This window comes from Pholis gunnellus (genome assembly GCF_910591455.1).
Source record: "Pholis gunnellus genome assembly, chromosome: 3".
NCBI lineage: Eukaryota > Metazoa > Chordata > Actinopteri > Perciformes > Pholidae > Pholis > Pholis gunnellus.
The window spans coordinates 12,299,691-12,554,633 of NC_136529.1; the positions used below are offsets into that span (position 1 = coordinate 12,299,691).

General features: G+C 42.1%; 9 protein-coding genes across 11 annotated transcripts; 8 read left to right on the forward strand and 1 right to left on the reverse strand.

The window, feature by feature from the left end:
• Positions 1-5,626: 5,626 nt before the first annotated feature.
• foxj3 (forkhead box J3) lies at positions 5,627-43,228 on the forward strand (the record flags this gene model as incomplete). The annotated part of the gene is made up of 11 exons (XM_079157056.1): positions 5,627-5,947; positions 27,077-27,151; positions 30,693-30,776; positions 32,349-32,450; positions 36,592-36,720; positions 38,215-38,389; positions 40,192-40,659; positions 41,266-41,367; positions 41,910-42,101; positions 42,849-42,947; positions 43,055-43,228. 11 exons carry the CDS (start codon positions 5,627-5,629, stop codon positions 43,165-43,167), a joined length of 1,860 nt encoding a protein of 619 aa, XP_079013182.1. The 3' UTR covers positions 43,168-43,228.
• Positions 43,229-62,260: 19,032 nt separating this feature from the next.
• prdm2b (PR domain containing 2, with ZNF domain b) lies at positions 62,261-71,313 on the forward strand. The gene is made up of 6 exons (XM_079186630.1): positions 62,261-62,284; positions 62,623-62,775; positions 63,332-63,458; positions 65,704-65,808; positions 65,987-70,560; positions 71,011-71,313. The coding sequence occupies exons 1-6, from the start codon at positions 62,276-62,278 to the stop codon at positions 71,026-71,028; spliced, it is 4,986 nt and encodes a 1,661-aa protein (XP_079042756.1). The 5' UTR covers positions 62,261-62,275; the 3' UTR covers positions 71,029-71,313.
• A 45,952-nt stretch (positions 71,314-117,265) lies between these two features.
• LOC306715898 (kazrin-like) lies at positions 117,266-174,293 on the forward strand. Of its 3 annotated transcripts, none has more exons than XM_079186377.1 (8): positions 117,266-117,499; positions 150,824-150,931; positions 166,144-166,335; positions 168,711-168,847; positions 169,681-169,851; positions 171,382-171,562; positions 171,733-171,866; positions 172,671-174,293. In XM_079186377.1, the coding sequence occupies exons 1-8, from the start codon at positions 117,307-117,309 to the stop codon at positions 172,839-172,841; spliced, it is 1,287 nt and encodes a 428-aa protein (XP_079042503.1). In that variant the 5' UTR covers positions 117,266-117,306; the 3' UTR covers positions 172,842-174,293. The 3 variants fall into 3 exon arrangements, with proteins under 3 accessions (XP_079042503.1, XP_079042504.1, XP_079042505.1); XM_079186378.1 differs by having other exon boundaries at positions 171,733-171,894; positions 172,671-172,838; XM_079186379.1 differs by lacking the exons at positions 117,266-117,499; positions 150,824-150,931 and adding an exon at positions 153,571-153,721.
• Positions 174,294-174,572: 279 nt separating this feature from the next.
• On the forward strand, positions 174,573-180,155 carry LOC306715826 (kazrin-A-like; the record flags this gene model as incomplete). Its single annotated transcript, XM_079186306.1, has 8 exons — positions 174,573-174,589; positions 175,158-175,338; positions 175,424-175,542; positions 176,121-176,352; positions 176,585-176,686; positions 177,247-177,413; positions 177,622-177,718; positions 178,677-180,155. 8 exons carry the CDS (start codon positions 174,573-174,575, stop codon positions 178,839-178,841), a joined length of 1,080 nt encoding a protein of 359 aa, XP_079042432.1. The 3' UTR covers positions 178,842-180,155.
• A 1,016-nt stretch (positions 180,156-181,171) lies between these two features.
• tmem51b (transmembrane protein 51b) lies at positions 181,172-188,631 on the forward strand. The gene is made up of 3 exons (XM_079186381.1): positions 181,172-181,408; positions 186,044-186,461; positions 187,363-188,631. Exons 2-3 carry the CDS (start codon positions 186,058-186,060, stop codon positions 187,814-187,816), a joined length of 858 nt encoding a protein of 285 aa, XP_079042507.1. The 5' UTR covers positions 181,172-181,408; positions 186,044-186,057; the 3' UTR covers positions 187,817-188,631.
• Positions 188,632-195,829: 7,198 nt separating this feature from the next.
• On the forward strand, positions 195,830-225,811 carry skib (v-ski avian sarcoma viral oncogene homolog b). The gene is made up of 7 exons (XM_079156758.1): positions 195,830-197,005; positions 221,583-221,696; positions 221,942-222,045; positions 222,159-222,403; positions 222,971-223,245; positions 223,342-223,572; positions 223,709-225,811. Exons 1-7 carry the CDS (start codon positions 196,112-196,114, stop codon positions 223,928-223,930), a joined length of 2,085 nt encoding a protein of 694 aa, XP_079012884.1. The 5' UTR covers positions 195,830-196,111; the 3' UTR covers positions 223,931-225,811.
• A 2,492-nt stretch (positions 225,812-228,303) lies between these two features.
• plch2b (phospholipase C, eta 2b) lies at positions 228,304-237,874 on the forward strand (the record flags this gene model as incomplete). Its single annotated transcript, XM_079183934.1, is given in 21 exon segments — positions 228,304-228,324; positions 228,328-228,655; positions 229,677-229,823; positions 230,342-230,585; positions 230,763-230,898; positions 232,265-232,435; positions 233,347-233,440; positions 233,565-233,768; positions 233,875-233,995; positions 234,098-234,269; positions 234,392-234,508; positions 234,642-234,725; positions 234,803-234,894; positions 234,980-235,068; positions 235,191-235,376; positions 235,462-235,569; positions 235,649-235,773; positions 235,864-235,948; positions 236,033-236,179; positions 236,643-236,722; positions 236,813-237,874. Coding segments are annotated over 21 exon segments (3,813 nt in total).
• Positions 237,875-238,584: 710 nt separating this feature from the next.
• Positions 238,585-243,489, reverse strand: grik6 (glutamate receptor, ionotropic, kainate 6; the record flags this gene model as incomplete). The annotated part of the gene is made up of 10 exons (XM_079186307.1): positions 238,585-238,689; positions 239,067-239,311; positions 239,399-239,618; positions 239,693-239,910; positions 240,027-240,124; positions 240,297-240,520; positions 240,740-240,919; positions 241,018-241,049; positions 243,052-243,137; positions 243,308-243,489. The coding sequence occupies 10 exons, from the start codon at positions 243,487-243,489 to the stop codon at positions 238,585-238,587; spliced, it is 1,590 nt and encodes a 529-aa protein (XP_079042433.1).
• Positions 243,490-245,465: 1,976 nt separating this feature from the next.
• brpf3a (bromodomain and PHD finger containing, 3a) lies at positions 245,466-254,401 on the forward strand. The gene is made up of 13 exons (XM_079156974.1): positions 245,466-245,761; positions 246,652-248,181; positions 248,431-248,587; positions 248,953-249,084; positions 249,419-249,547; positions 249,655-249,967; positions 250,056-250,388; positions 250,750-251,289; positions 251,375-251,435; positions 252,002-252,090; positions 252,244-252,341; positions 252,451-252,605; positions 252,700-254,401. Exons 2-13 carry the CDS (start codon positions 246,671-246,673, stop codon positions 252,881-252,883), a joined length of 3,702 nt encoding a protein of 1,233 aa, XP_079013100.1. The 5' UTR covers positions 245,466-245,761; positions 246,652-246,670; the 3' UTR covers positions 252,884-254,401.
• The last annotated feature ends 542 nt before the right edge of the window (positions 254,402-254,943 follow it).

Genomic DNA, 254,943 nt, shown 5'->3' on the forward strand with positions numbered 1-254,943 from the left:
GAACGAATGTGTGTTCGGTTAGCTGTACAGTACAGACACAGTACAAACACAGTACAAATGAGTTTCGTCAGGTTTATTGACCTTACATTATCAAACAATGGCTGATGGATGAAAACACAAAGGGTGCTTGCCGTCTGTTTTGGTTCGGCTTCTGATCCTTGACTAACTGTCCTGTGGGGGGATTTGTTCTGTCTTTAAATACTGCTCCCTACTGTGAATGCACTGCAACCAGTTTTCTTTTTTTTTTATTTCTTTTTTTTTTTACTGTAATTCAAATAGTTAAACCAGTCTTGTTGACCTTTTTAGTTTTACATACTTCCCTTTAGTGTGCCTCCTACTTCTGCTTCCGTCAGTAGTTTCCTCTGTTTGCAGAATGTTGTGAACCAGAGGAACAATGTTACTTTCATTCATTAGAGTGAAGATTGCATTTGACAAGACTGCAGTGATCTTATTATAGTGTATCGTTTATTTTTTGTGTAGTTTATTTTGAATCTTGAAACTAGTGGTTTGAAATTGTTGCTTGTGGGTTTCTGATATTTCTAGTGATTTTAGCTCTTTGATGTACAAAGTTTTAACAACGGCGTCACATTGATTTTGATGTCCTGGATCTCAGAACTTCACAATGTGCACGACAACACCATTTTGATAAAAGCTAAATTGTTGGATTGGGGATGGATTACCTACTTTAACAGGTGTCGGTTCATTTCAATGTGATTTTCATACCAGACCGTATGTACCACTGTGTTCTTTGTAAAAGCATCAGTAGTATGATGAAGTGTAACGTTGGATCATTCTGTTGGCCGCTGTGGTATCTTTGAGACGTCGGTAAATGCTGTGACATGTTCCTACAAATAAACATAAAAACCTTTACTTGGACACAGAAAGCACAAATACATCAGCGCTCAGTGAACACTTGAGCAGGAGGAAGCGGACAATATATGTTATATGGAAACATAAAATCCATTTAAATGTTAATTAGTGAAATCACTGCATCTTACATGTGTTGCAATACATATTAACCATGTTGTATTTACCATAAAGCATCAGATGACACGTTGGGTGCTTATCTTTGATTGAATTATTGAAACTATTACCTTAAATCAACCAGATCTTCAGACTGATCCTAGAAGGGGGAAAAGGCTTCAGAGCCCCATCGCTGCCTTTTGCCATAGTTTGATTGAGGAAGACTAATATATCATCAATATATAATAATTTAGTGCTGCACCTGCGTGTAGTGACACTGCTGACTGTGTTTGACTGTTGCTGGACAATAATATGATAATTAAAGTGTGAAACAGTATGATCACCATCAGGTCGAGGTTGCTCTTGCAAGTAGAACTGGTAACATCCCAACTGTGAATGATATGCGATCCTTGAATATAACGTAGCATTTACATGGAAGTGGACGCAGCTGGAAGTAGTGTTGCTGTTATTTCTAAGAAAGCGCCTCACAACTTACGAAATCCAACATTCCATGTGGGTGCTACACTCTGGTCTATTCATTTTAATATTTATCAAGTGGAATAACATGGTAAAAGTTGATTAAAGTTCGACATATTTAATCACGTTTTAAGTTTATAAATATTTGCAAAAACCTAAGAATTTGTAAAGAATGTATCGCACTCAAGTGATTAACTACCCACATTAATGAACACATCTATAGTCAGTAAATTGTCATTGTATGAAACGTTGGAGATCGCTAAGTGCCATTCATTGTAGCAATATCACACTTGAAATATTAATTTCATCCTGGGCCGTGCGTCGTTAGAGGTACTAAAACTTTTAAGTGGTGGCTAAGTACAGACATGAATTTTGCAATAGTGGAGATGGGGAAGAGCACAGATTTTTATGACGCAGTTGCTGACTTGCCAACTCAGTAGGTAGTTGCCTAACATGAAGTCGACGTAATCTGCTGTGTTGTGTAAAGTAATCCCTGGTTGTTGTACTCGGCTTGTTGCCTCTTTGGATTTTCTTGAGTAAAATAGGGCCAGGCACATGCCGACAGTTTGATTGAGACACCAAACACAATCACAGATTCGCTGTCAGTGCTCTGTTGATAATTCCTGTCAAGAATTCAGTAAATTAAGATGTTTTTAGAAACTCTTTTCAATTTCTCATTCAGAACTGAATCCGCTATTAATCCTGGGAGGATCAAGAAACTTTGAGTGCTGAAAAGAGAACGCGTTTTACCATCCATTCCTCCCTCTGAGCCCTCAAATACTCTTCTAAAAGCAAATTGGAGTTTCTTTTTACTGTTTTTTGGTGGTGACAGTGACGGAACCCCATTTTCTTTAAGCCAGATCAAAGTGGCTCCGTGTGTGTGTGGTATCGCAGTCTGTTCCCTTGGGCTCGTAATCACAGCGCCTGAACTCTCAGACCTCTTCGCTGCAGACTCCGTTGCCACTTCCTGCTCTCTGCCAGGCCTGATGCCAGCATGGCCGTGGTCCTCCTCACACCCTCCCCTGTACTGCTTCATCTCCCCTGGCTTTTCTTCTCATCTTGCTCGCCTCCTCAGCGCTCCTCTGCTGACTCCCAGACCCGCCGATGAACATCCTCAGACAGTCATCCCTGACGTGGCGGCAGGCTGGGGCTTGTCCCCGCTCTGACTGTCCCACTGCCTCGCAGGGTAATGAAGGCAGCAGGGGGAGGGGGGGGGGCCCGACTCACTGCCCGCCTGTGACACGCTTCATCATTCCTGCCACGGCCCAAGGTTCTCTAATTAAGACACCGACTTGGCCCTGCAGATTATGGAGCAGCTGGATCATTAGCGTAGAGGGTCAAATGGCATACGTCTCTGTGTAGCAGGCGCTGCGCCTTTCATCAACTCCCGTCTCCGGCAGCTCACCTCTGGTGGCCCCCCCAGAAGGCTCTGCCTGCTTCCTCTTCTTCCATTCCCCCATTCATACTGAGCGCTTGGTGTCAATGGAAACATTTACATCAAGACCACAAAGACGTACCTTAATACAGGTCCTCACACTGAGCTGCATCAGGAACACCTATCTAGATCTAGTCAGATGAGTGAGGATTTAAATCGGTGGTAATTAGAAGGTTACGTCTTCAAATGTCTAGCGCTGTCCGACCACTGGACTGAGAAAAGCCACAAATCTCCTCTTTAATTAAGCTGGAACCGGATATTTTTGGGTATTTTTTAAGTATCAAAGGGGTTGTCAATTAATTTTTTCTTGACCATGTAATTGTATCAATTATTTAAAGCTGTTGGGCTCGACAAAATGTTATTATAATATATTTGTGGCTGCTGTATTCTGTTATAAACCTGTACATAATGTCTTGTTGCAACTAATTGCAGTATAGGTTGAGTGATTGTAATGGGAAAGGTCTCCTATAATATGCATAGAATATGTCAAACTGGAATGATTATTAAAGTGTAGTGGGTGCAGATATTACAATGGATAATATGTAGATATTCAAAGTCGAATTAGTTTTATATTTCAATAGGGCGCCACTCGAAGAGGAAAATGACTGTCAGCAGCAGCTTATGAGTCACTTTTATTTCAGTTACAGGGTGGAGATATTTGGTGCATCATTTGTTTGTCTTTTCGCTGATGAGGAACTGATCTCCAGCATTAGGCTGACTCACCTGTCAGGAGTCAGTCAGCACGTCTGCACGTCTGCTCATCTGTCAGTCTGCTCATGACTGCAGAGGCTGGGAGAGTTACCGCAAAGTGTTGCTGTTTTCATCCAGGCCTCACACCTGTGAGCAGACAGGCTTCAACTGTCAATGAAAGAGGGGAAAAAAAAGCACAATTAAAAACCGTCTGTCTCCCAAGCAAATGAGTAAAGTGAAACTCAAAACACTTTGATTAGCAAAAGTTTTCTTTCTTCTCGTTTAGTTAGAATAGTAGTGGGCAGCTTGATTTCAGTCAGTTAGAATAGATTATAAAGGGGACAAGTTGACACACCCGCCATTAGCCAAAATATGACTAATAATTGGCTAATATGCTGCTTTTATTTGACTAATATGCTGCTTTTATTTGACTAATATGCTGCTTTTATTTCATGCTATCGCCCTCCTCAAAGCTCGAAGGTTCAGCTAGAAGTAGCACGTTGGGCCATAGTTTGGTGAAATATATATATATATATATATATATATATATACATATAAATATCAAAATATAGTAAAAGAAATGCTCATCATAGAGATGGACAATATAGGAGTATGCTCTAGTTTGAGCAGCTTATTCAGACCATGCATTTATTTTCCAATAAAACGTGACATGAATTCAAGCTGACGACGGCTGCTTTTCTACATCATCCACCAATTTAGATTCTCAAAGGATAATTTAAAGGCGGCTCTCCAATACAAAACACATTTTAGATTTACATGTTTTGAAATATATTACTTAAAGCCTTTTTGAAAAATATATATTTAAAATAAATTATAATCATAAAAAGAACACAATTTGGAGTCGATGTCTTTTGGATAAATTGTATTTAAATTATTTTTAAGATTCATCTGAAAGTGGTTGAATCACATTTTGAAGAAAATAAATAATAACTGGGTATGATACCTTCTTACAAAGTGAACACAAATACTACTTTTGAAAGATACGGTGTTTGACCTATTGAGTGCCGTCAGGACTATTTATTCCCAGCCTGAGTGCACACTCAAAACTCTCTCAAACACACACACACACACTTATGTGAGCATGCTCAGTCGAGAGAAAAAAATCCCACAACTTGGTGAGGATTTCTCCTTGTCCCGCACATTCTCTCTCTTTTTCCCCCCTCAGCTAGATTGCAGTGTCATCCCGCTCAGGATGTTCTCCCCCCACATATCCCCGTGTTCACCTACGTTTGTAACTTTAGGCCTTTCTACTCTGCCTCTCTATTTTAAGACGGGGAGGGCAGTGTGCCGAGAGGGACGGACAGACAGACAGGCTATTGCAGGCTGCACTCTGCACAGCACGGCCGACACGCACAGGGCCGAGGACGTTTTTTTTTCGAGACGACACTGGCTGGCTTGTTTTACGGCAGGGGGCTCTGTCTGGGGGAGGCAAGGGAGGCAGGGGAGGAGGCTGGCAGGCTGGCAGGCGGGGAAGAAAGGAGAGGGGGTTTACTACCCTCAAGAGAGTCGGAATTCCTCCTGAGCCATTCCCCCATTTGGCTGGCAGTTGTGAAAACAATTGCCTGGCATTTACTTTCTCTCTCTCCCTCTCTCTCTGTGTGCAGATGGAGTCCCAGCTATGAGTCAGCTTTGAGAGCAGCAAGTGGTGGAGAAAGTGGTGGGCTTGTGATCTGCTGCACAGCTAATATAAGCATACTTTACAGAGACACTTGGTTTTTGATGTTGGCCAAACGGTTCAGAGTTGCTTCCTCGCTTGCATTTGTTTTCGCTCTCTGCAGCGTTGCTAATATACATATCTTTCATATCCCATGTACTCCTAGTAATAATAGAATAGCTGACTTATAAAGGCATGTCTTTTTTCCCCTGTTTCTCCAGAGTTGACCTTTAGAAGACGCCATGCTGATGTCTTGAGCTGAGGAAGACTTCATCCTCAACCTGTCTCTGTTTGTTATTCCACACCTGGTCCCCCCTGCATCAGTCAGCGGACAGCATCCACCTCTACATTTTCCCCACCCCCCTCCGGCCCAGCCTGCCGTCAGCATGACGTCGGAGCTGGAGAGCAGCCTGACCTCCATGGATTGGCTTCCTCAGCTGACCATGCAGGCGGCCATCCGCAAGGCGGACGCTCAGAGTGCCCACGGGCCAGGCATGGGCAAGAAGAGCGCCCTGCTGGACCCTAACACCACGCTGGACCAGGAGGAGGTGCAGCAGCACAAGGACGGCAAGCCGCCATACAGCTACGCCAGCCTCATCACGTTTGCCATCAACAGCTCGCCAAAGAAGAAGATGACACTGAGCGAGATCTACCAGTGGATCTGTGATAACTTTCCCTACTACAGGGAGGCGGGCAGCGGCTGGAAGGTGAGAAAAAGAGGCATCTGTTCTTTACTTTGAGCCGATACAGCAGATGTTAAAGTGAGTTGCCATCATGGTGATGATAGAGTTGCATTCTGGTTATAGTGGCGCTTCTGACTTGAACAAACTGTGTGTCAAACCAAATATGACGCATAATTGTAGAGCTTTTGTTTAGTTTTTACCGTTCCAATGAGTTGATTTCCTCGTGGATATGTTTCTTTGACTTAACAGTTTGGTAGTAAAGTGTGGACAGCCTGGAGAAAAGTTGAGATTGATATTCCTTGACGTACATCTTTGTTTTGTGGTCGCCGGGCATCTTAAACAAAGTGAGATGCCGTTGGTAATCACCGTTGTCACTTCTGAGAAAGCTTGGAGAGAAACTACGAGCGCGCCAAATCACACTAAGTGCCTCACTCCTCCAGATGAAGAATGGTGCAGCCCTGAGAGAAGCATATGAAGTGTAAAACCCTGGATTAATATTCAGAGAAGTGGCCCCTATCTGTGCGAACACAGACTAAATAGCCCATTCATGGGTGGTATTATTCATTGCAGATGCCTTGATAGGAGAAGGCCATTATGCAGAAGAGAGAGCCAGTGCTGTGTCATCATCTCAAGGAGCCCATGATATACCGAGATGAAGCTATGCTGATTGCCTTTTAAAGGGCCCAGATGGAAATTGATATTAGAATGAGTTTTCCAATCAGTCGACGTTTATTGGAAATAGAATCTTAGGCTCTGCTTTATTGCAGTCAGACAAGATGTATGAAGCCCATTTCCTGGGGCGACAAGATCTGGCGTGTGTACAGGCTGCATGGAGGTGTGTTTGTGTGTGTGTGTGTGTGTGTGGGGGGGGGGGGGGGTAGGTGAGGGAGATGAGAAAGCATGTGTTATTATAAATGGATGGATTTTAGTTTTTGTGGCAAGGCCTTTTGAAAGGAAATGAATTGTTTCACTTTGCATCCTTTGTTTCCTCTTTTACCTTCATCATCCCTTATTTAGTGGGCAGCAACGTAGCAGCGTGTTTGCTGTCAGTCGGCCTGGATTCCTGCTTTGAGTATCAGACATTTATACTCTGCTCTTTATTTTGTATACCGCCCACCTTCTTTAGCGTTAAGTTTAACCGTTCACTGTACAGTAACGCTTTTCTCTAGACATCGGCACAAGGTTCCAGCAGTGTTTACCGCTGTTAAGATTGTTAACAGATCCGGTTGCAGAGCATATAATACTCATTGTCTGTATCTGTTAAAGTAAGCAGCTCTGAGTTAATCATAATTTATGTGGGTTGAAGTGGACTTGGTGAAGTCTTGGTGGACATCCACAGACTTTGTTACTCTGAAATAGGAAGGTGTAACTGACCAGCCCATCTAAAGTAACTGTAGGTAAGACACAACATTTATTTGACACTTCTTATATATTTTAGATTGGGTGATCCTCAATGGGAATCAAATGGGTGCTGCTGGCAGGGTTGGAGATGTTCTCACCCAGTTCCAGTCCCCCTGTAGTTGGAGCAGGAAGGACTACGTGGCATTAATTCATCAACGCTTGACTAATATGCGTAGCTCTTCATATGCCTTTGGTTATTTTGTTGTTAAGTGTAGCTTTATCACAAAATCAGCTGCTGATTTCATGATTCACATGCTCAGAAAACACTGAGGGATATTAGACATGCATTTGAAACCTTGTTTTGAATGCCTACAAATAATAAAATGGCATTCAAGATTTGGAAATGTCATGCAATCCTAATTGATAACAGGTTTATAAAATAAAAGAGCTGTTTCTCAAATGCAGCAGCTCAACTGTTATTTTCTCATTTTATTTTATCTTTGTATCCATGTGTCTGTCTAGAACGTACTTGGCAGCTACCCAGCGCATGGGTTCAATCCCCGTGGGGATTAACTGACCAGGGCACATTTTTTTAAATTGGAAGTAAGCATGCAGTTTCAAGCAGTGTTGGATCATGGGAAATGTTCACTTTTAAAGCTACAGTTGGTAACTTCAATAAAAAATAGCTATTTTATTATATTTGCTCAGAATTTCACTATATCCGGACAATCGGTGAAAACATCAGGTTCCTCTGCTCCCAATGGCCATAGCAAGATTCCATCGCCATTCTATGTCGGAGCCGAGGATTCTCCAGTGCGGCGTGAATCACTGCTCGTGAATCGAGATTGTGTTGCTGCGTTTGCCTGTTTCTAGTCTCGCATGTTTTCAGAAAGAATTGACAGTTTGTAATATATGACAAAAAGGTATTTTCATTAAAAATTCACAACATAACTTCATAAATCAAAACATATTTTTATGTAGGGATTTAAGTTTTAGCTTACATCATTCGTAAAGGTTGCCATAGTAATATTAGAGTAGTACAGATAAGAAAAATGTGAAAAATGCACATAATTACTGTACAGGGTTATTTGCATTAAATTACTTTAGTATAGGAAAATCCATTCTGTATAGCTGCTGCTCTCTAGTGAGTCCTGAAAACATGTACAACCCTTGAACATGAAATCCTTGGCAGAAGGATTGTTTAGATTCCGTGAAACGAGGTGGACCGATTGATTTTGATTTGATGGGATTTCTTCTTTACATTGTGGTCTTTTTTTTTTTTAACCACAGAAATTAAACTAACATAATTCTATACAGTGACGACGGTAAGCATTTCTTTTCAGCGTTGTGTGTGTAATAGAGATCTGACGTAACTGGAACAACACCGCGGGTGTAAGAGCGAGTTATAGAATTAGTCAGCGTTGGGTGAGATTGACGCTCTTCAGGTACTTTCTAGTTTAGGGGAGGCTTGCGTAGATCAACACATTTTGACCGTAATGTGGGCTGCAACTGTAGAAATAGCCCCCATTTTAAAAGTGACAGAAACCACATCACTCTAACCAGGATGCTGTACAACACAGGAAACGATGCAAAGGCGGTTTGAAGATGTGCTCGTACGCTAGAGCCTGCGTCACAACTCTCTCTCAGTTCTTGTTAACGGGGTGTTTTCCCTGCCATGGTTTTATTCTCAGAATGTAAATAACTGAAATAATGCGTATAGAGTGTTTATAAAATCGTTTCAATGCATAAGACATTTGAATGAAATCCAATATGCTGTTTCCGTGCCCGGGGCATTTGAGCAAGCTCCAGTAGCCTTCGGTTTATTCCTAATGTTTTTTGTGCTCGGGAGTATTTTCACAACCCATCACACAAATGATATTTTCATCTGAGCATGTGCAAAAGCCAAAAGTAAAGTTCTCTCCCAAACATCAGGAGGTCACTAGGAGCTTGTACAATCAAAGAAGCGTCTAGCATGCAAAACCGAATTGAAATAGTTTCATTCTGTAATAGGCACACAGCAGTAACGTTTCCCTGCACTGTAACCATTTCTATGCTGTGAGTCTACCTATAGTGTGACGGAGTATATGCATGTTTGTGTGTGTGTAATTAGTTGGCAGCGAGCATGCCTGGGTGGGGTGAATGTAGGTCGGATGTAGTCATCGCTCCTCCGTTCCCCCGGAGATGTCAGTCGCAGGAATTTGGGACTCCACGCACGCATGCGTCTGCTTTGTATGATAATGCGAGCTGTGCCGGCGAGATGAGACCGGGGCTAATCCGCGCACCGGCAGCTCATTTAATAATCTCAATAGAACCCCCATTAGCCTGCGCTTTTAAGAAATATCAATAAGTGCTGTCAATAAAAAAAGGGATAATTCATCAAGGTCAGAGAATGTGAGCGCTGCCTTCGAGAGTGCAGAATATGCGTTCGGCATCTATGAGCGAGCAATTAGAGGTTGCTTTTCTTACCGCTCTCTGCAGCTCTCTGAGGTACTTTTGATTCATGCTGTGCAGGTCGGTCCAAGCAGTCTTCAGTACGGTTCTGCTGATATACTGTAGCTTCTGTGTCCCTCTGTTCCTCCTTCAGGATACTTGTCTACAGTCAGTGCACTGTTTCTATGTGTTCCTGATTATAATTCATATCTGTGGCCCAGTCTTTTCTATTTCAAAGCCATAACAGGAAATGTTCTGAGATTAAAAGGAGAGTAGTCTTCTCCCACTTTAAGGTCAGAAGACCAGGTCTTTTTTTCACCACAAAGATGAGACTTTTAATACTTTGAAAACATTTAACTTTGAGTGAGTTTCAGCATTTAAGATACCGTAAGAACGGTTTGAATTTGGTTTAATATTTAAAACTGTGGCTTCTCTTTATGATTAGTAATTAAATGGATAGAATAAGAGCTGAATTTAGTCTTCAAGTCTGTTGTCAAAACTTCTCATATCTGCTCCATCTCTTCACGGATGCTGTCTTGCGTGTCATTAATGGTGAATCAGCGTTCTCTCACTTTCGATCCAACTGTTTGTGGGGCAATAGCCGTAAAAATGATTTGCAGACGCGTGGCTTCAAGACACTTGAAAAAGATGCAGGGGAGGGGATATTCCCCTCGTCAACCTCTGTGTGCATGCGTCATGACCGCAGTGGTTAAGAGTTTATTGAAGTTAGTGCAAGTGTTGCTTTGCCAATTAGTACTTGCACATTTTGATTTAGATGCTAAAGTCTCTGATGCCAAACTGAACCAATGCCGAGCAATGACCGGAGTCTGTATTCTTTGTTGACAACATTACATTACAAGATGTTTTAGTTCAGTCTGGTGAGATTCTTTAACCCATCGTAAGATAACAGCTTGAATATCAAAGTACTTCTCCTTAAGTCTGGCAATTTACAATGAGAGTTTTAATCAAGATGATAAGTTATGTGTGATTTATTAAATAACTCTTAAGATCATGCAGTCACTGTTAAGGTGTTACAAGAAATACATTTGAGCAGATATTTTACTACAAGTTATTTTTCATATGTTTTAACTTATTGGCTTTATTGGTATCTGCAAATACATTCACTGTATTGAAATAATCAGAGCTCTCTGGTGTTTCTGCACTAATGTCTTCACACTGGAAGGGCTAATTCAAGCTAACAGACCTCCCTAAATGTTCTGATCTGTACGCAGTCCTTCTCCAGCTCCACCTCACAAAGTATGAGACACTGCTCACCTCTGTCAAAGGAGGAGGGACGGTGTGTGCAATTTCTTTTCTGGTATATTTTCTTAAAAAAAAAAAGAAAAAAAAAGTGGTCAGGAACAGTATTGAGTAGAGACTCCACATATACTCTCAAACGTTGACCTCCATGCTGATCTCAAACCTTCTCCCGGCTGCTTCCAGGCTCACTGCAGGCACTGTGTAAATTCCCCTCTGCATTTCTTCCAGGTGAAGAATGCCAAAGAAAATCTGGAGCAATTCTCAACCAGTTTAAAAATGCCTGAAATGTTTGCTCTTGAACTTTAACTGTTGGGGAGATTGTTGCTACTGGCATGATTTTCTTTTCTTTTTGCTCTTCCACACCTGTGTACAGGAAAGGAAATTAGCTTGAAGAGAATGTGGGCTATACTGTTGATTGCCTAACAAACATTGAGTCTCCCGTTGCAGCTTCACTGAGGCCCGTAGCTCTCACATGATCTTGTTAACAGGGAAATATAGCTTTGGTCTGTAAATGGTCCAGTGTGCGGGGATGGGGGCGCAGAGCTGCCTTCTGCAGGGGCCCTGGACCTCGCTTTGATCTCATTATAAAATGCAAATACACAGTACCCTAAACAGATCAAAGGTTCAACTTCCCATTGGATCTGAGGCTTAATAATAGCGGCCTGGAGCAGTTTTCTATTTTTTAAGAAGCGATTTGGGTAGCTACTGCTCCTCCAGGACATTATTTACTCTGGAGATAATGTTCCTGCTTCAGACTAGTGACTAGCCACAGCTCAGAAAATCCCTGCCCCTGTTGCTTATTTAAATAAGATTGGTCAGGTATGAGAATGTGTGCTTCCTGCCCCTATCTCCCACCTCAAGCTTGGGTTTGCAGGGCCTGAAATCTGAAAGTGTAAAATTGCTTCGGTGCTTGACTCCCTGATACCTTCATCTGCTTTTCTTAGCTTGTATCATCATTACACCGTAAAGCAAGCATTTGAATTTTAAGCACTTTGCTGATACTGAATTTTTCAGTAGCACTGATGCACATTTAGAGCTGCTCTGTAACTCACACACACCAAAGCCAAGTCCAAAATTATCCCTTTTTTTCCCCCAGTAAGTTCACAAATGTCTCCTCTACAGTCCCGTGTCATATACACCTTTTAGCTGGGTGAGATGCAGAGTCCATAGAGCATTCATGTGATACAGCAGCATTTTTTAACTGTACAGACGGTATTAGCGGCAGCGTACTGGCCCGGCACCGACTCTGTCAGGTAGTGGGAGCGGTAGTGATTCACTCGGCAGCCTGTTTGATCCTGCTGTGAGGCGGGTTCCCGTGTCAGGAAGCTCCAGCCTGGCCGCCCGCCCACCAGCCTCACCTTGCACCCGCCTACCGGCGCCCCACCGCTCACGCTCTGGCCCTTAGAGTGGGCGGGGAGAGCAGGCTGGCAGGCCTTGGCACGGATACGTTTTGGCACGGAGCTGCTGTCCCCACACTCCGCCGAGTGAAGTGCTGACTGCAGTGCAGAACATAAAAGGCCCGAGGCTTCTATTGCTTCCTCTCGTGGCCTGCAGGCCTTGTGTAGAGAAGTCGGCTTCACTTGAAACTGTAGCTGTCTTTTTTTTTTTTGACAGTCTACGGCTATGGCCATATAAGCTGTTTTTGGGTTAACGAGTGTGTGCTATATATGTCTAAGAATATATGGTATAGCTTCTGTTATCCTTTTTAAACACTCATTAACCCAAAACGGCTTGTAAACGCTGTTGACCGTGGTTATCAATCGATTCAGTGAACTTCCTCCTCTGTGACGTCTGTTGAAGTCGATTCCTGATCTACAGGTACAGATGCATAGAGTTCTGGATGTGAGAACTATAGAGTAGACGGGGAGGGTCAGGATCTGTATTTCTGTGTGTTTTCCAGAGCTGTCCGTTTATGTGGCGACTGAGATCATCACCTCCAGGAGGCCGAGCCCTTTCTTTGTCACAGATATGTAGCCTGAAGCGCAGCTGGGCGGGAAAGTCAACCCCGGTGTCACAGTCAAAGTTGTGAACTGCAAGGAATTTGAGGCTCTTAGAGTCTACGGAGGGTAAGATGAAGGGCGACGGGGAGCTGCTCAGAAACTCTTTAGTCATCGGTCCGTGGCCAGAAAGATTTAGACTAAAATAGAGCTTTGCTTTCCCTGTATTTTAACCCAGCGAGTGGCCTTTTGCCCTCCATCATTTTTCTACTTGGCTTGCTGTCGCCTTTGCGTAATGCAGCGCATGTACAGTCGCAGCTTAATATTGCTGAGAATGTGTGTGAATACTGCCACCCTCTCTAAAGAAGTCAGGAAAGTTTTCATCCTTTAAAACAATCCTTTCCGTGCAGACTGTTTGTTCGGAGGAAGAATAAAAGCCTGAACGGTCATTTTTCTGTATTCACATGCAGAAAAAGTTAGATTTTTAGATGACATTTCTGTTTTACATATTTCTTCCTCAACTGATGATATCATTGTAAAATCAAAGCTGTTTTTGTCTTTGAATTTAATATTAAACTGTACGTTTACTACGTAAACATGTTCATAGTTGTAAGTTGGCTAGTTTCCTCTAGGTGCAGTACACACAAGCGAAGTTGAGCAAGCACAGTCTTCCATAAATCTTAACTGCCTCCTCTATTTGTCTTAAGATAATGAAGACTTTGTTTCTTTGACATCTGTCCATTTTATAACGGAGACAATGCCCCCTCTGTTCTCTAAAACAAGAAAACAATGCGCTCACTGAACTCTTATCTTGTGGAAATATTCAACGCTACATTGTCTATCACTTTCCTGTACCTGGACACAAAGCCATGTGTGATATTTTAGGGGCAAATGTATCTCAATATCAGCTACTGTTCTCTGTAAATATGAATATTAACTCGCACTAACTGTACGCAGCCTCCAGTAGCATTAGTTCAGTGATTGGTTAGGCTAAAATCCAATCCTCCCCTCCAGGAAACCGCTAATAATCCGATATCGGACTGAAGAATGGAGTTGCACCGTAATGTTTGCACGATTCTGAATATCGGGCTACCTTTTTGTTGACATTGGGATCACAGATGGTGCCTTTTAACATGGCCTCTTGTGTGCGCACTGATTTCTGCCTTAACAAAGAGGCCGAGGAAAGCGAGGGAACGCTGATGAATTCTGCGTGCTATAAATAGATCACAGTCCTTGGAATCTGCCCTGTTAAATGAATCTAAGGTGGGTTAGACTGGCTACTGCTGCCGGCTCCGTCCATATATCAAGTTCATTCTAGAAAAGTAAACAACGTGTGATTAAATTTTAATAAATATCTTTTTTTCTCCTCTTTTTTTTTTAACTTCTCCGGGTCTTTTCAAAATGTAATTAATAATATTCATAATTAAGGTAGCCGGCTCTCCCTAAAGAACGGTTGCCTCCTGTGATGCATGCAGCTCATTTATCTGCCAGTGCTGCAGCGCGCACGCAGCGTTTCCTTTTTGGAAATGAAAGGAAACGAGGCTGCGGCACTAATTAGCGGAGTCTAGAGGAAGGATCTTTGAAAAAAAGTATATGGCAACCTGAGAGCGCTGATTGGGTCAAAGGTCTGTAGCTTGACTGAGGTAAACCCTCCACTGAACATCCACTCAGTCATGCTGCCTTACATCCACACTGCAGGTCACTCACATCTGATAGGACCGTTAGCCCTGATGATCGCCATGTTGATAACATCTGCATGGCGAGTAATCATCTTGGAAATACGTCTTGCCGGTGTTGTTTTAATCCAGCTTCTCTCTTCTCTGGCAATTACTTAACCTGCGTCACCTTCTGCGTCAGCTAATGGCTTCACTCTGCTCCTCGCTGCTTTATTTTTTTTATGCCTCCGCGCCGGCTACAGCCAAGGCCAGAGGCATTATGCTTTAGTGTTGTCCGTCCTTCTATCCATCGCTCTGGTCCATTCTCATGAACGAGCTCTCTCACAAAGGCCTGCAGGGAATTGCTTAAAACTGACTCAAGGTTGAACTGAGAATATTTTGGTGGTCAACGGTTGAGGTCAGTGTGACCTCACCTCCGTCCCGTCCTTATGAACGCGATAGCTCAGAAGCCCTTGAGGGAATTTCTTCAATTTTGGCTCAAATAATCCACTTGCGCTCCAAGTTGAACTGACCTCCCACACATTTTTGGCCACAACTCAAGAATTCTTATGCAAATTCTGACAATTTCACACAAATGCCCATAGTGATAAAACGATGAAGTGGTAACATTTCGGACAGACATGGATGTAAACTGCAGCATGACTGGTTTGCAGATGCGATAATTCGAGTTTGGAACAAAAGGCGAGCAGCCATGTGGCTCTACACGACTGCCATTAAACGCTGCTTATTGATAAAGATGTCACCATGGTAGAGGATATGTTTTTTTTTTTTTGGTCCTCTGCCTTGTCAGTGAAGCAGGCTGTCTCTTATCCCAGCAAGATATTTGATCATGCTGCTGGTGCGTCCTCAGTGGGGGTCAGCAGTCTGTGAGAGAGAGAGAGAGAGAGAGAGAGAGGGGGGGGGACAGTGACACAGCTGTGGCAGCCGAGTGGAACCGGTGATGGATGACATGCCAGAGCGGGCTGCGCTGCCTTCCCAGGCGCCTGTGTTGACAGGTTCGGCTCTAGCATCTCACATTCAGCATCAGTAGGGCTAATCGCGGGTCATGCCGGGCACAGATGTGATGCGTGAATTCGCTCCTGTAATTGCTCATTTGTCAACGTCACATTCTCAAAAGAGCAGATTTCTGCTGCCACGTTATTGAATAAAACTTGCTGTAATGGACAAATGTTAAAAAAATGAATCCGATGAAATGAAATCGCAATTCAGGGGCAGTGTAAGCGTTTTTCTCAGGAGTTGGTGGAAACCAAAACTGAGCTTAAAGAAAATGTTGTACTTCATTGGGTGGTCACAAACACGACTCCACGTGAAAGCTAATGTTACCTAGCATCTGCTGGATGTGTACGCAGGTGACTGATTAACATATCAACCTCAAAGGTGGTAATATGTCTGGCTCCCGTGTTTCTTTTAGGGCAGTATTTTAGCAAAACAATCGTCTGAAACAGATTATGTAGCAAAGAGACACTTGCAAACAGCATTTCTACGAATAAATATGATGATTTAGTGTAAATGCATTCATTCATTTTCTTTTTGCTTCTGGTATCCAATGGTGAAAGCTAAACGCTGTAGCACTGAATGTATTGGCTCCTTTCTTGTAGCATGTAAATAGTTTTGTGTGTGTTTTGTGCGTGTGTGCTTATAATCCAAGCCCTGGCTGTAAGCCCTTCAGCCTGTGCTCCACGAGCCTCAAGGCCACAGCCTCTCCCCACCAGTTAATTGCATCTGAATTAGTCCATTAATGTGGCCGTGTAGAGGGATGAAGGGGTGCACCGAGGTGTCTGGCCTCTTTTGACCACTGCAATGTATTATTAATGGGTCAGCAAGTCTGGCAGCTCTGCATTAACTTGTCTAATGGACTGTAGGTCTGGTCCGTGATTTCCTTTCAGAAGGACGTCGAATGTGAGACATATTACGGGGGGGAAAAAAAAGCTTCTCTTGTTCAGAGTTTGTTAGTGAGAGCGGAGCAGTGGTTCAAAAATGTGACGTCGCTTCTTGCCGTTTGCTCCCTGCTGACAGGTTAGCGTGGGAATCCGAAGTCCCACTGAGTCATCACCCTGTGTCTGTCATGCACGTGTACTGTGATGTACTGTGCTAATGAAAAGCTAAGCATTGGATCAGATTAATACGGATGGTGGTAAATGCAACGGCTTTACTTTCCCCTTCTGCTTGTGTAGTAGCCGAGTGTTTTGAAGGGCACGAGGATGACTGTAGGAAGTGTCGGAGTGAGTGACAGACAAAGAAAACAGAGCTGATCTTCACTTTTCCAACGTTTTTCAAGTCGTATTGGAAATACACTCGACTGTACGCGGCCCAAGGAGATTTTAGTCATGAGTGGTGAACAACATTTCCCTCCGTACACTATTCAAATGTCATATTTGATTCTAAAGCTGGAGTTTCTTTAAGTATATCAACTTCAATAGAATTTCTTTCTTTCTTTTTTGCACAGAAATAACAGGGGTATGTAGCCATGGTCACTATTTGTTTCTCAACAGTCAGCACTGAGCAGTCACAAGAATATGACCATGCAGAGATAGAAGGTTAAGGAATGCATGTGACTGTTTTATTTACCTGCAGTCTGGTGGTAACGTGCATATTGAGCAGCAGCATTAAGCTCTATAATGTTTGTGTCGACATGCAGGAGAAATAAAAGGTCAGAACGTCTCGGTGTTTCCTCTATATATCGTGTGTTTTCAGTCGGACTGTTTTTCATTTTGTCTTCCAAAACATCACATTTTACATTTTTGGTACGAGGATGTAAAGTGTGCTCCATATGCCACTTAAAGCCTACGGTGAAAAGAGTATACGTTGAAGCAGCACACAAAAAGCTTTCTTTGCCGTTACTTAATTTGTCTAACTCCTAAGTGGACAGTTGGCACCACCCCGTCACCATTAGTAGCTGCAGTCGCTTCTTCATTGTTAGTGGGCGCTGTAGTCAGCAGGCTGCTCCGAGCCATTGTCGGAGGATAGCATCAGAGGCTCTTCTTCTGGCTGATAATTAAGTGGCGTACTGACAAACGGCTTTCATCAGATCCCTCATGTGGAACTGAGAGCACGCGAAGGCTTTCAGGGAGGATAAACCGGAGGACGTCACTTTGCCTCCAATCTTTCGTGGCCTTGTGCTGCCTCTGCAGTGGAGGAGGGAGGGAGAGAAGAAGAACCAGACTCAATTTAACAGCGCTGTGCAAGACGCTTCTCTTTGCTGATATTGTCAGTCTGTGCCGAACCAGTTTCCCAGTTAGTCTCGAGTGACCAAGCACACAGTACGTGCTACATCTTTTTCCCCCCCCATTTGAGTATCTGTCAATTACTTTTGTTTCCTCAAGGCTGATGTGATGACCTTAGCTGCTAAGTGCATGAGAAGAGATAGGCTGACGGAGTTTGATCCAGAGCGCGCAATTGTGACTATAACCCCCTTAAAACATAAAATGTCCCATCACTACAACCTCTCTTTTAGATTGTATCAACATTTATTGCGTGTGCGTTTGCCAAACTGTAGCAGAAATCAGTTGTCTTGTTACCTAGAATTGTGCATTTCAAATTGCTGATTCTTGGTCAAAGATGGTTCGTTAGCCAACGTCAGTTCATCGGCAACTGAAGTGAGGGCTGAGCAGCTGCTAACAGGATCACTGAGATGAAATTCTTCTCAGCAGTTACTCGAAGTAAAGAACTACAAAGCAGTTACCATTAAATCTAATTCCACATGTGAATGTATTAATTATTGTCGTGGAAAAGGTTTACTTTACGATTTGCAATATTGTAGCTGTTGTTGCAGTAATTTGATCTGGTTTTCTAGATACAGATACATTTTTAAAGTTAATTTCAAGCAAAATACTGGTGAAATATTTATCAGTGGCACAGTTAACATTGGTGAAACAATACTTTCTTGATCGCCCTATTGTTCATCCATATGATGAAGTGGATGCTTCACACTTTTATTTCGTTCTCCTGACTTTGATATTATTCCTGCCGTGTCTCAACCTTCTTGTTCCAGCCTGAGCTACTGTGTTGTATCTACTGGTTTACTGTTATCTGTCACTCGACCCCGCCAACTACCATAGAGGGTCCGTGCCCATCGTCACTGCTCCTCATTTCGTCTTGGTTCATCACCAATGACAATCCTGTCAAAGGTCAGGCGTTCTGAAATAATCCACTTAATAGAATAATGCTGCACTTCTGCACCGTGCAGTAGTGTAGAAACGAGCGGTCTGACTGAGTGCGGTCTGGCTCTGAGCGAGAGGGTGGGACGCAGAGGCAGAGGCAGAGGCAGAGATATCGGCGAAAGAGAGAGAGAGACAAAGACAGATCGCTCTCTGAAGGACTGTGATCAAATAGGCCTCGTATGAGTGGCTCGGGGCTTTTGTTGTAGTGTGACCTGCCATTCAGTGTTGCATTAAGTGAATCCCCCCCCCCCTCCCCCCCAACACACACACACAGCTTTTAAAATGTGCAGTGACCGCCTCCCAATTTATAACGGGAATGCTCGAATTTCATACGTAGCATTCAAGCCGGGGCTGTAACCTCGAGTGCACGTAGAAAATAATGCAGAAGTGTTTTTATTTTTTATTCCTTGAATTGCTACAGGTCCAGTCCAAGGCTGGTCTTACAGCAACAAAGAAGGCAGGGAATGTGGGTGCCTGTGTGAATTCAGAACATTTATATTGGAGTCTCTAACCTCACGCTTCTGTTGAAAAGGCGAACTTCCTTGGTGTAGCGTTTGTAAACTTCTTTTATGCCGCTGGAGAACCGTGAGGTTTTGTTTTGGCTCAGTCTATTGTCTGAGCTCTATAGGATGCAGTATCCCTGAATTACCCTCCGAAAAATCACCTGGCAGATGGAGTTGGATTGCTTTGCTTTCTTGGTATCAGACCTGCAGTTTGAATGAATGCCGCCGGCCTCTGGAAAGCCGTACACCTGTGGAGGCTGATGCAAACCACTGTCCTCAGTTATCCTCTCAATGGGCTTCCCTGCTGTGGCAGGCGAACTTTGACAGCTCTGTGTTTTTTTTAAATTTATTTTTCATTAATTATAGCTTTTTAAAACTCCTTAATAATAAGGCAGGCATGTCAGTATTGTAAATGATCTGAAAGGTTTGTTTGTGATGTCGGTGTTCGGGCTTCTCCTGATAACATCTTCTGTTTGAGTCCACACAACATGTAATAGCTTATCAAGCTAATTTCTTTCTTGCATGTATTGGCCTCTGCTAGTGAAAAATGGGTTTAATTTAGCCAAATGCTCACAGTTTGGGGGGGGGGGGGGGGGATTTCCCCATAGTGTCATCTCCTTCTGCAGAAGTGGCTGTTGAGTTCTAATTAATATAATAGCTCAAAGTGCTACACCAGATGACCTGCGTCTAGATAGCCAAAGTTAGCGATCGTTTAGATTGGTGTTGATTTCTCATTTTCTTCAGTCTTTATGGACGTAGACACGGAATAACAGGTTATTATATTTATGACAGATCTCACCTTGGCATGTATTTTTCCGCGGCAGGCAAGCAAACTGTTTATGTTTTATTAAAACTACATACAAGTCAGTAAAGATCAGAGACTACGGGCTTTAAAACCTAGCATGCCAACATATGACTACTAGATGCCGAGGGAGGCAGATCAAATGCCTTTGAAGATGGTTGAAAATCGTTATAGTTGACTTCATTTGTATTTGAGTGTTGGTTTTGGGTCTCTTGGTAGCTTTGCTAGATGAGAGAGAGCTTTGCAGTGTGTATTGGCAGACTTTTTCAGTCAGACAGTATGGTGTGTGTGTGTGTGTGTGGTGGTGGTGGGGGGGGGGGGGGGGGTCACTGTCGTCAATAAAGCTAAACATGTCTTTAACAGGTGCAATATGTAATTACTTTGTCATTGAAACCCAGGAAAACCCACTTTGTTTACCCCTCTTCTTCATGATTTCCATGTACATGTTTTGAACGCGTGCTGTTAAACAGGAAGTGGACGTGATATAAGTATTCATAAAGTGAAGCTTTCAGCATCCTGGCACTCCTTTGTCATCACACAGCAGGTTTTCATCCCGTCAGCCAGAAGAGCCTCGTTCTAATGGCCTCAGGGTCAGCGCTCTCCTCACAGCTAACAGGATTAAATCATCTGGTGATTGCACCTGGATGAACTTACCTTTCTCTACCTGTGTGAATGTGTGTCCGATAAAACATGTTTTTTTTTTTTTTTAAAGCTGTGCCTTGCGGAGCGAATGCTGTGTATCCCACATGCCTTCCCACACCCACTACAAATAGACAGCGAAGGTGCTACATTCCGTGGCCTCGGAGCAGATCCCCGAGGCTGAGGAGTATGTTCTGTGTTGGTGGGCATGTCACAGGGTCCATACGAAATAACAAAGGCCTAAAAATACAGTAATATACGTGTGTGTGTGTGTGTGTGTGTGTGTGTGTGTGTGTGTGTGTGTTACTGATTCACTTCTCGTTTCTTTTATCGTGGGTTGGCTTGCTGCACTTTCTTAACGCGCCTCACTGTCACCTTTTCCTTTTGGTTTTTCAGTCCGTCTCCTGGTCGGGCTTGTTAGAAATATTAACTGTTAGTGAAATTGTTCACAGACAGGAAGAGTCCTAAAACCTGGAAATGAGTAAGCATTCTTCAACTTCCGGTTCCCTTGTCTTGAAGTCGATGGTTTTTTGAATGGGTTTTTGGTTAGATTCCTGAAATACGGTCTGTGGTTATCACAAGCTCAAGAGTTATTGACCCCACACTTTCAAAGCTTTTACGCGTCTTTTAAAAAGGCGGTCACTTACAAATGGCTAAATGAGACTACAAAACTGTGGTGGAGTTTGTATACAGCTTGTATACGTCAGCTTTTGACGATTGTATTTACCCTTCAAAAATCATAAAAGTAGCGTTCATTTGTGAAGATTATCTTGCTGAACAAAACGTGTAAGTATCAAACAATTGTGTTTGCCACGGAGCTTATTTTTCTGCAAAAATCCTGTTGGCTTTTTGTCGAGGGAACCAGTCCGATGCAAACTTCCGAGGTTGGCCTACAAGAACTCCTCATCCCTGCAGCGCTCTACTGCAGATATGTGGAGGACACGCTGTGGTTGTCAGTACTGAAGTCGGAATAGTGATACTTTTAGTATTTCCAAAATCCGTCGCTGCAGATTGAACACTTAAACATTATGTTTACACAAAAATCATTTAAAAGTGTGCAATTCTGTCGAGGTAAAACAATAAGACTATATGATTTATTATTTCCATTATTGTATTAGAGATATTGAAACATGTTTATTTTATAGGGCTGCAAAAATGACTTTCATTATTAATTAATCTACCAATTATTTTCTTGAGTTTGTCTTTTTTTATTTAAAAAAATATAATTTCCAAACGTATTCAGAGTACACACACACACACACACACACACACACACACACACACACACACACACACACACACACACACACACACACACACACACACACACACACACACACACAGAGAGACAGACGAGGCTATTAACAAATCCCCACATCTGAGAAGCTGAAACCAAAGAATGTTTGGAGAAAAATAACTTCATTTAATAATCTCTTCGTAAAAATCTAATGTTATTTAAAGAAGAAATGCTGCATTCTTCTAGCATGCAGCAGGAAAGGCTTTGTCATGCTGGACAGGCTTCCTCCCTCGCATGAAATCATTTTCACACATTGATGAAATTTCACTGCTCCCTCTTCTTAGAGATAGATAGATACCTGTGCTCTGTGTTCACACACGACCGGCTCTTAGCTCTTTGTGTTGGTCCATCTTTCTTTCCATTTGTTTGGCTGTTGCTTCTCGTTCATTCACTCGCTCAACTCACCCACTCAAAGACTCGTACTTTCTCTCCATCTCACCATTCATCCATCCAACAGATCTTATTTCTGTATTTTTTTCCAAACGGATCTGAATCATCTATCTCGACAGTGGCTCAGTTCTTACACCCCTCCATCATTCAGACCTGCTGACAGGTCAATTAGAGGTTGGCTTCTTCTGATTCTTCATTCTTCACTGCTCTACAGACATACAGCATATTAGATGTGGCAACACAGGCCTGTACAATATTCTTTTACCTGAATGCTTTTGTCACTCTAAAAGCCTCACGGTGCACCGTGTCTTCTATTTCATTGTAAATGTGAGAAGACTGTGATTGGGTACACAGTGTCACCTAAACTAACTCAACTCTTGCATTTTTGAAACTGCATCCTTTTTCTCCCCAGACCTGCTCTTTATTGGAAAATTAAAATTGAACTCTTTGACTATTTGCCTGGATGAGCAGCTCCTGCAGCGGAGGTCATTGTAATGTTGAACTGCTGGTTCCTGACAGCCTTTAACACGGCCTGTTTTCCCACACACTGCAGTGCGGAGGGAGAACACTTTGATCACAAAGACGTGATCCAGCAGCATCTAAGTTCCCCTCCAGTTTAATCTTAACACTTTAAGAGCACCTCTAGGTCATCTCAGCCTCTCACTCAGGAATGTTTCAAGTAAACTCACAACTGCATTTGTGCAGTTGTGGGAAATATAAGAGTGGGCTTGGTGTGTGTTGGTTGCTTAGAGCCCCCACGCACTTTTTTCAATTTTTCCTTGTTTTATTTTTTTAGCCTTGTCTAGGGGGCATAAAGTTGCAAGAAGATGGTGTGAATGTGGGAAGGCCAGGAACCTACGGGGGCATTGATTTATTCCCGTTGGACCACAGTGTGACTCTTCCTCTCCCTGGGATGCTGGTGTTCGTCCCTATGTCATAACCGGTATGTGTGCGTACATGTGTCTGTCCCAGCATGCCGAGTTCAGTCCCTTGGGTCCCTGACCGTGTGCACGGGGTCCCTACCTCCTCCTCCTCCTCCCCAGCTGTGAGGAGCAGGGCTCTGACATGGCCTGTCCCTTTAGCTCACTCTGAACGTTTGACACGCCGAGCGCAGAGGTCAGCTTGACCTACTTTCCCCTGGCGGTCCTTCTGCTGAGCTGCAGCGCTCCTCAGCAGGGGGGGGGCGGCAACGAGGGCGGAGCTGCTTACGCCTTCACTGCTGTCCTGGTGTGTTAAATCACCGCCATTTGTTAGGAGACACGTACCAGTGTGTGTGTGTGTGTGTGTGTGTGTGTGTGTGTGTGTGTGTGTTTTTAGGTGTGTGGGAGGCATCCCACACACACAGGTTTGTGCTGAGGTTGGATATGAAGTGCTCTGTGGGGGTTGCAGGTAGATGCTGGGCAGCACTTGGGCAGGACCCCTGCTGTGAGCTTTGTCTGACTCACTTTATGTATCGCTGTTCACACCTTCTGACCTCCTCCACCTACTTCCTGTCCTTCTGTACTGTGGATCCACTTCTACCCGAATACACAACCTATAGCCTACCATTTAAAACCAAACACTTTGTACTCACACGGACTCAGACGGTAAATCTAAGGCGCTACTGCTCAAACGCTGACATATTGTTTACAAGTGCAGCGGTAATTGGCCTTAATTTTTCATCAGCCTATCGTTTGTTGTCTTGCTCTCCCCTTTCCCTCCTACTCAGCAAATTCACCGCGATCTATCAAACGAAGCGACTGTCGCTGTCATCGTGTTTTCTTTCCTTTTCTTTCCCCCCGCTGCCGTTGTAATATTTCAAAGTCCCTTTTGTCTTCTGGTTCGTCTCTTCACCTAAAAATGACCCACAGCCTGTTAGCTTCACTCCTCAAATGTGTCTATAGCAGTGGAAAGAGTTTGTCTGACACAATATGGGATGTCGCGGGCGCCTTTCAGGAGAAGAAGAGAGCGGGCAGGCAGAGTTCATTAAAAAGTAAACTTCTAATGTAGCGTGTGGCCTCGGCTGCTTGACTGTATCAATGATTTAGGCCCAGCAGAAGGACCTTAATGGATAGAGCCACCTCTCTGTACAAGTTCAGCTGCTTCTGTCCGCCTTGCACCAAGTGGCATACACACTCAGAGGCTGGGGAAGGGGTACTTAAGTGTGTATGACATTACAGCTTGCATCACACACCCTCCCGCTCAGACACCCCCTTGTTGGACATGTCTCAGGGGGTTTTAAAGGAGCATGGTAGCTGGTTAAATTGAGAGCCTCATATCTGTTTGTAACCATCCACTATACATGATCGCATTCTGCATTCACATTGTTTTATTCATCCGAACCAAAGTGAAACTGTGACGAGGCAAGGGGACAGAGAGTGGCTTAAAGGACGAGGCCCGTTTAATGCAGCCTATGTGAAGTAGTCGGGCTGGGCCTAGTGATGAGGAGGAGCGTCTGTGAGCCTCAGGGTGGGCGAGATCTGTTGTCCCGTTTTGTGTGTCAATCACAATCACTACTCCTCCAGATTAATTTACCAGTCTGTGTTTTATGTGAGTTTTTAGGTCTGATTTTTCTGCATCAAAGCACTGCACGTTAAGGTGGCTATCTTGTGGCTGGATTACATTCAGTCCACATAGAGTTCTGATCGCAGTGCAAGCCTGAGTGCTTCCATATCTAGTTTTGAAGATCCGATAGCAGTGTGACCAAAATAATATTTTGGTTTTGAGACGTCTACACCAATGTATTCTGGTGTGTAACAGAGGCTGCAATGGTCGATAACGTTTTGTGTGCGTGTGTAATTCCTAAAATAAATTCAACCGGAGCTAAAACTATTTTTCGATTAATTGATTAGTCAATCGACAGAAAATTAATTGATTGACAACCAGTTAATCATTGCAGTTTCAAAGCAAATATGAAAATGTATGTAAATATTTGCTCCTTTTTCTGTGTTTTTTGTCTTTGGGTTCAGATTACGCGAGACGTTTAGAAATGTCGCTTTAGGCTCTCAGAGCCTGTGATGGGCTTTTCTTACTCTTCTTTTTTGTCGTAGAGTAGACTAAACGATTTATCATTGTTAATTAAAAAAAATAAGTGACAGATTTATTGATCATGAGAGTAATCGCTAATGAGATGAACCACACGCGTTTATAATGTAATCTTCTGTTTTGTGTCAATTGTATTTTGAGTCCTGATAATCTCTTGTGTAGGCGTACGATGCCTGCTTCTCACATGACTTATAAGCATCTATGTCTCTTATTACCCCGTCTATTGTATGTTGTGCTGTTGTCTTTGAATTTGTATGGTTTTAAATTTCCACTTTTCAGGGATATGGGCGATGCTCCACCCGAAATCTTTTGAGTATCAAACACTCAGCCCTGCAGTCTTAGAAGTTGGCTGTTCAAATGTAGTACGACAGGAGCGACGGTTATCTTGAATTTATGTCACTTATATTGGATTACAATAGTATAGTGAGATTAAAATAAATTGTCAAAATGTCCAGCAGCATTACCCACTCTTCTGCAGTCCATTCTCATGCTCACATGGGAAGCACAGAAAAATAAGCCCTTCTGGCACAGGACCAGAACTGTTTAGACTCTGGAGCCAGTTTGCCCCTCTGTAGCTTCTGTTGGAGAGCAGTCTGACACTGGCATTTCAGGGTGATTTAACCAGAGAGATTGACAGCATTACAACGAGGCCGTCATTATCATCCCTCCTGTGGTATAATTGCCTATAATACTGTTGACTAAGCAGCTCCCATCTTTTGCACTTGGGGCTCTCTCTCTCTCTCTCTCTCTCTCTCTCTCTCTCTCTCTCTCTCTCTCTCTCTCTCTCTCTCTCTCTCTCTCTCTCTCTCTCTCTCTCTCTCTCTCTCTCTCTCTCTCTCTCTCTCTCTCTCTCTCTCTCTCTCTCTCTCTCTCTCTCTCTCTCTCTCTCTCTCTCTCTCTCCCCACTCATCTTCTGCATCCGTTAAACTCGTCAGAGAATCCTACAGCTTTTTAGTGTGGCCATCTGTCAGTACCACTCCATAAAGTGGAGTGGAGAACCGTGTGCATTAGAAGCCCTGGGCTGACCTGCCTCCAGCTGGTTCTGAGGGGCCTTGGTGGAGCTGGTTAACCCAGGACTGGAGCATCGTTCTCCAGCCCTCGTGGCTACTTCAGCCCACCTCGCCTCACCAATCAGGCAGCTGGATGAAACCTCCCTCTTCACTGCTGTTGAGTAGCTTGTAACACTGTAATGAGTTAACTTTCAGAATGATCTACATAATTTATTTCCCCCCCACAGGAGCTTTGCTGAAGCATTAATTAATATCAGGCCCTGGTATCAGCAACCATCCCAGTGTGGGATTCCTTCTGGCTCCTATTTTTGGCACCCGAGGAATTTGATATGTTGTGCAACCAGAATGCAGTTTGTTGGACATACATGAAAGATATTGCCTCCTGGTGGCTTTGTACACAGATTGAGCCCGTGTTTATATATACATGTGTGTGTGTATGTGGAGTGAAATCTGGACACAGTTGCAGGCCAGATCTCACGCCACTGAAACAAGCTGACCTCGATGACAGGAGCTGTGACTAAACCTACATGATACATGCCAACAAGTTGTATGCCCTTGTTGCTGTTGGCAGTGATGTTCTCCACACTCAAGTACTGCAGACTTGTTTGTGTAATTGTTTTTGTTTTTTTGTTACGTGTTCACTCACCTTTCCACCTTTCTCTCTCTGTCTGATTTCTCCTACAGAACTCAATACGGCACAATCTGTCATTGAACAAGTGTTTTCTCAAAGTGCCTCGCTCCAAAGATGACCCTGGAAAGGTGAGACTTTGAAATACAAGAGGAATGTATGCAACTATGAAAAAAAAAAAATACAAATAGATGAATATGTCTGGTTTACTGTCTGAATTCACCGTTACATTTCTGTGCTATGTATCGTGCTTTGTTACCTTTGAATGGCTGCCAGGTCTCTGACAGTCTGGAAATTCATGGCATGCTCGTAATCTCTTATGAACCTCCCACCCCCACAGAATTGCGATTCAAATGTAAGGAGAGACCAGTTTGTTGGACCAGCACAGACAGCAGATGTGGGTGATGGAGGGGGAAAAAAAGTGAAAGACTGGTGGAGATTCGGCCGTAGCAGGGCAGAAGTCAGGGGTCTCATTTTTTAAACAGTGCGAGGAATCCATGCCAAGTTGTATGTGCGCACTACGCATGGGATGATGTCATGATCATCCCTGCCAAAATAATTAATATTATCCTGATAATCTTCAAAATATGCTTAGAACTGTTAAAATGGCACTAAAACATACAATATTTTATTACATCACATATGGGACACATGTTTCTTTAGTGAACATTGTTTTAAGTGAAAAACAATCAATCTTGAATATGTTAACCATGAATCATAAGGTCCCCCTGCATAGAAAATATTAACATTGTGTGAATCTGTTCTTTTACATGATTCCTGTATTTTTCATATTTTTTTAATCAGGCTCTATTTCTCACTTCTCTACCTTGATAGCGAGCTTTCCCGAGTCACTCGTCAGGGTATATTCACTATTATCCCGATAATGGAATTTCACCACGATCAACTAAATGTGTTTATATCGCAATAAAATCCAATGTCGTCCCATCCCAAGTATGCACAAAAGACGAAAAACGGTGTTGAGCAAAAAAAATCACAGACTTATCAAACCGTGCGTACACACGCCTGCAGGAAATGTTACCTTTATACATCTCAGTCCACCTGGAAATGTTTTAACTAGCCTCGTGTCCCACCCTCTACACGCCCACATTCAACCAGTTACACTCCCATCACGTTTGTTTCTATAGATTTCATAACTCAGGCCCTGTTTTGTGCGTAATGAATGAGATCTCAGCCGGAACCTATTCAGGACAAACATCTGACTTCATTTTGCTCTCTACTCAGCCTCCATTTCTCTACTCTGTCAGAGGATGTTTAGTCCAACATGTTCATTTGACATTGGATTCTCAGTAGTACCACCTACAGCTGCTTTTATCAGCCCGATTGACTTCACAATCTGCTCCGATAGGTAGTGTCCCCTGGTCCGCTGAGTAGTTCATGAAGAAGGAGCCTATGGGCCTTTATTTAGTCTGACGCATGCATAGGTCTAACCATATGTAGCCTATCCCAGATTTCATCCCAGCACTGTCGGAGCATACGCTACATATGCTTAGGGAACCGCACAAATAATCACACACAAACAACCACACACACCCCGACACATGCATGAAGAGCTACGCCTAGCTGTGTAGAGGATGGGGACTGAATGCTAATTTCATGTTTTGCTGTAATCCTCTGATATTGACACTCCTGGGAGCTGCTCCACTAAATACAAAATAATCTATTGCTGTATGGATCCCATTCCGAATGCATGGCCAACATGCTCGCATCCTTAATGTTTAATTTGGAATTTTCCTCACTCCCTTCCCCCCCGAAGACAACTTCAAAGAGGCGCTAGCCGCTCTTGATATGTTGCATCAATATTGTAATGTGGCAGGAATATGAGAACTGCTGGTTGGGTGAGATAGGAGAGTCATGTCGCTCTCTGTCTGACTCTCTCTCTCTCTCTGAGATGGTGTAAGAGATGACAGTTGGTATAGTACATACACACACCCCGTCTACCTCGGAGGTAGAAACGCAGCCTGTGAAGGCTACCGTTAATAATCCCTATTTTAATTGCTCTTATATCTCCGTCTGGAGTTGCCAGGATAACCAGTGTACTTGTTGTGTTTGTCCTTCCTATATTTACACAAAAAAAAAAGGGGAACTAGATGACAAAATGCATGTTGATGTATGAAAATGAACTGCGCCATTTACGAGTAGAGAGCAGGTAGAGTACGTCTGTTACCAGGATCTGTGGGTTTTTTTAAACGCAATCTCTCCAGCAGCCTTTGTTTTGTGGCTGCAGAGGATATTGTGGCTTCGCCCCAGACTTCACAGGCACACTTCTCTTGGCATTGCTACAGTATGTTGCAGTGTATTTGTGAATAATTGAATGACTCTTTATATGTTTGTCTTTTTTTTTTTTTCTCTCCGCCAACTCTCTTGGGGTGGGTATAGGGAAATGCAGAAACTCCCCTCCCATGCGGGAAATGTTCCCCCCTAATTAAACGAAACGTCACCAAGCGTGGCTTTGTCTTTGTGACCCCTAATTTTGAAACATCTGCATCTGTGCCCCTGCATTTAGCCCCTGCACCTCAACACAGAGGAGAGCCACATGTAGAGACATCTTTTCTCACCTTTACGTACATTCTTCAGTGAAGCTTCTTGTAAAAACATGAGCTGGGGTAATGAGGTGTCTGCTGCGTTTTACTGTAGCCTACATCACTACGAGATGTTTCTTCATCTTTGGTTGATTGTTCTGTGAATTATTCTTCCCTCTGAGGAGAATGTTAATTGACCCCAAAGCCTCTCACATATTTATACTTATAATTTGAACCCCCTGACAAATGTAGGCCAACCACGGCTTTTTCATTTTAACAATCGCAGCAGTGGTGCATGCGAGCTGTGAGAATAACAAGAGCAGGCCATTATGTAGCGGTTATTGTACAGATACTTGAGATACAGCTTGTTCTACGGCCTCTCCTGGAAATAACAATTATTCTCTCTGCTAAGGAAGTAATTTTAAAGGTCCTGATCTCACTTCCTCTGGACAATTGAGATTTTATCGAGGGTCATATGAAATATTAAAAATAAATTCTGAACTTGCAGGGCCCTCGGGTAAAAAGTCTGTACTGTGTGCGGCGTTCCTGTTGGCTTCGAGGAAGAAAACCATTGGAAAATAAATTAAATGGGGCCGAATGCAAAGATAAATAATGCAGCTTGGATGTGGGATTGCTAGCTGCAGCCCCAGAGCCAGCCCGACTGCTCTCTTCTTGATTAGCCTTGCTCAGACCTTAACAAGAAAGCAACACGGCAGGGCGAGCGCTGCCTCCACTCCTGGGCTGAGACTGCGGAGCCTTCATCCTTGGCAACAGCATTCTGATTCAGTACCTGAGGCTGAGGAAGTACAGCTTCAGGAAAGGCTTAGCATTTTCACCACCAGCAGCTGCCCTCAACAGCCTCTCATTGAGAAGCAGCCGCAGAGGAGGAAAAGCCAAGCCTTTTCTTACTAACAAAGCCCACCCACACGCTGCACAAACTCACGGCTATCAACTCACCTAAAGACTCGGGCTAATAGGACAGGCATTAGCAGAGCAGATGAGGCCTCTGATTTTTTTTTTAAATAACGGTGTACCAAAGAGAGAGAGATGTGATTAAAACGTCATAAGGATGTCATGTGAAAGAGCAATATGTAATGTTTTATCAGCTCACAGGTCTTTCTTCTGTCCGCAGGGCTCTTACTGGGCCATCGACACCAACCCAAAAGAGGACGCCTTGCCTACACGGCCAAAGAAGAGGCCGCGGTCTGGAGAGCGGGTGAGTCTCATGACAGAAACTCTGCATTATTCCCAACATAAAACCCTCTACATATGCTGTTCCTCTGCCTCCTTCTACACATGGTTCAATATTCATCTGTGCTTCTGTGTCTCTACTTCTGCCTCAGTTTTCCTTTCCTTTTGCCCTCCTTTCTCTCCCACTCTTTCTCTACCACATGCAGACACGCATGCATAAACACACACACACACACACACACACACACACACACACACACACACACACACACACACACACACACACACACACACACACACACACACACACACACACACACACACACACACACACACACACACACACACACACAGACTCAGTAGGAGTTTGTATCCAGACTTTATGTAACTGCCTCTCCATGCTGCTTCGCTAGCCTGTCATGAAGTGGGGTCCTTAATAATAAACTATGCCCGAGGCAGCCATTACATACATTACATTCTGCACTCACTTTTTTCTTTTTTCTTTTTTAACAAACATAAATTAATGCAGAGCTGTGCGCCCCGGCTACTCTGAGCGGGAGCTTTTGTCTTTAATTATGGATGAGCTTCGCCCAGCGTTACGTACAGCTGTACAGGTTTTAGTGATCTGCTCAGATTGACCTGGCCCTGGGGCATCCCGACACAGCGAGCTCTTGTCTCCTCCTTACCCACAATGTGGCTGACCAGAGGCAACGAGGAAGGGAGGATCATCCTGTTAGGCTGTCGAGGCAAACTCATGCGCGCACACACGCTAACGCACTCCATTGTCTCACACGCACAAATAAAAAAACTTATAATGCCGTTTGTGTAGTTGCCCTACGGCATCGAAATACTATCACATTCATTCAAACCAACTGCGTCACTTGTGTGAGAGTTTGTGTACGACGACTGTAAAGGAAAAGCACATTGTTTTTAATACACGGCTCTGCCAACAGTTTGAGCTAAAGCTCTCCTGATGCCGCTCTGTTGATTTGAGCATGACACAAAAGAACGCACCAAGTGAAGAGTGTGTTTTCTGGAGGACACATGCGCCGTGTTCACCCCCCCCCATCTCCCTCCCCTAGACACTGTCTGCCTACAAGGCATTCCATTAAGAGTCAGACATTGAAATTGAGAGTTTGGGAAATCTCATTTATGTTTATCATGAATTAAAAATGGTATTGTTGGCAGCCAATCCTCTTACAGTAAGCAGTTTTGTGAGACAGGCATGGCAGAGTTATCTCTCACAACAGTGCGCCTATACACCAAGACGAGTGCGCGCGTGTGTGTGTGTGTGTGTGTGTGTGTGTGTGTGTTTGGGTGGGAGGTGAGGGTTGGGTTGGGGGGGGGGGGCTGTCTCCACCGTCTCAGAAAGCACAGTTCAAATGTGACCTAAATAAAGGTGTTGCTCTGCCAAATGACAATAGATCTGGTTTGTTTTTTTGTATCGTGCAGAAGGATATTTTTCACAAACACAAATAATACAGGTATTTCCTTTGCAACCTGCAGTGGGAGCTCATGTGTTCGATAATTAGATGGTGCTGAATTTTTATTATTATTTTTTTTGTCTGCCTCCACACCCTGCCCCCAACCCCCACAGGCATCCACGCCGTACAGCCTGGAGTCGGAGTCTTTGGGGATGGAGTGTATGATCTCTGGAAGTGCCTCTCCAACACTCGCAATCAACACTGTGACTAACAAGGTACTAGAGCCAGCCATCCAGCCTCCAGCTCCAACACACACCTGGCTACACTGCTGCACCCTGACCCCACCCACTTCTCCAACCACCTACTGCAATATTCCCCACAGAGCGAGGAGCACTCTAGTGGAGGGGAGATGCACGCACACGCACACACACACACACACGCACACACACACACACACAAAAGCACACGCTCCTATGCCTAAAGCTTCTCTGCAATGCAACCCACACCAAAATACACAACTATCTGCACTGCAGCACCTTTTTTCCTCTACAACAAAACAACAACAGGCAGCGGGCTCTTGTTATCTTCAGCACGGAAATATGATGCTCACACTGATACTTAGCACTTTGCAACCCGGTAGACCTTACACAGTCCCGTGCAGACCAGCAATAGGATACACCACACGCGGCGTGGGGTTTCTGTACTCACACCTGTAGTGGAGGTTGACACCCAGAGTCGCGTTTCTCATTCTGTGAACACATTACGCCGTTACACTACAGGTGACCGCCGCCCCTGCTGCTGGTTCCTCTGGCTCTCTTTATTTTATTTTTCAATATGTGTAAAAGCTTGGAGCCACTTGTACATCACAGAGCAAAGCTGCAGGGACTGCTAGCTGTTAGCTGTGAGTGTGCCGCTCACTCTGAAATTTAAATAGGCTTTTTAACCTTAAGCTCTCATCCTCTGGGCCCAGTGGGGGCAGCTCTCAAGTGCACTTTTTAAAAAGCCTACAAGAGTCGCTTATTCATTTGCTTCAAGCATTACAAAAAAAAAAAAAAATGTGATCCGGACTGTTCATAGGAAAGAGGAGTTATTGTGTGTGTGTGTGTGTGTGTGTGATGGGGACTCAAAAGTCTGAGCATGTGTCGGTGTGTGATTTAACTTGTACATATATGTACAGTATGTTACAGAGTGTTTCAGCTTGTTTTGACGAGTATGTCAGTCACTATTAGCTTGGGGCTGTTTCTATAGGGCAGACAGATTCATGGGCCCGTGTGTGTGGAAAGATGACCCTGTTTTTCTCTCTCTCTCTGTGATTGCTACAAACAAGCACTTGCCACAGCACCAGTCTCTACCAGCGGTTACTGCATAATGAGGCCCTAATGTAGAGAGCTGACAGCTTAGTTTGGCCTCCTGCCATCAAATACCTCTAGTCAAATAACTCACATGAGCAACAAGCAGAAAACATTAAAACCACACAAGACATGACTACTGTGTGATTGCAAGAGCTGATGAAAAGAAGTTTTGATTAGTCTCTTTTTTTTTTTTTTTGGTTCACTTGATTGCGACGAAAACTGTTAAGGTGGCGAAGTGAACGGAAGACAAAGTTAAATAGCAACAGATCTGAGACCTGAACTCCTCGGAGAGAGCTTGTTTCTCACTGTCTTACACTGTAAACACACGACAGGCCACGCCTCTTTCGGTGCAGTGTGCCAAGCCACAGGAATTCCCTCTCTGGTTTTCTCTCTCTCTCTCTCTCCCTTTTCTATTCCAGTCTCTCTCCCTCATTCCCGCCTTCTCAGATAGACCAATGGGAGACGCTGGCAGGGCGAATACTGAACCAGCAGGAATCTCTTTTCTTTTTCTCTCTTCTGTCGGACATTCCTCACAAAATTGTCCCCCCCTCTCTCTCTTTTTTTTCGTGTGCCTTTCTCACATAGACTCAGACGTTTCTCATGGGGGGGGGGGAGCCGGCCCTAAACATTGGCTTGAATATGATGAAACTCTGGCACTGAAGTGTGATGATGAAGGGAAAGAGGGGATTGTTGTGAAGTGTGTTTGCTGATGAATAGTCTGGCTCCCCCCCCTCTTCTCTCTCTCTCTCTCTCTCTCTCTCCCTGTCTGTTCAATCCTGCATGCAGGGATTGTGCTGAACACTAGCTGGCATTGTTGGAGACACCTGGGCCAAACTTGCTTTGATTTCATAATCCATGTCTCATGCTCCAGATTAGGCCCCCATGTAAAAGACACCTCTGGCTTTTTACTTAATTCACTGCTAAGAATAGAACTCTGACTCGCTCGCCTGCTAGCTAACACTGTACACAGTATTTACTGTGGAGCCGCTCCTGCCTGTATGAGCACGCCTGCCTCTGTGTGTGTGTGTTTTTGTTTGTGTGTGTGTTATCCTACCGTTGTGCACATCTGTAGCTGTAGAAATGCACGTGCGTGTGTGTGTCATATGTTTGTGCATGCTTCTACACAAGTGGGCGAGATGCGACTGGGTGTTCGTCTGTGACGGAGCATGCTCGGGTGGGTGTCTTCACTCGGGGGACTCTGGGGTCTGCGTAAACCACAGAGCAGTGAGGTTTTGAAATCATCACACTTTATGGGTGAGTGGAGTAAAAATAGATTGCGGTGAGAGACTTAAGGCTAAAAGCCTGTTTTATGACTTCATTACACATAACATTTATATTTCGGTGGCACGCTGCTTTTGATTAGCATTGTAGGGCTGATATTGTAGACGTGCTTAAGCCTTTCAGTCTTAGCTGTTCATTGAGTTCCCCTTCACGCTAATGAACACTGGAGCCAAGCCCACACTGAGTGGAGGAAGGCTAGAGTTGCTTAATGAGCTTCTCTTACTACCCCCCCCCCCCCCCCCCTATTCTCCTCTCCCTCAGCCTCACCCCTCTTCCTCGTACAGCGTTGCCTGGATTCATCAGTTTTTTTTTTTTAATTGCAGTACTCTCATTCTACCGGCTCAGGAGCCAAGCTCCATATTAAAAGCTTAATATGATCGTACGCTCTCGCTCTGCATGTGTGCGTCCTGGAGTCGTACCAGCGTGTTAGTCAGTGGGCCAATCAGTCGGAGCAGAGAAGGCAGTCAAGGCTGCCTGGGTTTCCTCGCGTCCTCGTGGCCTCTGCGGTAGCTCACTGTGCCTCAGCAGAAAGACAAGAGGCTTCAGTCCACTGCTGCCGCTGAGAGGCAGGATGCTGGGCAGGGCCGGGCCAATCTGCCTGCCTGAAGGCTGCTGCCACTGCTGTCTCATTGTGCTGAGCACAGAGCCCACTCTGTTCCACTCACAGCGATGAGCAGAAGCCACCATGCTGCAGTGGGTCATGGACAGACACACACACACAAACACCGATCTTCGAATGCCAGGCCCTCTTTCACCGCAACGGTTACTGCCATTCCTTTCTCACAATATAAAACTCAACACATGGACTATTCTCTGCGGGTATCATTATATTCATTATCTGGTTCGCTCTTACTGTTGTCTTGATTGTCTGACGGAGCACTTTATTTGGGAAGGGCGGGAGGGCTGAAACCTTGTTAGACGATAATTAAGATTGTCGTCCTGAAGTGCTTCGGCTGGTTTCGCTGCTATATTGAAAGGTCAGTGTCTTCGGCTGCACTGAAATCCTTTGTTGGCTGTCCCAAACGTATTTGCGCTCGGTGAGCAGATGTGGCTGACATCGCCAGTAGTGTGACCTTTAGTGATAGGAATGCCTCAGCTGTCTCCAGACCCCTTCACACGCTCAGCTTGAACCCCTTAGTGACTGTGGTGGGTGTTCAGCAGCACCCTGTGTCTCCGACACACACACACACACACCCTCAGTGAAGGGGAAAGCAAGCACTCTGCTATTATGACATGCCATTGCATGCAGCACACACACACACACACACACACACACACACGCACGCTCATTACATTTCCATACTAAATTACATTGTTTAGCTGTCGACCAGCATTATCTCAGAGGACTGCTGACGTGCTCTACCGTCAAGCAAGATTGGTGATAACAATTAGTAACTAGTGATGTAAATCACACGTTTCATCCCGATGCGATATCCATACGACGATTCTTTGGACAACAAATCAATATCTGCTGATATCACGCCTGCCAATGTTGATTTGACACAATCAGTTACATTTATATAAACATAAATTTTTACTGTGTAAATAGGAATTGCGGCTTAAAGATGATGATGTGTATTGATGTTTTTATCGGTATACAGATCCAGATCGATGTATCGTTACAACCATTATAATAACATTAGTGTGTGTGTGTGTGTGTGTGTGTGTGTGTGTGTGTGTGTGTGTGTGTGTGTGTGTGTGTGTGTGTGTGTGTGTGTGTGTGTGTGTGTGTGTGTGTGTGTGTGTGTGTGTGTGTGTGTGTGTGTGTGTGTGTGTGTTTCAGGTGGCGTTGTACAACACAGACCAGGAAGGGAGCGATAGTCCAAGAAGCAGCCTTAACAACAGCCTGTCTGATCAGAGTCTGGCCTCCGTCAATCTCAACAGTGTGGGCAGTGTGCACAGCTACACACCGGTAAGACCATCAATCTACATGTTGCAGTGGTACAAAGACAGAACGAATAAAGTCCTGCTGTGGCAGCGTACCAGTATGCTGTTGCCCTGCTGGTCCTTAAAGGATGCTGGTAATTCTCCATGTTGCAGCTCATGAATGTCTCTGAGTTGGATATTTGTAACAAGATATGTGATGTAGCTGATTATTTGTTTAGCGCTAAGGCCAAATGATGAATTCTCATTTTATCCACATTGTTCAAGCTGTGGGAGAGCCACAGTCACTAAATGAATGAAAATGAAACACCGGCAGACTTAGCAAGTGTACTGTATCCCATATTTCATCTGAGCGGAAAGCCCCCAGGAGGCTTTCTTCAGAGGAGCCAGCCGTAGACGGCAATAGACGGAGGTTCAGGGTGGACATGCGCTAGAGTACAACATCAGGAAGGGGGTTAAGGGAAACAGAGAAAGATGTGCACGCTCCTGGAAGCCAGACAAAGGAAAGCGCTTCCTCTGATGTCCTCCCACCAGAGATGCCCCCTCTTTGGTGTGGTCCTCCTGCATCCTAGAGTGCTCCCTGCTCGAGGCGCTGAGCATCGATCGGCTCAGCCTGATGGATGCGCTCTCTCTCTCTCTCTCTCGCAGCCAAAGCAGCGAGCTCACAGTAAACACTCTGGCTTCATTTTCACCTCTTCACTCTTACCCAAGCCAGACTGCGAGCCGTGCACTTCAGCAGCGTGGCCACATCTTGGGAGAGGAAGATGTTCTGATAATAAATTGGACGTGACCTCTCTTGTAACGCCAGCCCCACAGTTGACACAGGTCAGGTCCTGCTTTGTGAAATAGCGATGGTTTTTCATCGCTGCTACGAATCTCGTAGACAAACCCGTTCGCTGGAGGGAACGCTGCTTCCCGTCTCACACCTCGGGGCAGTGCATAACATTGACTGCCCACACAAATACATGGATAAAATGGCTGCTTATTTGTACAAGGTATTGCTATTGATTTTGTTTTAAATACATTTTGCTTAGCCACCAGAGTATTGGGTTTGTGTCCATTCGAGTTGGTCTTTTAATGGTATGTGAGCCAAGGTGGTAACTAAGCTCTGACCTAGATCATTGTGATCTGTGTTATTGTTCTTTACATGCGTGTCAGACAGAAACATTATTAAAGTGGCTCCTCAGAAGTCTCTAACATCCTCACATTTGACGTGTGTTTGCTGCGTGCATTCACATAAATCACAAACTTTGCATTTAATATTCCACAGGTTTTCTGTTGTTTTTGTGGCTCCATGACCAGATGAGCTCTTTTGAATATGTATGTTATTGATATGTTTTAACATTATAGTGCACTCCTCTTAGCATCACTTGTACCTGTAGTCTGTGGTGCAGATGTAGCAAAACAGTAGCCAGTGTACTTTCACCATGAAATCTAATCACAAATGAAACATACTGTGATTAATCACACACACGTTTACTTTTGTTAATCTTTAGCGTTCTGTATCTCCTCGTCTCTCCAGGTGAGCAGTCACCCAGAGCCCGTGTCCCAGTCTATGAGCCTCCAGCAGCCCCCCCAGTCCCAGTACAACATGCCAGACAGGGACAAGCAGCTCCTGTTCTCTGAATTTGAAGATCTCAGTGCCTCCTTCCGCAGCCTTTACAAGTCTGTTTTTGAGCAGTCCTTCAGCCAACAAGGTGAGTGGCCTCACGGGAGCATCAAGTGGAAATCTAATAAAGAGCCGAAGCTTTATTTATCAATGAATGCGATGACTCTCAGTGCACATTCCTGATGTTGGTTTGTTCTTAACAGCTGGGGCTTTAGAGTCTTTAGGTACTAATTAGGTTTACTGTGAAGTAAGCAGGTATTTTTCATGGTCTTTTGCCAGAGTAATGTGGAAAAGGCCCCATCTCATATTCAAAAGCCGAGTCTGAGAGTTCACGTCTTAAATATTTCATTAGAGGATGTGAAAACGAGATGTTACTGCATTCATGTAATGGTTCATTCAGATTTGATACGCCAGCCTTCTTGCGTTATATTTTTCAAATTACATGAAAGTTGTCTGCGTCTTGTTGTCACGTTTGAGATGTTTTCTCATGGAGGCTGTGTTTCATCAGAGGAGTGAAGGAGGTCAAATCTGCTGGATTTGAGGTTCATTTGTCATAATGATGGGGAATTTGCACAATATAATACATAGTAGCGGATAGAACACAGCTTTCCAAAAGTCCCCGCAGAACAAAATGCATTTTTTTTTTTTGTTGCTTGTAATCTGATTGACTGATAAACAAAGAGCACTTGACAAGCAGGTTATGAGCAAAGTAGACCGAGCTTTCTGTGTATAACCTACTTTCACAAATCAAATGCATTTCATGCTAATGTTTTCAAAGAGTTCCTCTCCTTTAATCTATCATCTATGTTTCATTAGTTCAAAGTTGTTACCTTTTTTTTATGCCCATAAAAGTGAAATCTCTTAGTCAGACAAGCTTTAGCAATTAAAAAGCGTAAATAATCGAGCTAGAGGATTTCACACTCTGCCGCTGTAGACAGTGAGCTAATTCACTGGCTTTGATAATAGGTAATGAGCTCGCATTATTATTCTGGTGCCGCGTTAATTGCTTTCTGTATTTCCCTGGTTGGACAATGGGCTTTCTGTGCCGATAAGAGATGCACCTTTGTCACCCCTGCAGTGAGTGTTACGTGCCGATTGTGGAGGTGCAGGGCTGGAGTCAGCTCTAAAAGCACTCCAGTGAAATAGGTTTACTGTGCCAAAGCTGTGAAGGACAGGGCCTCTTAAGACCACTCCCTGCCACTCAGATGATTGCAGTTGGGTGTGCAGATGTCCACGTTCCCGTCATGTCTGTTTTAAGAGCCGTGCAGCAGCACAGTGAATCGGTCAAAGACGATCCAGAGCTGTGTAGCTGGAGACACAACTGATGCTGAGTCATCCCCGGATGCAACAAAATGGCACCTGGTCCGCCTCAAGTGGACAACTACTTCAAGGAATTCTTCACCCCCCAAAACGACCATTTTTACATCGATTATCAATATTTATTTTTTCTCGCATGCCTCCGCGGGGAATGAAGACTCTTAAGAACTGAGAAAATTCTTGATGAATTGTCTGTAATCCAAAACCCAAATATCTTCCATTTACAATCAGAAGAAACGGAGAAAAGTAGCAAATTCTCAAAATTGAGAAGTGTTGCAAACAAGTGGCTTTTTTCCAGAAAAACAATCTGCAACAATTTTGAAGGCCATTAGCTTGTTCAGTGTAAGAATTTGCTGGTTTTTTATCGATACAAAAAAGACGTTTAAAGACGGGAAAATGTGTTTATTAGACAAATCGACTTATTGAGAAATTAGAAAAATAATTGCCAATTTAATCAACTGCAGCACTATCAATAATCAAAACCGTTGATAATTGTCTGTCCATCAACATCTGTTACCGACTATCTGTTACCGCACCATTAAGAGCTTTGTGTTGGTGTGTTTTGTTTCCCAGGCCTGATGGGCATACCGTCAGATTCCTCCCAGCAGTCCCACACCTCCTGCTCCTATCAGCACTCCCCCAGTGGCACCATTAGCACTCAGAACAGCCTGTCAAACAACCAACCCAACAGCCACCCCAACAGCCACCCCGCCAACAGTGGCCAGGTGCCCCTGTCCCATCCGGCCCAAGCCCACCCTGGCCACGGCTCCCCCCACGCACAGCACCTCCCGCAGCACGGCGGCCCCCACAACCAACACGCCCAGCACAGCCAACACAGTCAGCACCCGCAACACGCTGCGCACTCCCAGCACGGGCAGCATCCATCGCAGCACCCGTCCCACAGCCAGCACCCACAGCAACACACGGCGCACCCCTCCCAACACGCGCAGCACAGCCAGCACCCACAGCAACACGGACAGCCGCATCAGAGCCTCTCCCACCAGCCCCATCCTACCCAGCAACAGATGGCCTGCAACCCAGGTAAGACCCTCTGTCTGTCATTGTCTTCGCCGTGTTGTTCTCTCCTCATCATCTTCATCACTCAGACACATGTCAGCAGAGACGACAGCTGCATATGTTTTTTTGTATCATTGTCGTTTTTAGTCGTAAAGCATTTAGAAACTGTTATGCGCTATGGAAATATAAAGGTGCTGAACAGTAAATCATCATCTGATTTATTATCTGTGCTGTTGTGAGAACAAAGCAATGCTGCATCCAGTGACTCCAGCAGCCGTTACAGAGTGGACTGGCTCCTCCTAGTGGTCACAACACAGAGCTCAACTGTTCAAGAGCCTGATCACCTGTTCTATTTGGTGCTGCCTGCTCATTCATTCGGCGATACGACTGCCTGCACAGCTACAAAAAATGTGACGACAATGAAAATGCATCATCTGGCCTTATTGCCTGAACCACAGTTTGTAACAATTACAGCAGCAATTATTGTGCAGTTGTCTGTAAATTATGTAATTAGGAGTAAATCTGTATGTGTCCCCAAGAGTGATCTTGGTGTCGAGACCAAAATTCTCTTTATCCTTCAAGTCTCTTATCTTGAAATGTTACAGATAGTGTGCTGTGTGTGTGTTGCAGGTTTACTGTCTGACTGGTACCCAAATCTGGATGCACTGAAAGAAAGCTGTCGTATTGCTAGCAGCTATAACTGGGCTGATGTCGACCTTTCACCTTTCCAAGGTGCGGTTTGGACACAAATATCAAACCAATAATAGTAATGTAATGTATTTGATTTATTTGTTCTCCAGATTAAGATTTCTCTAGATTACAGAAGAAACAAGAGATTTAAAGGCAGGAGCTGATAGCACAGTACTGCCCCAGCTTTTGATTGAGTGCTGAAGTGTTGACACTGTGGAGTTGATTACGAGTTTAATTAAACTGAGCTCTTCAATTAAATAACACTGCCTTCAAGTTTAATTACCAAAACACTGAGCTCAGCAGGTCAGTTTATCCAATTACAGTCTAGGATTGCAAGGTAGGATGTTTTTTAAATATCACCCACTGAAGGTTACTGACATAATGAATATATATTGCAACCAAAGTTTTTCCTTGTCTGTTAATTAGTTTATCATTTACTAAATTTAGATTCTTTTATCAGTCGGCTGGTGCAGTTTCATACATTTCATTGTCACAAAGGCATTTTAGTGCAGACGGATACTGTCACTAGCTCTGATGCTAACTCTGGTTGTTCTGTCTACAAATCTGTGTTTTGTGGCCCTTAGGATTGAGAGAGAGTATGAGGCAAGCGGAGTTGAACAATTGGACCCTGGAACCCACCCAGATCGCCGACCTCTGCTCGTCCATCAACCAGTTTTTTGCCCGCACCGGTGTAATCCAGCCACAAGGGGCGGTGCAGCCTACTGTTTGTCATGGCTCCATGCACCCCAACAAACCCAGCCAGCACCTCAACGCAGGTTAAACTCCCGCTCCTTAACCCTACCACCTCATTTATGCCACGGTTTGATTGAATGTGTGTAGTTTCATGTTTCTGGAAAGATGTAGGCATTGTATCTGGTTTTGTATTTTACAGTATATAGAACTTCCAAACAACTGCAAAAAAAGGTTGAAAAAAATGAATACACAAGTCCATTGTCTGATGAATTGATCTCACCTACAGTTCCCTCTCTAAGTGCAAGCGGTCTTTTTGCACACGACCTCTGCTTGCCGTTCATGCCAGCGATTCCCAACCTTTTAGGCTTTTGACCCCTTAAATTGTACCAATGTCTACTTGCAACCCCCCGTTACAGGCTGCACATGTCTACCAGTTCAACCAAATAATGATTTATTTTACTCAATCATTTTTTTAGAGGCCTGAAGAGATCAAATTATTCTGTAATTCATCAGGAAAAAAACTAAAGATAAGAGTAATGTCTGAAAAAATAAACACAATTTTGTGTAGCAGAATTTAGCTTTTTTCCCGGCTCTACAAACCCTGTGAGTTACTCACACACTCTTGTTTCTGTTTGAGGGGAGCCACAGGTAATACATACAGTGTAGCTGAAAGACAAAACATGATCCAGCCATGTAAATAATAGTATCGACCATGATGTTTCACCTGTGGGTAGCAACTGTATATCAGATGCATTACTTGAATTCAAGAGGTGCATTTCCTGGTTTAACTGAGGCTTAAAATATCGTCTTTGTTCTGATTGTCTCTTCAGGAAATCTCTACATGGACACCAGACAGAACATGTCCATGATGGGTCCTCCAGGATATCCACACATGCCCCCCATGAGCAGCACAGGACCCACGATGACAGGTGACAAGAAGACACAGAGAAAGACACGACTAACATCATTACTTGCAGCACATTATGAAAACAAGCTAAGAGCTGGGTGGATCTGACTCTGTCTGTTCTCTCTCCAGGACACCATGCACAGATGAACCAGCAGCACATGATACCTACCAGAAACTTCCAGATGCATCGCATGCCAGCTGATGACATCCAGGATGACTTTGATTGGGACTCCATTGTCTAGCCCCTAGACCTCCTTTTGCAAAGCGAAAGGGAGCGAGGAGAGGAGGTGGAAGCCAGAGGAAGCCAGGCTGAGCTGAAAGGCTGCAGGAGGAGGAGGAGGAGGAGGAGGAGGAGGAGGAGCCCACTGTGGGTGGAATGCAGAAGGACATTTGACAAGCTTTGGAGAAAGACAGACTTCAGAGTCCTGACATTTTTACAAAAGCAAAACATAACTAGAAAATGTTACTTTGAAGACAATCATATTTAGTCGGACATGTTAAAGCGATTGCTTATGTACTTGTCGAGAGACAAGTAGAACACATTCTCGTCCAAACCACATGCTCCTCAGCTCCTCAGCCAGCCCTCTGCCCGTCCCCAGCCAGCAGCCTTCCAAAGTCCGACCCCCCCCCCCCCCCCCCCCCGACCCCGACCCCGACCCCCTGCTCCGTAACTGTTATGTGATTTGAGCGACGTGTTCAGCTTGTAATTCTTCTCGTGTTGACATTGGCCTCAGCTGCCTCTTGGATGAGTTTATCTCTCTTTAAAAAAAAAAAAGAAAAAGAAAAAAGATTTTTGTTTTTATTTTTTGTTTTTAAAGAAACACAGGCCGTCTCTGTGAGTAATGTGATGGTGCTCGTTGGTCACTTTTGGGAGTAAGTGGGCCCCACTGTGGCTGGTTTGGTGGTGAAGTAAGGTTCACAATGACTTTGAACAGGGTGTTAAATGTTTAAGCAGGCTTGATATTAAACAAACCAAGAGAGAAAGTGAGAGAGAGAGAGAGATCACGGAAAGTATCGTAATCTGTTTTCATAGCCAACCAATGTGATCAGGTTCACTGCAACAGACTCGTTCTGGGAGTACAGCAACCTTTTTTTTTTCTCTTCTTAGTTCTCTGTCTCAAGCACTTCAAGCCAAGTGAATATGATGAGTGTGAGAGGAAGGTGAGCGCAGGGATGTCAAGCATTTCTTGTCTTTTTAAATTCATTCAGCCCAAAGTAACCTGAGGTGTCGGTCCTCTGTTTACGTCACGTAGGTTAATAATTGCTTCACCAATCAGAAGCTGTTAGAACGTGAAGTACTAAACAAAGTCACATCAAGCTAGTTTCAAACTAGTTGTAATGGCGTCGTACATTTTCGGTGAGTAGCCTATTGATCATTAAACAAGCCCCATCCTTTAGAGCCAGTGAAATCATTTGTAATAGAGCCTGATTAGTGTTACCGGCTGATCAGCATATCACCAATATATCTGCATGTGTCGGCTAATAAGGAACAATGAATTGTCAAATGTCAAAGATGTGTTTGAGATAAACTGTGTTTCTATTACACAGTTTGTCAAGTGGTGCTTAGCACGTATCACTGTCACAACTTTAGAGAAACAAATATTGGCCGATAGATCGTCATCTGATCTTTTTAGACTTTCAAATATTGTTATTTGCCTCAACAATCCAGTATCCGATGGGCTCTAGTTTGCAAACAGGTTTTTGTTCAAATTGATGCTCCAAGTCAGCAGGTTTTGGTGTTTTGGTGCATTAAAGGTGTAGTCTGACATGTTGGGAGTTGAGAAGATTGTATGGTAAATATGAAACTGCCTTTCTCTGTCCGAAGGTAACCCTCTACAGCTCGCAGATCAACACGTTAAACTTGTGTTAAACAGGAGTTCTGTGCTGGTTGCATTGACCTCCTGCAGACATAATGTGTTCATCAGTGAGCGTTGGAGGTGCTTTTAGGCCGACAGAGTCGGGCTAGATGTTCCAGACGTGAGAGTGGTATTGATCGTCGACGCAAGAAAGCTCAGAAGCATATCTCCCAGCATGCCAAACTCATCGCTCCTCAAACAATTTGACTTTAAATTGTATGCAAACGTGTTATAATGATTCATACTTGTGATCAAGTAAAAAGTAAAACATCAAGAGCCTGTATGCAATTTTTACAGTTCTGGTTTCAGCCTCACTGACTTGAAACATTGCTAGTAGACTAACATCATTATATTATCATGTTAAAGTGTATTAAAATAACAAAACAATAGAAGTTGAAGCTAATTAGTGTCCCAATACTTTGATTAATGATCAATAGGATATGCATCGGATGTTTTTTACAGTTTTACTGTACAAGTCTTTGATCTGTAAAATGAGTTACACCCGAATTTATGCCTTTTTCCACCTGTTGTACATCAAAGTGAGTTTTCGATGCTACACTCAGTGTTTGTCATTTCTGACTTTTAAATTACAAAAATATGATTTTTTTTTTCTTTTTTTTTAACTGCCCAATGTTTTGTTGTGATAGTTGGATAGCGTCAGATTTTGCTATTATACAATCATAACAGAATGAGAAATGTGACTCATACAGTGTGTGATTGTTTGTGTGTGTGTGTGTGTGTGTGTGTTTTGAACAAATGGAGCGTGTGTGTGTGTGTTCTGGTTTTATTGTCATTTTAGGGCTCTGATTGATTGCTGCATTCATCTCTATGCTATCTATGAGCACAAAAGCAGATGCACACAGTGATCAAAGACCAGATTTGAGACTTTTTTTGTTTGTTTCTGCAGCACAGAACAGGGAGATCAGCGGTTCTGGAAACCTGTAACGAGTGGCTCCTCAGTCAGACAGGTGCTGAACTTTAGAGACACTATGTTGGGAGAAAGAAAAGCCCTTTGCACTCTTCTGTTGATCTTAACCGTTTTTTAAGATGCAAAGCACCTCCTCGATCTCAAAAGCTGGTCGCTCACATGCTCACTCATTTCATTTATTCAATCATTTCTCCCCTCTTCAGTACTGCTAAACTGTGTATGGTGCTTTGCATCTGTGACACTTGTGTCCTTGTTTAAAGGGATAGTTCAACATTTTGGGAAATAGGCTTATTTGTTTCCATGCCAAGAGTTACTGTAGATGAGAGGATCGATGCCACTCCTGTGTGTGTGAATATGCAGCTACAGCAAGGTGGCCGTTAGCATAAAGCCTAGACATGGGGAAACGTGGCTCTATCAAAAGGTTACAAATTCTGCGTGCAAGCACCTTCTAAAGCTCACTAATCAACATGCTGTATGTTCATTTTTTTTTTTATCCGTACAAAAACCTTAGTGTTAAGGTTATGAGACTCTTTTGTGGCCAGGTGGAGTCGCTCACTTAAGATATAATATGCTAATGAATTAGCTTCATTGGTGCTGGAACAGTTTCCTCCTGTTTCCCGTCTTTGTGCTAAGCTGTTCTGGCTGTAGCTTCACATTTACCGTACAGACATGAGAGTGGTGTCGATTATCTGCCTCTGAGGTGTGTTTCACTATATGTCAAACTACCCTTTAGGATAGTTTAGCAACCATGGACTCCAGTGGTCACCGTAGTTTTGATTTCATATTTGTATGACAATCATGGACTCTTGTTTTTTTTTTTTTTTTACATTATATAAAGTCTTCGGTTATTGTTAGAAAAGGCCCGTTGAAGTCTCACATGGTTCTTTGAAACTAAAAACCCGCCCAGTTTTATACTGCAGTGCTTCTGTTAAACCGTCCACAGCTGCACTGTGCAGATGAAGTCAAGTTCTCCTCTTTCAACTGATTATACTGCCGTTCGTTTTTATATTTTCCTGCCAATCATACCTGTCCACACCCGCTTCTTTCTGCTCCGTTTTGTCTGTCTTTGTATATCAAACGTCCGCTGCATGGGGAGGATTTCCTCACCTGTGGATTTCAACTATGACTTTTAAAAGTTTTGTTCAACTGCCATAAATTCTGAATTAGTGCTCAGACCGAATTCTTAGTCAGTTAAGTGACACAAATCGTGACTCTTTTGGGTGAGCGTGGGCCAAGGGACTGCGGCTGAAGGCGGCGGTGGAAAGGCTTCAGTGGGCTTTCATTAGGACTCTTAATTGACCCACAACAGAGAGCGTCCTGTGAGTCCTTGGTTGGTGTGAAAGTGAAGTGTTTCAGTTCTTCCAGGTGAAGCTCGTGAACACACAAGCTACTATTTGAGCACAGCAGCCCATTGGGAAAACAAATAGATGTGACTAAAAGGGAAAAAGGTGAAGACAATGACTGGATCACAATCACAATTTTTTAGTATGCGTGTGTGCGCGTGTGTGTGTGTGTTTGCTTGTGTGAGTTCTTTTTCAAAAAACAATTTAAGTTTTTAAATACCGTTGGACATGTACCTGCCAGAGAGATTACTATCATTGGGGGAAAAAAAGATGAAAAGATTTACAAAAAAAAGAAAAAAAAAGCCTTGTTACGATATGGGAGAGAACTGCCAACAAGTACTGCTGATTGGGGCCTATTTTATTCAGTGCTGGTGTGTTGTTGTGCTTGTACATATATGTCTTTTCAATCATCCCTTTTTTCCTCTTGGGGGTGGGGTATAAAGGCTGGGGGTGGGTCTTATTCACAAAAGACAGGAGCAAAAAGAATAGAGTATTTTGTTATTGTCCAATCAGAGGGTGACAGTATGTATATATCTATATTGTATATATGTGATGAAAATGCGTTTGCTTTTTGTGTGACACTACCTTTTACCTGTACTATGGTTCTACATTCAGTGTTTCAGTGTTGATAATATATATTTGGTTTGTGTTTTATTTTTCTGTTTTGTTTGATTTCGTCTTTGTCATTTCTTGTATTTTATTTCTCCTATTTGTCCTTTTTGTTTATTGCACGGTTTATTACTTTTGTTGTCCGATGAGGTGACACAGCTACTCTTTGTATTCGTTTAGTGCTGTAAAATAACTCAAGTGTTATTAGAATTGTCGATACCACCGCCCACCCCGCCCCCTTCCCCAATATGCATGAATGGCACTTAAAGAAATAAAATATGGTAACTTCACTGTGGAATAATGTGCTGTTTGAGCTTTGTTCCTGAAGACTTCCATCAATATGACGTATAGCAGGATGATGTTTCAGTCTCAGCATATGTGGTGGTTGTCCAACACCAGAGCATGGAGGTGGCTTATCTTTCATTTCACTTAAATATCTGTCACCAAAACAGCGACTCCTCTGAATAACTTCTTAAAAGACTCAAATAGTAACACACAGATCAGTCATTAAGGCAAATAAAAGATCACTGCCGAGGTTATAACATAGGGGTTGTGCCCAAATGATTAGCTTTATAAACAATACTCTTAAGCAACTGCAATATGCATCTTTATGTAGTGTTTGGAAAGTCAGAGTACAATGTATATATTCTTATACTTGTTTTTATAGGCAACCTTTTTATGTGTGTTAAAGTATTCAAACAGTCGGGCCGTTCATAAGGAACAGCTGGTGTAGTCTTGTTGGAGAAGTCCATGTGATCGTATCTCACAGTACGGTTCTTATTTTACCCTCCCAGTATTTCCATATGGTGTGTCACCTCACAACATACGTCCACACTGACGCTTCACATGCTTCAGCCCCTGGGATATTCCCTCACAGTGGGGGCACCGGTCTGACTGCTATGTTGGAGTTATTGGAATTTGTTTGACTCTATTGAAAAGACTGCGACGGGACGGACATCATGTTCAAAGCTTCCTCTCTGGTACTGCTGACCCTGGTCCTATATGTACAGCTATGCTCATCAGCACCGATACGTAAGCCTTGCATTTCCTCTGAACTCTTTTGGCATGATCACAATTATTAGAAATGAAAAGGCTCTAGATCAATTTAAATCATTGCACAGCTACCTCCCTGGAATATAATGTAGGCTTCATACAATACTATAGGCTGTTAAAATATTTTTATTTTTATATATTGCACTTCAAAATCATCATCAATCATCAGGCTACATACATTTAAAATACTAATATAATAACATCTCAATGTTACATATTATTGCAGTCTGAGTAAATCTAACTTGTCAAATGAATTCTTATTCATATAGTTTCTCAGTTGTAATTATTAGATTGCTAAAATTACAGTTTATGAATATTTGTTCATTTAAATGAATGTCAGAATACACTGAATGTGCTAACTTAATTCAGAAATATGTTACAGAAGTATGTAAATATGTTGTTTAAAAAGGTAACCCATATTTGGTGTTGCATAGAAGGTAGACGATGAGTCAACAGAATCTAAGACAGAATATTTTCTAGCTGTGAGGAATAAAAAAAACACTTTCAGTTTAGAAAATGACCTCAGTCCCCCTCGTAAATCAAGTATAAAACTCCCGTGCCCGACTGCATCCAAAGATGTGATTAACAACCAAACTTCTTGAAATACTTTCATTGCCTGTTCAATGACTCACTTGCTACTGTTAGCTTGCTCCCCTGTGAGACGTTTGAACTAAATTTGGATCCCTACACACCCCGTTTGCATCAGTCATCGTTCAGAGCTATAGTGTGCTGGGGGGTTTACTTTATGGAAAACCGCTACACTTTTGCTTAACCTCAGACCTTTTCAGAATTCCAGTGTTCAAACTGCGAGGTATTAAATTGAGCTCATGTTTGGGCCATTTTAGCAAAACAAAAGTAAGCTTTAATGAGTAACTTTAGTTAATATTACTGAATATTTATAGGAATTATAAAAGAATATAAAAATGTGAGAATAGAAATATATATCAATTAACTTAATCAATGGTAAAAGATATTTATTCAAATATGTTTTAGGTAAATGAGGGTTCCTTTGTTGTGCTACTAGAACATACCAAATGGCTGTACTGTTAAACCACTGGAGAACCAGCTTTAGCTCTTTCTGAGGCTCTAACCTCTATTGCAGCTGCCAAAGTTGTTCAGGCGCCTCAACCAGGACCAGAGGAACCTGCACCAGTAACTGAAGACCACAGTCACTTGATAGAGGAAAAAGAACCAGTTCATGAGAAACTCCCTCCAGCTGTTGCAGGTGAAGCAGCTCCAGCTCCAGAGGAAGCACCTGCTAAAGAAGACATTTCGATCATTGCAAAAGAACCAGAACCAATTTCCAGTGAAGATCAGGTCTCTGATGACACTGATGATGTTGGTGAGCTTTTGGCTGGAGCTCCCCAAGAATCTCCAGAGGATGAAACTGTCTCTGAAGAAGCTGCCTTTGCAGAGTCATCTCCAGATGTAACTACAGACGACATTGTCCCGGCTGTTGCTGTTGAGAGTGTACAGCATTCTGTGGAGGATGGAGCTCCAGAATCACTGATTGTGGTTATTCCAGAGGACAATGCAGCAGAAGAAACTGCTGTTGCTGTGGAAAATGAATCCCCAGAGGATCCAGTTCCAGCAGTACCAATCCCTATCATTCCTGTGGTGGCTTCAGAAGATGAAGTTTCAGAAGAACTTATTGTCCCTGATGACAAAACTGAAGTAGAACCTGCTGCTCTTCCTAAAATGCCAGAAGAAGAGGAATCTGTTGTCCTAGTTCCTGCAGAACTTGAGACCGAAGAGGCAGGTCAATGGGAACCTGCTGCAGAGGAGTCAGCCCCAGAGGAACAAGCTGTTTTTGTTCCTGTGGAACCTGCAGAACAGGAGCCGAATAATGAGGAACAAGAGGAAACAGTCTCGATCATTTCTTCAGAAACACAAGAGGAGTCAGCCCTAGAGGAACCCGCTGTTTTTGTTCCTGTGGAACCTGCAGAACAGGAGCCGAATCATGAGGAACAAGAGGAAACAGTCTTGGTCATTTCTTCAGAAACACAAGAGGAGTCAGCCCTAGAGGAACCCGCTGTTTTTGTTCATGTAGAACCTGCTGAACAGGAGCCGAATAATGAGGAACAAGAGGAAACGGTCTCGGCCATTTCTTCAGAAACACAAGAGGAGTCAGCCCCAGAGGAACCCGCTGTTTTTGTTCCTGTAGAACAGGAGCCAAATCATGAGGAACAAGAGGAAACAGTCTTGGTCATTTCTTCAGAAACACAAGAGGAGTCAGCCCCAGAGGAACCCGCTGTTTTTGTTCCTGTGGAACCTGAAGAACAGGAGCCGAATAATGAGGAACAAGAGGAAACAGTCTCGGCCATTTCTTCAGAAACACAAGAGGAGTCAGCCCCAGAGGAACCCGCTGTTTTTGTTCCTGTAGAACAGGAGCCAAATCATGAGGAACAAGAGGAAACAGTCTTGGTCATTTCTTCAGAAACACAAGAGGAGTCAGCCCCAGAGGAACCCGCTGTTTTTGTTCCTGTGGAACCTGCAGAACAGGAGCCGAATAATGAGGAACAAGAGGAAACGGTCTCGATCATTTCTTCAGAAACACAAGAGGAGTTAGCCCCAGAGGAACCCGCTGTTTTTGTTCCTGTAGAACCTGCAGAACAGGAGCCAAATCATGAGGAACAAGAGGAAACAGTCTTGGTCATTTCTTCAGAAACACAAGAGGAGTCAGCCCTAGAGGAACCCGCTGTTTTTGTTTCTGTAGAACCTGCTGAACAGGAGCCGAATAATGAGGAACAAGAGGAAACAGTCTTGATAATTTCCTCAGAAACACAAGAGGAGTCAGCCCCAGAGGAACCCGCTGTTTTTGTTACTGTGGAACCTGCAGAACAGGAGCCGAATCATGAGGAACAAGAGGAAACAGTCTCAATCATTTCTTCAGAAACACAAGAGGAGTCAGCCCCAGAGGAACCCGCTGTTTTTGTTCCTGTGGAAGCTGGTGAACAGGAGCCAGAACAAGAGGAAACAGTCTTGATCATTTCTTCAGAAACAGAGGAGGAAGCTCCAGACGAGTATGCAAACAAAGAAGAAGCAGCTGCCCCAGTAGTCCTGGATGAAAATGCTCTTCCCAGTATGTTAGAAGAAGAGGAATCTGTTGCCCTCTTTCCTGTAGAGCCTGAAACCGAAAAGGGAGATCAAGTGGAACCTGCTGTAGAACCAACAGCATCACAAGAGTCGGCCCCAGAAGAGCCGGTTGTCGTTGTCCCTTTGGATCCAGCTGAAGAGGAGCCGAAGCTGAGAGAACAAGTTATAGAAGAATCAATCCCCAAAGTTTCCCCAGAAGCACCAGAAGATGGAGCTACAGAGGAATTTTCAGAAGAAGAAGCTGCAGGGGTGCCTGTCCCAATAGTCCCAGAAGAGGACCCTGCTACAATTGAAGAACCTCTTCCCGGTGCACCAAAAGAAGAGGATTCTGTTGTCATTGACACAGAAGAGGAAGGTCAAGTGGAACCGGCTGCAGAGGAAACAGCACAAGCCCTGGAAGAACCTGCTGTCATTGTTCTTGTGGAACCTACCAGCGAAGAACCAGCTTCAGAAGACCCAATCCTCATCATCCCCCTGGAAGATCCAGAAGAGGACAACACAGAAGAAGATGTTGTCCCATCAGATGTGCAGGAAACTGCCCTGGAAGAGGTCACAGCAGGTGACGGCGATGGAGATATACTGCTCACACCTGTCACTGAGACCCCATCTGAGAATGACACCATAGAAACAGCAATGGATCCAGGAGTGGAGGTCCCAGAAGCTGCAACCGAGGCTCATGCTGCAACAGAGATCTTAACTGAATCCCCGATTGAAGTTGTCAAAGCTCCTTCTGCCCTCGCTGTCTCTGAGGCAAAACATGTTCCTGCTCCTCTGGAAGGTGGTAATGGCATCAGCAAGAAGACAAACAGCAGACACTTTAAAGCTGCTGCTGTATTGTTGGAAGAAGAACCTGTTGGTAAGAATCCAATACTGAGCTATATGTAAAACTGTTTGAATCAATACTTCACTATGATGTAAATGTGTCTTTTTGTTAAAAAATTCCACAATGTAATTATTACCAATTTTAGTGAAATTTAACGTGTGAAAAAGTCAAACTAATCCCCCGGGGTATAACCAGTGTTGTGAGGACATGTTCATGTTTGCTTGAGAGCTCACTGTGAGAAAGTTGATTTCACTAATAGCGGCTCTGGTCTTCCAGCTCTGGTGAAAAGAGGGGCAGTGCTCGGTGCAGCATTCTTCACACTGATGTCCTTTATCATCAGCGGGTTTGTCGGGCATACTGTATACAACAAACTGCGCTGAAAGCAAGTGAGTACAACAATTGTGACAAAGTTAAATTTGTTTGAATCCATAATTAATGATTAAATGGCTTTAAATAAACTGTATATATAAACTATAAACTTAGAATTATTTCTCCTGTTTTAGGACACCGGAGGAAAGATTTAATCAACAAATGAAATAGCTGTTTGATGACTTGTGGATGAACTGAAGTACCGAGAAGAACAAGTTTTTCTGCATTGGATCTTTGCTTAAGAAACGTCCACTAAAGGATCCCTGGTTTGGATAGCCAGAAAGCCACGATAATAATGGAAACCAGTGGTGGAGGAGGTATAAATATCTTTAGTAAGATGTGAAATACTCTGAGGTCCTTTTCATATTTTACTTTATGAGAAATATGGAAGTATCATCAGAAAAAAAATAAACTTTAAGGAATAGTATTCATTTGACGGCATTTTCCTGTTGGTTGAGGTTGAACTAATATTACGTGCTGTATTTACTTTTAGGTAGATTAAAGGCATCCTGTGGAGTTTTCTTGTAAACAAACAAATGTTTTATTAATATTCGATGTGTCTCACCAAAATACATTGTGTGTTCTCTTGAGATATTTATTGATATTTTAAATTCTCCATTGTTGACATGTTTACATGCTAGCAGTGCAGTCATCTTCTTCACTGCCCTTGTTGGCCCATTTCTACTCTTCCATGTTATTACCCCCTACTGTTGAATAACCTGAATGTGGCTGGAATGTGTATCGTGTTGCCTTTGTCCTTGGGCACAAACACATTACAAACAAACCGGGGACCCAAATATAAAACATTGCTCCATAGCGCTAATAGTGGTCGAAAGCTCCCCAGGTTACCTTTTAATCAATGAAAATGCATACAGGTGTCAAATAAATGCAGTGGATTAAACATTCAACACTATCCGTAAGTATTTGCAGCATAATAGAACAGCCCAATAACCAGGTAAAAATGTTGGCATTGTACGTTTCTGCCAACCACGTCTATGTTGAATGTCGACGTTTGTGCATTTGGTCAGAGCAAGTGACGTAGTACAACGAGCGATGAGCAGAACAAATAACGTAATATATCGAGTAACCGTTGTTGAAAGTTAGGTGGTATAATAAAGAATATAACAAGGGAGAATGCCCACTAAGGGCAGCTGGGAGGGGCGGTGAATGGGTTAAACAAACACAGGACTTTCACCCAGGAGACCACTGTGTGTGTCCAAAAGAAATTATTAACCGTACGCTTGTTAAGTAACGTTGCGTAACAAAGTTAAGAAAGACTATTTCAACACAAATCACTGTCTTTTTTACCAAGTAGTTATGTTGCCTTGTTAACCATGTTGTGCATTTCTGCAAAAGTGATATTAGGCTGTTACGATACGTATTTAAGAAACCTTTTTTTGTTGTTAAGAAACGTCTACATTCAACGTGTCCCGTGGTTTGAAACGTACAATGTCAACATTATTTCTGGCGACTAAGTTGAATGGAAATACTCAAGTGAAGTACAAGTACGTATTTTCCACCTCTGATCATAAAGCTGTGTCTTGAGTTGGTGTAAACTGTTGAATGGCTGTTATGAGTAGATTATTAGCTACTTGAGATGGAGATAACATGATGTGTAAACATTTATGAATGTCTGAGTGATCATGTTTTGATCTTGAAAATTCATGAATGTTGAAAACTTTGATGCACTTGTAACTTTACATGTGGAGATTTTTTTGATTGTGTGTTATTAAGGAAAAGCTCACTAAGGATATAGTAAATATTTTCTTTCTTGGGGTTGTTCTATCAAACATTGTCCGGCCTTTAATCACAAAATGTTCTTTACATCCAGTATGCACATTTCCATTGGCATACATACAGTACAGCTGCATGAATGCATGCATGAAAAAGCACAAGATACATGCTGAGCCAAGTAGGCCTATCACTTTTCCTGTTCTGTCATGCAGCATGAGACGGAGAGCCCTCCTATCAATCACACTCTGGCATGCAGCACCAGCTATATGTCCACGGCTCAGCCTGCCTACAGTAAATATTTTTAGGATGGTGAGGGGGACATGGTGTACCAAGTGAAAGCTTTAAACTGTGTTCTGTGTCAAAACTGCACCCGCATATAGTAAACATATTGTAATCGTTGCACTTTTTTTTTTTTAAAGAGCTATGAAACAAATAGAGATTTACAAAACTTGTAATAAAAATAATGTCTGAAACTTTTATGAATTTACAGTTGTTACTACGGCCTCTACATACTGTAGAAGCTGATTTATTCAGGAGGTATGAGTGAGAACAAATTATATACAACATCACTGCAAGACAAGTCAGTCAAACAAAGCAGTCATCACACACAATTACAAATGTCAAAATATTAGCAAGTAGAACTTTATATAAGAAGTGCATTTTATATTTGCCATTCACTATATTTGTACTAATTATGATCATTGGATCTTCTGTGTATAAAAAAAGACTGACTTTGGATGCATCATTCACTGTGAAAATATGAATTTAATATTTTTGTCATGAATGCCCGATTATTTTTTAGCACCCATAAACTTAATTTATGTTTTTGTGTTTTTAATATTCATGTGAAATTTGATGTACCTGTAATAATCTGTATCCATAAACTGAGATCAAGTGTATCCACATTCATTCAGTCAGTTCTTTTACAGTAATGATTATATCTCCTAGTGGTGCTAAATAAATGAAGACTTTTTCAGTTTATTTTATTTATTTGTATGTAATAAAATGTATTAAAGGTTTATGTGAAGCTCCTATGAGCCCTGTGCCATCCGAGTCTGCCAAACCAAGTGGATATTTTCCAAAGTTAGTCTTTTTGTTCACTCCCTCTTTCTGTTATTGCTTTTACTGCAGCTTAGCGAGGAATCACAGAGAGGGATGTGCTTTCAAATGAAGTTATGGGGGACAAAACCAACAACCCTCATTTTGTGCAAAACGATATTCCAAAGTTTGTCTGAAGCTATTCTGTTGCTTAGCAGCCTGACTGGATATCTTCTTTCTATTACAAAACTCCCTCTTAGATGGATGGTTTGTTCAAAAAAGACTAACTTTGGAAGAGATCCACTTAGTCTGTCTAACTCAGACTGCTGAAGCATCATATTGGATTCAGATGAACTTTCGAGAATAACTTGGCACAAAATGAGGACTGGAGATTTACTTCCATTTGAAAAAAGCTAAATGGATGACCAGTTCATACAGGTGCCTTGACTTTTTTTGAAAGTATTGTATCCTTTAAGAGTCCGTCATGATTTGTTCAAGAACACTAGTAGTTGATGGACACCCTCATATGGGAGACCAGGAGTCATAAAAGGCAGGAGGACCTGGGGCAGCTGTCAGCCTGGTGGACATGGTAAGGTCATCAGGGTGGAGCAAGGGTAGAGGAATGTGGCACCGCTTGTGAAGTAAGGGTGAAAGCTTGTGAAAAGGTGGTCATGAATCAGCACATCTGGTTAAGAGATGCAAGCGCTGAGGTTACAGACTCTAAAGAAGCAGTTGATGTGCATGAAAGCTCCACAATATGATTTTCAAGAACAGGTACATTTTGAAATAAATACAAATGGAAACTCAAAACAGGAGATGCGATTGATATAAGAACACTGAGTACCCTCCGGTGTGTCTATTGCTACACTTTCAGAGTAAGAACTATGTGTCCTAATGTGGCATGAGGTCACGCCTTGAGAAGTTGTAACACAGATCCTTTCATACTTACGAACAGAAGGAATTGTGTTACATTTTGTTCCTGTAAGGTTTATGTAAGAAAGAACTAAAATAGATGCAGAGACACGTTGCATGATTGCTCCTGCTCGCCATGCAGAGAAGGTTTTAAGTTTGCCTCAGAAAGAGGAACACTCAGACCCGTAAACCACACATCCACTCACATTTGTGACAACTCAGCCAGCCAGCCAGTCGTAGTGCTGCTCTGACGGATACATTATTAGTGTATCCGTCCTGTTCTAACTAGCGCTCAAACCTCCTTCAACCTGACAAGGACACAACCTGTTTATGGTAGCACAGCAGCCTCTAGTGGCCACAGACATGGTGATGACAGTCATGGTTACCTAGCATGGCCTTTGAGAGACAATGTGCCAAGTGGGAACTGAAGTAACAAATTATCCAAACAGGAACTGAATCCTACTGAAGCTAATTCAGGCATCAACACCTGCAACCTGCAGAGAACAGAGGACACAAGCTGTACAGAGATGGACTTTTGTTTTGTCCATCTCATGAAAGCAATTACAATGTTTTCTAGTTGTTCCCCTATTGAGGCTATGTTGGTTAATATGATAATATATATTGTGAGCAGATTTGGAATTTGTCTCCATCAAAGATGTTCCTACTTTTATTGTTTCTTACCTGGCAGCTACAGCATCCCTTTACCATCTCTGTGGGACTTTAATGTGGCAGGTAAATGACCAAAACAGCCATTCCTGTCTGGTTGTTTTACCAATCAATAGGTCTTCATAGAAAATGTAGACTACTGTAACAAGATGTATTGATAGTGTAATATATATTTAGTTTACTGTGATAGAGGATTTAAGAGGATTTAGAGGCCTTGTTCCCATAATATTGAACCATTGCACAGTTTTTGCTGCTCTTCATGTCCATTTGAAGACTTTTGCTCCAAAATGACATATACACTGACTTGCCAGTTTATTAATTAAGTGCACCACACTAAAACAACTGCATTATACTGACACATTGTGTCCATCATGTTTATAAATGAGGTTAGGCTAAATAACAGTAACACCTCTCTGTATAGTGCAAAACAGTTCAACAGCACCACAAACTACATTCTACTAAAGGACCATGCAGTGCAATCAACACTAAAACAGTTTTATCATAAACTGAACATTATAACCTTCAAGAAGGGAAGATCTATTGCAGGACGTTTGTATTAGACTACATCTGTTTTAGCTTGGTGTACCTAATAAACTGGCTCCTGAGTGAATATAGTATTTTTTAAAATTAACCTTGAAACTTTAGCATCATTGCAACTAACGTGAAAATAACTGCATGCTGCGTGTTAACCAACTGTTGAAATTGTGAGTTATATCCTAAAATCATGTGCTTTCAAAATAGTGCGGGCCATCTTTGCTTTTTGTGTTTCAGGGACTGAATAACTGGAATCTGGACACTTCGATTAACAGACAGTTTGATGTGTTTTCATTGTCTAGTTTGTTTCTAATATGTGTAGGACTCCCTTGAAAGCAGTACTTAGTAAGATACTAGTTAAACTATCCAGGTGAAATAAGGAGTTAATTGAATTTAATTCAGTCATACCAAAACTGTGCTTATGCAGCATTTTTCAGACATTCCACTCATTTGTTTTGAACTTGTGAATAGCTCACTTAATCAGTTGGTGTTTTAGAAGAAGAGTATTATTAAATAAAGAACTCACAACGGGTGAAACATTTAATATATATTCAAATAAAAAATAAAGAACTAAGTAGCACCTTTAAGCCTGCATTTGCCTGCTTTTATTGAGTTCTCCTTAGCTATTCATGCATGCACAGATGGCACCAGCCTACAGGCCCATTATGCTCACAGACGAATCTAAGCAAGGTACTTAATTGGCATGGTTTCATGTGAGGCTGCATTGTGGACAGGACTGGAGCGACTGCCTGCAGGAGAGGACACCAGGGAGCCTCGCCGTCTACACACACACACACACACACACACACTAAAAAGACATTACTGCTCCATCGCTGTGGGAGTGTGCGGGTCTGACAGGCTGCCTCTCCCCAAATGCAACACACCACGATCCGCGTTACAGAGGAGGCTTTCGACTCAATCCTTCATCCGCCATTTTCAGCAGATTGAAAGCAGGTAGAGCACAAAAAGCACAAGTCCCCGGTCACATGAAGCAGGTAAGTGCGAGTGTGAGAAGCCTAAACCCCCCAAAAAACCACCCTCCGACAGGCAACTTTGAGGAAGGAAAAGCCACCGAGCTCCAGCCGGCATCGGGAAGAGTAAGGAGAGCCGACGGTGTGCCTACAAGGGTAACAATAAACTGCATCCTTCAGGCGCTGTACGGTTTACATACCCGGTCTTTTTTTTTTTTTCTTTGTCAACTTTTTTTGATGCATGGAGGCATACGGATTTACAAGCCGCTTTTACGCACACACCCACGTTGACATCTCTCCATTTGTTGCTTGAACTGGAGGGGATTTAAAAAAAATGTCTGATCACAATTCCAGCACCAGTGGATTATAGTGAGAGGGGAAAAAAAAAGAAATCAAATGAACCTAAATGAACTGCCCGGTAAAGAGTTCATGCATTTGATCCTTTATTTAAAGAGGATGTTGATTAGCCTGTGTAAGCTCGAGCTCCACGAAACTTTAACAATGAGGTTTATTGTCTGAGCTTTGTCAGCCTTGTTCCTGCCTTTGAGATAATACCTCATCTGTAAGAGTCGTTATGGTCAAAAGATCCGCTGTTGAGGTATGTGGAATATTGTTTTAAGTAATTATTCAGTGTGACGTGTGATCCCAAACCCCACAGCACATGGGTCAGTCAGCTTTCCAAAAAAAAAAGAAGCAAGGTACTAAAGCATAGCTGTGTAGTGGAAACATATTTGTTCTGTTAAGGCAATAAAGTTAATTGTATTGATAAGTTTATCAAGAGAAAATGTGCTTGACTTTTCTGATAATCGTTAAGTCATTTGAATCATTTTCTTAGCAACATTCAGTAGTTTAAGCTTCTCAAATGTCAGGTTTTTTCTTTTTATTCTGGTGTACATTGACTATTTCATCTATCACATAAAAGCTTGAATGAATACATTAACCTTTGCATCATTTGGCATTCGTTGTAAAGACTTTTCATCTGAAATGTCACATCTCTTGCTGTAAATTACACAACATGCATTTAGGCAGAAATGATAACTATCTGCTGATTTTAGCACATTTAGCTGTGCTCATCTTATCTTTGGGGTTTCCTGACAATTTATCTTAAAATGACCTGCAAACTAATTCACAATGAAAGTACTTAAAAGCCCTAAATAGCACATGTGTAGGCTACACTTCTTATTTGCTATATTTGTGAAAGGCAGAGGAAAGTATCTTCAATTTGCTTTCTACCTGTAAATTCAAATTGCATGTCACAACCTTCATGAAGCCAATAGGCTCAGCTTTCTCTTGTCATGAACTTTAGTGGGTCGGGACCACTCAAAAAGACAAGTCACAGTAGATTTTGTTTTAATCTGGTTCAACGTTTCAGTGTTATGCAGAAAACCTCAACACTTTCAAGGGAAAGTTGTATCAGACAGTTGGTGTGTTTCCCTCACCGAGATGCAGTCATGCAATCTATAAAATGAGTGTATTACCTATTGATGTTCAACATGTTATGCATAATTATATTTGACATTTTTGCAGGGCTTTGATGCATTTTGATAACAAAACATTTCATGTATTGCAGATCATGGCTATCGTTGGAGGGACAGTGGAAACCCTCGATGAAATTCCAGGTCATGTGTGGAAGGGTTTGCCCGACTGTTTGAGTCTTGGACCGTCCGCTATAAATCAAAGCCGCGTCGGTGAGTACAAAAGAGTGTCTATTCTGTTTAGATAACTGCAACTTTAAAGGTTCTATATACAGTATTCAGAGCATTGATATAGCAGAAAACCCCTATTTGCTATTTTAAAGATATAGTGGCTACCTGAGCAGATAATGAAGTCAATCTCCCTCTGTGTGTATTGTAATCTGAGTTTCTCTGTGCTTCATTAACATAGCGAGGCCAGCCGCTCATGTATTTTGGTGCATTTGGTGTGCCCCCCCTGGCTAGCTCATGGCCGCTGCTTTGTACTGCGCTCAGAGAGCCCCGACCCACGGTATCTATGCAGAAGCGTAGCGCCCAGCCTCCGGTTCCCTCAGGTTTACACCGTTAGTGCTTTCAGTGCTGTTGCCATTGTTTGCACTGTTAGCGCTGATAGCACCGTTAGCTTCTAGCCGCTGGCTCAGCTGTCATGTTGAGAGCCGTGTGGAGGCAATAGATATGCTCTGAATTCCATTTGGAGAACCTTTAACAATTTTTAAGACCATAGGGAGGCGAAGTGCTGCCCCTTCTGATGCCGCACCATGAGACCTTATTATGGAAAAAATATGTACGGTAGTCAGGAATGAGAGACAAATACATTTTTCATCCAGTTTGAATTGGGCTATAAATTACACATTATGATGTATGCTAATTTAAAAGATAATTTTGCACATCAAGAAAGTTGCATTTTGTGATAAACTAAATGCGTAGTTAGAAAGACTTCACACCCAAAAGTTGCATAAGTGTTGTCTCTCACTGAAGCTGTGTTCACACTAACAACGGGTCTTGGTCGTTCTTTCGCTTCCCAGCTGATAAATAAGTCGCTGGAAGAAACACATCTGGTCAGATAATGTTACATTTGTGCCTGGAAATATGTAGCTAAATTACCTAGCTAGCTGGCGAGCTTGTGTTGTTTACATTTATTGTGCGTGACGAGGTTCAACCAAAACTATATGGTACTGTGGCAAACCTACGACAAAGAGTGAATTTCATGACGTGCAAAATTATCTCTTAAATTGACATACACATCTGTAATTCATGGCACAATAAAAAAAAAACATTTGTCTCTCGCAGTTGACTACCAGACAACTTATTTTTTACGAAATAAGGTCCCATGGGGGACACCAGATGGGGGAGGGACTTAACCTCTATTAACTTGATTTCAATTTGCATTTCACTGATGTACAACTTTTGAAAAGGCCTTCCAGCAGCAAATGACAGTGAGACTAGACTGTGTTGGAAAATGAAGAACTTTTAACGCATTTGAGGATGATCAAATAATGTCAACAAAAGTGAATTTAAATGCTAGTTATGTCATTATGTCAGTACCTCTTCTTTGAAACTGGCGGATTAGGGTCTTCCACGCCTGCCATAGATGGACTTATTCTGTACATAAGGCTAAGCAAAATACAAAAATTCAGTTTTAAATAACCTCTAGTTATTGTCAGCCTCATTATGCCAATCCTGAAGATCCACTTCCTTGAGTGTAAGGTTAAGTTCAAGGTTCACCGTTGTTTAAGTGAAACAACTCTCTAAATGTATTTAAAATATTACAAATTGTATCATATTTAATGCTAAAATATATAAATCTCAAATGTGATGGGTATAAGATGTTTTACCTATTCTTATTTCCAGGTGTCTGGGCCACTCAGTTCATCCCTAAAGGCCGGCGGTTCGGCCCATTTGTTGGAGAGAAGAAAAAAAGGTCCCAGGTGACCAGTAACGTGTACATGTGGGAGGTATGTTACAGGCTGCTCTTGTGGCATTGTTCCCTAAAATACACCCCTGCACCTTTTCTCTTCTATGCATAGCTAAAACAAGTCCAACTACTTCCCACAGTGTCACAAGATTATGTCGGTAACCGACATAATCTGTTGTCACCTGTAAGAGTTGTATGATATATTAACTCAAAACATCTCAAGGCACAACTGCTGTTTTGGAGGAAATAAAAAAAAACAACCTTTGTTACATTGCTATGACAAATGCTGCTGATTATGTTTTAGTTCCCACATTTAGTGCTTCTGTCCAGTTCCTCTAGAGCTACATAATAAAACATAATTGGACGTGTGTCCTATAGGTTTACTTCCCAGCGCGGGGCTGGATGTGTGTTGACGCCACAGACCCCATGAAGGGGAACTGGCTGCGATACGTGAACTGGGCACGCTCCAGTGAAGAGCAGAATCTTTTCCCCCTGGAGATCAACAAAGCCATTTACTACAAAGTTTTAAGGGTAGGTCAAACACATTCATGCAGCCTATAGGTCATACAAACAGGGGCACGTGTGTATATGAATGTTAAAAACACCTCTCAATATAATGCTGTCCAGTTCAACACCACTGCAAACTACAACCCCAATAATAAACATACAGTGAAAGTAATACTTTTCTAACAGTTTCAATCAAAACTGATTATAATCGTAAAGGTTGGCTAGAATTTGACCCTCTTCAACCACCGGATAAAACTGACATATTCTGTAATATAAAGCATAAATGCATCGGTTTGAAATCACTACCTGTGATATATGAAGCTTAATGCCCATTAAGATTCATGCAAATCTAAAAAGTGGTTAAATGCAGTTAAGGTAACTATATTCCACAATAAAGATTCATCCAAATATGTGCACTATTGGTGAATGTACTGCAGACTATGGTGAAAACACTGTCAAATCCCCCCCCACCCCCCCTCCCCCTAAAACAAGATAAGATGCACAGTGGCCCAAATATCCCCCTTGCCTCCCAGCAAGCCGAGCTGTGATTGGTGGCCGACCTCATCTCTCATTGTTGCAGCCTATCGGGCCGGGAGAGGAGCTGCTGGTGTGGTACACTGTGGAAGACAACCCGGAGATAACAGCTGCACTGGAGGAAGAAAGAGCCAGCAGTCTGAGCAGGAAAAACTCACCCAGGGCGAAGCGAGGTGAGGCCTTACTTACATTAACCGAGATGCCATTTGTACTCTGGGTTTGATCTCTGACGTGTGTGCTGCACACACGCCGCACCAACTGAGCCACAAATGGATTTCTTCACTGCTCGGTCGAAGTTGTAACAGGGGAGCTAACGCTAGCTAGCTACAAACGAAGGAAGGCTAGTGCGAGCTAACGTTAACGGTTGCGATGTGTGCAGCTTTTCGCCACTTTCATACCCGATCTGAAAGTCGTCGCTGCGAGCAGATTTAGCTCCAAATAACGACCGATCGGCCAACTCGGTCCCGTTTAAACCCACGTTTAGCTGTTACACGAGCATGGGGGCAACTTTTCGCTGCTTTTCCTCCTCCTCTGGGTCCTGACGTTGTCGAGGATGTGACCTTCCTTGAGTTCCTAAAGCATGAAAGCCATCCATCGGCGAGCCTCTACTTGGTGATGGCCTAGCAGCTTGGCTAGTTAGCCCGCTGCCTTATCCAACTGCAGGCTAATTGGAGCGTAGGTATTGGATAACAACCTAACGTATAGCTATTACATGTCATGGAGAGTGTCTGGAACGGTCGTTCACTTGGTTTTGGGGCCACAATAACCGGTTCACCGAGTTGTCAGGCTTGGGTGTTGCATGCTAGCATGAAGCTAAACGGCTACGGTCTGAGAGCACGGAAACAGAGTACAGGATCAGATGGCGAACAGTGTGGAGTAAATTGTTATTAAAAAGATGTTATCACGATGTGATGAGAAGACTGTTAACGCAGTGAAACTCTTCGTAATGTGTCGCTGTAGTTGGTGTTATAGTCCGGTTTGATATCGGTAACATTTCGTGACTTCAGACATCCAAACACAACCTGAACATAACGCCACAGAAACGTAATTTCGTCACCCTATTTTAATAACTTTACATTTCGTATTCAACAAATTTAAAAACTGGAAAACCTACAACATATCAACTTATTGTTAAAAATGCAATCAACATGGCTGCTTTTATGTCACAATTACACGTTTTCCCAGTATGAACTTTGGACATAGTCTTTCCATCTTATGGATCTTGTGGGTAGTTAAAGCGGCACCATGAGGGAGAGGGTTAGTTAAAAAAATAAAAGTCACATTCAGAATCTGCTGTCTGATCTTGTCTGTTTTTGACACTTCTTGTTTCACCTATTCCCCGTAAATCATTGGCATGCGGGATAGGGGGCCTTGTGGAGTGTGTTGTAATGTATGATAAAGACACCCTGCAGAAGTATTGCAAGCCACCACTAGAATGCAATAGCTCTGTGAGACTGACCTTTTTCATGCAAATGCATTTAAATATACAGGCAACATGTAGAAAGTGAAATCAGTCTCTGATACGCCTGAGATGTCTGTGAAATAAGGTAGACAACAAAATGTAAGGGTCCTACGTTTTTATTTGAACTTTACAGAGGCTCTTGTGAACTTTCTTATGTGCCCTACAGGAAATAGCCTCGAGCACATCATCTCGTTATGCTGCAGTGTTGTAGTGAAGTTAGCTTACCTACCCTGCTAGCTTCATCTGTGACAGAAAAGACTTTTTAAATACTATAAAAATGATTGTGTGGTAGTGTTGCTGCGGTAGATTTAGCAGAATACCTGTGACCATGCTGGTCAGATGACTGACCTGCAGCATGTGTTTCTGTGGTATAAATAAGGCTTTGTAGTCCAGGTCAGGTGACCTTGTTGACACACTCTTTATGATGAGGAGGTCCCAGACAAGCGTCTTGCGTCAGGCAGTGGTTAGACGTTTAAATTACTGATGCATGCAAGCCCATCATTTTGAGTGTAATACAAGGCTGTTTTATGCTTTTTCCCCCTATTTTTCCAATAGATTTTCAAGTCTTATTGACATAGGTTTCATGGGTCTTATAATGATATCTTACACCTGTTGGTCTCTTTTTAAGTCGCATTAAAGTCTTGGCATCCCTCCTTCTACTAGAATTTTATTTGCAATAAATAACCAAAGCCTGCTATTTAGCCAGAAATGTATGTGATTATTTACAAATAATAATGCTCAAATGCACATTTGCCATATTCTTAACATGTTATAACAATTGTTCTTATAAAATGTCATTTTTTTTACGTGCATCTTTTGAGGAAAAGTCTGCTCATGGAATATTTATGGGGAAAAACTAGCACTGGATAAAAATGTCTGGATATACTAATATTTTTTTTGTTTGTTTTTGATCAAGTCTAACACAGATGTGTTTGTGTGTGTGTGTGTGCTTTCAGCCAGAGGAAAGCTGCTGGAGAGAGCCAGACAGGCTGGTTTGGGTGGATTCAAGAAAGCAAACGTAACCAAACCTACTGTCAAGGAGATGTGGGATGGAGAAGAAGGTAAGGTGACTTATTGTAGGCAATAATTGGCTTATTTTTTACCCACTTATTTATAAACATGTCTCAGGTACTTACTTAGCCTATTTGAAAAAAAATAATAGTTTTAACTGTTTACAGATACTCCTGAAATGGTTTGAGGAAAAAGCAATACTTGACACTCGTGCTAAATTGTTTACAGGTCTGAAGGAGGAGGACGAGGGGCCATCAACCGTAGGGCCCTCACAGGAACTCCAGGAAACCCATCCCATGAGAAGCACTGACCGTAGCGGTGTGGAGGACATGTCAACAGTGATGACTCACAGGGGAAATGGGGAGGAGGAAGAGGAAGAAGAGGAGGAGGAAGAGGATGCTGAGGATTCGAGTGAAGCACAGCAGCAAACTTCTCCGCGTTTACCTGCCTCTGATTCCATGCAAAATAAGCAGCCGGGCCCGTTGCTGACCTGCGGTGAAGAAAGCCATAAGGATCCACAGGGAAAGGCTGAGTCTTCCTCACTTGCGGGGCAAGAACCACAGGTTGATCCTGATCCTGATCCTGATCTTGACCCAGACCCCGATGGTGACCTTGAGGGCGATCCCCATGGAGAGTCGTATCCCTGTCAACACTGCGAGCGCCACTTCTCCACCAGACAGGGTCTGGAACGTCACATACACATTCATGCCATCACTAACCAGCAAACGCAGCTGTTCAAGTGCCGGTACTGCAGTAAATCCTTTGGCTCGCAGGTGGGGCGGCGGCGGCATGAGAGACGGCACGAGAGTGGGCTTAAGAAAAGGCCCGGCTCTCTGGCAGGCACTGCCACTCTAATCAGTCCTGTGATGCACACCGATGCTTCGAGTCCCGACTGCACCAGCCCGACGAGTCACTATATAGCCATAGGGTCCCAGGTTACTGGTGTACCTCTGCACAACTCTGAGATGCAGAGAAAGGAGTTGGGGCCTTATGCTGACCGTCCTTTTATATTGGATGAAAATGGGGAGTCAAAGGAACTCCATCCCTGCAAGTACTGTAATAAAGCGTTTGGCACACACACAAACATGCGCCGACACCAACGTAGAATACATGAGCGGCACTTATTACCAAAGGGGGTTCGCAGGAAAGGCATGCTGCTGCAAGAGGCATCGGTGCAAAAGAAGCAGCAGCAGCAGCCTGATGAGTCACCGAGCACCAGCCCTCCGCCCGTCTACGTGCCCAGTGCGGACACAGAAGACGAGGTAGACCGGGATGATTACGCAGTTGACATATCCAAAAACATCTCTGAGAATTTGAGCTTCTACATTGACGGCAAGATTGTGTCCACCAGTTCAGTGAGCAGCTGCGATGTGATAGAGGTGGACTCCAGATCTGCCGCTCTGTTCGGTCTGGACACGGTCATCCTCAGTCCAAATCAGATCAGTCAGGCGCTGAAGGTGGGCGGTCGAACCGGTGCGGCGAAGCAAATGTCCAACATCGGCCAGCCGGCGGCAAAAAGAAGAACATCCACGCCTCCGTTTGTTCCCAGCCTTAAAGTCGAGACGGAGTCGGCATCTCTCGCAGCCTCTTCGTCGTCTTCATCATCCTCTACGTCTTCCTCGTCTAACTTGTTAGTGGGTGGGCTGTTCCAGCAAGCTGCCGATTCATCAGCATTTCAACGAGAGAAAACGGTTTATCTCTCGCCGAAGCTCAAACAGCTCCTTCAGACACAAGACATTCAGAAATCAACCATTGCCCTGATAACAGAAAGCCATAGATTGGCCTCGCCGCTGTCAGTCACGCAGCTGCCAGGGGCCTCAGGCCGGTTTAAAAGAAGAACATCCTCTCCACCGTCATCTCCACAACTCAGTCCTGCATGTAAAGCGGAGAGCTGTAAATCCGAGGGGGTGAGCTCATTCGCCCTAAAGGTGCCAAAGCTGGAAAGCGTCAGTGCGTCACCTCCTGGGAGCCTACTGGACAAAGAAGACGGAGACAGCTTGAACCTTTCTGACAATAATATGCACGGCCAAACCTCATCTAATAGCGGTGGCAATTCCTGTAATCAGCAGCCCTTGGATCTGTCAAACTCTGTCAGCAGGTGGAGGGAGACCTCGAACAAGGTGCTCGGGGATTCGGCTCTTGATTTAAGCTTCCATCGGAAGAGCAACGCCGAGCCGGAGTTAAAGGGAGGTCCAGCCCCACAGCCACTGATAAAAAAGAGAAAGCCGAACACTAGCATGCTTGAAAAGGTGCTGATGAATGATTATTTAGGTCTACCTTTGCCAGGAGAGGAGGGCCCCTCTGCCGTAGCAAATTTGAGTTGTTTCCATTCTCGCTCTCCAAGCACTGCGACGGAGTCTGCCCACCCCTCTCCACCCTCTTTGACCCCTGTCACCATGAACCCCCCTTCTCCCGATAACTCCAGCGTGACATCCCCGACCCCACCGCCCCCTCTACTGCCTACGATACCCTCTCCGCCAGCTATGCCTAGCTCTCCTCTTTCTCAGCCGTCGGACTTCTCTGCCCAAAGACCTCTTCCTGTCCTCTCGCCAAAAATGTCTCCCAGATCAGTTGAACACAATCCTCTGTCGGACTCCGAGGACAATTTGTTTGGTGAAGAAGACGAGGAAGGGGAGCGTATCTCTGAGCCACAGGACTTCCCGAACACTCCACTTAAAGATCCCGATAACCGCTCGGCGTCACTAAGCCGTCCTGAGCCGACATCGGTCGATGTGGCCGCTATGGAAGAAGATGTTTCCCTGACTGCATCTTCCGTCGCAATGGCAAATGGCAAGCTGAACCAAAACATTGACTCGGTAACAGAGGTAACTCTTGCTGCCCTCTCACCCCAGCCAGAATCCTCATCTTCCTCATCATCTCCTCCTCCTGCATCTCATGATCCATCCCCGACACTGGTTTTACAGTCCTTCCCTCAGATTAAGATAAAAGAAGAGCCTCAGCCCTGCGTAGACGAGCTGCCCGTTATGAATCACGCCCCTCCGGATGGGGTTGACTCTTCACCTCAGCCTGCTGCTCCCGATAAACCGTCCGATAAAACCTCCGAGGCGGAGGACGTCGACTCGACATACTGCAAGACCTTTGTGTGTAATGTCTGCGAGGAGCCGTTCGACGCCATCAAAGAGCTCAGTGGACACATCGGCGAGCACGCTGCCGATTGGCCCTTCAAATGTGAATTCTGTGTGCAGCTGTTTGGCGACGCTCCAGCCCTGCTGGCTCACCGGACAGCGCTACACGGAGTGGGCAGGATTTTTGTGTGCTCCGTTTGTTCCAAGGAGTTTGCATTTCTCTGTAACCTCCAGCAGCACCAAAAGGATTTGCATCCCAACGAGACATGTTCACACACCACTGTAGAAAGTGGCAAGCTCAGGCCGCAGAACTACACGGATCCATCCAGAGCCAAAGAGGAAAGCAGTCCTTCAACACCAGCACCAGAGACGATTGATGAAGCCGCTCCACACAGTGACACCGATGTAGCAAAAGAAGAGCCCGACGTTAACGGTAATCACACAGAGGACGGGACGGAGGACCCCAATGAGGAGCTGTACACTACAATAAAGATCATGGCCTCAGAAGGAGGGAAGCCTAAAGCCCCGGATGTTCGCCTCGGCATTAACCAACACTACCCCAGTTACAAACCGCCCCCTTTTCCTTATCATAGCCGTTCCCATGCTGGCTCGGTGGCCTCGGCTACTAACTTTACCACCCACAACATACCACAAACTTTCAGCACTGCCATACGCTGCACCAAGTGTGGCAACAGCTTTGACAACATGCCCGAACTGCACAAGCACATTTTGGCCTGTGCCAGTGCCAGTGATAAGAAGCGCTACACTCCCAAGAAAAACCCCATCCCCCTAAAGCAAATAGTGAAGAGTCCCAACGGAGTCGTGTCGCCCTCGGCAGCCGCTGCAGGCCAGAGTCCTTTCCGTAGAATGGGTCAGCCAAAAAGACTTAACTTTAATCAAGACCCGAATGGTAAAACAAAAATGAGTTCCCTCAGCAAGAAGAAAAACCAGCTAGTCCAGAAGGCAATTTCACAGAAGAATAAAGCTGCCACTACTGCAAAGAAAGCTACTGTTAAAGTTGAAGAAGAGCAGGCCTCCAACGTTTGCCCCCACTGCAGTCGGGAGTTTACTTATCCTGCAAGTCTCAGTAAACACATGGCAGTCAGCTGTCCCATGAAGCCTGTTGTTAAAAGGGGCCGAAAGGGTCTAGCAGAGGTGAAAAAAGAGGTGGCAGATAAAAACACAAAGCTTAGAAAGAAAGCCTCGGACGGTGAAATATCGCAGACGGAGCCGGAGCCTAAACCCCTCGGAAAGACCAGAGCTCGCAGCTCTGGAGCAGCAGACCCTGAACCCTCCCAGGCAAACAAAGGAAAACCCGCCGCTCCGCTGGGCAGACTAAAGAGGCCTGCCTCCTTCCCAGCACCACTTTCTGCAAGCAAGAAAACCAAGAAGGGCCAAGTTCAGTCTCTACCTCCCACCCCGTCGGCCCCCGACACTCCCAGTGACACTGCACAACCACGGCCAGCCATGAGAATGCAGCGTATGGGCAAAGAGGCAGCACCCAAGAGATTAGCCGAGGCCAAATCGCCGCCGCCGCCACCACCACCACCGCCGCCGCCACCACCGCAACAGCTGAAGAAAGAGGAGCGGTTCTCCCTCCGAACGAGGGAGAGAGTAGGTGGTCCAGTCACCAGGAGCTTACAAATGGTCAGCGCCGCTCCTTCTGTTGACGTGAAAACAGAAGAAGCACCAATTCAAGAGCCAAAAGAGACTCAGGTGAGACGACGCATTGTGTTTATTGGGGCTCGACGCATTAACCGGCCGGGCAAATAATAGCTTATTGCCAGATATGTTGGTGTCACTGTACATGCCAGCTGATGGGTAGCAAGAATTTGCAGCACGTGATTGTCAAAGATATGTTTGAGGCAGTTTATGAAGTGTTGCCTTTACATAGTCTTTCCACCAAAAAAAAGATTATCGTTGTTTTAAGATAAACTCTGGGATTAAGTGGGCATAGTTTTTTCATAAAGCTCTTTAATAATAATATCAGCATTAACATCAGGCGACGGGTTAACATCCTGTTTCATCAAAGTACTGTTGGACACTTGCATTTTGAATTCAAGAACAAATGAATTTGAAGCCCAGGTGCTCATGTCCGTCTTGACTTATCGCTCCGCCTCTACACAGTTCTTTGTTGGTGAACTTTGTTTGTCTTGTGTGTTACAGGAAGTGCTGATGAAGTGAGCCATGTGGACACTGTTGAGCTCATCTGGGTATCCGGTTCTCACCTCTCAGGCAATGCTCTGGACTAATCAAGGCACTGACGGCACTGAGGTCAACCTTTTTGTGGTGGGACTATTATTAAGTCTCTCAACTGCCTTTGCTGGATTTAAGGAGGGAACTCTCTTTATCTTCCGTCTATCTTATGAACTGAACTGAGCCTCGATTTTAGCCAGCTTGCAAAAAAAAAAGAAAAAAGGAGAAAGAAACCGTAAATGACAATGAGTTAATATATACAATACGAGTCATTACTTGACCCAAAACAGTAACATTAGGGCTCCGTTATGTTGGAAAGCTGATATATTGCAAATGGCAATCATGTATCAGTGAGGTTTGGGGGAAAATAGTTTATTCTTTCGTTCTATATTTTTCCCTTTTTGGTTGTTTAGATATTTGGATGTTTCCAGAGTCTCTTAATGCATGTGCAGAATAGAGCATCAACTAGATAAAGCCAATTTCCATGTCTCTCCCAACGGGCACCTACTTCAGTTTATACATGATTTGCAAAGTATGTATGTTTTGATTTAAATTTCTGTAGTCATTATATTGTAGAATATATCTAACTGGTATATTTTTGTTTGGGAAACAAAAATGAAAATGGCAGTAGTCTACTGCAACAATTGGTCCTCAGGAACACTGTATATCTGTGTGGTAAGGATGCGTATGGTTCTAGTTGGGTGTGTGGCCTGACAGCTATTCCTTTGGATACATCTCAAGTATGTCATGTTTTTACTTGGTTTCTCATATTGTTGTTTATCCGACGTTGGCAGTTAATTCGAGTAGTAAAATGATTGAAACTATGTTGTAGTCTCCTAAAATAATGTCTTGAAAAGAATTTTTAGTAACACTCATTCAGCCCAGTGTTTCCTACAGCACTTTAAAACAAACTGCCAAAACGTCTAGCTGGATCGGTGAGTTTGGCTTAATTGAACGGTGAATAATGGAATGTATTCAGACACTTTGTAGACACTGGTCATTTGCACCAAATTGGTGCAAAGTATTCATCTAATCTCAAATACTGCTTTTACAGCCAACAGACAGCTGAATTGGTTGTTTCCGTTCAGCAATTTGACACACGAAAATGACACATGAACCACCTTTTTATATGCCGCAATGCATGATAATAACTCAAATCCTCAAATAAATTGAATGCAGCAGTGTTTTTGTCCGTTGTAAGTGGATGTGTGCAAAGATGTTTCATGTGTCCATTTTCTTTCAGGAGCCATACCATAGTAACTTAACTGAACGACTTTTCTTCTGAGGACAAAGTCATGTTTTGTTTCTGTGCGTCGATATATTTGTCAAGTTTGTACCAATGGAAAGCTTCTTATTTTGAGTAAATGTTTTCCAGTGCTCATCCCACTTTCTCACTCTTGACCATATCCAGTTGTACCAGAGGCAGTGCTTAAACGCTTGTAGCATGTTATGGGAAAGTAAATTGAACAATATGATTTGAAACTAATTTAATTTCTACGTGAAATCTTCATGTTTGCCTTTCAGCAAAATCAAGATTATGTATTTAAGGATGAACAAAGACAAAAATCCCGAATGACCTCAAGTAAAACATTGCTGTAATTGACATAATAATAAAAAAGTTTTTCAAATTGTGTTTAAGCTTATATTGTCTTTGCTAACGTGGTTTCCAATGATACAAGCTCGGCTAGACGCGAGTAAAAAACATAAGTTGAATGGATGGAAATGGTCTTCTGACATTGATCCATATAGAAACGTACATTATAGAAAGGGAGTTTTCAAGTTCCTGCTGTAATATGTAATGTATTTCTACATTACAGTTTACTGGTTATTTAAAAATCAATTACTTTCAGGAAGTAGAGGGCGAAAGAGATTAACTGCACTTTTAACTGGCTCTGACTCTTTTATGGCTATTTTATTCACCGAGACCTTTTCTCATTTTATTTCTTTGTTAATATAATAGATGTCCCTGCTGTTTCGGCTGTAATAAAGTTTTCCAAATTACATTTGCTGATTGCCTTCTCCACTCAGCCTGTCACGGATCTGTAGGATTATGAAAAAGGTATTTTAGTTTCCGTTTTATTTGAATTCGATAGATGGCAGTGCGTCACATAAATCAGGTTTTAAGTTGCTGCATCTACTCCGCAGGTCAGCAAGCTGCTACTGGAGGGCCATGGCCATCGTCGGCTTGCTAGTTGCTGCGAGATCTGTTTTCTATTTTGGGAGCAGTGCACTTGTCAGAGAGGTTGATATGTGAGTCCTACCGTACCTTAAATTCTTACCTCTGCTGTGTGGCTTCACTCTGTGTAGAGGAAAACGCGAGCACGTTGTGCAAGAGCAGTTTGTTACCCACCGATATTTGCGTTCAGAGTTTTATAAGGATATCGCATTAAAAGGGGCAGTTTTATTGAATTGAATTAAATTGAACAACTTAATAATGTAAAAATATTCTGTAGATTTGAGCCATGGCTTTTTCCCTTCTTAGCATTTATTGCTTAAGCACCATATTGTAACGCAAGTGTCTTATTACTTTATTATTAGTTTCTTATTGGCCACCGCCATAAATCACAGCAGGACTAATGTGCTGTGTTGTGCACACAATCATTAATTATCACTAATATAACATTGCCCCTTTTTTGATGCTCTAGGGCAGTAGAACGGTTCATGTTTTTTCATTAAGAAACAAAGCACAACACAACCGTTAATAATCGCATAAAAAGATGAATATACTATAAATCATTAAATATAATCAAACCTATAAAGCTCATTTGGGTCTCACAACATAAGAAATAAACTGGAAATAAACAAAATACCAGACTCTAATCCTCCGCTACAAAGTAATTACATGATTATGTAGAAAACCAGAAAATGACAATGACTCAGGACAAGTGTTTGCAGCAAAGGTATTAAAAATACAGTCCACACTTCTCAGTCGCAGTGAACTTCCTCCAACGTTCAAGGTATGTTTTAGTATAATTCATATGTTTGAAATAAATCCAAATAAAGTAACACATGAGAAAAACCTCCTGAATTGATTCATATTTATGAGATGCACCCTAGCAGCTTTAGTAATACCCCCTTTCCCTCACACATAATAATAACGTTAATATAACCATTTTGTTTCTAGAGCATCGCCCAGTATAAAGAATAGTGGTGTATTAACCTGATAGGATACCGAAGCATCGCAGAATCACTGATGGCACATTCGTCACTATGAACATCTTTCACGGTCTCATCTGGCATATGTGCATCTGCCGAGATCATTTTTGTCCAGACCCCATCCATCACGCTCACGTACATTAATGAGCTATGAAGCCCACCGGATGGACGGGCGTGGAGCAGAAACGTGCCTCTGGCTTTGGGAACAAACTCGGAGAACTGGGATGTCTTGTGACGGGATCTTCACATGAGGTTATCGTGTTGATGGATGGGGTTATGAATTAAATGCAATCTGTATGTTGGATGTGATCCACAGGCTGGATTTTTCTTTATTCAGAGGGATGGGGAGACGTGTTTATTCGCCCCAGTGCCATGATGGCATAGTTTATGGCTGGATTTGGTTTATGACTGTTCAGCTGTGTGAGCGTGGAGGAGTGGGCGCTTGGAAGACTGCTGCACCATACTCATGCTGTCAGGGTGAAATATCACTACACTCTCTCTTGATTGTTGTGTACGGTGCTTCAGCCCTATTCATAAAAATGTAATTCCATGCAGCTCTGTGCCTGGCTTGACGAAATATACTGCGATGCCCCCAGAGAGGCAGCTTTAAGGCGTAGAAGAGCACCGAGGCTGCTTCGGGGCCTCTGTGCTCAATTATCACATTCAGACGGTTCAGGACAAGCATCTGTTTGCGTAAATAGACTCAGAGTAGGGCTGGTATGCGCTAATATTGCATCACATAACTTGATATCAGTAATGTAATGTAGTGTATTGGGAATTTGTATGACAGCAAGATGTCGTTGATCAGCGAAAACCATAAACGGGATTATATAACGGGAAACTACACGTTGAGAAAATTCATCCAACTCTTAAAGAGTGACCTAACAGCAGTTTGGAGAGCAGTGTTTGTTTTCCTCTCTGTTGGAACTCTTGGAGTCGGTTTCACCTCTGCACACACCCAGCATCACTGTTAGGTGTGGTGGGGTTCATTCAGCCATGTGCTCTGTTGAACCAGTAACCACACCCAATAGTGATGTCACCAGGTCTTGAAGTGCACCTATCCTGCACGGCAGCGAGGTGAAAAGGATTGTCAGGCGGAGTTAAGTTTCTCTTTAAGCTAGATAAAGCATTAAAAACCAGTGCTAACACACCGATGTTCATATAATGTTTATCGTATTCATTTGTATGTAATTTGATTACATTGAGCTGGTATCCCACAGGATATTAAGCCTTGGTACAATATTATGATTTGTAATTCGTTATTTTCTTTATCTTTTAATCTGCGGTTGATTCAGCTTGAGTGTGAATAGCATCATTGTAGCTCTTAAAAAGCGAGCTAGTGTTTTCCTTTTCTGACAACAAATGATCTGCTTGAATAGAAATAATCTGGATCAGACTGGATCGCTGCTGGTAAACCATACTGTTATTTGTCTTCGAGAGAATGATAGCCCGCCAGTGATGGGGAGACAGAGTGGGAGGGAATGACAGCTGCTCATACATGACAATATACAGCCTCCAAAAAAAACCAAAAAACATTCTGCCGCTACTTCCTGTTCAAAGAGAATGGCATTAAAGCTGATGAAGACAGAGAGGAGATTTATTCTGCTGGGCGTTAGTCTCTGACACTTGAAAGTGAAGTTGTGTTTGTAAAATGTCTGCATTCAGGTTGACCTCAGCATTCTGCAGACTTTAGCTGTGCTACCACATGCTGTCTTTTACTGCTTCTCACTTTGTGATTTGGATTCAATCACTACTTAACCTGCTCTTCAGCAAACGCATTCATTTTGCAGTTATTCGGTTTTCACGTCTCGCTGTTTTCTTTCTCACCTGCAGAACCACCTGCTTAAGACAGCCCACCATCAGAGCCTTCCTCTGAGCTGCCACTGTGGCCCGTTGAGGGTCCTGCCATTTCCTTTCAAAACAGGAGGATGTGATGCGGGGATGTGAGTGCTGCGGTCAGGTCCCCGGTGTGCTCGCCTTGCACACCGCAGTGGTTGTGAGGGATGGCTCCATGACAATGGGCTTCCTGGCTCGGGAGGAAATCGTCTGTTTAACGCAGGTTTAGACGCTGCAGAAAGGTTAGACAGTGCAGGGGTGAACAATATGTTGGAACGTCACAGTCTTGTCTGTGGTTGAGGTCTCCCTGCCAACAGCTGCACAGTGGGTACACTATCTGTGCCTCCAAGGCCCGAGAAGGTATTTTAGGACCTTGTAATGTGTGCTCATTTAATCTCATAACTGTTAATTGTTTTACCGCTACACCGTCATGTACCTTTTAGCTGCAGTGTGTAAAGGGTATTTCCACACATGCCAGTACATCTCATATTTCCCTGCTTCACTGTGTCTGTTGCGCTACATAGCGAGGCAAGTAGGAGTTCATAAGAGTTATTTTTCAGTTGAGTATGAGCTAATTTTATTTTTACACTCAGCAGTTTTTTTACAATTCCTTTTCAAGATGAAGCCTCTGGAAACCACCAGCTGTACCAGCCCTACTTTTCACTTTTTATTCAACCCCTCCACTTTCTCATCCTCTCTTTTTTCTTTTTCCCTCAGCACTGGGGGAAGATGAAGCACTCGAGTTTGCTAGAATCTGTTTCCCAGCAGCGGCCCGAGCTTTAAGATGGATCGAGGGGATTTGCATGAGGTGGGGTGGAGAGAGTAAGAGATGTGTGAGCGAGCGAGAGAGAGATGTTACTGCTGAGGCACAGCAAATGAGGGCTGGAGAAAGGAGAGGGGAGGGGAGGAGGGAGAGGGAGGAGAGTAAAGGGGGCATAGTCACACAGATCAGAAAACAACAGTCCCGTCCTGTACCCAGAGGACAACCGCTGCTGTCTCCTCACACTCGTGACGAGGGAGGATTGACTTCTACCTGCCATAGACGCAGCGCTCACCCCGTGCCTCCCCTCCTTTTTTTGCTCTTCCCTTCAACCCAGCCTGTCTGGAGCCGCAGAGGACTGTCAGCCTGTACAGACGAAGCACAAGATCAGAGTGCTGGCAGAGCAACTGTGCCTACAGCTCTGCTACCTGCTCTCACACACGCGCAGCAAAATGCTCTCACAGGCTCACATTCAGAGAACTTTCTCTCTCGCACACACACTTACATGCTGACAAGCAGGCAGGCAGGCAGGCAGGCACACCCCCTTCCATTATCTGTGCGGCGAGCAATTCTGCTCATATTGGTGTGAGCAGCGAGGGGCTGTACTTCGCTCCTCAGCAGCAGCAACAGCAGCAGGACGAGTCCAGAGGCGAGCAGTCATCGCCAGAGATTACACACCAGCTTCTACACCTGAAGGCAAGGACACCCCCCCCCCCCCCCCCCCCCCTCTCTCCCCACGCCTTTTTCTCCCTCTTCTTTTTTCTCTTCTTACCTCTCTCCTCTTTTCTGTCTTGATGTGACGCAGTGTTGCTGACCTTCCCTCATCCCCCTCCTCTCTCTTTCTCCTCAGCTCGTGCCAGTGGGAGAGCCATGGAGGACACCCTCACCTGCAGCCATGCCACCTTCTCCCAGGTGTTTGGACGCCAGGGACAGCTCATGCAAGCCAGTGAGTAGCCACAATTAAACCTTCTGACAAATCACGAGCCAGCTGCATGTCCCGCATGTCAGCTTAACTGATCTCCACCATCTGCATTTCTTCCCGATCCCATCCTCAATCTTATTGCTATTTCAATTTAGCTGACGCTTAGAGGTTTAAGGTACAAAAGATGACAGCATCATGCCTTCAATCTTCCTGGGCTGCTGCTGTAACAGAGCATGGAGTTTATTTGGGCGAATAACTGGGTTATTTTGGGGACGGATGTCAGAGATGTGCGTGCTTATGTAAAGGGCAAAAAGAAATAATCATTTAGATTGCGGTTGATGTTTCTCTTGGCTCAGCAAGTTGCCGTTGGGCAGGTTGGATATATTAACTTGTGTAGGATGGAGCTACAAAAGCCTGTATTTTTCAGACAATATACAGGTTGAACTCGGGACTTTTGCTCAGCTGTGCTGGGGGGTCGCATTTTGACAAAAGGGGCGCTTCATGGGGATTTGAACACTGAAAGATAAATCAGAAATAGGCTGTTTTGTGGATTAGTTAGTGTTTTGTTAACAGAGCAGGTAGTTAAAAAATAAAATGTCTGCATGTCACAGCAGCCGATCTAGATATGTCTTCCTGTTAGGTGTAAAACCAATAAGACAGACTCTGGCTGAAATGCATTTATAATGTAGGTCCACAGTATTAGTGAGGTGGAGTCTGACCGGCTGAGCCCCTATATCAGATGCTCTCAGAGCTCACACTGATAGCTGAATTATTGACAACTGAATATATCAACATTTTCATGATCAAAGGAAGATTGAACACAACCTTGGAGCGCTGCAAATAATGCATACTTCGAGTGATCTCTTATTATGTAATTCACATGGTCAGAATACATATTTCCCTTGGGAGGAAGAACAAGCGGAGATTGACTTGCCTCCAGAATGAAAGTGTCTGCTGCATCCTCCCTCATCTGGCCTGGTATCTCTCCTTATGGAGTCGTGCTGTGAGAACTTAGTCAGTGCCTTTGATGCCTCCACTCGGCCATTAATGTAAAGTGATTCTTCACGTAGTGTTGTGATGGTTAATGAGGAGAGCCCAGGCCTTTAGAACTGCATCCCATACATTGACACATCAGTTTTAAATTCACGTGTTTCCGTCCAATACCACCTGGAGCGATAGAAGTGTCTGAGTGGAGTTTCACAGCGAGTGTCATTAACAACAACACAGCTAAGACAGCACTTTGTGGAGCTAATAATGGAAACACGGCAGCTGGAAAATGTATGCTCCTTAACACGTGTTTCCTAATAGCCTGTGTCGCAGGATTTCATCTGTTGGGATTTATTTCGCCTGTTTGATACGTGGAGGTGTTTGAGAGGATAAACATGAAAATCTGGTGCAGTGGATTGTTGTCTTTGCTGATGTTGTTCGCCCCCTATATTTGCACAAGCGAACCCGTTTTATGAATAATGCACTTTGTTTGAATGTATCTGTGGGCTTAATACTGTGTTGATAAGGGCATATTACTGTTAAAGGGTTACGGGCCTGATGAATATTCTGCTTCGTACAGTCGCAATACTGGAAACATCTGTACTAACTGAGGGGATTTAGAGTGGCGTTGATCTGCTGGCTGTCACTCTGGTTTGATGTTTTTATGGCGAGCAGAGAGACCCTCTCAGGATTTATGTGCAAATAATATGTACACAAACACTGGAAAAGTCAAACATATAATGCACGCCGTAAGGGCTTCAACGCATGCTGCATTTTTCACATATGATGGGCCTATGTTAAATGCCATGCATGCCTTTTTCACAGCACTGTGCAGTATGTGTGACTCGGGTCAGTTTATCTGGAGGGCACCACAGTATAAAATGGAGGTAAAACAAGAAGAGGGTGTGGCAGTGCTGAAGGTTCGTATCACATCGCATTATGGCTGACAGTGGAGACAGATAACCCTTCAAAAAGTTCATAGGAAAATAATTAGATTATGAGCAGCCGACAGAGCGACTACAACTGTAAAATACAGTTTCCACTCAGTTGCCAGTTTATAAGGGACACCTAGCTTAAACTACCATCTGATACAACAGTCCTGCAATAAATCCTGCCTTCATGACAGTTTAATGTTCAGTTTTTGTTTAAGCTGTTTTAAAGATGTGGTGTGCTGATTAATCCTCTCACGACCCCCTCAGATTTATCTAGCGATCCCCAGGTTGGGTACCACAGATGTTTACTGATGAAGTAAAACCCAGATTCTGTTACTCCTCTTGACACACGCAAAAAAACACACAACGGATTTCTGAAAATTCCGTATCTGTTTTCATTCAGCCCGTTGTCTATTTTATCATGAAAGGCCACATGAAAGTGAGATGTGATGTGTATACGCGATCTGCCTCGTGCGAATTCTGTTTGATTGGGCCACAATTACCGGGTTAGTTGTCAGAATGAATTCACAAGCAGGAGGGACAAATCAAACAGATATGCAAATCACAGTTCTAGTTAGGCTGCTGTTGGGTGTATTGATGTATGTTGAAGTATTGAGCTGAAATTGGGTTTTATGTGACTGACATCTTTTTTTTTGCAGAACAAATAGCAATCTTTGTGAGAAAGTGAAGTTATGATCAGAAGAACAAGAGCTGTTAGTACACAAACGCTGCTGCATCTTGAAAGTATAGCTGCGTTCCAGAATTGGCAGCCATTCAGAGATAAAACGTCCTCACTCGGTGCAGAGAAGTATACGTGCTTAGACTAATGCTTACATGTACAACATATATTAAGCAAAACAATAGCAAGAGTGTCCTCTTGTCCAAACAGAATCTGTTCATTTGTGCATCTTTGCCATCACTATAATCTTGCCTCCGGGCAAACGGCAAGTGAAAAAGCTGTTTCTGAGAACAACATGCATTATTCACTACATCTTGACTTTCTTTGTGTTGCCTCCTCATCGCTGGTTGAATTCACTCCTCTTTATCTCTGCTGTTAGTTTTACCAACACTTTGTCCTACATCTTGCCCTTCTCCTTGCAGCAACAACATGTTCTTAATGGTTAACAGCTACAAGGAAAAAAAGCCTCATGTGCACTATCACTGCGTTTGCACAAATCCCTGCACGTTCAGTCTCGGCTCCTTCTTGCCCCAAATGACCGTGCCCTGACAGTCACCTTTCTGCTCCACTGAACCAAAGTGATGCGAGGATCGGTGCAGTGTGAGTTTGTCCGCAGTGTAGTCCAGGAGGTCCACAGAGGCCTATAACTCTGAATATCTTCATTCTCACTCTGCTGTAGAGCCATTCTCATGTCTCTGCTCAGGGAGGTCAAGGTGCTGGCTTGTGGCCAACGTTCTCGTCCCTGTTAGACTCCCGGGCTGCCGGCCATCGAACCCAATAGGAATATAATTCAGAGAGAGAGAGAGGCTCTTTAAATGGCTTCTTTAATTGAGTCATTTTCAGTGCAGATGTGTACTGAGTCTAATCCCAGAACAGCTAACATATTTTTTGCCAGACATAAAAAACGTTACTTCTCTTGGGAAAAGCCCAATCAGATATATCAAATATAGGAATAATATCTGTGAGCAGTGCTGAATAGGCCTAATACGTAATACGTAATAATGGTTTATGCTTACTTCAATTATTGATCCTATGGCCCCTGGGTATCCCCAGCAGCACTGCAAATCACTCCATCAGAGTAGATGCAGGCCTAATTTAGATCTACTTCTCTCTTCTAATCCCCATATTGGATTTAAGAACCCAAGTCGAGCTGAGAGTGGCAGACCTCGTTCGCCTGTCAGTCAGTACATCATGACTCACAGCGACAGCCTTAGGCCAGTTAGACATATTCCATAAATCTACATAAGCTGCTGTAAATATATATATACTGTTAAAGGGAAATTATGTTTAGGTGAAGTCGATTTACAGCGGTGTGTTACATTTGATTGAGTTATAATTGCATGCATTTAGATGCATTTGCTCCTCTAGTTCTTCATGGCAGGGGACCACATGTATCTTCATTAGCAGACTTTGCCTTGGGGTGATCAATAAACCGATGGGAGTTCACTGACTGCATTAGTTCGGTGTTTTCTCTCAGAATCGACGTGCCTGCTCTTTGACTGGAGATCAACATCTTCTCCTTAAGTGATAGTCTCCTTACTGACTGTAGATGATGTATTGAGGAGATGTTGAGCTTCATTAACTGCTGAGCAGTTACTGTAGAGCATAACAAGACAGGTACTCAGCTAGAGTAGTATGATACAGCATGGGTGTTCTGGTATGAAAAATCCAACACAGTGTGAAGGGAAGACTCCAGAGAATGGACTTTGTTAATAATACATGTTTTGTATTCTCGCATTTTATAATTAGTTGCTCAATTTTGGTATTTAATCAGCCAGTAGAAATAAACAAGACACAGAGGGTCGTCCTAAGCTGCAATCAAAGCAGGGACGTTGGGATTTCATCGTGACCACAAGGCCATGGGGACGCCCCTAATTTATAGTTTTGCGCCCACACACACATCATTAAAAAACGATGATAAATGTGAAACCGGTGTGACAGGAGACGACAAGAAGCCGTTGTTCTTAAGCCGTGCCAGCAACTCTGTGAGGCTTAACACAGTGGTGCTTTGAATTCAATGCTAACATCAGCATGCTTTCAATGTCAATCCTAACATGCTGATGTTTAGCAGGTATGGTATTTACCTATCTTCACCATCGTACTCTAAAGTGTTAGCATGCTAACACTTAGCTCTCAACACCAAGTACAGCTGAGGCTGATGGGGATCACATTATTTTGGCAGGTTTTTTGTTTGTACAGAGTTTCATGTCAATCCATCCGGTAGTAGTTGAGATGTTTCAGTCTGGACCGACATTGCCATATTAGGACAAAGGTTCATTAGACATTATGAATCACATGCAATGACCATTTCCTTTTTTTCTTTAATTATAAAAATGTAGTAAAATGAATGACGCGCCCTTAAGAACGTGTAGGCTGGCAGTCATCTATATCAATGCACAGGGAATACTTGCTGTTTTCTGGTTTCAACTACTGCTTCCAAGACGAAGAGCAATGAACTCTCAGTCTCACTGTATTTATTTGTGTTATATTTCTGAATAGGGGGCAAGACACAATGCTTCACTTTCTTTTGCAAAACTCATTTTAGTTGCCGCATCCCTCCCTGTTCCACAAAAGGCAATTTGTTGCTGCAGCACACCACCAAACACAAAGTGTTTTATAGCTCCTGGATTTATTGCTGCATTGTTTCAAAGGATTGTAGTAATTTCTCACACTTTGAACTGTTGTGCCTCCCTTTTCTCCTAATCTCCCTCTCTTTCTTTCTCTATCTCTCTCTGACACACACACACACACACACACACACACACACACACACACACACACACACACTCATAGAAAAGTGAGGTTATTGCAGAATTTTAAGTCGATGCACATAAGCTGAATACTGTGCGCTCAGCGAACACATCTCCCGGTCACTCATCTCCACCACTTTAAAGCAGCTAAATTTGTCACTGCCCGATCTGCTGTGTACACTACTAAGCTGCTGGGAGAGTTTTAAAGGTATGAACAAAACAACAGCAGTTTTCCACAGGAGGGGGGGGGGGGGGGGCTAATCCTGCTCGTCCTGGCGTCTGTATGATTACGAGTGTGTATCTGTGGGGTTTGTGTAATTGTGTAAATGAAGTAAGTTTGAGTGAATGTTCAACTTTCCTACCAGCGTAAAAACACATTTTCTTCTCTCAATAAGGTCGACACTCCAGCTGCCCCGATGAAAGATGTTGTTAATGAAATCACACACCAGTGTGCCGTTAACATCCCCGCCGCGTTTTCTGCATCATTGAACCGTCCTACCTGAGTGTTTGCTGACTCCGCGTATCTGCCTCTCCGTGCCCAGTACTGCTGGCCTCGTTTTTCCCTCCGTGCCCGCCATAAACCCTTTAGTTACACTGTTCAGCCCTCTGCAGACACATGCTGAGCTGTTTCCCCAAACACCAGTGTTCATCTTCTACAATACACCACAGAACAAACAGAGAAAGACAGAGAGGGAGGAGAAGACAGAGGTTTGGGACAAGATAACAGTCAACACAAATTGAAAACTTACAAAGAACTTACATTAATAGAAAATTTAATTTCAAAGTCTAATCTGCAAAACTGAGCTGAAAAATGCTAAATCTTTGTTATACAGCTCAGTGTGACTGTAAATATTACCTTATTCCATCAGAGATCCCACTTCTCATCCTTTACTGCACTACAGCCCTGATGCAGGAAGCAGAAAGAAAGAATCTGCCGTGCTCTGTATAAATTTGCATCAATAGTTAGTGCGGGTGCTCCTGTGGTGATGAAATATAGCCTATTCTCCCGGGTGCTTCTCCTTAACATGCAGGGCACGGCGTGCACGGATGGGAGTGACGGTGCACACTGTGTGCGCGTCACCGTTACAATGAGAGATCGAGACTTTCCGTTGGATTGACTGTCTTCGTGTCACCAGAAAGTATGGAAGCATTTCTTTTTTTTAATTAAAATTAAATTAAAAATAGAAATACAGAAAAGGGTTCTTCAGGGTTATTTCTATGAATTATAGTGAAGAAAGAGAAGCACACGTTTTGCTTAAGCACATAAAGTTCAGTGATGTTTTGACAGTGTAAAAGCTAATGAGAAGAGCTACGTTCGAACCTACGCACTATAAATCCGATATGCTTGCAGAGGGAGTAGCTTGACTGTACATGCTACCAATATATAAGACAAAGGGAGGAATGTACTTAATTCCGAGAGTTTCTTAAGACGTGTTCGGAGTGTTTATGTCAGACAGGAGTTGAATTAATTCAAGTGGCTACATCACAAAGGGCGTTGAATCAACCGAAGCTCGTGATAAACGACTCTTCGTAAGAAAAGGCTCATTGTGAAACCCCCTGAAGAGACTCCATCGTTCTGTAGGAACAAGTTTATAAGAACATTGTGAAATTAGTTTTTGTACATCTGCAGATGAGTGTTTTTATGTGTGTGTGACAACCAGACAACCGCCACAGAGTTATCAGGCTCAATGCCTGCTTTGTGCTCAAGCCTGCCTTAAGGCGGGTAAAGAGTCACTAGTTTGTCATATTGCATTACATTAGCTGCTAGTTCTTGTTTGAGGATTTGTTACTGACACCAAACTCACCAGAGCCAACGCCTCACAGAGGGTCCAATGTCAAACACTTAATGCTCTTATAAATGTCTCTGGTGAATTCTACACAAGTCTGCAGCGCTGTGAGGATTCCTCTTTAAGCTTTTTGATTACCTCTCGCTTTCTTCACAGACTGATGCAAAGCATTCAGAATCACGGTGTGAATAACAGACAATTATATTATTATAAGCATCGCAGCACCTGTTGGGAACAGCATCACTGCTCCACATTCTTCACCTTTGCTCTTTTAGCCTCCGGAATACACTAGCAGGATAAAATATCCTCTACTTACCAATATAAACACACCCTTTGGTGCAAAAACTGATACCTCCCTCATTACTGGGAATTTGAAGTACAGTGAAGCCACATGACTGGCTAATTTCACTTTAGTTTTTACACATTATGCTAACAAAGCCAATCTATTCAGGCCACACTGAGGAAAGAATGCTACATATTGCCAGTGGAGTAAGGCTTTACATACTGCATTGGGGTAGAAAATAAGGTAAACATTTCATGGAAAGTGAATGTTTCAGTAATTACGCATGTCGATTAGCATCTTGATAAGTTCATTTTTTTTTTCTACATAAGATAATTAACCAGACGTCATCTGTTTCTGAATTTATTTTGCTACATTATTGCTACACTTTGTCTATTTGTGTCTGTAGATTTCTCTGAAACAGAAGTTAGCATTAGATAATGCATCATTTACATATTACAATTTTAGTCCTAATGTAATTAATCAACTAGGAACATTTCATGGTGATATCTAATAGTTAGAATATTTACCCCATTGACCTGAACAGGCTTCATAATCGTCTTCAAATCTCTTTTGTGTTTGTGGTCCAACATTGAGACACAGAAAAATGAATGGAACCTAACATAACTGACCTTTTCAGCAAAGCTTGCTCCATGGATTTTTAGCATACATTTTTCATGTTGTTATCCCCTCACATGTGGCCAGAGCTGAGATCAGAGACCTTGAACACAGACTATATGTCAGAGGCAGAGGCTCCGTTCTGGTTCACAACCGCATCCGACCAGCAATTATGTCAAGTGGTTTTTGCATCACAACTCTGACGTCATCTTGGTGCGAGCTGTCCTCTACAGACGTGTACTTGGAGAGACATGCTGGGCATCATTAAACAGCACTTATCTCTCTCCTTTCCGACACAGTTCGCAGCGTTTGATGTGAGAGGGAAGTGGAAAAAAACTCACGAAATATGGCGGCAACAGTTTTCTCACCACAGTAATGTCTAACTTGCTATAATATTGAGTTGATGTGCCTTTGAACTCGCAGAGTTGTTTACCTGCACAGAAACGTGTTAATGAATGATAATGGTAAAACCCGCAGCCTGAACTCAGATTGGCTCATCTACTATTAGAAACCTGTCCTGAAATTGAATTTTGAGCATCAAAGTGACTGATAATGATAACGGACTCTGAACCGTCACCACATATTGGAGCGAATTTGAAGTTCAGCTATTCAATCCCCAATCCGTTTCATTTGAAGTTTGTATGTTGTGTGCAACCTGCCGGTGTGCTTCGGTACAAAGATACGCTGCAGCTCTGACCCACTTTCATCCGCCCTGTAAGACAGGTACAGACACTAGCTCACAAACAGTCCTAATTGGCTGCAGCCTTGTCACCAGTGCCGCCTGTAGCCCAGGCTCTCGAAAAAGGCACTCCAGCGTGCAGCCTCTGGATTTTGAAATGTCATGTTTGAGCTCACACAGGTCTGCTCTAACAAGCTGTGTTTACCCCAACTCTGTGAGAAGACGAGAGGAACTTTATTTCCTCTCCTTATCTCAGCTGATGCAGAGATTTTGTCTCTGCTGTCTGTCAGTTGTATCTTCAAAGTTTCTCCTGAAGCTCATTTTCATGCTTTGTGGTTGCTGCTGAAAACAGCTATTAGCAATGCAGCTTAGCTTTCCTGGGTCCAGTTTGTGCTGTATATGTTTCATTGCAATGGATAAATGTAGACACTGTGACATAGTGTCGCAGCACAGCTATGACAGACCAGCACTAATTTGTTTTAGCTATCTGCTGGCGGTTCAGACTGAGGAAACGGTATCTGTTTCTCTCCAACAATAGTCTTGAAAGAACACAATGCAGATGCGAGTTTCTGTCTCTCCCTGTTGCTGTCGCCGTAACTTACGCAATATTTCTCCACCTACACCACCTATTACCCACAGCTCAATGCGATGTATTCACGCCCGTTCTTATCAAAGGGAGTTTGAGAAACATTAAAGTTACTGGCTGATGAAGGAGCAGGTGAGGCGGTGGAAGAAGACCCTGGGGTGGATTCTTTCCCCCTTTAACTTTATATACGTCTGTTAACGGATTTCACTCTTTGCTTTTATAAAAGCAAAGATGCGAACATTAATTAACCTTTAACCCAAAGAATCCATTTAAATCATTTGAGAAACTGTCTCCTGAACCCTGACCTTTTTGTAAGAGTAGACAGTCACTTCCCGTTTTTTGCCATTACACACACCATTGCACCTGATATAAAGGAGAGCTTCTCCCTATCTGTAAATTAATTACCTGTGTGTGAGTGGAGACATTTTAGTGAGAGCCTCTCCGAGTGGTTTCATTAGGTGTTGAAGAGGAGGCCTCAGGCAGATTATCAAAGGGCCATCGAAGACTTTTATGTTCAGCCGGTGGTTCAGCGCCCCTCCTGAGATTTGTTTTTCTAAAGTCTTTGACTCAAAGGAAGAAAGAGAAACCTGGATCGCTCTGCGCTGATCTCTTGTACTTCTCACTAGGTGGCACACTGATCAAAGTTATGTGAAATCAGAGGAGGGCACTTAAGGGAGGCACTCTGGCTTTCTCTCAACTGTTAAAGACCGTATTTAAATTATACATAACAGGTTTTGGGGAGAACAGAATTGACCCTTTTCTTCTGATAAATCTTGTAATTCTGTGGAGATAATTAGATTTTGATTGTTAAAAATGCAATTCGTGGAGTTGTTGTATAATTGTAAAGATAATATGAATGAAACATTGCCCACAATTAATTATTTAACACAAATTGTGTGATGTTTTGCAATCACTTTCCAATAATAATGATTAGTAATAACTTAATGACCTCACTTAGTGGAGGCAGTGGCAGATGTTTTGAAGGGTCGTAATATATTTGTCCGTCTTTGTCACTGCTTCACTTGCAGCTGTTCAGGCCACAGTCAGTGAGGCTAAAGAGAGGTACGTTTTTATTGCAGCATGCATCAAAGCTACCAGGTGGTGGCAATGTTGCTGTGGGCATAATTAAATCCCTCCTCCAGTTTCTGTCTCCAAACTGGAGAGCTGGACGACAGAGTGTGATGCAGCTCTCTCATCCCAGTGAGCCTTAAAGGGCTTCACCTCAGCTATTTGTATATTAGAGATTTTGCAAAGATGCCTTGGAAGATAATGTTACAGACTGTAGAGAGTGAAACCTTCAGGTTAATGTGGAGAGTTTGATCTGTGAGCCCGTAGCTGATATTTTCAGATATGCAAATCACAAATTGCATCATAACGATCTGAGATTCATGTGAGAAATAGTCTGTGCTCATCTTCACTATAGGGCCAAAATAATGTGGATAACGCTGTATGCATGCTTACATACATTCCCCTGTCAGGATTACCACTCCGTCTGTGAAAACAGTTGTATGATGTTGTCTCTGTGGCTCTGGAGGAGCTTTCTAAAGGTTGAGACATAAGACTTCATTACAAACTGGAGTTGAGTTTTGGAGCTTGAACCATACAAGAGACTAAAAGTTAGGATATCTCTCTGCCGCTGGTGCATGGATTATGAACATTATTTTTTTAACGTGACAAGTCCCACAACCTTATGGAAGTGCAATACGATGGCATTTTAGACACAATTATGCGTCCGTCTTTGTGTGGATCCTTCGCTGTTTCAACATAACACCATCGTCTGTTTGTTGCCAAACTGCAATCTTAAGAAGCTACATATCACACAGTGTCTGTGGTGGTTTGAAAACCTTTTGTACTTAATTTGTCAGTTGTGTTCCCTTGAGTTGTTTCAATTCACATGTTGGTCTGTCTTGGAGTTAATTAGTATGCTTTTGAATTGTAAGCTGGAAATAAATTACTGTGTGTGTTTATATGTTAACAGATTTGAGACAGAAAGGTTAATTGAATCCTTGATTTAGGCTGCAAAAACAGTTTTGGGACTTGGGTTTACCTGCTCTGTTTCTATTATAAATTTAGATTTGGTGTTTCTTGGTGACACTGCGGTGCAGAGGATCTGCAGGGAGAGCAGAAAACGTTGTGAAGATGTTTTCCACTGGACGGCCCTCAAGGTCTTAACTTTCTTACCTTTACCAGCTGAATAGCAGACAAGAAAATAAACAACCTGTTAGAGAGCAGATGAGGTTCAGTGGAAACCACTTAAAGTGATCACGGTAACAGGGATCAACTCCTTATAAGCAGGGATTGAATGTTTTTAAGCACGTAACTACTTAAAAGATGGATGACACTTGCTACTTTTATTCATGTTCCTGTTGTGAAATGAGGACTTATTATATTGATAACACCTCGTTTCAACTTCACGAATCAGCCATTGCTCTCCCACTTTGACAAATTCAAAGTGAGCGAATACTATATTGTGAAATATCACTCTATTTTTTTACTAAATCTACATCACAGGGTTTACTATTGGTGCTTTCATAAAAAGATTACACAATGAGGTTGTTTATACATAATCAACAGTAAGGTGTATATAATGACGAAGTGGCTAAAGCAAATAATAGATCAGCTAGAACAGTCTGGCAAGTTCAGCAAATGACATCACTTTACTGTAATGCAGCCTTTAAAAGCAGGAAACGACAATTATGCGATATTACGATATCTAAAGACAATATCTAGTTGGATAGATAAGATAAACATGGCATTTGATGTAGACGTGCATCTCCTCCTCAGGATGAATTGTTGTCACTTTGGTGAGTCATTCACTTTCCATCTAGTGCCATCATCAGGTCAAAATGTCATTTGTCCAGTATTTTAGTTGGTGACTATATACCTGCTGAACTAATGAAATTCCCATCAGCCTCACCTGTACTTGTACTATGTTATGTATAAATATGTTGTGTATAACGTTTGTCTTAATTATTCTATTACTGTATGAGAGACAACTGTAAAGTGTCCGAGAGACAAGTGATGAATTGACTTGGCGGTTGACTCAACCAATTTGATGATACTCTTAGTAACACAAATGCAATCAAAAGCCTATTGTACATAAATCCGTATTCTGTTTGCTTACATTACAAGCAGGGTACAACACATGCACAATAGTACACAATAGTGTGTGTGATATTCCTCTCAGCTGACTCAACTAAATTGAGTTAAGTGTCTGGATGCAGATCTGATCCAATCAGATACAGTTTAGTATCTAAACAAGCCAAAACATGCTTGTTGTGCATCGTGTCTCGAAGGATGCTCTCGCTCGCTGTGGACGGAGACGAGACGCATGGCAGTCTGCCTCAGCTCCTCCCTGCCTGATTCTCTGATTTCTCATAGCTGCAGTTCTGGTGGAACACAATGGCACAAAGACACCCAGAACCCATGTAGTTTGTTTTCCACAGAGGTCAATCTCTCTAAATCCACTGTCACAATTATGCACTCCATGTTCACATATTCCCAGCTTTGCCCATAAAGGCAGACAAAGCTCGTCACACTGAAAAAGCTTCCATCTGCTCGGCATTCGAAATTAGTGGACACTAGCCAGAGGGAAAGGATCAAATGCATTTTGTGGAAGCGTGACATTGAAGTGAAGTATGGCGCGTGTGCTTTACATAAAGATAAAAATGATTTGCGGAACATGCTGTAACATGCTTGCAATGCACAGTGGAGTAGTATTCCTTTGAGGGAAAGTGTCCAATTTCTCAGGGGAATCGCGACGCACAGACCATCAGCGGGTGAATTGGACCCTGCTGCAGATAGCGATGCAGAACAATAAGGCAAACAACACAATTACAGGCTTGTGTTGGTGCTGTCAGATACAGAGAGGGATTCAGTTCAGTTAGACAAACTTTGCTAAGCTATAATTGATCTGTCCAAATCCCCCACGTTTGAACAGACTTACAGTAAGCTGTACAGTGGCATGTTTTCAAAAGCCTCACAATAGACATTTGCTGTGGTGGTTTACCGCTGTTGGTCAATACCTACTTTTGTCCCCCAACAAGATTGTGTTGTGTATTTATCTGGCATCGGTGTGATTAAAATGTAGCCTCTCTCTCTCTCTCTCTCTCTCTCTCTCTCTTGGGATTGCTTCAGAGTCTCACAGACTCCCCCATCCTTTCATCCGACTCTCGGTCTTTTGGGCTCGAAGTATGAAGTTCTTGGAGCTTCCTCAAATTGCCTTGGCAAAGGCTGCTTGGCTTCTCTGACTCTGGCTTGTAACAGTCAGTCCCCAAAGCGAGCAGAAGCGAAAGAGTCATTTTAATATTTTTCTCATCACACTTCCTGCTGGGACAGCTGACTGAGCTCATTTAAATATATTTTACTGGATTCCACCACGTCTGCGTCAAAACTAAAAAAATAAGTCCCTTGTTTGTATTTTTTGCAATTTTGCAAATGAACAGCGTTTCTCATCATATAGAGAAACTGGACCGGGTATTATACCCGGAGGAGAGATTGCATTTTATGAGTTTTTTTTTCTTTTCTTCATATGTACATTATATTCTCCACTGTGCAGCCTGACAAAACCCCAACATGCCTCATTAGAGTTCATTGTTGAAGACTGTAATGAGCTGTCCACATCTCACAGTCACCAGCAGCACTGAGCCACCTGTGTGTGGGAGGCTGCTTCACAAAAAACACAATATCCCTCTGATTTGAATAATTGTACATTTCACTTCAAAAATATAGATGTGAAGAAATACAGAGCTCACGGGGTAATCTTGTACATGCACATCTTTTAAAAAATGCTCCAGGAAAAAGGGAAATGTGTGAAATACACAGTGACAGAGACATCTTATACAATCATGCAGCAACCTCTGTCTATTCATCCGTGAATAAACGTAACAACTTTATTTATATGTCATGCAGAAAAAAGCTTTTAACAGGATCTCATTTCTGCCTGTAGACCATAAAAAAGTATGAAAAGACATTTTTTAAACGTTTACTTATTCATATTTGCAGTGACTTACAGGCTTAATGTACATAGACTTTAATCTATATACATGTAAATATAGTGTATTATAGTTGTATTTCTCTTATGTCTGTGCTGTATTTGTGTGTACAAAAAGTAAAACAGTATTTACTACTACTATAAGAATATTTTGATGAATTTTCATATACAATTTGGAAACTTTAATAGCTGCTGGAGTCATTTTTCTTGTATTTTGTATTGCAGGCAGCTTAGTATTTGTTATATAGACAAAATGAGGGGGTAAGGACAGTTTAAAAGGTGCTGAACAAAGACAAAAATGAATACATAGAAAGTTGGCCAAAATGAAGCTGGACTCCAGAGGGATGGAAATAGCTACTTCTCAATAATCTATGATTTTCACTCAAGTTTCCTCTCCTGAAATCTTCTCTGTATTATTAAAATGTTCCAGGTCATAGACGGTCAGCTTCACCCGCCCATTTTGAATACTTCTTAGACTCACAGTTGTATCTGATCAGCGATGTGAAAACGTGGTTTGACGTCTCCTCACTTACATATTCTCAGCAGAGGATCGTGCTGCTGCCTCCTCCGGTTTGATCAAACCAGAAAAATATCAAACGTTGATCAGCTGCCTGGGGTTTCAGCTTTTGTTGCAATTTCACGAGTGAGCAGCAATCAATTACAAAAGGTTTAACAAATAGAGCATCACACGGTGTTTCTATCACGTCTCTCTCGCGCTTTATGATTTTGGCCCGGGAACTGTGGCATTGTGACTGTGATATGGCGGGTTGACGTATTCAGGGTAGGCAAAGTAACATTGCTTTTATAGAAAGCCACCTGCCTTCTCCATCATGTGTCACAGTGTGTGACAGGATGCATTCGATATAAATTGAAAGTGGAGAAGAGGGTGTGTTTGTTCTCACAGTTTGACAACGTGTCATTTTCAGCAGCAGAGTGCCCTTACCCGACGCATTTGGACATCTTTGGGGCAGAGAGGTACACCTTATAAATGTTGAATGTGAAATTAGCATCCAATCGTCGACCTCTCTCGTAAACATTTTATTTCCCCCCTCCACCTTCCTTGCGATGATTTGATGTATGAAGCGCTGCCTCCTGGGCCGGTGTGTGCTCGTAAACATGCCTCTGTTTGCATGCTACCGCAGTTCAAGAGAACTGCTGGAAGGTGTGGCCGTAAATCTTTGATCATTCCGCTGAAAGGCCGACCTTGACTGTCGTCAGTGAGTCACACGTTGCCTCAGGCGCTCTGTCACTCTCGCCTTAAATTGACCTCTTAGCCCCTTATGTGTGTTGTGTGTGTGTGAGAAAGTGATGCTTGACTTGGAGCGAGTGTCCTGACCTCCTTCAAACATGCTATACCCGCAGAGACTGATGTTGACACTAAAGTCAACGCAACGATTTTGATGTTTCATTTGGTTATTTATCACGCCAAACATTCCAAACATTTGCTAGTTTTGGTTTCCTCAAATGGGAGGAACTACTGCTTTTCTCTGTTTCATATCATCATAAATTGAATATATTTGTTTTTTTCACTGTTGGTCAGATAAAAAGAAAGAATTTGAAGACGTCATCTATCTAAACTATTAAATAGTGTATAAGTTTACACTGAGTGAAATATTCAAACCCACGACTGCAGCGTTCCATCAAATGGAAATATCCTCGATGTCTCGTAGATCATTTCTACACATCTCTCTGAAATTGAACCTGCCATTTTGCTTTCTTTGAACACACTAATACGTGTCTCACAGTTTGCCTCAATCATTGAGAGATTACCACCAGTTGAATGTGAATGCTTTGATTTAAATCTTTGTCCTTGTTTATCATCATTCAATTTTTTTGGTGGCTGGTTGTGTTTTTAACTGCATACGGTTAGACGTCTGTGTTTGACTTCATGTGATGAGTTGAGTAATTACTGTAGCAGGACGCTGATCATGATCGTGTCGATGTTATAACGTGTTATGTTATGTTATATATGTTCGCTACGATACATGTTTCCTCGTCTGCTGGGCGGCTCTCACAAAATGCTCTTCTATCACACTGCCGGCTTGTTTTGAGACAGAATTGTTTCAGTATTGATCAGACATTTTTATATTACCACCCACAGGCTGTGACCAAAGAGCTCCACATTGTGTAGATATAGCCTCTGACCGAACAAACCCAACATAATAGACTTTATTTCTGGGACTCTCTCCATAAAAAAATGGATTGAGTGTGAGTTTCTGTGTCTTGGTAATGGATTTAGTCTAATGATGCCCCTCTTGTCCAAAAGAGGGATTATTCTGAAGAGGAGAACAATGGAGGCTGCTCGACTGTGGCCGTGGATGTAGCAAGAGTCTCAGATCACACAAGTGTAATCCAGAAAATTCCACTTGAGGGAGAGGAAAGGGTCTTTGGAGCTCCTCGCCCAACATGGCGGGAGAAGAAAGTGTGGATCAACTGTCATGTGTTTTCATTACAGTTCTCCTTTCGCCTCTTTTGCAGCGGTCCAGTCTCTCAACAGCCTGAACGACCAGATTGCTCAGTTCATGGTGACCAGACCTTGTAGCCTGGCTCACGAGGACAAGACCTTCATTCCTGGAGAGAGAGACACCTTGAGGAAGTCCATGACTCTGATGAGACACCTGCTCGTGGACGCTCAGGTACAGCCTCTGCCCTCTCAAGGTCAAAGGTCACTCAGTGTCCTTCTGATTAAGATACATGGTTTTATCTTGAAAGATGATGGTACGCTCATGTCCTCTTGTGCTCTCTTATACTGAAATATACCCGATGAGACAAATGTTCCACTAAAGTGTTATCAATCTGTTAACCCTGGAAACATCAAATTTGATGTAAACTATCAACTGAAGTTTTTTTTCAATATATGTATTTTTACATTTTTTATTAAGGAAATGATCTATGTATTTCCTAAACCTGCTTAATTTTCTATTCACGTATTATAGTTTGAGTGGTTAAGAATAAATATCGTTGATAAATATCCCCATAGTTTGCTGATTGGTCCATTGAGCATACTGCTGCCAAAAGAAAAGAGAAAGAGAAGAAATCATTTAATATATATTTAAAGCTTTGTTAAGTGTTCATTTATAACAAGATATTTTTCTTGTCGTACCAAATTTCTCATCATTTCTACACAGCAAATCATCCTATTTCAACATATTTCTTATTTTTTTTTAAAGCCAAGTAAATCAATAAACATTTTTTGTAGTTCTTCTCCAGAATTTCTTTGCTGGCAGTTCACAGAAGGCTGTAAAATACAGTTCATGTTGGGAAATATGTACGGAAAACAGACTTGAACAATTGGCTTAATGATTAAAGCATGGCAAATCAAAATAATACAAAACAATATTGAAACTGAACTTTTGTTGTCCGGTCAAAACTTTCTCGGGGGTTGAGGGTTGAGGGGGGGCATCGGTATTTCTAAAATCCTGGCTACTGACCTGAATCTATCAACAACAACTAAGACTGCAGCTTTTCATGCTTGACCCATGTTTGTCCTTTTGTTCACTGTAGTTTAGTTTACAATTACCCATTATTCCTCTCACTCTGCCATACATTATTTTTCAAAACTTAACTTTCCAATGAAGAGAGAAAAAACAGAGACGTACTGTCTTGTCTCTTTTGCCCTGCCAGTCAGTGTGACCTCGGCTCGAGGTTGAAACCACATCGAGTTCATCCCTGAGCTTAAATGAAAGATTTGCCCACAACACAACCTCTGTGAAAGCTTTGACAACCTTTTTCTCTGATAATCCTCAGGATCCGTGGAAGCGAAATGCTTGTCTCTGTCCAAAAGTCCTGTTTTCTATTTTCTTTAGATTTACTTCCAGTGATTTATGCACTCTTTTAGTCCTAAAGGTCAGCTCAATGTGAAATTCAGAGCATATCTTTTTCCTCCACACCGCTATCAACATGGCGACAGCTGAGCTGGCGGTTAACAGTGCAAACAGCGGCAACAGTGCTGCCAGAGCTAACAGTGTTGACCAGAATGGGAACCAGAGGGTGGGTGCTACGCTATGACGATGTCGGGACGATGTTGTCAGCTGTAACCGCCGTATGAGCGCAGAGCAGGGGCTGTGAGCTAACCATTGGGGCACGCACAGCTGTAAACAAAGTACAAAGAAGTCCAGATTACAACACAGAGTCTCTGCTCTGGTAGACAATACTCTACTATATCTTTACAAAGCTAATAGTTATTTGCTATAATATAGAATAGAGAAAACCTTTCAGCAAAAAACTTGTTTTTAGCATTTTCTGCTTTAAAACAAAAGGCTACCAAAGTAGTAAAATCCTTCCGTCTCTCTTCTCTGCTTCAGATGAGAAGAAAATTCATCCTTATATTGTTGCTTCAATTTGTCCTTTTATCTATATTTCTACATTTTGATGGATGTCAGATGAATCTTGACATAGTGATGCATTGGGGTCATCTATTAGCACCATCATGGACGTGCATGATGGATACGGAGTCCATCCGCCATTCTCCTGGAGATATTTTCTCTGTCGCAGTGTCATTGATTAAACGGAAGGTAATTCGGCAAAAGGCCATTGCTTTCACCCCGGCCCAGTTGTATGCAAGCTGGAGTGAAGGATTGTTAGCCTGCAGTCCGTTTTTCCAGTTATTCAGGAACATAGCATTGGGAGGTGATGGATGAGTGGGAAACTCAGCCGCGGATGGAGTGCCGATTATCTCCCCAAGTAAAAAAAGTTTGCCGGTAGTTCAGTGTTAAGTGAAGTGCTCAGACACGTCAGCGTGACCGATTTCTCTTCATGTTGGCCATGTTTGTGTCAGACGGTACATCCACAACCTTTATGTGTTCTCAAGTTTTTTTTCTTGGAAGGATTGCAGAGGAGAGCTTCTGTCAGATGGGGCTTGTTGCTCTGAACTGTCACAGGACAAACCGGATCAGCAGGGGGTGCCGACATTTGACTGACAGTTGCTCGGGTGATATGTTTGTTTACTCTGAGGCTACAGCCAAGTCAGATAGAAAGAGTATGTGTCCCAAACTGGGAGTGTCTGGATTCTGACAGAAGTTCCATTGGATCAGGTGAATGCTGTTTCTCTCCTCTATAAACAGGTTTTCTTTTTCGTATCATACCTCCTCAGTTGGGGTTTAAGACTCAGGTTGGGTTATAATTAGGTGTTGCAGAGCTAACTGGTTGGGATTAGAGCAGTTCATATCAGACCTAGTTAATTAACGTTAATTCCTTAACAGCTGAATGTAAACATTTGGCTTCTGTTAAAGTCTTAAAAGTACAAAATGAAATGAGTAAATCAAAGCAAAAACAACCACCACGATCCCTCCCTAACCTCCACCACGTGGTTATTATAACGTAACAGATGTTTTTTTTGTTTTTTATGCCCAAGCCTGACCAAACCTTAACCACAGTATTGTCACATCGTTCTAGAAGGCGTAGACGAACATCGAATTTGTCGTTTAATTTGGAGAACTTGTTGTTGTTATTAACTCGTCACTCACACTTTAACTGAAACTTCAGCTTCTCTCAGCCCATCCGTCTAAACTGCCATGTCAGTGATTCATTTCAACTGCCACTTTAAGTTGTGTGAATTGTAAATTTTCAGCACCAAGCACACATAAAATAATGCCTTTTCTCATTATAGATAATATAATCCGGATTTCAATTAAACAAAACAAAAGCTGATTATACAGCTTTCAGTTTGTTATTTCTAACACTAGTCATTTGAGAACCTAAGATAAACCTAATTAGATACAATAATGTTTGAAAGGATTAATGTTCAACAACTGGGTTTGATACTGGGTTCAGATTCAACAATACAACTCTAGTCTCTTGACTTTATTCGCCTTAGAGAGCAGCAAGATTGAGCTCTCAGGCCCCCTATCATCACTCAGGCTACACCAGACAGACAAAATAATTGTTGGCAGATTTTGCATCAGATTTCTTTGTTCTCTGAGTCTCAGAGGTCAAAGTCAAGTGTGATCCCATCTCACATAGAAGAGCTCGCCTCATCCACAGGATTTTGCATTCAAGGGGAGAGTAGTGTTTCTGCTGTCAGAGGGAATATGAAATTAGACCAGCTCTCCTTCTCTTCTCCTCTTTTCTTGAGGTCTGATCTTTTCTCTGTGCAGTTCAGGCTCTGATGTCCAGTGTTTAGTGCTGCCAGCGGTGTGACTTTTACTGCTGGTCCGAGAGAACTCTCCAAAGCTTACCGTCAGTCAAGAAACCTTGAACTTTTGTTTCTGTATGTGTATCTTTTGAAAACATTTTATGACACCAAACTGTTTCGTTTTTTGGAAATCAAGTTAAATACATGATCTGATGAATTCAGCATTCACATTTCAAGTCCACGGCCACTAAAAGGCAGAAAATTAATTTAGAGGGGATTTGAATAGTTTCTCTTTGAATGCTGTCCCAGAATTGATTGCCTCATTTGTCATTTGCACAGATGAATTATTTATGTCCCTGATGCTGTGCTGGGGTGACTAATCAAATGCATTTCAGAGGGTGTTGAAGCTGTGAATTGATGCGGTGGAACGTTGCACTGCATTAGCTGCTTTGGTTTAGGAGTCAGCGGGGCTACAATGGCGGCCTGCTGATGGCGTGACAGAGAAGACATTGCTTGCAATAATTCTTCAAAAATGCTTTTTGCTCTGATCTGATCCACTCTCGCAGGGTGAGAAGACAACTCCAACTTAAAATACATGCTCAGCTGTGCAGGTCAGAAACCACAAACAGACAGGAAGAACACAACAGGAAGTCGGTCTGCACAATTCTGGACAATTGTTTTTGTTTTTTGTGAAACAAATCACAACAACAAGAGAGATTTAGGTCGTTAGTGAAACAATAAATCAGTTCAGATCTGGTCCACGATGAGCTATTAAACTATTTGACACAGAGATATGGTGAAAGAAAGATATATAGTCAGAGAAAGAGGACAAAGGCAGTCCAAGGATTGCAGCAAAAGTGTAGCCCCATCCTGCAATAGATCCATGATTTCTGTTATTTCTATTCAGACATTTTGAGTCTCAGTGCCGGCAGGAGAGGTGGGTTATCATTTATGAGATCCTCCTTATGGGCAGCTGTCTTTGTTCTCTAAGTATCTTTGGGTGTTTGAACAAGGAGAAACCAAAGCTTTCATCTCATGCCTCATTTTGAGGCAGTTTTTTTACCCTATTGTATGAAAATCCGTCCACCCCTAATCCTACATTTCAATGTTACATCCTTTGTTTTATAGTGCGAGCTGAAGTGGGCTGGACTTCAAAGAGCTGGGGCAGTTTCAGCCGGTAGACGTCTCTCACCAGTTTCCACATTTCTACCCACTCAGAAATACCGGGGGAACAAAAAAAGATTAATGAGTTCGCATGAAACTGACTGTATTGGAGCTGACTGCAGAGAAGATTTCAAAACACGTCTGTCACAGCTGATGATAAGGCAAACCTGAGTGCAGGGATACAATGACTGTGGATATATATTTCCTGATATGGAATGACAGATGAGATTGTTTTCCAAATTTCCATGAGGCAGACACGTTCATTTCTGTGTTTCCCAGACCCCGTCACATTATTGTACACACACGGTAATCTCTAATCCGATCAAACAAATGCTATTTTTGTCAATAAAGCCTCCTTTTTTCAAACTTTCACTGTGGATATTTTTCGGACGACAATATGGCCACCGTCAGATGAAATGACGCATGCCAGATTGTGAGACTTCATCATCCTTCAGCTTTTCCAGAAACCATCTGTTGATGCAGTTCAGTATGTTTAAGATGGCGTATTTGGGGTGCGCATGTTTCTATGGAAACCCTGAGCACTGTCACAAAGCTGATCCGGATCAGTACTCACATCTTTCTGCCGATCAAAGGTGTTCACCTCAATTTATGAGGGAGTTTGGGAAAGGCGTCTCTCCCTGTCAATTACCTCTTGAGTGGCGGACTCTTTGCAGCCCTTTTGTTGTGGGGTTGTTTTTGTCTGGCTGACGTGGATAAGTGTCTAGTTGGCTTTGTGTCCTCCTGTGACTTTCTCCGTCAACCACAGAAAGCTTAAAGTTCCTGGAGAGATTTTCACGGAAGATATGTGAACCCACATTCTGGTCTCTGCTGTTTTGAGTCATTCCGAGAAAAGAAAACTGATCTATTAGTCGATTATTTAGCATTCCGCCTTAGGAGAGCTTCCTTGTGGTGCTGCTGCTGGAGTCACCTCCGCAGAACTGACGCCTGAATAATTCATGAGAAAACATCCGCTTCTGTGTTCACAGCAGACATGAGTAGAGACGTTGATGTGTCGTGGAGTGACATTGGTGTGCCTTTTGTTTCCCTTATCGCAAACATTACTCCTGAACACAGTTATTTTCCGTCGTCCACCTCGTCTTGTTTACTTTAAAACCTTCCGCACAAAACCTCATCAAAGGCAGGATTTCTGCAGAGACGAAAAGAGAGTAAAATCAAAGATGGGATACAAGTTATCAAAGCCATTAAGTTCCCTGTTGACCTTAGACAAGATTTAAATGCTCCCTGTCTCCACAGCTTGTGGGGTGTTACAGGAAATATAAATGACTTTCCCTTCTATCTGATTCTCTGCCAGAAGCAATCGCTCTGAAGAGTTGGGGCAAATGGGCATCTGGCCCAGAGCTGCTTAACACACCTGTTTTTTAAGCAGCACACACTTTTTTTATTTGACCGCTACACCTTCAGATGGCCACTGATCATTTCACTGGAGCTCTTTTAGTTTTCATGTTTCCTTGAAAATGTTTGCTACTGTGAAATGCTTGCAACTTTAATTCAGCCTGAAGGTCTTTACACACCTGGGGCGTTTATTATTATCTATTTTTAATAATCGCACATCAGTATATTTTTTCGAACGATTGAGTACTTTGACACAGGACGGGAATATTACTCAGCAAAAAAGCAGCGGAATTTTTTTACAGAAACAGGACGATTTTGTTTTACCTTTCACACCGCGAATAAAGGCATCAACCAATCATGTTGTGCAGAACAAACATACAATAACGGACACTGCGTTCCTAATCACATCCGTTTTCTTTTTACTTTCAGCTGCAGCTGCCTTTACAAATGACGTAGTGTTGCATGCATTATGCATTCAATTGAGACTACGTTGTCATAACATTGCACCTTGAACTTTAACCCTCTTGCTCATATATCCGCTGTACAGAGGATTATGGGTCAGAATAGCCACAACAGCATGCTGGCTGGCATTCTGCAAAATGTGACTGGATGCAGTGGGACATCCTGGTATTTTTGGCTTACTGCATTTGACGTGCTTGTATTAGGACATACTAAATCTTTATCTGGCATACTAAATATTATTTTAGTATGGGTATTGGAATGCAGGGAGGCTCCATACTGCGACCCAAGACAAACACATCCACTCCTTACATTACATTTACAATAACAGCCCTCAACATACACTGTGTAACTGTTTACCAGAGGGAACTACAATTCACTCAGAGCATTTTGCTTGAAGGAATCTTTCGCTAAAAGGCATTTTGCTAAAACGAAAAAATAGCTTACTCTAGCTTATGCCGTGTTCACACCAAACACGGCGCGAATTATTTGTTCACTCGTCTGGGACCATTTGTGCTCATTCGCGTGAATCGCACCATTCACGGTAAACGCGCCGTAGAAGGGGCCGTGGCTTATCGCCCTGGAAGCCGTTCAACTGTCCGCCATTTATTTCCGCCATCAACCATGGAAAAAATAACCTCTATTTCTGCTTAGTACTTGTTGTGGAAGTCCCAGATATCCCGGGAAACTAAACGTCTTGTCTGGGTTCATAACATAGTCCGGAAGAGCTCCGTGTATTTTATCGAGGTGTATTCACTGTGTCTAGTGAGCCACACGTCGGCTGGTTTACTACAGCTGTATGAACACAAAACAAACTGATTTTGCTGTGATTTGATTGCAATAAACCAATAAAAGGGATGCCAGAATAACTACGCAATGATGCCGATTTGTAAAAAGTCTGAATTCATGTTTTCTTAGTTCTCTCTGCAAGACGACAAGCAAATAACTTTTAAAATACTTGTTTTCTCAATGGAGCTCGGTGCTATTCTATGCTAACATTGTAGCAGCTCCATCAACGCTCAAAATAACATCATCTCGCCTTAAATACGGCAGCGTGTGTCCCCCAGTGTGTAAAGGCCTTAATACGATACACCTTTATACAGATAGCGTGGTTTGCAGATTCAGTGATTAAGTCTCTATTCTTTGAGGTGTTTCTATTCTTAGTCTTTCAAAAAATGTAAAACATTTCAGTCAGGAACACTCTCGTTATAGATTTTAACCATTTATTGCAACAAACTTGGCGATAATGGCTCCGCTCTCTGAATGCTCCCCGGATTAGCCAGCAGCTACTGAGCTAAGACTGGGAGCACCGAGCAATAACCCCCCCCCGTACATTTTTTAAATACATTTCAACCATTTGCCAGAAGATGAACTAACAAAGAGGTGGAGGCTGGGGTGGAGGAGGCGAAGCTTCGCCAGCAGTGTGGTCTGTAACAGTGTAGATGTAGAATGAATCAGTGAGGAGGAAGCCATATTTAGATAAACCTCCTTGAAGTGAGAGTGGGCTGTGATTGGTGCGTGGCCGATTGGAAGCTATGATTCAATCGGCTGGCTGTCAGCCGGTTACAGCTGGGGCGTATAACTTCCGTCTCCTGCATGAACTTACGCTAGCTTCATAAATTCAAAAAAACATCTCCATTAATGTAGGAAGAATGTGAAAACCATTTCAATTTAGGTCATGTGATTGATTTGTTTTTAGGTCGTAATTCTCTATTTAATGGCTAATGGTCTTGTACTTGTATCGCGCTTTTCTAGTCTTCTGACCACTCAAAGCACTTTAACACTACATGTCATCATTCACCCATTCAGCACTATGACACGCCGTAGGCACAGCTACAGGAGCAATTTGTGGGTATACAGGACTGTCTCAGAAAATTAGAATATTGTGATAATCCCCATACGTGTGATTTAGTTTACTGAACCAAGCTGAGTGTTTTTCAAGGCTCAGGAAACCCTTGCAGGTGTTTCGAGTTAATTAGACGATTCAAGTGATTAGTTGAATACCCTACTAGTATACTTTTTCATGATATTCTAATATTTAGAGATAGGATATTTGAGTTTTCTTGAGCTGTAAGCCATAATCAGCAATATTAAAAGAATAAAAGGCTTGCAATATTTCAGTTGATTTGTAATGAATCCAGAATGCATGACATTTTTGTTTTTTTAATTGCATTACGCAAAATAAAGAACTTTATCACAATATTCTAATTTTCTGAGACAGTCCTGTAAGTGTCTTGCCCAAGGACACATCGTTGTGGACTTGCGGAGCCGGGGATCGAACTGCCGATCCTTTGATTGACGGACGACCCTGCTCTACCACTGAGCCACAGTTGCCTCATTAAAGGAGCTGTATTTGTCATTCTGAACATTTATATAGCAGCAAACAACTATTTGCTATGTAAAGCTATAATAGAATAATGTCAACCTGAGCAGAGAATGAAGTTGCTCTCCCTCACTGTGTGTGTGTGTGTGTGTGTGTGTGTGTGTGTGTGTGTGTGTTGAGAACCTTTCATAGTATTCTCTTCAATTTACAGTATATTTATACTGTAGAATCGTTTTATTATATTGCTTTGGTGTTAACATCTTTTTGATCATATTGTAGTTTGAACATAAACAAATCCATAGATAAAAGAAGTAGTATATTGAATAAGAAAATATGTATTTGACAACAAACTTTTTCAGTGAACATAACACACAATACCTAGAAACAATGAATGAAATCACAGCGGATTGATCATGAAGTGTTCTCCCTATGAACCTTATCATCTGAACCATACATTCATGTACTCTTGCCATACAATCTTGTAATCTGGTCACGTAATCTGGTGTAATGCAATTAAACAGAGAGGCTGGATGTAATTCCACCATGTAAATCAGGATCAGGAGGTAGACCACCAGCCCTCGGTTCTGGTGTTTAGGATTACCCCCCGTACCCATCATTACACGTGTCCAGTGGGTCTAGACGCAGGGATTGACTGTCCTGCTGCCCTGTGAAGAGTACCTCACCAGGTGGTCATTATAGAAACACACTCAGTTCTCCCTCAGATTAAGTCAAACTGCTGAAATCCGAAAAGACACGATACACATTTTGGTTTGTTCAAATTATGATTTACTGTATTTCACATTTCTTCTCGACTGCACACTTTGAGGCATTCAGGGTAGTCTGTAATTCTGAGTCCTCTTCAATAGGCCTTTCTCTCAGCAGACATTTTGACTTGTCACAGTAGGAAAAGTGGTACTAACAACTTTAATAACGACGCCGTTCTATTCAAGTGTCCCAGTGAGTGACATTGAGCCGACTTGCAGCTAAATGGAATTCAACCATCATTGAGTTCTGTGACAAAAGACCGACAGTATCTTTCAAATCCTTAAGTGGTTTCCTTTCCGCCAGAGTTTCACTCTTAACTTCTAGCTTTTAGAGATTGAAATGTTAACTTTAGACAGTTAAATAATTATATAAAAGCAGTTCGAAAGTATTTTTCAATTTCAGTTTGATATATTTCATGTTTAATGTTCTTTTGTATGGTAGAGGTTGAAGATTATGTAGAAATGTGTTTGTATTATTGTAGAATTGTCCCAGGATTATGTAGCTAACATGATAAAGCCATTTCACTGGGTGTAGATGCCATTTTTAACATAAAGATAAAAAAAGTTCTGTGATTTTGTTAAGACTTTAAAAATGAATTAACTTGGCGAAAAAATATGTTTCATCTTACTGTGACTGAAACAACTTCACTGTTTCTATGTCTGTTGTTAATGGGAACACTCACACCAACATGTGGACAAAATGTTAAGGCTGGATTATTTAAGAATTGTGTCAAAGTCTCATGATCTAAAAAGGAGTTCAGCATGGCTTTTGTGCAACTTTTGAAAATAAAAAAAATGTAGTGTTAGTATTTTGAAACAGGGTGAAGCAGATCACTTCCAACCGAACATAAGACTTCGCGGTGCATTATTAGACGAAATGATTTCAAAATACGCGGGTCACTAAAAAAAATGATCTGTTTGTTTTCGTTCTGTGACTTCACATTCTGCTCGTGTGTGTGAATATTTCATGCAAAGGAAACTTTAAACATACAAGTTCAGATTTTAGTTTTTACAACTTCTCACATCAAGTCTACAATCTCTTGCATTTTGCAACATATTTACCTTCATAAACTCAGTGCTACAACAGTCAGCAGGCAAAGCCTACACATAATCGTATGTGATTCCCTGTGCTTAGAGACCTTATATAGTAACAGCTTAAAGTATAAATACAGACTTTGATGCTTAAATCTTTTGGGATTCTCCTTGGGTCTCTCATATTTAGTTCATTTAAATATGTTTACTTTGTGCTCTGGATGCACGATACTGTACATTTATCATGCTTCACTCGGCCCTAATCCACACGGTCCCCCCTCAATTTACCATAATGCTCATACATTAATACTCCTCTGCGTTCATCTCATCACTTCCTGTGAACAAGACGACATGCTAAATGCATAAAGAGGCCACAAATATTAAAACGGAAAGCTTTGCTGAGAAAGCACAACAACGTGTAAATGCTGCAAATAGGATCAGAAATGTCAAACACAAATAATCATAATGGAAAAACCTCATTTCAGTATGTTTTTATAAGCTTATTATTACAAATGGAAGCCGGCACTGTGATTGTGTAATATACGTTCTTGTGTAATGAATCATGTTCTTAATGTGCTATTCTGTTCTTCCCCAACCGTGTTAGTATTCATGATTGCGATTTCTCGCCTCAACTCTGAATCCTCTTACGCTCTCCTTCGGTTCTTCATATATGAATTTGTTAGTGTGTGATGCCGGCTGGTTGCAGCGCTTTGCTCTGCCTGGATTCTCCACTTATTGCAGTTTGACTGCTTCACGTTTCCATCCTATCAGCCTATCAGCATGCACAATCCTGCATCACTGTTGCCAGATTACTGAATCTTAACATTTTTTTTTTTACAGTTCCCTGGAGAGAAATTGAATCTTTGTGATGTTTTTTCGGTGAGCAGATGGTATTTTAATGAACTCAGCAGAAGATATTTTAATGTGATACTTGTCCCTTTTCAACCCTGACATAAAATGCTCGGCAGGTGCCTTTGAAAGAGCTATAATTGTTATTCTTTGGAAACAAGGTGACATTTCTGTTACGTAGTGTAAATCACCACGCAGTCTAGCTTGAGGTCTAAAGTCACTTGATTTTATCATTTAAGATGAATGAAAATGTGACTTTAGGGTCTCTGTATTTTAACTCCCAGGATGCTACATAATGTTCTGTGTAAATTATCAGAAGTTTATCACGTTCATTTCTTGGATTCAGTCTTCTTTTAGTCTGGACATTTACATTTTTATACCAATATTTCTTTTCATGTTTCCAAATCCTTCCCAGGTTCTTGCAAAATGCGTCTCAGCAGGTTTGGAGTTTGTTCGGCTGAAACTAGTTCTGCTCGTTACACCGTGTTTGATCTGGAGTGTAGCTGTTTTAATAATGGACCTCCGGTGGAATAATTTGAGAGCTGTTGCTTTAAATGACTAAACTTCTACCAACCTGCTGCTTCTTTTTGATTTCTTTTTTGTAGCAGTCTAGTTTATTTTAGTTTTCGATCAAACTGTGTCAAACATTCACATTTTGGAACTATAACAGTGAAGTCAGTGGATTTTACAAGTGAATTCTCAGTTTATAGTGTGGATATTTAGGCTTTATATGAGAGGTGGATGTTAATTTGAGCATGTTATGGTGACGTAAGCATGAAACTCAAAGCACCACTGTGCCTCAGTAAAGCCTCACAGAGCTGCTAGCATTACTGTAGTCTTGTTATCAACATAATGAGGAGACACTTTGTAAACACCCTGCAGTCTGTGATGTACAAGAAGGTAACAAAAAACAGAAGCAGTTACATTTCTTTTAAAACGTTTATGGCAAAACAATGTAGACCGTAGGGAATTGTTGGAGAAAGGGATAATGTAAGGGTGAACTTTATCTTAATAGAAATAACAGTGAACAAAAAAAGCTTAACAACAACTTAGCAATTCTATGAGTATTACGCAGCTTTTGCAAACATTTTATAGGTGACATTTTACAGTGTACTTCACTTTAATATATGTTCCATCACTTTGTTTGGATTATAAGTGACATTAGAATGAGAGTTTATACATTTTAGCAGTGTAAGGGGTGGAGGACATTTTGCATGTTTATCCGAAGTTATGCAATTGAAAACAGAGGATGTACCATCTGTGCTGCTGTGTATTTAAGTGTAAGAGCCCTTCACTTTACTCTCCAGCCTCTCCGCCACATCTGTGGTTTATGTGTAGGCATGGATTTTCTCTTTAGGGAGTAGCGGGACGACCATTATGTTTTCAAAGGCTTGTGTAATGAAAGGTGGTTTTGATGTGTTGAGGAATTGCAGTCCAACGTGATTGTTGTCCTCAGTAAACATGCTGCGTTTGTTGCGGACCAACAAATACTTGTTTTCGTCATCATCCTTCCTTCTTCATCTCACTTTCATCCGATTGTGTGTTTGTCTCCATTTTATTCTCATCTCCCAGACAGAATCACGCATACAAACAGCAAGACGGCAGAGATATTTACCCAAACACATCTCAAACAAAGTCTTATTAGATGCACACACACCAAGGACAATAAACACAGGGACATGTCAACAAAGATACTGTTTGGGGACATTCACTGGAGCATATTCATTATTTCAGCATGACTGTAAAATGATACTATGTTAAGTAGTTTGCCCACATGCAAATCTTTTAGAAACAGAAAGAAACATTTCATTGTTTTGCTTTCCATGGATCTTATTATTAATACCCTGTTATAATCCCTCACAAGAGCTCAACTCCCTGAGCCAAACAAGTTTCAGACAAACTTAATATAGCATGCAGATTAATGCAATTCCCAGCTCCTGCAGGAGCCAGCCTATTAAACACATTTAAATCACATACATTTACAATTAGAATAAGTTGGAGCCATTAAATAAAAGACATAATACAAAAGTATCTCATCAGCACAGTTTGTCTCTACAAACACATTTGCTTAAGTGCTTTGCCCTTTTGCACTAAAGCAGATGTAAAGTAGTCGTACCCTCCAACTATAGACGCAGTCTAAAACAGGTTTTCAGGCAGGAAAACGAACCTCCTTTTCCTTCAATTATATTCCTGGATGAGTCAGCCATATTGCTCTAATTAAAATAATCAAAGTCCTGCTGTCAGGTTGGCACTTCTTCTTCACTGTTGTCGCTTGCGTTTAATTGCTTTTGCATGTTAATGTTTGAGCTATCTCTAGTTGTGCATATGAGTGTGAGTGTGTGTGTGTGTGTGTGTGTGTGTGTGTGTGAGAGTGTGTGTAGTGCATATATGTGCATGAAAGGCCCTTAATGCAGAACAGTATGCTAAGCTTGGAATACTGAGAGAGTTTGCACCGGTCTGGTCTTCAGTGTTCCTCTTACTGACTCCCACTGCACGCTTCAATGTCTTTCAATTTTGTCCTTCTGATAACTCGGCTCTCTCTCGCGGAGATAAAATGTTGAAATATAATAAATTACTTCACATGTTTTGGCTCCAACCTCATCTCTCTCTTACACTGTCTCTCACTCACTGTGCCCTTCCATTTATCTGCCTTATTTATCTTTCTCTCCGCTTCCCTTGTTGCTCATTTTTCAACTTGTTACAACAAGTTTCATATCTTGTAGTTTTAGCTTTAGCAAATAAAGGAATTAATTCCCAGAATACAGCGACTTGAAGTTCTTAGGAACAATTTTGAATCCTCTCGGTGCAACAGGACTGTTATTGTATCTTTAACAATGAAACAAGAATTTCGCTCTAATATGTTTATCAATTAAATTCTTTTTGTCATCCTGTGCAAAAATGTAGCACTTAAAGACGTTGCTGAGACAGTAATTGGACAGGGGTATTTTCCTGCTTTCAATAGGCATTTTTGTTAAGAAGGGGACTGACTCACTTGGGCGAAAAAAAATTGGATACAGTGTATTGGCGTGAATACAAAGTAGCTGCATGAAGACACCAAATAAAGCGGTGCTGGAGTGATTATTGTCTCTAGTGTTACTATTCATTGGAACGGTCCTCTAGAGTGGGAACACATGATAGTAAGAGGAGTCTCTCAACTAATAGGCTCTGCAGATGTGCCTTTACACACAGTGACAAGGAGATAAGCTCCTTATCAATATACACTGTACCAGCTCTCCATCAGATATGGATTAATCTGTCCTCAGTACTGCACAGCTTTTCCCTCCTAAACCTGTCTGTCAGTTATTTCCCTGCAGTGCTACGTTTAACCTGGGAGTAGTCCTATTTGGTGCAGAAAATTCCTGTTTTGGTCTCAGCTCAAATGTTTTCACTGCAGTGTAGAAGGACTGTGTTGCATCTGTTACTGTATGCCGTTCACGAGCTTTGGTCACATAAAGCCATAGTTTGACATTTGGTTAATGCACGTTGATCGACACCACGCTCTTTCTGAGCAGTTATGATCAAACAACATGTATTGTGTTATTTTATGAGCTGCGTAGTGTAGCTGGTAGTGTATTTTGTTAGTTTTGGACGGAGCCAGTCGAGCTGTTTCCCCATGTTTCCAGTCTTTTTGCTGAGCCAAGCTAACAGGCTGCTGGCTGTAGCTTCATATTTACCACACAGACATGAGAGCGGTATCAATCTCCTCAACTCTAAGCAAGAAAGAAAATAAGCTTATTTCCCAAAACGTCAAACTACTTCTTGATATGATCTTCTTTTCTTCTATTAGTTGGAGATTAATTGTTTAACCTTGAAAAAAGCATTCCCCCCCCAAAACTCTATTATTCACAGAATAAGCCTGGCAGCAGTCCTGCCCCTTCATCTCTTTATCCGAGGCTTGCCCAGTTGTCTCGGGAGGTGTAGCCTCTAACCTGCTCTCAGCAGCCTGCAATGATTAGCCAATAAATAACTAACCGTATATCATAAATCAACAGGGAGAGCTCTGTCAGGGTGATTTCCACTACAGTTGCCCTCTGAAAATCACCCTCCTGCTCTGAGAAAAGAAAGACAGAGAGATGGATGGAGGAAGGTTTGGCAATGAATGAGGTTCTCTCTGTGTTGTAGAACATGTTTTACCTTGAGAGGTATCCTCTTGTAGCATCACCCAGAGACAGCTCCTTGGCTGCATTGAACAGCTGGTCAATAGTTATGACTTGTAGTTGATATTTTTCTAGAATCAGGACGGTGATTAAGCTGCCACTACTCCAACGATTCCATGTTACATGGATTCATTCAAATGACTTTAATTATGTTGATGATCATAACACTGGCAGCTATCTTTCCCATCTCCCGCTGGAGCTATAGGCACATCTCGCATTCTCTCAACATCAACGTGTGATTGTGCCGCCTGCAGTAGAAAGCAGAGAATGATGACAGGGGTGAGGAACTCAATCAGAACGCAGCAAAGTAGCTACGTGCAAAACATGCACCTTTTGTTTCGACGCCGGCTCCGTTCGTGATCTCACCGCGATTTGCACGTCATTAGAGATGACTGCAACATTCAGCTTTGCATGTCTACATGTTGAAGACGGAAGTATGACCACTATAGAGAGGAATTGAGCAGATGGACAGCAATGGGCGATGCATTATGGGGACCACTAGGCGAAGAGGCAATGACAGAAAACAGCCAGCAGGGCGCAGAAGTGAGGCCGAGGGGAAAGGGATCTCTGTGGCGAGATGGCATTGGATAGAGTGGAGGAATGTCATTTTCTGCTGTTTTATTCTCCATCATCAGACGTATATCTCCCCTGCCTCAGGTTTTGATGTTCATCATAGCCAAACCCTCCTCCCTGCATCCTCTCTCCCTTCAATTCCCCCCCGAGTCCTGCAGACAAGCCTTTATCTTGCTCCTCATCAAGGCCTCTGGCACTGCATTTCATCCGCAACCCTGTTGACCGTTATCTCCAAGTGGAGGGGCTGTCAAACTGTTTATTATGACCAGACTATCAGAGATGGGAGAAGGACATGGCTGCAAGGCGTTGGAGTGGAACTTGGGGAAGACAGACTTGCTGAGTTTGACAACTGATAATAGGTGCTTCTCTCCAGGTCTTTTCTTAGCCTCCATAGGCCAGCGCCGAAAAAGCCAAAGTTCAAGCCGCAGAGGAGCTAATAAGCTGCTGCTTTCGACTGTTCAACAACCTGTTGATAGATGCTCAATACTAAAAATGACTACTGGAATAAAAGTCAGTTTCTTTTGACTTTAAAATTGTAAGGAAGCCCCAAATACAACTGAGCAATGACAGGACGGTTATGTTCAGCTTCTTGCTGGCAAATGTAAGACCAGTATTCACTCTCATTTTAGCTCTGTTTTGGTCTCTTCCAATTCCTGGAGGAAATATATGGCTTTCTAGCTGCTGATTGTTCCACTATGTACAGTAATGTTGTTACTCTGCTGTTTGGTGCTGGGAATGTATGGCCCGAAAAACAACACTGTTGAGAGCGATGAGAGTGAACCAAAACAGCAAGTTGTGGGCAGTGAAACCAAAATAGTGAGTTAAAAGACACTCGATAGAGCTGAGGGGACATCTTTCACGTTACATACAATCATGTGATCCACTGTTCATTTAGAAATACTGGTTATAGCTGCATTCATTTACGCGGTGTGGTGAAACCAAAGAGCACGTTCATATGGTCAAATTTTCCACGGCATGGACATTAAAACTGCTGGCTAACTAACTAGAAAGCTAACGGAGTGAGAGAGTTAGAAAGAGATAGAAAGCGACAGAGAGAGAGAGAAAAAGCCGACACACAGACAAAGAAAAAGAGTTGAGTTTCCGCTCCCTGACGTTCACTGTTTGCTCCATCAATGCCCCTCTGTCCCTGTGTGTCACCACTCGGGGCAAAAGGCTTTCTCTCCCCGTCACTTACACAGACATAAATACCCATTTATTTATTTTCCTCCAACTGTGACATTTGCATTTGATAAATCTGCATTCTGTGTGAACACTCAAAGCAGGGAACTGGAAGTGACAGAAACCCAGCTTTCTATAGTTTTTTTTCTGTTTATTCGCGGTGAAGGAATGCAAGCTTGATGCTCTTTTTTATGTTTCATCAGCACATATTCTTTAGTAAACAAAAGAAATCAACCACCATGTTTTTACAAGCGTGTCAGTGCTGCCTTTTTGCTGTGGGAAAGCGGTGCCATATTCGATTCGACTAACAGAGGCCAATTTTATCTTAAGTGTCTTGTTTGTCAAGAATGTTGGCAAAAAAAGCAGGAGGTAGTGGGACAGAAAACAGTTGTTTTAATTTGTAACTTTGATAAGGACTCAACACTTCAAACTCGTCCTCTCATCCTGTAGATGCAGTGCTTTTCTCAGTGTTGTTACTCGGTTTTACTCGCACAAAAACACACTTCCCTGCTAGTGAATGGACAGAAGTAAGATCCAAATACGGTGCCAATTTACCTGTCTACAAGTAGAGAATCGAAACACTTGTACACTTTGATGTTGGCAGAGAGTGTGCCGTCTACAGAGACAGCTTTTATTTCCAGAACAATATGTCCTGAAACCTGCTGTTTTGTTTCAGTCCCTTAGCAGACTGTACATTTTGACATAAAGATATTTAGAAATGTAAAACTGCTGCCTGTGAAAGGTTAGATTCAGAGCTTTTTAAAATATATATCTGGAATAAACACATACTGTTATCAGTGTGCTGTAATAAAGACATCCAGTGATGCTTATAGTCAGCTTAATTAAGGGGCTTCGTTCCTATTGGAATAATTTGTGTTATTCTCAGTACCAATTAATCAAAGAGGCCTTTTATTACTTGACCAAGGAATAAACCCTCAGTATTTCAATTTCAGATTTGCACTTATCACAAACGAGGAGGTTTGATTTGGAAATCAAATTCTAATTATGTATTGTGCAAGAGCAATTACCGTATTGCCACTGTTAGCTAACATTTTAGCCATATTAACTTCATAATGAAGTGAGAGTCAATGTTGTGTTTAAAGCTTTGGCTGCCATAAAAAAGGCTTCAAGGGATTTATGAATCTGTATAAACAGTATACAAAGAATCTGATGGTTTGACATACAGAAGTGGTATTGTCTCACCATATCTTGTAATTACCCTGATGAACCTTACTGTAACGCTTTACTTTAACCACTGATTTAGCATTTAATAAATGGTTTATAATACACTGTAAAGTGGTTGAAAATATAACAACATTTCAAGTGTTGATGAATGTACAGTATTTGTCAACACTTTCTTCCTAAAAATACATATTCTACATTAATTTAGTTATGTTTTACTATATTGTCATTCATTATCTGTTATGTGTGTGGCCACAGTGTGGGTTATAGTTAGACATAGGTACAATAATCAACAATCATATTTGCTAACAATGACATTATGGTGTGTTAATAACCAATATTAAATGTTTTTTTTACTGCCTGTATGCTAAATGGAGGGGGGTTGATGTGATGCTGTGGAATCAGGATAAGTGGACCTGCAGATGGCAAATACAAGGACACCAATTTCTGGTTACCGGTCTTTCATCTTGCTGCACAGTGATGACCTTGTGGCATCAGCAGCATGAGACTAAAATAGTTGTTCTGTCCTGTAACTCATGTGTCTCCGCTTCAGTCCCAAGGGAGAGCCACAATGTGAGATGTTACTGTGTATTTTGACCCTCCAGTTTATACTCACCCATGGGAGTTTCCCTTTCGTCCACCTGCAAACACCAGCCACACGTCTTGATTCCAACAATACTCTCTCTTTTTAAAAGTATCACTCCTCACCAAATGTGGTTCTCTGGATGTGAAAGCCCGAACCCTGCACTGTGTGCCGCTTTGTAGACAGAGTTGTTGACCAACACATTGCTGCGCTCTGATAGTCAAGTCGACCTCGAAACTACCCTATACTCACACACCCTGCAGACACTTTAGCTTTCTTCTTGTAAGAGCATTTGATGGACATTAGTAAGTCTCGTATAGAGTGAGGTGGATATTTTCCCCAGGCCCCTGATAAGACCGGTATAAATAGTTGAGCAGGGCGTTATATCACTTTGCTATTGGGAAAAAATGGAAAGCATTGCAGTGCGCAGAGGATTAGTCGATATTCAATTAACCCAGGCAGACAGTCATGGTGACTGTTTATCAATACCTCTTTTTAACTGCACACCCTCGGCACACTTAATTAAACTTCCCATTAATAGCATCAAACAAGTGAGCATACTAACAGCACAAACACTCGGCTATGTTTGTAAAAGTGAACCAAATCCGTTAAAGCACTGGTGGGAGCACTGGTTATTTAAGGGAGTCAGCCAAATTCCTGCACTGGTCTAAAGTCTCTGTTATGGTCAAACATGCTTTCAGCCCAGTTGAGGAGACAGAGGACTTTGTGTGCTTTGGACACATCACAATTATACATCCTCATAGTATTCATCTGGTTATTGATGTATATCTGGGACATTTCCCGACCCTTGACCCCAAAAACATTCATCGCATTCCACAGTTGAGAGTATAAAAGCCCTGACAGAGCACTAAGCAGACTGTGGTTGTGGTTTTATATGAAGGAAGACTTAGCAGTCACGTTGTTTAACAAAGCCAGTTGCGTTGTGGAGACGACCCTCCTCCCCGCTCTGCCCTACAGATAGCCCGACATTTGTCCGTTGATAATCAGCTACAAATCAGTGCCAGTGCACTAATCGGGGGCACTGATGTGACCGTCTAGAGTCTAGACGGTGATAATGATCTGCTAACATGTGATGTCAACAAACATGCCAGTTCTGATGTCTTCTAGTAACTGTAATAATTGTTGTGTTTGCGTATCATTGGTTTTGAGCAGAGATGTTGATAGACGTTCCAGAAGGTTTACATGACAGAGAGTCTGGAGACAGAAAGAGGACAGACGGAAAAGAAACAGAAACAAACACACTGAAATATCTGGACAACTGCTGGATGGATCGGCTGATCCCCTGACCTTCCATGTAACAGGAAAATGTGTCCAATACTTTGGTTTATGAACCGTAAAACTATATTAACATGTTTTGTGATGGTTAGCAAATTGCTAAACATCAAGATCTTAGCATTGTGACTGCGAGCATCTGAGCATGCTGTCAACTTTTATGTGATTTACAATGATACGAAACTGTTGGATTAGTCTGTTGACGGACTAATTCTTTGACTGACTGATCATTTCAACACTATTTGTATCATAGTGTACTCTTTGTAATTTTAGGAAACACAATGAACTAGTGAATAACTGGGCATACTGGTATTATTATCTTTGACAGTTGAGATTAAAAGTTCACCTCGGGTGTAATGAGGGAGCCGAATGTTGCTGCACAAACTCCATTCTTATGCTATTTACTTGTCTGTGTGTGTGATTGTATGACCCTGGAGACGACTGGTGGTACATATTGGTCTTGTTTTCACCATGTAGCCATGGTAATAGAGGCTTTTGAACTTGTGCACTTTTATAACGCCATTTCTCAGGGAATCAATTCCCTTTCTCGTGGACACACTATATTCTATATCCCTCTAGCAAAGACATTGTGATATAGTAAATATTCTGGAAAATCAATTGGGAAATCATTCAAAGATATATCTGAGTGCAAACACTTACTATATCACACAGCTCCTGATACAGTATTACTGCAGAGAGTACAGGAGCTGATAAGTTGAGGCAGCACACTGGTAATATTCCCCATAAGGCCACACTAATATATCTGACAGACATCTGATCTGTAACACCACCACTGTGTGGACTTCATCATCAAGCAGCTAACCAACTAGCAGTGTAACCAACAAGTTGAGTCGCACACGCTAGCAGTCTCTCTCTCTCTCTCTCTGCCATTGTGTGAATACCAATGAGCGTTGAGCCGTTATCGCCTAAGCCTCGGATGACAGCATCTGAGTGATGTATCACTCATCTGCCTCAGTTTGTTGCAGGAGACAGGATGTGTTTTCTTACTTGGGAAATGAAATGTCAAATGCAGATTCAAAGTTGTGATGGCTCAGCAATATCCGGGATTGTTTTAAGTTAAGATGAACAGCCTACCCCCGTCTCTAACCTTTTGTGTGTGATGGAATTGTTCTACTGTACAGATAAGAATTGATGGCAGTGCTGTTTGTTTGCTGGGCCCACGGATAAGCTGAAATATAATCCTTCCAACTGTTTTTTATCAAAGAAGTAAAGCTCCACTATGTTCTCGCCACGGCTCGTTTCTAATTCTACGGGCCTCTTCTCTTTGTGTGTAGCCCATCAGAGGGCTGTGCCTCTGCCTTCTGCTACGTTTGCTCTCAGAGTTGAAATGTTTTTCCCCTTGGGTGCCTTGAGCCAGCCCCCTTCCCCTTCCACCGATGTGGGGGTGAGCTTTCCCAGGACAAAGAGATGAATATATAATGGCATGAAAAAAGAGGGGGTGGGAGAGACAAAAAGACAGCGGGTGTGTTAGTGAGAGGGAGGAAGGGAGAGTGGGAGCAGGAGTGAAAAGATATAGCGGGCTTGACAAGTGCTTGTCAAAGGGTTCAACACTGCTGCCAAGCTCTGACTGCAGGGACACAGAGAGAAGAAGAAGAAGTAAAAAAGAAACAATCTGTACTTTTACCCTTTTACAGACCCGATTGCTAACTCATTACAGACTCCATAGGGTGTGTGATACACAACACGGTCTGTAGTTAGAGAGTTGTTGGAGAGCAGCTCAGTCCAACTGCGTCCCCCCCTCTCCCCTGGTCCTCCAGCACATGGTACAATCCATTTAAAAGGCTGCATGTCATCTCAGTGTGTGCTGGGTCCTCTCTGAGAGCAGCTGCTCACAGCACATTCTCCTCTGCGGGAGCACTTACTTTCCTCTCCGCCCGCTGAGCTAAATCTCCTTTTCTCTTCTGTCTTTTTTCCCTCTCCGCTCTCTTTACGTTCTCTCTTCCTCTCTTTCTCCCACGCTCACTATCTTTCTCCTTTGCCCTGCACACACACAGACACACACATGCTTTCTCTGACTGTGTGGTGCTCGGCCACACAGGCGTTATTCTTTGTGCAGTAACAGGTAGACACCATCTCTGTGCTACCCTGTGGAGAACAGAAGAGGGACCGTCGCTTGGGCTTTTTTCTTTATATGTGCAAAGTAAACTGTAGGAGAGGAAGCACAGGTGGAGGAGGAGAAGAGGAGAGGAGGAGAGGAGGACAGGGGGATAGGAGGAGGAAGCGTCACCCCCTCTAATGCTCCACTTGACATCATGCTGCTCTGTGTGGATCTGGTCCTCAGGGGAAAATTCTTAAAATGATGGAAGACAACAAACAGCTGGCACAGAGGATTGATGGGGCCATCCAGTCCGCCAGTCAGGAAGTGACCAACCTCCGCTCCGAGCTCTCCGCCACCAGCCGCAGACTGACAGAGCTGGGTGCCAGCAGCCCCCCTGCCTTGGAGAACCACCACCAGTACAACCACCACGATGACAGCCTGCACTACCGGGGTGAGTGTCACAGCATGTGCATGTATGTGTGTGTGTGTGTGTGTGAGTGTGTGTGTGTGTGAGAGTGAATGTGAACGCACTCACACCTAATCCTCTGACTCTCTGCGTGTGTGTGAGAGTGAGAACATAAACGTGTGAGAGTGTTCTGAAATCAACAGTGGGAAGTATTCGAGGAATGTTTAGCGGGGAGTATATCATCCCCTCGTTCCTCCAATGACTCATTTTTACCCAAAGTCCACAACGAGAATATGACAGTGGAAAAAGGCAGCAGATTGAAAATAAAGAGAACAAGAAGCAGACTGAGTGTTGTTATTAGACGGGAGGGGCTGGGGTTAGAGAGCGTGGGCCAGAGCCGGTCCGGGTTTGGTTTCCCAGGCAGCAGCTGGACTCCTCTGGTGCTGCACTCCCTCCAGTTCTGGCTCCTTCTCCGCTCTCTTGCCGACTCTGGCAAGGAGTTTCAAAATGAGCTTTAGGCCCAGAATCTGTATGCCAACATCTCTGACGGGGACTGCCTGCCGACAGACACCATGGCACCGTCACTTAGCTGGGAAAGAGATGTGATGAATGAGAACTGAGCTTTAAGCTGAAGTTTTCATGGGAATGTTGAAGTTTTGGCTTCATGTCATGTCAGCAGTAACCCAAAGACTGTGAATAATATTTACAGTTGTATATGTACTAGTTGTTTCCTAATGATGCTTGGTTGCAATAAAAAAAAAAATCTACAGCTATTTTATTTTTGCTCCAGCTCATGTAAGACGATGGCCTGTGTGTAATCAAACCTTTTTATGACAGATTCAGCTCAGCTTTTATATAGCTGACATCTTGGAATCATTGAGATGTATTTTGTAACGAGTGGAACAACCATGTAAGGGGAAGTCCCTGTGATCTTGTTACCCTGAACTGAACAGCAAAGGCCACTGATCAAATCAGTTTATTTTGCAACTAATTAGCCACAAGAAACTTAAATCTTACAGCAGAATATTGCAAGACATGACAGACATGTACAGAAAGTTTGGCTTGCTGAAATAGTGAAAAGACCACTGAACAAAAAGACCATATGTTGCAGGACTGCAATGGTCTCGAACACGTTTAGAAGCCCAGGAGGTTATTGAGATCATACCCTATCAGACAGCTTGCTGTCAGTGTCCATTAAATGGTTCCCTGTGTTGGGCATATGTAGTGCAGCAGCAGGTGATTCCATCTATCTGCTGCTGGCCCTAAAGGCTTCGGGCTGATCTGTGTGAAATGTTGTTTTCAGAGCGCTGATGTACTCGGCATGTGTGTCATGCGTGTCCTGCGTTTTTCTCAGACTCTTGGTTTTGCAGGAATCAATGCGTTTATGCGTCGTCAACTTCACTGATTTAACACATGATGATCATCTGTATAAGGTCTTCTGCAAATATAACACAGATTTTATGACGACGTCATCTTAGAGATACAATTTGCTATCAAGTTGCATTGTGGGAAATCTAAGACAGTAATTATGGAACCTTCACTGCTTTGGTTTTGGACATCCTTTTTTTTAATTGCGCCGTGCAAGTCCCTCAACTTTATGGAAGTGAAATACTAAGAAATTGACTTAATACCCCTTGAAGCACATGAACAGTGGGGGCAGTTAATCCGAATGTGATATAAGCTCACCAGCAGACAGTGAACAAATCACAACAACGGCTGAAAGTTATTAGAGAGAAATAAAGATGGTCACTACTGCTACTTTTTCTCTCGTGCCCACATCAACAATAAAGAAACCCCCACCAGTGTTTGGTTATTGCGTAAACTGGAGTTTCTCAAAGAAGAGATTCAAGTATTGACCAGGTTCATATGCTGCTAGTGGATATACTTTTTAATCCTCCAGGTACACACAAAGTACGCAGGCAAGGCAGCTTGCATCACAGTCACTTGTCTACACTTGTTGTTGAAAGCAAGTACATCACAAGACTTTAACTAGTTGGGTAGATTTTTTTGGCCTGTGAGACATCTGGAGGCGTCTGAACAGGTACGGTGGCAGATGCGTCAGGTTTGCCACTTCTTAGTGGGCGTTCAGAGCGAAAACAGCCATGTTGTCAAAAATACAATGGTTGTTCGGTTCGGGGTTTGCTGTATTAAGTACTACTGAGACAATATGATCCTGGAAGTCTAGTTTGAGTGACAGATACATGTTTGTGAAGGCTTATCAGATGCCCTAACACTAAACAGCTGTTTCTAACCATGAGGAGAGAGTTTATAACTCAAGTTATCATGTCACCAATCATCGAATCTTTTGTTTTGAGGGTCGCAGGGTAAGCAGTAGAAATATGATGTTCACATTACAAAGTAATCTTTTAGGAACGTGCTCTTGCATGTATTTGATTGGCCAGTATATCAGCCTTCATTGTGCTAAAGTTGAGCCATGTTCAACTTATTTGCTGGACGACCGTGCGTCAACACAATGGACTCATTCAAATGAAGAGTAGCGTTTTTCCCCCACAGGGCTGAAGTTTGTCTGAAAACTTGGCCTGAGTGTTTAGTCTTTAGGGTTGGAATAACTCAGCTGCATTGAGTTATCTGTCGTGTCCGTCCGGCTCGTTCTCTGTTCCGTTCCAGCAGTGTTAACAGGCAGCCTGACATTCCCACATTCCTGAATGTCAGTGATGTCATACTTCCTGTTCCCAGAGGCCAGGCCAGCAGTCAGGTGACTGATCAAACCAAACACAGCCACACAGACCTCCACCACACTCTTTTCCTTAAAAATAACACAGCCGAGAGGGATGAGCCTGAGAACTAGGATGTTTTTTTAAGATTTTAGATTTAAGATAATTCGTCTGAGAGATCTTTCGGGTGAGGCGGTTTTGGTGAGTGATGAGCAAGCGTCAGCGTCCAGTAGTTTAGGGACATTAAATGTTCTTTAGGTGTGTGTCCATCTCAAGGCAAGGCTGTGTGTCAGTCCATTTGTTGGCTCTGCCCTGTGCAGGATCAAAGCAACCGCACAGACAGGGTTTTTTTAATATGCATGAACTATCTTCCTATTATACAATGCCAAAATGCCAGGATGTTTGCGGTTTCCCTGTGGAGCTTCAATAACATCTCTGATAGATGTCCGATCAGACTATTAACACAGCACTTCCTGCTGTTTCCGTTGGCCTTGCAGTCTGTCCTTCTCACCCAGGCGGCAACTGCCGGGTCTGAAAAGTTAAGTCAATGCAGAAGTTACTTAAACTTGCATTCTTTCTAATGGCCATCGGGGAACCACTTCTCTGGTTGCACAAATTATCTTCTTTCGTACAGCATGATGTTCATTTCGTAAATTATGGTCACAGTTAGAGTAAACTAGAAGATAAAGCAGGGTACGGTTTGGGGCCTGGCTACCTTCTGATTGACAGATTGCGTGTCACTTCCGGTTGCAAAAAAACAAGATGGCGATGGTCAAAAGGCTGAAATCGAGGCTTCAAAAAGTCCGACCACAAACCAATGGGTGACGTCATAGTGACTACATCCTCTTCTTATATATATATGTGCTCTCGAATTAACCGTAAGGAACAAGACATTAAATCACCCGAAACTTTCAGTCGCTATGCTGTGCATCAGGATTAATTTAACTATGCTTTTTGCTTTTGTGTAATATTTCAAAGCATACCTCTGTTTATAAGAGATTGTTTGTGTATGTCTTGTCTTTGTTTTAGAGTACAGGAGAGTCAACGGGAAAGGAACGACCAGCATTCTTTTATTCAAGCCACAGACAGTGATGTATTCATTGCCAGGATGATGTCACCCCTTTATTATTGGCCAGTCCTGTTAATCCATCACGTCGATGTCAACGATTTGTTGAACGTTCTTAAACGACGCTGATGTTTCAGCACCAAGCGGCTGCATTGCTGCCATATCTAATATTCATCTGACTTGTGAGGAAAAAGATTTAGCTTGGACTCAATTTGTCTTGGGGAACGGAGGCCTTATGAAAATATTTTGTCCTCTAAAATCAATGTGAGCTCACCTTATGGGATATTATATTATTTATGCTCTTATGCTCCTGGTAGATCTGTACCCTGCAGTCGGTTGGTGAGGAAGTGCTCATGACAGACTCATGGGAATCTGCCAATACTAATCCATAAACCTTTTTTAAAACACGACCATGAGGCAGCTGTGAGTGACTCATACAGCATGAGGAGTATGGATGACACATTTTCACTTGTCCCGGTCACGGCCAAGGTAAAATAAGGGACTAATAAGGTTAAGACCAAAGCTTTACAGTGAGATGAGTTATTTCGGATGCTCCAGATTATGGAAGAAAAAGTAATTTTCAGCATTGGCAATGTTTGTTGGCTTGCAGTTTGTGCACATCCAGGACTTGTATACCTAATGAAATTATCCAGGCTGAACAAAAGATGAGCACCTGTATCTTAAAATATTTGGTGCATTGATGGAAAGTTACAGGTAGTACGAGGTCAACTCCCAAGGAGAATGTGTGCTGCCAGAACAGGAAGTGGAAGCTGAAGATTATGCTTTTTACAAACCTGATCATTCACTTTCAGATTTGGGTTAAATTGTGGATGTATTTGGCAACTATAGCTGTTTATTTGGTTCCCTGACAAAAAGTTTTGAATTTCCTACAGCTCTGATTCTTGCCTGTGACTGGCTTCTCCTCCATGGTGACAGTGATAGGGGCTCATTGTTATTCTAATATTTACAACCATTCAATGTAACACAGACAAAAAGGTTTCTTATGAACAAATTTAAACAATTAACACTGATGGCCATTATGGTATCGTCAAATAATTTAGGAGAGTCCAGTGTTTCTATGGTATCAAGTGTTGGTGGCGCTGAATATTAATTACGGTTTTTTATTGTAATCAGGACTAAGATTGACTTGGATTTTACTCTGTTTGCAAAAAAAACGTCTCTTTACACCAAAAATAATTGTTTGTTGATTGTGACAAATATATACTGTATATATACATTGTGTACCTTTTGTTCATGAAGCAAAATTCACTCCAGTGTGTCCTTTTTTATGTTGAGGTATGTTTGTAAAAACTACTTCCAGAACCAGCTGAAGTGCTATTGAGCCTGCTGGGGTAGTACTGTATTCAGGGATAGAGGAAGGTAGCTCAGCAGAGACCTTAGAAGACATAATCCAAACTACAGAGAGCTGAAAACCAGTGTTGATTAAGTATTCTCCTAAAAGACCCAGTGATTATCTTTTCTCTGAAGAGGAGAAGTTGCATTGGCTCTAATGCTCTCTGCTGAGTAATTGTGGGGAAGAATCCTCTCCCCATCTGGCCTGAGTTTGTCAGAGGCCCCGGGTCTCTCATTACTTCATCGTGCACATGAGCAGGGCCATAGGAACAGAGCGGCAAACTACAGGGGCAAAATCCCACCCACTCCAGCTCTTCTCTTTCTCTCACTGTAACGCTCACCAGGGACCACCCGCCTTCCTGTTCGCTGTCCACATGCAGAGAAAGTATGCAATGCGCTCTAACCTTCCCCCCCTGTATCCATCACCACCCGAATACCTCACCCCCTCCCCTCCTGATATTCCCTGCCTGGCCTCCCTCAGCCACGCCCTGTCTGTGGTCAATGCAGCGTGAGAGGAACTGTATCCAAACAATAGCAAGAGGGAGGCAGCCCCTCACTCCCCTAACATTTCTCCCTCTCTCATCCTCTTCCTCACTAGACTTCCTCCAGTAAAATAACTAATCATGGCATAGCGAGGACTCTTGGGGCTCCAAAACCAGAAGAAAATACCGGCACTGGGGGGGTGGAGAGGTTTTACTCGTACATTTGGTGAAGATTTTCAGACTCCAGTGATGTTTGCAAAAGGCAGTGATCTTACAGTTCCTCATTATCCTCTTGAATGATGGTAGACTAATGGCCTACAGTACTCACTTTCAAATTAGGAATTCATGACATTGTTGTTGCATTACTTTCTTGGAACCCAGCTGAGGTTAAATGTAGATCAATACAAAACATTTAATCATAATATTGAGTGTACAACTGGATTGATAAGTCACTGAAAGCTAAAAAAAATATGACAGCATGTGCAATTTAAAACAAACTGCCACGACAAAAAGAAAAAGCAAGTTGAGACCAACGCAAAAACAAAATATGACAGATACATACAGTATAAGGAGTAAACACATACTTGTAATTGGCTTGAAACTTTAAGTAATATGAGCCATATTATTTATTTACTTCATAGCTAAGGTCCTTTTTCAGTGTTTAATTTATGTTATGCTCCATATTTTTTCAATTTTAGTTGAGTGTTTCTGCACTTAATAGCTGAACAGGGGTTAGAAGTACTTACTGGCACATTGGCTGCCTTTGTTCTACAGTGCCTGGTAATGGCTTTAAATAAATAATGCCTCTGGTTATTTGTTTTGCTTTCTAATGGAATGCAAACCCAGGTAATGAACTGACAGACCTGTGCAGGTTGACAGTGGGAGCAGAAGCCCCCTGGACTTTGACTTCGGAAAGAGTTTCCACTCCTGAATGTGGCTGCAGGGAGGACAGCTGGGCGGCACGTATTCACTTTCATGTCCATACAGGGGCACAGGAAGCTGGCCTCTATTGTTCCAATCACTCTGAAATCTTTCCAAGTTTGTGGTTCATCGGGAGGGCATTGTGGCGTGCTACTGATTTCAGGTTGCAGCATTTGTGAAGGGTCAGATTTGACAGAAGACGGCTGACCCTTGTGTGTCTCAGGTCTATTAGCAGAGGTGATGGAAGTGTTGCCCTGGATGCCAGCTGGTGGTGGCATTCCTTCGGTTTGGATGGCAGATGGCCACAGGCAGTGACATCACTACACGGCCCTTGATTTGAACTGCCACCTTAGGAAGAATGAGCCTGCAAAAAAGGCAGGCGGGCAGGCAGGTAGACAGATAGTGGAGCAGAACCAGAAATGGAAGTGCTAAGAAAGATGCCAACTCTAAGACAGGGTACAACTCCAACAGACATTCCTCTGCACTTCAATGTTCCCAGCAAGCTTTATCTGAATGAAACTTCACAGAGCAAGTCAGTGAAAGCCAATTCAAGGAAAAACTGAGGAGTACTTTAACCGTGACACTAAGCATTGAATGGCTCTCCGGTGTGACATTCTGCCTCTGAGATGATATCATTCCTATCAGTAAGACTGATATGTCTACGTATGCTAATTAGCTTCATGAACTGAATTACTTTGTTGAACTGTTTCATTCCTACCAGCTCAGGACACTTTGTTTCCCAGATGATTTTTTTTATTTTTATGAAGATGCCTTTTAAATATGGATTTTTTGTGTCTAGGTCATGGCTCAGGTTAACAGCACATTATGCGAATGGCTTTTATTGGTTGGGGAGTAGAGAGAGGCATTGACTAATGAGGATATTTCTCACCGTTATCGCTCCCAGTTATAGTCCCTTTCTCCCCCATTTCCTTCATATGGGCCCCTCATCATAACTTTGCCTGCAGTAAAGTACTCTTTAAAAAGGAAATGGACTGTAGGAAATAAGAACTCCTCGTATCGTTGGTGGGTATCTTGTATTTATCACCACCATATGTCCGTGGATAATTCATGTTGTGGATTGGGTGAAGTTGTGCTTCCTGATTGTGTTTTATGGACCCACTGGATGTTTCAACTTCATCATGTGCATCTAAGATCATACCGTAGGTCCAGGATTGGGAAACGTGCAACAAGCAGCTCACTTAAGACGATCTCCCTGACTCTCTGGCTAAGGAAGGTATAGACATGGTATGATGGTGTTATGTTGAGGTCCGTTGATAGCAGGGTGTCTGACTGAAGCCTGACACAGTAGCATCTCGTGTGATGGAAGATACACTGTATGTCTCCATTAATGACACACTGGCCTCACAAGTGAACAAGATTCGCTATACGTCTGCGCTGAGACGAAGAATGAGCTCTGACAGCGTGCTTAGAATAATCCCCCCGAGTGGGATGTTTCACGGCCAGTGCCTGGGTGTTGTGGTGCCCGCTTTGCAACAGGAGGCGCAGATAATGATCAGACTTTAACTCCCGTCCCCCGCCTCCCTCACGCCTCCACTGTACACATCTAACCCTTCATTTTCACCTTAAATCATCCAAATCCCTGTCGAGTCCAAACTTCAAACAATTGCAACTCTAAGAAAGTGAGGAAGAGACAGACAGCGAGGGAGAGAAAGCCCGGTTGCCTTCACAACAGTCTCGGCTCATCCTATTAAAATGCCTCATTGCTTTAGCAGTGGAGACTTTTTATTGCTGCTGGTACATATTGTTGCCTTGGCTGCAGTTTAAATCCATTCCCAGGGGAAAATGGAGTAGACATGGAGGAAAATTAGTTTTGAGGAAGAGCAGAACACCCCCTCGTATCCAGAGGATGCAAAGCGTGACATTCCAGCAGAGCGGAGGATAAGCAGAACACTTTGCCACTTCTCCAAATCATCTGGTTCACGCAGGCCTCTCACAGAATTGATGGGTTGAAGACGCCCTGAACATCAGCACAATGCTGTGCACTTTTAAACACCCACACAATCCATACATGGCAAATAATTTGTATTGCACTCCGGTGTCATCTCCTCTCAAATCATTTAACTACACTATCGTCGTTTAAAGCGGACTTGAGGTTAAACTTCAAGTCCTCTTCAGACATCAATTTACGTTTATTGAAACCAAACAACGTATTTGCATATACTTTACAGTCTGTCCACTTTCTGTCCTAAAAATCTTCAAAACATATCTTAGAATTTGAGCTGAATTTATTAGATGATTGATTGATTAGCAACTGAAAATTAAGAAGCAACGATTTAAATGTTAAACAATAAATGCCAAGGATTCACTGTTTTGTGCTTCTCTAAATGTAAACATGCGCTGTGTATTTAGTCCTCCGTGACAGTTAAACGAAGCTCTTTGGGTTTCAGATTGTTAGTTAGACAAAACAAGCAATCTAAATATGTCAACTTGGGCTTTCGTAAATTGTGATGGGCATATTTCACAGCTTTTCCAATTTAAATGTAATTGATAGTGAAAATGATCAACTTGAGTTGATGGACAAAAGTTAATTTACAGATACTTCAAGAATCAAACATGTGGTTCGTCAAGCAAAAATGCTAAACATTCACTAGTTTGCCTCATAATTTGAGAATTTCTTCCTGTCTTTTGCTGTTTTGTATTCTTGTAAATTGAATTGGTCAAACTAAACGAGAACTTTTACGATTTCGGGCTTTAGGAAATTGTGGTTTTGCTGTGAGTAAACAATTACAGACTGCAACAAAAAAACTGACTGTATAAATCGATAAAAACATTGATTAGATGCTACCTGAGTCACAACATGTGTCTGCATGTAGAAGTTGTATCTCCACACTGCTCCTCCCTGCAGCGACAGATGGCTCTCACTGCAACACACCTCACTGTTCACTTTCTGCTGGCGTTCCACCGAGCGCCGCTGCTCAGGTTGTTCCCTATCACTCTAAAATGAATCAATTCAGTGTTTGAATTTATCATTAGGGAGAACATGGATTTCACAATTGAGATTACATACTCCTGATGTAAATAACCAAATTCATGTGTAGCAAGCAATCTGTTGTTTTTCGTTGCATGTTTTGCTTGTTTTTCTGAGTTTATGTCTTTATTGTTTTTAAAAAACGAAATGCTTTTATTTTGAAAGCAGCTCTGAGAGAAAGACGGTTGGAGAGAGAGTAACGGACAGAGAGTAACGGACAGAGAGAAAGACGGTTGGAGAGAGAGTAACGGACAGAGAGTAACGGACGGAGAGAAAGACGGTGGGAGAGAGAGTAACGGACGGAGAGAAAGACGGTTAGAGAGTAACGGACGGAGAGAAAGACGGTGGGAGAGAGAGTAACGGACAGAGAGTAACGGACGGAGAGAAAGACGGTAGGAGAGAGAGTAACGGACAGAGAATAACGGACGGAGAGAAAGACGGTAGGAGAGAGAGTAACGGACGGAGAGAAAGACGGTGGGAGAGAGTAACGGACGGAGAGAAAGAGGGTGGGACAGAGAGTAACGGACGGAGAGAAAGACGGTTGGAAATGGATATTAACGGTACGGGATGAGTACCCCCCCGAAGAGGCACAAGCTCTTAAGTTGGTTGTTTGTAGTTGTTTGTTGTTTGTTTGATTAATCAATAAATTACACAATCATCAGTTAAGTGTCAAACCATCATTCGGAGGGATACGCTACACCTGACAAAGCACGCCATTAAAGTTGGAAAGAACGTGACTAAACTTTATCTCATGCTGTCTCTCTGGATTATAGCTACTTGTTGGGAACCATTATCGACCAAAACCAGACACACAATCCAAAAATGATTCACTCTTCTTTGTTGTTTACATTTGTTGTATCTGTAGAAATGTCTCGTTCGTTTATATTTTTATATTTTTTAGGGAAAAGAAAATCAGTTATTACAAAATAGCATAACATTACATTTTACTGTTTTTGTTGACGCATCATCATCGACTCTCCAGGCCCCCTGAAATGTTGACATGAAGCATGTAAGTGGGCTCCATCCCTGAATTATTTTTGGTCTGCAGCCTGAAGGCATTAGTGTTGAAAGCATGCCTGTCTGTTTTCTCCTGCTGAGGAGGTTCTATACAAATATTTATCAGGTCGCCAATTACTGTACCCCGTGTGTTTAGGCATACACACACAAACACGCTGTGGCTCTGTTGAAAAGGTTGTGTATATGTATTCCAGTAAATTTGTTTATTTTTTTGCAATAAGTGACTCAAATTTCCCTCAAAGCAAATGTGCTCCACCTAGCAGGCGACAGGACGGTGTTTCTCAAAGCTTATTTTTGAATTGTTAGAAGCGTGTTTGTGCATTCCTGTTTTAGAGGAGACAATTCAAAGAGGCATCTTTATCACCAAGCCTCTTAAAGTTGCTCACAGTTGGCGGGCAGTCCGATCAATGGCCAGAGAGATTGCTTTCTTTTTCTTAAAAGCGTCTATTTTCAACCTCATTTCAACACCTAAAAGGATCTGATTACGTACCACATATTAATCCCCACTGATTAATTCCACTCATTGTTCCCTTTTTGGAATTAGGATAGATCTGCATCCGCAATAAATAAAAATACACACACCAAAAGCTAATAGAAGTTTGTATAATTCCAAATTGACACTACATATATGCCCACTCAATGAAATTGCCATGGTCCATTTGATCCTGAATTATGCAAATTGCAAGGAAAATAACAATGAAACAATCAGCAGTTTCTATTCTATTCAGCATTTCTTTCTAGCTTTACAGTATCTGCTTCCCATTATGACTAATAGGGTAAACCAAGAATACAGGGAGCTGCGTTAATATTCCCAGCAGGCTGCTGCTGAGTTAGACTCATCATTTGTATCAACATTATTTCAGTTTTCATGCATAGTAATAAGACAAATTAAACTGTATGGCTCCTCGCTGCAGTGATTCACGTTATTGATTGAATGGCATGCCACTTTCTCATATGATTCTCACATTTGATCATTATTTTCTTCTTGCTATCACTTTTTTGTTCTATATCAGGCTGAGTAGCTATTTTTCACCACACACATCCTCATTTCTTCAGACTTTAAATCATGTGTGTGAGTCAACACTTCAGAACTGTGTCCCTGATACAACTTTTGTTAACTGTCCATTATTGATTATTTTTGTCTTCCGTATCTTGGTTTGGCAGTGTTTTTTCTTTTCTCTTAAATGTAAAAAAACCCAACTGTGTCCTGGTTAAAACTGATTTGTAGATGCTGTTACTCATGTTTGGACACACCCAACATTTGTACCTTCAAAAGATGGTGTTAGTGTTGGATGATGCAGCAGAGACTGAGATTCTTGACTTGTAGTTTGAGCTCTGAATTTGCTGGATCTTACACTACCTATAAGGCAACTTGATTGCTTGCGTTGTAGTCTGACTCGCTGGATGTAGACTGTATATGTCTGCCATTGGCCGTGTATTTCACGTTGCATTCTCCTCCCCATCTATTTTGCAAGGGACACAGCCAAGAGGATTATGTTTGGTTCAAAGAAATACAAACAAGCTAGAGCGTTTTTTTAGCCAGTGCAAAAATGATAATGTGGAGCCGGACCTTTCTTTAATGCTGACACAGCGCTGTGGAGATAGGTCTGGCTATGTGACACCACTTGCCTGGTAAATAAGCGGTGCCACAGACCCCAGAGACGTGTCAAGTTTTTGTAAATAGCATTAACTTAGTTTGAATGTAATTATTTTTGTTTGGCCGTATGGACCACTAAAGCACAGAAAATAATTAAATGATAAGGCACTTTAGGCGACTCTGCTTTTACACCTCATGTCTTGTTGAGGGGCTCTGTATCAAATCTAGTTTTAATGTACTGTAGTTAAATAATACAGCACTGCAATAGAACCCGATCTTCAACAAGGTCATACAGAGAGGTGTTTCAACATAATGGACATTTTGGAGGTTGTAGTTTGTATTGAGTTATCCTGAGAAATGTTATTCACCTTTTGTCTCCAATTATTGATATAGATAGGGTGGACAAAATACTAGAAACAACCACCAAGAGTGGCCCACAGCTCATTCTTGCCTTTTGCCTTGTTCGTAATGCAGGGCTTTCATAAAAAAAGTGCTGAGCTAACCCTAGTGATGTCACCAAGGTTGTTTTCTCAGTCTTCACAAAGAGCCCAGGGCCAAAAACAGAGACTTTGTACAACTGTTTTAGTGCTACTTGTGACTATGCAGACCTGTACGACTAGTGTATTTCCCATTTAACAACCCCTTTAGCCGCTATCGTCCCTTTTTTCCTCCTCTGTCGTCTGGTGTTACCCCTGCAGCCACTCTCTGGTATTGGCCCTCTCATTGTTAGGACGACAGCTCAGGCGACTGGACGAAAGTGATGGAATCTTCCGTCCTGGCCTCCGAACAATGAGTTCCATTCAACATGGCCGCCATTACTTGAAGTGGTGTGGGTTTTTGGAGGGGGGTTTCATATTCAGGGGTTTCCCACAGACTCCCTAAATTAACCACGGCAAGAAACTCAGCTACTCTTTCTGTCCAGGAATGTGCTCCCAAACCCCCAAGTATGCCTCTGTTCCATCCCTGCAGCAAAACCCCCTCATTTCCAAATTGTGTGCACCAGTGAGGCTAATGAGAACAAAACTGAAGCCGTTTATTTCATGGTAGTATTAAATATTTGGACCATCACAATTATCTGCTGAGGACGGATAGTAGCCGGCCGCCTGCCATACCTGTGTGGTTTACTGAGTCGAGTTTACCTGTGGGTCTCGTCTCAGGGAGGCACTCATGCAGTGATACATTTTTTTACGGCTATTGTGTGTCAGCTGAGACAGGCTCTATTACTTTCCCTTTATGAGGTTAATGTGTGCCACAGGGCTGCAGAGCGTCTGCTGCAGTGCTTTGTCAAGGAACTGGTCTGAACGAAAAGAGCTGCGTGTGTGTAATTTACTATCCACGGTGAGGTCCTCAAGCAAAAACTAGAAAAGAAGAGGTGAGGAGAGGCAAGGGGATAAATATTGGAGGTTATGAGAAAAGAGAGGAGAGGAGGAGTTTCAGACTTAGCTCCATTAATAGACTCTGTGTGCTGCTGAATTGACTTTGAGGTCAGTCCATAAAGCACACTGCCTGAGCACTGTACTAACAGTGGCATCATTATGGTGTTATTATGGAGGAGGGGGAGGACTGGCAGAAAGGGGAGGCTGATAGAGCTTTGGAATAATTTACAGGTGTGTTAAACACGACTGCTGTTTTAGAAAGAGAGAAAAGAGACGAGGTGGTGTCTCGCTGTTTGCCAATTAGCTTCAAAGGGTACTGTTTAAGTCTGTTCTGTCTTTCTCACATGTTCATTTTCTGCATGCATTCGTTCTCTCTGCTGTCACGTGAGGCCCAATCCAAGTGTAAATGGATCTGTGTGAAAGAGAAACCACCAGACAAAAGAGCTGTCACTGGCTCAAACCTCATGGTTACAATATGGCATATTAGCAGAGCAAGATAAGTGAAATAAGTTAGAATTAGATTCAATTAAAATATGCAGCATAAACACAAAAAGTAAAGCGCACCATCTCGAGCAGTAGGACCAATGGGGCCCTCTGCAGGCTCTCTGTTTACTGAATGGACTGACTGGTTGCTCCATCTGGACTCAATTAGAGGTCCTGGTATTCTCTGTTAAGCTCAAGTGACCATTGATATCTGTTAATAGATGCAACTTTTCTTTATTAGTCGTGTTTCGACCTTTCAACAAGTTAACACAGGCCCGGTAGGGGTTTAAATGATTTCTACTCACACTGTGCAGCCTTTATGAATAAATTAAAAGGTATATGAGTACCTGGAGCAGGAGAGCTGGAGAGTAATGGCTGGTTTCACTTCAAAGGCCTGTAGCACTAATGCTAATTATGAAATGGAAATAATCACAAGGGTGCAAAAGTGAAAGAGTTTTTAAGTCCTTTTTCCCTTTGCTTTTCCCACCACAGTCATGGGGAATTCCAGCCATCTCAGTGCTGAGTCACAATGTGCTCCGAAATTACAGCTAATTTCTGAGAGGTTTACGGTTACATGGTCTGTAGCGTGTTTTGCAAGAGGGAATGTGGGAATTTGAATCGTTCCAGATATGTCATCCATCTCACACGGATAAACTGTTTGGACAGTCTAAGCAACACCATACACACACACACACACACACACACACACACACACACACACACATACACACACACACACTCTCTCTCTGCCTGTGACAACAGTTCAGCCCTTTGTAGCCCAACATCTGAGTGTTTTGTTTTATTGTTTTGTGTGACAACAGAAAGGGGAAATGTTGAGGGGCGAGCCTTTTGTCAGTGTCATTTATGGATGTCTCTGCATTGTTTCCATTAGGCGCTGTAGGGTTTTTCCAGATTTCCAGTCCATGAACGCGCTCCTCTTTAATCTTTCTTCATCACAAATGTCATTGTGCTTAATATAACTTAAGTTGTAATATGTGTCTAGACTGATTCATTCACAGACACAGATGCTATTCTCTGTAGGTTAGATATTGGAGAATATTCTTCGCTGCTTCCTGTATTTCCATCTGTTACAGAGAGACAGAAAAAGAAAGAGACAAAAAGAGAGAGGAAGGCACACAGAGGACATCTAATACAAATAGAAAAAGAGATGATATGGAAACAGACAAGATGATATGAAAGGGTAAAACTCTGAGCCTTTCAACAGACCAATGAGCTGCGATGTGAAGAGCAGCAAAGCACTGTGAGAGAAAGGTGATGAGTGTGTGGTAATACACCTCCAGACCTTAATTGGTTTGAATGAGCAGACTGGAGAGGCTCTTCCATCAGGCTGTGGATGAGCAGACTGTCAGGTGACAAGTCGTGGAGGAGAGGACTAATTGGTTCTCTCCTCCAGACACGACTCCTGTCTTTCCTCATGTAGCTGACAGAAACCTCGGCTACGTGGTTGATCGAGTGGGTTTGCTGCAAACCCAAAGCCTCATTGTTTAGATTTCTTACCTGCTTGTTTATGAAATGTGCTTAAATTCATGAACCAGGCTTAACAGAGCTCTATGTATACTCAAATGTCACTTCTTTTTTTATTTGAACCCATGTCTATATTGACTAGAAAAGGCAACGTTTTCTGATGAACATTAATGCCTGGTCGCTGCGGAAAATGTACAATTCACACATCACACAGTCCAATTGTATAAACTAAAACAGGGTGTCAGCTGAGGTGTGAGCTCTGAAAGCAGTTTGAGTAAATTGAACATGAACGCTGGAAGAAGTGGGCTGAGGAATTTGTTGTTGTTGTTGTTCAAAGGTGAAGGCACTGAAAGGAGTTGAAATGTCAGATCAAAAGAATTGAAAGTCACTGAAATGCCTGTAAAGAATTGTCTTTTTAAAAGGTTTCCAGAAAGAAATGACCAGAATAATAATATTAAAGATGTAAATACGACAACATGATTATAATGGTAAATGCAAAGTGGGCCTGTGCTGTAAACACACAGACATGGAGTATCTCTTACAGTGTTTACAGTATTTAGCACACATTCTGTTGATGTATCTGATTTCTGCACTTGTACACTGCTGGTTAAGTACTCTCAGGGGAGACAGCATATTGACGTCATTTGATTTCTCCGACAGGGGTGTGAGATACTGAAGTGGCTGTTAAAAATGCAGACTGTGACTGCAAGAGTGTCTCATTTCCATGTTCAAACGTGCTCTTGGTATTAGAGGAAGTGGAGTCATTGTTGCTGCAGTACTTTATGTTCCAAGTGGATCCTTTAATACTGCTGATATCAAAGGATTACACCAAGATTGTTTCGGGCCTTACATATGTCTCTGTGTCACTACCTCGTATTAGCTTTCTAATACAGTCTTCTTCAGCTGTCTGATTACACAGCTGGAGGATGACGGTGTCGGCTTAGGAATAACTATAAACCAGCAGTGAATCAGTGTCTTTGGCCTTTACTAGACTGTCCCATCTGCCATACTGGGAGTGATGGTGGAGCGGGATCTTTGGGGTTGGTTAAACCAGCAGGGGGTGGGCAAGTCCATCGCAGGGTGGTACAGGGTAAGCTTTACCATAGTTCATTAGGAGGGTTGGGTGGGGGATGGAAATGATGGGAGGTTGATCCCCATGGTAATCTGTGTCCCAATCGCACATCTGGGCTCCTCAGAGCAGTAAACTGATGCTGCATCAACAGCGTTTGGACTGAAAGAGAAAATGCAAAAGAGGAAGGACAGATATGGACTTTTCCTTCGTGTTAAGGGCTGACAAGATGCTGCGGCCCAGCTGTATACCATGGGAACTGCATGGACCTGAGACAAATGGAGGTACAGCAGCAGCGATGGATTACTTTTCATAGCAGGGTCAGAAATGCAGCGAGGCGCTACATGCATTAGCTGCTATTCAGTGCAGCTGCAGTGCAGTAACTTTTGATTCATGAGATTGTGTGTCTTCAGCCTTGTCATGAGGTATGGATATGAACATACCATTCTAGCATTGAACCTTGTGATCAGCAATATGTGGACGTTGCATACTGAAGCCAAGGCACAATGACAGTGTGTGTGTGTGTGTGTGTGTGTGTGTGTGTGTGTGTGTGTGTGTGTGTGTGTGTGCGTGCTGTGAATGCCCATGATTGGGTGATACGTTTCAAATTAATTAAGTTTGTGTCACAGGGGGGCACGGGCACATCATGAAACAGGAAGTGGATGAGTGTGAATCATTATGCGGCGCTGCTCGCTGTACTGATACAGCAGTCCGACACAATAAACGAGGAGTCTTCTGAGGCTTTCCTTTTTTTCTACATCTTATTTCTGTGGCTCCAACAGCTCCTTAAAAATGCAATCCAGCAATTAGCTAAACCTACACCATCAATTATTTTGATTCTGTGAGCTCTACTTCCCTGTGATAATGAGCTTACTAAATCTGTTTAAATGTTATTTATTTTTGTGTATGATGGCTCTGCCATTTCCTGACATTCTCAAGCACTAAATTAGCCTGTTTAGCTCGAGTCCTGCTGATCAACAGCAGCCAGCTGCTCTGACATTTCTAGGATCAGGTATGAAGACGAAGAATGGTTCATTTAAGGAAGGCCAGCCACCCACTACCTTCCTTATTTCAGAGCACTTAGGTGATGGAGAGACTCACTTGAGAAGCTTAAGCAGAGTTAGTTTTAAATTTTTTTAATGACTTCTTCATATATTCTGTAGATGTGGTTGTACAGTATATGTATGTATAATGTATTTTGACCTTATTCTATCTATACCGTTTACAGGACTTGCCTAATCTGAGAGGCGTTCCACTGAAAGATGATACAATACATTTATTTTTACTTAACATTTTTGTGTGCTGCTATCTGTACAAAACTCTACCAATAAGTACTATTTCATTTTCTCATTCTATCTTCAACTTTGAGTATGGTTGGTATCTGTATTAATAGCTTCAGAAAATCATATAGAAATTTGTTTAGCTGAGATGGTAATTCTCCTGGATCCTGATCTTGTCTAGGGATCAATGTAGTCGGTATATTAAGGCCTAAACATTAATCCCACACATTAAATGTATGGCATGCACTCTGTGAAATAGTACCTCTGCTCTTTTTTGCTAAAGGTTACGTATTTGTGAGGTCTTTGCTTCAGAGAAGATGGCCCACCTCCCTCTGCTGCTAACCATTCCCTATATGTATTCTATAAAATATTCTGTACAATAACATAACACTGTTATGTTACCTTGTTATGAAACCATTCCTTGAAAAAAGGAGAGGAGAGGAAAGCAAAATTAATATTTCAAAACAACTGATGCAGAGGATGTTGCAAAAATACAATAGTAGTTCAGCGAGCATTTAACAGAAAGTGGCATACCATAAGAAAATGTTTTTAAAAAATGTGTTCTTTGCCATCCCTGTTAAAGTTAAAAGAGTTAAGGTTTGATCTTGGTGGGCAAGTTTTGAGAGCTCAGACTGCAGTTTAATGAGAGTTGTGTGTGGTGACCTCGAGCTTTCTGAACAGGACTTATGCATGAAGACTTTTGACTTTTAATACCGCACATCAATTGTATGCTTTATAATTCAGAGGCTCTCCTTCCTCTGACGCGCTCAAACATTTTCTTCAGCGAGAGCGGATTAAAGCTTAAGCCAAAGGTTGCTGCCACAACTGTTACTTAGCAACCCTGGTATGACGGCATGCCAAGGAGCAACAGTGGACGTTGAGGCCTCTCAAGCTGCTTGTTTTATAGCTGCCAGTAGATTTCAGTCAATCTAAGAGAAGGAACTATGGTATTTTGTTTGGTTCTTGGATATTGTTTTCATCACAGTGTGACCTGTTAAATGAGCACTAAATCAGCATCTGATTAAATTCACTCTGATTTGAATTTGACATAAAAGCTTCAATCATCCATAGTTTGAGGTTATTCATGCTAGAGCGGATACTATTCACCACATTTTTATAATTGATTACTTGCTTAAGTTGTTTAATCAAGTAAAAACGCCAAACATACTCGAATATGTCATTTTCTCACATTTTCTGTCACTGTACATCAAGTCAGTGTGTTAGTTCAGACAAAACAAGACGTTTTCACATTGACTTGTTTGACGATACCACTATAGCACAGACCTATCGATGCAAGAAAACACGTACTGTGTCTTGTTTATTGGTAAAGGTCTTCCAAAGTGTCATTTTGTCTTTATCTCTCACAAAGGCGATTTAAAGTCTTATTAAAGTGGTTCAGCAGATCAGTTAAAGGTTCCAACAGTAGATTCCCTGGAATTTGCTCTCAGATATGCTGCTCCTTCCGCCTGGACTAATTTGCAGTCAGGGCCGTAGCTATCATAGAGGGCACCAAGGACATGTCCTCGGTATGGTCTCTGGCTATAGCAGCGGCTTTGTTGACCTGAGGACAAGGTTACATTACACCATTACACATACATTTGTTTCAGGCAGATTTTCAGAGCTAATATTCTTAAATGTTATGATCTTTAATGTAAACAATATGTTAAAATAGAGGGAATATGTATTTTTGCAAAAACTGAATTGCATCCTGCAGGGTTTCAGGTTTTAGATCACTGTGAAGAGAGCTGAGACTTAGAGACAATTGAAAAAAAGGAAGATGTTTTTGGTGGCCTTCAGTGTTCATCAAATGCAACAGATTTTGCAGCTTGATATTTTGTCTTTAGGTAGTTTCAGTCAACTCATTTGGAAAATGATTTACTTTACATATTTTAGTGATGATGGTTTTCGGACTTGTTTATTTTTCATTTTTTTCTTTGATATTTCTTGTTATGTGTGTGTGTGTGTGTGTGTGTGTGTGTGTGTGAATGTGAGTTTTATGGTGGTTTTGAGCAATTTAAATTCTAAACTTGGCTTACTTGTAAAACTTTCTCAATGTCTGAGCGTAAATAAAGGGTTTTGAATTGAATTGAATCTGGGAATACTTGTGAAACTGGGAATCAGAACAAATATGATTATTATTATTGGCTCCAAAAAAACTCCAAAATACATCCCACATTGTAACAAAATCTGAAATATCATGAAACAGAAGTATATTTGACTAGTGGTGAGACCGGAGCAGCACTGACCCATAAAATTACATTTGATATTTTTCAGTACGATATAAGTTACATTTTCTTTAGGCAGTTCAAACACATTTGCCTGTTTGTGAATATTAAAGTAATCTTCTGCTCCACACAACAGTCAGCCTACTTTTCCCCAGACAAATTTCACACAGTAACTTTCATGCATAATTGATCTCCGGTGTTGAAATAGAAGCTTTTCTCAGCTGTTCAAAGTGAAAAAGTGGTTATTGTTTGAGGTTAGCCAGATGCTCAGAAATGTCTTGGGAGGTCTGCCTACAGAAAGATGGTACAAATAGGAAACAAAATGGTGCCTCAAGACTCTGAGCTGACTGTTCGTTAATTAACCAGACAACACTTTGGAGGAAAACGGAACGATGAAGGTCTCCAGTCACTCCAACTCTGTCCCTCGAGAGTGCACTGCCTCAGGTAGACACAGGAACTGAAAACTCACTGTTTCAATGTTTCAGATTTGATGATGATGCCATGCTGATACTCCGCAGTGGTCTCACTGAGGAATTGCTGGTGTCATAAGGATTTGTAATGAATGTAGATGAAGTTTTGAAAGTTTCTCATATTCCTTCTGCTCTTACTGTTTGACTATGTTTAAGGGACTCCATGGCTCTCAGGCTGGTGCCCTGCAGGGCGCTGACTGTATGCATCTCAGAGCCTCTCTGCTCTTATTACTGCAGTTACTCTCCTGGGAAGTGGCCCCAGCAGATCGAAAGAATAATGTTCAGTGCAGTCGCATTAAAGACGTAGGGAGCAAGAGTGACGGACAGAAAGCAAAAGAGAAAGAAACGAAGAGAGAGAGAGAGAGAGAGAGAGAGAGAAAGAGAGAGAAAGAGAGGGGACGTCTATTACTGCAGGAGTTACAGTACTGGGGCAGGAGAGGCATCTTAATAATCATAAGGAAAAAAATCCTAAGAGAGAAAGAACTAGATGAGTTGAGGGATTTGGGGATTTTAAAACTTCGAGGAGAGGTTGATTGATGAAGGAGGATGTGGGAAGAGGGGGCAGTGAGAGAGAGGACATTTGCAGTGTTGGCGACAACATAGGAAAAGGCAGGGCGAATAAAAAGTGTACCCACTGACATACGGAGAAAAAGTGCCTGCGTCGCTCTCAGCAGTTTCAACTCCTATAGCTAATGAGATGCATTAATCACTCAGTGGACCACGAAGCCAGTGGGCTATTGTCTGCACTTGTGATCTACAGTACCACACAAAAGGTCAGCTTCCTGAACAGGTGGAGAAGCTTTTTGGACTGTTGCCTACATACCCTGCTTCCTATCAGTAATTATCATTACCGCCTATAGCAAGAGTGCAGGGAAACAAACAGAGTGAGGAAGAAAGAGCTCTGTAAACTAGCATGACTCAACATCCAACATCACAGACCACAATGACTCTCACACACCATATTCTCTAAAGCTTATAAATGTTGAATTATTAAATGTTGAAGGGATTAAACCCTCCAAAAATGGATTAATCTGGTTTTTTGAACAGACATTTTCAACATCAGCTTGCATCAGACCGTTGTCCTGACAGCTGCCGGGGAAGTTGCGCCGTCTTCTACTGAGAAATAGTTTCATCAGACAACAGTACTTTCAACTTGGACGTAGAAGTTTCAGATTAGTTTACTTCAGTTTTCTTCCATTTCTATCACTCATGAATGATACTGGGTCTGTAAAGTCCTTTCTTCCTTGCGTTCTACTGCTATCGGTGAAAGTTAGCTTCATGTTTCAGGCTGGCCTTTCTCCTTGATGATATTTCTAGTTCCAAAGGGTATTTGGCTAAATTATGTGAGCTAACATGAAACTGGTGCTCCCTTCCTTGTAGATGCCATTTAATGTTATTCATTCATTAAATGCTAAATACTTTACAACAGTTTTCCTTAAAGTTAAACCTATTTGGATCTGAAACATGGTTGCATTGTGCTGGAATATAACAGACTTTGTAGCATTCAATTGCAGTAAATAACAGAAATAGTTTTTGACAACAGATTTAAGGGCCTTGTGCACACCCACAGGTGTATTCACTTCTAAATAGACTTTTGTTCAGGTTGAAGGTAGACTGAAGAATGATAAAGTTCTAAGTTATTCGCCCTTATAGAGTCAGAAAGATGTCAATCAAACACTGTTTGTACATGCTCTCACAGTAAACTGTAGGTTTACGATGGGTGTGCAGGACATTCACGATCACATAAAAAAGAAACAATGCATCATATAGATACAGTAAGTTACCATCTTTTATATAGCTACTTAAAGTGAAAAATTACATCGCGACACTACTGCAATTATTTCTTCATATCTGTATCAACATTGTAAGAACGAACCCTGCAACATTCGTTCACAAAGGAACCCTTTCAACCATGAATTACACACACACACACACACACACACACACACACACACACACACACACACACACCTAATACAACATACATGTACTGTACGGTATTACAACCATACTGATGCCTATTATAGCTATTATATCAAGGAACACTTCTAACAAGCCAGCCATGCAGAGACCTTCTGCACAGGCTACAATCATGTCTCACAACCAGCAGAACAGGCGACTTGACTTCACAGGTGTGACACCGTTTTCTTTGACCTGCCTCAGTCTGCCATATCACAGTTTCTTAGCGCCCAGAGTATACAGCGGCACAGAGCGTTACCATTCCACTTGTAATGTATTATTATCTAAATATATTGAATTGCTCTGAAATGAAGTGGGAGATTATTTCTTTCAACAAACAAACCCTGCGACCCTGAATAGAGGTCACTATTAAAAACGACCAAATGTTTGTACTGGAGCTGCAGGTACGAGAATCTGCAGTAATTGGACGAGATTTGAAGTGCACTTATCGCCAAGTGTTTGGTGTATGAAGTGCATGAAGTTAGTAAAACTCAGCTGAGATGCTAATTAGCACTTGCACTGTCATCCCACTAATTACAGTCTCACATAGGCCGAGGCATTGACAGAGAGGAGAGGATGATTGGATATTAAATGCGGATGCTCTGCTTCACAGGAACTCGTCTCTGTGCTGCTCTCTGATGCGGTAGGAGAGGAGTAAGTGGTCAACTCCCTGCTGGAGATTGTGCCCGCACTGAGACATTAGTCATTCTGAGCGGTGCCTACTGCAGAGCGAAAAGCTGATTCAGGTTCTTACAGAACTGTAAGGTATTGCAAGACGAAGGCAATGACCTTAAAGACTTTAGCATCTATTGTAACACTGGCTGTGAGTAGTCATGGCGTGGATGGCTTACTGGGTCATTTTTCATTTGCTGAATTGTTTCACCATTACTGTTAAAGTCGCCACCACAATGGGTAATTCATCACCTCACCAGGGGGATGTAATTCTGTGGGATGTATTTCTTCCTCCAAGGATAACAGAGTGACTTAACTATTTGTATTTCGCAAACTCATACGTCCCTTCAACTATCAAATCTTAGTATGTAATTCACGTGCTGTAATATGAATAGTGACGGTGGGATGGGCTGCACCGGATGTAAAGGATTTCCTTAATAATCTAAAGCCTCCTCCTTTGCGGACCAGGTCCAATTCACTGCAGTGCTAAACTGACTGCTAACAGAGAGTATTGAACAAGCTTCCAAAGCCACCATGACACACTAAACGCAAGTAATGGATTTTTATTTTTTGTATTTATTATCATGGATAAACAGTTTGTTCTCATAATCTACCTTTTAAGTGTGAGACAGAGCCTGTAGGGGGTGCTGTGAGGTGGGTCAGTTAGTCACTGTTGTCGGGTCACCTTCCCTCTTCTTTCGCCAAAGTATGTTACTCAGATATGTGAAGCAGGGGTTTAACCTTTCATTCCAAACACCCAAGAGTGAATAGTTTGCACGAGGTGGTGGCCAGTATGAAGCAGCACAAAGCGGCTATCTAGACTGCGCCACAATAATGTTCATCCGAATGTAAATAATCACTAGAGGTGCGCCAATCTGACTTTTTCAATCCTGATACCTATACCTGGGCTTCGGGTACCGAGTACCACTCTGATACCAGTGTTTAATTAATACGCTGTATGCCTCACTGTGTGGAAGTCACTGGAATCATTCTTTTCTGCGTGAGGAAACATTACATCGATCTCTCTGATACTTTCATTCATGCCTGAGAGGTTTTACGTACAAAAGGATAAGAGATTTACATAACTTCAGAATTCATTAAGGGACAGTTCCTCTCTGCGGTAAAATGATAGCCGCCATAACGTTTGTCTCCCGTCATGGCCAGAATCTCATTGAACAGTCTTTGTGGAGGTCAACTAGGTCAGCATTCAATTTACTGGTCAGTTAGTTACTGTGGCAACTATATGTGGACAGCTGTGGCTCGCTCAGCTGCTTGAAGAAGCTCAGACTCTCTCTCTCAGTAGGAAATATTTGACATCTCTCTGCACAATTTCAGATTTTAACTTATGGTGTGAGAGACCTGTTAAACTAAATTGCAGCCTGAACCTACTGGTTGAACTCTCATCAGTGTGAGCAAAAAAAACGCTATGAACATTCATGTATTCCTGTGGCAGTCAACTTAACATAACGATAACATGTTGTTGACCGCAGGGGTTGTGCAGGTTGTCTTCACTGCCACTTGAGAAAGCCCTTGGGTGTTGGAGATGTGTGAGTGTATTGGACGAGAGTGCTTAGTTTTTTGTTCATTTTTGTAGTTTTCTTGTGCTATATATTTATTAACATGGCTTTTTGTAATTAGGGATAATCTACCGTGAAATAAAGCCGGAGACAGGTTTCCCCTCAGGGAAAATCAAGTATAATGATCTGAATCAGAAATTCATGTATTCATTACCCCTGCTGGTACAAGCTGGGGAGTTTTTATACCAAATAAATAATTTATTTTATTTCATTCATTACATTTAAAAGGGGTTTACTTAAAAATTAAAAAATATAAATGTAATATTTAAAAGGGAAGCTTGTGTCACAAAGATTACAGACCTGTTGTAAATGTTATCATTATTAATGCATTTTCTTCACGGCCCTCAGACTCACAGAATCATTGTGTGCCTGACAGTTTGAGCATCATGACACAGCAAGAGAACACATTTTGACTAATAGCTCGAGACTTTGTTGTCAGGTCCAAGGTAGCAGAAGAGCACTTGTAGCTGTTTTTCATATCACGCTTGGTGCCAGGAGCACAGCATGGCTTTTTAGTACTCTCTGTTTTTCTCCGGCAATTAGCAACTGTAACAGACAGAAGTGTCAAGAAGCAGGCAAGCGCTATTTATAACAACAGCAAGATATGTCACACCACAATAGCATCTTTGAAAATCAATGACACATGTTGCCATCCGATTTAACTGCTATTTTTGCTCCTGCAGAGATCTAGTCACTAGGTTTGAGTTAAGCTTCGCTCTATTGAGTTGTTCTACATTACATATGATATTCTGTTTGAAGATGGTATGTGAGCTAATAAAGCTGACCGTGCGGTTTCCTGTGTGAGTGATTCTCATCTTTCCATCAGTAGCTAGGAAGGCCTGGTGGAAATGATAGTTATATTATTCACCACTGACTTCTCTGTGTTGTATTATTCTGGCTTGATGAGTAGAGAAGGTTTCCCCTAGAGAAGAATCTCTGCTCATTGAACTGCTGTTCCTCTTTCCTCTCAAACCTCACAAACAAACTATTAATTCACCTTTTGGTTGTGAAGACAGGAGTGGAAAAATATGCTTTAAAAAAGTATAGCTAAGTCTTCTCAACCATTTGCACCCAAGACTTCCCCTCCAGCTGTCTTTTAAAGGCAGATGATGTCCGGTCCGCCCTCTGTCCCAGTCCTGCTGTCCAGAGAGAAAAAGGATCCCTCTTGGATCCTGCAGAGGCAGCTGGGACAGGCGTGGCGGGGCTGGCATGTGTGAAAAGAGCGTTAATCAATTCCCAGGCCCATAAGAGGATGGAGGTCAGCAAAACGTCTCACATTTTCCAAATGTCCCTGTGTACTCGGACAATATTAAAGAGCCGAGGCCAAGCGCCCGCTGCTGCCATCATCGCAGCATTTACTCACAGCAGGAAAGGCCTTGGCACAAGAAGCTGGAGGAATTTTTTGTTTTGTGGATTCCTTCCAGGCAGTTTTTTCTGCTTAATCTTCACTTTAAATCCGCCCTCATCTAGCTTTTCCTGGGTTATGGCAGGACAGATGACGCCCTGCAATGACCAGCTGTGACCCACAGTATCAACCACATGAGCCATAAAGTCTGTCTGTGTGTGTGTGTGTGTGTGTGTGTGTGTGTGTGTGTGTGTGTGTGTGTGTGTGTGTGTGTGTGTGTGTGTGTGTGCACAAGCCCACAACTACACTCTTGTGTACAACATGCATATATGAGCAACTTTAGGTATACATCGTGACATTTTAGAGATGGTATAGAAAGAACTTCATCTTCTCCATTAGATTATTTACTTAACTTTCCAAGACTATACCATTTGAAAAAAGGCTTAATATAAGAGCTCTATTATAAAAACGTCTTGTATTCACTCTGTGCCTGAGGACTAAGGCAAATTTAGCTGCATGGGGGAAAACCCCAACGTTAACCTTTAGTTATGAATTAGTTCTCCACCGCTGTGGCAGAGGACAGGCCCATGTCAGTCCAACTGAACCCAGAGCTCATTATGGCACTCTTGAAGGAGGCTGTGTTGGATTAGCTGGTGTACGAATGACTGCAGCTAATCCTCAGGGGTTACAGAAACATCTATTACCTCGGCCATATTCCACATTTTTCACTGGTTGAGCCACAATGCTAATGATTACAAATGCTTGATGTGCTGTCCTACATCTGTCCTATGTGCACATCTGTAAGGTAGCCAGCATGTTTTTTAATATATAGTTGTACACCGATTGTTTATCCTTAAACTTTTGTGCCTTACTATTCCAGTTTGGCAGGTCAGTCCCACTGTGATTATTCAGCAGCCAGCATAGATCATCATACCAGTCATATGGGATGATACATAACTACATCATCCCATGGTGACTCCAAGGATACGCATCGTGACTCAACCTTGTTTTCCTGATGGTATTGTTATGAATAATCAACTGAGGTACTTTCTGCTCTCTTGAGTCCTTCAGCTGTTTTGGTTTCAGCGTAACAACATAGTTTAGTTTAATCACAGGACTGAGCGCTGCAATGCTGATATTGTTTTGAGCAGATGTGGCATGTAGTACTGAACTAGTGATTCAGAGGAAAGTGGTTCAAAAGTTCCCCTGTGTACTTATAATGGATATAGAAATGTATCTTTCAGTTGACATGCTGTCATTTTCTTCTGACATTTAATTAGCGACTTAATTGCATTGACCTATTAGGACTACTTTATTTTGTGTTTATTTGACAAGGAAGTCCCATTGAGATCAAAAATCTATTTCTACAAGAGACACCTGGCCAAGAAAGCCGCTGTACAAACTCACAACACATTAAAATACAACAAGATAGACAAAACAATGTGATTGATAACAGCCTCTATCATCTTCATTTTATGTTTTAATCAATGTATATTGTGATATTTTCTAGGGAGGGGGCACAGTGATTTTTCTTTTGGCTGAGGGTAGTCTGAGGTTTTGGGAGAGCAGATGAGGGTCTTTTATCCTTTTTTCTCATCCTACAATCATGCTTTGTATCAGCCATCCTTTGCAATATGGTTAATAGTTACATACATTCTTAAAAGTTGCATAAATACAAAACACCAGAAAGACAACTTTCACTTGCGCCGTGGTTCATAAAGGTGCTCTTTGCCATGTGCAGTTCTGTCTCTATATCAGGGATTTGTTAATGTGTTCATGAGAAGTCCCATTAAGATATTAAGAGGAGGGTGTTCCAGTTTTTCAAAGTCAAGAGGAAGGTTAAAAAGGAACATTAATTTCCCTGCAGAGCTTTTTTACAAAATGAAACATGGATTGTATCAGCCAAATGGATACATGTAAAAAAGTGCAGCCCCTATAGGATAGAATAAACAGATGGGGATATGTGTTTTATTATAATCCAGTGAATTGGATAAATGACAAATCACTACTTGACTTTACTTTGACTGACTTTGTCACATTGTTTCAAAAATTGCCATAAAACTGTTCTACTCTGTGATTTGCAACATTAGCGACAATGGCCTAATACATCCTGAGGTATTAAAGTGATAGCAACCCCTCATAAACGTTGTGGAAACATTTTATCATCACATAATATATTTTCTAATCACCCATCTCTCAGTCCTGTAATGAAAATCCTGCAGTTTAACAACAGTGAAAAGAACCTCCCGAGGTTTGTGATTGCCTGTCAGGACGCCACCTCTCTACAGCACATGTTGCTTTTTAAAATCCTCCCTTAATGTTGTCCTTTGACACTGAAATCATTAGAGTGAAAAAAATGCTCCATAACCGCAGACTGCTGAGCAACTGAGCAACACCAGCCCTAACACCGGTTACCCTGGACACTCGCTTCCTAAAGCAATTTCTCCTCATTGATGTAATGGATGTGTCCCTGAACGGGCTTTTCTTTCCACGCATGTTTCCTCGGGGCAGGCGGCTGTTGTGCTCTTAACGGCAGCACACAGACAGCACCCAGAGGCTATGGCTCACGGCAGCCTTTCAGGGCTGATGTTCTGTGAGCACTAGGAGTATTGATTCACTGTGTCACGTATTATTATAAACACAGATTAAAACAGAGTAAGTTTCCAGCCCCAGGCGAAGCAAAATATTGTCGGGATGACATTTTGCTGCAGTGGTTTTGGCTGCATGTTTGGGATGTATAACAGAGATGTGACGGCTCCACCTTCGATTTACAATATATAGTCTCACATTCAATCTGTCCCAGAGGAGAAATCTGTCTGTTGCGTTTGTGTGTTGAATACTAAGTCAACGTCTCCCAAAAGTAGTTCACTGCTGTTGTTAAATAATTATTTGACACATTTACAGCCTGTGTTTGTGGAGGCTTCAAATTGTTGTTTTCTGGTTTTGCACAATATTTTGATTTCATATCGAGCTCCGTCATAGAGGAACTTTATTTCTAATTCATCGTTGCCATCTGTGTCAAAGGCTGCTAATGATACCTACCAGTGGAGATGCATTTGTGCCGCGGGAGCGCCGTGTCAGCAGTCTGTACGCTGGGATTTGGATGAGCTCCATGTGTCTTTGCCTGATAAAACCAGACGCGACCTGTGAGCGTCGGGGTCAGGGATGAGCAGTCTCCCTTGTGAAATATTCAACACTAAATATCTCAACCGAACTCAATCCCGTTGTCTTATGTAACCAAGCGATATTTCCTGGCTCCGTCTTTTGCCAAAGGTTAGAAACCCAAAAGGCATCACATCATTTTGCTTTGTTAATGTATTCACTGTCGCGAATGCTGTGAAATTCCATTTAGATAGTGTTTCAAATTCTTCTCACATTATGTCGTGCCAATTTAGATAGAGAGACAAAGAGGAAATAATAGAAATGTAATAGCAATTTTAACGCTGTGGTTATTGTCATGCCACTGGGGAATAATTACTGTGTACCACAGAAAATGGTTAAATTCTTTAGGGCTTTACATTTTAGGATTATGAGTATGTCATTTTCCCCATAAAACAACTCAACTCCTTTTTTTTGTCAGTGTTACTTTTAATCACTGCTTTTGTTCTAATACATCTCTCTTCTATGTACATAAAATAAGCAATTAACAAAAAGAATCCTCTGCATCCATTTCAGAGGCTTTGAATTGCTGTATTTGAATGTGAACCACAACCCCCAGTCATCATTATCCCCCCCTCTCCCCTAACAAAAACCTTTTAGTAGTTGAGAGTATGTGGAAACAATAAACATTACAGTGACCTTTTGTTCTGCAAGTGTGTTGATAGCCAATCACCTCTCAAAGCTAGCCTGTTCTTTTACACACACACACACACACACACACACACACACACACACACACACACACACACACACACACACACACACACACACACACACACACGGCTTGGTAATTACAGCATGTTTTCAACCATTGTAAATTATTGTAAGTGGTACCTACATGTTTGTCCCTCAGAAAGATACAACACATAAAGCCGTGTTATTGCAGGGTTTCACAGTAACATGGTGATGTTCCCTTCCTTTCCTCTGCGATGACTGATACAGGAATGAATGTGTCTGCTGCCTGCATGACGGACTGGATGCCAGTGTAATTAAAGGTTGTGTGAGTCTGCACACCAATGATAGTTGCCTCCTTTTTCTGCTGGAATACCCACTCTGTTTGTCTCCTCTTTCCATCATGTCCCATACAGTACATGTCGCCTGCATCCCTCAGCTGTTAGCGAGGAAGGGAAGTTGTGTCAGATGTTTGGATAGCCTCTCTGAAATCCTACCACACCCGGGGATGTTTCTGCAGTCACACACTCTCAGTATGTTCTCATTAATAACTAGTGGGTGTTTTCCCTTGTGATGCTGTCAGGGCTGTGTTTTTCCTTTGTTGTCTGTAAGGAAGTCTCTTTAATATTTAATAAGATGGTAAGAACACTTTTAAGATTAACATTAATGAAAATGTGTAGTTATTGCTACAGTAATATAGATCTGCTTTGTAAATGAGATGTATTGTTTTCGCCTTGGAGGAAAATAACAGAACAACCAAAAGAGGTAAATTTGCATATTAAAATTAATTCTTTAACATTTTGTATTAAGGTCTACTTTCTGTCTACTGTTTCATTGGGCATCCATCTCTGGAGACGGTGAACTTATTTGCATACAGCTAATCCAAAGTTTTTTCTTGTTTTGTTTTAAATCATATTTGCTTCACATGATGCTGTCATTGTCCTTTCATCAGCATGACTGTGACAATAACTGATTGCAGGCTTGAAAGCTACAAGAACAAGGTTGTTAACAGTGCATCTGTGTGCAGTGAGACATGTTTATAACACTAATGATGTCTTAGTTCCATTTAAACGGTAAATCAGCAATTTTGGAGAGAGATTGTTGTTATTTGAGCTCAACACCCAAACAAATACCCCTCCTCCAGATGTACTGCCCCTCCCACTGCCTTTCTCTTTATACATCCATGGCCTTTCCCCTTTCCACTGCACGAGAACGAACGCCCCATGTGGCTGATTGGCTGCAATAGTGTGGCTCAGTCCAAGCAACTTCGTTTAAATCCCATTTACAGAGCCAGGGCTGTGCATCAACACCAGATTCTTCTTTCATTACTCACTCAGAACAGACAGCTAGCAGACCGTGAGGAGATGTTCGTTGAATTTGACAAAAAATGTTTTGGATTAGGGTCGATGACTGCAACTTTTGCAAGCTTTTCCAGTGAGCCATCATGCACAATACCAAGACCTCCATTAAGAAGAATCTATCATTGATAGATGAAATTTTCCATTGTCCCAAAAGATGATTTTATTGAGAGATGAAGATGAGATATAAAACAATTGGCATCGCTTGATCACAGTCGTTGGCCTGTAGTTTGTGCTCCTGTTCTGTCTGGTTTGGTCAGTTAGGCTACAAATAGACGCTAGGCCTCCTCATTTCCATAACCTTCAACCTCTCACAGCAGAGGTTCAACCAGGCAGAGAAGAGGTGACAGATATACTGCTCACTCCCCAGGACATACCTCTCGAGAGCACATTCACGTACTTTACAGCACTGACACAGACACAATGACAGGGTGTTTTCCCCTTGAAATACAATGAACCCTGGCTAATCAAAACCCCTCGGGAATGGGAGGTCATATTAAACCAGTGAAAAGTTCAGATGACTGAAGTATGTTGAAGTACCAGGGGGAAGCGTGTTCATCATATGAAACACACATATCCAAACGCAACGCGATAATTATGGTACATTGCTCCTTTTTCTCAGTTGACAGGCTGCTCATTTAAGAGCGATGACACCCAGCCCGTATGTTACAGCCACAAATTTATGTATTGACGTCTTTATTTTTAAGTGCACAAAGCGTCAGCACCTTTAGCTAAGTGCTGGAATAGATTGTCTGTGAATTTGTCTGACTGCCAACAGCGCTCTCTCTCTCTCTCCCTCTCTCGCTCTCTCTCTCTCTCTCTCTCTCTCTCTCTCTCCCTCTCTCTCTCTCTCTCTCTCTCTCTCTCTCCCTCTCTCGCTCTCTCTCTCTCTCTCTCTCTACTGTTGATAAAGCAGCCTGCCCGCTGTCCAATCTCAATATTAAAGAACAAGGGAAAGGTCAATTTAACAACACCTAAACAGTTATTGACGGGTCAGGAGGACAGAGGAGGGGAAGGTCAGTCATCTAGATAAATACCATATGGTCATGAAATTGAAACTGTCAAAATATGCAGATTAGGAGGGAAGCTGAGATCATTGTTGAGGAAGAGTGGTTGTGCAGATGGTTCTGCTCAGAAGGCACCGAGGGTAGACAGCAGTGCTGTGCTCATGGACGGGGTTCATGGTTAAACTAGAAAACACGTTTCATTTAAACACTGCATTAGCACGTATACAGGAGGTACTGTCACGTCTTCATCTGGTAAGAAATCCAACATTTATAGCGTCCGAGGGATTTATAAGATCAGAAGAATTACTTTCAGTTTGGAGATTTGAGATCAATAGCGGCATCTGAAGCCCTCTTGAAGAGGAAATAATTTCCGTTGTAATGCTTTGGTATCTGCTCTACAAAACCATTTCCCTGCACAGAAAGGATATTGCCTCCATCCAATAATCATTGTCATTTGTATAGCATTTCATGCTTTACACATGGAGGTGAAACCTTTAGAAAAGGAGATGGAGGAAAAGCAGAGGGACCTTGATGATTTTAAATCAGATATATGTTTATCTCAATCTTTTTTCTTTTTGAAGTGAGAGGAGAGAAAATGTTCTCTAGATGACCTCAGTTACTGGAGCTCACTGAAGTCATTGATCAGTGTCATTAGCTCAATGTATAGAGCACAAAAAGGTAGAGTAAGAGTAGAGTGGAATCACATAAATGGGTGGATAAAAGAGACTACGAAAAGGGAAAATGTATGAAAGTTTAATACGGGGTGATCTAAAATAAGGCAAAAAGGAGTAAACATGTAGCCAAGCATTGTAACATAGACAAGCATGAATCATTACTAATACAGTTTGTGCTTCATTATTAATTTGAGATGCCGACGACAAATGCAGTGATTTGTAGGACAGATTCATATTTGCAACGTGTCTGAAAGCTCAGGAGCGCGTGTCGAAATTGACACCATGTCAGAATGAATCATCTGATTTAAAAGGCCAGCTACACACAATGCTAGTATGAGCCCAACATACTACAACAACCCTGCTGTGTGAATACAAATAAGACGTTTTAATGAGAGAACAAACGTTTGATTCATCTGATGGTGGTAATTTACATTGATTTTAATATCTTTCCCCTGCAGATCCATCAATGCATCACAGACAGAAGACAGTTGTGACGGACATGTGCTACCCGACAGACATATCCCGCCTGATGGACTTTGGCACCCCAGACTGCTCGCTGGGCAAAGGTACGGTGCTGCTCGAAAATACAAGGTGTTGCCTTGGTGACAGCAGGAAGTGTACACGGAGATTTATCCTGGCAGTTAAAAGACACAGAGCTGTCAGCTTGACTGCGAGGTCAACACTGGAGCAAAGGCCTGCGCAGGCTAAGAGTGTGAGAACAATCAGACAGCAGCTGTTGGTACCTGGCCACCGGGGCCTAACAGTTCACCGCAGGCTTTGATTTATCGCAGCTATGTGTGGCGCAATAAGACTCCGAGACTGGATTGACTTCTTACCAGAGAAAGGAATTATACTTTGCAAATTGCTTTTATGTGAATGGAGCTTTATTTAAGTTAATTGCGTCAGAGTTGTATTGTAATGTGCAATTATTGCAGCAAGGGCACTTATTTTCTCCAATCACTGTCATCGGTTTGACAAATAAAATGCTTTATAGAGAGGCCTGTGTGGCTCAGGATAATAGTCTCTCTCAATCCCTCGTGTGCAGTAATCTAACTGACCAGCCTGTAATAATACGCACAACAAAAGCCATTGATCATAAAGTTTATTGATCGCATCTGTATTGTTGTCCTTTTCTTTTTCTCATCATAGTGACGGCTATTATTCTGTATTATTCTCACTTTGATGCCAAACCCGAGACTCTGCAGTTTAATTCCCTCAATAATTTAAAATCCAATCTTTTCATCCCATCTATCCCCTTGAAGCTGTCAGAGCCTGCTCAGCAGCTATTAAAGCCTCATGTCATTTCCACCAGCAATGAGCAGCGACAGTGGTGACCTCACTCACTTATTCTCCTTCTTCCCCAGTGCCCATCACTGCTTTCAGTCTCCCTCCTCCTCTCTTTTTTCACCTCTTCTTCTCTCTTAAGGCTAGCTAATATCTTAATGCGGCTCTATTCCGGCTCTCTATCGACACTCCGCAGCACTGATAATGCAGACTGACAGGTCACCCGTGCGAGAGCAATACTGTGGAGGGTGTAGAAAAAGAAGGCCTTTAAGGATTTCTCCTGGCTTTAATGTAAGCAAAGCAAATGAATGACATAGTGATACAGGGAGTTAAGCCGAAGAATAAGGACACTGAGGAGTGGAACATTTCAGACTGAAGAACTGTCAGGATAAAAGCAACGCCGTGAATAAGATGCAGTGTAGCTGAGAGGCAGGCTACAGCATGACCTTCGAATTATGAAGTGCTACATTTGGTCAACATTTTCTGATTCATGTAAAAGGCTGTAGCTCTTCAGACAAGTTAAAAGCAGCTCAAGGCAGACAGGTTCGAATTTCAATCTTACATACATAACAAATTGGTTTTAATCAGCATGTTCAAATTCCATAAATTATTTTCTGTGAGATATTGTAGCTGTAATACTACCGAGGTGACCAGCACAGAAAAACATGTACTTTCAAAACATGCGTTATCTTCTAATAAGGCGTTAATTGTGTTCACTATATCGTTTCAATCTTTTGTCTCAGCCGGGATCAGTCAGAGAGAAACGAGCCTGGCAGTAATCCTTGAGGTGTCAGAGTGTGATTGACAGATCCATTGCCTCATGTGACAAGTATGTGGTTTGAGCACATCTGATCTCTGGACGGAGCTGAAACACTGAGCGTCCTCCTCTGACAGGCAGGACAAATGGCATGCTCGCTCTGAACTGCTGTCACGTCTTTTAAGTGAAAGAGGTTTAACTAGTCTTTCTCTTGCACACAAACTCACACACATTGTGCCTACACCTGTGCTTTAGTATGCTAGTTATGGCACTCAAGTGCTCATAAACCAAAAATCCCATTATGAATTTATATCCAGCCAGGCTCTGGAGGCTGAATTAATTCAGTTGGAGCCCTATCTGTTTTCCTCATACCACCTGTACCTGCCTTAGGGTTTCAGGCCTAAAGAGCCCTGTCAGGCAAACAGGACCAGCTTAAACCTTATTTACTGTCCGCACACATCTGAGTTCCCATCGAACATGACTCAGACTGTCCGTAAGATAACATGGGAGAGCTGTTATTAATAATCCAATCTAAGCGTGTAGAGCTAATGCAGTTTGGTCGGAAGCATGAACTCCGTATCACTTCACTGCTGTCATGATCCATTTTTTGAGACGTTTGTACTGAAGTTGATATTTTACATTCCTACCTCCTCTGGCCAAAACACACATTCACATTCAGGAAGTGAGTTTTGTAAACTCATGGAGGCTACAAAAGGCACCGCGGGCTCAGAGGGAGTGCCTAGCTCGCATGCGGAGGGGAGTATCGTTTTCTGTTCAGTCGCTGAGTGTAATTGCACACACCGTCCTTTGTTAGCTCTCGGCCATCAGGTGGCGTGAAAGCTCCACCGACTCACCTGGTGTTATTACCTGAGGCCTGAGGTGCTGTTTGTGATCCTCTCCCCCTCCCCCTCATCCTGTTCGTACACTAAGGGGGAAAAGAGGAAAATCAGGAGTGGGCGTGGCGTGAAAGCTGTCCTGCCTGACACAGGGCGTGTCACTAAACAGGTAGAGAGTGGGAGAGAAAGACATTAAAAGGAAAGAAAGGAGCAGGAAAAGTACCTGAGTGGCTACCAGGGTGACGACTTCCTGGTAACCTGTCTGGGTGGAGCCTCAGCAGGCAGGGCTGGGAGCGGCCGGCTGTGGTGGTGCATTGCGTGCGTTGGTTTGAATGGTGTGTGCACTGGTCTGTACATATACATGTGTGTTTTCTTTTTTTTTCACCTGCTATGAGAGCTCACACCACAGTTGACAGTGGAGCTGAGTGGAGCCTGTGCCGAGGAGGACATGAGGTCTGAGAAGGAGGAGGGGAAGGCCGGTGAGTGACAGATAGAAATGGAGATAGAGGGGGAGAAAAGACGTTGTTTGTGTGTCTTGGAGGAATAGTGTCGGCCATAAGAGTGGCTCGAGTTGGCAGTGTGCGAGCAGGCTGAAGTTCACGTGTGTTTATAACTGCCTGCGTTGATTGTATGAGAGGAATGTGAGAGAGAAATGTGTGATACAAATGCAGTAGTGGAAAGTACATTTATTCAAGAACAGTACTCAAGTACAATTTTACGTACTTATACTTTACATCTTATGCTTCATTACACGTCTTCATTACATTTATTATCTATAAATCTACCTGTTATTTTCCTGATTAATCACTGAATTGTTTGTTCAATAAAAAGTCAGCTAATAAGAAAAAAAAAACAGACCCCAGAGCCCATAATGATGACTTTAACTGTCTTAGCCTAAAATTTAAGAAACAACAACAACTTAGAACTTATCACTATGTAAAGCAACCATGAGTTCGGCCGCTATCATGGGAGACTGAGAAAACTAGACATTATTCACATTTGAGAAGGTAGAACCAGATAACTTTTTCCACTTTGCTAAAACAACTATAACAAAAACATAACAATTTCTGGCATCAAAGTAGCTGCCAATTAGCTTTTTGATGGTCAAATGTAGCTCCTTCTCACCCAGTTGCAGCCTTGAAATGCAGCTTACAGTATGTTAATCAGGTTGATTTTTGTCGTGGGCCTCTTTGCAAAATGTCAGGAGTTGTCCTCCATACGGCTCTCAACATGACCACGGTGGAGCCAACAGCTCGCAAATAACGTTGCTAACAGCATGAACAGAACGAACAACAGCAACAGTGGTGACAGAGCTTACAGTGTTTACCTGAGGGGGAACCGAAGGGTGGGAGCTAAACTTCTGTGACTCAGCGGCATCAGCTGTAGCCGCTGCCGTACGAGCGCTGTGCAAAGCGGCAGCAATTAGCTAAACAGTGGGGCACATACACTGGGACTCACAGTCGTGGATGTTAGTGCATGTGTGAGTCACTCACATGCACTAACATGCATGAGTGGCTGGACCGGCTACGTAAATCCATAATCAAGACTTATTTATTGTTTTACTAAAGATAAGATCTAAATGCTGACCTTGATATTACATGTTCATATGGATAACATATTAATCTGTTAATCTTCTATGCTCATTGTACATGAATGCAGTGGTATTTGGTGAGATACTGTGCAGTATTACAGACTTTAGTAGAGGAGCAGACATACTAAAGCTTGTATATTATGGGAGAAAATAACCCTGAGGAACAACAATATCGGCATTGGCTCTTGTGTTCTGAATACTGTTGGAACCTAACATATAATAAAGCATGTGAAGATGTACGTGTGTTATGGTGGCGTTTGAATGAATTGAAATGAGCTTGATTCAACTGTGTTTTGCGTGACTCCTGCTGCAAAGGAAGCACCCTGAGGTCACCACTCAGAACTGCAGAAGATAATGACTTTGACCGATTGCACTAAAGAAGAGACAGATGGTACCGTCACCAATACGCTTCACACTCACAGCTTTGTTGTAATGTCCTTCATCTCCATAGAAAGCATCTTTTTGTTTTGCTTTTTAGAATAATTTCACTTCAGTCTCTGTGTGAGCTGTAGCTACACTGAGCCTATCAAGGACCATTGTTTCTTTCATCATCTGCACCAGTGTTAGACTGTGTTTCAAACTCCTCACTAATAATTTCATACACAAGCTTCAATAGCAGCTCCAGCACCTCATGCAGCTTGTGATATTATTCTGCCATGCCTCGGGGCATGAGGGAGGTCATGTATCAAATAATGTAGATTTCCAGTTCTCCAGAGACCAGATCCTGCTGTTTCTGACAGATGTTGAGTCCCCACCACAGATTTAGGAGGGACAATATGGGCTGTGGCATTTTAGTCCTTAGTGGCTTATACAAGTTGGTCTACATCAAGGACACCGCCCCTTTGCTGATTACTCTGTTCACCCGCTGTTTTGTAGATACTAAGACCCAATTCCAGTTTCTGCCCTCATGGACTTACAGACTTTGACACATGCTCCCTCTAAGTCCAAGAGGGCTCCGGACTGTCCCATAGTGAAATCGGCAATAGTTTGAGGGCTCTCAGGTCAACTTTTTGAGCAATTTATTCAAACTTCACATGATGATGACTTCCAAATATGTTGATTTGGTTGAGCAGAACTATTGTTCTTATTAACAGGGAGATAACAACACTCCAATTAATTTAAGGAATAGTTGGACATTCTGAGAAATATGCTTCGGGGTATCTGCTTTCTTGCCAAGAGTTAGATGAGAAGATTAATACTCCTCTCATGTCTGTACAGCAAATATAAAGCTACAGCAATTTAGCTCAGACTTGATATGGGGAAACAACCTGCTTGGCTCTGCCAAAATGTTGAAAAAAAACATCTGCCAACCAACATGTTATAACTCATTTGTTTAATCAAAGTGTTAAGCAGAGACTTCAGGGATGACCAAGAAATAGTCTGAACATTATCCATAACCCACATAACCCCATGTATGAAGAGAACTGGATACAGTGTTGGAGGCGGAGCCCCGTTCATTATTTCAAAGGTACTCGGTGGTGCATGAAACCTAAATTGCTTAATTGAGGACAAAATTACCAGGATATTCCGCACTCCCTCCGCATCTATTGGCCTATAGAGCAAGCGCACTAGCATCTCCTTTAACCCCGCCGCCCAGCTGATCGGTCTTGACTCACACACATTACCTACAGTTCATTATGTCTGCGGAAATAACTTTTTAGCGAGCTATTAGGTGATTTTATGAATTTTAGGACCATATGATTTAAATAGAGTGTTTAACCGTTGTGTTTGGAAGTTGAGTCTTTTAAGTCTGTAAGTCTTTGGGAAACCGTATTTTTGGGCCGCATGGCATCACGTTACAGTTGTAACTCCACAGTTTGGCCGCTGTGAAAATTGGCTTCTAAGTCTGGTGCTCTTCATGGTGGTTGCATAACCACCCTAAAACCACAATCTCATGTTTCTACACTTTGCTTTTGTAATTTTGTTTTAGGGGAGCTTTAGAGGCGCTGGTAACTGGATTTTATTTCCTTTAGACAGAAACAGAATGTTTCCCCCTTTTCCCAGTCTTTGTGCTAAGCTAATGTTACATGGCTCCAGCTACATGTTTACCAAACAGATATGAGAGTCGTATCGATCTTCTCATCTAACTCTCGGAAAGTAAGCAAATAAGCGTGTTTTCCAAAATGTCAAACTATTGCTCTGTCCAGGTAATGTGATTTCACAAAGTACCTCCTACATAAATTCATTAGGAATCCTCACACCTTCCTCCACTCAGACACTAAAACACAGTAAGTCGGTTAAAGTGCGTGAGGGTTCATTACTTACTGCGTAGGGTAGGGGGGGGGGGGGGGGGGGGGGGGGGGCACTTTGAGTCTAAACATTCATGCTCAGACATGTCACCTGCAGTATGAGAAGTGGAGGGAATGAGAGGGTGGGGCTTAAGAGGGTCAAGGGTCATCATGATTGACTGAATTGAAAACTAGGATATCCATTGCTCATAAATACTACAATTACTGTGCAAAATTACCTCATTATCATGGCTTTGCTGAAATCAAAGGGCTCTCTGTTTCCTATTCAGAGACACCATGTCAGTCAGGTTAATCACTGGCTAAACCCGACCCATGCACAGCGAATGAATGAATGTTACCTGTGTCAAGTGAGAGTGAGGGTATGTTTTTCAAAATGCAGCTCTTGACAGCAGTATTAGAAATCTAAATAGCCCTGTCCAAGTTCTCGGGGCTCTTCCTGTGGCACATCCTTGGCAGCGTGCCTAGTCTGCACATAATAAACGTGTGAATCAATTACAGCTATCTGCACTTGGCATCTTTGCACTGACCTCAGTTGTAGTGTAAACCCACAGGCAATTAATTAATGGAGGCTGTTCCCAATAGATACTGTATTCTCGCACAGATATACTGTACACGAGTACACTTGCAATCACGCACAGATATAGTATACAGACCAACATACATACAAACAATATGCAGGACACATATGCTACAATCATATTATCATTTGATCTGCTTTCAAGTGCTGTATGTGAAATATATTTTAGAGGCGAAACGATAAAATTATCAACATATACGTATATTAGAATTTTATAGACGTACTGAACCAGCAAGTGATGTTTTGTCTGCATATACCGCCATGAATTACCATTAAGTGGTGAATACTCTGGTTAGGTAGGTTTGAGAGCCAGCAACCTGCATTATTTATTGCCATATGTATTATAGAGAGGCAGTGCAATACCCAGAGTAGGAAATTGACCTGACCCTTACATTCAGGTGTCTCAGTGTTTCAAGGCATCAGGAATTAGGTGTTTGCTCCGGGTTCTGTTTAGTCTCCTCAGTGATGTTGTGTGTGTGTACACATGTGTGTGTGTGTGTGTGTGTGTAAAGTTTTGTATATAAAGTTTTTGGGGATTTTATTTGGTTATTTTTCAGATACATTTTCAACACATATGAATAGAACCAGTTATAACAATATTCATTTATATGACATCAAACACAAGTTTAACACAATTTGTCAAAAAACACATTTTATTGGGGGCCCAGTACATTTTCGGACTCACTCAAATGACCACCCCTGGAATTGAAAACCTATTAACATCACTGTCTCCGACATGAGATGGAGGCTTGTCGCTGCTTATACCGCTGTTTGTACCCTAAGCATGTCAAATACACCCTACAACCCAAGCCGGTCTAAAACCTCTGTTCCACTAGCGCATAAGTTCCTCCTTTGACTGTGGCAGAAATTAACAATGAAGATGCTAAATTTAAGCCTGCCGATGATTTAAAAGAAGCCCCTAATCGCTGTAGCCTACATCTGCCACCCACCCACCCACCCACCCAGCCAGCCTCTCTGGGATTTGAGACTCAGCAGGTAGCTGCTGACAGAATGAATGGGTTTATTTGTGAGGCCTCAGTTGCAGTCTTTTCTCTGGCTTTCCCTCCTTTCTGTCTTTCCGTCAGATTTGGGTTTCATGCTCATTTTATGCTTTTGGGACTTTTGGGATATTTTGGCTGTCCTTTTGTCTCGAGTTGTAAACAGAGTGCTCAAGGATCATAGGATGTTTCTTTTAAGTCTTATCAGTTTCACAAAATTTGGCCTAGTTGTACAAGAGTTTTGTTTTTTGTCGGCTTGGCTTCCTGATATTCTAGCCAGAGTTTACAGCCCTGCTAGAAGCTCTGTCAGGCTGTATGGGAGCCCTGCTTTGAGCTAAATGCTTGAACAGTAAATTGCTCACAATGATGACACTAACATGCTGATGTTTAGCAGGTTTAATGTTTACCGTGTTCATTGTCTAAGTTAAGCGTTGGAGCATGCTAACATTTTCTAATTAGCAGTGTTTCTAGTTATGCAGATAAACTGACATTTTGAACTGCCAGAGGTGCACGATTAAAGGTCAGGGGATCCACAAAGTTGTTACATGTCATCCTGAGAGGAACACAACTGTCTGTACCAAATTTCATGACAATCTATCTAATAGTTAGAGATATTTCAACTAAAATCGACATTGTCATCCATCGAGCCACGCCGCTAGCATGGCTGAAAACAAAAGATAAGGTTGGAGACATCAAGGCGTACCTTTAAATAGACCATTTGTGGTGACAAGTGCTATCCGTACTATATTATTACATATATATACATATTATGTATGAGACAGACTGAGTGTCATATGCGGAAACACTCTAAAGCAACACCGATTATTCATAAGATGAGGCTTATTGCTCGTCGTCGATACACAACTTGCAGAGTTTATTTCAGTCCATCCACTCTCTCTATCTTTCCTGCCTGACAAGGCTATAGTGTTACTTGCACAATGAGTTTAATCAAGAGCTGAAGCAGACTGATGTCTTCTCCCAGAGAAAACTCAACTGATCTTTATGCCGTAACAGAGCTCAGCAGACATATGCTTCTCTCATAATACAGTGCAGAGATGGCTTTCAAAAATACACGGACACATGCACGTCCACACAAAAGCAATTTAAATAATCCACCAGGGGAAAACACTTCACTAATATAATGATGAAAATAGGCTCATTACTGTATAGATAATAACCTATTACATATATAATGCCAAAGACTCTTGGTTTGCCTTCTGGTGTTCTTCAAACTGTGTACATGTGACTTTGGAGTGAAACGGGTTTGCTTTTCATCTCTGCCTCATCCACTTCATTTCATAAGTGCATGTCTGTAGGCCCATGCAATGAATTAGAAAATGTTTAATGTTGACCTTGATAAGTTTCATCACTTAATTAGTTGATACACATTTAACCCATCGGGTGAAGTGTGATGGACCCGCAGATGTAATTGGTAACCTCATTTGCAATATACTATGTAGATCAACCATGCAGACATTTTCTTGGCCTCTGTTGCTTGTCGTCATTTGACCAGGATTTTGATTAATTAGCAATGAGTGAATTTTATTTATAAAGCTTATACTGTGTAAGCTTTAGCTAGCTTTTCTTTGCAGCTGTTGGTATATTTTTGTTTGAGTTTTTCTGTCCAGCCATCATCTTTAATTCTAGTTTTTAACTGTGCAGGACTCAAAATATAAAGCAGTAATGTAAACTCCCAGTAGATTTTGATTAAATGACTCGTTGTGACTTCACAGTATTGCAGTTAGAATGTGACTTATTGTGTCATTGAGGGAAACATAAGCAGGAGCTAATTAGTTCAAGCGGTCACTGTATGATTTAGCTCACAAGTCGTTACAGAGTCACGGCGGTGGCTCGCTTCCCTTCAAGGAGGCTGACAGTTTGAGTCAACACAATTACCTGCATTCCAGGTAATCACTTACGTAATGTTTCCAAATTCCGCTGTCCTGGGAAACAAGTTTTTAGTTTTCTTATTGGTTCATTGTCGGTGGCTTATAGAGAGACTTTGATGAATCATTTTAAAGACTTTCCTTGTTTTTTCAAACAGCTCGTGCTCATATCAGCGAGTTACTGAAAAGCTTCTGTTGTCTTGCTGCTTTTTACATCCCAAGTGAAAACGTGTCATGTTGCTTCTAATTTTGTTTTCGAGAAAACTTTGATATTGGTGTTCCTATGTTTGGTGATTTAATTATTTGCTGCATTGTAATTTGTGTGAGAAATGCAACATTAAATGGCGTTGCTTTGATGTCTTGCTGTATTAGCTCCAAACCCTGCAATGCTACAGCAAAAAATATCGTAGCCTTTTCTGTAGAAAGCCATTACTGTTTTCATCCTTAAGCTCCAATTCCCCTGAACACTCCAGTCACATACACACAAGCCCTCTCCCCCTTACAGATAGCATATTATAGCTGTGCACCAATACCACAGGAGCCAGCAGGGGAGAGGAAAACAGTGAAAAGTGTGAAGGAGAAAACGTCAGGAAATTAAAAACAAATCCCAATCCTGTACTATATTTAAAGAGCAGATTTCATAGTAATATCTTGAGCAGTGATCTATGAATATCTCTGTTCCATGGAAGCTAAAGCTGTTAAACTAGACCAAGCAGCCCTCCTGTCCTACCTCGACATGTCTGTCACACAGCAGCAGTGTATGTCAATGGGTATGTTGAGTAGTTTACAAGGTCTGTACTGCGGCAAGAAAAATTAGACCTTTTTTGGAAATGACAGTGTAAAGCACCTGTTTAAAAAGAGGCCACAGTTATTATTATTATTATTATTACGCAGCCAAGAAATTTCAGCAGGTAATATTTCAAGGTAATAGAAACAGGTTGAGGATTTGTTTCTTGCTCTTGAAACTCCTCCAAGACAGTTTTAATATGCGTTGGCTGTTCACAGGAGACTTCTATTAAAAATATTGTTATTGCAGCGCTGTTTGTCTACATACAGTCGTAAAGTTTCAAAAATAGTGTATGACCTTGTTATCACACTATCAGTTACTGTACCTGAGAGAGGGAAAGGCAGCATCGCCTCTGGCTTTGTGTTAGAGTGGAATCACTGTACTCACTAAAATTACACAGATTTGAATTGTCAGGGAGGCCGAGGTGGAAAAGTGACACATCGTAACTCCTCAGGGCAGAATAGTTGGCTGCTGTCACTTTGGAAATATTTGACACCTCTCTCAATCTTATACTACCCCGATAGTATTTTCACGGTTTTGCTTTGGACTATGGTCCATTGAATCAGTTTTTGTTATCATGTTTTAATTGTAGTTAAGTATATTAAAATATATGTATTTTCTCACTTACCCTTTGGAGGTATCGAGCCGTGCAGACAGTTTTAGTTTTGCTCGTCCAGGTTTTAAGTTATGTGGTTCTGAGAATTCTGCTGTTTGTGACACTCACAGCATTAGAAATGTTACTGTATATTTCAACAATTAAACAGCCATTTTGTATCACAATGTTATTCTGAATAATCCACAAACCGCCATGTCAACAGTTTCCACTGCATCTACTCTTTGTAGTCTGTTTCAATGGAATTACATTGCTTGGCAACGGCTTGGGTCCATGTTTACTTCCTGTCAGCTGATGTCATTCACTTGACTGCAACAGCGAACCTATGATAGTAATTATAGTTTCTTTGGCTAGAGCTGGATAGAGCTTTACTGTTGACGCTTTTTTAATGAAACTTTTCAGAGCTTGGACAATTTGTCAAATAATAAATGAGTCTATCAACACAAAAATAACTTGCAAGTAATTACGATTAGTTGTTTTAGTAATTTGAAGGCAAATATACATGTGTACATAAAAAAGGTAATCTATTTTACTGCTTTTACTGCTTTTCTCTGTCATTGTAGACTGGATATTATGGGGTTTTGGACTGATGGTTGGACAAAGCCACTATTACCTATTTTCACTATTTTCCGACATTTTATAGACAAAAATGTGATTAATTGTGATCTTAATTGGCACATTATCAATAAATAAAAATCCTTAGCTGCAGCCCTACAATGATTGAGTGCTTTGGGAAGCACAAATATAATTCCATTCACCCCTATCTTACTGGGGTGAAAGACATCTCAGACACAGAAACTTGCATAGAGAATAGTAAGACAGTACATTATATCAACAAATATTCTTTTGTTATTTGGTGAACTGACCCTTTAACCCGTTTAAAAGCTGAAATGAGACTGAAGGCCCTCATTTTCAAAAGAAGCTCACAATACTAAACTGAATCAAGGAAGCAATGTCTCCGGTTCAGATCAGGCAAACAATGAATGAAGCTTGCCAACCGCATGTCAGTTCACTTTCTGTAAAGTTGCCTCATTGGAAAGTGATTCAGATGCAGTGAGAATAGTTAGTCTGAAACTGCTTTTGACATTTTAAAGATGGAGTTTCTGCAACAAGAACAAAAACTTTCAAACTCAATATTCCAACACAGCTCACATTAAGCATCTTTGATCATTCATGTATATAAATAGCTTAACTTTAATCCTGCATACGCTTCAGAGGAGGCTAGTTCTGGTCTTTGACCGCCAATCCACACATTTCCAGGTCCCTCTTTCCCTTTGCCAAGCAGAGAGCGATCCCTCTGCTTTCTTTCAAGCCTAATCATGAGCCAACAGCCACTACACACCCGTCCACAGCTCTTTCTGTGTGTGTGCGTGTGTGTGTGTGTGTGTGTGTGTGTGTGTGTCTACGCTGGCTTGTGAAGGCTCTGCTATGCGTTGGGAAAGGGACTGGGAGTGATGGCCTAGACCTCACTGGCTGTGATGGACACTTTAATCAGGATTGGATGAGAAATTAATAGAATGGGCCACTGCTGAATACGAAGAAGAGTGGGCTTCTCGCCTTTTGTGGAAGGACTCTTAATAGCTTGACCAGGCTCACTGCACAACCACTCCAGGGTCCGAGCTGAGAGAGCCCAGATGAAAGCAGAGTATAGACTGCAGTGTCCCGTTTATACGACTCCTGTCAATTTAAGTAGCCTTTTAGATTGCATGAAACAGTGCATGTGGAGGCACGTTGGTAGATGATTTGTGTCTGTGCCAGTAGCTTTAACGCAAGTCAGCGTGCAATGAAGCAGCTTTTCTGTGAGTCCCTTCACACATTTCTTAAAGGTAATATGGCCACAAATTCAGGGAGGATTGAAAGATCTCTGGATCTCTTTGCCCTGATTTTACACACAATTCGACTAGCAAGAAACCCGTTAGAAGAGATTGTGTGTTTTTCTATACCTACGCATGTGTTTATGTTTGTGGGTCGGTGTATATTAGTGAATGAGGGGATGATGCTGGAAATGAATGCAAAATTGGATTTGGGAGAATTATGTAACCGATTTATCTGCAAATTAGACACATTTCTCATCAAATCTATCGTAAAGAATCCTCAAGACACAATTATAACACGGTTTTAAATTGACCTAAAGTAAATAATGTCACACAAGCCAATGTTGAATATGTGATTATACTTAATATACTTAAGCAAGTGAAATACTCCTAGATTCTGAGGTAAAAGAGGAAAAGACTCATCATCACCTAAGAATACTGTAATTAACAAATTCTCTGCTCAACACAACTGATGTTCCCGCTAACGACAAGAGCAGGTCAACCTTCACATCACAGCAAGAGCAGCTGATAATTTAAACAGCCTGTTTAGAGTTGCAGATTAAGCCAAACGCAATAAAGCACCTAAAAAATGCACACTTCTGTCCAGTGGCATGAAAAGCAGCAGCTGGGCTTCCCGCGACAAATATAGGAAAGCCTGTAGGTAAGCATGAATAAGCGGATTTAGTCTGCTTTAAACGATTGCTCTGTCAGGGAAACAAACTCTTTTTTGTCACATGCAGCACAGAGCTGCCCGGTGTGATTCCATAGTCCTGAGTCGACAGAGACCGATGCACTGTCCCTTCCTCTCTTATCGGAGCTGCTGCAGCCCCACGAGGTCTGGCTGCAGGCCTGCAGAGACCTTCTTTCTTTTCTCTGAGTCACAAACGTGCACACAAACACACACACTTACACACTTTGTTACATACACGCTTGCTCTTGAATTTTACATAATTTTACATGGAGTCTTGTAGGGGATCTGCATAGAATTAAGGGCACAGTCTACTTTTTTTACTTGTTATATTTTCAGTTATATTGCAGCCTTCCATATATAGGCATGCCATATGTTTGAAGGTCAGTTGGTTCCACAACTTGTGTCCAAGGATGTACACAAGTGGATGGATTGCAGTGAAGTGTTCTGCAGACATTCATGATCCCCAGAGGATGAAGCCTACTGATTGAGGTGGTCCGCTGTGCATGAGCTTTGCAATGTGGTCCAAACATTCATTGTTTTGGTGACTTTGGTGATCCCGAGAGTTTTAAGTTTTATGCTAATCACAAGTTGCTGATCTCAAATTTCTCATTTCTTCTGAGAAATTATCCAAAACTTGAAGATATTGCATTTGTAGTCATGTAGAGAAGAAGCAAAGCTGCATAGTTTTAGAAGTTATAAAATTACTTCAATAATTGTAAATCAAAAGAGTAAATGTTCTACTGATCCACTACCAAATTGTATCTGCATTATCCACATTGCAACCTTTCTTTGTTGTCTCTCCCATCTTGTATGGTATTAAGGTGTCATAAAAAATGTTGGTGTTGAATTAAGCATTTATCATCAGGCTGCAGATTTGTTTTGGCTGTGATGTGTCATTTGTCTCTGTAATAAGAGTCCATTCTTCTGTAACAAACCGTGTGCCCTTATGTGTGCAATATAAATCATTGTGACATATTGTTCCTCTGTTGCTGGTATGGACTTCCCTCACTGGACTAAAAGTCAGCCCATGAAAGACCTCTTCTTATCTATTTCATCTTTTCTGTCTTTGCTGCTCAGCAAACATGTCCACCAGCTCCCGTCCGTTAGTTCCCTCCTCAGTTTTCTGTGTCCTCTCCTTAGTTTCTTGCTCCTGTTTGTTTTCGCTGTTTTCCCTGAGGGTTGAGAGGCGTTTCACAGCGGATGAAAAACAACAACTCATGAGGAGCACGCCTCGAGTGTGTGTCGCTGATATTTTATTAAATCTTATCAGACTGCTGTCTCTCACTTACCTACTATACCCTCGCAGGTTTCAGTGCTGAGGATGTCCCTCTCACTCTCACTTCTTAAACCCCTGTGGCCACAGCTGAGGGGGAGCTGTGAGTCTTGAGGGGTTTCCTACGTTGATTTGAGGGCATATTCTATGATGTGCTACATAATCACACCCTCTTTTTTTTACTCCTGGTGTCCAATACGACTTCCTTCATTCTATGCTGCTTGTACATTTAGTTTTGTCTTCTCTATTTCCGTCCTATCTCTTCTAAATCTTTTTTTTCTCCCTCAGTCTTTCCTTTGCTTCTTCTTAGTTTCTCCTCTCTCGTGATTTCATATTCTCAATCCTGCACTCGCAGTTTCCTCATTCCTCTTCTGCACCCTCTAAATTCCCAAACTCTCTCTCTCTTGCTCTTTCTCCCTCAGTGTTGTTGCGCGAGGAGGTGGTCCAGCTTCAAGAGGAGGTCCACCTGCTGAGGCAAATGAAGGACATGTTGAGTAAGGACCTGGAGGAGACCCAGGGAGGCTGCTCTGCCAATCTGCTCTCAGCCACAGAGCTCCGAGTGCAGCTGGGTGACAAGGAGCAGGAGCTGGACCGTGCCAAGGAGGCCTTACAAGGTCAGGAGCCAACACAGGCGTCTTTTTGTCTCACCTAATCCCCCAGAGTCCCTTCTGGGAACAGCTACCTCAAATATGCAGCAAATACAGCTGTCCATGCTGTTAGTAGGATGTTTCATCTTTTCAAGTTCCTTCAAGCCAGATTGTGTTGTAATAAAACCCACTTTATCTCACCAAAGAAAATAATGAGTCAGTTTCTGTAATTAGTTTTTATTTCTGTGTCATGATACAGGGATTGGAAAAAAAACATAAAAATAAGACTTCTGATGTCACAAATATACAGTACAAAACCAGAAGAAATATATTCTAACAATAACACAATCATCAAATCACATATGTATTTAAAGAAATTAGTAAAAGAAAGGGAAAAACGCTACAAGCCAAATGTTTATCCTGACAGCATATTTCTCCTAATAACTGGTTAAATGTTTCATATTGAATTATATACATTCTCAAAGGGATATGTTACATTTCTTACCCTTGATGTCAAAGATAGCAAATATGGCCATTAAGTGTGCTTCCTTTAAGTTAGTTGGCCAGAACGCTAACAAGATCAGAATCATTGTTTTGAAGTATCTTCTTCAAACTAGATCAACATATGTTCTTTTATTTATGTACAACAAACAAGATTTAATTATTTAATGAACATTATATTTAAGCTAATTTAAGGCTAACATATTTCTATTTAGCAAATCAAACACATGCCCCAGTGGATTTTCTGACTGTATGTGAGCAGCCAACTCAGTATTTGTGCATCACCCATCATTGTTGTCTTACTCCAGACAGTATTGCGTGGCTCCCGGTAAAAAAGAACACTAGAAAAATAAAATGAAGCTCATTTTACAATCCATTACAAACCCACTTTTCTTCCTTCAGGCTGACATTGCTTCCAGTTTCGACATTGAGTAGTAAAATACCAATAATAGTAATAATAAAACGTTTATTTCATGGCGTCTTTCATGGCACTCAAGGTCACCTTACATCACATAAGATCTGTATTAACACATACAATAAGCAACAGAGCTCAACTCAGCAATGAGTCAAAATCCATGTCATAGTATAAAATAAGATGCATTGGCTTATGTAGACACATAAAGATCTTTGCTTCTAAGATAAATTATGTAAAGAATAATTATCTATAACACATTTATATTTCGTCATCCTAGATGTACGCAGTTCAGGTGGTTCAGTCCATGTTCTTTACTATCAGTAAACAAAAGGTTGTGGCAATAAAAAGATGAGGACTATGTCTTTACAATCTCTTTTAGGGTTCATCTGTTTTGTCATGTATGTGCCAAAGGTGTCAAATGTGTGCACTCAAATGACAACAGTGTGCAATCTTCCAGAAGAGAAACATGATCTTTTGTGTTAACATCTCATTTGTTGTAAGTGTGGACAAGAGATACTGTATATGTGCATATGTTGTGACATTGGTATGTCTCAGAAATGGGTGTCGCCCCTGATGAGCAGCCAAGAACACACCAGGTTCACCTCATTTTAGTTAACTCCCATCAATCATGCAATAGAAGCTTTGCTCTGAAATATGAATGTGGCATTAATGGACACTAGAATGCAGCGTTAATTTTTTCTATGAAAACAAATCCAACCATAATGAAACCCAGAGAGTAAAAACAGTCCATCCCACATTTAGGATCATTTCTTGTCACAAAAATAGAAGAAGAAACCAAAACGGCAATCGTGGACTTAGTTTACTTAGACAGTATTGCTTTGCATGGTTCTCTCCCCTGCTCTGAGTCGTAGATGGTAAACTGCAAGCTCGTAAACTGTGTTGCGTAACGGCAGAAAAACAGGTTTGAATGTTGAGTGTAAAATATTAAGAGACTAAACCGTTGTCAGGAGGAATGCCTCCTGAGTCCTGAATGACACATGTGTGGAGTTATGAAAAGTACAGGTTCCAGTCTTGTCTCTCTGTTGAGCACAAACTCTCTAGGGAGCAATGTTATTAGTATTGCTTGCAAAGAGCCCCACCTGTTGCATCATGGCTGTTGAGTTTTCTCTGAAAGTTGAAAGAAATCAGATCCAATTGGTCTTCTCTGGGATGAGCCAACAGTCTCCACATGCCAGCCCAAACTGTTAAATGTATGTATGAATACGTGCTACTGTGCCAATTATCTGGGATGATTTCATCATCTTATCTAAAACAAAACAAAAAATAGGAAAAAAAAGCTGCAGCCCCTCATTAACAGAAGGCACAGTGTCACCTGGTGGTTCCCTTCTGCATATGCAAAGTTGTTTCTGATTTACAAATCTCACTGACACATTTGTTTGACAGTCAAATTGGCTGTTAAAATGTTCTTTGATTTACACCTGTATGCGATGCTCAGTTTGTGAATGTGTTGGTCTCTGTTTTGCAGCCATGAAAGCTGACCGTAAGCGTCTAAAAGTGGAGAAGGCGGACTTGGTGAGTCAGATGCAGCAGCTGTATGCAACACTGGAGAGCAGAGAAGACCAGCTGCGAGAATTCATACGCAACTACGACCAACACCGAAAGGTGACAGCGGCCCTGCCCATTCATCAGCATTAGCTCATTGTATATATAACTAAATGTCAGTGCAGAAAAGCCCAAGACAGTGTCTCAACAACAGAGTTTTGCCACTGACAAATGTATTTGTATAACTTTAGCTGTAAATGTGGTAACACTTTACTTAAAGTCCTTCTTTAGAGCATAAACCTCATGTAAGCGCTTGATAAATGGTTTATAACAAACTATAATGTAGTTGTAAGTAGATATAATTGTTTATTAATGTGATTGTTAACAACTATAACTCCTGTGGTCACCCATAAGTGGAGGCTGCTGCATAAACTACTAATGAAGGAAAATATAGTGAAACACAGTTGTAATATAATAACATATGTCTTCGTAGGAGAAGTTATAATTGTTGACAAAGACTGTACATTTGTAAACACTTAAAAATATCTTTATATCTGTGCATGAACACATTATAATGTGTTATAAAACCTTCATTAAATGTTTATATATTGCTCATAAATGTTAAATAGGGGGACATATTGTATATATATTGATCACAATAATAAACGTTAATTCATGTGATGAAGAAAAAAGGACTGTTGGCCTATATATCATGATACATATATATTTCAATATATGTCAGATTTGTTACTGTGATAATTAAAATCATTTGTCTATCTTGTCTATATAGTATCTTCAAGTATCCCTTTCTTTTAAATAGGTTATAACATAGGATGTAGCTCTGATGTGCTCCTTGACTCAAATGTCACGCTCCATTGATCGCTCAAAGTGAGCTTGGCGAGGATTAACCGTGTCTTTGTGTGTGTGTGTGTGTGTGTGTGTGTGATCTTCAGGAGAGTGAGGATGCAGTGAAAGCTCTGGCAAAGGAGAAGGACATGCTGGAGAGGGAGAAGTGGGACCTGAGGAGGCAGACCAAAGAAGCCACAGAACAGGCCAACATCCTGCGTTCTCAGATGGACATGAAGGAGAACAGGGTCAAAGAGCTGGAGGCCGAGCTCACCATGGTGAGTCACCCTGCACATAAACACAGTCACAACTTTCTTGAATTAGAAAGTCAAGCACAAAAGTGTCACATTAGCGTCATTATCTGGTGTTTATGGCATAAATGCAAACAAGGTATGGGTTTGCAATCCCGTCGCTGTGTTCATATCAAACACATGCAGTAAGCTGCTCTGCCATCCTCATCCCTTTCCTCTCTCAAAGCATTAATTCTTTCTCCAGGCTGAGGAAGAAATTCATGCCTCTTTTTTTCTGTGTTGCCGCGTCGGTGCCTCGGAGGTACAGTTGTCAGTCTGTGTGTCATTAATCTCTCTCCTCCCTCGGCGAGTCATAACCACCCACAGATCCTCAGATCAAGCTGCATCACAGATCAGTTGTGTTGGTACATCAGTGCAAGAGCTGCATCGCTGTCAAGCAAGCAAGCAACAAAGCCACAAGATATATTTCTATACCTTTCATTTTTCTCCTCTTCTCTTTCTATTTAAAATCCGGTGGTTGCCAACTGTTTCTCTTACCACAAGTGGTTGCCCACTAAATGCCTTTTCATAGGCTTCCAGTAATACAATCCTGTGGAAAACATCAAACATTTATAGTTTTGGCACAGAAATGGACAGTCTTTAGTGTGCTGTATTAGAATATTTCCTGTTGGCTAACTTCAAAGGGTAGAGCTGCCGTTCTTCAATATTTGTATTGTTGTCGACAATCTCGTGAAAAGACCAAAACCAATAATGTGTTACTCCATTTCGCAACACTTTCCAAATGTCCTACCCCGCTGTGGCCCTCAGCCTCAAGCCAGTTGGTTCCTGCTAAAAAAGGTAAATCTTTACAAACAGGTGAAATATATCGTTTTTTTAAGGTCTAAATAATTTCCTAATACAGCCGTGCATTGTAGTTTTTAGCAAACAGTGCTCAACCAGGAGTAGATGATGTATTTGTATGAAACTTCAGCAACAGATTAATACACATTTGTTGCTTTAGTGAATATTTACAGCAACAGGACGGTGAATGTTTGGATTGACTCAAAATAAACTACTGTGCAAATAATAGAGGAACATGTTGGCCAGTGCAACCGTCTGGTTTTTAATCGTTTTTGGAAAACAGTGGCGCTCTATAGCACAGGGGAATAAGATATATTTAAGATCAGTTGACTGTTGGTTTTGGTCTTTCCATGGGATTTGTTGACAATAAGTAAACATAGAATACCACCAGTCTTTCATTTAGCTATCAAGGTCCCACAATTAGTTGTGTAGTGTAGCTATTGTTGTGTACATGTGTGTGTAGATGCACACATTCAAGCATGCATACAATGCTCATGTGAGTTTATGTACAAGACATGTTTATTTATATGGCACATTTCAAGTGTTTTACATAATGCACAACAGATATGAAGACATACAGACTATGACACAGAAAACACGAACAAAAAGCATAGAAATTCATTTTAAATCCATTAAAAAGATTTAAAGAAATGTGAGTGAGCAAGTTTGTTTTACTTTTAGGTCATGCTCAGTTTCTCTTTCTCTTTTGTCTCCCAGGCGAAGCAGTCTCTGGCCACCTTGACAAAAGACGTACCGAAGCGCCACTCGTTGGCCATGCCTACAGAGCCCGTGGTGAACGGCAGTCAGGAGTGGGTGATGCAGGCCGACCTGCCGCTCACTGCCGCCATTCGTCAGAGCCAGCAGACCCTCTACCACGGACACACCACGGACAGACAGGGTAAGCTCTCTTACTGTCTCTGCTTTGCTTCTCAGTCTCGGTGCTGCTTGGTGTTGCTTTTACAGACTAAACATACTAACAACAGTGTTTCCTGGAGGTTTCTCATACTAACTGGGTATTTTTCAACATGTGTGAATAAATGTACGTGTGCACATGTGTGGCACATCCAGCTGTGGTCAGGATCAGCCCCTGTCACTCTCGCCAGCCCTCTGTCATCTCAGACGCCTCTGCAGCCGATGGAGACCGCTCGTCCACGCCCAGTGACATCAACTCACCTCGTCACCGGACCCACTCCCTCTGCAATGTAAGAGCTGCCTGGCCTCCTCGACCAAGTAATCACACCTCCACACTTTTCTAAATGTACCTCCTTACTCTTCTTGTCTTCTCCTGTTTGTGTCTGTCTCTCTTTTCTGTCGGCCTGCTGGGTGTCAGACTGCCTGCTTGGTGGTGGTGATGATGTTATTTTGCATTTAAGTCAATTTAAAGCAATAGTTTGACATTTTAGGAAATATGCTTATTTGCCGTCTCGCTAAGGAAGAAGCTGCAGCCAGTTAGCTCAGCATAAAGACAGGGGGTACAGGAACGTCCTGGTGTCAGGCAACCAGCCGAGATTCCAAGACGTTACTCTGCCAGGCCAAGAAGTAGTTCTGCACATAACTAGTGGTTAATACACTTTGTTTACATATTAAATAAACAGGATACAATTTGTAAATCTGTGTTCTTTAGGTCAGGGGCTGAGCCAGAGGTTGGCCAGGGGTGGCACTGGGCCCCCTTGGTGCTCACCCTAACAGAGTAACAAGGTGATAGATAGTTGGCTTCTTGGTCAACCAGGTACAGGCCTATGGCCTATAGGACCAGAACCTCTGCATGAAGTGACAACACATCTTGTTAGAAAGTCAGTCAAACAAGTTCAAAGAGACACTAAGCAACTATACAAGCAACTCAGAGAGTCATTTGGTCTCTTTTCCAGTCTTTGTGCTAAGCTAAGCTAACCAATCTTACTCTAAAGAAAGTGAAGAAGCATATTTCCCAAAATGCTGAACTATTGCTTTGACTCAGCTGTATGGGATGTCAAACCCAAGCTTCCTGTCTCCTCTTCTCTGTTCAGTCCATGGAGGACCTGGAGGACCAGAAGCGTAAGAAGAAGAAGGAGAAGATGACTCTGGGATCCCTGTCGCGGGTGTTCGCTCGAGGCAAGCAACGCAAGTCACTGGACCCCGGCCTGTTTGATGGTACAGCCACCCCTGATTATTACATAGAGGAGGATGCTGACTGGTGATACTGAGTGTGTGAGCCTGCGTGTGAGTGGTAAATTTGTGTGGATATTCACCTGGCTTTAACTGTGTGTAAAGAGTGTTTTGTGTGTGGGTTTGTCTGGAGGGAGTGAATTTTAAAAGAAATGCCTAAAAGAGACTGCTATCCCCATAAATGTACAGAATATTACCCTTAAATTGTATGTTTGTAAATTAGATATATATTTATAGATGTACATGTATGCATATGTATATATGTTTACATGCATATAAATATATACATGGGGTTACTATTATGTGTAGACATGTTTATGCTGTATTATCTTCCAAATGTCTTAATGTTTTATGTTTTTTTATAACTGGAGACTTGAAGGACCGCTGTTCATATGTAAATAGGAGTTATTGTGAAACTAGTGTTTTTACTGTAAATGTCATTTGGCTTTTGTTACTTTACAGTTGCTTTTATCATGCTTTGCAACATTGATTTTGAAGTTTCTTCTTATTCCCAATCTTACTTAGCCTGAATGGCTTTAAAATAAATTTATATTTGGAGTTTAATTGGCCAAAATTCTGTTGTTTCAAATTGCTTGTTGGAATGGAAAGTAGTACTTTGTTTCAGAGATATTGCTGGTACAAGTTTGCCATCATGTTCAATTTATAAATGCTGGCTAATGTATAAACATATCACAATGTGGGCAGCAGGGACCTTTTTTTCATGAAGCTTCCTCATCCGTTTATGCTCAATATCATATTATCAGTTACAATAATTAACGACTGGCCAACAAGAGTTTTAAAGTCAATCTTCCTTCCAATGTAATTGCACGGACCTGAAAACACAAACTAAAGAATAACAGTGACGCATCACACACCTTTCATCTGCTGTCGAAACCATGTGCAAGTGCCAAAGGGGAAACACTCATCTCTGGAAAGTCTGCGTATCATTCTGTCACTGTTAGCACTAGCCTCGTAACATTGTTTATGTCTGACTCATTTCTTACTGAGAGCTATCTAACGTGCCAATATGAGACGAAGGAATGCCCATTACACACCTGCATGATCCCTCTTTGCTGCTTCGATTAGATGTCCATTCATTGCCAATCAAATTAATATTCTCCATAATCCTGTGTTGCTCCTGTGTTACCTTTTCCCTCTACCAAGTGATCTTCCTTGCATTATGAATGCACGGACCCCCTTTTTCTTTTTTTTTGACTTTTTGTTTTGCTTTGCGTAGAATCCCTCCTCATTTCTTGTAAATGTGGCTCTAATAATTCTATAATAAATGCTTTGTAATTTAGGAAATGTTGCATAAAAGAGTAAATCTATTGAAGTATTTTATTTAAAAAGAAAAAATACAAAGAAGAGGTAACTTCAAATATTTATCTGCTGCAGCTGTTGCAGCCAGATGTTGAGGAGGTTTTAGCATTTTCAAAAATGAATTATAATTGAAATGAAATCTTATTTTAAAAATAAAACTAGTAACTGAATACATCCAATGTGGCAGTTTTCTGTTCCGTGAGTAATCTTGTTATTGTGTCCCAGTCTAACGTGTCTCTCCCTCTCCTCCTGCCATTTCTAATGGCAACTCTCTCCTGCCAGTGAGTAACTCCTCATCTGTGATTACCAGCTGTCTGTTTCTGCACTCTGGGGATTATTCATATCACTCAGGTCCATTGGAAAAATTCAAGTTTGTGTCATTTTCTTGTGGAAACTCTTTTGAGAAAGAGATGGTGGACTTTGCATGCAGCGTTTTTGTCAGCATGTGGAGACGAATCAGGTAAACACGCAGCGTTCATCCTGGATTTGTTTGTTCAGTATGAATCAGTGTTTTCCTGCATGATGTTTTATGAATAATCCCTGTGTCTCTAATACATTATCCTATTGGTCTTTAGTCCCGTCATAATCATCAGATAGTTGCTGAAGTATTTTAACAACTTTACTAAACTCGGTGCTGTAGTTTTAGAACTCACTGGACTCCTACACACTCATGAAATAAAGAAATGGATTGTATTTATTCTGAGTTATAGGTTTAAATTGACTCAATTGTGTAGTTTTTATTTTTTTTTAAATGAATAATTCTGGGAAAGTAATTCTATATACAATACAGTTAACCCAAAGACACAGGACGTGGAGCTACAATGAATTGTTTGGCTCTATCTAGTGGCCAATTGGTGCAATTTCAATTCAGTTGTTGATATAGTGTATTTCTAATGTGAATGCCCTCTGATTTTGATGTTAACCTTTCTCCAGATGAGTCACTTTTGTTGATTTCCATATCCCTCTGACCCTGAACCCTTCCTGTATGCCACACCATAACTTATCCTGAACAATCCAGACTCTGACAGCCTCACACAGCAGAGCCTGTCTGATGGCGAGGAGCAGCTGGACCGCCTCCAGCAGGCGGAGCTCACTCGAAACACATGCATGTCGCTGTGGAGGGCAGGTGCAGTCCAGGCCTGGCTGGAGGTTGTCATGGGAATGCCCATGTATATCCGAGCCTGCTCTGAAAACGTCAAAAGTGGCAAGGTACACCTTCGGTATAAGTGGCTGTGGTGCTTGAGCGCGGGGTAAGGTGCTGCTTTTGATTAAGAACTGGATTTCTGTACATTAGGTCCTGCTAGGCCTGACAGATGAGGATTTGGAGCTGGGTTTGGGTATCAGTAACCCCATGCATCACAGGAAACTGAGACTGGCCATTGAGGATTACAGGAGAGCTGAAGGGGACCAAGGGTGAGCAGCAGCTAACACAACACTGAAGTTTAATATTGGTTATCAGCAGCAGAAGAGTAGAGTAAGTACATTTAGAACTCAAGTACTGTAATTAAATACAAATCTGAGGTATTTGCCCTTGAGTGTTTCCCTTTCATTGCTACTTCATACTTCTACTCGACTACAATCCAGAGGATGCTATTTGTTCCACTACATTTATTTCACAGCTTTAGTTACTGGTTATTTTGCAGGTTAAGATTCAAATCAAATTAAGCCACACAACAACAGTGCATAAAATAGTCTCGACCTGGACCAGCTACAACAGTAAAATGCATCAGTAGTAATAAAATGCATCAGTAGTAATAAACCAATAGTAAAATAATTTATTCATAAAGAATTTTCATGCATTATTAGCACTTCTTTCAGACATTGTATGTACATTTAGCTCATAATGCTTGCTTACTTTTTAGTACTATTTTAAATTCAGGAGTTCAACTTGCAATGGGGTATTTTCACAGTGTCGTATTTCTACTCATACCTGAGTAAATTATCTGAAATCTTCTACCACTGCTGATCGGTGTTGTCTAATCATCTTCTAGACTATCGAAAGCATCCGAGATGGACCATCACTGGGTTGCAACATCGTGGCTGAGTGACGTGGGGTTGCCTCAGTACTCGCAGACCTTCCAGACTCATCTAGTGGACGGGCGAGTGCTGAACTCTCTGAGCCGGAGAGACCTGGAGAGATTCCTTAACATCGGCGACCAGTTCCACCAGACCAGTCTGCTCCTGGCAATACAGCTCTTGCAGATACTCAGTTTTGATAAAGAGGTAAGATTAAAGATCAACATTTACATGAGATGATATGAAAAGGAACGTATTGCTGTTCCTCAACCACTGCATAACGTTTAACTCAACTACAACCACAAAACTGCATGTGATTTCCATAATTATCCACCATAGCTGGAGCAGGTCATCATCCTTCCCTGACCTCTCTCTGTGTTTTCATTGGTTCTTGCCACATGAATGCTTGTGCACTTATGTCTGTGTTGTGTTTTCGCAGACCCTTCAGGCACAGCGGGCAAAATGTGAGCACCAAGACCGAGACCCCATTGTTTGGACATGTCACAGAGTAATGAAGTGGATCAGAGACATAGACCTCAAGGTGGGTGGGAGGTCAGTGATGGTATTCCCCTTTGCTCGGGAGATATAAAGGGCAGATTTCCACCAGATACTAATTACTATAGATTCCAGGATTCCCTCAATAACTGGGGCGGATGTGGTTCAGGGGGCAGAGCAAATTATCCTTCAGTCACAAGGTTGGAGGTTTGATCTCTGGCTCCTCCAGTCCGCATGTCTTAGCGTCCTTGAGTGAGACATGCTTCGGATGGGTTAAATGCAGGGGTCAAATTTCCTGTATGTATGTGACGATTGAAATTTAGTTTAAAACAGTGCCTCGCCACTGCTGAAAGAATACAGACAAAAATCACTTAAGAAAATACCATACAAGTCTTTTTTCTGCATTGGAAATGAATAATAGTTTACCTTCTTCTTATTTTAACATGCTTATTTTTGGTGGAATTGTGTAACTAGAAACTAAAACACCACTATGATTGTGGTTTGCTTTTAATTACTGTTAAATTTGACTTTTATACCAATATGACTTTTGACAGGACTGTAGATAAAGTCTGAAGTCCGCATATTTGTTCTCTATGTTCTCACCAGGAGTTTGCAGACAATCTTCCGGGTAAAGGGATTCATGGCGCTGTGATGGCTCTGGACCCGTCCTTTGACACAGACGCCATGGCCAAAGCCCTGGGGATCCCCAGCAACAAACACATGCTGCATCGGCACCTGTACGAAGAGATGAAATCACTCGCTGTCCCTCACAGGTAGATTTAAAAAAAACTTCCACTCTTGTTGCATACTTTTCTATTCTATCCTACTCTTAAAGCAACAAGTAATTTTGTTCTATGATATAAAAATATAACTTTGCCAGTTATTTTGTTGCCTTTGAAATTGAATGTAATTATCTAAGGATTACATTTATTTATTTACATCGTGCACATGAACTAATATGTCTATTCTTTGTATTCACAGCAGTGCAGAGCAGGGAAGTGAAGTTATCGGTTCCTCTTCGCCTGTGGCTGTTAACCGCTTTGCCGAGGAGAGGGTGTCGATGAGAAGATCAGGCAAGGTATCATTTCAGCAGTTAATTAGTGAAATGTTTCTGTGTACATAGATTCATATATTTATCTTCCTGGAGGATTCCTTGCAGTATAGTGGTCTAAGACATGGTTTGATTATGGACGGGTAACTTTGTTTTAATACATACATGTGTGGTGGTACTACTTTACTCAGCTGCAATTTCTTCACAGACGACACATGCATGCAGAAGGACAGCATTTTATATAGTTGCCTTTTAATCTGCATAACAAAACTATTTGAGGGCCTTATACAGCTCAAGATTTGAATTGAAATGAATCTCTCATTTTTGAGAGAAAGTAGCTTCCTTAAAGCTTTAGTAGATAACATTGGAGATACCTGCAAGAGAATGCTAAATTAATTAAAAAAATTACCCAACCAAAAATTTGGCCAGATCTTTTCCAATGGAAGTGGCTAGCAGCGCTAGCTCCAAAAGCTAGTCCCTTCAGGCCTATAACAAGAAATGTTTCTAAAATACATTGCCTGCGTTAGCTATATGTGATGTATTTCTTTGTGTCAGGAGATGTTGACGTGGGACATGACATGGAGAGCGATCATTAAAAAGTGTAAAATAGTGAGAGAAAGTTTAATTTGCTGGAAGTTTTAGAAAGGTGACTTTGTTCAGAAACCTGTTTAATTGGTTAACCTGTTGCAGCATGTTACAGTTTGGAAATAAAAAGAAGTCTCAGTCTTGTGAAATAGGTGTACATTGAACATTAAATGGTCACAAACAATTGTATTTTTGTGTAGGAAAGTGCAACTGAAGCTTTTTGTTCATCCACAGTAATGAGTTGTCCTGTAATTGGGAGTTTTCATTGGACAGTTTCACTTCAATGTCAGCTGATAGTATTTGAACAAAGTAGTCATTTAAGATATAGGAAAAAAAAAGCATCTTATTTTGAGAAAGTAACTCCATGTTCTGTTTTATGCCTTCTTGAAAAAATGTCCAGAGTCCGCTGAGGTTACGTGCCAACAACCACTCTGTGGAGCGAAGTCTGGGCTTCCACGGCAGCTGCGGCTCTCTGCCCAGAGATGCCCGAGTTCAGGCCGTTCCCCGGGCAGCCAAAGGCAGCCCGATGCACACCTACAAGAGTGTTGAAATCACCAACGTCTGAACCAGCCTCCGCCATCCAGATCATTGACGTTGTACAGCTATTGTTTACATTGTCATTGTATTATTGTTTACTACTGAGAGTGACCTACACTCAGCATTGATTAAGAGTAAGTTGTCTTAAAGGGGTGCACCACTTGATTTGATGATTCATTCTTTTTGGCCAATATTAGAATAACACATACTCTGGACAGAAACAATCATTTTTGACCCGATGGAGCTGTTGTGAACATAATGAAGAGGAAGAGGATTCTATGGACAAAGTCAATTTTATTCCGACTTAACGCCTAAATGAGTTTTATATGATGAGTTTACACAAGGCTTAAGAACAACCTACAAAATACCTGAACACGGTGTGGTTCTCCTTTGATGCCTTATATCAAATAGGTCTCACAGCACTGTTGTTTACTGCTCTACTCTTTATTTCTAACATTACAGTAAATGAATGATTATGCTTGAGTTATAGGAAATAAAGTCATTATAACATGCTTTCACTGTAGAGATACATATCAGCTGTTGAAACCTGAACTGCGTCAGGTTGGTCAGCAGCTCTACATATATGAGTGAGATGTTGTCTAATTTGCATTACAACATTAAAAGATATGTAATTTGGACGTGTGGTGGAGCTAAAAATGGCAAAAAGTTAAACTTCTATGATTCAAGCACTTCGGATCATATTTAACATGAATTCTGTAATTTTGAAAACTGGTAAAGATCCATCTTCTCATTAGTGTTACATAATATATTCATTTAATTAAAGAACTGAAATTGTTTTTGTTTTCATTATAATGTAAATGCTGAGATATTCTTTTTAACAAAACTCATCTAGGTTATATGTAGATAAAACATACAGTTGAATGTTGGGTTTTGAAAGTGCTGTTGTGTAAAAATTCAAGCAAATTATCTGCACATGTTTATACTGTATTAGTTAAGCACTGACGTAAAGGCAATGCTGTTACTTATATTATGAGCTCAGTGGAGAGAATGTAATGGTATTTTTGTACGGTTGAATCATGTTTTATATAACACTGTTGAAGGTTTGTTCCTGAGCATGAAAACACACAAATGAAATGTCACAGGGGCCACACTGTGTGCAGCTAAACGCCTGAGGTCAATCCAAATAGTAGAAAACAGGTTTGTCTGTCACTATCTGGGCGTCTCCTTCAGTCACCAAGAGCAAAGTTGTTTCAGCGGGAAGATTGGACGAGTTCAAACGTGTATGGAAACAGAGCTGAAGGACTCAATGGTTTATGCTTTTAACACCAGTGTGAATATGACTGTTTACTGTCTCTCTTCACCCTGCTGTCACAGCTTTTCATGTACGCCAACATTAAAAGTGAAATTATTGTCAAGTCATATTCAGCTTAGGCCTGTTATTTTTATTGTTCAAGACAAATGCATTCAAATCACTTTTAAAACATTATTAACCAAGAAAGATATTATCCTATGAAGATATTTTATATTTTTTGTTATATTATATATTTAAAATGTGCTCAGAATTTTCCAAAGTGTCACATTAGCTTGTTGATTAGTTTGGTATCTTAATTTTTTTAATTAAATAATGTATCAGAATTTCTGTTTGCATTGCATCCCCCTTCATCTGCTAAGTGTGACACAATCTAAAGCTCCAGAACAGCTACTGAGTGGACCTTATAGTAAGATCGTTTGTGTCAGCTGTATATCTCTGATGGTTGTGACCATATAAAGAATAGGAGTGGTTTACTTCAGACCACAACAAGTAACATGTGTGTCACATGTAACAACCTCTTCTAGACAATGAAGGAAGGAAGCCCTTATTTTTGCTTTAATGATATGTAAACACTAATCATTAGAAGTGAAATTATTAATAGTTTAAGTCAGTTGTCAAGCAAAAGTTCGAAATAGGACCTGGTTTCTGCATTTCTTTGTTTTATATGATGGAAAACTAAATATTTGTTGGTCAAACAAAACAAGCAAAGACGCCCTCCTGGGTTCTAGAATATTTTTGGTTTTCATAGACTAAAGTTTATAATGTAGAAAATAATCGGCAGTCTAAATGATGATGACAATATCGTCAATACAGCCACACTAGTAATTATAATATTTGTTTTTCTTTGAGACAGACTGAATAAATAAAATGTAGTTAAATTAATTTAGGAATCCTGTAAGTCTCCATTCATGCCAACTTAAAACTACGTTAACCATGTTTTATTGTAATATATTATTCAATGTAAATACATTTATCAATCTGTTTCCGGGTGTGTCTACCTTTCTTGTCCCACTAATTTGTCCCCAGCGGAAGCTCCCTTAGCGGCGCTAGGACCACGCGGACAACAAGTCGCGGACACACTTTACAACAAGGGGAGGGGAGGTTTCACTCCGGCCGGAATCTTAACAAAGTTTCTCTTAAAACTTTTTCTGTGGTAGTAAACGCCGTATATAGCTATATAAAAAAAACGTTTTGTAATTTTAAACACGAATCGTCAGTTGTTGCGTTTATGTCTTCTTCCTCTTTTACCCTGTGATCTTCCTGGAAACACACCTGCGTGATTCAGGTGAAGAGGGAAGTCCTTGGGCATTGAGCGGCGAAAGGTAAGGCCTCTTCCAGATCACCTTCACCACCTTTGCCCGCTATCAGATCAACAGGAGCTCGTAGATCGGGTCGCACACGTTTCACCATGAACTCTCTCTCTTGTGTCCGGATAAGTTGAGTTTGTTTGGTGTAGCTCCTGTGAGGGGACGTGTCCTCCCTCTGGGGTGCCTTCCTTCTTTACAAACGACAAAAGAACTGGCAGCTTGCTGAAGCACGTAACCTATCCAGTAAAAGCTCTCTGTTTTATAAGTTAAGATTACCCAAACAGTATAGTCATTGGAGCAGCTGGTAGGCCTGTGATAATTACAGGAGATAATGTTTTTTTTGTAATGTTTTTTTTGTAATGTTTGACATGGACACACCCATGCACACCGTCCAGCCTGTAGCATGCAGAGCATAAGAACATAAGGAAGCCATTGATGACACAGAGCATGCAAACTGACAGAAGCACTGTGATAATAAACTGTCCCCATATTCCAGCCTTGATAGTGATGGTAATGCATTACATGAAGGGTTCTGTACATCAATAGTGATCCGATAGCAGTCACAGAAGGCACTAAATGTGGCACTAAAAACGCTGTGGCCCTCCATGACTTAATGGAAGCAGAATTGTATTATGACATTGACAAATAAATTGTGTTTAATGCTGGTTGTGTCAGAGCTGATATTTGATCCATTTAATAAAGCCAAGACTGATCTAGTGTATCAAATCAATGCAACCGTGTATCAAAGTGTCAAACACTCACAGAATGGGCTAGTTATTATGAATGAAATCTACATCACAATATTAAGAAGTTTCATAATTTCAAAATAACCTGTAAAATCCATTTAAATTTGATGTTGAATGCAGTGAACTGAAAATAAGGTTACATTGTGTGCAACGGTAAAATAAACTGTTAATGGAATATAAAATGGAATTTATTCCTTATGAAACTAAATAATTGATCACAGTGTTTTAAAAAAAACAACTCATTAAACTGTTTCCAGCCACGACAGCGATGCGTGTGCGTGTGCGTGTGTGTGTGTGTGTGTGTGTGTGTGTGTGTGTGTGTGTGAGAGATCATGACAATTGGTTTTGATTACTTTGGTATGTCTGTCTGTGGACAGTTGCAACTGTGCAAGATGCAGTGATGACACTTTAAAGGTGTAGCAGTACATTAAGGCTGAGTTCCAAGATGATTGTGGTCCAAGTTAGGGGACAGGAAGTGGGGAAGGGCCACTGGCCTGATAATGCACCAAAGCTGGTGGGGTCCCATTGCAAGATAATATCTAATATTTGTAGTTTCCACTTACGGTTTGCTTAAGATCCTCAATTTAAACAGCAACATTTTGTACAACAAAAGCAAAACATGATAGACAATAATTTTGAATCAGGACCTACTGCATTTATTCAGTGAATTTAAGTATTTTCAAGGAGTTTTACACACAGCGCATGACATTTCTGTGATTGATTAATGAGAGTAGTAAGAAGAATAATGATGGAAAATGTACGACTACTAATAACAATGGCAGCAGTGAATACAATAAAATGTATTTATATATTCTAGTGGGGTAATGGGGTATAATAAGCTCTTAAAGATAAGATATGATGGTGTCTCACCTTTTGTAGGTGAGAAGGATTTAAAATCTATTCTAGATTTTACAGGGAGCCAGTGCAGAGAAGCTAATACAGGAGAGATATGATCTCTTTTCTTAGGTTTAGTTAGTACACGTGCTGCAGCATTCTGAAGCAACTGGAGAGATTTAAGAGACTTATTAGAGCAGCCTGATAATAAGGAAATGCAGTAATCTAGTCTAGAAGTAATAAATGCATTAACTCATTTTTCTGCATCGCTTTGAGACCGAATGTGTCTGATATTTTGAATGTTACGTATGTGATAAAAAGGAAGTCCTTGACATTTGTTTTATGTGGGAGTTAAAGGACATGTCCTGATCAAAGGTGACTCTGAGATTATTTATAGAATAACTTCAGTTTTGTCTGAGTTTAACATCAGAAAGTTGCTGGTTATCCAGGTTTTTATGTCTTTAAGGACATTTTATTTGTTACAGTACATAACGGTTGTATCATGTGTATATTTAATTTCTTCTGTTGATGTGATTAGTTTTGCTCTCGATCCAATTGTGATGTTTTTTTTATTTTTGTGTAACTTGCCGCTTTCTTGGCCAGATCGTCATTGAAAAAGAGATTTGATCTCAACAGATTTGCATCTGGTGTGTGCGCCATCATTCCTGTCAAAGAGCCATTGAGTAGACGTCTGAAGGAAACACCTGCCTCTGTATCACAAGGAAATGTCCTGTGGTACTGGTGATGGAGTATCAGTAGCATATTCCACAGACCACGTCATGATAAACGGGAGAATCAATCATACCAGTCCTCGGCTCTCCCAGCCTCTTTAAATCATTCAGGACCACTTTATTAGCATTGTTCTGCCCTCCATGCCCATCCCGTCCTTTCTTTGTCAGACCAAGAGGACAGAAGCTTAATTGCAGGGTGTGCTTTGAACGTAGGGTTGGACTTTCATCTGCATTTGAGCGCATCGATGACGTGCTTAAAATACTTTGCCCTTTAAATCATGAATGAAGAGAACATCTGTCAACTGTCCTGAGAATAGTGCAGCAGGTGGTGGCTTATTAATGATGAATGCAAGAAGTTTTTAAACTGATTTACTCACTTGAATTCGTGATGTTCAGTAGATTAAACTCATTATTTATTTAGCATTTTGTACCTCCTCCCTCTGTTGACACCAGCGGCCCCGCCCTCCTCTATAAACTCATGAGCTCATCCAAACCCACAACCTGCTCCCTCGGCCCACTAACGCGCCGAAGACTTGTCTCCCTGTCCTATGTCCTCGCCTCGCCATCCTCTTCTATTCTCCACTGTCTCATGGAATTGTCCCCTCCACCTTTTTTTAATACGGCCTTCTCCAGGGCAGTTCCCAGGCTCTGGAATTCTCTTTCCCAAGACATTAGAGACTGTGTCCCTGCCGATTTTCCAATCTTACCTCAAGACCAATCTCTTCTTCACTGCTTCCTCTTAGCGCCAACCTCAAATACAGTTTAAACCGTATGAATATGGATCCAGCATGCCTTGCTAAAGATAAAGTGATTGTGTGGATTACAATGTGGTGGTCTAAAGGCTTTTAAATACATACTTGGTGCCCAGCAGCACCTTTAGTACCGATGTAGCATTTTATGAAGACTGCAGTACAACCTAAACTTTGTTGCTGACCTGTTATTTGAACATGTTTTCATGTTTGAACACGTTACCAAACACACCCATCTAGTGTATCTGTCAGTCACTACTAACGTCAGTCGAGGCAGCAGTAGAAGAGGATTCTGTGTATTTGTCAGACTGTTCTCTCATTTTAACTTTTTTTTTTTTGCTTGTCAACCATCTAAAAATGATTCAAATTGAACAGTTTAAGAAGAAAGAATGACTCCCTGAAGTAATAGAGGGTAAAGATAATGCTTTGCTTTAAAGGTTGACAATAACAAAAGATGATAAAGTCCACTATTTATTGCAAACAATTCTGAAAAAGCCCTAGATGGATGTATATGTTACAGACAGACACTTTTTGCAGGGTTGTATTAAATTGCATTTATTTGTAGAGGTCTTCATGCTATCTTTTGCCCCCCACGCCCGTAACTCTGAGACCTGTTTATCAGAGATCCAATCTGTTCCATTGTGTTCTACTGTATACTTAACATTATTAATGTTGAGTTGTATATCATCATACCACAGACGTGTTTTTCGTGTGAGTCATAACCCTCAACCAAAAGATCTGATGTCTCTCAACCTGTCATGTTAAGACTTGTGTGGAGCTACGAATGCATGTTTTCTTGTCAACCTGCTCTCTCATTCCTGTCGCTCAGAAATGTAGCAATCTCAGCACTTTTGTACAAACCGTAGAAAAAAGTAGCTCAGAATGTGTCTTAGTATTATTAGTAGTCATAGTAATGTGGTTGATGGTCAATGAACAATGTGACTAGAGCTAAAGCAATTGGTCAAATATTCGATTAGTCAAATACGAAAACATTTATGACAAACATTTTAGAAAATTCATTAATTTGAGTTTGAGTAATTTTTCAATTGAAAACTGCAAACATTTGCTAGTTCTGCCTCCTCGATTGGGAGAATTATCTGTTGTATACGATTGCGTACTCAATATCTTTCGCTGTTGGACTGCTTATTGAATTTAAAAAGGACATTTGGAGATGTTAAATTGGGCTCTGGGAAACTGTGATCTGCATTTCTTTTGGACAATTTATAAACAAAACAAATATATTTGTCAAAGAGACACAAATGAGGAGAGAACAGCTCCCTGTTCACCATAACAAGCAGTTAAGTGAGGCGGGTGTGCTTAATTGGATTACCACATGGCGACAATACATCTTCGTCCAATCACATTGCTTGAATTTATTTGTATTACTACAGTCTGACAGCTTCACAGTTGAATGGTAAATGGACTGGGGGCCACCTGCCCATCTGGATTCTAATGATCCTGTTGCTGGGGATCGAACCTCCGATCCTCTGATCGCAGGTCACCCTGCTCTACAACTGAGCCACAGTCGCTCATGTGGCTAATGTTTCCTTATCTCTAGTCACTTCTCATTGGTGATCCTCTATGTTCCAGTTTGTCCTGCAGGGATGTGTTCCAGTCGGGGTTTATGCGGCGACAGCAGCCGTCCCAACAGGTCCTCCGGCTCAGAGGGCAGCGGTTCGGGCGCTCACTATGCCCTGTGCGCCCTTGGAGTGGGACTCATAGCCCTGGGTATCGTCATGATTGTGTGGACTGTGATACCGATGGACGGAGAGGACGCAAACACCTCAGCCCCCTTGCCAACCAACTCCACTGGAGGTCCTGACAAAGAGGAAGACAGCACGGGTCCTTCAACAGTGGCTATGGTGCTGGTTGGAGTAGGGGCAGGCATGTTGCTTTTATCCATTTTCCTCGGTGTGCGGAGCAGGAAGAGACGACTCAATGCAAGTAGCCAGGCAGCGGCAACAGGAGTCCCCCTCATGAACCACGTGGCAAGGGAGCAGGGGGAAGCGTGAGTGATGGCCCTTTGTCTTTTTAATATATTCAGATTTTCCTTAGATGTTGTCAACTTCCAGTATTACTCCCATTTGGTACATATGGTGCACAAATTGTTATTGTTGCTTTACAGGCCTTGAAGCATTTCCCACTTGGAATATCTTGGAAATCCACTTTGTTTAGGATTTGAAAGTTCTTTACTACCCCGAAACAGACCCAGGAATAAATGAATGTGCTAAAAGCAACACGTAGACTTTACCAAATTTATTACTGGGATCGTTTCATTTTAGTACACACAAAAACGTGTGCCATCAGAAAAAATTGCAAAACGCTCTAATCACCTACATGTTATAACTAGTGTAGATGTGAGCTGTTAATCATGCTTCATGAAACCAAGTTGTTGTCACATAATAAGATCTATTGGCTTTATGGGGAGGAAGACAGTGGCTATAATCCATATTGTTTATAAAAAACAATGGATCAATGTCTGGAGCATGTGTAATGTGAAAATGACAAACCCTAAACTTGTGTTGGTTCAGTCCCACAGCTCTCTTAGCCCCGTTTTTGTTCACACAGGCAGCTGTATAGACAGCTGGTGAACATAGTTGAGCATTTAGCAGCTAAAGAACCAGATATATAAAAGAGAGTGAATATTGGACTTACATTTGACAGGTGGACACAAACGCGACTCCAAATGAATGGTGATGTTGCTCTATGTCTCTTGGATGTGAAAAACTGAAACCGTTTGTCAACACCTTTGTCATATCAACATAATAAGTGATGTGTCAGTGTTGTATTCACGGCTTGTTTCTGTTGTCCCTGAGTGGCAACAGAATAGTTATTGCACGTTTAGCGTTTGATGATTTTCTCCCGTGTTGTGTTTTATACTGCACTTTCTCACTGAGATTCTTTTGCAGAGCGGCAGACCGAGCTTCATACACCGTGCCGAGTTACGACGAGGTTGTCGGCAGTGGCGACTACCCCGTCCGCCACAGCAACCTTCGCAGTAGCACCTCCCAGCTGCCGTCCTACGAGGACATCATAGCTGCTGTGGAAAATGAGGGAACAGAGCCCACTGACAACCCCTCCGAGGCCGTCCCTCCTACTGATCCCACAGCAGCTTCGGCGGAACCTGCTGCTGAGCACCAGGCTGAACCTTCTGGCCTTAGATCAAACCCCAGCCTGCCCAGTCGCAGTGCCAGCCGGGCGAGTCGTTTACTGCGGCCCCTCCGGGTGAGGAGGATGATGTCAGACAAACTGCACCTGAAGGACTTCCGCCTCCAAATCCGCACCCCCACACAGAATCCAGTGACCATTGAACCCATCACTCCGCCACCGCAGTATGACAAAGAGATGCCTGAGTTAGGGTAGTGTCTCTCGCTTATTTCCTGCTCTCGATGAATATAAATAACCCATTTTCAAGGTTGGTATTAAGTAGGTTAAATGTAGCTGGAAGCGGCGTGATGGAAGCCATGCAGATACACTCCTGAAATGAGAACATTGTCTTCATCACTGAAGCTTGTGATTGGCAGAGCTATTCCATATTATTCTATAAAGCATAATTAAGTCTGTGAAAGGATACGCTGTCAACGTTGAGATTTAGTTTGACAGAACTGTCAAAACATGGGACAGCCTTTCAGTTTTATTTAATAGCCAATTTTGTGTTGCAATGGACAATATCCTAAACTTTTATGTTTTTCACCTTCCCAGGAATTCTTATTGTTACTGTATATCGATGCTGATTAATTGTGGAATAATTTCAACCATATTTTTGTAATTCAAAAGGGAGAAAGGGAAACTAGTTACCTGAGAGATTTTAAAGTTATTAAGTATGCAACCTTTTTGTGATTTGTAAGTCTGAAGAAAATGCACTGAGGCCAAAAATGTATGATTTTTAAAAAAGCTGTTTGTGAGTGCTTTTTGTAAGTTGTTTTAAAATCTATCTTAAACTGTTTGTTGAAAATAAAAATGCCATCTATAAGACATTCAGTGTGAACTGTAAAATATTGGAAACGCATAATCCACTGTAACAGTAAAACCAGAGAAAAACTATTGGATATTCTGGTATGGGAAGCAACATTAACAATTATGCATTGCTTCATAGGACTTTATAGGTATTTAGATGTGTAAGCTGTGCTGTATGTTGTTGGTGAAGACTGGAGAATAAATGTTTTCTATTTCATTTACCTCATGACCAGATTTTTTTTTATTTTTGTTGCAAAATGGTTATGGCGGGGCAGTGGGCTTTGGAGGGTATTTCAAATGTCCCTTTTCCCAGCAACCAGAGGCATTCCCAGGCCAGAGATATATAATCCCTCCAGTGTGTCCTAGGTCTGTCCCCGGGCCTCTTGCCAGTTGGATGTGCCCGGAAAACCTCTAAAGGGAGGCATCCAGAAGGCATCCGGATCAACTGCCCAAACCACCTCAGCGGGCCCCTTTCGAGGCAAAGGAGCAATGAGTGGCTCTAAACAAGATATCTATACAATTTGTAGAGCCTTCAGCATATCAGGGCGAATCTCATCCACCCCTGGCGCCTTGCCACAGAGGAGCTTTTTGCCTACTTTAGCATTCTCTGCCAGGGATACGGGCTTTAGCTGGACATCCTCATTCACTGCTGACATGGTGTCATAAAGGAAGTCATAGATTAGTATGTCATTAAAACAGTCATGGTGTAGTAAGTCATAAAAAGTCATACAAATGTCTTTTAAAAAGAAGTTCATAGTGTAGTTTGTCATGAAAAAACTACAAAATAATATGGTATGTCGTAAAATGTATAGTATCAATGTCTTACAAAATGTCATAGTATAGTATGCAAAAACATTTTTATGAAAAGTCACTATTATATGTCGGTAAAAATTCATAATTTAGTATGCCCTGGAAATATTGCAAAAAAGTCATCAAAAATGTTACAAATTGTATAATGTCATTAAACATATAATAAAAGTAAGTGTAGCATGAAATAAACATTTTATTGAAAGTCATCTGACAGTCTGTCAAAAAACTGTTAAAGAATGAGAGTATAGTATGAAAAAGTTGTATACGGTTGTAGCATAGCATGTCATTAAACATTCTTAAAAAGTCATACTATAGTATGTCATTAAAAACGTCATAGTATAGTATGTCAAAAAACTATTTATTTAAAAACGTTATAAAATGTCAGTGTATAGTATAGTAGTACAGTAAACTATGTTTTACAAAATTACATAAAAACGTCATAAAACCTGTCCTAAATGTCATAGTATAATATGTCTTACAAAATGTATGACATTTCCTGACTTAAAAAATTAAATAATATATTATTTTGTAAGACATACGACTTTTTCTTGACATTTTTCAAATGAAATACCAGGACATTTTAATGATATTTTGTAAGACATACTATAGTATTTTTTTTTTGGACATACTCTTATTTTAGATTTTTATGACATACTTTACTTGTATTTTTTTATGAAATTCTTCATAATAAATTTAATAAAGTATTAAGACACTTCTCACGAAATACTATTCTATGATCTTTCATGACATACAGTACTATGGCTACTTTTTACGCCATACTAAACTAATACTATAATATGAGTTTTATGGCATTTTAAACTACACTTTTCCTGATATTTTGAGACACACTGTACTACGGCTTTTTCATGACATATAATTACTTTTTTACAACATAATAAACTCTGATATTTTCACGACAAATGTAACACATATCTTTAAGTGCTACAGAAGTCTACTTACCCGTTTTACCTCACATGCACTTGAAACTACTTTCTGGTCCCATTTAAATTCACTCAAAGTGAAGTTTGCTTTTCTGTTCTATGACAAATTGCACTTCAATTATGAGAAAACACAATTTTATTTCAAATAAAAAACAACAAATTCCTTCATTTTGGTAGTAATTCACCAACAAAAAAAATGCATTTTCTTAAACAGTATATTTTACTGTGTATCCAACCTACAAACCAATACGCTAACTTAGCTGATATAACTGTAGAACATGATGGTGGCACTCACATCATGTATTGGCTTGAAGAGTCAATTTTTCACAGGACCCCCTCGCCTTTAACACAAACACATTTCAAGATGGCGGCCGTGGCTGATCACTGAGGAGGAACCTCGGTGTCGCCCTCATTGGTACATTTAATCCTCAGCAGGGGTTGAATCTTGTTGTCGTTGGTATTTGGGCGGCCTCTCACTGCGTCTGTGAAATTAGAAAGGACGTGCAAGATTTAAGATTCATTTTTATTGGAATGTTGCACACTAAGTCTATATGGACAAATCTAAATAATTAACTTATTGTGTTATAGCAATATCTTATTTCTAGGGCTGCACCGATACCACTTTTTTCAGACCACATACAAGTACTTACATTTGAGAACTTAATAATACCATTACAGCTCTAACAATAACTTTGACATCATTTTAACATAATATTTTCAGCAGATGTTCTTTACTTTCCGACCGTAACAAATAAAAAATACAACACGATGCTGTTGCTGACTTTGTGTGTTCTTGATACAAACAGAGGAATGTTAATAAGTAACTGTTATCAGTTAAACAGTTAAAAAAAATACAAAAAAACTGAACAAAACTCAGAGGAGTGGCTTGTCACAGAAGGAGAATAGTGCTGGTCCACCTTAATGGTCAGCCTGCATTAAGTGCGTCAGAGCCGGACTTGTTGGGGCTAACCTCCTTCACCTTAATCATCCGCTAGCTGAAAAACAAAACATGGGAGCTTGGGTCTCCTCACGGGTTTCAGGAGTTGTAGCAATGGTTGACACCGCACTGCGACGTTCACAGCCATATCGTTACTGTTAAAATGAACTCTCACTGTCTCGGACACTCGCTAATGTTACGTCCGTTGCAAAACAACGGGGATCCTGACAGAGTATATAATATAATTGTAATGCAAGTAGTACTGTAATAGTACAGAAGGTATACTTAAGCACTACTTGAGTACACTTTTGTGTACTTGTCTCAAATTGATATTTACACCTGGGACCCTTTTAGAGCCTTCTTTTAGAGCTACAAGAATTGGTGGCTACAATTAAGGCAGTACTGGAAAACATTTCAAAGTCACCAGGATCATCAGTATGTAGTTCCAGCCTCAGTGACTCCCAGCAAACTGGCGGTGATACCAACAGTGATGAGTTGGTGTGACTCATGGACCTACCCTGTAGGTGCACTCCATTGTTGTCCTCTAATAAAGTAATGCATATCAATAAGATTGTGTTTTTTACACATGTGAAGCCATCTTTTGACCCACTTAAGTATGCAGAAGTGTGCTCAAGTCACAACCTTTCAACCCACAAAGTGAAACTTGTCAAAGGTGCCCTTTAAGCCAACTGCTTTTTGATCTGGCAATAGAGCCACCAGCAATTGCGTTACAAGTGTCCCTCTATGCGGACGATCTGTTGCTTTTCATATCAAGCCCGGACATCTCCCTACACCCCATGCTGTCATACAATAAACTAAATTTACACAGAAGGGAACTTTTCTCAGTGAATGGAGAGGCACTTCCATCGGAGTATACTAACCTCCCTTTTAAGAATGTGAAGAAAATACCTATTCTGGTATTAGAGTCACAAGAAAGCATACGTGTCCTGGCACTGCATATTTTCCACTTTTATGACTGTGCGGTTAATATGTGCTGCCTCATGTTTTGGTCACACTTTTATAACCAAGGGTTGGGTGGCAATAGAGTTCAATTCTGTCAAAAATCTTTCCACTCCAGCACTGCTTAGAGCCTCACTTCCTCTCTCCCCAATTAAATCAGTTGACAATCCACGTTGAAGAGTTTAGGCTCAGTTCAGAAAACACTTTGATTTAAAGTTTGTTCTATTCCATCCTAACTTTTTACTTACTTCTGTATTTCAAGAATGGCACAAAGGGGGCATTGAAAGCTTTAAAGTTCTTATTATCGGCTCCAAATAAGAATGTAAATGGGGTATAGCCTTACATGTGATTCGGGAAAAAGAATCTGCCCCATTTTCATAACCGTTGTTTTTTTATTTCAATGTTTTTTTCATCTTTTTTAAGGTCCCGGCCGTTGACAGGTTCAGATGTGGGAGAACCGCTGGTCCAGTGCTGGGAGGGCTCCACGTGCAGCAGGATATATGATGTTTTACAGTGGGTCTTGTCCACCCCAATAACTTCAACAGGTGTGACACCAATGCACAGCTAGAATGCTGTCAGGATGACGTAATGTGCCTTCCTTCGTCCTTGCCGTTTAGACGGAAGTTAGCCTGCTATTACCTGCTACGTCGATTTGAATGGGAGAGTCAGATCCACTCAAGTCTATTTAAATGGGTTGAACGCAACATAATGACTCAACCTAACGTAAACTGGCTGGCTAAAGCTAGCTCGCCAGCTAACGTTAGCGAACATCAACTATAACGTTACAAAGACTATTTCAGAATCATTTCACTACTGTTTTAAAACCTCACACGAATATCAATTTGGCTGCAACCGGCTCCTGTTGCTGTCAAATGACCGACATCCAGCCGTGCTCCGCTCCGCCTCGAGGTCTTCCTTTACATCCCCATGACCCATGACCCGTGTGGTGTATTCTCGGCCCTAAAGGACCCGTATTGGACATAAAACCCCATCTATGCCCGTCTGACATATGCTCATGTCTTGCGTAATCTGGGTCCTCATTTTCAAATGATCAGCGCCACCGTAATGTGATTTGATTTGTCATCTCTGGCTCAGTGATGTCGCACACTCATTGGATGTGGAACCTTTTTTGGTGGATTGCATACGAACTTTTGAGTGCATACCGCCATCTACCGTACGGGAGTATGTAAAGATGGACCTATTCTACATTAGCCTGTAATTATAAAAAGACAGCAAAGCATGACAAAAGGAAAAGTAAGACAAATAAACTATTATTCTATCAAACTAACTGGTGTTTTTATTGATAAATCTATTACCTTTCTTAGCTTTCCACACCATGTCTCCCGCCTCCCAGAAGTGTGTTAAGTCGCAAAAAAGTCATAGAAAAGTCATAAAATGCTATAGTATAAAAGTTCATAACATTTTTTGTTTATAGATTAAATGTCATAGTATAGAATGTCACAAAAAAGTCACATATGTCGTAAAAAAATGTCACCATAGTGTGCAATAAAAATTACCCTAGATAATAAACTTATTATAACATCAGAGCAAGCTATTTCGTTGACATTCAACAGTTGCAGTCTGGGTTCGGTCACCATATGTTTAACAGAAGCATGGTCTATGTACTCACCATGGTGCTCACAGACATTGCTGTCATTTGTACCTCACAGAGTTGTGGTAACAACTTAGGAAACAACATTCCTCCCAAAGTCAGAGACACCATCACACAATTACAAATATCCCTACCACGGAAAAGGGGAGATAAGTTGTGTGTTTTGGAAAACAAAGACTTGGCATGGCTTTAAAAATCATTGTGATTTTTCTTGCTTTACGCTTTACTTGCACCCAGAAATACTGGTCATAAGTCCTCATGATTGTGTTATATAGGCCTATCATACAAATGCTAATAACCCTAGCTATCACTTTACCTATGCTCACAATGCTACAGTGTGTTATTGATGTTTATAAGACATTATTCCATTTCAAGAAACTTTGAATTTATAATCTATTATGATACATTAGAGCATTTCTCTATGTGTCTGAAGTTACGGTGGTTATAGTGCTATGTGACCCAGAAATCAGATTATCTTGTTCTCACTTTGGCATGGAAATATAAAGCATTATGAATGCTAAACTTACAATACAATCCCCCAATACTTAACGAACCTTGTTATAAGTTATATTTGCATGATTATATATATATATAAAGCTTTTTATGAAGCCTTTTAAATGTATTATAATGTCTTATAAATGTGCTTACAATGCAATATAGATATGTCCTTCACATACAGTGTTACAGACTTGCTTTAAGTTTAATAAAGCTGTATTTATTTTTGCAAGTTAAATTAATATTGTCTTTTAACTTTCTGTTTGTATAATCTAACTGTTGTTGTTTGCTTTGTTCTTTTCTATATTGTGTGACCTTTGCAAACTCTCCCAATTTGACTTTCTGCTTTTGCATCAATTTCCATGAGTTTACGTTCATTGTTATTATTTAGCGCCCTCCAGTGGTTAGGAAAGCCAAATGACCAAATTAGTTTGATCCAAAGGTGTTCTGTTACTTATTAGTTATCAGCTAGTTATTTGCTAAAAAAAACAATAAGTGACGTCCAACCTTGACATGCATAAGTTCATTGAAATCTACACTCCTCCACAGGTCAGAAATTAGTCACATTGGAATTAACATGTTTGTTAATAACAATGCATGCTATCTCTATAATTTATCTATAAAATATGTAGCTGAGTGGTGATGCTTATGACAGCTTAATTAGGGAATATCAGAAACAAGATTTCAGAGGAAATGCTGAAATTCAACAGAGGGTTTATATAAATGTTGTATCATTGATGGCTGAAGTGTTCAGATGCTTTATTTTAGTAAAAGTAGTTTAAAAGTCAAAGTTTTGCTTTGAAAATGTTGCTATGGGCAAACAAACATAAGTATTATCAGCGCAATACTTAAAAACAAAGGTATTCAATGCATAAAATGCATGACAAATCCCCTGTGTGTTAAACAATGACATGTTATTCAATAGATTATCAGTGCTCATGCATGCAATGTTATTATTGTGCTTGATCATTTGTTCTTATGTTAAATTGTAATCTGTACCTAAAGTTGTCAAATAAATCAATTTAGTGGAGTAAAAAGTTTCCTACAGTGGAAATACTCAAGTAAAGTATAGCATATAAGTACCTCAAATATGAACTTAATTACAGTCCTTGTTGCTTCTACTACCACATGTTTCTACTGTTTCAGGTTGACCTTCTCAAGCAAACATAAATATAGCCCTCAGTATATTCTAGATCCTCTCATTTTAAATTTGCATGCTCAAAAAGTTACGAAAGAAAGACAAAATAAATGCTGATCTTCAAGGCTTAAACATCTGAAATACAAACGTTTTATTATATATTTCAAACTTCAACTATGTTTTCCTAAGCTCCACCTTCCCCTCGGTTCAGAGGGATTTTTCCTTTTTTTTTTAATGTGCAGCTGCCATGTAGCAGAGGGAGGAACAGCTGGCTGAGGGAAGAGCCAGCCCGGGGAGTCAGTCACATTCCTGGCTGGGATTCAATGACTGAACCAGACACAAACAAACAGAGAGGGCGAGAGAGAGAGCTAGAGAGAGAGAGGGAGAGAGAGAGAGAGAGAGAGAGAGAGGGGGGGGGGGGAGAGAGAGACTCACACATTGAGTGAGTGGGGAGACAGACTGAGAGTAGCCTACGCCAGACTGAGCAGACGAGGCATATTTCGAGCTCACATTAGGAGTGCGTAAAACCGCAAGAGCGCATAGAAACACGGTACCTGGTGATTGTACGTTGGATAATACGAGTTTTGAGCCTCGGAGTTGTCGACTTTAATTGCGTCTGCTCACAGGAACAGCCCCTGTGAATTCAGCAGCCGTCAGTTTTCTGAATGGACGCGCTGGGAAGCTTCTCCGGTGACATGGAAATGCGCGTTATTGAGCGTGCAGCCGGATGCTGAGGACGCCCGATCCGATAAGTCAATTGTAGCTTTCATTTTGAGTTTTTCAACTCTCGTTTCCACCCGGCGACATCATGGAGGGCACGAGCTTTCAGCCCCATCCCGGACTTCAACAAACTCTGAAGCAGTTTCATCTGAGTTCCATGCGCTCTCTCGGCGGACCGGCGGCGTTCTCCGCTCGGTGGCACCAGGACTCATTCTTCGGGAAAGATGGAAAATCCGTGGAGATGATGCTCACCCTCCCGGCTCAGACACCTCCGGTAATGTCCGGTCCACTTTTCATCCCGTCCGACCGATCCACGGAGAGGTGTGAGACCGTCCTGGAGCGGGAGCCCATCTCCTGCTTCGTGGTCGGCGGTGAGAAGCGACTGTGCCTGCCGCAGATCCTCAACAGCGTCCTGAGAGACTTCTCCCTCCAGCAGATCAACTCGGTGTGCGACGACCTGCACATCTACTGCTCCAGGTGCACGGCGGACCAGCTGGAGATCCTCAAAGTGGTGGGTATCCTGCCCTTCTCTGCTCCGTCCTGCGGGCTGATCACGCAGACGGATGCTGAGCGCCTCTGCAACGCGCTCATCTACGGCGGTACGTACCCTCCTCACTGCAGCAAGGAGTTGGGCTCCCTGGAGTTGGAGCGAACCGAGAAGAGCTTTAAAGTCTATCATGAATGTTTCGGTCGGTGTAAAGGCGTGTTCGTTCCGGAACTGTACACCGGTCCGAGTGCCGCCTGCGTCCAGTGCATGGATTGCAGACTCATGTTCCCTCCTCACAAGTTTGTGGTCCACAGTCACAAGAGACTCGAGAACCGGACAGTCCACTGGGGATTCGACTCCGCAAACTGGCGGGCTTATGTGCTCTTAGACCCGGACTACACCGGAAAAGAGGAGAACAGTCACCTGGAGCAGCTGCTTAAAGAGTTAAAAGGAAAATATGATCTGTCGGGCAAGCGGTCCAGTAAATCGTGCAGAGTAAGTCTGTTCTGTTTCACCTTGTTATTAACCACAAACTTATTGTCTTAGAGGTATTTAGTTTGTATCTGTGGATATTTCAAGGAACCCAGGCCTACAACAGCACCTACATTCATTAGCATTCATTTTGAGGAGGCTTCCTTCTCATGTCACTGTCTCCCTTGATTGATTGCTTGTGTCTTTTCCAAGTGTTGCCAGTTGTATTAGGTGACCCCAGCAGAGTTATACTGCAAACCACATGTCTTATCACATCTTTCTGTGTGTGTGTGTGTGTGTGTGTGTCCTCTACTCTTGCACTGTGAAACGCCTCGCATGAAACGTCACTCACCTCATATATTTCTAAAAGAGGTGACAGTGAAGCCTCTAACCGTCAGCTGACGCCCCTGAGTATCCCTCCCATCCTCCAAAACTCACCGGCCCACCCCCCACCCTCAGGGTTACCCAAGGGCATCTGCATTATGATAAATGGAGTCCCGATGATATATTTTATCAGTGTGAGAGGGAAGAGGGGGGCAGGGAAGCCCATTACGGTGCCATGAGGTGGGGAAGGGGATAAGAGTTTAATGAGGTTTGGGATGTGGAGATGTGTGTGTGAGAGAGAGAGGAGGCGTTGTGGCCGGTCGCGATAGGATAAGATATGAATGTGTGTCAATGTCCAGGCTCCTTGCATAAGTCAGAGATGTTGTGGACAAAGGGCCAGGAGACGAGGTGACTGTTCCTTCGTCACAGAGCAGCTGCTGTGTGGGACTCTGCTAATGAGTGGACATCTCTGTATGCATCACCATGGTGCTGCTCCAGCCTGAGCAGGAGCCAGAAGATGTCTCACAGGGAAACCTCAGTACTCTCTTTGAAAAATGCTCAGAGAAATGTTGTTGGTTTATAGAAACACGTCTGAAACAACGAAAAGGTTTTCAGTCTTGGGTGCAGCATGTTTTCGTAGAAGTTGTACCCACGTACGTCTTTGTGCATTCAAGAAATATCTGCCTGTACAAACAAAAGTTATCACAGGTCCCAGGTCAGCACCTGCGGTTAATTTCTTCCTAACTGCAGTCGGCAGGACTTGATGTATCACCTGTGAGTTATATATTTTGTCAGATTGTTGAGTCCTGCGCAGTCCCGCACTGACAGTCTTTTAGTTTGTGTGTGAAGTAATCGGGGGCTGAGCATCATGGAGGGAGCGTGGCGGAGGGGGCAGTGCGCGTTTGCTGTGGTTCACTGTCAGTCGTGTCCCAGTTAGCAGACAGGCCTGGTCCTCAGGGAGCTGCACACCAGCGCTCCCCCCATACATCAGCCTGACAGGGCAAGCTGCGGAAAGGCCGGACGGGGGCTCGCAGATCGCGCTTGGCTCGGCTTACCTATGAAACAAAAACTCAATGTTATCGGCCTGCCTCAGTCTCCCTCTGATGTCAGAGTGTTTTATTAATAAGAGAGAGCCTCGAAAGTTACCTCCTCTGCCTGCATCATCTGTCTAGACTCCCACTTCATCTACTGTATGTGGTGGCTGGTGCAGATACAGCACTGCTGGAGGAAACTGCTGAGACAATTATTGCTGATGTAGCATGTTTTTTTTGTTTTTTTTGTGGAATAGTTTTGAAGCGCAGCTTGCTAGAGAGATTTAAGTGTGATTTAGAATTATTCATTTTTTTTATAGGCACTGAATGTAGAAATTGAAACATAACCAGCCTCATCAGAAGCCGGATCAGAGGAGGGAATGAGCCCAGTGAACCATTGTGTCTGTTTTGCATCAAATCCAGCATTTGGTCATTTAGCTCTTGGCTTAATGTGCAGATGAGGCCAGATTGCTGAGAGGAGGCTGCAGACTCTCATTCAGAAGATGCAGGGTGTGTGTGAGCCAGGCCTTGACATGTGTTGTCAAAGGGCCGTAACCCCTGACCTTTCCCCAAAGACACTGACCGAGCCTTCCCCCATTCTTTTCACACCATCCAATCATGTGTCCTTGTCTCCAGTCCACTGGCCAGATGGCTGTCTGATAATGGACGGAGGGATATACAGTGGACAGATAACAAAATCTCAACTGCAGCTTGATTCCAATAAAACATTGCCATTTTGCAATGCTTACGGTGCTCTTTATTTCAAAACCTGGATGGTTATATTGCTGACACACTGCAGACAAAATGTCAATTCCATGGAAACTAAGTCCAATTCAAATTGCTTCTTCCATTGTGTTGAACCTTGAGTGTAAATGTGAATATTAACTTTTCTGATTAGCATGGAAATATTCAAGAAAGAGGATTGGACTTGCAAAAACTTGTTTTTTTTCTTCAAAGTTTAATACCGAGCATTAACTGTAAAAAAAAAAAAAAAGCCCTAAGAAGTGAGGGCAATGCGATCAATCATCTGACTGAATGGAGAGTAAAAGGGGACTCTAGAAACTGTGTAGACCCTTCTTAATGGAATGGATATTAAAGCCATTCAACTGACGCCAATTTATGCCTTTTCTCATCCCATTGTTCTCCTCACTCGATGAAATTAACCTCAAACCTGGAGCAAACCAAGGAGGAAAGGCTTGTGTGTTTTCAGTTATTAGCTGTTGTTAAAAGTGAATGAGAAATACCTCTTTCTCTATCAGGTCACTGTGTGTTTATCTGCACTTGCATGTGTGTGTGTGTGTGTGTGTGTGTGCGTCTTTAGGTATAGCGACTATACGAGTGGTGTTTGCATGTAAACAGGCAAGTGTAATGACTGGATCAGCTGTGCGGGCCAGATTAAAATGAGCTCTGCCGGCTCATTTCCATTCCCATCTGTCTGCTGACCTCTGGGAATCCCTGAAAGCTGACAACGTGCATCTCTTTGGTCCTTGATGGGCCTGTCTGCCCAGTGTTGACCCAGCCAGCTAAGACCCAACCGCCCACGTCACCCAGACACACACAGAGCCATTTGCATTTGGTTCAGATTCAGCATATTTCTAAATCTCACTCCTGGTGCTGCAAATTCATGTTTTTAGTAGTTTGTTGCTTGTGTTTAATGTGCCTTCTCCTACTTATCCATCTCTTGGAAACATCATTCTTTTTCTCATTCTCATTCCCCGCCCCGCTGACCAGCCCCCCCACCCCAGAAGCCAGTGACTGCTGGACGGAGCATTTTGGCCAAAGCACAGACAGCGTGTCAAGGCAAAGGGGTGTCAGGAGCTCCCAGGGGTTGTGGCCTCCATTCTGGCAGAGGTGACCCCATGTTAAAAGGGTGTCAGCTGGGGTTCTGTCATGGGTGATGTGTGCTAAAGACCTGCCGCCTCCTTTGTCTGAGGGCCGAGCTTTCAGAGGCTGTGAAGTGCAGCCTTTTCTCTTTGTTAGTGCCCTGTTTCTTTGGGTGCTGTGTGGATTGGTCTGTAACCTCCAGCCTCTCCCAGGGTGGGAAATCCATGCTTGTGAGTTTGCCCTGTCACTGGTTTCCCTGTTACGTGCACAAAGACGGATTGGAGCCTGTAGTGGTGTCTGCATGTCTGATAGAGATAGGGCTGGGCCATAGTTCAATATTATGGTTTATCGACTTTCGGCAGAACCATTTTGCAATTATATGATCTTATCATGATATTGCCTCACACATTTATGTTCAAATCAATGATTATGTGCTAGTTTTAATTAAAATCTAACACAAATAGTTGTTGAATTTTTGTTTTTCACAAATGATGAGTTTGGCCTCAAGGAATGCTTTGAACATGTGGTTTTGAATACATTTGCAATCATGCTATATCTTATCTATATCAATATTTGAAAATATCCTTAATAATATAGTGATGTTAGATTGATTTTTACTCTATTGACTTTTTGTCTGGATATGTTAAAGTACTGCTGGCAAAATTCAAATATATGACAATGCTTTTGACCAAATTCCTCCGTAAAGTTATTGTGATATGTTTGCAGTGATGGAAGAAGCATCCAGATCATTTATATAAGTTAAAGCACCAATACCACAATGGCAATTACTCAGCTGTAAGTAAAACACTGTTTAAAGTATTAACATCAAAATGCAGTTTATTAAGTAAAGAGCAAAGTCAGCTGACTCATAATGCTTGTGTAGTTAATTTTTTACAATATTATTCAACTGATCAAATGTTTTCTATGTAAAAGCTGTGGTCAAGTAATTGTGGTAAAGTTTTAAAAAGTACATTATTTCCCTTTGAAATGTAGTGTAGTGGAATGGAAGTACATGTACCTCAAACTTCTACTCAAGTGCAGTACTTAGTAATATACTTAAGTAATATATTCCAATGCTATATTTTTGGGCATGACTGTTGTTGCTTTATATATACCCATTGATGAGAAAGGTAATAGTGATGTATACAAGGGGGCCAGGTAGAGGCATTTAAAATTGATTTCACTCAGCTCCAACAATCAGATGTTTGGAACATAATGAAAATGCTATAAACTTATGAAAATCATTGGTTCCAAAGTCAAATAGCAAGAAAAATTTTAAAAACTAAAACAATATACATGTATATGCCTACCCACCAAAAACGAGATGACAAGAAATTTAGTTTTTAGGGAAAAGATGTTGTGACTTTATTGTACGGAACTAGTTAAACTGAAAAAGAAAGCATTTCTGGAGTATCCATATCCAGTCTTGTTATCAGTATTATGGAAATATACTGTAATGCCCATCTCTATATCCGATCATTTCACGTGGACCGTTTGTTTTTCTCCGATCCTCGCTAAAACCTCGATGACACAGCACAGTGCTAATGTGTGAAAGACTTCTTGTATAACTCATGGAGTGAGGGAGGAGGATGATTAGTGCTGATCAGCGATGATGAGATGAGGGAGGAGATGAGCACTGGCTGTGACTGCAGTCAACAAGCCAGTCAGTCCATCGATGTGTTAGTGGCAGAACAGATGCCTGTATTGGGTTATCATCAATTCCTCCTCGATCACCTCCTGATTTCCAGCTCTGTGATTAAGAGTCAGACCCATCTGGTGCAGAGACAGGAAATCCTGGAGTCTGCATCTGCTGTTGGCTGAGCTACTAAGCTGCTGCAGTCAGGGGGGGGGGGGGTTTAAACTCTGATAATCCTACATAACCCCTGGAATGCAGAGACCACAGTGCACATCAAAACCGTCATCTTCTCTGGACAACGTCTTCAGGAACACACTCAGACAGACTGAATGTCAGCCATGGACTCTCTCCTCCTTCTTTGGCCCACTCTAAGCATCCTCACAATTTATAACCAGTCCCTCTGGAATTTTGTAATTAGAGCATGAATTAGATATACTGCGGAGAGCATGTTACATGGAGAAACCAACATTGTAATTGTACATACCAATTCAAGATTTCAAATGAGACCTAGAGACATGAGCAGGATCTCTCTGTCTCTCCTTAATGACCCTCAGCTCTGAGCTACATAACTGTTAGACCACATTGGAGATGTGCTATTGGAGCTCCAGCCCGAGCAGAAGTAGGCCCTGCTGGTGCCATATGACAAATCGGCATGCTGCTCTCGCCTACAATCCGCCCACCGACCACCTCCAAAGCTATCATAAGGATTAGCTCACGCGGCTAAACCAAACAGACTGCTCAGTGTTCAGACAGTATTTGGCCCAAATCTTGTTCGTGCCTCCTGTTTTGATGGCTAGCAGATCACAATCGGAGCCGCTATCTTTTCACTTGCAACTGGTGCTGTGCCAAGTTGAGGCACGATGCTGTGTGCGGCTGCGGGAAAAAGGAAGAATGAATGCTTTACGGATTTACACGTCTCCCTTGCTCTTTGGGATATGCATAATTAAAATGTTTGGATTAGGATGGTTTAGATTAACTTTGAATTCTCTGCTGAGTTCAGAAGACGGCGAAGCGGAGGAGACACAGAGGGGTGTAAATGTACTTTTGTCTTCGAGTGCTAGTGACACAAAAAGCTCGGAGCTTGATTCTTGAGAAATCATTTACATCACAGACCTGTTTTGTGTACGTGTGTGTGTGCGTGTGGGCAGGTGTGGACCTCAACATTTAGAGGTCTGTCAGACTCCACACACTCTCAGAAAGAACTCGTCCTCAGTTGGAGTCTGCTCCGTACGCTTGTGATTGGAGGGCGGCTGTGGTTGCTAAGCAGAGCTGCTCTTCCTGTGCTAAATAAGAACTTCGTGCTCTCTGGCTGGTAGGCTCAAAGAAGCACACCAAAACACACACACACACACACACACACACACTCATATATGAATGCACAGACTTCACAGTGCATAGATCTCTTACTGTACAGAGACCTCAGCCTCCTCCATTCACTGCCCATCCTCTTTCATTGTGACCTCCAATGAAAGTCTCTCCTCCTCCTCCTCCTGCTGCTTTCCTTTCTCCAACTCCTCCTCCTCCTCTCTGCATCACACACACACTTCTACCACAGGTCAGCACTGTATAGAGCTCCCCTCTCCATCAGCGAGACCTAGGTGTCCGACACCTCCTCTGCCCCGCCACCATCACTCACCTCCTCCATTTGACACCTCCTCGACCCTGCAGGCCACACACACACACACACACACACACACACACACACACACTGGCTCTCCTCCTCCACTGAGATCTCCTACTGCACTCCCCCTCATACAGTATTATACTTAGATCTCCACCTCCACTGTAGTGAGCACATGCTGTATCAGTCTGTATTCAGACTGGCCTACATACGCCGCACATGTATCACTGTACTGCTCCAGGGGTGTGAGGGCTGATCGTTTTTGTTTTGAAGAGATGAATACAGATAGATAGATAGATAGATAGATAGATAGATAGATAGATAGATAGATAGATGGAGAGGTAGATAGATAGATGGAGTGGTAGATAGATAGATAGATAGATGGAGAGGTAGTGCTACTTTGTCAGGATGACCTCATAACCATCCTCCAGCTTCTTTTCCAGGCTTGTTTCAAGAGCCCGCTAAATGAACAAACGAGTGGGATCCACATTATTTTCCTCTCTCTCCTGTTTTCCTGTGTGCCATTACGGACGCCTATCATCTCACGTATCTGCTCTGCTGCTAAGAACATTACATCTCAAAATCTGATCTAAGAGCACAGTGTCTCCTCCATGACATTCTGCACGTACTGCCGGTCCCCGGGCCGACTCTCTAACAAATGGTTTATTTCTCTTAGCTTAGTTTCGCAAGGGTTCAGAGCTTTGGGTTATATAGCAGAACAATCATTCAGTGTTGGTGAAAGGCTGCAAACCCCTGTGTGCTCTTCAGACCAGCTCGACATGCTTTCTTGCAGAGATGGAGCAATGCAGCATTGTCAGCAGACACCCGTATCAAATGAATTCAGCACAGCTGTCCTAGCAGACTCTATTGCAGTAAGTGTGTGTGTGTGTGTGTGTGTGTGTGTGTGTGTGGGAGGGTATTTATTCAGTATTACAGTCACCCCGGGAGCCGTCATGGTCACTCTTTGCCAGCATCATCTGGTCAGGTGGACCCTTTTCCCCTCTTTGACCTTGCTAGTTTCTTTTATTACCTCATTGGAAAGCAGAATGTACTGAATCTAAGCATCACGGTTTGGTTTCTCTAGCTGCCTGCCCCACCTTGTTCTCAGCTTCTGCTCTTTCTCTCTCCATCAGTACAGCGGGGTCTACATTTATAAAGACAGGCATACAGATGGGCCACAGTTGCTCACATGCTGAGGACACCTCTAACCCTCACCCCCCTGCTCCCCCTTTTTGCAGGTGTCTAATAGTTGCAGGGTTGCCCCGCACTGTGCTCGCTGTGCCGGCTGCCCAGCAGGGCCGCATGCCTCCCTTGTGCTTGTGGCGTTGACAAGCGTCTGGCTTTATTTCCAGCTAGTCGACGAGCGCAGACATAGACAGCCATGGCCTGAAATAGAGCAGGCCAGCCCTTTATCCTATAATGAGGGGACTATTATAAGACTTGGGTCTTAAGCAGAGTATCAGCAGGTGTCAAGAGAAGAGGTAGTACACGCATCATCTTAAAAAAACGTCAAGCTGCTTTTCAGATTATCATCAAAAACTAATAGTGTAAAGTAATCACCTCTCCTTTTGGCACCACCAGTCTTAAGTCCAAGGTCAAGTGGACTTGAAGACAGTTTTGAACTGGAAAATATGTCTGTAACACAAGCCAGATATTTTGGAGATAATCAATTCACTTCTGACCTTGTATCAATTGAGTGTGTTAAATCAAATGCAACGACAATAGTCTGGTCAGGACATCTGTCCCATATGGAATGTATGAATTATTCCAGCAGTAATAGCAGGGCATTGTCGGTGCACTCATCTTCACAAAGACGCCCATCTCTGCATGTCCATATTTAATTCACCCCTTTCAGCTGCCGAACTGTACAGGCTGCAGATATAATGAGTCCCTCCAAAGAGATTAGTCGCCCTATCACCAATGCAGCTCCCTAATTTCTCTGCCTTTGTTGTGGGGCAGGCTGTACTAAATGGGATAAAGGGGCTTGGCCGGACACAGTGGGAGGAAGTGGCTTTTGTGTTGCTAGCAGGTGCAGTGGAATGACAGTGAGTTTTTTGGGGAGGTATACGCGTACACGTACATGCTTGTATGTGTGTGTGTGTGTGCGTGTATGTAGCTTTGCGTCCAGCCGGGCCAGAAGGGTAGATGCTCGCCAAGTGCCGCTGAGATACACCAGGAACCTCTAAAGCTCGACTTGAACCCTCAATCACAGGGCTCCTCAGGGGTTTGCAGTAAATTCTTCAGGCGAATGGTTTTCTCTCCCTTTCCTCCTCCTCCTCTTTCTCTCTCTCGTTTTCTGCTCACATCTGGTGAACAGCGCTAGCACCCCTGTCATCTTTTACTGCGTTGAGGTCATTTCCACCCTATCGGTAAAGTGGAAACACATGATGTGCAGGGTTCGGCCTTAATGGGGTGGGGCTGGCATGGACCAGCACTGACACAGCTTTACAGCCAAGAGCTGCCAAAACAGCCTCTCTGTGGAATGCCTCCGGCTTCAAAATGAAAGACATTTCGGGTAAATAATGCTAGAATACTTATATTTACCCGTTAGATACTTAATTACTGTAATTACGTCATATATAGGATAACATATAGGGTTTTTACATGTTTTTCCTCCAATGAAATGGAGCAGCAAAGCAGAGCTGAACATGTCGTTCATGGCGCTTTGAAACAGCACACAAAAAGAAAAGACCAAGCATTGTTTGGCTACAGAGGGATATTAAGTGTATAATGAATACCAACTCCGGAAAGACATGTTTCTCCTTTTGGAGGTTTTCTACCTCCGTTCCAATTTTTTTATTTTTGCTGTAAAATTCCACTCTATACACTCGCTTTTTCCCTCTTAATCACATTATTGATTCCAACTGGTGAGCTGTAGATACTTTGGCAGACACTCTGGATAAAGGGTGTGTACTCAAGTTTAATTGGGATTCTCCTTTATCGATAATGTGGATTTCCTCAGTTCTTTGCCCTGCTGCGCCATTCTTCTCCAAATACTTCACGCCACAGATCACAGTGTTTGTCATTCTCAGGAATCTGAGCTTGTGTCATTTGTGAAAACTCAGCTCTGCCATCTGACACACTTTAGTTGATTTCTTGACGGTGCATTATTAGTATCAGCTTTATATGAATTCATTGTTCTGTCACGTTGACTACTCTTTACGGTAACATTTCTCTCAAGCCGTCTACAAATCATTTTTTGCTTTAAAGTAAAATCCACTGTTCTGTTTGCAACGACTTAAATAGTTAAAAAAACCTTTAGCCACTCATTTAGATCATTTCTTGCTCAAGTATCTCAACGAAATAAACAGCTTCACTGTCTCTCTTCATGGATCTCAATGTGTCTCCAAGCAAATTCCAGTCACACTGTGGTTTCCATTTTGTGGTAGACAGAGCTGCAGTCTAAAAAGGGGTGGGCTGCAGTCAGTCAGTTACTGCTGTCTGTGGGTAGACTACAGGCAGAGTGGCTGCTAGCAGCAGCTGCATGGATTTTTATCCCTGCTGTCCAACAGGACTCCATCATAGACTGCAGCAACACTCGTTATTGAGGGCGCACACTCCTGTGCTGCATGCCTCTGTCCTCATTACCTCTGCAGCAGCTTAGCTCTCTGCCTTTGTTCTCTCTCTTGGCTTGAAACTGGAGAATATGGAGAGAAGTGCTGAGGCTGCAGTTAGCTCGGCTGCCCACAACTTCTGCCGCACAGGAAAAAACATAGCACAGACAACCACCACCCCATAAGCCCTCTCGTCTACATATTTCTACAAAGCCAACACACAGGGGATGCTCCGCTTTGATTCTTCATGCTGACCTGGATGGAGGCTAGTTTGCTCCGTGCTTTCTTAAATTCTGGTTGTTGTTGTTGTCCTGGCTGCTTGTGTCGCTTGTCTGATTTAAAAAAAAAAGGTTATTCTCAAGTGCACTTGTGTGCTGGCCTACTGACCAAATGCCCTCTGCTGTGTGAAAGGTTCCACAGACTTGCTCCTCAGAGGCGTCAAACAGCAGCCGTGCAGAGTGGCTGGAGGGACAGTAAACTTTTATCACACTAATAACCCGCAGTCGCAGCTACCTTAATGGCTTAGGCAGCCACACTAGGGGTTGCTTGGAGGTCAGGTTGAATTGCAGGACATAAATGGTAGATTCCAACCAGTAGAACAAATAAAGGAAGAAGAAAAAAGGGAGGGCATCTGAGGTGAGCAGAGGGGAAAGAAAGTTGTTATTGGAAGAACAGATAATGACTTAAATTGATTTGCAGTAAAAGGAAGCCATTGATTGTAGTGCTGTTTTATAACAAGGCGATCCGTGGCCATTTATCCCTCAATCCCACCCCGACTCTGCACGCTCACAAACCTTGGACTCAGTCCGAGCATGCCGTCAAAGGCCACAACTCCTACACAAGTGACAAGTCAGTGAAAACATTTGCCCAGCACTTGGTGAAAACTTCGGTCAGAGAAGTAGCAGAAGAAGAAGTGCGAGAAAGGGGATCAAATCTAAACTTTTTCTCGGATTCCTCTCTTTCTCTGGCTGAGGTGGACGGGTCTTGAGAGTGTTTGTTTTAGGTGAAGTCAGTGCTGGAACAGAATGTTGTGAACCGCAGGCCAGACTGTGGTTCTGCGGTTCAGCTTCGACCTGAATGCAGACGGCTCTGTTTGTTTTGCTTCTCCGTTTCTCAGGGAGAAATTTAGAAGCTGCCAAAGTCCTGCGCTCACACCCAAGGCACGCAAATAAAATCCCTTCACACAGAAGAAAAAAAATAGCGTACCTGGGTGTAGTCGCTACATCTGGACCTCACCACCACCCCAGAGCAGGGGTACATGTCTATTGGTGCCTCTGCTGTTCGGCTCTCATCTTGTAAAAGGGCTCTTTGGGAGATGAGATGGCGTTTGATTGTTTCAGTGGCAGGATGTTTGTGTGTTTTGTTCCAAGCCTTTTCATAAATAGCAGTTTTTATGTTGCTGAGGTCAACTGGTTTTACTAGACTGGAGAGGCAAGTCCAGAGGCACGGAGGCCTCCCCACCATCTGGCAGCCATAAAAGGGGGAGCAGGAGGTTTTTAGTGGGGGTTTATGAGATGGTTGGGTGAGACATTGAGGGGAGGAGAGACAGAGTCGATGGTGGACTCCGGTTGCCCCCGAGCTGCAAAGCTTCTTCTGCAGTCTGAATGACAGGTCAGAAGTTCATTGCCTTCTTTTTCATCCTGCATCTGCCTTGTTAGGTGAAGGAGGGGACAGTTGGTTCAGAGTTCGAGGGCAAAGGAGAGGACGTCACCGTGAAGCTGTTATCACTGCTGCAAATAAAGATGTATTCTGGGCAAGAGATCTTTGTTTCGATTTAATGAGCCGGCTGTGTCTGAATAGTGTTTCAGAAGATGGTAGCTCAGTGAGTGTGTGTCCCCTTGTTGTTGCTTTGCCGTGAGCTTGTTATGCTATGCAAAAGATCAGATCTGAGTCCTACAGATGGTGCAGAATTATGTGGCTGCGTAACACTGGTGATTCAATGGCTTGGTGTTGTTTGGGTATGCGTCACCCTCTCAAAGCGCCCTGCACCCCACAGAGTAACGAACAGTAAGTTGTTTTGTACAACTACAGAATCCAGGTTCTCCCTTTTTGTCCAGTAACAGTCTCGCAGTTAGGTTGCAGCTTTATTTTGTTTGCACATCTGATTTACAGTAAGTGGGAATAACAGCATTGTTAAGCCATGAAAATACTGGAGCTAGAGGCCAGTGAGATTTTCGTGGAGATTTCTGCAATGAAGACACTCCTGAGAGTCTCAGTTATGTTCTGCTGGAAGATTTCTTTCCCAGTTTTAAGAGCCTGAGCTGGCGCTGTCTGGTCCATCGGACGCTGGATGCTCAGCCTTATAGGTTTTCCAGAATGGGGTTATCATTGCAGAGGACTGTGCTGCTTTGCTGACTCTGGCACTGATACCTCCCATAGCGATTTCATCTTTTGTTATGCTGCAGCTGAGATGTGTTAACCCTTAAGCCCCTTCAAGATATCTAAGTAATAGAACATCATGGAGCTGTATGTACATACATCCGTTGGGTGGTATGGAAATAATAGTAATATAAGAGTGGACCCCAATGTGTTTGTTGTATAAATTAGTTATATTGACCTCTTTCTCTTGGATGGTCTGGTGTTCTTTTTTTTAGACCCTCTTCCGCTTTGTACAGTTTGTATATGAACAGACGAAAAGTGCTGACAGCAAAAGAATAAGAGCGTGTTTGGTAGGCACGCCCTTGTAGGTTTCTGTGTCACTCAACTCTAATACATTTTTAATCGTTTCCTTGCTGTGGTATAGAGCTCAACACGGCACTGCTCAGTCACACGCTATTTAGGCGGCTCATGCTCGGTTCAACTCATAAAATAGGGGGAATAAAAAGTGTGAGTTGGGTATTTTCACTCATTAAGACCAAAAAATAATTTTGTGGAAAATGTATCAGCAACGTTTTGAGTGACACAAATATACCCAGCAGGAAACCAAACAATTGATTGATGGCAATTCCAACTCCAACAGCGTATCTTAAAGTTGCTGCAGTTTAAAAGCTCATAGTAATCGATGATTACAATAGTCGTTACCTAATCTCCTAGTTTCCTTTGAGGTAGATGCCACAATGTAATGTAATGTCCCTCGTAACACCCTAACGCCAGAGGCAATTTATAAAGCAGAACCTCAGTCAGTGGTGCCAGTATCATTTCAGAGTCCATATTATGATTATTTTGGAGAGTCTCCAAAAATTATCATGACAATGGTATTAAATATGCTGCCATTGCCAGGAACATTGATTGCACTTGACAAACTTTAAAGAAAGCATCAAAGACACCTTCAAAGGCATGCCACGGTAAAATAATCCAGCCAGAGATTCACTGAGAGCCTCTCAACATACTTCAGCCTGTTTATACACTCACATTTTGCGTCATGTCAGAGTGTCGAGCTTTAAGAAAAGGAGTGAAATAAAGCCCAGGCCCTTGATTGAGAGGCTGGAAATGAAGGGCTCTGCTCTTGCTTTAGTGGTTCCGTCCACTGCAGTGATTCAGGGGATAAATATGTGGCCTGTGTCTCTTTAAGAGCGCTGGCCTGTCTGCAGAATGCATCAGTCCTGTGGAGCAGACACAGGCCAGCAGGAGGAGGGGGGTGAAGGGAGGAGCGTGGGGCTGTGCGGAGGGAGGGACGAGGACAGGAGGGAACAGCCGCAGTCTGGGCTTCCAGCCTCCTGGCTAGACTGCTGAAAGTTATTATTGAGTTCCTGTGTAGGGCCTCCCCTCCCTGCGGCATACTCCTCTGTGCTCACTACGAGGTAGACGGGGAGTACTGGAGAGGCAAAGAGAAAAGTTGGCAGCCTCCCATGCCCCTTTGCAATGACCTTATATGCAACAAATAAAGGATAATTTTGTTTGATTGTGTGTTTTGCAAGGGTGAAGCCTCTGAAAGACTGAGAGCAACCACACACGCTAACAGCCTTTTCAGCTGCTCAACAGCAGCTGAAACTGCGGCCTAGCTCACTGTTGTCTTAAGTTACAGTTTAGCAGACACGTCCTGTTTTCTTAGGAATGGCTTTAACTAGTCAAGACAAGAAGATTGGCGGTTCACCAATGAGAAAGCAGCGAACTAAATCCTCTCCTGGCGTGCTAAGTGATGAGTATGATTCAAGGACAGGTGGTGGGAGGACGACGAGTCTCCTTCAAACAACTTTGTCTTTGCAATAAATGACGGCCAGGAATTAAAAACAAATTTGACTTTTGAAAGCATGAATATAATACAGAGTGTCAATTGCCTCTCCAACGCAAGCTAGTTGGCATGTATTGCGGTACTCTGTGTAATTAGTCTCTTGTAAGTTATCTTGTCCAAACTGCAGGTCTCATAGATTTGCTGGGAGAGGCCATGGAGATTACATAGTTACACACATCATGCCCTCCTCTCAGGCCTGTGCCTGCCTGCAACACTAATCCCTGGCCAGCCTTCCCTGTTAGCGGCTACGTTAGCGCCACAAAGCGCCTGCATCCTTCCAGCTCAGCCCACCAAGAGAGAGACAGACCTTTATGTAACGCTCTGTCCTGTGTATTTGTTCTGAACCTGCTGTTGCTTAAAGCGAGGCTCCCTCAGGTTAACAGTACCCAGCTGCTGCCCGTCCTACTGTACTGAACGTGTCATGGCTCTGGCCCGCGTGAAAGCCTGAGCCCATGCAGCACCTGAGGCTCGTCAGGGGCCGGCGAGGATCTTTCCCTGCACATATCTTCTGCAGCATGTCACATATGTGCCCTGATTAATCCCAGCATGTGTCTTCATTCATGGTCAGTGCGATCATTCGGCCTCTGTTTTAAAGCCGTCTCGGGCAGGGTTTGCAGGAAAGCTGGGCGATGGGGGGAAAACCCTGGCGCTGAAATGGGTATTTTGTGGAGTTCTGTTTGTTGAGTCAGAGCTTAGTTGGGCTTTACTGTTATGTGGTTGCCATGGAGAAAAACACAGGCTCTTGTGCAATAAAATCATCCAGGAAAAGACATTTCCAAGAATTTTTTCAGAGTCAAGAAACAGACGGCAAATTGCAGAATTCATGAGGTGCTGCGGTCCACCACCCGCCCCTCGTAGCCCTCCATTTTAGAGCGCTCGTATTCATTTTATGGAAGCTGCCAGGCTCGAGTCCTCTCACCTATTTACTTCTGTAAGCAGATATGTTTTCCTATGAACGGAGGAGGGAAACTAAACCAGTGTTTAAGGATGGAATGTGTGTTCTTAAGAGCGGATGTTGTGGGTGTTTTATCCCCTATTTCCCTTACAGACAATTCCTTGAACAAGTGGAAACAAGTGAAATGCTATTTGATCTCTGTCAAATATTACTCTGTACACACACTCGCACTGTGAGGCCCTCCTACATTTGACTCAGAGGAGATTTTCAGAGGCAATTACTCCCAGTGTAGTTTGGAAAATGTGTTGACAGTTAATTGGTCGAACACTTATAAAACCCACTGGATCTTTTTCTTCATGAGCTGTAATTCTCTTCAGTAATGTCAAGGCTCCCTATTGCTCTTTAATATAAGGTCTTTTATTCGTACAGTTTCCTGTCTCTCTGAATGGACCCATTAGCTTTTTTCAACCAGCGCAGCTTTCTCACCTCCTGTATGGTGGTGCAGTACAAAGGCTATGATCCTTTCAAGCTTATAAGCTGAATTTGAAGTTCAAAGTTATTCAAACAAAAAGAATGCCATTATAAGGCACATTAGGTGTCAACTTCAATAGTATGTCATGGTTTGAATGGTCTTAGAAACAATCGAGGTGGAGAGGAGATTATGTTTTCTAACGTGGTGACCAGAAAGGCAGCATTTCAACAGAACGACTAGAATGGTATCTATAAATTTCAGCAGGATTTATTACCTCGGTTCAACCAATTAGCTCCCGAGCACTTCTCGGGACATATACTGTGTTGGTGAAATGACATCACATGGGACCCTGAGTGAGCAGTGACCCTAATTTCACCTCGCCCTCTCACAGTTTTTATGACCTCCTCCCCTAAATCCCCGTCTACCCCCGTCCCGGCTCCTCACACCTCTTAACCTCTGGTATTCATCCCATTTTCATCTTTCCAAATAAACCTACCACCTGCTCTCCTCTCCACTGGCTGCTCGGGGGGGCATGTGCTCATGTGGTTTAGCTAAATTAGCTGTGTGTTACTGTGCTCATGGTCATTGTTGCTCAAATTAGATTATTTAAAGCACTAGGTCTGCTGAAAGTATGGTATATATTTAGTCTGCAATATATGCTCATGACCTAGAAATGGAAAGATGGACTAGTTAGAAGCTGAAATAATTAGAAAAATATCTGCAACTATTTTGATGATGAATTAATTGCTAAAATCATTTTTGAAGCAAATATTTTTTTCCATTTCCAGCTTCTGAAATGCTGATTTTCTTTGTCGTATCTGATAGAAAAATTATTAGATTTTCGGGTTTGGGACTGTTAGAAAGACAAAACAAGCAATTGTTATCAGCATTTCATTCTTTAACAATGGATCGATTAATCAAAATAGTTAATTAAAATAATTCCTCAGATGAATCGATAATAAGAATAGTTATTTGCAGCTGGAAGGGAGAAGACAGCAACATGATGGCCAGATAAGCCCCCTGTGAGTATCATGTCACATTACCGAGCAGGGATTTTGATTCACATACACTGACATATTAAAAAAAGAAAAAATCACGAGTTCAGTATCGCAAGATGCTATCTGAGTTCTTGGGTGTCATTAAGGACGAGGTGGTCTGTAATCTGGCCCGTCAATCTCTCAGACACTGGAGGTCTAAACCACTGCTGTTGGAACTAGCAGTCCCCATGCGGTTGCTCTCCCTCCCCTCCGTCGTTCTCCCAGGCCTCCTCCTGTCCTGACTCCTTCCCTGTCTCTGCCCTGTGAGGGAGGTGCAGAGGAGTCCTGCAGTACCAGGTACTGCAAGTGATATAATGGTCTGTGTATTCGGAGCTGTTACTGTTTGGGTTGTGGAGAGGTTATCCAGTGACATTTTAATCGTCTTTCTGCCTTCTTTGCCGTGGCATTAGCATTAATCTGCAGGATTAAAACCCAGCCAGTCAGACACTGGACTTGCTGTCTTGTTGTAGAGCAGAGGGAGTGTGCTAACAGCGAGAACGGCGGCGCACGCTTCCCTGCGAACAGGCAGGGATGTGCTTATCAGTGACAAACCGAGGTTTCCAGTCTGGAGACATCTGACCTCTGATGAGAGGATGGTTTGTTAACACACCCAACTGTCTCAGATGGGACAGCGTTGGTTTATTTCAGTGAGAAAACCACAGATCTTCACTCGTCTCTTTCATCACGCTGCCATCGCTGACTTGTATTCAGACATAAAATCTTCTGTTCGTCTTTTGCTCCAGAAATGATTTCATCAAATTGATTGTACACACATAAAGGTCCGTTTACTCATCACAGAGAGCACTTTTTCAGCCTGTGAAAACAGATGTATTATGTATAAATGTGCAATACTAAATCACTTGAATGCCCCTTTAAAAGAAATATTTTAATAGACCCATATAAAGTGTATATATAACTCAGTTATAATTTGTAACTCAGTTTGTTACACTTCTTGCTAAAGAAAAAAAACAAATTCCCCTTGTTGAAATGAAATTGCAGCCATACAAGTGAAACTCTATTTACATTGTAGATAAGAGGTGTAAATGTTGGCATTACTCATCTTTACCCAACCTTGAATTGTAGAATATCTCAAAGAGTTTTACGTCCCAAATTATCAAGCCTCAAGTAAACGTAACTTGTGTATAATTTAAACTCACAGAGGCAGAGAAGCATCACCGGCACAGAGTCAGATGAGTGTAATGCCAAGGGATTAAGCTTGCACGGCAAAGATGGCGTTGGCACTGCTGCACAACAGATCAAGTTCTGTTGAGGCACGCACACATGTATGAACGTCAGGATACAGCCACAGAAATGCTGCAACACTGCTGCATGATATTTAATGAAATGACAGAAATATTGATTACTTTGTAATTTTGGAACAGTGAAAAAAAGCTGAGACGCATTGAGAATTCCTTTATTTTAGGTGTGTGAAGTGTTCTTGCTCAGGCCTGCCTGGAAACCATTTGAGTCTCCCCGACAAAGACTTTCTCACATCTTTCCTTAATTCAATTCAAGCACAGAGACAATCTGAATCAACACTGTGTATTCCAGTAGGGTTGCAGGTAAAACGACATGGTCAGAGTTGTCTTTAATCAATAAATGCAAAGAAGAGAAAAAAAGGAATAAGTAATATTTACATGAATAAATATTTCATTTGTTTGACTTTAAGCCTGAACTGTGAGATGTTTTGAACCCAGAATCAACCAAAGCCAAAGTGGTAATTGGATTTTGAATCTAATTTCCTTACAAATTTGAAGCAGACCTTTCTTCTTTTATTCATGATGTTCCTGAAAGTTGCGTGAATACTCTTCAAGTAGGAATTCGTTTTACCCTTCAGGAGCACTAAATTAAATTCCATGAACGTAGGTCAGCACGAGTCTGTCTTTGCTCTTTCCCTCTTTCTCTGTCTTTCTCGTTAACCTTCATCCCCTCCGGCCTCCTGGTTAGCACTGCAGCTGCTGCTACACTATATGTGTGCTAAATGGGAATAGAAGCATAAAGGCATTGTGTGTGTGTGTGTGTGTGTGTGTGTGTGTGTGTGTGTGTGTGTGTGTGTGTGTGTGTGTGTGTGTGTGCGTGTGTGTGTCCCATTGGATATGCAGGATATGTCCCAGTGGATATGCAGTAGTGTGTGTGTGTGTGTGTGTGTGTCTGCCTTTATTGGTTTGCAGACACAGCCTTGCGTCTTCCCTCAGATCATGTGGTCTGATGTTTAATTCTCTTCTTCCAATAGTAGGCCTACACCAGGGGGGCTCAGACAACTATCTGCTGAATTTGGCGCTATGTGCGTCTATAAATACACCAGTTGGAGAGCACGTTTCATTTACTAAGATAACTTTGCCTCACAACCATACCAAACATGCTCATGCTAATAATGTATAATCTGCGGTGATATCTGTTTCGTGTCTTTTAGTCTTGGGTTTCCATGTCTGTTGAAATGACTTATGAGCCCTTTGTAGTGTGAGGTCATCCTCTGAGGGAGAGACAGTGATTTGGACACCACTTTCAATATACTGGAAGAAAGTCAGGCGGGCATGTCCTGTTTTGGTTGCCTTGTTTGGACCTGAATTGGAATTCGTTTCCCGCCGTGCAGTAGTACAGTAATCTTTCTTTTTGTTTGCTCTCACAAGCAAGATGATCTTCTCAGGGAATTCATTTCAATCAGGAACAGGTTTTTTTTTCATGACGCAGAAGGTAGAAATGAAACATGTCATCAAAGGATTAGAGAGAGTTTTGGTGCGTCTTAATAGTTTCGATTCAAATTTGAACTTGTTTGTTTGCATTGAGTGAGGTGAATTTAAGACAAAATAATACAGGTACAGTAAGTAAAATTACAAAGATGTACGGGTGTTCTGTAGGAATTACCGCAACTGCTTTCACTGGGGTCTCTAGATCTAACATTCATGTCCCACATGCAGCTCACTTTATGAATGCTTGACAAATGCTGAATACTTCTTTAACACTTGTGCCTTTAAGCTAAATGTGTCACGCTGTGCGAACCTGATGAGATATTTTCCACCTTTAGGAGCAGCAGCTCGCCCTGCGTCCGCCTCAGACCTCATCGAGTCTCAATCCCAAAGACAATTAGGGCAATCCAATAAGCTTTACTGTAATGCCGACCTTATGCCAAGCCCTGCAGCTCTCTTTGTGTTTCCTACTGTCGTGGCTCAGTTCAGCTATACAAACAGTATATCCTCAAACTGGGCACATCGGAGACAGAATAAATTGATAAATTAAGCTAAGATTTAGTGAGTGGAAATGGAAGCTTGAGCTGTATCTGTGTGGAGTAGGGATGAAGTTTCACGGATATTCTGGGCAGACACCAATAATTTTCCCCCAGCTGTTACAAAGCGACCACAGGGCTTTATATAAATCAAGAGACTGTCGCACAATTTATGCAGTGAGAGTTGAATAGATGGCTCAGGGCATCTCTGGGAACATCCACACCAAACTACAGGGATCAGATTACTAAAACTAGTATTCTCTCACTTCCAACTAAGGCTGTTACCCAAGCAAGCCGTGCCAGTTGGTGTGCCCTTGAGTGAGACAGCGCCCCACTAAGCACATGTCGATCTGAGGATTACATTCAGGGGTTTAGGAGGGGAAAAGAGGCTGTAATCTGAAACTGTTGTGTCTTGTTGCTGTGCACTTTTCTTAATGCCATGCTATCATGCACCATGCGTTGGTATTGTATGACGGTTGTCCGAGGAAATTCAGCGGGGGAAACTATTTTTGTCCCACCAGATGAGAGCCTCATGTTTTATTTCTTGATAATTTAATTTGAGTTTTTTTTAAGTGGCACAGCAGATGCTCAACGTTTTGATTTAGCCTGCTATTATAAGGTTTGTCAACATGTATGTAGGTAAAGTTATAAGAGGAATAGCTTAACGTTTTGGGAAATGCACTTAGTTGCTTTCTTGGGGATAGTTAGATGAGAAGATTGATATCACTCTCATGTCTGTACGGTGAATATGAAGCTACAGCCAGCAGCTGGTTAGCTTAGCTTAGCATAACGACTGGAAACTATGGAAAGACAGCTAGCCTGGCTTTGTGGTAAAGTCTACCTGCAACTCCAAAGTGTCATGTTGTATCTTGTTTGTCTCGGTGGTCCCGTTTATTTTAACTGTTTCCCATTGTTTCCAGCTTCCAGGTTGTAGCTTCATATTTACTGTACAGACTTAAGCGTGGTATCAATCTTCTGACAGAAGTCTGGCAGGGCAAGAAACACAGCAGTCAGAAGGCTGATTGAAGATCCTACGTTTTTTAAATATTAAATATTATAATTAATGCCCCCCCAAAAAGTCAATTGTTATTGTATTGACAAATATTTTCAACCTGTGCAAGTTAAACCAACACTATCTGGATGGTTAGATACTTTCATGAGAATATATGTTTTTATTTATTTTGGGTGAACCGACTCTTTAATCAGCATTCTCTGTGGTATGTATATATACAGTATATATATATCTGGTTAAATTAAACCTCCATACCAACAAAGGCCGACCCTGGTTTGGTCCCAGATTTACTGCATCATGGTTCAATAAACAAATACTGTTGATTAGCTCCATGTTCAAGTGAAATAACAGTTCAATTGCCACCATGCTCCAGTTAGCACAATATTGACAAATGATTCTTCAAGCAGGTCAAACGCTAGACATTGATATGTTTGTGATTTGTTGTGTTGTGTAACGTGTTTCTCAGTGATTATCTCCCATGCCAGCATCAAAATAGCTGGGGCTTATCCCGGTATTACCATACAATTATGTGGCACTAATTAAAAAATAAAGCATGTCTCCTCTTGCCCAGCTGCTATTAAAACCTGTTTAGCCTACAGGTTTGCTTTGAAACGCTCCCTCATTACAGCGCCTCAAAGAAATATCATACAATGGCGAGTTGAAAAGGGCAATGCTTGAATGGAGACTTAAAGGAGAGGCTGTACTTGGCCTTCAAGTATACATTCCTTCAGCTCAGTGCTTCCTCTGTGGTCCCGCTCCCCTGGCCCACCCCCCTCCCACTCAAGACTCAGTTCCCACAGGGGACTCGGCCAAAGCAAACTCCTCAGAGGAAGTCTCCCTCTCTTACCAGAGAGAGAGAGAGAGGGGGGGGGGGGGAGGGAGAGAGGGATGTCCTATAATCTGGCTCAGTGGGACCTGCTAGGCAGTAGGATGTACGAGGAGGGTGTTATGACTTCGTGGCCATGCTATGTCTATGATGTGGTGGTGAGTTAAGCCCGTGCGGCTGCTCTCCTGTGAGGTCAGTGTCAGATTTAGCCAGCAGGTCCCTTGTGGTGTCTGGGAGTGTCTGTTTTCTGACTCTATTATGTCTAGCGCTCCTAGCCTTCCTGGAGCTGTAAACCTCAGGGTAGAAATAGTACCAGACAGGCAGACATCCTTTTGTCGGGAAAACAACAGTCATGCCAGTAATTACAGAGTCTGATTACACCATGGCAGCAGTTCTTAGAAAACTACCGGCCTTGAGTCAGGCAGGTGAGCGGCCAAGTCACTATTGCTGAGCAGGATGCAGTCAGCAGGAGGTCTGGGTAAACATAATTAACCTATCTTAGCAAAACCAAACAGGACGCTCGGCGTGTGTGTGTGTGTATGTGTGTGTGTGTGTGTAATGTGGTTACTGGTCAAACAGGTCGAGACATTTGTGAGTCAGGGAGGCGAGAGGGGAGTGTCCAGACAAACATGTCATGCCCCTATGAAGCATTTATAAGCAGTATATTAACATTTAATAAATAGTTTAGAACACACTTTGCTGTAATTGTGAGCAGACATATTTTACTGTATATTATAACAACTGTGTTTTAATATATTGTCATTCATTAGATTAGATATATTTTATTTTGAACATTTAACAAAGAAAATAATAAGAAAACAAAACAAGACTAACCAATAAAATGAACAGTTAACATATTCAGAAAATGCTATAAAAAGTCATATAAATTATTTTGTAATAAATGTTATTCAATTATCGATTCAATATTCAATCAATTCAAGTTTACTCGACCTCCACTCATTGGTGATCACATGAGGAATTATAGTTGTTGACATATACATTATTTAAAAACACTTATATCTGCTTACAACTACAATATAGTGTGTTATAAACCATTTAATAAAGAAAATAATTGTGTTTATAAATACTATATAACAGAGTTAAAGTAAATTGTTACCAATAAATCTGTAAAAAAATTTAAATAATCAAACAAATACACTTAAATAAACATGAAAATACATAAAAGTTCAAATAAACTCCAGGCATATTTCACAGAGTGCTAATGAATGATAAAAACAGATGATGCATCATAATAGCTATCAAAAACCTAATTAAAAGAGAGGTATTCAGAAAGGTTATTAAAATATCAATAAAGTCAAAAGATAATGATAATTTATCCGGGAATAGGAAACAAAGTGCAGTGATTTGTCAGCAGAGAGTCTGAAGTTTGCCATTTTATAGTTTAGTATTTACTCTATGAAATGTTAGAAAACAGTGAGAAATGCTGATCATGATTTCCCAGAGCTCAAGGCGATGTCTTGATATTGCTTGTTTTCACCAACCAAAACCTAAATATATTCAATTTTCAGTGATATAAATCAGAGAACAACAGCAGATCCTCACATTATCAAAGCTTGAACTAGAGAATAGATATTAATTTTTGCTTGACAAATTGCCCCTAACATGATTGTAAAACTCTTGTAGTCGTTTCTGTCAACTTATTATCGCCGACTTTGGTATCTGTTCAGGTAGGCTATACAGTCCAGACCTGACTAACATCTCCACCGTTGAGCACACTGTACCAGGCACACACGCTCCCACACACACATACACATATGCAAGTCCACACCCGCACCCACCCATCTCCCCACACGTCCCAACACCCACTCATAGCTGCGTGTGCACACACTCACACTCACGCTTGATGTAGAAAAGCTGTGAGACGTGATTCATCACCAGCCATTTTTCTCGCTTAATGCTAAATGAGGTTTGTCATTCATTTGCATCTCGAGGTGATTACAATGGAGCAGCGATTAAGGTTTCACAACTACATGCAACCCAGGCAGGATTGGTTTCCATTGAGGATTTTGAATGTAGACAGAGTAATCATTTGTCTTGAATCGCACACGCAGACAAGGAGATGGGAGTGTTTGCCATTCCTGGAGGCAGAATGTCATAGTAGTGAGTAAGAGAGTAGCAGGCAGGTCTGTGCTGGCCTCTGCGCCTGCCTAGGTAAACATATCCTCTGTCTGACAAGTGCAGACCTGAGGGCTGAGGAGGTTAGCTATCTCAACACATGGTTCTGCAGCTTGCCACACACACATACATACATGTAATATATATACAACAGGGGCTCTGGAGATTCTGTACTTTGTGGCACTTAACACGGCAGATGCTTCCCTCCTCGGGTTTTCCAAATCTCTCCCAACATTTCATGCCTCCATAGCCCTCCATGAACTCTCTCTGAACACTTCAACTCAATCGTCTGTCAGATCTGAGTGCAATTACTTTAATACATCTCCCTCTCTGTCTCCCTCTGTTTCTCTATTGCAATATTTCTGTGGTTCGAGCAGTCGATCCGCTCCACCTGATGGCGCCTCTTCTGCCTGGCAGGGAGCAATGTAGCCCTGCTGGCTGCCAGCCAGACCAGCTTGAGTGTCTGCTCAGCTCAAAGCACTGCTCGCACACACACATACACACACACACACACACACACACACACACACACACACACACACACAAACAAACCAAGCTCAGAGACTGAACGCTTACACAGACACATCTTCTATCCCCCTTGTCTCTCTGTGATTTCCTTATGACTCTCTGCTCTTTTACTGCAAGGCTGTAAACATTCACGTCATGTTCTGACAAATCTGTGTGTTGCTAAAAGAATATTCCAGTTTTACAGCCATACAGTAGCATTTTTAGAAGTTGTGGGCTCCTGAAATATCCACTGTACTCCATGATGTAATATCCGCACTTTATCTCTGTAAGGATCGCGATGATTAACCGTCTATTCTCTCTCCTCTCCTCAGGCTCCCAGCCCCGTCCAAGCAAAGAGGTCGAAATTCAACAAATTACAATCTCCATCAGCTGACAAAGACAGGAAACCCGACTGGCTACAATCGCTGTCAAAGTCTGCACACAAGGTTTGTTGTGTGTGCATGTTGCTAGTGTGAAACCGGATTTGCCGTTAAGCTCAAAGGTCAAAGGGGTGGTGTAAAATCCGTTGTCCTTTTGAATCATCACATTATCACTTATGTATGACCTCTAGTCATTCAGCCTTGTGAAATGACGAGGGGCCTTTGAGTGTGCTCGTCACGGCTGATTTAATGTTCTAATGGCATTTTACTGTGAGTTTATCGTAAGTTTATTGTTATGTTTGTTGGTCCAGGATCTGAAACAAGTCCAACTGAAACAGAGGCCCTCTGCTTTCCGCCCCTGGTCTCCTAAAGCAGCAGAAAAAGAGAAATCAGCCACTCATAATGAGGTGGAGAGGTGAGTCATCTCATGAGAGCTGTGATAGTTTCAGTTTTAAAGAGACACTATTGGTTAAATCAAGCTTTCAACCAATGAAATGCTTTAAAATTGACCTGTATTTGCCTCCACAGGTCCTACTCAAAGAGCCACGAGACTTTGGCGGCTCCCAATCTGACACCAGCTCCCCTGGCCCCTCCGGTCCATCCCAGGGACAGCCACGCTCCTGGCAGGGGGCCTGCAGCCATTTCCAGGCCGCTGCAGGAGCTGCATAATGGAGAAACACAACCTGCAGCAAAACCGTCCCCCTCCAGTACCGCCAACCAACCCGAAGACATGGACACAGATGGGGAGATCGATGTGGACGACTGTGACGATCGTAAGTACAACCCATCACAGAGTGTTTGCAATGATCCAGAGAAACGGAAAACTTGAAACACTACAAGAGTCAGTTGATATAAGAGACAGATTTTACAGTTAAAACTTGCATTACACAGTAAGCTGCTGGACATGAGCCAGAGCAAAGCTGGGTCAGAGTGATTCCTGTACAACTGCGCCACCCGGTGTTTATTTGAAGAAATACAAGACAAATTTAAATTGCAGATTTTGCTGTTAAAACATGCTATTCTATTTAACTGTAGTATGAATTATTTCTTTGTAATGTTGCCAAAAATGTACGTGGAATGATTGTAGAGCAGCTCAACCAATTTGAAAACACCACATGTCGCATTTAGGAGAGAGTGAAAACTAGCTAGCGAGTAAGCAGAGGTTTAAAGGGTTAGCTGAAAAGAGAAATAGTTAAAATAGTAATAGTAATAGTAATAGGCACGTAATCATTTAGTTTAGTTCTGTCGTCTTTTGCAGTGCTAAAAGCTTTGTCACAACAATAGACAAACTACATTTTGCAATCGCTGTCTTATTAAAGTTAAAACTCTCTCTTCTGCAGGTCCAGTGCCAGCTTCCTCCCTGGCTTCTCCTCCTTCGGCCTGCACCAACGTCTCTCAGACTCTGACCCCTCAGAGTGTTGCTCGACCTCAGGAGGGACCTGGCTGGCTGCCGGAGACCGTTTGCCCAGAAATGGACACCCTGAGACAGATGCTGTACGGAGGTGCAGACACCAAAGAGGCCCGGGAAAAACTGCTGCAGGAGATTGTCAAGTTGAGAGTGAAGCAGGAGGAGAAGCTAGCAGCTGCATTGCAAGCTAAACGCAGCCTTCAGCAGGTATTACATCCTGTTTGAAATGCTATGTGATAGGAATGACAGTGATCTCTGAATATTTAAACATGAAATGATTCTGATGTTGTTGTTTTTTTACAGGAATTGGAGTTTGTGAGGGTGGCAAAGAAAGGCCGTCTTCGTGAGGCCATTGAAGCCAAGCGCAACCTGAGAAAGGAGATTGAACGCCTTCGCGTTGACTGGGAGAGGAAGATGACGGACGCGGAGGAGTCCTGTGGGCGGCTGAAAAGAGAATTGGAGAGGGAGAGACAGCTGCGAGTCTGTGACAAAGGCTGTGAGGCTGAACGTCTCCGGGTCAAGTACTCCACTCAGGTAAGATGTCTGCAACATGCTTATTATCACCTCAACCACCAGTATATACTCTGTCTATTTGGGGTTTTCTTCATCCTATCCCTCATTTGAGTATAATTTATACTCAGTGCTGTCTGCGTCTGGTTGTGTCGTGCAGATCGAAGAGTTGCATGTGCAGCTGCAGCAGGCAGAAGCTGATCGTGAGCAGCTGAGACAGGAGCTTCAGCAGGAGAGAGAAGCTCGGCAGAGCCTGGCGAGTGTTGTTAAAGACCTTCAAAGCCAGCTGGCCCTGCAGGCCGACAGAAGCCCTCCTGGAGACCCCAAGGATGCAAACACAGACGCACACAGGCAGACCACACAACACACCAATGGATCATAAAATTGCACATTCAGAACTGGAGAAAGAGACTCAATAAAAAGGAGCATGGTTAAGGACTTTGTTGCACCTCCTGTTGGGGAAAAGAAAACTCAGCAAAATGCAATGCCTGTTTTGTAGAGGAAAAATCTGTCATATATAATATGATATGATTCAAATCAATATATTATGACAATATATAAATTTTATGAAATGAACTGGAAAGTAGCATGATGTCTGAGCATGTTGTAAAGCGTGAAATTAAGAAAGACCTTTTCAGTGATGACCACATCTCTCCAGTGACGTCAGAGACACCTGACGCTGTCCAAGGATTTTATTTTAGTATAAGCTATTCTAAGATGTGCAAATATAGCCACATAACACTACTTGAATATGAAGGGAAGAAACATGTTGAGTGGTTGATGAAACTCTTGGTGCCACAAAATATTGGTACACTCAAAGGTGTCATTGTAGACCACTGGAAACAAGAGACACCCGTTTACCACTATTTACTTTTATTATCGGCTTGCTTTTTATAACTGTGTAGAGGATGTACTTTTTAAGAAATATTGCTTGCGCAGCACTGTTATTCCACAGGCAAGAAAAAAAACATCCATATACAAACATGTACGCATGTATACCAGCTTGTCTACTTTTTGTATTTTATAAACCTGAAGTATTGGAGGTTAGGTGGGCTTCCTTCAGGTCCACCACTGTTTTATGCTTAGACATTTTATGGAAGTGTTACTTTTTAATATTATAATGCAACTTTATTTGTTGTTTGAATATTGTTTTCAAGTAATTTTTTTGCAACCAAACCACATGATAAATAGCAAATATTCTTGCCCACATTAGTTGCAGATAAGTCTACAAATGCCCTTCTAAAAGAAAAACATCAATAGCTGTCTGTTTTTGTTGAAATGCGGTACTTCTGATTTATTGAGTATTTTAAAATAATTTATATTCTATAATAATTTGCTGCCTATCAACAGAAAGCATTAATTTTTAGTCACTGGTTTTAGGGCTCTTAAATCAACAAATGCTGTTTATATGAACAACATTTCTACATATATACAAAATATGGATATATATTTTTTTACTTTAAGAAAAGGAATTGCACTTTTTAAAGAAAAGAACCTTGCATTGTGCATCGTACTCCCTGTTACATTTTTCCAAACACAAGTTAACATGAACTTTGAATTTTAACACACTTTCCCTCAGTATCCTCTGATGTAAATACAATGATATTGTAAATAAGATATGTGTCGGTATGTTTGCTTGTTCCAGACTTAAATTGATTATGAATATTATTTTTTGCTCTTACTTGAAACCAAAAAGAGACTATATTTGGATTTGCAAAACTGCAATTTTGATGTTGTATCCCTGAGTATCATTGCAATCACAGGGCATTTAGCAGAATGGATGGACCTGTTGGTTTAAACAAGGAGAATGAAACCATCAAAGGTCATGAACCTATCAGTAGATTGTCAAGGTTTGACAACTAACAGAAAATTATAATTTGTCCCTTGATTTTGTTATTTGAGAAGATCTTTATTATTTGATGAACTATAGAGTATATATTAAACCACAGACCAAAAACTGAAAAATGGATTTGAAATCTCTGCACCTCCAGCTCCCTCGTCAGACAGAGTAGAAGCAACACCTTCTATTGGTTTCATCCTTAGGTGCTCTCGTATATTTTAGACAAGAAACACTTTTATGTCTTATCATTACTTATGATACCCTCGCTCAGTATTTGTTGGGTACAGTGTAATAACAATATCCATTTTGTTAGCTGATGCTGTTGTAGTTTTGGTTTGGAAGTGGGGTTTCACTTGCCTCTTGGTTAAATGTTTTCTTTTCCTTTGGAAAACTTGTATAATACCCATTAAAATCTAAATCAATCCTATGGCGTGTTTTTTTTTATTTTTACCACGATGTAAACAGTATTTGTGCATGATTGTGTGTGTAGATTAATCTCTTTATTTGAATCTCTAGGGAAGGCAATGTTGGCCACTGGGGGTACCACTTTGTTACAGACATCCTAATAACTTCCCTGGCTTAACTTTTCAAGTTCCAAAGTTTCATTTATTGTCATTGTCAAACACAAGGTTACGCAACAAAATGCAGTTTATAGTCCAAAAAAAAACACAAAAAAGCTAAACTATATATATTACATGCTGAAGGGTGGAGTTTCCCAGCCGGTTGAAAGAAGTTGCTCTGACGTCTGGTGGTACGTCAACTGACACTTCTGTATCTCATGCCAGACGGCAGCATGGTGAACAGGCTGATGCTGGGTGGGTATTGTTTTTTAATACGTTTTGAGCTCTACGTAGGCACCTCTTCTTACCAATATCACAGATGTTTGTAAGATGGGTACCAGCGATGTCCTGGGTGGTTTTGATGAACTGCTGTGGAGCCCTCCTGTCCTGGGCTGTGCACATCCCATGCCAATTAGCAGTGTTTCCAGCCAGGCTGCTTTCCTCTCCCCAAAAAATTGGCACTGGGGATTGCTGTCTCATTTCTTAGGAAATACAGCTGTTTAAGAACTTTCTTCACCACCTTTGTGCTGCTTATTCTAAGGAAATTAAAACCATTCACTTGCTCCACCACAGCTCCTTTGATGTAGACGGGGGTGAGGTGTGTCTTAGCCTCCTTTTACCTAAAATCAAACAATCAGCTCCATGGTTTTACTGATGTTGAGCAATAGGTTTTTCTGAGTCCCACTCTGCTCTCTGATTGTTGATTTCTTCTCTGTATGAAGTCTCATCGTTTCATATAGCGCCACCATCAGGTCAAATTTTGTATTAGTCCAATACTAAATAATCACATTCTCATCTTCAGATTTACTTTGTGGTTAGTGGTTATTAGCATATGTTAGCATGCTAACATGCTAAACTAAGATGATACACATAGAAAACATACCTGCTAATCATCAGCATGTTGGTATTGTCATTGGGAGCATGTTAGCATGCTGATGTTAGTTCAAAGCAGCGTGGTGCCTAAGTGCAGCTGCTACGATGTCGGTAGACTTGTTATCCTAACAGGAAAAAACATTTGCATGGCTGCTATTTGTAATTACAAACATTTATGAATTGGTATGATGATTTTTTGGAAGAAAAAATAACACAGGCCAAATTAATAATTTCTTAAGAGATATGATATAGACCACAGAGCAAATGTGTATTTGCTCTGTGGTCTAAAGGTTTCTAAGAAATTAAAGTTGTATTATTTGATGTTGAGAGCTTTGGGTCTCAGCCCTTTTTCACAGCAGACATTTTGACCTGTCGTAAAAGGAAAAACACAGGTGTTACTAATAAGATTAACGGTGACTCAGTTTCATTCATGTATCTCAGTAAGTCATGGCAGTGTGACAGTGATCCAGCATGCACAACACCAGGATCCTGAAACTAAGCCAGCTAAATGGATTCAATCGTCATTAACTTTATTTTTTACATCTCTGCAATTCTCACTGTAACATGACGTCTTGAAAAATGACCTATCTTACAAACAAGTTCGGTCTGTGACATCATCAGCCAAATTGATGCAACTTCCTTTTCCTGATGATGGTTCTACCAGTGTGAAATAAACAGTTGATATGGTGTACATTGTCCTAAATTAAAAGCTGCAGCAAAACTTACAGAGGAGTGAGAAAGTCTTCTCTGTGCAGGCAAAATTAATGAAATAAAAAAAATGTGTGGGTTATCATGAGCATGCAAGGCCGATAAAGTAAAATCAAAAGCTTGAAATCACAAATAAGTAACTCTACTGCATTATTAGTGGATCCCGTTATATATTATATGACATACATACATAAAACGCATGTATTGTATGTCACACATTTGCCTCAAGGGGGAGATCATTGCACAAAATTCAAGGTTGGATACTTCTGACTTGTTTAGCCAAATGCCCCATTGATGACGATAAATCACGACTATCGTAAAAGCGATCTATTAAATCATCTGTGACTTCTATATTCTTTAATGATTAGGACTGCCAGGAGTGTAGTTAAATGAATATTAGCCCTCTTCTTGTCCCGCTCTCTTTCTTCAGAGGCTTACTGATCGCGTGGAAATCCTTCCATTAAAGCAAGGCTGAAGCCTCCCTACGGGATTACAGCTTGGGGAAGATTTAGTGACTGACACATGTTGCACACTCTTTCTCTGCGAGCCTACTCTGACGGCAAAAAAAGATATACAGAAGAACCTATGGCTACACTGGATCACTGGACACAGGATGACGAGGAATGAACCTTCAGGATGGGAATATTGTTCCCTAATCCAACGTGGGAAGACTTTAAGAAGAAGAGGATATGCTGCATGAGAGAGGCTGTGCTATATACAAACTTTGCTCAAGAGCCCTGTAGAGTGAGGGGAAGGTGGGTTAATGTGGTGTGAATGGGACAGGAGAGTTGGACTTAAATGACCAGCTCAGGGATGAACAGCACCCCAGCGATGGCACCTCTGTCTCCAGGGCCGAGTGGCACCCCACCACGCTCCTCTCTGTCACCAAAGAAGACCACCTTTCAGTCTTTAGGATCTCCGTCATCAGGAGTGTTCTCCCCCTCGCTTGCTAAGGCCTCCACTCATCAGGCAAAACAGGCCTCCAGTCCCTTGAATTCATCTACCCTGTCCATCATGAGCTCTCCAAAACTCTGGCAGAAAGCATCCATCTCCAGACTCGCTGAGGAGTTTTTCTGGATTGGTGGTAGTGTGGTCGCACAGCCAAAATGGAGACTGGGTCAGATAGGTAAGATTCACTAACGACTTATTAAATGACGTCGTCTTCAAACACTCAAATTACTGCACGATGTCAACAGTTTGTTTAGCAGAAGTGTACAAGCTGCTGCAAACTAAAGAGGGGAGCTTTGTATATATATTTTCCAAACATATGATATTAGTATGATATTTTAAACCACAAAATGTGAATTTTAAATTTTAACCATGAAATCTTAATGCAATAGGCCTGTAAAATGAGTAAATGTTCTTACATCACAGAGTAGAGTTGCAGGGAAGCCTGTGAGTATATAATGGACATATGGACAGGAGACAATCCTTTAGGATTAGCCTGAATGATGGGCCAGGATGCGTCACGTGCATCTGAGCTTCAGATTACAAATAAAGGTTACCTGCTCTCTGCACACAAAACAAACACACCTCTTCACCGTGACCTAAATGTTACAAGATAATTGTTAGATCTGGCATGCTATTTCAGTACAAGCACTGTGCACAGATGGCAATCAAAAGTTGCACGAAATATCAGCAAAGAAAAGTCTGGAGAAATAATTTGAATCACTGTAAGGCAACTGATAATTGATAGATTTGTTTTAAGGCAAAGATCATTTCAGGGTTTTTGTATCTTTTCCTTCTTTTCCCTTTTATCATTAACACAAATACAGCTACTTAAATCCCTGTGTGACGCAGCCTATAATCTCATAAACAAGTGCCTGATGGTAAACCTCTTCTTGTCCGGACTGCTTGATGTCCTCCTTTAAATCACAACACATCTAATGCATTGTTTTAATGTATAACAAATCATCTTAGAACAATTTTTAATGAACAATAATATGCACTTTTGATGAATCAACTGCAAAGTGGACAAACTCTGGCACCAGCATACTACATTTCACTTTCATTATAGTATTATAGGTTACTGAATATTCAGTACATTGAATATTTTAAACTCCCTTTGATGTTGGCAGTAAATAACTGAAAATATGATGACCTCTGTGGATTTTATGACAAGCTTGACTCCTTGTGCTCCCCTGTAGTGGAGAGGTGTATGTGCACCATGCAGACCGGCACTCAGATGACCAAAATGAAGGGAAAGAAGAAAGGACTGGTCCGATTCTTTTACCTGGACGAGCACAAGTCCTGCATCCGGTGGCGGCCCTCCAGGAAACATGACAAGGCCAAAAGTGAGCCATCACCAAACCATGTCCACCACCACATATTTATTTTTGCAGCGCTGAATATCTACAGCTGGCTGTTCTAGTGGATTTGGTTTTGATGGAGCTCCCAAGACGAAGCTATTCAGACACATAAATTGAACTCCATATTCTCTAAACTACCGTTCTCTACCGTTTAAGTGAGGCTGGCACATAAACCTATTGGTGTATCTTGCTATCAGTCCACATATCAATAGCTCTGATACTTCTGATCAAAATTACCTACCACAACTGATTGTAACGTTTTGGTTGTGCACAGAAAGTTTGAGTAGAGTGCTGCAAGAATGAGTACTTAAACCTGGAAATGACTTAGTACAAACCCCTTTTGTGAATTTTGAAGTTTTTATGCATCTTTAAAAAGGCGGTTGCTAACAAGTGGCTAAATGAGACTGCAAAACGTCATCGCGTCTTCACAGCCTCATTGTGTATACTCACTCAAAGAAGTTACTGATTAGATGAAGCTAAAATTTCTTCATCATCTGTTTCAGTAACTATTGATTCCATCCATGAAGTCTGCGAGGGTAAAAAGTCGGAGATCTTCAGGCGGTATGCAGATAACCGCTTCGACCCAAACTACTGCTTCAGTATTTACTACGGGGAGCGAGTGAAGTCCCTGGACCTGGTCTCCACCAACGCAGAGGAGGCCCGCACGTGGATCAGTGGGCTGAAATACCTCATGGCTGGCATCAGTGATGAGGACAGTTTGGCCCGGAGGCAACGCACCCGTGATCAATATCCTTTATCCAGCCTCTCAACATGTTTTATCTCTGAGCGACTAATTATTGCAAATACATTACTCCTATTCCTATAGAGAGGAGTTAACAACACATCCACTTGTTGAAGATATAACAACACACATAAACTGAACTGATCTGATCATAATTCTTGTAGTTTCCTCCTTAACTGAAGCCTCACGTGGTTAAAGCAGACTTTCTCCGAGGCCGACAAAAATGGAGATGGCACCTTGAGCATTGGAGAGGTTCACCAGCTGCTCCACAAACTCAATGTGAATTTACCCAAGCAGAAAGTCAGGCAGATGTTTCAAGTAAGAATTTTAATCAAAAGTCAAGTCATAGATTTAATGAGCATGACCCACCATCACACCTGCCTCTGTGCTTTTGTATATTCAGTAATCTAGTGTCACTAATATCGCTTAACTGGAGATGTTGCTTCATTCAATTGTGGCTTCATGGCTACAAAACAGAATACACATTGTGTTTGGTGACTTGATTGATGTTTTCTACTTTAGTAACATACAGCAGCTGACAAATAAACGAACAAGACTCACAGCCAGGCTAACAGCTCTGTGAAGCTCAACTTAGCAACAGCAGTGCTGTGTGCTAAATGCTATCATGCTGACAATGACAATGCTAACATGCTGGTGTTTAACAGGTTTAATGTTTACCATGGCATCCATCTTTGTTTAGCATCTTAGCATGCTCACATTTAAATATCTAAAAACTCAGAGTACATCTGAGGCAACGTTATTTAGCAGGTTCTCTTGGTCATACAACATAGTGGCGTTAGTGGAACAAGTCAGAGATCATCAAAGTTATTACAATTCATCCTCAGGGGAACATGAATGTATGTACCAAATGCATTGGCAATCCCTCCAAAAGTTGTTGAGATATTTCACTCAAAAACACAAATGTGAACCTCACGGTGGTACTAGAGGAATCGTCAGAGGATCGTCAAAGTCAGTAGGATTCATCTTCTGGCCACCATGAATGTATGTACAGAATGTCAAGGCAATCCAGCCAATAGTTGTTTAGATACTTCAGTCTGGACCAAAGTAGTGCCAGCACGGCTAGAAATAGATAAATAGGTTTGTACATGGCAAAAATAAATGGAATCCAGCACAAAATGCTATTAAACAAAACAGAAAACAAAACAGAGAGCATCAGCATGACAGGGCTATAATTACATTATTTCTTGCTGTAGTGCACTGATGTTTCTCAGCGTGTAACATAATGAAAAGAAAACAGGCTGGAAAAAGGTTTGAGATACAAGATTCTGGATGTTTCCCTAAGAGGCCTGTTCTTTGGGTGATCCACAGATCTTTTCAGTGATAGACGCAGTGAGATAAAAGGATGGAGATGGAGCCAGCAGACAAATATGTATTCACAGTATTTTGGCTGAACACTGCATGAGAGTGCCACAGGAAGACCATATGACCACAGCTGAACAGATGGCTTTAGTTGCACTGCAGTATTGCTTTAGTTCAGTAGCTCACTGTGTCCCCTCCTGATGGTGATAGTCTCTGTGAACGCGCTGCATCATGTTTGATGGTAATAGAGATACATCCTTCAGATGGGTTGATGGTGGTACATATTTTCTTTGGCAGGATGGTTATCTCTAACATTGAGAGAGTTATTTCTTGTTCATAAAATACTTTTTGTCGTTATCTGTAGGAGGCAGACACAGACGAGAACCAGGGCTCTCTGGCCTTTGAAGAATTCTGTTTGTTCTATAAGATGATTTCCACACGCAGAGACCTCTACCTGATAATGATCTCCTACAGCAATCAGAAAGAAGTCCTGGATCTTCACGACCTCGCACGCTTTCTGGAAAACGAACAGAAGGTACAATCAAAATGCAAAATGGTTAATGCCACTTTTTGTGTTTGTGTGTATTTCTTTTAAAATATCATACTTAAGATTTATTTTAAATAAATCCCCTCATTTTACATTATTAAAAACAGGGATTTTTTTCAACAATGGCCATGCAATGTGTTAATGTTCTGTAAATACCATGTTGGTGGCGGAGTCCGCACAGGGGATTCACAGGAAACAATGCTACTATTGATATTTTTCATCTTATTGATGTCAGCCTCACTGTTTACTAGAAACTTAAAAGAGAAAAAATAATAAACATAAAGTTTGAATAAAACAGTATCATTAAAGTTACAGCACAGCTACAGTGCAGTGCAAAGATACAAATTATATTCCCAAATGTAATAAAAGACATACAATTCAGAGCATATCTATTGACTCCACACGGGTCTCAACCTGGCGACGGCTGAGGTGGCAGCTACCAGAAAAAACGGCACCAGTGTTTACCGGTCTGGTTTACGGAGTTATCAGCTGTAACCCCGACATGAGAGCAGTGCAGAGCGCCGTCTGTGAGCTAGCCAGTGGGGCACGCTCACATGCACTGACATGCACTGTCAGTGCACACGCTGTGGGCCCGGCTACGAAAACAAAGCACAGACTAACTCGGGTAATAACACACACAGAGGGAGAGCAACTTTATTCTCTGCTCAGGTACATTAGGCTACTCCACCATATCTTCATATAGCAAATAGTTGTTTACTGCTCTGATAATCTGAATATCGAATTCAGCACCTCTAAACCTTGATATAAAAGACCTTTTAAAGAACCATAAAAGATATTTTCCTACTTCACAATAAAAGCATTCAACGAATGAAACATATGTGTTAAATGTCGAATCACTTAAACCAAAAATGACATTCATGATATTGTTTTATTTGCAGATGCGTGGATTGGCCAAAGAGTATTTAATCGATATAGTGGCCAAGTTTGAACCGTGTCCTGAGAACCTGCAGCGTACAGTTCTCGGCATTGATGGTATGGGGAACTTGCTAATAACAATTTATTTAACAATGCAGCAATAAGATCTCATGTGTCACTTGGACCAGACATGACATCAACATACAGAAAACACACCTGATCTGAAACCTTCTTCCTTCAGGTTTGACCAACTACATGAGGAGCCCTTCAGGTGATATATTCAACCCCGAGCACAATGAGGTGAACCAGGACATGACGCAGCCTCTAAGTAACTACTTCATTGCCACCTCACACAACACCTACCTGACAGGAGACCAGCTGCTCTCTCAGTCTCGAGTGGAAATGTACGCCTATGTTCTCCAGGCAGGCTGTCGCTGTGTGGAGGGTAAGAGCCTGAAAAGCCAGAACTTCGGCTCTCTTCATTGTGATTTTAAAACAGACAATGTGACTCACTCATCACTCCTTTGTTTGCTTTCTTCCACCTCTCTCAGTGGACTGCTGGGACGGGCCTGACGGGGAGCCTATCATTCATCACGGCTACACCTTGACATCCAAAATTCTCTTCAAAGATGTCATTGAAACAATTAACAAATATGCCTTCACAAAATCACCGTACGTGCTTCTGGGTCCTGATGCTGATATGTTACGTCAAGCCTTCACAATAAAAAAAAAGCATCATGCCTGTATAGCTCAGGTGTCATTTCACCCCCACAGGTACCCAGTGATCTTGTCCATAGAGAACCACTGCACTGTGCCTCAGCAGAAAAAGATGGCTGAGTATCTGAGAGAGGTGCTGCAGGACAAACTGGATCTTTCAAGTGTCAATGTGCATGAATGCAAGAAGCTGCCTTCCCCTGAGATCCTGAAATGGAAAGTCTTAGTCAAGGTAAAGTTGTTTTAAGCAACATGCGCTGCAATATGCTACTCAAGGATACTCGAACAAAGCACAAAAACACACACAATCACACATGGACTTGTAATATACAGTCATTCATTTTTGTTTTCAAGGGGAAAAAGCTGCCAGCAAACCTTGATCCTGATGCAGAGGAGGGTGATGTGTCTGATGAAGATACCGGGGATGAGGAAGAGGAGGAAGACGACGAAGATGAAAATGATAACTCACAGGCAAATGAAACCTTGATGGATAAACAGAAAGAGAGAGAGAGAGAGAGAGAGAGAGAGAGAGAGAGAGAGAGAGAGAGAGAGAGAGAGAGAGATAGATTGAGAGATAATTATGAATTATGTTTGACTGTTTTAGGACGGGAGTATCATCACCTCTACCAATCAAACCAAAAAGAAGAGGCGATTTGGAAGTTCAATCATGAGGAGTTTCAAACGAAAGGTCAGCTCTTTTGCTTATTTTTTTAACCTATTTGTATAAAGTTACAGAAGATTTGCCAATAATGCTTTTGTTTTCAGAGGAAAAAGAGAGTCCGCGTGAGAAGTAAGACGCTGTCTGATGGCGAGTCAGACCACAGTAGGGAGAGGACACAAATTGTTTACCATCCCAAGTAAGACTAGTCATTGAATTAAGCCATTTCATACTCTTAGTATCAGCAGTTACACTTGAACTTTGTCTATTAATTCTCCCTTCAGGAAGAGGAAAACAATGAGGTTGTCCCGAGCTCTGTCTGACCTGGTCAAGTACACAAAATCTGTCCGTGTGCATGACATAGAAACACAAGGTAAAGGATCTTCAAAGTGAACATCAAACCGGAATGTCTTTTTATCACACACACAATCTTAAAGTTCATCATATATCTTAGGAATAGATGTGTGATGCAGTGTTTTATTTTCTGTCTGGTAGCACTTGCGAACAGTTGGCAGGTATCCTCCCTCAACGAGACTGTTATGAACCAGATCTTACAGCTGAAGCCGGGGGAGTTGGTCCGTTTCAACCAACGCCAACTTATAAGAGTCTACCCGTCCAACTACAGAGTGGACTCGAGTAACTTCAACCCACAATCATACTGGAACGCAGGATGCCATATGGGTAAGACCGTCGCAGAGACTGCAATGCCGCCTACTTTAACATTGCAATGACATCATTTGACTTATGTATATATGTTTCATTTTAGTTGCAATGAATTATCAAACAGAGGGCCGTATGCTTGAACTGAACCAAGCCAAGTTCTCAAGAAATGGAAACTGTGGCTATATTCTGAGGCCTAAGTGCATGTGTAAAGGTATGTACATATGCAGATTGTGCAGGTTGTGCAGCACCTATCTATGCAGGATTAGACATTTCTTTCTTTTTTTTCTCAGCTGCCTTTAACCCCATGTTGGAGGATCCTTTACAAGGACACAGAAAGACTCAGCTAGTGCTGAAGATCATCAGCGGACAGCAGCTACCCAAACCCAAAGACTCTATGTTTGGGGACAGAGGAGAGGTGAACACGCTGCAGACATGATCTGTTATTGAGACACCTGACAAAGAAATCTCTCTCATTACTGAAATACTCGTGTTTTTCTTCTTACAGATTATCGATCCTTTTGTTGAGGTTGAGATAATTGGCCTAAATGTAGATTGTTCCAAGCAGCAGACCAGGGTGGTGGATGATAATGGTACTTCTCATTTCATGATCTCATAACAGACAGTCGATGTCCCAGTTTTTCCATTTGTGTAACATCCTTTTAATGTCCATTCAGGTTTCAACCCAATGTGGGAGGAGACCCTCGTCTTCAACATTCAAATGCCAAAGATCGCCCTGGTGCGTTTCCAAGTGTGGGATCATGATCCTATTGGACGAGATTTCATCGGACAGAGGACTGTTGCTTTCAGCAGTATGATGCCAGGTAGGTTACATGATCAGATATCTGCATGCACACTACAGAGTTGCACAGAGTAAGTCATTTGGGAAATACGCTTATTGCAGATGGTTAAATGGGAAGATTGATACCAGAACTCTTATTTGTGTCAGATCAATAAGGCGACAGCCAGTTAGCTTAGCTTAGCATAAACACTGGGAACAGGGAGAGACAGCTACCCCGGCTCTTCCAAAAAGTAACAAAATCTGTCTAGCAGCACCTCTAAAACTCACTACTAACAAGCAACGTCTTGTAGTGAGTCAAGAAAAAGTCCAATACATAGCTCTTTGTTAAGCCACGTGTTGTCTTTACATTTTGTTTTTGTGCAGATCAAACAAACGGGACATAAGATGTTGATTAGCAAACTCCCTGCAAGAAATTAAATAGCCATATTTTCCAAAAGTTAAACTGTTCCTTTAATATGAATGATTTTTAAATGCAAAATGTGTAGGTTATCGGCACGTGTACCTGGAAGGGATGGCGGCGTCATCCATCTTTGTACATGTCGCTATCAATGATATGACTGGAAAGGTAGGTTTCTTTTTAAAAATAACTCACAAATCTAATTTCATCTTTCCCGACAACTCCATCCTAAAACCTTCGGTGTCCTTTGTGAAACAGATCAAACCCACAAATGCGGTGCAAGCAGCCAGAAAACACATCCAAAAAGCAGCCCAGAAGCACATGAAGGGTCCTCAAAAACAGCCTTCTCTGGACTACTCTGTCCAGTCCTCAGAAGACGGACGCGCTCTGTTCCTCTGCAAGGATCTGGATACCATTTCTCAGGACAGCAGGAATGGAGAAATATTTCCTCTGTTACAAGGGCCAGCAGCCAAGGCTGCCATTCACAAAGGGGCCATGAGTGAGCCAGTGAAGCGAGCGCACAGAGTTAAAATTCATGAACCACCAGAGACAAGAAGAGGGGTCTTCAGCCGGATGTCCTCCACTGACTCCCACCACATCGGGGCTGCTCCCTGTGCGAAGGCGGACAGCTTTGACCTTGAGACCTCACCCCAGGCTTCTTATTCTGATGGTTCTGACAGCCAGAATCGAATTCAAGAAGAGTTGGAGAATGAACCTGATGAATCAAACTGTGCTGAGCAGGAGACTGTTCAGATGCTTGAACCAAAGCCAGAGCCAGACAAGGTCACTTCCACTGGACCTGAAGAACCAACAGAAACTCAAAGTCAGACTGATTCACTCCCTCGGCCTCGGCCCGCGACGCAGCATATGCTCTGGCCTGAAGCCAAATTCTCTTCACTTATCCCTCCACCGTCCCCTGCCAGGGTGAGACGGACCTTAGAGACTTCGACCAGATCCCGACCGTCCACCCAAATACGAGCAAAGGCACGCTCACGCAGTTGCCCTCGGAAGCCGACTACTTCTCCCCAGACACCGATGATGAACCGCCAGCCTGCAATCTACTGGCAGACGCAGGGAGCACAAAACTACGACAGCTACAGCAGCCAGGTGAGGCCCATCCCCAACGGCCTCTGCCTGTCTGACAACACATCCAGCAGCAGTGACGGCAGCACCGACAGCCTGGAGTTTGTGGCCTCCTGTGTGCCAGCTGGGGCAGAGCAACGTGAGGGGACCCTGCAGAGGGAGATGAAGGCCCTTTTTGACCAGAGGATGAGAGACATCAACTGTAAATCACCACTTTTTCCAAATGGTGAGTCATAGGTGATGTGTCCTTCATGTATGCAAAAGTTAAATAAAAAGAACTGCAAACTGGAGTTAAGTGGCTGCATGAAATCAGAGTTTGTGCTGTTTTTTTTTTTTCTTTTAGATTAGACCGTTTAGATCTGACTGATATCTCCAAAGACATCAAGGCCCTTCAGAAGACAAAGAAAAAGAGTGACAGCTTAACCACAAAAAGGAGGTGTGGGAGGAAGAATTTCTTATTTTTTGACTAGATCAGTAGGAAGACACCACGCAGAATTACACAGTTAGACAGTTATTTTTGTTTATTGTTTTAGAAATGCTGTAATGTTTACAGTCAACACAGCTTTAACGCATGAAATCATTTTTATTGTTGATATCATGTAATGCCATTGCCAACTGTACAAAACAGCATGATGCAGAGTCATACAAAGCACTTAAAAAACTAAGTACATGAGCATTATTTGTTAGTTGGATCATATTAATATTTCTTTTTATAAGATTCAAACTATAATGTTTGCTTTTTCATTCAAATTGTAGCATTCTTACTTGAAAATCAATATAATAAATGTGAGTTTTTAATTTTTAAATGCAGTATTTTTTCTTTTTTATCTGATGTATCTCTACAAGTAAGAAGGTTCAAAACCTGCAATTAAGTTGATGTCTATGTCAAAAAAACTAAAAGTTAAAAATGTTCAGACTTAAAACGTTATAAATGTAAATTAATATGTTTATGCTTTTTCTTTATCTTTGTCAACATTTGCTTGGGGTTTGTTTGCATTGCTGGTCCTCAAGCGCAGACTCAGTTCCTCAGTCAGCACGGCGCAGCAGGATTTCTGTGGGAAGGACAAATAAATATAAACAGTAGTGAAACAAATCAATCCATTAACATGTTGATGAATTTAATGTAAACATTGTTGTGTGGATGAGAGAGCATGATTAAGTCTGCTTGTGTCCTGCATTTTGTTCCTCAGTTGATGTGAAAACCAATTGGTAAATGACAGGGTTGCTTTTACTGTAACGAACTGTGTTGCCATGAATTGATTGAGCAAACGTTGCAGCCGTTTAGGCTTATGAAACAGTTTAAAACCCGATTGAATGAACACATATGCACACTGTGGAGCACAAAACAAGGCTGTTTGAATTAGTTTCTGAAAGGTTAACACTTTGGAGATGGGTGTTTTTTTGTTTTTTTTGCCTGACATGCACGCACCCTCTGCTCAGCTGCACTTCTGCGGCTCTTGGAGGTGAGCTCCAGGACAGCCAGCAGTGCTCCCAGCCCCAGGCCCAGGGAAAGAAGCAGAAACATCCCCTTGAGGCTGTGTGGCTGCACAGCTGAAGACTTGGCCTTGTCTGCTATGCAGCTGCTGGCCCACCACTTGCTTCGCAGGTAGGCCAGCTCCCCTGCCTCGCTCAGCTGTAGGATTGCCACGCTGAGGTTCTTTATGATGGGTGAGCCTTGAGGAAATTGATAGGTATATTGTTTATTATACAATTTCTTTTTATATATAGATCATTTTAATTTTTCAAAATGAGTAAGCTCACCAAGGGTGGCAGCGATGCTGTAACCCCTCATTCCAACGACTTCATGTGCTCTGACCAGCTCACAGTGGCGTGCTACTGCCAAGTCCAAAGAAACAGACTCTCCAATAAAGGCAAAGTTTCCCTCTTTTGCACGCCGGACCCCTTCATCCATAGATGACACAAGACTCTTGGTTCTCTCCATGTGTTCATAGATTCTGCGGTACACTGGATTGTTTGAATTCTGCATGAAGGATAAACAGTATTAGAGAATAAGCAGTGACATAAGGGGATCCATAAGCGATCTGATGTCTATACCTTAAAGAAGGCAAGGGTGGAAGAGCCAGCCAAACAGCCATACTCAATTGTATCCTGATTGGCCAAGTCCTCAAAACCTTTCACGGTCAGGTGAGTGGACTCAGAGGTCTTAGAGGAGCTGAGGTTGGAGAAATAACAAGCCAGGAGGACGATGGTAAATAACCACCAGCTGCAGGAGATGACACGTCCTGAAAGAGCTTTGGGGTGTGGCCCAGCACCTGACAGCACAAAAAGAGTACAGTAAAAAGAAGTCTCAAGCAAAGAGGGAGAGAATTTCCAGAAAATAAACAAATCAATACAACCATTATCGCCAGTGTCTGGTTTTTCCATTTACCTTGGAGTGTCAGAGCTCCAGCTGTGTACCACAGGCTGTGGAGGAGGCTGAATCTGTTCTGCTCACTCTGAGGCTGACTCCACTCACATGGGCTGAGTCTGCATTTACATAAAAATGAATGTGAACTCAAATGGATTCCACTGCCAGCAGAAATGTGAAAAAATCCACAGACAAGAAGTACATACCTTGATATTCAAATCAACAGCAAAATCAACAAAAAACTCATTATTATCATTTTCCCCAAGACATTAAACTACCTCCATCACCAACCTGGCAACTATACAGATGCAAGCAGCGGTCCCCAGGTAGGCAATGAGTATGCCGACCCAGGTCTCGGCTGCAAAGGGGGACAGGAAATCAAACAAGCCGGTTCCCTCTGAGATGTCCTTCCTGAGCAGGATGCTGATTCCTGTCTGCATGAACGGTTTGGTCATCCCCACCGCTTTCTCCCGAGCTGCAGTAAGAGTCAGCGGAGCAATCGCAAGGTCGGCTTCCTGTCAGAACGCATAAGCACTGTACATTTATAGAAATTCCTCAAGGAATTTAAGATATTCTAATTGCACCAATAACCCTGCTGATATTGTAAACACTTCACATTCATTGATTTTTAATATATCCGTTGTGAGTTAAAGACGCCAGTTGGGTAATTCAAGCTCCTGCAGAGTGGTTGACTGCCCTTTGACCCCTCCAAGGGTCAGTTTTCATGTACTCACCCCTCTCACTACCTCTCCAATCATCCCATTCCAGTTCCCGTTCTCATCTTGTCTGCCGTACGAAGCATCTTTCACCAGCTGCACTTTGAACTTGAAGCCCAGTTTTTTTGCTACTTCAGACAGCAGGTCCATGCAAAAGCCTTCCAGTTGTGAGCCTTTGGACATGGCATATGGCTCTTGCTAAAAGAAAATATGTCAGAAGATAATCGGTAAAATGTGTTTTATCTTTAAAATGTGTATTTACCTTTAGAGGTTCATAATAAACGAGTGAACTATACCTTTATTGTTGTGATTGTCAACTCTGATTGCACTGATGTTGAGGAAGAAAAATAAGACACACGTTAGGACAATAACTTTTACACTCAAACAGCGTTCATCGTGTCGAACAGATATATAGCGGCGAATAAATCAGTGGTTCTCAACCTAGGGGTCAGGACCTCCTCAAGGTCTTAAAATAAATCTGAGGGGTCACTCGATGATTAAAGGGTTAACAAAGACAAGAAACGTATTCAAAATACTGGATATTTTGACCTCTTCGGGGCTCCAATAATTCTTTATATTAAACAAAATAAAGATGACAAAAAAATCCCCCTTTGGTTGAACTTCAAAGAGCAAAAAGCAACGTAGCAACTGTTTTCATCCAAGCCTGCTTTAGTGATGGCAATGTCGGTCTGTTGGTTCACCACTTTCATCCAGACTGAAATATCTCAACAGGTATTGGATGGATGAGGATGAAAAGTTGTCATTTATGGTTCCAAGAGGATGAACCATAATGACTTTGCTGATCCCCTGACATTTCATCTAGCACCAGCAGGTCTTAGTTTTCACTTATCCAACGAAATATCTCAACATCTACGAGATGGATTGGCACATACTTTAGTACAGACATTCACGGTTCCCAGAGGATGAATCCATACTGACTTAAGTGACCCCTTGACTTTTAGCATTTAGCTCAAAGGACCTCTGTAAACAGCCTCACAAAGCCGATAGCGTAGCTGCAGACTCTTAGTCTTGCTTGTATGATTTTTATTTCTATTGCTAGGTTGTTCTGTTACAGTATGTTTGAAAATATAATGTAATATGTAGATGAGGTAAATGTTGCCTCGTTCTTAATTATGTGGTGAAACATTAAAAGCTGCCTGTTTTGGAGCATCATTTGTTTTGACTATATGAAAAGTCAGAAAGATGTGAGGGAGCAACACATAACAATGACACATTATGAGAACTGACTACTGATTTAGCTAAATTTAGCAGAATCAAAGAGCCCTTTGTGCATTGGCCATCTTCAGACTTTACTCTGACATGCAGAGATATGTCTGAGGTGAACTTTGGGGCGAATGTATTGACCTTCGAGAAATAACTGGTTTCTGGTATCCTAGAGATCTGGCCACTCTCCTCTCCTACTTGAAACGGTTTGCACACAACAATCTATTTAGAGCAGTGTTTTAATTCAAAGAGTCTCAATGCCGTGGCACTGTGAGATGGGAGGGAAGTCAAAGAATATCAAAAGCCTTGATTCAGGGCCAAGGCCTTGGGGATCCATCACCACAGGGTGATCCTGACAACCATCAGATCCTCCTATTCAAAAGATGACACGTATACAAGCTCTTCAAGACTTTTTGGCCACTGTGAGACACAAGGCCTTTGTTTGCTCCATAGAGTTGATTTATTACTGTTTTTTGGTGAGAGGGTCAACTGGCCTGCTTCCCTTTCTGTTTTTCTACAGTTGGACAGGATGTAGAGCTAAACTTTGATATTGATCCGAGCTGACTGTTTATGTATTTATATTTCGTCAAGCCTGAAAGATTTCTACCAATCCAGCAGCGAAAACATGAGAGGTTCTGGCAGATAAATAAAGCAAGCTGTCACTACACTGAATAACAAATGCAGAGACCGGGTCAAACTTTGAAATATAAGTAAAAAGTGACTAAATAAAGTTAGTTTCATGTTGTCAATCACACCACATCAGCAGTCACTTTCAAAATGGTTTGAAATTGATCAGCGTTGTTACATTACTTTAGATTACACTCATTTAGCAGATGCTTTTATCCAAAGCAACTCTCACATTCATACACCGTAGGCACAGCTACGGGAGCAATTTTGGGGTTAAGTGTCTTGCTCAAGGACACATCGACATGCGACGAGCGAAGCCGGGGATCGAATTACCGATCTTTTGATTGAAGGACGGCCCTGCTCTCCACTTAGCCACTGTCTAACAAGCCTGGTTAAATCTGTTACATTGATTAGGAGTGTCAATACTATTTTTGCATAGGTACGAATCTGTAATTTAAAAAAAGAAGCTACTTCCTTACCTGCAGTGCACACTCCCATGTCCAGGAAAAACCCAACAGACAATACCAAGAAGCTAGACAGCATCCTGATTCTCCTGGTTTGCATCCTACAAGTACAAAAGACAATTAGTGGTTGGTTGTGCATCAGATGAATCACATGGATACACTTAAATACATTATATACAGTATATTAAGACCTTTCTTGGTACAAATGCAAAGCTGTGGATCAAATTAACAAATCATTGAGTGGAGTGCATATGATGGAAGTCCATAGCACCTGACGAGAGTCCAAGATGTGGCTGCTGCTGGCACGTCAGACTTCAGACAGACCCCAGTGAGCTCGACTGTGATGCAGAGCGATCCGAAGTGTTTCAGATTCAAATGTGTTGAGACTGCAAGCTCAAGTTTTTGTGGGTGGAGAAAGTGGAAGAATTTTGAAGGGGTGGGAAGAAGCAGCATGAGATACAAACATATAGCTTTCTCCGTGGAACAAAATGTGGTTATTTATACCAACAATGAAGAATATATCTTAATAATATGAATGAATATCATTATCTTGTTACAGAACAGTACCATCAAACTTATATGGTAGTGAAGCAGAGTATCACAGATATTATAATATTTACATTACATGTGAACAAAGTTGAATATTTGCTGGAACCAGCTGTCCTTGTATATTACACTTACAGAGAGCTACACAAAGACATTCTTGAATATACTTGAATAACTTCTATTAAAGGGACAAATATGAATGTTACGTGCAGAGGAGTTTGTGCAAAAACAGTGTTAAGACAGGCTGTAACATCAGCGTTCGAAAGCAGGACAGCATTATCTGCTCTTTATTAACACTTTAAAAGGAAAACAATCAGACCACAGAATTGAGTGACCGGCTACAGATATTGTAAGGCCCTGAAGGTTTATCAAATTGAGGAAAAACTGAGAGAAAAAAATGTATTGAGTGAACATTTTCATGGTGAAGGACCAAACATAAAAGATAATTGTGATGTAGCTCAAAGATGGCCATGAAAGAAGTTGGAGGTTCAGCAAAATGGTGTAAAAAGTAGGAATCTTTTATTGTGGAATGGGCACAGATGAAAGACTTCAGATTCTCACTCTGGATGCTCTTGTCCACATGATAGTGTATGTTTTAATGAACAATTTACGTTTTCATTTGTATTTTAACATTAACATCTGAAACAATAAGCAAGGTAAAAAGAAAAATGTAAGAGAAAGAGCTAATGTTTACTAAATAACAATTTAGTATTTCCAAAATTATTTTGTTTAGATTATAAATGATGTTATAAATTCAAGTTCAAATGGAAGCCTGTGCTCAGTTTACAGCTGGAAAACTTGATATAGATATAAATCAATTTCAGTGTCTAGCCAACGGGCATTATTTCTATTGCAAGATAGCAACTGAAATAGTCACTGTGTGTTTAGCAGACACTTTATAGCTTATGTGACCTAAACAATTGAGTCAGCCAGTGATCAGCTCATCAGTTTGATCATGCAGTATATAAAGTGAGTTATAACATGTAAATAAATTCAACAAAAGCATGCTGGCATGGGGAATTATCAGCAGTGGCAAAAATTAAGTGCATCTACTCCTGCCAGTGGGTCAACTTAATTAAGTTAAAATCATTGTTGGCTTTGATGGGCCTCAACCCCATAACATTGTTGTCAAATCTAGTACTGTACCAATGGAACCAGAACGTCAGACAACTAGCTACACCTTTTATTCTAATGAAGTCATTTTTGTCTAATCAGCTAATGGGAGTATACAAATAATTTGTGTGAATGAAATTTGTAAGGGTTGTAGGCAGGATTTTAGAAATACTGAGATAATGATTCCACATTATATTTATTAATTTCACTCTTCACACTTACAGTAATATATACATTAAATCATATACCAACATGTAATTTAGATTCTTTAATGTTTTATTATGTTTTTATCAAATCTTTCTTTGGATTTGTATAGGGTAATGTAGTAAAAGGAGAATCACGCATCAATTGTATATGTCAAGTAAGAGTAATTTCAGTTTTTAAAGGCTCTCATTGCACACACAGTGACAAACCAACAGACAATGCACAGCTCAAGCAGTACAAACCAAGAAAAAAAAACATACAAGCCCCCCCCCCCCCCCCCCCCCCCCCCCCCAGAGATAGCAGGTGTAGAACTATAACAGGTACAACACGGGCCTATGGAAGATGAAAACGGGGCTATAAGGCGCGCAATATGCGTCTCGTTGTTTTTCTCATCGCTTCCTTCTGTTGTGATCTCTAGATTGAGTGCGTTGTTTTCGCTTTATCCTTTTGACCAATCAGAGAACAATGCGCGTTGCGCGCGAGGTGAAGCAGAGACCTACAATTGGTTGAGGTGGGTTTTTTTCCAAAGGGGCGTATTTTTCAACCCATCTCGACTGAATATTTAGCCTCATCCAAGGAACATTAATTTGATATCTTCAGAATTTCGCAACCCTAGATTTGGGAACCGACATCGTTTGACAGGTTTAAACCACAACTATGAAACCGGGTCGAGTTTGTGTGTTCGACCGAAGTCACGGCAGAGAACTGAAGTGCTGAAGATGACGCTGTCGCTCCTGAAATTACCGGCTAGCTAAGCTAACGGCTAGCATGTCCGCCTTGGTTGTAGTCTGTCACTAGCTGACATTTAGCTAGGTGCAGTTTTTCCGTTTGGCACTCGCACCGCAGAGGACGATTTCACAAGGTAAACCACTCCGATATGTTCAGCACTGTCAGCGTTGCTGAGGAAACCTGCCGTCTTGTTAACGTTACACGACTTCTGTGTCCTGTCCGACCGAGTATCGTTATCACATCAACCTAGACAGTCTTTTTGCAGGGGTCTGGAGTACAAAGCTGTAGACGAAACGTTGCACATTTGCGGTGTCGTGATCTAACGTATACGTGCAAGTAATGTATGCATTTAGGGACGGCGCATACAGTGCGTCTGCTTTCTGGTTGCTGTTGGCATGTGTAATTGGGCTACTAATCAACTTGCAATCCAAATGTTGTCTCTGCTGTTGTGCGCTTAAAATGGCTGACAGATGTTAGATACTCGGGTTGGTATTTAGCGCTCGTCAACCTAACTACGCACAGCAACAGGGGAGAGAAAAAAAAATAGAGGATACTGGCATTTGATTGGGCTGAGGGAATGGGGGGCGGGTACAGACTCCTGATTGGACCAATGGAGAGGCAGTTTAGGTGCATACATGCGAGCAGTACAACTCACTGTAGTTGTGTTTGTGCAGCAAGAGTACTTGAGGTAACATGCTGTGTTTTTAATACAACAGCACCAGAGTTGACCCCTTTTCCCCCCAAGTAACTGTTGTGTCTAGAATTGAAAAGGAAACACAACAAATCTTACAAAAAATGCAAATGAGATTGCAATCATTACAATGGCAGCAGTTTAAAGGAGCATGATTAATCAGGGTAAGACAAAATTCATACAGATAGAATATAAAACAAGCTCTGAGGGCAGAATATATTATCATTTTGTCACCAAATTATTCAACTATTCATGTTTAAAGGCAATTATGCAAAGTAGAAAGTGTTGACACACATTGCACTCAATCCTTTTCTTCCCTTTGTATTTGTTAGGGAGCTGGTTTGAACTCCCATGCGGAAGGTGAGGAGGTGGGAATGTGAGACAGTGTCTAGCGGACTCAACATGGGTAGGGGCCGAGGCAGAGGCAGAGGAAGGGGCAGGGGATCGTCTGGACAGTTGCGGCCCCCCTCGCCCTACAGACTGCAGCTCTCTCCATCCAGGGAGACTTTGACGTACGCTCAGGCGCAGAAAATAGTGGAAGTGGACCTGGAGGGAAGGCTCCATCGCATTAACATCACGGATGCTCTGCCAGTTATTACCGAGGACGAGATGATGGCCCAGGACATTGCCGAGTGCAACAGCAACAAGGAGAACAGTGAACAAACGCAGACTAAAACTAGATCGTGGAGGAAACCCTCAAACAGTAAAAGCAGGAAGAGTGGTAAAAATGTGTCTCACCAGAACCAACGGTCCGGCTCCCAGCAGCACACGGGACCTACTAATTCTCTCCAGCAACCGTCCCACCAAATCCCTCTGCCTGAGCCCATCTTTCGTGTGCTGAGTTCAGTTTGCCCCTCAGAGGCGCCTCCCCTACCGACAGCCTACTATCGTTTCATAGAAAAGTCGATAGAGGAACAGGACAGTGTGGCTGAGTACGACATGGACGAGGAGGACCTGGCCTGGCTGGAGATGGTTAACCAAAAGCGGGTGTGTGACGGCTATGCCTCCGTATCCGCAGACACCTTTGAGCTGCTGATCGACCGCCTGGAGAGGGAATCCATCTTGGAGTCCCGAAGCCAGGCTCTGTCCCAGAGTGCCGTGGACGAGGATGCTTTCTGCTGCGTCTGTCTGGATGACGAATGTTTGAACAGTAATGTCATCCTGTTCTGTGACATCTGCAATCTGGCCGTCCACCAGGAGTGTTACGGCGTGCCCTACGTACCCGAGGGTCAGTGGCTGTGCCGCTGCTGCCTGCAGTCCCCCTCCCGTCCTGTAGACTGTGTGCTCTGTCCCAACCGAGGAGGTGCCTTCAAACAGACAAGTGATGGACGCTGGGCCCACGTTGTCTGCGCCATATGGATCCCAGAGGTGTGCTTTGCCAACACGGTGTTTTTGGAGCCCGTCGAGGGGGTCAAGAACATCCCTCCTGCTCGCTGGAAACTCACCTGCTACCTGTGTAAGCAGAAAGGCAGAGGAGCGTCCATTCAGTGCCACAAAGCCAACTGCTACAGGGCCTTTCATGTCACCTGCGCCCAGAAGGCTGGCCTGTTCATGAAGATAGACCCAGTCCGGGAGACGGGTGTAAACGGTACCACCTTCTCTGTGAAGAAGACGGCTTTCTGTGAGCATCACTCTCCAGTGGGGTCTCGGCGGGACGGGTCTGGAGACGAGTCGGTTGAAGGGAGACTGGTGGGGGGCCGGGGTAACCGGGGTCAAAGGTCCTACACTCAAAGCCCCCCACCCCCACCACCAAACAAGAAGGCTACCAAGGGCCAGAAGAAGAAGAACACGAAGGGGGCTGGTCGGTCGACACGCCGCTCAACTGTGCCTGTGCTGCTCGTGCCTCAGATCCCCTCTCACAGGTGTGACATTTGCATACTGTCGAAATTTACATACCCAGCATGCCTTATTAATTTCCTGTGGTGTCTGCTGCCTTACAGGATATTATTAATATTCTTGCAGGGTTCCACAGTAATTCATTTTTGATCCAGTGCATTAAGAAAGTACTTTATACTTGTATTGATACTTAAAATAACCTTACCACCTTATCATACGTTAGTGGCGTTATAATGACCACCAGGTTTTAATGTGTAACGGTTACGTCTCCACAGGCTGAACAAGATCTGCACAGGAGTTGAAGTCCAGAGGAAGAATCAGTTCATGCAGAGGCTTCATAACTACTGGTTACTGAAACGACAGTCACGAAATGGGATGCCTTTAATACGCCGACTCCATTCCCATCTACAGGCCCAAAGGACTGCAGAGCAGGTGAGGAGAGCGATAATGACCAGTGTGTGTGCTTTTAAAATGAGAATTAAACAAATGGCAGATGGCAGGAGATGCCTTAAGCTGTTACGGTGTTTAAACCACAAAATACAAGTTTAAAAAGATTTACTCTTGGATGTGTTTTGGGATTGTAAAATACATTATTATGACAACATTTTTACAGTAATGTCCCCATGGTTGCTTTGCTTCTTGGACATATGACCTGATTTTCTTTCTTGCTGGAAAACTTGTGGGGGACTAATAAATACACTTTCCATTAAGAGTCTGGAACCTGCAGCACACTTGAGTCTCAGAGCTGATTGTGGTGGATTAAAGCCAAACAAGAAGTGTGTTCTCTTTGTGTTCAGAGTGAGCCTGATGAGAAGCTGTGTGCCGCCAGAGAGGAGCTACGATACTGGCAGAAGTTGAGGCAAGATCTGGAGAGAGCCAGACTTTTGGTGGAACTCATCCGCAAGAGAGAGAGGCTAAAGAGAGAACAGGTGCGTTACAGAGGAAGTGCTAGACGAGCTATAATTATTTGGGGTTATTTCTTACAAGGCTCCCGTCAGCACTCTCATTCATAAGCATATCTATTAGAGCTGAAGCTATTCCGCAAGTAATTGTGAGAAAATTATTCAGCAACAATTTGATAGTAGATTCATTGTTCAAGCAAACAAAATCCAATGTTTGTTTTTTTGTCATCTATGATGGATATCTCAATATGTTTGGAATGTCGTTAGATGCGGCCTCTATCTCAGTTCATTTGAACCACCGTAGAGTGACTTTGTTAGTCCGCGCCTCACCCGCGCGTGTGTTTACGTCATGGCTCCATAGATGAAAATTCAGCAGGCTGCTCTTGAGTTGAAGTTGACCCCGGCGTTGGTTCTTCTGCGATCCACTTTGGAACAACTGCAGGAGAAGGACACAGCAAAAATCTTCTCTCAGCCGGTCAATCTGTCAGAGGTTGGTGCAGTTAGAAAACAGTCTGCTTAAATACACACTTCATATCAAGCAGCATAAATGCTTTGGCTTTGACTCGGCTAACAGTCTTATTTTCATCATTCACTGAGGTCCCAGATTACCTAGAGTTTATTTCCCAACCCATGGACTTCTCCACCATGTGTACCAAACTGGAGGGACATGCCTATTGCTCCATCGCGGACCTAGAGAAGGACTTTAACCTCATGATCTCCAACTGCCTCAAGTACAACTCCAAGGACACCATGTTTCACAAGACGGCCTTACAACTCCGGGAGGTTGGCGGAGCCGTCCTCCGTCACGCCCACAGGCAGTCTCAGAGCATCGGCCTGGACCCCAGCACTGGGATGCATCTCCCAGAGTCCCCAAACAGACATGGCTTCTACAACTGTACATGGGACGACGGTGAGTTGAGAGCGGGAACGCGCTATTTCTCCACGATCATAACCCTCATGCCTCATCTGTTTCCTTTTTTTCCCCCTTCCCTCTTCAGTCGACTCTCTGTTGGACCCGGAGAACCGACTGCACTTAACCACAGACGAACAGCTGAAGGCCTTACTGGACAAACTGGACGTGGTTGCATCCATGCGCACCAGTGGTGGTCGAACCAAACGCATCCGATTGCTGCGCCGAGAGATCAACTCTCTCAAACAGAAGATGAACCAGCAGCAGCAGCAGAACTCGCAGTCTGTGAATGGCAAGGACAAGGACGACGAAGAAAAAGAGGAGGAGGAGGAGGAGGAGGAAGAGGAGGAAGAAAAGAAGAAGAAGGAAAAGAAGAAGAAGACAAAGGGACCTTTGACAGCCATGTCAAACTCTGGGAAAGGTAAAAATACTTTTCATATATTTTATGCCATTTGGCCATTGCTGACATAATGTAGGCAGTAATTATTTATTGTATTTAGAGCAACTAACAAATATAAGCATTATCGATTAATCTGCCATTTTGCTTCCTTAATAATTTTGTCTAGTGCATGTCAAATTGTGATACCTATAATATTTCCCTAAAGTCCTATGCGACGTCTTCCAGTGTCTTGTTTTGTCTGATCAACAGACCAAATCATCGTCATCATTTCAGCAGCAAATCCTCATATTGGAGAAGCTGCACCCAGTGTAGTTCAGAGATTTCTTTGACTCATCATTTCAGCTGTATTCATGATCCTTCAATACATCTCTCTTTGATCCAGATGACTCTCCACCTGTGCTAGAGCTCACCTGCCCGGTATCGTCGCCGCTGCCGGGAGATGCTCCTCTGGAACCTCCGGTCCTGGGCATCGTACCTGGAGGGCGACGGTCTCCCGGACGCTCCTACAAGCGCCAGAGGTCCTCCCGCAGTGGAAGCAAAAGCCAAGGTGAAGATGAGGCTGAAGTTGGTGAAACGCCATCGTCCCAACAGGAGGCGGTTCATGAGGTCACTCCGCTGGGGACACCCCCGACTCTGCCGTTGGTTGGAGTTGGTCGTCGTACGTCTGTTCTGTTTAAAAAAGCTAAAAATGGGGCGCGAATGGTAAAAAACAAGTCCCCACCACAACAGAACGGTAAAACCAACGGGTTGGACAGCACCCCCGCCAGCCCAAATTCACCCATTGTGACCAACATCACCACCTTACCTCCCACTCCAAACGCCTCCCCTGCACCTCCCTCTCCTTCCTCACACCACCTGAGGTCCAGAGGCCCGAGCTCAGAAAGTGAAGCAGACAAACTCCTTCCACCACCCAGAGAAGGAGGTAAGGACAAAAATGCATCACTTCATTACAGCGAGAGATTCTAAAAAGTCCATATTTGTCACCATTTCATTGGTGTTTCTGCTAGGCCTGACTAATGGAAAGCACACCTCTGGAGACCATGATGATGATGACGACCAAAAACTAAAGTGAGTATTCAGAGGCAATGGGCCCCACACAGAAGGGAACAGGTAGCCTTTTATCATTTTAAGGTTGTTGATTATGCTAATTATCTTATGAATCTCACAAATGCGCACCTCAAGTTGCATTCATCAGGCTGAAACAAGCCGTTAACGACAAGTTTGTGCAGCCCAGAGAGTTTCTCTCTCTCTCTCTCTGTGTCTGTGTGTGTGTGTGTGTGTGTGTGTGTGTGTGTGTGTGTGGCAAATGTCCCCACTGTGGTGCTAATAAAGGATTATCTTATCTTATTTCCCTCCTGTGGATTAATACAATGGGTGGAAATGGAATCGGGACCAAAAGCTAAATTTACAACCACAAAAAGCCAGCCGGATAAGAAACCGTGTCTGTCTGTCTGTTGACTCGCCGCAACTACAGAAACGCACAACAATTCTGAAACAACAGCTAAGCGATGGCAACATGACTGTCCAATCAGATTCAACAATGTCAATTCTTAGTCGGGGACACCTCTAGAATAGATCGTCTGACCGTAAATTGTGCGTTAACCTCTCTTGCTTCTCTCTCCTCTTGTCTACAGCTGTAGTGTCTCCCCACCCAAACGAAGTCGTGGTAAACCTGCGTTGGCAAAGGTTCCTAACAGTGAGCATGGAGACATCTGTGTTTCTGGTGTGTATGAGAATCTGAGTGTTTATAATGTAACATTTTTGCACACATAACTTTTTTTTTATGAGCAATACAATTTCATGAAATGTTCTGTTTCGGCTCAAGACGTGTCCCGAATACATATTAATTGGATGTAATGAAATATTCTGTTCACAGGACAGTCCACACTTCTGTCTGTAGATAGTGAGGCCGAGCTCGGACCTCTGGACCTGGTTTGGGCCAAATGCAGAGGATACCCATCATACCCAGCAATGGTGAGGACCTATTTGCTCTCAAAGCTGGCAAAGAACAAGGCCTCAATGCATCCCATAGAGGGGCCATGATATCTCGGTCAAGTTTAACTGACGTAGCTTGTGGTTACAGATCGTTGATCCAGACATGCCCCAGGAAGGGCTGCTTCACAACGGCATCCCCATTCCCGTGCCTCCCGTGGAGGTGCTCAAACTGGGCGACTGGAGAGAAACGGAAGAAGGGGAAAAGCTCTTCTTAGTGCTTTTCTTTGACACCAAAAGAACTTGGTAAGATTCGGACAGGCAGACAGGCTACAACATCGTAATATTTTGAAACAATGGCGTCTTGGTCACTTAGAAAATTGTGCCTCTTGGTTTTCAGGCAGTGGCTCCCTCGGAACAAACTACTGCCGATGGGGATGGATGACACTGTAGACAAACTGCGCTTAATGGAAGGCAAGAAACCCAGTGTTCGCAAGTCCGTACACACTGCATACGACCGGGCCATGGTACATTTACATCACGTGAGAGGGAATCTAAACTTCACTCCATCCAATTTTATATAAGGTTTTAAGATTTGATCGTCTTAAACAGGCTGTGTGGTTATATGTATAGAAGCTTCATCGACGCTCTTAAAGGTGGGAAAGTAAAACGGAAGGTTAACAGTTGGTGTATTTCTGTCATAAAACTGTTTCTCTGATTTATAAAAATGGAGCGAGACGTGCTTGAAGACGTTTTCCTAGATGAATTTGTTCATTTATTCACGTGATTTTTTTGTAAAAGATTTTACACAACCACTGTTGCTATGTGTCTATAGAAAGTTTTTATTTTAGGCCAAAGTGAGTCAAGACTTAGGTGAGCGAAGTGTAAATATGAAATGGTCAAAGGGAACGTCTTGATTCCAAATATATTTGGATTGTGTTTGCCATTGAAATGTCACTGTGTTTAAAGTGTGAAAGTCCCACTTTAATGTTCCCGTCATGTCTGGACTCCACAGAAGAAGAGTTATGTTTTACAAGTTATAATTCTAAGTGCTGTATATGTAAACTATATTTTCTAATGAATGTAAAGAGCACCACATTTAAAACCATCATGTATATTGAACTGAGCGTTATTTAAAATAACCACATCAAACCTGCTCAAGCTGGCATTGACATTAAATTTACATCCAACCCAGCGGTGGATCATAACTGCGTTTGACTCCTAGAGTTTTGAGTGTGTCCACATTTTATTCAACAATTCTGAGAATTGCTCAGTAAATACAAAAGAACAATTTGAAATAAATAGAAATACCGGATACCAAGGCCAACGTGGAACTTTTAGTCCAGATATGACGCGTTGTCGGTGGGACTTTAGAGGTCTTTAATTATTTTTTTCCATATTGTGAAACTGTGTTATGATACTAGGATGTTGGAGTACCCGGTGCAGCTACTTAGTTAGTGAGGTGTGAAGCCACTACAAAGATGAAGCTGATTATTATGTGGTTATGACAAATTCTACTGCAATCACTCGCTGAAGAACTTGCAAATCTGGCTGAAATGACTTGAAAAGCACAAAGAGTTTTAAAGAAGACTTGTAGGATTAGTGACTCCTGGAGCCATATATGTGGCAAAAACATGTGTGTGTGTGTACAGTATATACATATATGAATACAACCTCAGTGTAGTAAAGGTGCATGTGTATAGTTTTGTAAATATGTAAATGTATGTTTATATTGGCTTAAATGAAGTAATTTAAGGAATGCAAAAATCAAATTTAGATTTTAATTTATAATTTGTGGCAATCAAGAGTGTTATTTAAAAAGTAAAATATTGAAAAGATGTATGTATGATGCTAAGTAGCTCTTTGTAACCGTGACGGTATTCACCAACATGTCTGAATATATTCTCTAGAAGTGAGGCGGCGCGACACCTGAGCTCAGTAGGCAGCAGTGACCGCACTAGTCGACAAAAGCTGGGTTTTTCTTTTTTTTTCTTGGGTGGCACAGGAGGTTTTTGATCTTGTCATTTGAATTGTACTGCAAGATCTATAATCTGCCTGAGACAATATTTTCTCACACAAGAATAAATGCTGTTTGAAACAACTGCATGTGTGTGTGTGTGTGTGTGTGTGTGTGTGTGTGTGTGTGTGTGTGTGTGTGTGTGTGTGTGTGTGTGTGTGTGTGTGTGTGTGTGTGTGTGTGTGTGTGTGTGTGTGTGTGTGTGTGTGTGTGTGTGTGTGTGTGTGTGTGTGTGTGTCATCTAATCACATTTCACCTGCTCAGCTCAGTACATTGTGCTACCTGAGTTTACATATTTTTGGTCAAGAGAGACTAGAAGTATTAGAAGAGATTACATGAATGTTTTAGGTGAAAGTGGCTTTCTGAGAGTCCCACATCTCTACAGGCTCTTCCACATTTCGAGGAAAATGAGGTAAATATTTCGAGGTCTTCGTCTGACAAAAGCCTTGAAGATCGAGTCTTTGTATGCTCGCTTTAGTGCTGCACCTGGACCCAACTGGGGTTAGACGTGCACACTCTGCTTCACCCACACTGATATACTAAATATACTTAAACAATACACATCTAAAACCGGTCACCTGCTCGACCCATTTCTATGAGAGTCAATTGCGGCCAAGAAACTCACTG

What these genes read in the sequence shown, in the direction of transcription:
- tmem51b (XM_079186381.1), top strand. Translation starts at nt 186,058, where the DNA reads ATGTGTTCCAGTCGGGGTTTATGCGGCGACAGCAGCCGTCCCAACAGG. An exon ending in GCAAGGGAGCAGGGGGAAGC is followed by an intron (nt 186,462 to 187,362) that starts GTGAGTGATGGC and finishes ATTCTTTTGCAG; the next exon opens with AGCGGCAGACCGAGCTTCAT.
- brpf3a (XM_079156974.1), top strand. Translation starts at nt 246,671, where the DNA reads ATGCGGAAGGTGAGGAGGTGGGAATGTGAGACAGTGTCTAGCGGACTC. An exon ending in CCTCAGATCCCCTCTCACAG is followed by an intron (nt 248,182 to 248,430) that starts GTGTGACATTTG and finishes ACGTCTCCACAG; the next exon opens with GCTGAACAAGATCTGCACAG. An exon ending in CATGTCAAACTCTGGGAAAG is followed by an intron (nt 250,389 to 250,749) that starts GTAAAAATACTT and finishes TCTTTGATCCAG; the next exon opens with ATGACTCTCCACCTGTGCTA.
- prdm2b (XM_079186630.1), top strand. An exon ending in CTCACCCAGGGCGAAGCGAG is followed by an intron (nt 63,459 to 65,703) that starts GTGAGGCCTTAC and finishes GTGTGCTTTCAG; the next exon opens with CCAGAGGAAAGCTGCTGGAG. An exon ending in GATGTGGGATGGAGAAGAAG is followed by an intron (nt 65,809 to 65,986) that starts GTAAGGTGACTT and finishes AATTGTTTACAG; the next exon opens with GTCTGAAGGAGGAGGACGAG.
- LOC306715898 (XM_079186377.1), top strand. Translation starts at nt 117,307, where the DNA reads ATGATGGAAGACAACAAACAGCTGGCACAGAGGATTGATGGGGCCATC. An exon ending in AGACTGCTCGCTGGGCAAAG is followed by an intron (nt 150,932 to 166,143) that starts GTACGGTGCTGC and finishes TTTCTCCCTCAG; the next exon opens with TGTTGTTGCGCGAGGAGGTG. An exon ending in ACTACGACCAACACCGAAAG is followed by an intron (nt 168,848 to 169,680) that starts GTGACAGCGGCC and finishes TGTGATCTTCAG; the next exon opens with GAGAGTGAGGATGCAGTGAA.
- skib (XM_079156758.1), top strand. Translation starts at nt 196,112, where the DNA reads ATGGAGGGCACGAGCTTTCAGCCCCATCCCGGACTTCAACAAACTCTG. An exon ending in CTAAACGCAGCCTTCAGCAG is followed by an intron (nt 223,246 to 223,341) that starts GTATTACATCCT and finishes GTTTTTTTACAG; the next exon opens with GAATTGGAGTTTGTGAGGGT. An exon ending in GGGTCAAGTACTCCACTCAG is followed by an intron (nt 223,573 to 223,708) that starts GTAAGATGTCTG and finishes TGTGTCGTGCAG; the next exon opens with ATCGAAGAGTTGCATGTGCA.